General features: G+C 45.8%; 2 protein-coding genes and 1 pseudogene across 8 annotated transcripts in view; all 3 read right to left on the bottom strand.

Annotated features, from left to right (window-relative positions):
• Positions 1–16,230: 16,230 nt before the first annotated feature.
• On the bottom strand, positions 16,231–200,025 carry LOC134945845 (uncharacterized). Of its 7 annotated transcripts, none has more exons than XM_063935367.1 (11): positions 199,827–199,916; positions 109,915–109,999; positions 98,041–98,370; positions 95,474–95,773; positions 95,048–95,341; positions 89,925–90,035; positions 69,609–69,977; positions 68,025–68,330; positions 67,587–67,937; positions 20,237–20,548; positions 16,231–16,923 (listed from the first exon to the last, which is right to left on the bottom strand). In XM_063935367.1, exons 2-11 carry the CDS (start codon positions 109,970–109,972, stop codon positions 16,781–16,783), a joined length of 2,574 nt encoding a protein of 857 aa, XP_063791437.1. In that variant the 5' UTR covers positions 109,973–109,999; positions 199,827–199,916; the 3' UTR covers positions 16,231–16,780. The 7 variants fall into 7 exon arrangements, with proteins under 7 accessions (XP_063791437.1, XP_063791438.1, XP_063791439.1 ...); XM_063935368.1 differs by lacking the exon at positions 199,827–199,916 and adding an exon at positions 193,660–193,888; XM_063935369.1 differs by lacking the exon at positions 199,827–199,916 and adding an exon at positions 177,612–177,690.
• Positions 200,026–243,362: 43,337 nt separating this feature from the next.
• On the bottom strand, positions 243,363–243,481 carry LOC134946452 (5S ribosomal RNA; annotated as a pseudogene).
• Positions 243,482–256,396: 12,915 nt separating this feature from the next.
• The window catches only part of LOC134944447 (uncharacterized), a 193,583-nt gene continuing 190,908 nt past the window's right edge, over positions 256,397–259,071 (bottom strand). Inside the window, exon 14 of the mRNA XM_063933022.1 lies at positions 256,397–256,877. Coding sequence (XP_063789092.1) covers positions 256,873–256,877 — 5 coding nt within the window. The 3' untranslated portion in view covers positions 256,397–256,872. The remainder of the gene's footprint in view (positions 256,878–259,071) is intronic.

The following is a 259,071-nucleotide window of genomic DNA, read 5'->3' as shown; positions in this document are numbered from 1 at the left end:
GATTGGGGAGCAGCTGTTAGGAGGAGTACAGTGCAGAGTTTTGCTAATAGTGACCACCAGTTTTTTATCCGTTCTCTGCCTGAAAAAAACGCTCCATACCATATCTGTGCTCAGTGTGCTGCATGATATATCTGTGCTGAGTGCTCACACTGCTTAATTGTGGGGACTGGGGAGCAGCTATAGCAGGAGTACAGTGCACAGTTTTGCTGACAGTGACCACCAGTATACGTTTGTCTGCCTGAAAAACACTCCTGTGGTGGCTTTTTTTTATACTAGTTTAGCAGTCTGCTGACAGTGTCCACCAGGTCCATTATACTGTATATAGCAGTACGGTAGGCCACTGCTGTACCTACCTCTGTGTCGTCACTCGTCGTCCATTAAGTATACTATCCATCCATCTACATTGTATACCTGTGGTGTCTTTTGTTTTTATACTATAAACGCAGTCTGCTGTCAGTGTCCACCAGGTCCATTATACTGTATATAGCAGTACGGTAGGCCACTGCCGTACCTACCTCTGTGCCGTCACTCGTCGTCCATAAGTATACTATCCATCCATCTACATTGTATACCTGTGGTGTCTTTTGTTTTTATACTATAAACGCAGTCTGCTGACAGTGTCCACCAGGTCCATTATACTGTATATAGCAGTATGGTAGGCCACTGCTGTACCTACCTCTGTGTCGTCACTCGTCGTCCATAAGTATACTATCCATCCATCTACATTGTATACCTGTGGTGTCTTTTGTTTTTATACTATAAACGCAGTCTGCTGACAGTGTCCACCAGGTCCATTATACTGTATATAGCAGTATGGTAGGCCACTGCTGTACCTACCTCTGTGTCGTCACTCGTCGTCCATAAGTATACTATACATCCATCTACATTGTATACCTGTGGTGTCTTTTTTTTTATACTATAAACGCAGTCTGCTGACAGTGTCCACCAGGTCCATTATACCGTATATAGCAGTACGGTAGGCCACTGCTGTACCTACCTCTGTGTCGTCACTCGTCGTCCATAAGTATACTATCCATCCATCTACATTGTATACCTGTGGTGTCTTTTGTTTTTATACTATAAACGCAGTCTGCTGACAGTGTCCACCAGGTCCATTATACTATATATAGCAGTACGGTAGGCCAGTGCTGTACCTACCTCTGTGTCGTCACTCGTCGTCCATAAGTATACTATCCATCCATCTACATTGTATACCTGTGGTGTCTTTTTTTTTTTATACTATAAACGCAGTCTGCTGACAGTAAAACAATTTTGACGGGAAAAAATACTCGTATAAGCGTTTAAAAGAGGAGAAATGGATTATACATTCCTTTTATATCCACATTGATGTTCTTTATTTCTCTCACTTCAGTATCGCGGTAGCAATTGATTCCACTCAGGTCCCAATGTATGAAAAACAGAAAAAAACAGAATGTATAGAATTGTTTAAAGTCTATCCTAATATATATAGCCCGCAGAACCCGTGAGAGGAGAAACTCAGAGAGTCTGGGATTCGTACCACGACTCACAATGGAGTATTCTACACCGTGCACGTAGCAGGTTCTTTATCCTAAACCTCGTGTGCGCTTCACCAAATGATCCCGGACCCACACTGATTTCTCCCAAGTTATATTATGGGTGGTGATCTCACATAGGGCAATTGTCCAACGTGTTTCTGAAAAGATGCGTACCCAACTCACTTGAGAGGGAGGCGGGGACAAGCCTCAAAAGGTATCTTTACACGAACCCAACTTGCTCCTTCTATTCCTCCCCGAAGTGTTTAATCCTCATGAGTATATGGGAAAGAAAATTGGACATACAATGTGTAGCGTTGTTTTATGACCATAAATCCTTCATCCCTCAAAAAATCCTATTCAGAAAGTTGGAGGAAGTGTGTGGAGCGTACCCAACTCACAATGTTAGTTCCCACCACGTGTACATAACGATTTCTTTACTGTGGAACCCAGTGTAACATCCACTAAATGTATATGAGAGGTGTGCGTACCCAACTCACTTGTGAACAAGATATTTGCAATCCTGATAAAGGTTTCTTTTATCTTGTATACCTGTGGTGTCTTTTGTTTTTATACTATAAACGCAGTCTGCTGACAGTGTCCACCAGGTCCATTATACTGTATATAGCAGTACGGTAGGCCACTGCTGTACCTACCTCTGTGTCGTCACTCGTCGTCCATAAGTATACTATCCATCCATCTACATTGTATACCTGTGGTGTCTTTTGTTTTTATACTATAAACGCAGTCTGCTGACAGTGTCCACCAGGTCCATTATACTGTATATAGCAGTACGGTAGGCCACTGCTGTACCTACCTCTGTGTCGTCACTCGTCGTCCATAAGTATACTATCCATCCATCTACATTGTATACCTGTGGTGTCTTTTGTTTTTATACTATAAATGCAGTCTGCTGACAGTGTCCACCAGGTCCATTATACTGTATATAGCAGTACGGTAGGCCACTGCTGTACCTACCTCTGTGTCGTCACTCGTCGTCCATAAGTATACTATCCATCCATCTACATTGTATACCTGTGGTGTCTTTTGTTTTTATACTATAAACGCAGTCTGCTGACAGTGTCCACCAGGTCCATTATACTGTATATAGCAGTATGGTAGGCCACTGCTGTACCTACCTCTGTGTCGTCACTCGTCGTCCATAAGTATACTATACATCCATCTACATTGTATACCTGTGGTGTCTTTTTTTTTATACTATAAACGCAGTCTGCTGACAGTGTCCACCAGGTCCATTATACCGTATATAGCAGTACGGTAGGCCACTGCTGTACCTACCTCTGTGTCGTCACTCGTCGTCCATAAGTATACTATCCATCCATCTACATTGTATACCTCTGGTGTCTTTTGTTTTTATACTATAAATGCAGTCTGCTGACAGTGTCCACCAGGTCCATTATACTGTATATAGCAGTACGGTAGGCCACTGCTGTACCTACCTCTGTGTCGTCACTCGTCGTCCATAAGTATACTATCCATCCATCTACATTGTATACCTGTGGTGTCTTTTGTTTTTATACTATAAACGCAGTCTGCTGACAGTGTCCACCAGGTCCATTATACTGTATATAGCAGTACGGTAGGCCACTGCTGTACCTACCTCTGTGTCGTCACTCGTCGTCCATAAGTATACTATCCATCCATCTACATTGTATACCTGTGGTGTCTTTTGTTTTTATACTATAAACGCAGTCTGCTGACAGTGTCCACCAGGTCCATTATACTGTATATAGCAGTACGGTAGGCCACTGCTGTACCTACCTCTGTGTCGTCACTCGTCGTCCATAAGTATACTATCCATCCATCTACATTGTATACCTGTGGTGTCTTTTGTTTTTATACTATAAACGCAGTCTGCTGACAGTGTCCACCAGGTCCATTATACTGTATATAGCAGTACGGTAGGCCACTGCTGTACCAACCTCTATGTCGTCACTCGTCGTCCATAAGTATACTATCCATCCATCTACATTGTATACCTGTGGTGTCTTTTGTTTTTATACTATAAACGCAGTCTGCTGACAGTGTCCACCAGGTCCATTATACTGTATATAGCAGTACGGTAGGCCACTGCCGTACCTACCTCTGTGTCGTCACTCGTCGTCCATAAGTATACTATCCATCCATCTACATTGTATACCTGTGGTGTTTTTTTTTTATACTATAATAAATGCAGTCTGCTGACAGTGTCCACCAGGTCCATTATACTGTATATAGCAGTACGGTAGGCCACTGCTGTACCTACCTCTGTGTCGTCACTCATCGTCCATAAGTATACTATCCATTCATCTACATTGTATACCTGTGGTGTTTTTTAGTTGTGCGCATTAAAATATGGAGAACAAAAATGTGGAGGTTAAAAAAATAGGGAAAGATCAAGATCCACTTCCACCTCGTGCTGAAGCTGCTGCCACTAGTCATGGCCGAGACGATGAAATGCCATCAACGTCGTCTGCCAAGGCCGATGCCCAATGTCATAGTACAGAGCATGTAAAATCCAAAACACAAAAGATCAGTAAAATGATCCAAAAATCAAAATTAAAAGCGTCTGAGGAGAAGCGTAAACTTGCCAATATGCCATTTACGACACGGAGTGGCAAGGAACGGCTGAGGCCCTGGCCTATGTTCATGGCTAGTGGTTCAGCTTCACATGAGGATGGAAGCACTCATCCTCTCGCTAGAAAAAAGAAAAGACTTAAGCTGGAAAAAGCACAGCAAAGAACTGTGCGTTCTTCGAAATCATAAATACCCAAGGAGAGTCCAATTGTGTCGGTTGCGAAGCCTGACCTTCCCAACACTGGACGGGAAGAGCTTGCGCCTTCCACCATTTGCACGCCCCCTGCAAGTGCTGGAAGGAGCACCTGCAGTCCAGTACCTGATAGTCAAATTGAAGATGTCAGCGTTGAAGTACACCAGGATGAGGATATGGGTGTTGCTGGCGCTGGGGAGGAAATTGACAAGGAGGATTCTGATGGTGAGGTGGTTTGTTTAAGTCAGGCACCCGGGGAGACACCTGTTGTCTGTGGGACGAATATGGCCATTGACATGCCTGGTCAAAATACAAAAAAAATCAGCTCTTCGGTGTGGAATTATTTCAACACAAATGCGGACAACAGGTGTCAAGCCGTGTGTTGCCTTTGTCAAGCTGTAATAAGTAGGGGTAAGGACGTTAACCACCTCGGAACATCCTCCCTTATACGTCACCTGCAGCGCATTCATCATAAGTCAGTGACGAGTTCAAAAACTTTGGGCGACAGCGGAAGCAGTCCACTGACCACTAAATCCCTTCCTCTTGTAACCAAGCTCCCGCAAACCACACCACCAACTCCCTCAGTGTCAATTTCCTCCTTACCCAGAAAAGCCAATAGTCCTGCAGGCCATGTAACTGGCAAGTGTGACAAGTCCTCTCCTGCCTGGGATTCCTCCGATGCATCCTTGAGTGTAACGCCTACTGCTGCTGGCGCTGCTGTTGTTGCTGCTGGGAGTCGATCGGCATCCCAGAGGGGAAGTCGGATGACCACTTGTACTACTTCCAGTAAGCAATTGACTGTCCAACAGTCCTTTGCGAGGAAGATGAAATATCACAGCAGTCATCCTGCTGCAAAGCGGATAACTGAGGCCTTGGCAGCCTGGGCGGTGAGAAATGGGGTTCCGGTATCCATCGTTACTTCAGAGCCAACTATAGACTTGATTAAGGTACTGTGTCCCCGGTACCAAATACCATCTAGGTTCCATTTCTCTAGGCAGGCGATACCGAAAATGTACACAGAGCTCAGAAAAACACTCACCAGTGTCCTAAAAAATGCAGTTGTACCCAATGTCCACTTAACCACGGACATGTGGACAAGTGGAGCAGGGCAGACTCAGGACTATATGACTGTGACAGCCCACTGGGTAGATGTATTGCCTCCCGCTGCAAGAACAGCAGCGGCGGCACCAGTAGCAGCATCTCGCAAACGCCAACTCGTTCCTAGGCAGGCTACGCTTTGTATCACCGCTTTCCAGAATACGCACACAGCTGAAAACCTCTTACGGCATCTGAGGAAGATCATCGCAGAATGGCTTACCCCAATTGGACTCTCCAGGGGATTTGTGACATCGGACAACGCCAGCAATATTGTGCGTGCATTACATCTGGGCAAATTCCTGCACGTCCCATGTTTTGCACATACCTTGAATTTGGTGGTGCAGAATTATTAAAAAAACGGCAGGGGCGTGCAAGAGATGCTGTCGGTGGCCCGAAGAATTGCGGGCCACTTTCGCTGTTCAGGCACCGCATACTGAAGACTGGAGCACCAGCAAACATACCTGAACCTGCCCTGCCATCATCTGAAGCAGGAGGTGGTAACGAGGTGGAATTCATCCCTCTATATGCTTCAGAGGATGGAGGAGCAGCAAAAGACCATTCAAGCCTATACATCTGGCCACGATATAGGCAAAGGAGGTGGAATGCACCTGTCTCAAGCGCAGTGGAGAATGATTTCAACGTTGTGCAAGGTTCTGCAACCCTTTGAACTTGCCACACGTGAAGTCAGTTCAGACACTGCCAGCCTTAGTCAGGTCATTCCCCTCATCAGGCTTTTGCAGAAGAAGCTGGAGACATTGAAGGAGGAGCTAAAACAGAGCGATTCCGCTAGGCATGTGGGACTTGTGGATGGAGCCCTTCATTCGCTTAACCAGGATTCACGAGTGGTCAATCTGTTGAAATCAGAGCACTACATTTTGGCCACCGTGCTCGATCCTAGATTTAAAACCTACCTTGGATCTCTCTTTCCGGCAGACACAAGTCTGCAGGGGTTCAAAGACCTGCTGGTGAGAAAATTGTCAAGTCAAGCGGAACGTGACTCGTCAACAGCTCCTCCTTCACATTCTCCCGCAACTGGGGGTGCGAGGAAAAGGCTAAGAATTCCGAGCCCACCCGCTGGCGGTGATGCAGGGCAGTCTGGAGTGAGTGCTGACATCTGGTCTGGACTGAAGGACCTGCCAACGATTACTGACATGTCGTCTACTGTCACTGCATATTATTCTCTCACCATTGAAAGAATGGTGGAGGATTATATGAGTGACCGCATCCAAGTAGGCACGTCAGACAGTCCGTACGTATACTGGCAGGAAAAAGAGGCAATTTGGAGGCCCTTGCAGAAACTGGCTTTATTCTACCTAAGTTTCCCTCCCTCCAGTGTGTACTCCGAAAGAGTGTTTAGTGCCGCCGCTCACCTTGTCAGCAATCGGCGTACGAGGTTACTTCCAGAAAATGTGGAGAAGATGATGTTCATTAAAATAAATTATAATCAATTCCTCCGTGGAGACATTCACCAGCAGCAATTGCCTCCAGAAAGTGCACGGGGACCTGAGATGGTGGATTTCACTGGGGATGAATTAATAATCTGTGAGGAGGGGGATGTACACAGTGAAAGGGGTGATGAATCGGACGATGATGATGAGGTGGACATCTTGCCTCTGTAGAGCCAGTTTGTGCAAGGAGAGATTGATTGCTTCTTTTTTGGTGGGGGCCCAAACTAACCAGTCATTTCAGTCACAGTCGTGTGGCAGACCCTGTCGCTGAAATGATGGGTTCATTAAAGTGTGCATGTCCTGTTTATACAACATAAGGGTGGGTGGGAGGGCCCAAGGACAATTCCATCTTGCACCTCTCTTTTCTTTCACTTTTCTTTGCATCGTGTGCTGTTTGGGGACAATTTTATTGAAGTGCCATCCTGTCTGACACTGCAGTGCCACTCCTAGATGGGCCAGGTGTTTGTGTCGGCCACTTGGGTCGCTTATCTTAGTCACACAGCTACCTCATTGCGCCTCTTTTTTTCTTTGCGTCATGTGCTGTTTGGGGAGTATTTTTTTGAAGGGCCATCCTGCGTGACACTGCAGTGCCACTCCTAGATGGGCCAGGTGTTTGTGTCGGCCACTAGGGTCGCTTAGCTTAGTCACACAGCTTCCTCATTGCGCCTCTTTTTTTCTTTGCGTCATGTGCTGTTTGGGGAGTATTTTTTTGAAGGGCCATCCTGCGTGACACTGCAGTGCCACTCCTAGATGGGCCAGGTGTTTGTGTCGGCCACTAGGGTCGCTTAGCTTAGTCACACAGCTTCCTCATTGCGCCTCTTTTTTTCTTTGCGTCATGTGCTGTTTGCGGACTATTTTTTTCAAGTGCCATCCTGTCTGACACTGCAGTGCCACTACTAGATGGGCCAGGTGTTTGTGTCGGCCACTTGGGTCGCTTATCTCAGTCACACAGCTACCTCATTGCACCTCTTTTTTTCTTTGCGTCATGTGCTGTTTGGGGAGTATTTTTTTGAAGGGCCATCCTGCGTGACACTGCAGTGCCACTCCTAGATGGGCCAGGTGTTTGTGTCGGCCACTTGTGTCGCTTAGCTTAGTCACACAGCAACCTTGGTGCGCCTCTTTTTTTCTTTGCATCATGTGCTGTTTGGGGAGTATTTTTTTCAAGTGCCATCCTGTCTGACACTGCAGTGCCACTCCTAGATGGGCCAGGTGTTTGTGTCGGCCACTTGGGTCGCTTAGCTTAGTCACACAGCTACCTCATTGCGCCTCTTTTTTTCTTTGCATCATGTGCTGTTTGGGGACAATTTTTTTGAAGTGCCATCCTGCCTGACACTGCAGTGCCACTCCTAGATGGGCCAGGTGTTTGTGTCGGCCACTTGTGTCGCTTAGCTTAGCCATCCAGCGACCTCGGTGCAAATTTTAGGACTTAAAATAATATTGTGAGGTGTGAGGTGTTCAGAATAGACTGGAAATTAGTGGAAATTATGGTTATTGAGGTTAATAATACTTTGGCATCAAAATGACCCCCAAATTCTATGATTTAAGCGGTTTTTTTAGGGTTTTTTGAAAAAAACACCCGAATCCAAAACACACCCGAATCCGACAAAAAATTTTCGGTGAGGTTTTGCTAAAACGCTTCCGAATCCAAAACACGGCCGCGGAACCGAACCCAAAACCAAAACACAAAACCCGAAAAATTTCCGGTGCACATCACTAATATACATACATATAAACACACACACATATGATATATATACATGCGTATATACTATATATGCGTGTACTGTATGTATATATATATATATATATATATATATATATAGTCCTGCAATGGTGTGGCACTGACTGGTTTATTGCTTATTTATCAAGCTGAGTGCCACACCATTGCGGGACTATACTTATACATTGGTATATGTGGAGACACCAGCGCAGCTACTTGAATTTTCCGTGGAGTGCCGGTCTGAAATTGCTGTATATATATATATATATATATATATGCATGTTTAATATGCTATGTGTATATGTATGTATGTATATATATATAGGTGTATATATGGTATATATATGTGTAGATATATATATATATATATATACAGACCTACATACACACATACACACACACACTAGTTTTACAGACCCAGCATATACAGGGTCACCTCAGTCCCCACCCCTGTGCTCGGCTCCACCCAGTTCTGGACCCCCCCCCCCCCATGCAAATCCTGCATTTGCCATTGTATGGGGGGAGGGGGGCTAATCAGGGACGGGTCTAGATCAAGCCTCCCCCCCCCCCCCAGAAAATAAATAAAAAAGAAAATTATCTTCTCTCAGTTTAAGCATAATGATACATGATACATGATACTTGCAGGGTGGCAGGGTGCAGGTCATGTGGGAATCTCTGACCTTTTTCCCTTTTTTTTTTTTTTTACTGACCCCTCTGCTCCCTACACCCTACACTACACCCCTGACCCCTCTACACCCTACACTACATCCCTGACCCCTCTTACACACACATACACTATATTTTTGTTTTCCCTTTTTTTTAAAGTGGGGGGGGGGGAGCTCCAAACTCCAACCTGCCTCCGGGCTACTGGGATGAACTCACGCCTCTGCCTGGTGGCTGGTGCAAATACTGAGTGGTGAGTGTGGTTAGGGATGTTACATGGGATCACTATGTTTTGCCGGTGCATGGAATCCCGGCGGTTGTAAAACAGACGCCAGTATTCCAATTTTTGAGAAGCTGACAGTGGTGAATAAGTGGTGAATAAGGGGTGTTCCACCCTCTCCCAAACCACAGCCTAACCCTAATCTTCCCCCTTGTTGCCTAACCCTAACCAGGGCCGGTGCTAGGGTGTTTAGTGCCCCCCTGCAAACTATACATTTGCACCCTGCCACTTATACACATAATGCACCCAGTAGTGGCACTGCCTATACACATAATGCACCCAGTAGTGGCACCTCTTATAAGTAATGCCCCCGGTAGTGGCACTGCTTATACATTATGCTCCCAGTAGTGGTACCGCTTATACACACAAAGCCTCCTGTAGCAGTGCCGCTTATACACACAACGCCCTCTGTAGCAGTGACGCTAACATACACAATGGACCCTGTAGCAGTGATGCTTACACATATAACGTCCCCTGTAGCAGTGATGCTAAACATATAACACCCCCTGTAGCAGTGACACTTACATATGTAAAGCCCCAAAGCAATGACACTTAAACATATAATGCTCCCGTAGCAGTGACGCTGACACATATAATGCCCCCAGTAGCAGTGACGCTAAACATATATGCCCTCTGTAGCAGTGACGCTTACACATATAACGCCCCATAGCAGTGACGCTTACACATATAATGCCCCCCCGTAGCAGTGACAATAAACATATAATGCCCTCTGCAGCAGTGACACTTACACATATAACGCCCCATAGCAGTGACGCTTAAACATATAATGCTCCCGTAGCAGTGACGCTTACACATATAATGCCCCCCCCGTAGCAGTGACAATAAACATATAATGCCCTCTGTAGCAGTGACACTTACACATATAACGCCCCATAGCAGTGACGCTTAAACATATAATGCCCCCTGTAGCAGTGACGCTAAACATATAACGCGCCATAGCAGTGATGCTTAAACATATAACGCACCCATAGCAGTGACGCTTATACAAATAACGCCCCCTGTAGCAGTGACACTAAACATATAACGCACTTTTTCTCACTCACTAATTCTCTTTCCATCCACGCTTACCTAAGGAAGTCTGGCTGCAGGAGTTGGAGCAGCTCATCCTCCTCATGTGTAGTGGGCTGCAGCAGGGATCCGGTCTCTAGGTCGACAAGACTTAGGTCGACACAGTCTTGGTCGACCACTATTGGTCAACAGTAAGTAGGTTGACATGGTTTCTAGGTCATCAGGGACTCTAGGTCGACATGACAAAAGGTCGACATGGGTTTTTCAAATTTTTTATTTTTTTTACTTTATCATACTTTACGATCCACGTGGACTACAATTGGGAACGGTAACCTGCATGGCGAGTGAAGCGAGCCATGCGAGGAGACACAGTGCACTATTTGGGGTTCCAGGTCACCCTACAAAGAAAACAACACAATTTTCACCCCAAAAAACGCATGTCGACCTTTTTTCATGTCGACCTAGTACATGTCAACCTAGAGTCCCTGTCGACCTAGAAACCATGTCAACCTACTTACTGTTGAACAATAGTGGTCAACCTAAGTCTATTCTATCTAACATACCACACCCCTGCAGCATGGTCCAGTGTAGCCCCGCCCCTCAGTCCTGTGTGGCTCCACCCCTTTTTAAGATCCCGCTGCTCTGCACTATCACAGACTGACAGGGAGAGGAGACTTCAAGCTGCCGGTGCTGCTGCCTGTCCTACAGTGTGATAGGCGCAGCAGCTGGCAGCAGCAGCAGGGACATCAGCTCAGCACAGGGATGCAGAGCAGGGAGAGCGTCTCTCCAGCCTGGCGCCTCCCTGTACTGCATCCCTTTGCTGAGCGGTTAGCGCCGGCCTGACCCTAACCACTTCCGTAGGTGCCTAAACCTAACTCCCTGTATCCGCTGCATAAACCTAACCCTTCCCCCTGCAGCCTAACCCTTACCCACGGAGGGGGGGGGGGTGCCCATACCTCCCAACATATGATCATTGTAAAGAGGGACATCTGTGTGCACGCTCCTGAAAAGGGGGCATGACCTACGGAAAGGAGGCATGGTCTCTGGAAAGGGGGTGTGGCTTCACGGGAGGGCCCGTGTTTGCGAGCCACACCCTCCGTTTTCGTCACTAAGGGGGCATGCCCAGAGCACTTTGAGCTGCAGGCATGCCCTCTCTCCCTCTGTCTCCTGAATAGTGCAGGAGCCTCCCAACTGCTCCCCCCTCCACCGCGGGACACTGCTGCCCGCAGGTGGGACAGTCCCCAAAAAACGGGACTATCCCGCAAAAATCGGGACAGTTGGGAGGTATGGGGTGCCTAGCCCTAACCCCCGAAGCCCAACCCTATACCCCCAGGATGCAGCCTAACCCTCCCCCTTCCCCTGCAGCCTAAACCTACCTGCGTTGCGCCGCGTTCTGTCCTCATTCGGGATCCTGGCTGTCGTATTCCAGCGCCGGGATTTTGTACCCATTCTGGATGCCGGTGCCCGCATTCAGAATAGTGTCTGTATTTCTGCGTCGGTATTCCAACGTCGGTTTTCTAACTGCCGGGATATCGACAGCCGGGAGCCACAAACGGCTTCTTCCTGTCAATCACCTTGTGAACGTCTGTGCAAATAAAATTTTCACATCATCCTGTCGCTGACCGGTGATGCCCGTTGTTGTTTGCCGACATGCGTGCACATTGTGGTGTATACGCAAGCGCACTCTATTGCTGATTGCCCGCTGTGTGAAAACGCACAGAAGTGATCAGGTCTGAATCATCCCCTCAGTCCATAGAGAAGAAATGGAATATTCTGAATATTATATTTTATCCAGAGGAGACCAGCTTGGGAAGCTACATACAGGCTACTACAGTATCTCTGCGTCTTATGGAGTTATGGGCAGAATTCACAGCTACAGATGTGTCCTCTAACATCTTGCCTCAATACGCTACGCAGCGGGATGTGCTTGCTGTGATGTGAGTGAGCTGACAGGTCCAGTGCAACAACGTTATCATCAGGTGTCTTTTATTGCAGAAAATGCGAGTGTCTTTTCATGCAACTTTTTCTGTTAAAATGCATTATTAGCAGATGGATGTGAATAAGACGCACAAGCAGCTTTTGCTGATTAAACTGACATGCGGCATGCCTATATTCTGTGTGTGACTGTAGCTGCATACGGAATGCTATGTTACAGTGTTTTCTAGGTAGTGTAGCATCTTGTCTGACCAACACGAGCCCCAAAACAGCCGTTATGCAGCGTATACACTAACCAGTAATCGCTATGATTTAAACGATCCCTTTGATTCTAAAGCGTCTCACTGACAGTGTCTCCATCATACACTATAACCTAGATGTGAATGAGCCATACTTACCTACTTTAGATTTCTCCCGGAGAGGAGACGCTGCAGGAGACTTCGGGGGGTGGGGCCAGGCTGTGACATCATCAAGATTTGCGTAATTTTAACCCCTTCCCCACCCACGGACCCATGAAGATGGGAGATTATCTCTCCACCCTGCCTGCATCACTAGGGTGCGAGCAGGATGCGGGAGACCTGCCTACTCTTCCGGGGGTGCGGGGGCTTACCCCAAAAAAGTGAGCCTCCCGCAGCTTCCGGGAGAGTAGGCAAGTATGGAATGAGCACACGCTATATAAGGAGGCGATTCTACACGTGTATTAAGGTTGCAATCTTACGGTATCCTGAGTCACTGGATGCAGTGATAGGGCAGCCTATTAAGCTCGATCAACGTTTTAGAGAACATAGGGACACGCTGTATGTACTAAGCCTTGGAGAGAGATAAAGTGGAGAGAGATGAAGTATCAGCCAATCAGCTCCTAGCTGCCATGTTACAGGCTGTGTTTGAAAAATGACAGGAGCTGGTGGTAGATACTTTATCTCTCTCCAAGGCTTAGTACATATGCCCCATAGTCTGGAGAGAGGGTGAGTAGCTGATTTGTCACCCTTTCGTCACGTAATATTTTCTAGGCATCAGGAGGAACTTATGAAAATTGGAGTGACACGATTATCTGTGGAGTAGAAGAGTAAGAGGCAGCGTTTCTATTGTGGAAATAAAGGCCATTGGGTGGAAAGTGCCATAAGAATTCAGGAATCTACAAAACCTAGGCGCTCAGATAAGTAATGTGATTATCTCCCTGAATGTTGTACTTCAGCCTGTTTAGGTGTTTGTTTGTACTTCAGCCTGTTTAGGTATTGGTTGATAGATGGAGGTCTTAGGCCTTGCATGGACTATATAGATCTGATATCAGTTCAAAATAATTATCTACTGCCTCTTATGCCAGAGTTATTCTTCTCTAACGTTGGCAAAATCAATCTGTGGTGTCTGGTCACACCCCCTCTGATGGCTGGTCATATCCTTAAAGCTTGGGCCCCTACTGCTGCATTCCCTGGTGGACACTTCATGCCGCAGTCCAACACTGGGTAAGTGTAATAGGCCACTAGTAGTCGAGTGTCAGTGGGTGGTTCGTACCTGTTTTCCCTGAAGATGTTGTCTATCCCGGCCTTCCGGATGCCTCCTGATCACACTTGCTCCTGGACTCACTGCATGGTTAGGCAGTGAGATGAGGACCCCCAGAGACCACTTGACACGTCACTACACATTTGGACAGTGACAAAGGATTTATTTAACAGCAGCAAGGTGTCACTGCTGTTCAGGGTATTAAGGGTTAATCTTGCCAAAAATCATACAAACCAAGGCATGTGCAAACAACAGTAAGTGTCACAGAAATAGCTTTTAATGAAGCGCAGCTGTATTATATAATGCAATTCATTATTAAGAAGAACACATCTGACAAATGCCAGCATGGATAAGCTTTTAACTGAGGATCACTGTAATGTCTCTACTGTCCACAAGGTGGAGGACAATATACTTTTAACTCAGTGGCACTGTAATGTCCCAGCCAATCAGCTCCTAACTGCCATGTTACAGGCTGTGTTCGAAAAATGGTAGGTAGGAACTGATTGGCTGGTACTTTATCTCGCTCCACTTTATCACTTTTCAAGGCTTGGTACATCTGGCCCTATGTCCATAACTCCCACTGGCTGCTTGTGGAATGGTTGAGCTGGCTGGTGCTGTTTGGAGTTAACCCTCTCACACCTTGGTAAGCTGGTGGGTACTAATATAAGCGTGGGTACTAATATAAGCGTGGGATCCATAACTACTGACAGGGTCTGGCTGGCACACTGCTGTCTAGTCTATATATGTCTCTCAACTGAGGCTGGTGTGAGGTTCTGTGCACATTAATACGTCACTGCCCTTACTGCTGCTGCACCTGCACCTCCCGACTTTACTACAAGGTCAGTGATACGCTGTGCCTGTCTCTCCTGCTTGTTGGACCAGTGACACACTGTTTGTTACCAAGAGTCTGTTACAGAAGCTGTGGAGAAACACTGCACAGGCTTGTACCTCACTGATCCTACTGATCCTGTCTTTGTTCTCAATTACACTTCTTAGCTGGTGGGCTAGATGACTACTTTTGGCTGGCTGTGGCTGGCTATCACACTCTTACCTGACATCTCAAGGGTCTGCCTCACCTGCAGGCTGACGGCTGCTTATGTGGTGATATGGCTACCTGGTCACCGCTATCCACCATTGCTGCTCATGCTGACTGTCTGGCACAAAGCCTTTTCCTGTTTAGGCACTCATCACTGCTCCTCCACCTCTCTGCTGCCCTGTGCACACCTGCAGTGGCCATCTGAAAATCTATACAGAATCTCACACTTCCATCCTTTTTTTGAAAGCTATTGGGCTATAACACGTGCATAAAGATTTCTCATGCAAACCCAACCATATCATGTTATCGATTCCCTCTGTACTAGGTTTCTTTATATATTTGGACAGTCTGTATGGCCTGGAATGGATGGCTACAGCAGGAGGAAAGTCTAGCACGTTTTACTATATAAGTGCTAGCCTCTTAGAGAGCACCATTTGAGGCTTAGACAGTGACCATTTATTATCTAACCCCTGTATCCCCACACATTTTCTTGTAGCCCTAATATCAGACTGCCTCTAGTCAGGGGAATATACAAACAATCATGGGTAGCCCATAGTTTTCAGCACATTAAAAAGGAAAAGCTGTTTCCCTTTATAATGCTCCGTCTCATAATCCAATTGCCACACTCTTTGGATCACTTTCAATGGTCCCAGTAGCCCAGCCAGGAATGTAAATTCTTAAGTACAGTAGGTAGCCACAGCTTTACTCTCTCTCCAAGGAAAAGCCGGGGGGTTATTTGTTACTGAGGGCCAGATATATTAAACCTGGAGAAGTGATAAAGCGGTGATAAGTACAAGGTGATAACGCACCAGCCAATCAGCTGCAATATGTAAATTGATAGTTAGGAGCTGATTGGCTGTTGCATTATCACCTTGCACTTATCACCGCTTTATCACTTCTCCAGGCTAAATACATCTGCCCCTGATTGATTTGCAAATGGCAGTAATTCATCTCACTTCTTTTCAGATAAAAAAAAAATTAAACACAATTTTTAATGATATATTAAAACATTATACCAAATCATCAGATTGGGGTTCGAGGATGGTAGACAGAATTAGAAGCAGATTTACATTATAGGGACAACTAGGACAGCTATGAAAAGCCTGGCAATAATATTAGCATCCTGCTTAGGCAACATCGCTACAACCCTTGAATATAAATCAAACAACTTTGACCAGTTGTAGCTGAAGTGCTAAAACCTCAAGATATTGTTTTACATAATCCACAGTAACTACAATAAAGTTATATCTTTTATTGAGGATGTCTCTAGAGACCCAGTCAGCAGGTCTTACAACAACTGACAATACCTGCCCCAGTCAATGGAGCCACGCTGACCAGTCTTGCTTGCTGTGTTTCCTTCATCAGTATCAGGCAGGAACAAAAGTGTCTCAGGAGACTAGCACCAATACCAGACCTGTCTGCAGGAGGAACCGGAGCAATAAGTCCAGGTGCTCTGTTATAGGGAGGGTCATATCCCAGACCCAGCGTTTACACACTGTCATTGTCCCCGTGGTCAGTCTTTCACCAGAAGTATCAGTGGCACTGTCAGAATAACTCGCAATACTTCCTGCTCCTTTTATTCCATATTATGGGAACTGGTGTCTGTCAAGTAAAGTACATGAGCATGTGTAAGGAGTCCTCCGTCAGTCATACAGTAGATGTCAGTATACAGCTCACTGCACACACGGACAGCGGTGGCTGGATACCTATAACCGGCTTCCTTCTGTTGTGAGTATCCATTAATATTACTCCTGTATCAGTAATAATACAGTACTAATGATGTTCTGTCAGACTGGGATCTTATCAGACTCCTTTGCTTCAGTACCGTCCTCTGATTTGGGATGGTGATTGGAGGTGGGATTGGCCACTGTCTTCCGATCACCTTTCTGTAGAGGTCTTTTTCCTTGTTCTGATATTAAATAAAATATTCCTGTTTAAAAAGAAAACAACGTCACTAAACACGACAATACTAAAGAAAGGATGAAGATTTCCAGTTAGTGGGAGTCTACAGGAATCTCCCCTCCCACCATCAGTCTCAGGACACTGCTACTGTATATGATAGACACATCTCTACTAACACCCCAATTCCCAGCATTCTACTAGTGTACCAGCCACGACCGCCGGGAATGTCACCGCCAGTAACGTCAGTATGGCGGGAGTGGTGGAATAACTGACCAGTAAGTAACTGGGGAAATTGGTGGCTCCTAACACGTACAGTAGCATAATAAAGTGTTGGTTTTCTCCATCACTGTAGATATAGGTGGGGTTGGTATTGTTAATGAATAGGACACGTTAATAACTACAAAAAAGGCGGCTTGTGACTTCTTATTTCCAAAATCAGTTGGAGGATTAGCATAAAGATTCAGTTCAAAATATACATTTCTAAAAGTATCGAAAAGTAATTACACCGAGTGTGATATGAAAAGTCTACATTTATAACTTTGGCATTGAGAATGTTGAGACTCCTATTTTAGCCTAACCCTAATTGCAGTCTAACCTTGAGCATAACCCTGATTTACTGTGTCGAAATTGTAACTGTTGACATTTATACGGGTGACATTTGATTATGCTGACATTATGGGGGGGAAGGGGGGCGGCTGTACTGTACACCCTAATTGTAAACATAATAAGAGGTGCTACCATGCTGAGACTTGTAGTGGCACACAGAAATAATGTAAAATGCAGGTGCACACTCTGAGCACTAAGATCAGTGGTGACCAGAACATCTGTAATAAACTCTGCAATTTAATATGGAGTAAAATTGAGGTTCTTAGCACATTTGTTTGGCCAAAAATGTGGGCCCACCTACCACGGCCAGGTAACCTCATCAGGTGGGTCCCTAACATTCCTAAGATTCAGGTCCAGAACACAAGAACCCCCAGGCCAACACAACAAACCACCCCCCCAAGGAACCACACTACAAAGAAGTAGCAGTATAAGTGTAAAAAATGTTACATTAATAAGAAGTAGCAACTTAAGTGTTAAAAGTGTTACATTAGTAAAAAGCAGTTTAAGTGCTAAAAGTGTTACAATAATTGTTAAAATAATGATGTCCTGAAGCAGCCCAGCCGCACCAACCAAGGGGGCCACAGGCCCCCGAACCCATTCCTAATACTAACATATTATATAAATGTATCCAAGACTTACCTTTTACAGTGCCTATTGCATATGCAGACTGCAAATGCATGGACCCATACTAATTTAAAACACATGAGGACAGGAGGGAGGTGTCCATGCTGAAGAGCCTCCACCTTCAAGTGTACATATATGTACACAATATAGGATAAATGGGGGGAATAGGACTGTGTGATGCCTTGGGGCAGTTGGGTTGTGCTGACCTACCTGATGAGCACCTGGCCCACATTTTTGGCCCACAATCATGCTACGAACCTCAACTTTACTTCATAATAAATTGCAGAGTTTATTACAACTGATCTCATTACCAGTGCATTCTCCCTTTTCACTGACATTATGTCTGTGTTGACATTTTGAATGTTGACATTCCGACTTACACTATAGAAGTTTAGATACTGGGGTAAATTTACTAAGGTGGGAGATTTTTAGAACTGGTGATGTTGCCCATGGCAACCAATCAGATTCTACTTACCATTTATTTAGCTGCTTCTAGCAGATAATAGATATAATCTGATTGGTTGCTATGGGCAACATCACCAGTTCTAAAAATCTCCCACCTTAGTAAATTTACCCCACTGAGTCATTTCGGTTAATGTGAAATGGTTCGCATTCCAAAAATGAATTAAATACATTTATTAATTCATTAACCAGCCTATACTGTAGCTCATGAAACCGGGCAACTCTCACTCAGTGTCTATGAAACACCATCCTGTACAGCCTGACCAGACATTGCAATTACATTACAAACTGTCTCATTTTAATGGTCAAAGCCATTGTATCTTCAAGTAGTTTTGAAAGCAGAGTCTGCCTCCATGTTGATGCCCCTCAAGGGAAGATTCATCCCTACAGAAAGATGACCTCAGAGGCTACAACGGAGCCTGTGTGGAGCCATCTTGGGACTGTGTGAGAGTGCCGCAGTGGGAGACGGTAGTCTATCACTTAGCTAAAGTGAGACCTGCGATTACTTGCTGTTTCAGACGCTGTTCCAGCATCCTGGTGAGCTGTACGACGCCCCGCTCTGCTCAAGTTCTGCTCAGTCTACCAGCGTGTATAACAGTGAGTACGGCTTTAACTGCTTTATCTTCAATAAAACTGGTTAAGTAGTTGTAAAGCATCCTCTGGTCTGTACAGCAACTCTGCTACACCCTCAAGCCTGTACACACATATTACAGCAAATAGAACTAATGTAGACTTTCCTAAAGGTTCTGTCTCACCAATACACAACAGACTGTGAGATGGTGTTCCATGCTGGGGAGTGCTACTTGTTATTATCTAGCTGTCATTTCACGTACAGTGGGGCAGATGTACTAAGCATTAGAGAGAGAAAGTGGACAGAGACAAAAGTACCAAGCAACCAGCTCCTAACTGTCATTTTTTAAACCCAGCCTGTAACATGGCAGTTAGGAGCTGATTGGCTGGTGCTTTATCTCTCTCCACTTTCTCTCTCTCCAAGGTTTAGTACATTCCCCCCAGTGTGACGTCAACACCCCTTTTGAAAGAATTTGATACAGTATGTTCTCATGTTATACACATATTACCTGCACACAGAAATTCACACGATAATTTCTACAATGGTCCTGATTCACATATGGACAGATTAGCACAGTAGCCGCTGTGTCTTTGTACATGGCTGCTATACAAAAATATGCTAATGTTGTAGGAAGAGTCTGAAGGCAAATGATGCACAAATCCGGCATCTCAGATCTGAATGCAGAGTCCAAAAATGCATCATATCACCATTCAGGAAGCCATCTGCCATCTGAGTGAGCCTGAGCTTGTGACCAGACTGATACCTGCGTGGTACAGGTCCTGTGTATGGGCAGATTGACTAACAACGTCAACAATGTAAGCCAACATTGGGACATTAGGGTGCACTGCAGGCACAGCCTAAGCCCCTGTACACACACTGTAGTGTAGTGTTACTCATTCACCTGGAGCCCAGCCATGATATGCAGCTGTGTATTATCCCATAGACTGTGGTGTGAGAACACGCTGGTATGGAGCACCAGTGTCACAGATTATTAGAACATAGGTTACACATATAATAATGTACTTCTGTGTCAGTGTAATGAATGGGAGTGTTAACATTTAAAAAAAAAGTATATTACTTGCGCGGCGTAAGAAGAGGAGCACTTCTGGCATCTTCAGAGCTTCATGTTCCACAGTGGCCTTAAAATATATGTCACTCGGATTCATCTTATCACCCATATCCATGGCCTCACATACGCTGACAAGCCTGTATGTGCCGTCACTGCTCACACATGAACTGTTTTCAATATCAGAGTCTAGGATCCTGTAATATGGGCCTGATTCACTGTCACCTTTTCCCCAGGATACTCCAAGATCTTGTGGGTAATAACTGTCCACTTCCAGTATAATGTATCCGCCGTCCTGGAGAACGTTCCTCACAGCCGGGATCCCTGCAATGTATCATTGTGTCATTTATTAATATACAAGCCTATATAATACATATTATGTGAATATCTTACAGAAACACTAGAATATCTTCTTGCACACTAAGCTGAGGAGATGTTATCGTACTTTCAGTAGCAGAGAATAAGGGGCATATGTACTGAGCCTTGGAAAGTGATAAAGTGGAGAGAGATAAAGTACCAGCCAATCAGCTCCTAACTGTCATTTTTCAAACACAGCCTGTGACATGGCTGGTGCTTTATCTCCGTTCATTTTATCTCTCTCCAAGGCTTAGTACATAGAACATATAAACATGAAAAATCATGTATATATAATACAGTGTTCTATGATATACGTGACGATAATGTGATTTTCTACTTGTAGCCGCATGTCTTATGGAGAGACCGCCACGTTGACTAATCTTAATTATCTTTGCTGCTTTTTTGTAATATTCTGCTCCTCTTTGCAAAGGCGATTACATTTCTGTTACTTTTGGGGCTCATTCCGAGTTGATCGTTCGCTAGCAGTTTTTAGCAGCCGTGCAAACCCTATGCCGCCGCCCACTGGGAGAGTATTTTAGCTTAGCAGAAGTGCGAACGGTTGTATCCCAGAGCAGCTACAAAAAATGTTAGTGTAGTTTCAGAGTAGCTCTAAACCTACTCAGCGCTTGCGATCACTTCAGACTATTCAGTTCCGGATTTGACGTCACAAACACACAGCCACGCCTGCGTTTTTCCACACATTCCCTGAAAACGGTCAGTTGCCACCCAGAAACGCCCACTTCATGTCAATCACTCTGCGGCAGCGAGTGCGACTGAAATGCTTCGCTAGACCCTGTGCAAAACTACATCATTCATTGTGCCCGTACGTCATGCACATGCATTGCGCAGCATGCGCAGAACTGCCATTTTTTAGCCTGATCGCTGCACTGCGAACAAATGCAGCTAGCGATCAACTCAGAATGACCACCTTTGTGCAGAGTTTTGCAAAAAGTGCAGTAGTGGCGGCAGTGCAAAAATTCACTAGGGGAATATTAGCGTGAGATGGTGTCATTAATGCAGCACGCCATCTACCCCCACTCTATTAAATATGTGACGTGCTGAAAGCAAAGGCAAGTATGGACACATCTGTGTATGATGACATAACGTATAGAGGGGCCTATTTATTAACATTACTTTTACTAAAATAATGTGAAAAAATAGGATTTTGGTTACCTACCGGTAAATCCTTTTCTTGTAGTCCGTAGAGGATGCTGGAATCCATATTAGTACCATGGGGTATAGACGGGTCCACCAGGAGCCATTGGTACTTTAATAGTTTAATAGTGTGGACTGGCTTCTCCCTCTATGCCCCTCCTACCAGACTCAGCCTAGAAACTGTGGCCGTGGAGACGACATGCTTCGAGAGAAGGAATTACACAGATAGTGGCGAGATTCATACTAGCTCACACAACAGGCAAATCCGGCTAACATGCCGGAACAACTCAGCAACAGCTGAAACAGAAAATAACGCAGAACTTACCTAGGAACCAGGTAACACTGAACTATAACCAATGCAGGAAAACGAAGCGCTGGGCAGGCGCCCAGCATCCTCTACGGACTATGAAAAAAGGATTTACCGGTAGGTAACCAAAATCCTATTTTCTCTTATGTCCTAGAGGATGCTGGGGTCCATATTAGTACCATGGGGATGTACCAAAGCTCCGACTACGGGAGGGAGAGCGCGGAGGCTCCTGCAACACTGCTTGACCAAACTGGAGGTCATCAGAGGCCAGAGTATCAAACTTGTAAAACTTGGAAAACGTGTTCGACCCAGACCAAGTAGCTGCTCGGCAGAGTTGCATTGGCGAGACACCCCGGTTAGCCGCCCAGGAAGAGCCCACTTTATGAGTAGAGTGGGCCTTTACGGATTTCGGACACGGCAATCCTGCCGTGGAATAAGCATGCTGGATAGTGAACCTGATCCAGCGTGAAATCGACTGCTTAGAAGCAGGACATCCAATTTTCTTTGGATCATAGAGGACAAACAGGCAGTCACTTTTCCTGTGACGAGCCGTTTTCTTCACGTAAATCTTCAAAGTCCTCACTACATCCAAGGCCTTTGAAGTAATTGAGGAGTCAGTAGCCACTGGCACCACAATAGGTCGGTTGATGTGGAAAGCCGACACAACCTTAGGTAGACACTGTGGACGAGTCCTAAGTTCCGCCCTGTCTTCATGGAAGATCAGATAGGGGCTTTTACAAGATAAAGCCCCCAATTCTGACACGCGTCGTGCAGAAGCCAAGGCCAACAAGGTGACCGCCTTCCACGTGAGAAACTTGAGATCAGCCTCCTGTAAAGGCTCAAACCAAGCAGATTGTAGGAACTGCAACACCACATCAAGATCCCATGGAGCCATAGGCGCCACAAAGGGAGGCTGGATGTGCAGAACCCCTTTCAAAAAGGTCTGAACCTCAGGAAGTACAGCCAATTGTTTTTGGAAGAAGATGGACAAAGCAGAGATCTGGACCTTGATGGAGCCCAGTCTCAGTCCCGTATCCACCCCTGCTTGCAGGAACAGGAGAAATCGTCCAAGTTGAAACTCCACTGCTGGAAACTTCTTGGCCTCGCACAAAGAAACATATGTCTGCCAAATGCGATGATAATGCTTAGACGTTACCCCCTTCCTGGCCTGTATCAGGGTAGGAATGACCTCACTCGGGATACCCTTCCGAGCTAAGATCTGGCGTTCAACCGCCATGCCGTCAAACAAAGCCGCGGTAAGTCTTGATAAGCGATTGGCCACTGCAGAAGCAGATCCTCCCGAAGAGGTAAAGGCCGTGGATCTTCCAGTAGAAGATCCAGTAGATCCGCGTACCAAGCCCACCTTGGCCAGTCCGGAGCAATGAGAATTGCCAGAACCTTTGTTCTTCTCACGAGTTGAAGAACCCTTGGTATCAGAGGAAGTGGAGGGAACACATACACTGACTTGAACACCCAAGGTGTTACCAGTGTGTCCACCACCACTGCCTGTGGGTCTCTTGACCTGGAACAGTACCTCCGTAGCTTCTTGTTGAGGCGGGAGGCCATCATGTTGACAATGCTAAATTCCTTTGTCGTATAAACAACCCTTTATGAAGTCTAAGAACACTGTACGCTGTTTACTTAAGAAGTACCGTGAGGGTACGCTATTTGCGTAACGATCGCTCAGCCGTAGGCGAGACGCTCAAGCGTCACGTTCGCTCACGGCCCAGAGATCACAGGGTAGCACGTTATTGGCTATGACTAGAGTAATGATTCGCTATGGCGTAGCGGACGCTCGAGACCACGAGGAGATCACCAGCGGCGCAGACGCTCACAACACTATACCTTTATCGTATAAACTTTATCAATGAAATACTCAGAATACCTTAATGTGAGTACAGGGTGTAAGTGCAACCTTGTGTAACCTGACTAACTACAAAGCTGCTTGAGCGTCACCGACGCTCAAGTGAACACTTAACACTATAGAAAATACACAGATACTGGTTTAGGGTCCAAAGCCTATTAACTGTATTATATCTAATATACTTGTAAAAGGGGATAACAGTACAAATGATACACTACAATATAACAGAGACTTCCTAACCAAAATACAATACTATCTAATACAATACAATACTAGTCTAGGGGAGATGTGAGAGAAAAGAGAAAGGAGAGAGAGAGAGAGAGAGAGAGAGAAATGGAGAGAGATGAGAGAAAATTGGCTCACAGTAAGACAATGATTACGGAGAGAAAACTTACGCACAAAGGGTAACGATCGCATGCGCCTCGATATCCAGCTCCCGGTTATCAGCAGAAAACCGTTGATGAGAGAGTGAAATTGGATATGGTCGGCCTGCCTATTTATGCTCCACACACAATGCAATCTCATAGTCCCTACAATCCCATTGTCCATTGGACGTCGGAATTCGGCCCTGTATCATAACAAAAGGTCATAGGTTGATTCATACAGGTGGGCTGTGACGATTTCAAACAGCTCAGGTGGGTGGGAAACTAGGTTTTCCCGCCGCATACCTGAGTATGAGTAAATAATAGAAATGGACATAAACTTCTTATGTCCATAACTATTCGCACGAGCGATTAATACGCTCCAAACCAACACCGGAATATTGCTAATTAAATACTCTTTCGATGGGTACCAAACACTGCTGCATGACTCCTGTTAGACCCTTCCCACAATACAAAGAGGGATTCCTCAGCTCAGGGACATTCTATATTAACCAAACTTTCAGAAACTATCAAAGGGATCATGATCTATAAACTACATTAATTGTGAAAATATGTAACGAATGAGTCGCACGCTACGACTACATAAACTCTACCGTAAATACGCATACCGCGCCTGCGAGTGCACGCTATTGCGGGCATGCGCCTTCACGGGAGAGCGTACGCATGCGCAGCGCGGACCAGTGTGCGGTGCAAATATGGCAGCGTGCATAGAGACATTTTTCTGACTTTGACAGTCCACCCTTTGGCAGTCAATAATAACTGCCACCTTCTAAAACATTTCAAAAGGGAGAAAAATGTAAGTCAGGGGTTAATTGATTTCCATGGTGGGGTAAGGAAGAAGAGTGGAGTAGGTGTGAAGAGGGTATGACCTAGTGAGAAAGCAGAAGCATGTGTGTATGAGTCCATGTTTGGAGGGTCATGTATCATCGTGCCGTACGTGTGGTAAATCAAGCTTCGAGGTATTGCGAAGTATACATTTGAATTCCTTCTTATCCCGTACTAAGGGTCTGTGGATGGGCTGTCAAACTCTACCGAGCTCATTTTCGGCTGTGGTTGTAACAAAATGGGGATGCACATTTTAGTTGATGATACATGAATGGGGGAGGTATGTGGTTGCTGATATCTGTGCCTGTATTCCCTATCGTCTATGTGTGTCATTACCTGAGGGTTGTAGAGATGAAGATAAAGAACACTTATGAAAAATGCAATGATATTCTATGTCAGGGAAATGTACATCTGTCGTTGAAGTTGTGTTCGGTATCTGTTGAGAGTCGTCTTCTTTGCGCTGTATTGCTCCTTGGGCATGAGCAAATAGCTTTGTCAGAGCCATCGGATTTACAAAAATGTTGGGCTAGCGTGAGTTTAAAAATACTAGGGAAACTGGGGATCCATGGCAAAGTTCATCAAGTGTCCATATCATAGGTTGTCAAAACTTCATCTTTGGTGCTTGTCTGTTGTCTGCATAGCGTCTCATCAACTTCCTCGTCCAAGGGGGTCTTTGTATCTTGGAGAAAAACAGAAAAACAGGTGAAAGAAACGGACCATATAATCGCATTTTCATCACATCCTGGTTTCTATCATTGGGTCATAAATCAAATCCAGGTTAATTACGGTTTCCTCACTCCTCAAGCTCATCACTTTTGTACTTTGTTTGCACCTCATTAAAGCCTGCCCGCATCTAAATATCAATCCAATCGATATAATGACACCCAAGGTACATAGTAGAAACTTTCCAACATCCATTATGACTCCTTGAGCCCAGTCTCCTAAACCGGAGAACCAATTTCGCGGGTTCAACCATGACACCCAACCAGTCAGCTCATTACCTACAGCAGCAAGGGTGAGATTGTGTTTTCGACGAAATTCCCACTTCAATTGGAGAATATCATCCATCTTTTGGTCTATGACCTCTACCGGATCCTCGGTGCTATTTGTGATATACGTGCAACACTTTATGCCGTACTGTGTTGCCAATGTAACACAATATCCGCCTGTTACTGCTGTAAGATAATTAAGAACCATCCTATGCTGAACTAGTTCTGTTTTGTAAGCTTGAAGTTCTCTTCCAGTGTATCTAAACGTGTCATCATACATTTCGGTGATATTATCTAACAAATTGGCGAGTGCGGAAATGTATCTATAATTCATCACTCCTCGAGCGGTACGAGTGAAATCTAACGCTACCAGAACCTGAATCCCGGTGGATTCATGGATAAGATCAGAGGCCGGATGCTCTAACCTTTCTGACAGTTGTCTTTTAACTCTGTGCTCGTAATGAGTGTGAGTATAAGGAGCTTGGGCACCACGGTGTATGTCCTTCATTTTGTCATGTGTTACAGTCATCACTTCAGGCAATACTTTTCCAATATAACACAATCCTTCAGAGTTTGGGGCAAGCCACTTGTACGCCTTTCTCCCGCATATGAAATATGCGTCATCGGGGAGAACATAAGGGACGGAGAAGGACATGACCATGTTACAAACCTTCCAGGTGAAATCTCCTGACCCTAATTCTTCCATCTGCTTAATGCACGTATCAGTTTGTACGATATGTGCACAGTATCCTGGTGATACCTCTCCAACTCTAGTAATCCTATTTCCTAAGGTATATCGATACCGGAAAGATTTTCCTCTACTGGCTATGTGGCGTACCAGCTCTGTATCTGTAGGCATTCTATCTGCTCTGTGTGAAAAGGTCATGGTAAGGTTGCTCCATGACACTTCCCAATTTCCCGGCTTACGGGGATTGGAGATATTAAAACATAAGAGGGACCTATCCACATGGTATTGGTGGAGCTTCAAACTAGGAGGGCTGGAGATGTTAAACCTCCGGTCCACCGGTCTCCCACCACTTAGCTCAAGTACCTCCCCTAACGTTAACGGAAATGGTACTAGCCCTGATTTGCTGTGACCCTGAGGTACTTGAGAGCATACCCAACAATCTGTTTGGTTTAACACGTTACCCACTAAAGAGTGATAGTCACTCAATGGATGCCGGTCCATATGGATATTAAAACTGGATTGGCATTTCTTTATGCATCCATCTTCAACCAGATTATCACAGAGCCTACAGATACAGTTTTCTTCAGCTAACAATCCATCACAATTTCTTCTATCGGATCGTTTTCTGATACTCGCCTTTGCTCGTTGGTTTGGTTGATCTTGGAAAATTACGCCTCCATCATCATAATCGGAACCCATTCCAGAACCTCTCTCGACCTCTATGGTACTCTCGCCGGAACAGACTGCTCTGGTCAACATCATGGTTAACATCAAAATCCGGATCACAGTCTCTTGGGGCAAGTCCATCTTTGAGGAGGAAAATAGAGAAGAATGAGAAGGGGGAAAAAGAAATTTCAAGGGAGAGGGGATGGGAAGTGGAGAAAAACAATAAAAGGGAGAGGGGAGTCGACAACTGCTTCCGGTCTTCAAGGCTCAGGTGCCGCCTCAGTCCTCCTGGAACAGACACTCCAGTGATACAACCTCTACCGTCTGTTCCTTATCACGGGACTTCTCGGGATCAGCAACCTTCTTGCAGTGGGATGAATGGACCCAAGTCTCTCTCTCAGCAACCTTCAATGCTGTGGTGCTAGTCAATAAGACCTGGTATGGTCCTTCCCATCTATCAATAAGACAACCTGAGCGTAGAAAATTTCGTATCATTACATAATCCCCAGGTTCAATGTCATGACAATTACTATCTGGTAAATCAGGAATCACCAACTTCAGATTATCATTTTGATTCCTCAACTGCTTACTCATGTTAATCAAGTACCTTACAGTTACTTCATTGTTACATTTCAAATCATCCTGAGGGTTAATCATGACATGCGGTTGTCGACCAAACAGAATTTCAAAAGGGGACAGATTAAGAGGGGACCTGGGAGTGGTTCTGATGCTATACAAAACAATGGGTAAAGCTTCTGGCCACGTCAATCCTGTCTCTGCCATTACTTTACTCAATTTATTTTTAATAGTGCTGTTCACTCTTTCGACCTTCGCGCTCGCCTGTGGACGGTACGGAGTGTGCAGCTTGCTATCAATTCCCATCAACTTACACATTCCTTGAAAGACATCACCTGTAAAATGGGTACCCCTATCACTTTCAATGATTCTAGGGATACCATATCTACATACAAATTCCTGCACAATTTTCTTAGCTGTAAACATAGCGGTATTTGTAGCCGCTGGAAATGCTTCGACCCAATTCGAGAAAACATCTATACAGACAAGTACATATTTCAAATTTCGACATGGGGGTAATTGAATGAAGTCAATTTGTATTACCTGGAAAGGGCCGCCGGCAGGTGGGATATGGGATGGTTCTGTAGGTATTGCTTTTCCAATATTCTTTCTCAGACAGGTAAGGCATGACATTGCTCTTTTACTCGCATGAGAGGAGAATCCTGGGGCGCACCAGTATGCTCTTACCAATTTGCACATCCCCTCCTTGCCTAGATGAGTCAGCCCATGAGCTGCTTCAGCCAGACATGGAAGGTATGCCCTGGGGGCCACTGGTTTACCATGTCCATCCGTCCAGAGCCCTGAGGACTCCTGGCCATATCCCTTTGCCTTCCAGACTGCTCTTTCCTGTGTGGAACACAAATTCTGCATCTCACACAACTTTTGTGTGTTGATGGTATTAAATACCATCAGTTGTGTGGTGTCTGTCTGTATGGGGGTAGCAGCTGCAAGCTTTGCGGCTTCGTCTGCTCGGCTGTTACCATGGGATACTGGGTCTTGACTATATGTATGTGCTTTACATTTGATAACAGCCACTCTGTCGGGTTCCTGTATCGCTGTTAGAAGCCTTTTTATATAAGCTGCATGCGCTATTGGTGTACCAGCTGCCGTCATGAAATTTCTGAGGCGCCATAGGGCTCCGAAATCATGTACTACCCCGAAGGCGTATCTAGAATCGGTGTAGATATTGGCTGACTTACCCTTAGCCAATTCACATGCTCTGGTTAGGGCGACCAGTTCAGCAACCTGGGCTGAGTGAGGTGGGCCTAGCGGTTCCGCTTCTATGGTGTCTTGGTCATCTACGACTGCGTATCCAGTACACAAGTCTCCCGAGTCTGACTGTCTATGACAACTACCGTCAGTGTAGAACGTGAGTTCTGCATCTTCCAGTGGATTGTCACTGATGTCAGGCCTTGCGGTAAAATTTTGGGTCAAATATTCCATACAATCATGTGTATCTTCCTTTGCATTAAATCCTCCTTCCCCATCACTCTCACCTTCCACCCTTTGTGTCTGACCAGGCACACCTGGGAGAAATGTTGCAGGATTTAATGCACTGCATCTCCTTATGGTGATGTTTACTGGGGCCATTAATGCCAATTCCCATCTTGTAAACCTTGCTGATGAGACGTGTCTGGTTTGGGCAGAATTCAATAAGGCAGATACCGCATGCGGTGTATGGATTGTGAGGTTGTGGCCTAGCACGACATCTTCGCTTTTTGTCACTAGCAATGCTATCGCCGCAACGCTACGCAAGCATGTGGGGAGAGATCGCGCTACCGTGTCTAGCTGGGCGCTGTAGTATGCGACTGGCCTGCTGGCGTCACCGTGTCTTTGGGTTAGTACACCTGCTGCGCACCCAGCACTTTCTGTTCCGTATAGTTCAAAGGGTTTCCCATAGTCTGGCATACCTAGTGCTGGTGCCTGCGTTAGGCACTGTTTGAGTCTCTCAAATGCTGTTTCGGATTCGTCTGTATGCGAAATCCGATCAGGTTTGTTTGAAGAGACCATTTCCTGCAAAGGTAGCGCCAATATGGAAAACCCTGGGATCCAATTACGGCAATACCCACACATTCCTAAAAACGTCCTGATCTGTTGCTGGGTTTGTGGCAGTGTCATGTCTCTAATGGCTTGGATTCTATCAGCGGTCAGGTGTCTCAGTCCTTGTGTTAGACAGTGTCCCAAATATTTTACCTTAGTTTGGCATAATTGTAACTTGTCTTTGGAAACCTTGTGACCTGTGTCTGAAAGATGAAACAGGAGCTGTTTCGTATCCTTCAGAGAAGCTTCCAGTGAATCTGAACACAGCAGTAAATCGTCTACGTACTGTATCAATACTGATCCACTCTCTGGTTGGAAAGACTGTAAACAATCATGCAAAGCCTGAGAAAATATACTTGGACTATCTATGAAACCTTGGGGTAACCGAGTCCACGTGTATTGGACTCCTCTGTATGTGAATGCAAACAAATATTGGCTGTCAGGGTGCAGAGGTACCGAAAAGAAAGCGGAGCAGAGGTCAATAACAGTGAAAAATTTGGCAGTGGGAGGAATTTGCATTAGGATGACAGCTGGATTAGGCACTACGGGGAACTGACTCTCAACTATTTTGTTAATCCCCCTTAGATCCTGCACTAGCCTGTAACCCCTCCCCCCACTCTTTTTAACAGGGAAGATGGGACTATTTGCTGTGCTGGACGTTCTTACTAGAATGCCCTGTTGTAGCAAGCGCTCTATTACTGGGAAAACTCCTAACTCCACCTCTGGCTTCAGAGGATACTGTGGGATTTTTGGAGCTATCCTACCATCTTTTACTTGTACAACTACTGGAGCTACGTTTGCCATCAATCCAGTGTCCTGTCCATCTTTTGTCCAAAGTGACTCTGGTATCTGAGATGTCATTTCTTCTATTTGGGATGGATTCCTATTTGTCATAATGGTATGTGACATTAATTTTGATGGGGAGTCTAACATGTCTCGCACTTCCTGAGCGTGATTCTCAGGGATGTCCAAGAATACACCTTCAGGAGTACAATAAATGACGCATCCCATTTTACATAGTAAGTCTCTTCCCAGGAGATTGGTTGGTGCCGATGCAGCCAGCAAAAAGGAATGCTTGGTATGCAAAGGCCCTATTGTAATCTCGGCTGGTTTGCTAACCGGGTAGTGCTGGACTACTCCTGTTACTCCCATGGCTGGAATTGTCCTACCAGTGGTTCTCATGCCCACTGTCGAATTTATCACTGACTTGGCCGCCCCTGTGTCTACAAGAAAGTTTAAAGTTTTACCAGCTACATTGATTGCAATCTCTGGTTCGCTTCCAAGACTGGCAATCAACTTAACTGGCTGCAGATTACAGGTATGGCCACACCCCTAGTGGGTATGCTGACCTCCCTGAATCCCGCTGGCAGCAACTACTTGTGAGGGGGTTAGCTGGGAACTACCAGAGGCATGCCAATCTCTGTTCGGGGGATATCTTTTTGTTTCCCCTGTATGTGGCTCGAAACTCCGCCTCTGTGGACCCTGCTCCCAATGTCGTGTGTCGTGTCGTTGTCTAGGGGGTTGAAAAGATCTTTGTACACTCTTTGTTCTACATTCTCGTGCATAGTGTCCCGGTCTGTTACAAGAAAAACATGTTATTACACTTGCCTTACCCACAGGATTCGGTGGTACATACGCAGGCTGCCTTGTGGTCAGCGCCTGTATACTTACTGACATCAACTTATCACTTTGCGACTCCCTGTGCCTAGTGATGTTTCTGTCGTGATCAATAGCAGCCTCTCTCAATGTGGACACTGACAGACCTCGCCAGCATGGTTGCGTGGTCTGTACCCTAGCTTTTAATGTTTCTTTTAAACCATCCATCAGTACAGATACTGCTACTTCTCGATGGTTTGGGTTGGTCTTAATGTCTTCTATTCCAGTGTATTTTGCCATTTCTAATAGTGCCCGGTGAAAATATTCTGTTGCCGTTTCGGACTCCTTTTGCTTAATGGAGAATATCTTGTTCCATTTAACAACGGCTGGGAAATACTCCTTTAGCTGTAAATTTATCCTTTTTACATTATCCTTGTTGTACACGTCTGTAAGCGGTACATCTTTATCCAATGCACAGTCAGCTAAAAATTGAGTCGCGTCGACATTGGAAGGTAAACAAGCTCTTAGCAGTATCTGCCAATCCTTGTTGTTGGGTTCTACAGTGTTACCTAGATCCCTGATGTATTTTTGGCTAGCAACTAAGTCCTTCCTGGAGTCAGGAAATTCGGACACTATTGTTCTTAATTCCATTCTGGAAAATGGAGTGTACATGGCAATGTTCCTTATGGGAGTGGCTCCAGACACATCTGTTTTTCCATTGGGAACTGCTATTACCCTTACAGGAGCAATTCTAACAGCCTCTTCCTGTGTAGATTCTACAGCTTGTTGTGGTACAATTGTTTCAGTGTAGTGCATGGTGCCGTACTTACCCGTTGACACGACCTCACCTATCCCTCCGCTAGGGGCTTTCGCTAATCTCGTGGGTGTTGCTGTGCCTACTGTGGTCTCTGCTATGGTGGCCGCAAGAGAGAGAGCTGAAATTGTTGCTGAATCGTCTTCTTGATCACACTCCTGAGGAAAGTTCAAAACAGGGTACAACTTGCACGGGTTAATAATTGCATGAGTTACTTGGTTAACATCATTTACATTTACAGGGTTACTAAGTGTTTGTGTTTTACAACCCAGTGCGTTTCTCTCCGCAATCAACTTCTCTCCTGCAATGTATGGTGGAGGAGGAGCTGTGGCTATCAGTTTCCTTACTGCCCCAGATCCCGCCGCCAGAGCCAAACCTCTCTGTATCTCACCTTCCTGGTGCCATAACTGTAAATAATCATGATGCTGAATTCGTCTCTTTGTTGATTTTATGAGACATATCCTCCTCCTTAAATTTTGTAACACTTCTGGACTGAAGCTACCTATTCTTGGGAATTTGTCCCTGTCTTGTACAGTCATTCTCTCCCATTCATCACATAAAACCTCTGTGTGACTTCCGTATTTTTCACACATGATGTATCTTGCCGACCCGACTGGTCGGTTCTCTGAATCAACCCGAACCGAGGTTGATCGCCCCCTACCTGAACAACTGGCCCCCATAATCTGCAGGTGTTGCTTACTACTCCTTTGATCTTTAAATCACGGTCTTCAGCGAACCCTTACAGCAAACCAAATTATTCAAAAATAGGCCGGCGGTGGCGGTTTACCGAGTACCCCACTCACTCGCCCACCTCGACCAATACGACCTGATCACACCGACGTGGTGCTGGCGTACTCGATACAGGGCCCTACCAAAAGAACCTTCGGTTTACTGGAACATATGAGGGTTACCCGCAGGACACTTACTCTTTCCAGTAAAGGTGGGGTTGTTAGATAGTTCGTGAGTGACCAGCGAACTTCCCTTTAAAAATAAAAATTACACAAATCACGTCAGAATGTACAAATAGCGTTTGTGACCACTTTACTCTAATGGTATTAGGTCAGATTACTAACTACTGCACACAATTACGTGCGGTCCAATCGTTCAGTACATAAGCACTACCTGTTATGTACTGAGAGATTAATGGAATCGATGTTTCCGGCCGCGATTCCTTCAGCAAGAGCTTATGGCCTATATGGGTTCTGCACCAACACCCCAGGCGTTGTGCCTCTTGTACCTTTATAGCGGACCTTTTAGTACCTTACGACCTCCTGGTCTTGTTACCTTATGGTCCGCTATACTCTAATGCTCAAATATTATTTAACCAAGGATGCCTCCCTAGCCACCGTATATGTCACTTACACGTGTGTCCTTTGACGAGTACCCGACTTTCCTTTTGGTTCAACCTCTAAGTTATATAAACTTATGTGATAAAAACACACTCACTCAACACATGTACAGTTTGTTTCTATATCTATTTCTGCGCAGAAATTTTTCTTCAGCCCAGCAGTGTTACCAATTTGGAGCAGGATCTGTTAAACTAAATTTCAGATTTTCCAAAAATAGATTTGCGTTATTTACCGCGTCGCGTTATCTACCGCTGTGCATTACTTATCGCCTTTGCGTTAATTCAACTTTTTCGTGACTGAGCTACGTGGGCGTAACCGGACGCTACGTTGCGTAATGTACGCTGCGTGCGTCTGCCTTTTGGATTGCGTACGCAAGTCTTTTGTTAGGGACACGTGTACGCAAAACAAAGATCCACCGTAACACAATTTCTACTTTTATCAATGTAGATGATCCCTGATCATCTACCGCACACCACACTGACTGCCTTGTCTCCCAGACAAGCCGTGTGTTGGTCTATACTTTAACTATTACCTCTACTATGAAATAACAGCAAATCTCTTTTAGCACTTTCTATCAACTATAAAAATTGGCAAACAGGAATAGTGATATACGAAATTTGAAAAAGAAATGCAGATAAATGTATGCGTGCGTGTATACGCAAGACAGAAGAGAAATAAACAGTTTTAAAAGACACAAGCGTTTTGTTCTTACTTCCAGTTCCCGTATTCCTTCAGCACTCTTTATCTAAGCGAAGCAGACGCTTATCCCGTCAGCACTGCGAGACAACCTCCCACCCTTTGCTGGGGGGATAATGTCTGCTGATCTACCTAGTGCAGATATGAGAAGGATAGGACGAGTCCCCAATTGACAATGCTAAATTCCTTTGTCGTATAAACAACCCTTTATGAAGTCTAAGAACACTGTACGCTGTTTACTTAAGAAGTACCGTGAGGGTACGCTATTTGCGTAACGATCGCTCAGCCGTAGGCGAGACGCTCAAGCGTCACGTTCGCTCACGGCCCAGAGATCACAGGGTAGCACGTTATTGGCTATGACTAGAGTAATGATTCGCTATGGCGTAGCGGACGCTCGAGACCACGGGGAGATCACCAGCGGCGCAGACGCTCACAACACTATACCTTTATCGTATAAACTTTATCAATGAAATACTCAGAATACCTTAATGTGAGTACAGGGTGTAAGTGCAACCTTGTGTAACCTGACTAACTACAAAGCTGCTTGAGCGTCACCGACGCTCAAGTGAACACTTAACACTATAGAAAATACACAGATACTGGTTTAGGGTCCAAAGCCTATTAACTGTATTATATCTAATATACTTGTAAAAGGGGATAACAGTACAAATGATACACTACAATATAACAGAGACTTCCTAACCAAAATACAATACTATCTAATACAATACAATACTAGTCTAGGGGAGATGTGAGAGAAAAGAGAAAGGAGAGAGAGAGAGAGAGAGAGAGAGAAATGGAGAGAGATGAGAGAAAATTGGCTCACAGTAAGACAATGATTACGGAGAGAAAACTTACGCACAAAGGGTAACGATCGCATGCGCCTCGATATCCAGCTCCCGGTTATCAGCAGAAAACCGTTGATGAGAGAGTGAAATTGGATATGGTCGGCCTGCCTATTTATGCTCCACACACAATGCAATCTCATAGTCCCTACAATCCCATTGTCCATTGGACGTCGGAATTCGGCCCTGTATCATAACAAAAGGTCATAGGTTGATTCATACAGGTGGGCTGTGACGATTTCAAACAGCTCAGGTGGGTGGGAAACTAGGTTTTCCCGCCGCATACCTGAGTATGAGTAAATAATAGAAATGGACATAAACTTCTTATGTCCATAACTATTCGCACGAGCGATTAATACGCTCCAAACCAACACCGGAATATTGCTAATTAAATACTCTTTCGATGGGTACCAAACACTGCTGCATGACTCCTGTTAGACCCTTCCCACAATACAAAGAGGGATTCCTCAGCTCAGGGACATTCTATATTAACCAAACTTTCAGAAACTATCAAAGGGATCATGATCTATAAACTACATTAATTGTGAAAATATGTAACGAATGAGTCGCACGCTACGACTACATAAACTCTACCGTAAATACGCAGACCGCGCCTGCGAGTGCACGCTATTGTGGGCATGCGCCTTCACGGGAGAGCGTACGCATGCGCAGCGCGGACCAGTGTGCGGTGCAAATATGGCAGCGTGCATAGAGACATTTTTCTGACTTTGACAATGTCTATATGAGGAACCCCCCACCAACCGGTTACCTCCTCGAACACCTCTGGATGGAGGCCCCACTCCTCTGGATGGAGATCGTGTCTGCTGAGGAAGTCTGCTTCCCAGTTGTCTACGCCCGGAATGAAGATTGCCGACATCACCACTGCATGTCTTTTTGCCCAGATGAGGATTTTTGACACCTCTGCCATGGCAGCTCTGCTCTTCGTTCCGCCTTGTCGGTTTATGTAGGCCACTGTGGTCACGTTGTCCGACTGCACCTGAACAGCCCGATCCTGTAGAAGGTGTGCTGCTTGCAGAAGGGCGTTGTAAATGGCCCTGAGTTCCAGGATGTTTATTGGGAGAAGTGACTCTTGAGCCGACTATCATCCTTGAAAGGTTTCCCCCAGAACGATCGCTCCCCAACCTCTTAGACTTACATCTGTGGTCAAAAGGATCCAGTCTTGAATTTGGAACCTTCGCCCTTCCAGAAGGTGTGGAAGTTGCAGCCACAGAGGAGTGAAATCCTGGCTTTCAAAGACAGGCGTATCCTCTTGTACATGTGTAGGTGAGAGCCCGACCACTGGTCTAAGAGGGTTAGTTGAAAAGGTCAAGCATGAAACCTGCCGTACTGCAGAGCCTCGTAGGCGGCAACCATCTTTCCCAGAAGGCATATGCATTGATGAACCGATACCCGGGTAGGCCTTAGGACATCCTGGACCATTGTTTGAATCACCAACGCTTTCTCCACCGGGAGAAATACCCTCTGCATTTCCGTGTCGAGGATCATTCCCAGGAAAGACAGCCGCCTTGACGGCTCCATATGAGACTTCGGAAAGTTCATGATCCAATCGTGTTTCCTGAGCAGCTGTGTCGTAAGTGCGATGGACTGCAACAACCTCTCCCTGTATGATGCCTTGATCAGGACATCATCCAGATACGGAATTATGTTCACCCCGTTTGCGGAGGAGAACCATCATCTCCGCCATCACCTTGGTGAAGATCCTTGGTGCTGTTGAGAGGCCAAACGGCAGTGCCTGGAACTGATAGTGATCGTCCATCAGCGCAAACCTGTGATAAGCCTGATTTGGCTCCCAAATGGGAATGTGGAGGTAAGCATCCTTGATGTCCAGGGAAACCAGGAACTCCCCCTCCAACAGCCCTGAAATGACAGCCCTCAGAGATTCCATCTTGAATTTGAACTCCTTGAGATAAGGGTTCAAAGATTTCAAATTTAGAATAGGCCGTACCAAACCATCCGGTTTCGGCACCCCGAAAAGGTTCAAATAATAACCCTTGTTCCGCTGCTGAAGAGGAACCTGAACAATGACCTCTGACACCACCAATTTTCTGATGGCCTCCAGAAGAATTGTCTTGTCCGCCAGCAGCGCTGGCAAGCCTGACTTGAAGAAACGGTGAAGTGGGGGGTCTTGAAACTGTAGTCTGTACCCTCTGGACACTATATCCAGAACCCAGGGATCCAGACTCGACGACACCCAGACGTGGCTGAACTGCCGGAGTCTCAACCCCACCTGACCTTCCTCCAGGCCTAGCTGTCCACCGTCATGCGGAGGACTTAGGGGTATCAGAAGCGGGCTTCTGGGTCTGGGAAACTGCGGGAGCGGGTTTCTTTCCTTTGGCACGACCACCTCTGAAGGTGTTCGAAGGCTTATTCTTTCTAGGCCTCGCGGCCCGAAAGTACTGTGACGTGTTAGATGAAAAGGGCTTCTTCGTAGCCGGTGCAGCTGAGGGGAGAAAAGGAGACTTACCCGCGGTAGCCGTGGCAATCCACGCATCCAGCGCCTCCCCAAATAGAGCCTGACCTATGTACGGAAGGCCTTCCACACACTTCCTGGATTCCGCGTCCGCAGTCCAGTTGCGCAGCCAGAGACCTCTGCGAGCCGAGACAGACATGCAGGAGATCCCCGCAGCCATGGAACCCAGGTCCTTCATGGAATTCACCAGGAACCCTGCAGAATCCTGAATATTACGTAAAAATAAATCAACGTCACCTTTGTCCAGCGTAGATGATTCCTCATGCAGAGTGATCAACCACCTGGCAATAGCTTTAGCAAACCAAGCACAGGCTATAGTAGGCCACAATATAGCTCCTGAAGCCGTGTAAATGGATTTCAGCGTAGCATCCACCTTGCGATCTGCCGGGTCCTTTAATGCAGTAGAACCCGGGACCGGTAATACCACCTGCTTGGACAGCCTGGAGACAGAGGCGTCAACTATCGGCGGGGACTCCCATCTCTTCCTATCTTCCTCTGGAAAGGGAAAAGCAACCAAGACTCTCTTGGGAATCTGGAATTTATTTTCCGGAGTTTCCCATGCCTTTTCAAAGATAGCATTCAATTCCTTGGATGCCGGGAAGGTGAGGGGGGGCTTCTTATTATCCGTTCCGGAGCTGTGTCCGAAATGTGTAAAACATCCCTAACAGCCTCAATCATCAACTGCACCCCCCTTGCAAGTGATGCCGTTCCCCTCAACACATCCCCATCACCGTCTGCAGTCGGTGTCCGTGTCATCCTGCATCATTGCAAGTGCATGTTTATGAGAATGTACCACAGGGGACACCGAGGAGGCAGAATCAGACCATACGACCATAGAGGACTGGAGGACCTGAGTGGCATGCTCAGTCCTAGCAACCCTATTAGAAATTTGAGAAATAGTCCCCCTCAGAGAGACTAACCATTCTGGCTCTCTAACTGGGATCTGTGCTAAAACAGTGCAATCCTGATTACATGGAATGGAGTCTCCCTGGGAAGACAAATCCTCTGCAGCATATGAAACAGTGTCCCTAGACATGTTGACATGCACACTCAAATACCCCACAAACACACAAGGTATTTTGAGGACAGAGTTTCCACCCCAAGAATGGCAGAGAGACAAAGAGATTGGAGCCAACCCACACACAGCGCTTTTCAGGCAAAGGGAGTCCCCAACCAGCGCTGACTATGTCCCTTAATAGTGCCTTTAAGCAGCCCCCCCCCCCCTCCCCCTCCACAGCCCCCTGGTACCATACAGACTGCTGGAGAAAGCTCTGGAGGGACCTGGATCCAGTGAACCGTGGCTGCAGGCAGGAAAAATGGCGCTGAACGCCGCTCTGATGAAAAGCTCCGCCCCCTTCAATGGCGCTTTCTTCCCGCTCACAAGATGATTATGCTGGCTGAAGGAATATGCTGACCTGGGCAGGGCCGCAACTAGGGGGGGGGGCTAAGGGGTCACGTGCCCCGGGCGCCGGACTAGAGGGGGCGCTGGGAACTCTGCCGTGATCACCTCCTGCAGACGCGTATGGTGCCGTCACAGTCCCGCTGCTGCTGCAAAGTCTCCTTGTCTCCTTCTGGCCCAGCGACCGCCAGAGCCTCCCTCTGGCCTCCCGCCTGGCAGCACCTCCTGCAAACTCTCCTGCCCGGCTTCCTGCCTTCTAGCACCTCCGGAGGGAAACTGGGAGCAGGGCCAACCCGCCCATTGGGCGGGGTACAAGTAAGAGTAAGGAAGCGCCGGCAGCCCAGTCCATGCTCCCAGCCCACGTTGCATACCATCAGCTCCGGCAATGGCGGCTCCTGCTAGAGACGGAGAGTGACAAGCGTGAGGAGCACAGTGAGGGGGACTATCTGACGATAAGTGACAGGCCGGCCCCCATAATTGTAGTACGAGGAGGCGGAGTGTGCAGCATGGAGCTCGGAAAGTGTGCTTGAGTCCCCATTGCAGCTGCATTTTGTGTCCCAGCTTAGACATCTCACCTGTGGAGGAGCCAGTTCATCCTGCTTGAGCAGCTCTCCCAGCTTATTCACCTATGTGTTGGCCGCCATGGTATGTAGTATACTGGTGGTCATTCCGAGTTGTTCGCTCGCAAGGCGATTTTAGCAGAGTTGCACACGCTAAGCCGCCGCCTACTGGGAGTGAATCTTAGCATCTTAAAATTGCGAACGATGTATTCGCAATATTGCGATTACAAACTTCTTAGCAGTTTCAGAGTAGCTTCAGACTTACTCGGCATCTGCGATCAGTTCAGTGCTTGTCGTTCCTGGTTTGACGTCACAAACACACCCAGCGTTCGCCCAGACACTCCCCCGTTTCTCCGGCCACTCCTGCGTTTTTTCCGGAAACTATAGCGTTTTTTCCCACACGCCCATAAAACCGCCTGTTTCCGCCCAGAAACACCCATTTCCTGTCAATCACACTACGATCGCCGGAGCGATGAAAAAGCCGTGAGTAAAAATACTAACTTCATAGCAAAATTACTTGGCGCAGTCGCAGTGCGGACATTGCGCATGCGTACTAAGCGGAAAATCGCTGCGATGCGATGCAATTTACCGAGCGAACAACTCGGAATGACCACCACTGTGCAAGTGATTTTATTTTAAAGCCGAGTACTTGCTGACCAGCGTTACATATGAGCATTTACCCAACTCTTGTCATCAGGGTCAGCCTGGCAGATTTTTAATAGCTGGATTAAATACTTCTTCTTTTCCTGCATCATATAATCCATAAATAAAATAGTTATTAATTATATTATATTATATTAATTATTAATATACATTAGTACAGTAAAAAACCCAAAAAGGTTAAATAATACAAACAGCATTTAGGCACATTAATAAGCAATATTGAAATAGCATTACTAAACCTTTGATTTGATTTTTGTGTGGGGGGGGGGCTGTAAATTACCGCCTTGCCCCGGTTGCAGAAAATCCTAGTTTCGGCCCTGACCTGGGTCTGCAGACCCCGACACGCTGAAGAAAACCAGTGCAGGATCCGGAGCTGGCCCAGAGCGCTCTCTCCCAAGCGCCGCACCAAGGTACCGCTGAGCCTTCCAGGAGCGCGGGAACAACCGCGCTCCTGACCCGTAGCCACCCTCTTCACACTGTCCCCCGGCTTGCAAGGGGGGACAGTGCCTGACTCGCCACACTTCAGCTTCTGAGGGGGTGGCGGCCTGCTGCTGGGGCGAGTGTTCCCCTGCGGGGGGGGCGCGATCAGATCCCTCTGGAGCCACCGTCCAGTCAGCGGGAGCAGTGGCTCAAGACCCCGCGGGGCGGACACTGCCCACCCCCCCCCCAGTCCCATGCTGCAGGGAGGCTCTCGCCAACAGCCTCCCTGTAAAATAAAAAAACCTGAAAGAAAAAAATTACTCTTTACCAGAAGAACTCTGTAGAGTCTGGTAGGAGGGGCATAGAGGGAGGAGCCAGCCCACACTATTAAACTCTTTGCCAATGGCTCCTAGTGGACCCATCTATACCCCATGGTACTAATATGGACCACAGCATCCTCTAGGACGTAAGAGAAAGGGTGTTTTCACACCCTTTTCACATTATTTTAGTATCACTATCATTATTTACCAATGTAAAAAAGGGCATTTGGAGCAATTTTCATGAAAAACTGCTCCAAACTCTTTAATTGTCTTTTTTTTTTAGTAATCCATATCGCATTCCCCATACTTAGTATGGGAAATACAATGTGGCCAAATTGACCAAAAAATTATGTAAAAAAAAAACCCACTGCAGTGTGCCCTATGATATTAATGCCAGATCAGGCTGGCAAAATCACAGGGCAGCACTGCAATCTGCACCCTATTTTCCCAGAAACCTGTGCAGGGACCCGGCAGTGTGATCATCTCTGTGTGTCCGATGGACACACAAGCTGATCAAAAAAAAACCAAACAAACATACTCACCTGTCCTTGGAGCCGGGAATTTGTGCTTCGGTGAGCGCTGCTGAGCGTTGGGTTCTCCATATGCTGTGTTGTGAGTGACCCCTGTGCGGCAAAGTGATGCTGCAAAATGGCAGCTCACCTTATAGCACCACAGGTCACAGCACTGATAAAGGACACGGTGCCCGGTAGCCTCCTGGAGCAGCAGACATCAGCTCCTGCGACTGGTGAGTATAAAATCCGAAGGGGGCTTTTTGTGGTGCAGGGCTAGTAGCAACGGGGGGGGGGGGGGCATGACCCCGCGGCAGCAGTAGCAACTGGCGGCGGAGCGTGCGCAGCAGTACACTAGGATATTTTTTTATGAATAATATCCCAATGATGCTGCAAAGAGGCATCGCAGGGACAGAGCTTGCCCACTAGCTCTGTCCCTGCATGCGATAATTGATACATCCATGCGATGTACTCAATTATCGCATTGCGAGTTTGGTTTATCACCTGTCATCCGCACCATCAGATGTGGATGGGGATAAATAGACCTCAAAGTCATATCTAATACACTTATGGGATGAATCTAAATCACAGGCAAAGTGGATAAAGATGCGGGCAGCCATGAAAGACAGTTGCCTCCGACTCAAAATAGGACGGTGTAGCGGGTAAGTTTCAGACAACCAATGGGAGGCAGAGGCATTGCAAACAAGTAAGCTTTATTTCTGGCTGACAGGCATAGCCAATGCAATAGCTTCTTACAAAGAGTACCATCAACTGTTCAAAATAACAGTTCAGCTTACTTGAAGACAGCAAATTAGGTGCTGCCTATTTGATCAGGATGTTTCACATATCTGGAGCCAAACCAGCCCTTGGTAATTACCATCTTATCAGAAGGGAATCAGAGAGAATTCCGGTACATTACAGACACCGTATTGCATGTAGTGATGTGCACCGGACATTTTTCGGCTTTTGTGTTTTGGTTTTGGATTAGGTTCCGCGGCCGTGTTTTGGATTCGGACACGTTTTGGCAAAACCTCCCTGAAAATTTTTTGTCGGATTCGGGAGTGTTTTGGATTCGTTTTTTTTTTTTTTACCAAAAACCCTCGAAAACAGCTTAAATCATAGAATTTGGGGGTCATTTTGATCCAATAGTATTATTAACCTCAATAACCATAATTTCCACTCATTTTCAGTATATTCTGAACACCTCACAATATTATTTTTAGTCCTAAAATTTGCACCGAGGTCGCTGGATGACTAAGCTAAGCGACTCAAGTGGCCGACACAAACACCTGGCCCATCTAGGAGTGGCACTGCAGTGTCAGACAGGATGGCACTTTAAAAAAATAGTCCCCAAACAGCACATGCTGCAAAGAAAAAAAGAGGCGCAATGAGGTAGCTGTGTGACTAAGCTAAGCGACCCAAGTGGCCGACACAAACACCTGGCCCATCTAGGAGTGGCACTGCAGTGTCAGACAGGATGGCACTTAAAAAAAATAGTCCCTAAACAGCACATGATGCAAAGAAAAAAAGAGGCGCAATGAGGTAGCTGTGTGACTAAGCTAAGCGTCCCAAGTGGCCGACACAAACACCTGGCCCATCTAGGAGTGGCACAGCAGTGTCAGACAGGATGGCACTTTAAAAAAATAGTCCCCAAACAGCACATGCTGCAAAGAAAAAAAGAGGCGCAATGAGGTAGCTGTGTGACTAAGCTAAGCGACCCAAGTGGCCGACACAAACACCTGGCCCATCTAGGAGTGGCACTGCAGTGTCAGACAGGATGGCACTTCAAAAAAATAGTCCCTAAACAGCACATGATGCAAAGAAAAAAAGAGGCGCAATGAGGTAGCTGTGTGACTAAGCTAAGCGTCCCAAGTGGCCGACACAAACACCTGGCCCATCTAGGAGTGGCTCAGCAGTGTCAGACAGGATGGCACTTTAAAAAAATAGTCCCCAAACAGCACATGCTGCAAAGAAAAAAAGAGGCGCAATGAGGTAGCTGTGTGACTAAGCTAAGCGACCCAAGTGGTCGACACAAACACCTGGCCCATCTAGGAGTGGCACTGCAGTGTCAGACAGGATGGCACTTCAAAAAAATAGTCCCTAAACAGCACATGATGCAAAGAAAAAAAGAGGCGCAATGAGGTAGCTGTGTGACTAAGCTAAGCGTCCCAAGTGGCCGACACAAACACCTGGCCCATCTAGGAGTGGCACTGCAGTTTTCTAGCGAGAGGATGAGTGCTTCCATCCTCATGTGAAGCTGAACCACTAGCCATGAATATAGGTCAGGGCCTCAGCCGTTTCTTGCCACTCCGTGTTGTAAATGGCATATTGGCAAGTTTATGCTTCTCCTCAGACGCTTTTAATTTAGATTTTTGGGTCATTTTACTGAACTTTTGTTTTTTGGATTTTACATGCTCTCTACTATGACATTGGGCATCGGCATTGGCAGACGACGTTGATGGCATTTCATCGTCTCGGCCATGACTAGTGGCAGCAGCTTCAGCACGAGGTGAAAGTGGATCTTGATCTTTCCCTATTTTACCCTCCACATTTTTGTTCTCCATTTTTTAATGTGTGGAATTATATGCCAGTAGCAATAGCAATGGCCTACTACTATATATACTGCGCACAACTGAAATGCACCACAGGTATAGATGGATAGTATACTTGACGACACAGAGGTAGGTAGAGCAGTGGCCTACTGTACCGTACTGCTATATATTATATACTGGTGGTCAGCAAACTGTGCAAAACTGAAATGCACCACAGGTATGGATGGATAGTATACTTGACGACACAGAGGTAGGTAGAGCAGTGGCCTTCTGTACAGTACTGCTATATATTATATACTGGTGGTCATTAAACTGTGCAAAACTGAAATGCACCACAGGTATGGATGGATAGTATATTTGAAGACACAGAGGTAGGTAGAGCAGTGGCCTTCTGTACCGTACTGCTATATATTATATACTGGTGGTCAGCAAAATTATGCACTGTACTCCTACTATATACTACAATGCAGCACAGATATGGAGCGTTTTTCAGGCAGAGAACATATAATACTGGTGGTCACTGGTCAGCAAAATTCTGCACTGTACTCCTCCTATATAATACTGGTGGTCCCCAGTCCCCACAATAAAGCAGTGTGAGCACAGATATATGCAGCACACTGAGCACAGATATGGAGCATTTTTCAGGCAGAGAACGTATAATACTGGCGGTCACTGGTCAGCAAAATCTGCACTGTACTCCTCCTATATAATACTGGTGGTCCCCAGTCCCCACAATAAAGCAGTGTGAGCACAGATAAATGCAGCACACTGAGCACAGGTATGGAGCATTTTTCAGGCAGAGAACGTATAATACTGGCGGTCACTGGTCAGCAAAACTCTGCACTGTACTCCTCCTATATAATACTGGTGGTCCCCAGTCCCCACAATAAAGCAGTGTGAGCACAGATATATGCAGCACACTGAGCACAGATATGAAGCGTTTTTCAGGCAGAGAACGTATAATACTGGCGGTCACTGGTCAGCAAAACTCTGCACTGTACTCCTCCTATATAATACTGGTGGTCCCCAGTCCCCACAATTAAGCAGTGTGAGCACAGATATATGCAGCACACTGAGCACAGATATGGAGTGTTTTTCAGGCAGACAACGTATACTGGTGGTCACTGGTCAGGAAAACTCTGCACTGTACTCCTCCTATATAATACTGGTGGTCCCCAGTCCCCACAATAAAGCAGTGTGAGCACAGATATATGCAGCACACTGAGCACAGATATGGAGCGTTTTTCAGGCAGAGAACGTATAATACTGGCGGTCACTGGTCAGCAAAACTCTGCACTGTACTCCTCCTATATAATACTGGTGGTCCCCAGTCCCCACAATAAAGCAGTGTGAGCACAGATATATGCAGCACACTGAGCACAGATATGGAGCGTTTTTCAGGCAGAGAACGTATAATACTGGTGGTCACTGGTCAGCAAAACTCTGCACTGTACTCCTCCTATATAATACTGCTGGTCCCCAGTCCCCACAATAAAGCAGTGAGCACAGATATATGCAGCACACTGAGCACAGATATATGCAGCACACTGAGCACAGATATGGAGCGTTTTTCAGGCAGAGAACGTATAATACTGGTGGTCACTGGTCAGCAAAACTCTGCACTGTACTCCTCCTATATAATACAGCTGCTCCCCAGTCCCCACAATAAAGCAGTGAGCACAGATATTTGCAGCCACCTGAATAAAACTGAGAGGACCCCAGCCACGTCCTCTCACTATCATTTCCAATGCACGAGTGAAAAATGGCGGCGACGCGCGGCTCCTTATATAGAATCCGAATATCGCGAGAATCCGACCACGGGATGATGACGTTCGGGCGCGCTCGGGTTAACCGAGCAATACTGGAGTATCCTAGTATGCCTCGGACCTGTGTAAAATGGGTGAAGTTCGGGGGGGTTTGGATTCAGAGGAATCGAACCCGCTCATCACTAATTGCATGAGGAACCCATTTACAAAACTGAACAATTCTTAGCTGCTACTCCCTCTAACGGTGAATCAATCATTGTATTATCAACTGGACTCCCTTCACATTTAAGAGGCTCTTGCTGTATTGGACTCAATTCCCAACACGGACATTCTTGGAACGGACTCCTCCAATTAAATACTGACATATTTCCTGACCCATTACCCAGGGTAATATATACCTTTTTAATATTGCACATGAATTCATGTCATTCAGTGGCGTAACTACCACCAGTGCAAGCAGTGCCTTGCACTGGGGCCCGCCGCTGTCAGGTGGCCCAAAGCCAGCGCAGCATGTAATGAGTCAAACTGACTCATTACATGTCGCCTGCCGCTGTGTGCTGCAGGCCAGAGGAAAGGAGTAGCAGGGATGCAGACACGGGGAGAAGGAGGAGGAGGGAGGGGGACTCGGGAGCCGCAGCAGCGCAGTGTAATTGGTGGTGGCGCTGCTGCAGCTGTCCCTCTCCTTCCACATAGGCTGGCATCCACCGCTGTGAATGCTGGGACGCGCTTCCCTCATCACAGCAGCGGCGGCCAGCCTATGTGGAAGGAGAGGGACAGCTGCAGCGGCGCCGCCACCAATTATACTGCACTGCTGCTGCTCCAGTCCCTCCTCCCCCTCCCTCTTCCTCCTCCTCCTCCCCTGCCCAGGATCATCATTTGCCTGACTGCCTGCACTGATCTGCCTGACTGTCTGAGCCAGCGGTAAATTTAGCACATCTACGATCAGGTCTGAATTACCCCCAGAGAGCGCTGCTAAAGGTGTAGCCTCTCCCACATTTTCCCCAATACTAACTCATCTGGCCCTGGTTTTTATACCTTAGCTCAGGGCTGGCCAAACCGGTCCTCGAGATCTACCAACAGTTCATGTTTTCCAGGCCTCCTGGAGATCTGTAGAATTGTCAGTTAGGAATGAATGCAGCACATCTTAATTAGTAATGACTACACCTGTGCACCAGCTAGGTGGTCTGGAAAATGTGTACTGTTGGTAGATCTCGAGGACTGCTTTGGCCAGCCCTGCCTTAGCTGGTCCTAATTAAGGAAAGAGTGTGGCTCCTCCCTGAGGCTGAGCTGCAGGTAATTAACCCCTTCCACTGAATGTGGGAGAGAGCCACTCTGCCAAGATACATAACTTCACATCTACACGTGTGCTGTTTGCAAAAATTTATCATTTGCATCTGTGAACAGAGATCCTGCATGTAAGCAGACCCGTAGGGTGGGATGTATCCTCCCGGAAAATGCAATATAACCATACTTGCCTAGCTGACCCTCTCCATGAGGGAGAAAATGCTCTGTTCCTGGACTTTCCTGGTAATGTATGATTGCCATCACCTGTGGTGAGCTAGGTAATTGATAAGAAAGGTGTTTCACCACAGGTGATGGCAATCATACATTACCAGGAAAGTCCAGGAACAGAGTATTTTCTCCCTCATGGAGAGGGTCAGGTAGGCCAGTATGAATATAACCTCAGCAATACACATGGGTCGCCATATGTATTAAAGAGATCTGTAGCAGATAACAGACATATCCGCTGTGGACCAACAGTTCAGCAGTCTTCATGGAATTCTACGGAGCTGCAATATGTCCTTAAGTAGCAAAGTCTGCCAGATAGGCAATGCCATCTATAGATGGCGTTGCCTATAGAAGTGTATGGGCATATTTCTGAAAGAGGTCTGTGTACACTCATTGGGGGTCCTGAGTCATAAACCAGTAAAACAGTTCTAAGCCTGGACAGCTCTGTATCGTATCGGCGGTACTGGCAGGTATGTATTCATGCATGGCGGTGTTACAAAACTATTAGGATATGCGATACGTTCTGCCCTTAGGCCATACTTGAGGGAGAAAATGCTCTGTTCCTGGACTTTCCTGGTAATGTATGATTGCCATCACCTGTGGTGAGCTAGTTAATTGATAAGAAAGGTGTTTCACCACAGGTGATGGCAATCATACATTACCAGGAGAGTCCAGGAACAGAGCATTTTCTCCCTCATGGAGAGGGTCAGGTAGGCCAGTATGCCTTAGGCTGCTCCATCTCCTTGAATCCAAATGTACAACCTGGTACCAGGGCTGGCGCTACCACTAGGCAGCTTTAGGCAGCTGCCTAGAGCGCCGGCCGCTGGAGGGCGGCACTTAGCAGCACAACTAGGAGTGAGCGGCCTCCACTTTCCACCGCAACCCACGGCACCGTTTAAAAAAATATATAGTTCTGTGGGTTCCGGAGGGGATTGAGGACAAGTGCGGCATCAGGCGCCCGCCCCCCGACAGAAGCAGGCGCGCACCTCGCGCTATCTTCAGCGCACTCGGAGCTGGCGGCAGCACCAGGAACAGTGCCTCCCGAGTCCCGCCAGCAGCAGCCGGCCGCCCGCCCCTCACCTGTTGCTGTGCACTATGGAGCTACCGGCAACAGTAGCAGTGAACCGGAAGATGGTGGCAGCAGCGGGGAACAGTACAGCTTCCTGGCCAGCGGTAAGATGTCGCCCCCTTGGTGCGATGGTGGGGCACCCGGAGTAGTGGCTGCCTGGAGTCACACCCCGGGGAAGTGGTAGCTGCAAAAGTGTGCACTGAAGGTGGGAGGGGGGTTGGATTTATGCACAGTATGTATGAAGACATTATGTGTATATAGATGTATGGAGACAGTGTATATAGATGTATGGAGACAGTGTATATATGTGTGTATGTATGGAGGCTATGTATGTGTGTATATATGTATGTACATATGGAGGCAGTGTATAGATGTATGTATGGAGACAGTGTATGTATGTATGTATGTATGTATGGAGGCAGTGTATGTATATATGTATGTACATATGGAGGCAGTGTATGGAGGCTGTGTACGTACGTAGGCCGTGTATGAATGTACGTACGTACGTACGTACGTACGTACGTACGTACGTACGTACGGAGGCAGTGTATGAATGTATATATGTAGGTATGTACGTATGGAGGCAGTGTACCGATGTATTGTATATATGTGTGTATGTATGTACGTACGTACGTACGTACGTACGTATGTACGGAGGCAGTGTATGGATGTACTGTATATATGTATGGAGGTAGTGTATAAGAGAAAAAAACTAAGCGCTTAGGTGAGAAGCACTGCACTATGATTGTCAGCAGCCTCCTGATAAAGGGAATTGCCAGTCCCTTGAAACAGAAACTAACCAACAGATAACAAGTGGCGCTTGACAATCAGATAAATTAAAAAAACATTTATTTGTATACAGTGTGTTAAAGTTACAACAAACTCCCGGGAGAATAGAAGTAATGTAACAAATTTCACAGCAATAAAATTGTGCACTATTTTAAAAATACATGATCAATTCCTCAGAAAACCGTTTGTAATAGATGAACTAATATGCACATGCTTACTAAATAACTACGACTGGGAGATTTTCAACCGTATTAGATTCACTTAGTACACACACAATTATGGTGAAAAAATGTATGTGACCAATAAAGATGATATCTAAACATAAGTCACTCACGGCTTAGTGTGCCAGAAGGTGCTGCATGCGTCACAAATCCATTAGAGTGGATAGCTGGTTTACAAGTGAATGGAAAAGTTACCTCCGCTGGGCAGGAGCCTGTGTTTTCCTTGCTCCCTGGTGTCGTCTCACTGTCCGTCAGAGACACACACCAGAGCCTCAGCGGGTACGGTTGATGCTGCGCCGTGCAGGGTGCCCCAACGAGCCGTTCCAGATGGTTCACACTCCTCCGGTACCTCCGCACTTGCAGACAGGAGGCTGTTTATCTGGTGTTCCGGAGTTTGCCGGTCTGCGCCGGGCTGAAAGGGAGCAGCACCCGCTGTTGTCGCTTCCCCAGATGTCGTTGTCGGCTATAGCCACGGGGACTGGAGCTGCAGTGCAAATGCTCCCAATAGCGATGCTGAATAAACGGGCTCCTTTGCACGGATTTAACGTTGGTGCAGCAGCTGATAACGGTGTAGATCCTTGCAGAGAAAAAAAGCCTGTGTCCTTAACGCGTTTCAACGCCAGCAGGGCGTCTTTTTCGAAAGCCCGTTTATTCAGCATCGCTATTGGGAGCATTTGCACTGCAGCTCCAGTCCCCGTGGCTATAGCCGACAACGACATCTGGGGAAGCGACAACAGCGGGTGCTGCTCCCTTTCAGCCCGGCGCAGACCGGCAAACTCCGGAACACCAGATAAACAGCCTCCTGTCTGCAAGTGCGGAGGTACCGGAGGAGTGTGAACCATCTGGAACGGCTCGTTGGGGCACCCTGCACGGCGCAGCATCAACCGTACCCGCTGAGGCTCTGGTGTGTGTCTCTGACGGACAGTGAGACGACACCAGGGAGCAAGGAAAACACAGGCTCCTGCCCAGCGGAGGTAACTTTTCCATTCACTTGTAAACCAGCTATCCACTCTAATGGATTTGTGACGCATGCAGCACCTTCTGGCACACTAAGCCGTGAGTGACTTATGTTTAGATATCATCTTTATTGGTCACATACATTTTTTCACCATAATTGTGTGTGTACTAAGTGAATCTAATACGGTTGAAAATCTCCCAGGCGTAGTTATTTAGTAAGCATGTGCATATTAGTTCATCTATTACAAACGGTTTTCTGAGGAATTGATCATGTATTTTTAAAATAGTGCACAATTTTATTGCTGTGAAATTTGTTACATTACTTCTATTCTCCCGGGAGTTTGTTGTAACTTTAACACACTGTATACAAATAAATGTTTTTTTAATTTATCTGATTGTCAAGCGCCACTTGTTATCTGATGGAGGTAGTGTATGGCTGTATATATGTGTGTATGTATGGAGGCAGTGTATGGATGTATATACGTACGTACGGTGCAGTGTGTGTATGAATGTATATATGTATGTACATATGGAGGCAGTGTATCGCTGTATTGTATATATGTGTTTATGTACGGAGGTAGTGTATGGATGTATGTATGTATGTATGAATGAAGGTAGTGTATGGCTGTATATATGTGTGTATGTATGAATGTATATGTGTATGGAGGCAGTGTATGGATGTATAAACAGTACGTACGTACGTACGGTGCAGTGTGTGTATGAATGTATATATGTATGTATGTACGTATGGAGGCTGTGTATCGCTGTATTGTATATATGTGTGTATGTATGGAGGTAGTGTATGGATGTATGTATGTAGGTAGTGTATGGCTGTATATATGTGTGTATGTATGAATGTATATGTGTATGGAGGCAGTGTATGGATGTATTGTATATATGTAAGGAGGCAGTGTGTGTATGTATGGAGGCAGTGTATGGATGTATATATGTGTGTGTATGTATGGAGGCAGTGTATGGATGTATGTGTGGATGCAGTGTATGGATGTACTGTATATATGTAAGGAGGCAGTGTATGGATGTAGTGTATATATGTATGGAGGCAGTGTATGGACGTATTGTATATATGTAAGGAGGCAGTGTATGGATGTACTGTATATGTGTATGGAGGCAGTGTATGGATGTATATATGTGTGTGTATGTATGGAGGCAGTGTTTGGATGTATATATGTATGTATGGAGGCTGTGTATGGATGTATAGAGACAGTATGTTTATATATGTATGGAGGCAGTGTATGGATGTCCTCTCCCCCCGGCGGCCATCTGACAGACGGGATCCCTGCTTCAGTATGGTGGCCGGTGGTCTCCCAACCGCCGATCACCCGATATCAACCCTGTGTGTATGTATGGAGGCAGTGTATATATGTATGTATGTATGTATGTATGAGAGGAAGTGTATGTATTAGAGAGGCAGTGCATGTATGTATGTATGTATGTATGTATGTATGTATGAGAGAGGCAGTGTATGTATATATGTATGAGGGAGGCAGTGTATGTATGAGAGAGGCAGTGTATGTATGAGAGGCAGTGTATGTATTAGAGAGGCAGTGTATGTATGTATGTATGTATGTATGTATGAGAGAGGCAGTGTATGTATGAGAGGCAGTGTATGTATGTATGAATGTATATATGAGAGAGGCAGTGTATGTATGTATGTATGTATGTATGTATGTATGAGAGAGGCAGTGTGTGTATGTATGTATGTATGTATGTATGTATGAGGGAGGCAGTGTATGTATGAGAGAGGCAGTGTATGTATGTATGAATGTATATATGAGAGAGGCAGTGTATGTATGTATGAGAGGCAGTGTATGTATGTATGTATGTATGTATGAGAGGCAGTGTATGTATTAGAGAGGCAGTGTATGTATGAGAGAGGCAGTGCATGTATATATGTATGTATGTATGTATGTATGTATGTATGTATGTATGAGGGAGGCAGTGTATGTATGAGAGAGGCAGTGTGTGTGTGTATGTATGTATGAATGTATATATGAGAGAGGCAGTGTATGTATGTATGTATGTATGTATGTATGTATGAGGCAGTGTATGTATGTATGTATGATGGAGGCAGTGTGTGTATGTATGTATGAGAGAGGCAGTGTATGTATGAGAGGCAGTGTATGTATGTATGTATGAATGAGAGAGGCAGTGTATGTATGTATGTATGTATGTATGTATGAGAGAGGCAGTGTATGTATGAGAGAGTCAGTGAATATGTATGTATGTATGTATGTATGTATGAGAGAGGCAGTGTATGTATGAGAGAGGCAGTGTATGTATGAGAGAGTCAGTGAATATGTATGTATGTATGTATGTATGAGAGAGGCAGTGTATGTATGAGAGAGTCAGTGAATATGTATGTATGTATGTATGTATGTATGTATGAGAGGCAGTGTATGTATGAGAGAGGCAGTGTATGTATGTATGTATGTATGTATGTATGTATGTATGAGAGAGGCAGTGTATGTATGAGAGAGGCAGTGAGTATGTATGTATGTATGTATGTATGTATGAGAGAGGCAGTGTATGTATGAGAGAGTCAGTGAATATGTATGTATGTATGTATGTATGAGAGAGGCAGTGTATGTATGAGAGAGTCAGTGAATATGTATGTATGTATGTATGCATGTATGAGAGAGGCAGTGTATGTATGAGAGAGGCAGTGAATATTTATGTATGTATGAGAGAGGTAGTGTATGTATGAGAGAAGCAGTGAATATTTATGTATGTATGAGAGAGGTAGTGTATGTATGAGAGAAGCAGTGAATATTTATGTATGTATGAGAGAGGTAGTGTATGTATGAGAGAAGCAGTGAATATTTATGTATGTATGAGAGAGGCAGTGTATGTATGAGAGAGGCAGTGAATATTTATGTATGTATGAGAGAGGCAGTGTATGTATGAGAGAGGCAGTGTATGTATGTATGTATGTATGTATGTATGTATGTATGAGAGAGGCAGTGTATGTATGAGAGAGGCAGTGAATATGTATGTATGTATGAGAGAGGTAGTGTATGTATGAGAGAAGCAGTGAATATTTATGTATGTATGAGAGAGGTAGTGTATGTATGAGAGAAGCAGTGAATATTTATGTATGTATGAGAGAGGCAGTGTATGTATGAGAGAGGCAGTGTATGTATGAGAGAGTCAGTGAATATGTATGTATGTATGTATGTATGTATGAGAGAGGCAGTGTATGTATGAGAGAGTCAGTGAATATGTATGTATGTATGTATGTATGTATGAGAGGCAGTGTATGTATGAGAGAGGCAGTGTATGTATGTATGTATGTATGTATGAGAGAGGCAGTGTATGTATGAGAGAGGCAGTGAGTATGTATGTATGTATGTATGTATGAGAGAGGCAGTGTATGTATGAGAGAGTCAGTGAATATGTATGTATGTATGTATGTATGTATGAGAGAGGCAGTGTATGTATGAGAGAGTCAGTGAATATGTATGTATGTATGTATGTATGTATGAGAGAGGCAGTGTATGTATGAGAGAGGCAGTGAATATTTATGTATGTATGAGAGAGGTAGTGTATGTATGAGAGAAGCAGTGAATATTTATGTATGTATGAGAGAGGTAGTGTATGTATGAGAGAAGCAGTGAATATTTATGTATGTATGAGAGAGGTAGTGTATGTATGAGAGAAGCAGTGAATATTTATGTATGTATGAGAGAGGCAGTGTATGTATGAGAGAGGCAGTGTATGTATGTATGTATGTATGTATGTATGAGAGAGGCAGTGTATGTATGAGAGAGGCAGTGAATATGTATGTATATATGTACAAGAGACAGAATAAAATAGAAAGAGAGATGTGTGTGTGGCAGAAATAAAGGGAGATACTGTAATATATATGTAAAAGAGAGCGAGAATGAGAAAGACAGAGAAAAAGAGAGTTGTGAAGGAATGAGAGAGTATAAATGTATATATGAGAGAGGCAGTGTATGGAAATGTATGTATGTATGTATGTATGTATGTATGAGAGAGGCAGTGTATGTATGTATGTATGTATGTATGTATGTATGTATGAGAGAGGCAGTGTATGTATGTATGTATGTATGTATGTATGTATGTATGTATGTGGGAGGCAGTGTATGTATGTATGTATGTATGTATGTATGTATGTATGTATGTGGGAGGCAGTGTATGTATGTATGTATGTATGTATGTATGTATGTGAGATGAATGAAATAGAAAGAGATAGGCAGCTGGGTAGGGAGCCAGGATCAGGGAAGGTGGTGCCACTGAGTGTAGCTATGAAATAATTAATGATATCTTTGAGAGATAATGCAGTCAGACGGCTGGGAAATGTATAAGATGCCACCTATGAACTTTCACCTTAGTGACTGGGAAAGTGAGTAACTGATGACGTTGGGGGCAGTAGGCAGACAATTTGCCTAGGGTGCCAAGACACCTTGCACCGGCCCTGCCTGGTACCATGCACAAATAAGTGCGAAATACAGCTGACTAGAATCATTTATTGGATTACTGCCGTGTGTTCTCCCAAGAACTGCTCAAGTGTAAATGTACAGGAGCTCCGCCTCCCATCACTATATTAGGGGAGCTCCGCCTCCCATCACTATATTAGGGGAGGAGAGATTATTTGTAATTTTATTAAGAGAGCAATATTGTTTATCGGTTATATTAAAGAGGCAATATTAATTACCTGTTAATTGTTGTTACAAAGGGGCAACAGTTATTATTTCATGGCTGTATAAATGGTTCCCACAGCATAAATAATATATGTTACACACACCATAAAGACATTTTTAACACCAATTAACAATTAATGAATATTGTTCATTTAATATAAATAATGATAAACATTAGAGCGCTTTAATTGTAAAGGGGATATAGCACTTTGTAAATGTAAATGATTATATAGCAATTTATGTGAATGAAATAAATAACTGACAGCAGACTTAAGCTAGCCATACACCAGGACGATATATTTCCAACCAGCCAACTAGTTGGCTGGTTGGAAAGATAATCTGGCAGTGTGTGGGAGCAAACGATTATCAGCCGTTTGCTCCCACACGCTAAAAAACGGTCAGAAACGGTCTGACCAACTAGTTGGGAAAATCAAACCTGTTTGATTTTCCCAACCAATCGTTCAGGTGTAGGGGAAAACTTCCCCCCAACTGAACGATAAGTAGGCGGACACTGGCTGCTAGTGTCCGCCTACTTTTGTCTCGTGCTGCAGGTGACCCTCTGTGCTCCATACCCCTCCGGCCACCTCACCGCCCCAGCCGCGGTGACCCGCCACTGCCCAGCCGCCAGTCCCACCGCAAATTAACCCCCCTCCGCCCGCCAGTCCCTTTCCTCCGCCGGCCGCCCCATCCATCCCGCCAGCCTCCCTCAGCCCTGCTCAGCCCGCCCAGCAGTAATTCTCCCCCCCCCGGCCGCCAGCCTCCCTTCGCACCGGCTCCCGCACCGCAAATTTACACCCCGCCCGCCAGCCTCCCTCCGCCTGCACCGGCTGCCACACCGGTAATTCACCGGCCGCCAGCCAGCCTCCCTCCCCCGCAACGGTAATTCACCGCCAGCCAGCCACCCTCCCACCCCCGCACCGCTAATCAGCCGCACCCCCCCCCCCGCACCCGCACCGCTAATTCGCCGCACCCCCCCCACCGCTAATTCGCCGCACCCCCCCCCGCACCCGCACCGCTAATTCGCCGCACCCCCCCCCCGCACCTGCACCGCTAATTCGCCGCCCCCCCCCGCACCGCTAATCAGCCGCACCCCCCCCCCCGAACCCGCACCGCTAATTCGCCGCACCCCCCCTTCCCCCGCACCGCTAATTCGCCGCACCCCCCCCGCACCGCTAATTCGCCGCACCGCTAATCAGCCCCCCCCGCACCCGCACCGCTAATCAGCCGCACCCCCCCCGCACCCGCACCGCTAACTCGCCGCACCCCCCCCGCTAATTCGCCGCACCGCTAATCAGCCCCCCCCGCACCCGCACCGCTAATTCGCCGCACCCCCCCCCCGCACCTGCACCGCTAATTCGCCGCCCCCCCCGCACCGCTAATCAGCCGCACCCCCCCCCCCGAACCCGCACCGCCAGCCAGCCTCCCTCCCCCGCAACGGTAATTCACCGCCAGCCAGCCACCCTCCCACCCCCGCACCGCTAATCAGCCGCACCCCCCCCCCCCGCACCCGCACCGCTAATTCGCCGCACCCCCCCACCGCTAATTCGCCGCACCGCTAATTCGCCGCACCCCCCCCCCCCCCGCACCTGCACCGCTAATTCGCCGCCCCCCCGCACCACTAATCAGCCGCACCCCCCCCCCCCCGAACCCGCACCGCTAATTCGCCGCACCCCCCCCCCGCACCCGCACCGCTAATCAGCCGCACACGCACCGCTAATTCGCCGCACCCCCCCCGCACCCGCACCGCTAATTCGCCGCACCGCTAATCAGCCCCCCCCGCACCCGCACCGCTAATCAGCCGCACCCCCCCGCACCGCTAATCAGCCACACCCGCACCGCTAATTCGCCGCACCCCCCCCGCACCGCTAACTCGCCGCACCCCCCCCGCACCCGCACCGCTACTACGCCGCACCCCCCCCCCCCCCGCACCCGCACCGCTAATACGCCGCACCCCCCCCCCCCCCCCCCCGCACCCGCACCGCTACGGTAGCACATCACTGCTGCCGGGCTGCCGCTGTCACAGGACACCCAGCAGTGGCACCCCTCCCGCGATACCCCACGATCGCGGCACCCCCCGCACCCCACCCATGATTGCTGCACCCACGCACGCCACCCCCGATCACTGGCACCCCACCTGCGGTTGCGGCACCCCCGCACCCCACCCGCGATCGCGGCACCCCCCGCAGCTTACCACTGGCACCCCACCTGCGGTTGCGGCACCCCCGCACCCCACCCGCGATCGCGGCACCCCCCGCAGCTTACCCGCAATCGCGGCACCCCCCGCAACTTACCTGCAATCATGGCACCCCCTGCAGTTTACCCACAATCGCGGCACCCCCCGCAACTTACCCGCAATCGCGGCACCCCCCCCCGCGATCGCGGCACCCCCCGCATATCACCCACGATCCCGGCACCCCCGCATATCACCCGCGATCTCGGCACCCCCCGCATATCATCCACGATCGCGGCACCCCTAGCATATCACCAGCGATCGCGGGACCTCTGCTCCCCTCCTGCAGTCACTGCCCCCCAAGATCGCGGCACCCCTTCCCCCTCACCACCACCAGGGCCAGCACCGGCTCCCGCACCGCTAATTCACCCCCCCCCCCACGCGGCCCCCCTCCGCCAGCCTTCTGTCACTTCAGACGCGCACGGAGACAATCAGGTGAGTGCCACGGAGTGGCGCTTCCTGATTGGCTGAAGAGACACTTCTGTGACAGCTGTGACCGGGGTGTCTCTGCATTCGTGGAAAGGGTTCCCATGTGTAAACATGGGACCCCTTTCAGTCCGTTTGGTCCGGGTGTTCGGTTTGTTGTTTTGCCAAGTACGTGGATTATAATCTGGACCCTGGATCAGGTGAGTATAATTATCTTTTATTTTCAGGTACCCGTGGATTCTACTTGGAGAAGAGGACCAACTGCTTCGTGTCAACATAGGTAAGTATGTGTGTGTCGACATGTGTGAAATAAAGTTTTACTCTCACGGTGTGTGTCTCCTGTTTTTATTTGGGTATTTTTCCCCCATTAGAACTACAGGTACCAGCGGGCCCGTTTTTCTCCCGCATGCTGGTACTTGTGGTTCTCCAAGTACCAGCTTGCGGGGGAGGCTTGCTGGGACTTGTAGTACTACTGGAAAAAACAATATTCTTTTAATTTTCTCAAGGCTATAAGCCCCCCATCCGCAGCCTTTGGATGGGGGGGACAGCCTCGGGCTTCACCCCTGGCCCTTGGGTGGCTGAGGAGGGGGACCCCTTGATTGAAGGGGTCCCCACTCCCCCAGGGTACCCCGGCCAGGGGTGACTAGTTGGATATTTAATGCCACGGCCGCAGGGCACTGTATAAAAGTGACCCCCGGCTGTGGCATTATCTGTCCAGCTAGTGGAGCCCGATGCTGGTGTAAAAAATACGGGGGACCCCTACTCTTTTTGTCCCCCGTATTTTTTGCACCAGCACCAGGCGCAGAGCCCGGTGCTGGTTTTAAAAATACGGGGGATCCCCTGTCCGTTTTTCCCCCGCATTTTTAGAACCAGGACCGGCTCGAATAGCCCGAAGCTGGTTATGCTTTGGAGGGGGGACACCACGCAATTTTTTTTCAGGTTTTTTCCATTCCATTTAAAAAAAATAATAATAATAATAATAATCTTTTTAAAAATATATAAATAATACTTGTGCCTCCAAAAAAGACAAACCAAGTACCTAATCCCTTCTAATATAAATAGATATGCTATTACCCACCCAAAAAAACACCAAAAAAAACATGTTTTTAAATTTTTTTATTAGATTCCGCCAGCAAAGTGTGGCGGATTGAAAATGACCGAAACCGAAACGTTAAGCTGTCAGAACAGGGTCACGTATGTTCTTGATTTTTGAAAAGTCCTAGAGTGCCGCCTATCGTTTGTGATATGTTTGCTTTTTGAAGCTCAGGAGGGCACCAGGCAAGCTGTACATTTTACTACATTGGGAGTGCCGAATATCTACATCTGGTATATATATATATATATATATATATATATATATATATAATTTGCCTTGGCAGCCCAACCATGCTGGTATCCATAGTTCAGTATAAAAACAAGTAAATCTAATAAATGTATGGCGGTGAAAGAAAAGCCCAGTTTCACTGAAAAAAAGACAATTCTGCATGTTTTGAAATGAAAAAAAACAAAACAAAACTGAAGAACTGTAGGAAGGCACTGTCCGCCTACTTCGGTGACATCACAAGTTGGACAGAAGTTGGTAGGTTGGTTGGTCTGATGAAAAGTTGGTTAGATGTGTGGAGCACTGGTAAAAAGTTGGTTAGATGTGTGGGGCACTGTTTTAGTTGAACAGACAAGTTAGATGGTTGGAAGTTTGGAGTGTTGGAGAAAAGTTGGTCTGAAGTTGGTCTGATGTATGGCTAGCATTAGGGGGGAATTCTATTAGCCGCGGTAATTTACCATGGACTAATTGATCCCCCGGGGCTATTCAATTAGCCCCAAAGTCAGCCTGATGCACTACACCTATCGGGAATTTTTTGTATGGCAGGCATTAACAAGAGGCTCGGGTGAGAAAGGATCAGAAATTGAATAGCCTCAGGTGATAAGTAGAGATGAGCGGGTTCGGTTTCTCTGAATCCGAACCCGCCAGAACTTCATGTTTTTTTTCACGGGTCCGAGCGACTCGGATCTTCCCGCCTTGCTCGGTTAACCCGAGCGCGCCCGAACGTCATCATGACGCTGTCGGATTCTCGCGAGGCTCGGATTCTATCGCGAGACTCGGATTCTATATAAGGAGCCGCGCGTCGCCGCCATTTTCACACGTGCATTGAGATTGATAGGGAGAGGACGTGGCTGGCGTCCTCTCCGTTTAGAATAGATTAGAGAGACACTTGATTTACTAATTTTGGGGAGCATTAGGAGTACTCAGTACAGTGCAGAGTTTTGCTGATAGTGACCACCAGTTTTATTTATAATCCGTTCTCTGCCTGAAAAAAGCGATACACAGCACACAGTGACTCAGTCACATACCATATCTGTGTGCACTGCTCAGGCTCAGGCCAGTGTGCTGCATCATCTATTATCTATATATAATATTATATATATCTGTCTGACTGCTCAGCTCACACAGCTTATAATTGTGGGGGAGACTGGGGAGCACTACTGCAGTGCCAGTTATAGGTTATAGCAGGAGCCAGGAGTACATCATATATTATATAGTGAGTGACCACCAGACACACAGTGCAGTTTATTTAATATATCCGTTCTCTGCCTGAAAAAAGCGATACACACAGTGACTCAGTCAGTCACATACCATATCTGTGTGCACTGCTCAGGCTCAGGCCAGTGTGCTGCATCATCTATATATATTATATATCTGTCTGACTGCTCAGCTCACACAGCTTATAATTGTGGGGGAGACTGGGGAGCACTACTGCAGTGCCAGTTATAGGTTATAGCAGGAGCCAGGAGTACATAATATTATATTAAAATTAAACAGTGCACACTTTTGCTGCAGGAGTGCCACTGCCAGTGTGACTAGTGACCAGTGACCTGACCACCAGTATATATAATATTAGTAGTATACTATCTCTTTATCAACCAGTCTATATTAGCAGCAGACACAGTACAGTGCGGTAGTTCACGGCTGTGGCTACCTCTGTGTCGGCACTCGGCAGCCCGTCCATAATTGTATATACCACCTAACCGTGTTTTTTTTTTCTTTCTTTATACATACATACTAGTTACGAGTATACTATCTCTTTATCAACCAGTCTATATATTAGCAGCAGACACAGTACAGTGCGGTAGTTCACGGCTGTGGCTACCTCTGTGTCGGCACTCGGCAGCCCGTCCATAATTGTATATACCACCTAACCGTGGTTTTTTTTTCTTTCTTTATACATACATACTAGTTACGAGTATACTATCTCTTTATCAACCAGTCTATATTAGCAGCAGACACAGTACAGTGCGGTAGTTCACGGCTGTGGCTACCTCTGTGTCGGCACTCGGCAGCCCGTCCATAATTGTATACTAGTATCCAATCCATCCATCTCCATTGTTTACCTGAGGTGCCTTTTAGTTGTGCCTATTAAAATATGGAGAACAAAAATGTTGAGGTTCCAAAATTAGGGAAAGATCAAGATCCACTTCCACCTCGTGCTGAAGCTGCTGCCACTAGTCATGGCCGAGACGATGAAATGCCAGCAACGTCGTCTGCCAAGGCCGATGCCCAATGTCATAGTACAGAGCATGTCAAATCCAAAACACCAAATATCAGTAAAAAAAGGACTCCAAAACCTAAAATAAAATTGTCGGAGGAGAAGCGTAAACTTGCCAATATGCCATTTACCACACGGAGTGGCAAGGAACGGCTGAGGCCCTGGCCTATGTTCATGGCTAGTGGTTCAGCTTCACATGAGGATGGAAGCACTCAGCCTCTCGCTAGAAAAATGAAAAGACTCAAGCTGGCAAAAGCAGCACAGCAAAGAACTGTGCATTCTTCGAAATCCCAAATCCACAAGGAGAGTCCAATTGTGTCGGTTGCGATGCCTGACCTTCCCAACACTGGACGTGAAGAGCATGCGCCTTCCACCATTTGCACGCCCCCTGCAAGTGCTGGAAGGAGCACCCGCAGTCCAGTTCCTGATAGTCAGATTGAAGATGTCAGTGTTGAAGTACACCAGGATGAGGAGGATATGGGTGTTGCTGGCGCTGGGGAGGAAATTGACCAGGAGGATTCTGATGGTGAGGTGGTTTGTTTAAGTCAGGCACCCGGGGAGACACCTGTTGTCCGTGGGAGGAATATGGCCGTTGACATGCCAGGTGAAAATACCAAAAAAATCAGCTCTTCGGTGTGGAGGTATTTCACCAGAAATGCGGACAACAGGTGTCAAGCCGTGTGTTCCCTTTGTCAAGCTGTAATAAGTAGGGGTAAGGACGTTAACCACCTCGGAACATCCTCCCTTATACGTCACCTGCAGCGCATTCATAATAAGTCAGTGACAAGTTCAAAAACTTTGGGTGACAGCGGAAGCAGTCCACTGACCAGTAAATCCCTTCCTCTTGTAACCAAGCTCACGCAAACCACCCCACCAACTCCCTCAGTGTCAATTTCCTCCTTCCCCAGGAATGCCAATAGTCCTGCAGGCCATGTCACTGGCAATTCTGACGAGTCCTCTCCTGCCTGGGATTCCTCCGATGCATCCTTGCGTGTAACGCCTACTGCTGCTGGCGCTGCTGTTGTTGCCGCTGGGAGTCGATGGTCATCCCAGAGGGGAAGTCGTAAGCCCACTTGTACTACTTCCAGTAAGCAATTGACTGTTCAACAGTCCTTTGCGAGGAAGATGAAATATCACAGCAGTCATCCTACTGCAAAGCGGATAACTGAGGCCTTGGCATCCTGGGTGGTGAGAAACGTGGTTCCGGTATCCATCATTACTGCAGAGCCAACTAGAGACTTGTTGGAGGTACTGTGTCCCCGGTACCAAATACCATCTAGGTTCCATTTCTCTAGGCAGGCGATACCGAAAATGTACACAGACCTCAGAAAAAGAGTCACCAGTGTCCTAAAAAATGCAGCTGTACCCAATGTCCACTTAACCACGGACATGTGGACAAGTGGAGCAGGGCAGGGTCAGGACTATATGACTGTGACAGCCCACTGGGTAGATGTATGGACTCCCGCCGCAAGAACAGCAGCGGCGGCACCAGTAGCAGCATCTCGCAAACGCCAACTCTTTCCTAGGCAGGCTACGCTTTGTATCACCGCTTTCCAGAATACGCACACAGCTGAAAACCTCTTACGGCAACTGAGGAAGATCATCGCGGAATGGCTTACCCCAATTGGACTCTCCTGTGGATTTGTGGCATCGGACAACGCCAGCAATATTGTGTGTGCATTAAATCTGGGCCAATTCCAGCACGTCCCATGTTTTGCACATACCTTGAATTTGGTGGTGCAGAATTTTTTAAAAAACGACAGGGGCGTGCAAGAGATGCTGTCGGTGGCCAGAAGAATTGCGGGACACTTTCGGCGTACAGGCACCACGTACAGAAAACTGGAGCACCACCAAAAACTACTGAACCTGCCCTGCCATCATCTGAAGCAAGAAGTGGTAACGAGGTGGAATTCAACCCTCTATATGCTTCAGAGGTTGGAGGAGCAGCAAAAGGCCATTCAAGCCTATACAATTGAGCACGATATAGTAGGTGGAATGCACCTGTCTCAAGTGCAGTGGAGAATGATTTCAACGTTGTGCAAGGTTCTGATGCCCTTTGAACTTGCCACACGTGAAGTCAGTTCAGACACTGCCAGCCTGAGTCAGGTCATTCCCCTCATCAGGCTTTTGCAGAAGAAGCTGGAGGCATTGAAGAAGGAGCTAAAAGGGAGCGATTCCGCTAGGCATGTGGGACTTGTGGATGCAGCCCTTAATTCGCTTAACAAGGATTCACGGGTGGTCAATCTGTTGAAATCAGAGCACTACATTTTGGCCACCGTGCTCGATCCTAGATTTAAAGCCTACCTTGGATCTCTCTTTCCGGCAGACACAGGTCTGCTGGGGTTGAAAGACCTGCTGGTGACAAAATTGTCAAGTCAAGCGGAACGCGACCTGTCAACATCTCCTCCTTCACATTCTCCCGCAACTGGGGGTGCGAGGAAAAGGCTCAGAATTCCGAGCCCACCCGCTGGCGGTGATGCAGGGCAGTCTGGAGCGACTGCTGATGCTGACATCTGGTCCGGACTGAAGGACCTGACAACGATTACGGACATGTCGTCTACTGTCACTGCATATGATTCTCTCAACATTGATAGAATGGTGGAGGATTATATGAGTGACCGCATCCAAGTAGGCACGTCACACAGTCCGTACTTATACTGGCAGGAAAAAGAGGCAATTTGGAGGCCCTTGCACAAACTGGCTTTATTCTACCTAAGTTGCCCTCCCACAAGTGTGTACTCCGAAAGAGTGTTTAGTGCCGCCGCTCACCTTGTCAGCAATCGGCGTACGAGGTTACATCCAGAAAATGTGGAGAAGATGATGTTCATTAAAATGAATTATAATCCATTCCTCCGCGGAGACATTGACCAGCAGCAATTGCCTCCACAAAGTACACAGGGAGCTGAGATGGTGGATTCCAGTGGGGACGAATTGATAATCTGTGAGGAGGGGGATGTACACGGTGATATATCGGAGGGTGAAGATGAGGTGGACATCTTGCCTCTGTAGAGCCAGTTTGTGCAAGGAGAGATTAATTGCTTCTTTTTTGGGGGGGGTCCAAACCAACCCGTCATATCAGTCACAGTCGTGTGGCAGACCCTGTCACTGAAATGATGGGTTGGTTAAAGTGTGCATGTCCTGTTTTGTTTATACAACATAAGGGTGGGTGGGAGGGCCCAAGGACAATTCCATCTTGCACCTCTTTTTTCTTTTCTTTTTCTATGCATCATGTGCTGATTGGGGAGGGTTTTTTGGAAGGGACATCCTGCGTGACACTGCAGTGCCACTCCTAGATGGGCCCGGTGTTTGTGTCGGCCACTAGGGTCGCTAATCTTACTCACACAGTCAGCTACCTCATTGCGCCTCTTTTTTTCTTTGCGTCATGTGCTGTTTGGGGAGGGTTTTTTGGAAGGGACATCCTGCGTGACACTGCAGTGCCACTCCTAGATGGGCCCGGTGTTTGTGTCGGCCACTAGGGTCGCTAATCTTACTCACACAGCTACCTCATTGCGCCTCTTTTTTTCTTTGCGTCATGTGCTGTTTGGGGAGGGTTTTTTGGAAGGGCCATCCTGCGTGACACTGCAGTGCCACTCCTAGATGGGCCCGGTGTTTGTGTCGGCCACTAGGGTCGCTAATCTTACTCACACAGCTACCTCATTGCGCCTCTTTTTTTCTTTGCGTCATGTGCTGTTTGGGGAGGGTTTTTTGGAAGGGACATCCTGCGTGACACTGCAGTGCCACTCCTAGATGGGCCCGGTGTTTGTGTCGGCCACTAGGGTCGCTTATCTTACTCACACAGCGACCTCGGTGCAAATTTTAGGACTAAAAATAATATTGTGAGGTGTGAGGTATTCAGAATAGACTGAAAATGAGTGTAAATTATGGTTTTTGAGGTTAATAATACTTTGGGATCAAAATGACCCCCAAATTCTATGATTTAAGCTGTTTTTTAGTGTTTTTTGAAAAAAACACCCGAATCCAAAACACACCCGAATCCGACAAAAAAAATTCGGTGAGGTTTTGCCAAAACGCGTTCGAACCCAAAACACGGCCGCGGAACCGAACCCAAAACCAAAACACAAAACCCGAAAAATTTCAGGCGCTCATCTCTAGTGATAAGGCCTGAGGCTACCTCCTTTATTCACCTCCGTTAACTTGATGAGGCTAATTGAATTTGGCTCTTAGATAATCAGGCAGGCATGTAAGTCATTATGACTGGAAATTGGAGATTAGCGGAGCCGTTGTATAGAAAGAAACACTTGGAATAATCATTATTTGTAAGGACATCCTGCAGTATTGGAATGAATGGTATTAGCTGGTAATGACCAAAACAGCAGAGGAAATAATTGATTGAGATAAACTCCAATACTTTGCCCATAGATATATATTAAAGAGGTAAAGGCAACAAATTATTATAATAATATATTTATCTTATTTTTAACATCCCAGATCTTGCAGATATTAATGAATATTTTGTGCTTAATTTAATAATGTTTGACATTTTAAAAGTACTGTGCACAATTTAAAACTCCACAACAATCTAAAACTTTGGTCTTTATTTACACTACATTTGCTATGGGCTATCGTAGAGGTAGAACTTGTGTGTGGTGGGCCCAGGTGCAAAAATATAATTTGGGCCCCCCTCCTCCACCCCAACCCAAGTTTATAATATGCCACGCGGCAGTGGGAGACAGGGAGAGGCAGAGTGTGATAGCGTAAGGCAGGAGGGGGCAGAGGGTGACAACAGAAGGCAAAGGGAGGCAGAGGGTGACAGGAATAGAAAATGGGTGACAGGGAGAGACAGTGGGTGACAGGGATACAAGCACAATGTCCTGCGGGGTATGGAGAAATGGGGGCATGTACCCTGGTGAGGCAGGAAAACAGTGACCGCTGCTCTGTCTGTCACTAGGACCCCCACCCCTTATGCTTTCCTCAGTGTGGCACTCGGTCAGGCAGACTCTGACAGTGCCAGATACACCGGTTATGAACTGCCTTTAATTCACTGACAGCAGCTGTTAGGTAATTAGAGGCAGAATGTGTCTGTTATCATCCGCGCTGAGAGGTGGCAGGACTTCTCACTTAGTCCGGCACACACAAGGTCAGCCCCGCCTCCCTATGGTAAGGGGCAGGTCCCACAGGCAGTGGGGTCCACCCTGCTCTCTGCACTGGGCCATTCACCCGACAGTGCTCAAAATGGCCTGCAGGGGGGGGCAGGGGATAGGTTATTTTTGGTCTGGGCAGCAGTGGTTCGCTTAGTCCTCAGGGCCCAGGTGCAATACACCTGCTGCACCAAGGGTAGTTCCGCTCCTGGGCTATCGCATCCATTGCAATAACATCCCATAAAGGCTGAGATGTCTAAGAGAATATACCAAAGTAAGAAATTATAAAATTAGATTATCAGAAATAAATAACTGGTGTTGTTGGAATGTTTCAAATTAATTAAGAAGTATACTTTAGACCAGCGGTGGCCAACCCGCGGCTCTCGAGCCGTATGCGCCTCTTTCATCATCCGCATGCGGCTCGGCATACAGACTTCTTCTAAGGTCTCCGGCGGCGGTGACTACCTTCAAATCGGCGCCGGCCCGTGAGCCAATCAGAGCTCGCGGACCGGCAGCTAAGGCTCCTGATTGGCTGCTGGACCGCGAGCTCTGATTGACTCACGGGCCAACGCTGAATTGAAGATAGACACCGCCGCCGGAGACTGAGGGGCAGGAGAGGCGCACGCTGCACTCTCCTCCCCTCACAGACAGCAGAGCAGCAGCACGGCAGTGAGCAGCACTGGTGGGGGGGAGTGGGGGGGGGGGGGGGAGTGCACTGTGGGGACATGTCTAATCTGGCACTGGAGGCATATAAGTATCTGGCACTGGGGGCATATAAGTATCTGGCACTAGGGGCATGTATGTATCTGGCACTGTGGGGACATGTGTATCTGGCACTGGGGACAACTAGGCCATGTCCCCATTTTTGCACGCGCGCCTAAGACGTGTGCATGATAGTTGCTCTTGCCCTGGCCTTGACTACAGGATTTTTTGGCTCTTTGCCTCTGAGTGGTTGGCCACCCCTGCATTAGACACTGCCTTGTCATATGGTTACTATTTTCCACTCACCTGTCACCCTGAGCTCTCCCGTCCTCTTCTCCTGTGGGGTCACCAGAGTGGGGTGCGTCACCCGGCAGATGAATTCTGACCCGTGTTCCGTTACCGCTGACACAGCTACAATCAGGCTGGCTGTGCAGGTGTAAGTCTTATCAGGCTCCTGTGTGATCTCCATTACTGGGATCTTGTATCTGTCACTGGGAGACACCTCATACAATTCCTGCTTTCCAGCTTCTCTCCTCATCCACGTCACCCCCAGGTCACCCGGGTAGTACCCCCGGATTCTGCACTGCAGTTTGGCCTCTGTGCTGTGTAATAATGTTGGTGTTACGATATCATCCATCACTGGGCGCCAAGGAAGGTCTGTAACACAGAGAGGTATAATGGGAGACAGTGTGAAGAGTAAATAGACATTAATAAAGCAGAATCCACCATTCTCAGTGATGTCACCTGTTACACACACTTCCCGGGACTCCGCCTCATCCATAGACTCATGTCTCCACGTCACACGGACTCTGAATCCTGGATCCCTGAAGAGATGTCCGGGAACTCTGCATTCACTTCCAGCATTAAACGTGTAGTCAGTATGTTTTATAATTCTGTCTGTAGCGGTTCCCAGCTCCTGGTAATGTCCAACTCCGCAGCTCCATGTTATCCGGATATCCCTGGGATAAAACTTCTCCAGAGCCATAGAGCACAGGATATCCCCGGAGTCACACAGGGACAGCTGTATAGGGGCAGATAGCCGGGGTCTCACTGGTAGAGAATAGGAGAACATTTAGAGGGAGATGCATCAAATCTTGGAGAGAGATAAAGTGGAGAAGCTACCCATTACAGCCCCTCACAGTATAACAAATGACAGAAGCTGGTTGCTATTGGGCGTTGGGCATGCTTGACCGGCGGCTGGGATCCTGTCAGTCAACATATCGACACCAGGATCCCTGCCGTCAAGAGGGAGGGGGGAAAGCGCAACAAAGCCCTTGCGGACTCGCTACGCTCGCCACAGGTTTTGTTCCCACTCTATGGGTGTTGTACACAGCCACAAATGGGAATAGCATTCTGGCGGACAGATCCTGGCGTCGGTATGCTGACCGCTGGGATCTTAACCACATCCAACTATGGGCAATGTCTTCACTTTATCACTCTCCAAGGCTTGAAACCCCTCCCCCCTAGGAGTGACCATACAGGGACTGAACACTTTACGGTATTTACTTAATGAATAGATTTCAGTGGGCTTTACAGAACTGTGTTTTATTAGTGAAGTTCTGTAATAAAGTAGTATTACAAAGTGAGGGGAAAAAGCTGTTGCAAAGTATTACATACAGTATTCTAGTATTTGTGTTACATTATTTTCCACATAGATTTCCCACAAATTAGATTTCAAGTTGAAAAGATGGTCAAACGACGCGTAAGGTCACTGTGAGCCTGATTCTGAGTCGCATGCAGAAGTGCAAGCAGCAACGCGCATCTGTGCCATGCCATCGGTGGCAGAAACACTTGCCATTAGCCCTAGACCATCGATGGTTGCAAAACACACAAAATAAGCACATGCATTTCATCTAAGATACTGAGGCACTAAAAGCTCTCTCTCATCTGGTTCCAGGTCTGCATGCAAGCACAAATGTGTGACAGTGTGCCCCAACTGTACATTGCCTATTACAGATCACTCCCCATCCTGGGCCATCCACCCGTTCAGCCGGGAGAGATATTGTGCCTGTGACATTATGCTATTGCTGCTACAAAATCCTTCCCGGGTGTGCAGCCTGCGTCCGAATGTGCAAGGCCTGGGACACCTGCTGTCAGCACCCGCAGACATAGACATACCACTAGGTGCGTCTTTAGAACTTGCACCTGCCCCATGGGAGGCTGTGTCTCCATCAGCGTCTTTGTAACACTCCTATTAAACACATGCGCCTTTTTAGCCACTCCCGTTACCTCCCAGTCACCGTCCAGGAACGTCCCATACATTTCTGCTACTGTGTTTTAAAAACTTGTACAAATTCGGGAGGCGGTGTGACTCATGCGTACACTTACATATAGTAAGGCCCCATTGCATATGTTTCTCCATTGACTTCCCATCGCAGAGGAACTTGCAGGCAATCTCCATCCTCTTGTGTTTGGATAACGTTGGTGTGAAGCTCAGTCTGCTGATAGCATTGTATAACCCATCCACCTGTGACTGGTCTGTTATCACAGTGTAAGTGCTGAGTAACCGGCCACTTTCTCCATCACTGTGCGTCTGACTGTCCGAGACTGTGACCTTCTCTCCACCATCCTCCGTCACCGTCCAGGTTACCTGGATGTCCTTCCGGCAGTTGGAGGCCACACAACAGAAGGTCTCCTTGTCATCATCAGCCCACCTCTGTGTCTTGTGGATGGGACTCACCTGGAACTCCTGGAAATCTGTGGGAATAAAACAACGTGATGCTTCTAATGGGAAAATGACAATTTGTGGATCCTGTATTTGTGACCTTCTCTGTGCAGTGATCAGAAAATCTCCTGTCTGTAGATAATGAACTCATATGGTCTTATACATAAAGAGGAAAATTCATTATTCTGAATGATTTGTAATGTTGTGAAAATAACAGGGAATAAGGGAAAAAGTATAATTTATTGGGACATAAGGTAAAAGTGTGAGGGGCCTCCCGCATGCCACTTACCTATCATCACTTCAAGCTCAGTCTACCACTTACGCAACTACCTGCAGGTTGGTAGAATATGTCATTTTACGAACAGTATGACTGCAGTGATCACAATGAATGCTGGCATGGGAAAAAAAGGTGACATGTCGGCAGGGATTAGGTGAGCAGGAGCCTGTACATTCCTTCACCTCAAAGCAGCTGTTACCCAAATGTGTCTATAGGGCATTCATTTCTCACCCTGGACGCAGATAAGACCCTCATCCACTCACTGGTCATCTCCAGACTGGATTACTGTAACCTCCTCCTATCTGGTCTCACTGACAAATACCTCTCTCCACTCCAATCTATCCTCAATGCTGCAGCCCGGCTCATCTTCCTCACCAAACGCACTACGTCCACCTCTCCTACAAGCCCTTCACTGGCTTCCCTTCCCCTTCAGAATCCATTTCATGTTTCTCACACTCACTGATAAAGCCCTCACCCACTCCTCTCCCATCTACATCTCTGACCTTATCTCCCTTTACACATCCGGCCGCCCTCTCCGCTCCACAAATGCACTTCTCCTCTACTGCTTCTGATTACTTCCTCCAATTCCTGCCTCCCAAGATTTTGCCATTGGTGCTCCCTACCGCTGGAATTCTCCACCTCTCCTTAGTAGACTCTTCACCACAAAACTATAATCAGGAGACCCACTTCTTCACCAAACCCAGTCATCTCTCATCCTAACCCTCTGCTGCATGCATCTGTGTCACACCTGTCTGTCTGCTTCTCCCCTTTAGACTGTAAGCTCTCACGAGCAGGGCCCTCTTCCCTCATCTGCTTTTCCTTCTCTTACTTATACTATCATCTACTCCATACTCTCTACTTTGGCACTTAACCCTCGGTATCTGTCACCCTGCTGCTTATTTCAGTGTCCTGTCCCCTGATGCAGCAATGATTATATACCCTGTACTTGTCCTATATTGTCTTGTACTCTAAGTTGCTGTTTTCTTGTTTTGGTCATTGTTTATGTACTTTGTTAGGCTCTGTGGAACCCTTGTGGTGCCATGTAAATAAAGGATAATAATAATTGTCCAAACTGTAAGACAAATGTGCTACATTAAATATATTGTGCCTGATTCTGAGTCAGCAGCGTCTGTTGGTGGTCATCCTTCTGTGACAAATGCTGCTACAAACTCCTTCCCCTGTGTACATCCATGTGGCTGAATGTGCGAGGGCTGAGATGCCCACTATTATCACCCGTGCATGCAGACATCTTTAGACGCCACCATAGAGAGTTGCTCTCTGATGAAGTCTTGATGACGAAACGCGTAGGGATGTGGCCTGGAATATTCCTGGTCTAATGTGAAGGAGACCGCTGTACTATCACTGATATGCATGTTGTTTTAAGGGGTTGAGATCTGACCGCCACTTTTGGTAGCAAGACCTTTGATCTATTTATTTGTCTGCATATTAAAATAGTCTTTTAGTGCTTTATGAGGCCCACCCTTGTGTTTCCAACCATTTAGAAATATAACAAAATTGCTGCAAAGTAAGAATGCTTTAAAAAATAGAAGTGTTAATAGTTTATTTTTATCATTAACAAAATGCAAAGTGAATGAACAGAAGAGAAATCTAAATCAAATCAATATTTGGTGTGACCACCCTTTGTCTTCAAAACAGCATAAATTCTTCTAGGTGCACTTGCACACAGTCAGATTATAGTCAGATGTATGATTAACCAATCATAGCAAACAGGTGATAATGATCATCATTTTCATATGTAGGTTAAAACATTAACTGAAACAGAAACAGCTGTGAAGGAGGCATAAAACTGGGTGAGGAACAGCCAAACTCTACTACAAAGGTGAGGTTGTGGAAGACAATTTCATGTCACAGGTCATACACCATGGCAAGACTGAGCACAGCAACAAGACACAAGGAAGTTATACTGCATCAGCAGTTACTGCTTTGCAGAGTTTAATTTCACCTACAGGCCATATATGTGTCTAGGTTTCATGTACTCCCCATGTGTGTGTGGGTTTCCCCTGGTGCACCAATTTCTACCTACACTTCAAAGACATAATGGTACAGTAATCGGCTGCTGGTAAAAATGTACCCTAGTGTGTGTGTACCTGGGATGGGGGAGATATAAACTACAAGCTCCAGAAGGGCGGGGACCAATGTAAAAGATAAGCAGTCCCTTTACAGCACTGTTGAATATGGTGGTGGTGCTACATACAGTAGATACAAACTATAAATATTTAACTATTAAATATTCCTATATCATGTTTGACTATATTTCATGTATTGCGTATTCCTCTACCATGTATCATGCATGTATGAATCATCAATCACGTATGTATCAGAGTATCTATCAAGTATGTGTGTATCTGTAATTCTATTGAATTGAACTGAATTAGACATCATCCTAATAATCTTGTCTTTAGTATTAATAAGTAATAATACAGTCATCGTTGTTCTCTAAGGGGTATATGCAATTGCGGTCGAATTCCCGAAATTGTCGAAAAACTGGACTTTTTCACCCCCCCAAAAAAATCGACAATGCAATACAGCACTTTTCGACAAAAAAACGGACTTTCCAAATTCGACTTTTTGAAATCCGAGTTTTGTGAAATTCGACATTTCTGCAATGGTACAAATGCGGCAATTAGCCAAAAGTATATTCAATTGAAGTTTGGAAATTCGACAACAATGCTTTTAGACAGTAAATTCATCATTTTCAATCCGCCACACTTTGGTGGCGCAATCTAATAAAAAAAATTTAAAACATGTTTTTTTTGGTGTTTTTTTTGTTGGTAATAGCATATCTATTTATATTAGAAGGGATTAGGTACTTGGTTTGTCTTTTTTGGAGGCACAAGTATTATTTATATAATTTTAAAAATATATATATATATATTTTTTAAATGGAATGGTAAAAATGTGAAAAAAAATTGCGTGGGGTCCCCCCTCCAAAGCATAACCAGCCTCGGGCTCTTCGAGCTGGTCCTGGTTCTAAAAATCCGGGGGGTGGGAAATTACAGGGGATCCCCCCTATTTTTAAAACCAGCACCGGGCTCTGCGCCTGGTGCTTGTGCAAAAAATACGGGGGACAAAAAGAGTATCGGTCCCCCGTATTTTTTACACCAGCATCGGGCTCCACTAGCTGGACAGATAATGCCACAGCCGGGGGTCACTTTTATACAGCGCCCTGCGGCCGTGGCATTAAATATCCAACTAGTCACCCCTGGCCGGGGTACCCTGGGGGAGTGGGGTCCTCTTCAATCAAGGGGTCCCCCCCCAGCCACCCAAGGGCCAAGGGTGAAGCTTGAGGCTGTCCCCCCCCATCCAAGAGCTGCGGATGGGAGGCTGATAGCCTTGAGAAAATGTAAAGAATATTGTTTTTTTCCAGTAGTACTACAAGTCCCAGCAAGCCACCCCTGCAAGCTGGTACTTGGAGAACCACAAGTACCAGCATGCAGGAGAAAAACGGGCCCGCTGGTACCTGTAGTTCTACTGGAAAAAAAATACCCAAATAAAAACAGGAGACACACACCGTGAGAGTAAAACTTTATTTCACACATGTCGACACATACATACTTACCTATGTTGACCCGCCGACTGCCACGTCCCCCTCGTCACTGAAGAATCCGGGGTACCTGTGAATAAAATTATACTCACCTGATCCAGGGTCCAGATTATAATCCACATACTTGGCAAAAAAACAAACCGCAATTACCCGGACCAAACGGACTGAAAGGGGCCCCATGTTTACACATGGGACCCCTTTCCCCGAATGCAGAGACCCCCCGTGACAGCTGTCACAGAAAGGTCTCTTTCTGGACCCTGGATCAGGTGAGTATAATTTTATTCACAGGTACCCCGGATTCTTCAGTGATGAGGGGGACGTGGCAGTCGGCTGATCAACATAGGTAAGTATGTATGTGTCGACATGTGTGAAATAAAGTTTTACTCTCACGGTGTGTGTCTCCTGTTTTTATTTGGGTATTTTTTTCCCAGTAGAACTACAGGTACCAGCGGGCCCATTTTTCTCCCGCATGCTGGTACTTGTGGTTCTCCAAGTACCAGCTTGTGGGGAGGCTTGCTGGGACTTGTAGTACTACTGGAAAAAAACAATATTCTTTACATTTTCTCAAGGCTATCAGCCTCCCATCCGCAGCCCTTGGATGGGGGGGACAGCCTCGGGCTTTGCCCATGGGTGTCTGGGGGGGGACCCCTTGATTGAAGGGGTCCCCACTCCCCCAGGGTACCCCGGCCAGGGGTGATTAGTTGGATATTTAATGCCACGGCCGCAGGGCGCTGTATAAAAGTGACCCCCGGCTGTGGCATTATCTGTCCAGCTAGTGGAGCCCAATGCTGGTGTAAAAAATACGGGGGACCCCTACTCTTTTTGTCCCCCATATTTTTTGCACCAGCACCAGGCGCAGAGCCCGGTGCTGGTTTTAAAAATATGGGGTGTCAAAGTCGAAAAATATCTAAACCTACATTGCCTTGTTTTCTCCCCATGCGTGTGTACGCTGCACGTGCATGAACCCTCCCGTGCGTGCGCGTACTCACCTTTCACGGGCGCACGGTATGCGCATTTACGGTAGAGTTTGTGTGCGTCTAGCATGCGACTCGATCGTTACATATTTTAGTCATATAATGTATTTTGTAGATTATGGTCCCTTTGATAGAATCTGAAAGTTTAGTTAATATAGCATGTTCAGAGACAAAGAGATACCTCTTTGTTTGATACGAAGGGTCAGACAGGGGTTACGCAGTGGTGTTTAGTATCCATCGGAAGAGTATATAATTAGCAATATTCCGGTGTTGGTTAGAAACAGATTAATCGCTCGTGCGTATAGTTATGACTATAAGAAGTTTATGGACATTTACTATATTTGCAGTTTATTACCCATGCGGCGGGAAACCTGAGTTTCCCTCCCACCTGAGCAGTTTGAAATAGTCACAGCCCACCTGTATGAACCAACCTATGACCTTTTGTTATAATGCGGAGACGGATTCCTGTGTCCAATGAACAATAAGAATGTAGGGACCATTGTACTGTACTGTGTGTAGTGTATATAAAGACAAGCCGACCTGGGCCAGCTCCACTCTACTCTTCTCAACGGTTCTCATCACTGATAATCGGGAGCTGGATATCCAGGAAGGCGCTTGCGATTGTTTCCCCTTGTGCGTAAGTTCTCTGCAGCCATTTTACCTCCTATTTGTTGTAAGCCATTCTCTCTCTCCTTCCCCTTAAATGTAATTGTGCCGCTATTGTATTTTAACGTGTAGTAATTCTGTTAGGTATTTATGTTAGCCTGGTAGTGTATAAACTGTACTGTATATTCTTTTGCAATTGAACGTTCATTCTCTCCCTTAAAGGTGTTAGAACCTTAGACCGGTATTTGAGTGTTTATTATATTTCTAAGGGTTCTCTGAGCGTCTCAGTCGCTCATACAGCTTTTAAACTAAGAAGGTTACACTGCGTTGCATCTACACATTATCACTGCATAAAGGTTTACAGTATAAGTACATTCTTTAAGGTATAGTTATTATTATTATTTAAAAGGTTTTATTCTGTGAGCGTCAGCGCCGCTTGTGATCTCCTCGTGGTCTCGAGCGTCCGCTACGCTGGTAGCGTATCATTACGGTAGGCTGCAGCCTATAGCGTGCTTGACTCTACGCATTAAGCCATGAGCGAACGTGCCGCTCGTGCGTCTCGACCACGGATAAGCGTCTGCTACGCTAAGTGCGTACCCTTACGGTATCTCATACGCCAATTGCGTACTGTGTCTATTTACCTTTTAGAGTGTTTAATATAGGATACATTTTAGGCTTTATCAATTGGGGGCTCCTCTGCTCTTCACATATCTGCACTAAGTAACTTTAGCAGACATTATCGGTCAGCAAAAGGCGGGAAGGTGGTATCCCTCGTAGTGCTGACCAGATAAGCGTCTGCTTCGCTTGGTAAGGAGTGCTGAGGGAATCCGGAACCGGAAGGTAGGAACAGTACGTTATTGTCTTTTAAAACTGTTTAGTTTCTGTTTTGCGTACGTATGCATAAGCACACACACCTGTATTTCTTGCTTAGTAGTATTTGTCCGTATCTCATTCTCCTGATTGCCACATACCATTGATAACGTGCTGATAGATTTGTTGTTATTAATAGTTAAAAGATAAAAAGTAATATTTAAGGGAATAGTTGTAAAAGCACGCACACAGTCTCGCCTAGAAATACAAGGGAGATTTGGGTGGTGTCCAGTAAATGATTACACTTAAAGATCATTTACATTGATAAACGTGTAGTGGTGTTACTGTGGACGTACTTGGTCTGTGTACACGTGTCCTTACAAGGGCGGGGCGTACACGACGCAAGGGTCGACGCACGGAGCGTATATTACGCAACGGAGCGTACGGATACGCCCACATAATACAAACCGCACGATAGTATTGTTTTAGTAGGCGATAAGGAAGTAACGCGATAATAACGCAAATCTATCTCAAATCCAAAAGTTAAAGTTAAAAGAAAAACCTTCTCTGTTGCAATTCTTCTGGGTTAGACTAATACCGAATAAAAGGAATTCTGTACAGAAATAAGAGTGTTCGAATGTAAGAGTGTGTATATATAAGATTTCTCTCTTTTTACGGACGTGGGAACCATAGGAAATTAGAAAGAGGTACACCAGCGAAAGTGATAGCGCGGGGTGGCTTGGGAGGCGTCCCTTGTTAGTCTCGACATATTATGAGCAGTAGAGTCTGCTGTACATAACAGACCAGGAGGTCACGGACCAGGAGGTTCAGGTACAGTAGACTAGAAGTAGAGAGCACAACCGAAGAGGGTTGGTGCGAGACCCATATAGGCCAACAAAGCTCATTGCTGAAGGAATTTGCAGCCGAAATTTTCAATTCTGTTGATCGTTCCGCACATAAGATTAGTTGCTTGTGTGCAGATACGATTGTACCGCATGTGATTATGTGCATTAGCGTGTCTTGAATATTCATAAGAACGCTACTTGCACATTGTTAACGTGATTTGTGTAATTTTTTTTATTTTAAGGGAGGTAGCCTGATCACTCAGGGACACTCCAACGACTGATACTTGCTGGGGAGGGTAACATACTCCCACACGCCCGAGCAAGTAGACGTTCATAGGGGCCCTAGGTTGGGTACGGAACCTCTGGGAACTTTGGTCGCCGTATTGGCCAGCGTGGGCAAGGTTAAGTGGGCGGACCTCGATGCAAAACCCCCACCGCAGCCTTACCCCGGATATCTTGGTTTTTGTAAGGGTTGCTGAAGACCCTGATTTGAAGTCAGAGGTAGTGAAAGCAGCACCTGCAAAGATGGGGGCCAGTTGTTCAGGTAAGGGGCGATCAACCGAGGTTCAGGTTGATTTGGTAAACCGACCAATCGGGTCGGCAAGGTATATAATGTGTGAGAAATATGGTCATCACACAGAGATGTTGTGCAATGAATGGGAAAGGATGACTGTGCATGACGGGGAGAAGTTTTCCCGGGTAGGTAGTTTTAACCCAGAAGTATTACAGAATTTAAGGAGAAGAGTTTGCCTGATTAAATCTTCAAAAAGGCGTATTAGACATTATGACTATTTAACATTGTGGCAACAGGAAGGTGAAATACAAAGGGGGTTGGCGCAAGCCGCTGGATCTAACCCTATCAGGAAACTGATAGCCACTGCACCCCCACCACCATACTGTTAGGGTCTCCTGCCCTGTGCTGCCACGTCGTCATGGCAACTGGGAGTCAAGTGCTAGCGGAGTAACCTGAGCGCAGCTGATACTCCGGTTCGGGTCTTTTGCTGTGCAGTGGTTACAGGCATGGGATCCGGTGCTGGTTTTTGTGCTCACAGTCTGTGAGGTCTGAGGGGGGCGTGGACAGCACCTGCTTTATAAGGCCTCTTCTCAGGTTAAGCAGATGCTGCTGAATCTTTGTTGGTTAGTCAGTTCCTGAAAGTTAGCCAGTACTGTGTAGCTTTGTATTTTGTTGTTGCTTACTGCAAATAGGCCTGGGCATTTGGTACTACACTCTGCCAATCCAGACCTAGCAGTAAGACTGGAGTCAGTCGTTTAGCCTGCTGAGGTTCTTTTGCTATTCTGTGAACCCAGCAGGTTTGTGGCTGTACTTTCAGACCTGCCTGCATAATCCTCTCTCACTGTGCAGGGCGTCCATGTGTCAGTTTAGTGGCAGTAAGCTGAACCTGGGCCCTGCAAGTGAGAATTAGGATTGTGGAGACTCTCCTTGTGTCTATTATTCCATCTCTGACCAAGGAGTTTACTGCCACACCCGTTGGTAACCCTTTAGGGTTTTGCTGTTGCCCTTAGCAACAGCATTTCGGGTTCTCTACGTATTAAAACACAACATCTTGCTTTTTCCATCTGAGCATTTCTAATACTAGGGAGACACCCAGTTTCTTAGCCTCTGGGCTTCTCTGTTCACTCTGTGTTGGTTTTGTTACCCTATCACCTTCTGTGTACGTTATGTCATATTTCCCAGTCTGTCTGTGAGTTCATTTGTTTTGCATCCCTCTCTGTTCAGACACCAGTACATTCCTGCAGGCACTGGTGTGTATAACAGTTCAAACACCAGTACATTCCTGCAGGCACTGGTGTGCATAACACATACATACCTGGAGAGAAATTGGTTGCAGAGAATGGCACACAGGGTTATGATAAATGTATAGAAGTTAAAGATAATGTAACCAAAGTAATTAATGCTAAGACTAATCCGTGCAAGTTGTACCCTGTTTTGAACTTTCCCCAGGATTATGACCAAGAGGATGAGCCCACTACAATATCAGCACTCTCCCTAGCAGCCACCATTAGAGAGACTACCGTTGGTACAGCCCAACCCCCCAGAGCGGTAACAAAAGCCCCTAGCGGAGGGATAGGTGAGGTATCGTCGACTGGTAAGTACGGTACTGTACATTATGCAGAAACCATTACACCAAGTATTGTAGAATCTACGCAGAATGATATCATTGAGCTTAATCCTGTCAGGGTAATTGCGGTCCCAAATGGGCGAACTGACGCTTCAGGAGCAACTCCTGTCAGGAACATCGCCATGCACTGTCCCTTTTCCCGAGCAGAATTAAGATCAATGATGTCTGAATTCCCTGATCCTAGGAAAGACTTAGTTGCATGTCAAAAGTATATTAGAGAGCTAGGAAATTCTGCAGAGCCAAATAACAAAGATTGGAGGACAGTTTTGAGGGCATGTTTACCCCCCAATGTTGATTCGTTAAAGTTTATCGCTGATTGCAAGTTAGATGAGGAAGTACCACTAACAGACGAGTATAATCAGGATAATGTAAAGAGAATCAACTTACAGTTAGGAGTATATTTTCCTGCAGTAGTAAAGTGGAATAAAATCTTTACAATAAAACAAAAAGAAGGTGAATCCACACCAGAGTATTTTCACCGGGCTCTGCAGGATATGGCTAGGTACACTGGTATAGATGACATTAAAACTAATGTACACCACAGGGAAGTAGCTGTTTCTGTATTAATGGACGGTTTAAAAGAGGTTTTAAGGAATAGAATACAAACCACTAGGCCTGATTGGAGAGGTATGTCGGTGGATGCATTGGGAGAGGCTGCTGCTGGGCATGATCGGAATATCATCAGACACAGGGAGTCTCAGAGTGATAAATTAATGTCTGTGAGCATACAGGCCCTTACTACCAGGCCACCTCAGCCCAGAACTGTGACCCCTGAGGGTAAGTCAAGAGGTATAAAATGTTATTGTTGCCACAGAGAGGGACACATGGCACGTGATTGTAAAGCAAGACAAATACAAAATTCATATCAATCCCCTAGACAACGACCTGATACGAGACATTGGGATCAAGGACCGCAGAGGCGGAGCTATGAGCCACATGCAGGGGAAACAAAAAGGTATCTCCCAAGAAGAGACTGGCAAATCTCTGATAGTTCCCATCTACCCCCACCACAAGTAATTGCTGCCAGTGCGATTCAGGGAGGTCACCATACCCAATAGGGGTGTGGCCATACCTGTAATCTGCAGCCAGTGAAATTAATTGCGAGTCTTGGAAGTGAACCCGAGGTCACAATTGATGTAGCTGGTAAACCATTAAATTTCCTTGTAGATACAGGGGCGGCCAAATCAGTGATAAATTCGACAGTGGGCATGAGAACCACTGGTAAGACAATTCCAGCCATGGGAGTAACGGGAGTAGTACAGCACTACCCTGTTAGCAAACCAGCAGAGATTACAATAGGGCCTTTACATACCAAGTATTCCTTTTTGCTAGCTGCATCGGCACCGACTAATCGCCTGGGAAGAGATCTATTGTGTAAAATGGGGTGCGTCATATATTGTACTCCTGAAGGTGTATTCTTAGACATACCTGAGAATCACGCTCAGGAAGTACAAGATATGCTAGACTCCCCATCAAAATTAATGTCACATACTGTTATGATAAATAGGAGTCCATCCCAGGTAGAAGAAATGACATCCCAAATACCAGAGTCACTTTGGACTAAAGATGGACAAGACACTGGATTAATGGCAAACGTAGCTCCAGTAGTTGTGCAAGTAAAAGATGGTAGGATAGCTCCAAAAATCCCACAATACCCTCTGAAGCCAGATGTGGAGTTAGGAGTGTACCCCGTAATAGAGCGCTTGCTACAACAGGGCATTCTGGTAAGAACATCCAGCACTGCCAATAGTCCCATCTTCCCTGTTAAAAAGAGTGGGGGGAGGGGTTACAGACTAGTGCAGGATCTAAGGGGGATTAACAAAATAGTTGAGAGTCAGTTCCCCGTAGTGCCAAATCCAGCTGTCATCCTTATGCAAATCCCCCCCACTGCGAAATTTTTCACTGTAATTGACCTCTGCTCCACCTTCTTCTCGGTACCTCTGCACCCTGACAGACAATATTTGTTTGCGTTCACATACAGAGGAGTTCAATACACCTGGACTCGCTTACCACAAGGTTTCATTGACAGTCCAAGTATTTTCTCACAGGCTTTGCATGATTGTTTACAGTCTTTTCAACCTGAGAGTGGATCAATATTAATACAGTATGTAGACGATCTACTTCTGTGTTCTGATTCACTCGAATCGTCCCTGAGAGATACGAAACAACTCCTGTTTCATCTCTCAGAAACCGGACACAAGGTTTCAAAGGATAAGTTGCAATTATGCCAGACTAGGGTAAAATATTTGGGACACTGTCTGACACAAGGACTGAGACACCTGACCGCTGATAGAATTCAAGCAATTCGTGACATGACTCTGCCACAAACCCAGCAACAGATCAGAACGTTTTTAGGAATGTGTGGGTATTGCCGTAACTGGATCCCAGGTTTTTCCATACTAGCATTACCTTTGCAGGAGATGGTCTCATCAAACAAACCTGATCGGATTTCGCATACAGACGAGTCTAAGATGGCATTTGAGAGACTTAAACAGTGCCTAACGCAGGCACCAGCATTAGGTATGCCAGACTATGGGAAACCCTTTGAGCTGTACGGAACAGAAAGTGCTGGTTGCGCGGCAGGCGTCCTAACCCAAAAGCATGGTGATGCCAGCAGGCCGGTAGCATACTACATACTACTAGATACGGTAGCGCGATCCCTCCCCACATGCTTGCGAAGTGTTGCTGCGATAGCATTGCTAGTAACGAAAAGCGAAGATGTAGTGCTAGGACACAACCTCACAATCCATATACCGCATGCAGTGTCAGCTTTGCTAAATTCGGCTCAAACCAGACACGTCTCTTCAGCACGGTTTACAAGATGGGAATTGGCATTGATGGCCCCGGTAAACATCACTATAAAGAGATGCAGTACACTAAATCCTGCAACATATCTTCCAGGTGTGCCTGGACTGGCACAAAGGGTGGAGGATGAGAGTGATGGTGAAGGAGGATTTAGTATAGGAAAAGACATGCATGGTTGTATGGAATATCTGACCCAAAATTTCACGGCAAGGCCTGACATCAGTGACAACCCACTGGAAGATGTAGATTTTACTTTCTACACTGACGGTAGTTGTCACAGACAGACGGACTCGGGAGACTTGTGTACTGGATACGCAGTCGTAGATGACCAAGGCACCATAGAAGCAGAACCGCTAGGCCCACCTCACTCAGCCCAGGTTGCTGAACTGGTTGCCCTAACCAGAGCATGTGAATTGGCTAAGGGAAAGTCAGCCAATATCTACACGGATTCTAGATACGCCTTCGGGGTAGTCCATGATTTCGGAGCCCTATGGCGCCTCAGAAATTTCATGACGGCAGCTGGTACACCGGTAGCGCATGCAGCCCACATCAAAAGGCTTCTAACAGCGATACAGGAACCCGACAGAGTGGCTGTTATCAAGTGTAAAACACATACATATAGCCAAGACCCGGTATCACTTGGTAACAGCCGAGCAGACGAAGCTGCTAAGTTAGCAGCTGGTACCCCCAGACAGACAGACATCACACAACTGATGGTATTTAATACTGTTAACACACAGAAATTGTGTGAAATGCAAAATTTGTGTTCCCCACAGGAAAAGGCAGTTTGGAGGTTAAAAGGATATGGCCAGGAGTCCTCAGGACTCTGGACAGATGGACAGGGTAAACCAGTGGCACCAAGAGCATACCTTCCAAGTCTAGCGGAAGCAGCACACGGGCTGACTCATCTGGGCAAAGAAGGGATGTGTAAGCTAGTAAGAGCTTATTGGTGCGCCCCAGGATTTTCTTCCCATGCGGGTAAGAGAGCAATGACATGCCTCACCTGCTTGAGGAAGAATATCGGAAAAGCAATACCAACAGAGCCATCTCATATCCCACCTACAGATGGCCCTTTTCAAGTAATACAGATTGATTTCATACAATTACCCCCTTGTCGAAATTTGAAGTATGTACTAGTTTGTATAGATGTGTTTTCAAATTGGGTCGAAGCATTTCCTGCGGCCACAAATACCGCTATGTTTACTGCTAAGAAAATTGTGCAGGAATTTGTGTGTAGATACGGTATCCCTAGAATAATTGAAAGTGATAGGGGTACCCATTTTACAGGTGATGTCTTTCAAGGAATGTGTAAGTTGATGGGAATTAATAGTAAGCTGCACACTCCGTACCGCCCCCAGGCGAGTGCGAAAGTAGAAAGAGTGAACAGCACTATTAAAAATAAATTGAGCAAAGTTATGGCAGAAACAGGATTGACATGGCCAGAAGCTTTGCCCATTGTACTATACAGCATCAGAACCACTCCCAGGTCCCCTCTTAATCTGTCCCCCTTTGAAATTCTATTTGGTCGACAACCGCATGTTATGATTAACCCTCAGGATGATTTGAAGTGTAACAATGAAGTGACTGTAAAGTACTTGGTTAAGATGAGTAAACAGCTAAGGAATCAGAATGATAATTTGAAGTTGGTGATTCCTGATCTGCCAGATAGTAATTGTCATGACATTGAACCTGGGGATTATGTAATGATACGGAATTTTCTACGCTCAGGTTGCCTTATTGACAGATGGGAAGGACCATACCAAGTCTTATTGATTAGTACGACAGCATTGAAGGTTGCCGAGAGAGAGACTTGGGTTCATTCGTCCCATTGTAAGAAGGTTGCTGATCCAGAGAGGTCTCGTGATAAGGAACAGACGGTAGAGGAAGTTGTATCACTGGAGTGTCCGTTTCAGGAAGATTGAAACGGCACCTGAGCGTTGAGAATAATAAGATCGGAGGCAGTTGTCGATCCCCTGTTCCCTTTTATTGTTTTCCTCCACTTCCCATCCCATCTCCCTCAATTACTTCTTTCCCCCTTCTCATTTTTCTCCATTTCCTCCTATAAGATGGACTTGCCCCAAGAGACTGTGATCCGGATTTTCCTGTTGACCATGATGTTGACCAGAGCAGTCTGTTCCGGCGAGAGTACCATGGAGGTCGAGAGAGGTTCTGGAATGGGTTCTGATGACCAGGATGGAGGCGTAGTTTTCCAAGAACAACATAATCAACGAGTAAAGGCGAGTATCAGAAAACGATCTGATAGCATTGACAATAAAAGGAATTGTGAAGGATTGTTAGCTGAAGAAAACTGCATCTGTAGGCATTGTAATAACGTAGTTGAGGATGGGTGCATCAAGAAATGTCAATCCAGTTTTAATATCCATATGGATCGGCATCCATTGAGTGACTATCACTCATTAGTGGGTAAAGTATTAAATCAGACAGACTGTTGGGTATGCTCTCAAGTACCTCAAGGCCATAGCAAATCAGGGCTAGTACCATTCCCTTTAACGGTAGGAGAGGTACTTGAGGTAAGTGGTGGGAGGCCGGTGGACAGGAAGTTTAATATCTCTAGTCCTCCTAGTTTGAAGCTCCACCAATATCATGTGGATAGGTCCTTAGTGTGCTTTAACATTTCCAATCCCCGAAAGCCGGGAAATTGGGAAGTGTCATGGAGTAATCAGACCATGACATTTTCACACAGAGCCGACAGAATGCCCATAGACACCGAACTTATACGCCAGATAGCCGACCATGGAAGATTCTTCCGGTATAGGTACACTTTAGGAAGTAGGACCATGCGAGTTGGAGAAGTATCAACAGGATACTGTGCACATGTCGTACAAACAGATACGTGTACTAAACAGGGAGAATTAGGGTTAGGAGGATTCACATGGAAGATGTGTAACATGGTTCTAACATATTCAGTCCCATATGTTCTCCCCAATTACGCATATTTCATATGCGGGAGGAAGGCGTATAAGTGGCTTGCCCCAAACTCAGAAGGGTTATGTTATATTTTTTGAAAAGTACTGCCTGAGGTAATGACTGTATCCCACACTAAAATGAAAGATATTCACCGTGGTGCCCAAGCTCCTTATACTCACACTCATTACGAGCACATCGTTAAACGGCACCTGATAGAAAGAACAGAGCATCCGGCCTCTGACCTGACCCATGAATCCACTGGGATTCAAGTCCTACTCGCGTTAGATATCACTCGCACCGCCAGAGGAGTGATGAATTATAGATATATATCTGCGCTTGCAAATTTATTAGACAATATCACCGAAATGTATGACGACACATTCAGGTATACTGGGAGAGAGTTACAAGCCTTGTTGCCATATAGGTAATTGTCCGCACTTAGTATAATATTAGGCCAATAGATGTTGTCTGAATCAAAATCTAATTCATTATAAATAGGCGATGTTACCATAGTGGACAGTATACTGGATATATATAGTAAGGAATAGATATGAAATAAGTTTGAATGTATGAGGTAATGTGTAGCTGATTTAAGAAATTAGTTTTGTATATGTGTTTATATATTTAACTGTATATTTGTGTTTTACTGCAAGATGGTAAAACATAGTGTAGGGATAGGGAACAGGTTTATTCTGCTCTAGCCATAAATAAGGCTAGAGAGGTCACAGTATAATAAAGAATGCATTTACAATCACATGGACACTGGAATCCACAGGTGTACATTTAGATCAGAATCAAGATTTCAATACCTCTAGTAATTATAAAACTAGCTGGTCAATGGTCCAGTTGTAGGTCAGATCACGGGTCATAAAACAGTACAAAAAGAGATCACATCCATTGATAAAACATGCTTCAGGCAAACAAATATTGTTACACTTCAAATAACCAAAGGAAGGTCTTTGATGTACAGTATAAGGAAAGGACACGTTTTATGGCACCAAACCTGCTTGAGCAGAATATCCAATTTGGAGCAGAGCATGTTTTACGACACCTTGGAATGTAAATGGCACACCTATAATTATATTTTGCACTGAGAACTATGAGAAAATGATAGTTTGAATTGGTAAAATATAGGATAAAAAGAGGTAGGTCTGATAGTTAGGAGGAAGAAGAAGGAGAAGGAGGAGAAGGAAGGAAGTCAGTCAGGAGGAGAAGAAGTCATGGAGAGAACATGCAGGAGGAACGGATATGTAACTTGCAAGTATACACTTTATGTTAGTAATTGAACTGTTTGTGAAACTTATGTCATGTTGTTTTATGTTATATAACGAAGGAAGCATTAGATAAATAATTAGTATATATATCACTACTGTGTATATCTTATTCTGTACGATTTGATCTGCCTGTAAATAAATAATCATATAAAAAGAGCGGTAATATTCAAGCTTGAACTCTCTTTAAGGAATCTTAACTTCATAAATTAAAAAGTCATATATATAAGGACTGCATCTATTTATCAGTTTGTAAGCCTGACATAATATATTTGCAGATATATATGATAACGCATATTAATTAAAATATATCCATATATTAAATACCATATATGATATATTAAATATTAATATTCAGAAATATGATTCCATAAATCAATAGCCTACAAAACAGAACTGGTTCAGCATAGGATGATTCTCAATTATCTCACAGCTGTGACAGGCGGGTATTGTGTTACCTTGGCAACTCAATATGGAATAAAGTGCTGCACGTATATTACAAACAGTACTGAGGACCCAGCCGAGGTCATAGACCAAAAGATGGATGACATTTTGCAATTAAAGTGGGAGTTCCGAAGGAGACATAATCTCACCCTCGCCGCTGTGGGTAATGAGCTGACCGGTTGGGTGTCATGGTTGAACCCACGAAATTGGTTCTCTGGTTTAGGAGAATGGGCCCAAGGTATTATCATGGATGTAGGGAAATTTCTTTTGTGTATTCTGGGTGTCATCATATTGGTCGGTCTGATATTTAGATGCGTTCGGGTTTTAACAAAGTGTAAACGTAGTACCCGAGTGATGAGTCTAAGGAGTGAGGACACTATAATAACAACGACTAATTTGATTTATGACCCAACGATAGAGACAATGTTGTGATGAAAATGTAATTCCACGGTCCGTTTCTTTCACCTGTTTCTCCTTTGTTTTCCTCCAAGGTACAAAGACATCCGCTTGGAAGAAGACTTTGACAACCTTTTATACAGAACACTGATGGACAATGCCATAGACCCCCCAATATCCCTAGTGACTTTAAATTTTACGATAGCCCAACATTTTAAAGATTGTAAGTCTATGGACATTGAGAAAGCTTTTTGCACACCGTTTATTGCAAAAGCATCAGGAGACTACAGTCAACATGTACATCGAGACAAGACAAGTCAAGACACAAGACAAGATCTCAATCGGCAAATGTATATTAAACTCACATAGTTTATCACTGCATTTACCATAATTGTTTCTTATCTTCATCTCTACAACCTTCAGGTAATGACACACATAGTCGATAGGGAATATAGGCACAGATATCAGCAATCACATATTCCCCCATTCATGTATCATCAACTAAAATGTGCTCCCCCATTTTGTTACACCCAAAAGCGGAAGAGAGCTCGGTAAAGTTTGACAGCCCATCCACAGACCCTTAATACGGGATAAGAAGGAATTCAAATGTATACTTCGCAATACCTCGAAGCTTGATTTAAAACACGTACGGCACGATGATACATGACCCCCCCCCCCAAACATGGACTCATACACACATGCTTCTACTATCTCACTAGGTCATACCTTTTTCCCACCTTTTTCTCTCCTCCCTTACCCAATCATAGAAATGTATTTACATATGACATATATTTTTCTCTTTTTGAACTGTTTTAGGAAGTGGCAGTTATTGGTGACTGCCAAAGGGTGGACTGTCAAAGTCGAAAAATATCTAAACCTACATTGCCTTGTTTTCTCCCGATGCATGTGTACGCTGCACGTGCATGAACCCTCCCGTGCGTGCGCATACTCGCCTTTCACGGGCGCACGGTATGCGCATTTACGGTAGAGTTTGTGTGCATCTAGCATGCGACTCGATCGTTACATATTTTAGTCATATAATGTATTTTGTAGATTATGGTCCCTTTGATAGAATCTGAAAGTTTAGTTAATATAGCATGTTCAGAGACAAAGAGATCCCTCTTTGTTTGATACGAAGGGTCAGACAGGGGTTACGCAGTGGTGTTTAGTATCCATCGGAAGAGTATATAATTAGCAATATTCCGGTGTTGGTTAGAAACAGATTAATCGCTCGTGCGTATAGTTATGACTATAAGAAGTTTATGGACATTTACTATATTTGCAGTTTATTACCCATGCGGCGGGAAACCTGAGTTTCCCTCCCACCTGAGCAGTTTGAAATAGTCACAGCCCACCTGTATGAACCAACCTATGACCTTTTGTTATAATGCGGAGACGGATTCCTGTGTCCAATGAACAATAAGAATGTAGGGACCATTGTACTGTACTGTGTGTAGTGTATATAAAGACAAGCCGACCTGGGCCAGCTCCACTCTACTCTTCTCAACGGTTCTCTTCACTGATAATCGGGAGCTGGATATCCAGGAAGGCGCTTGCGATTGTTTCCCCTTGTGCGTAAGTTCTCTGCAGCCATTTTACCTCCTATTTGTTGTAAGCCATTCTCTCTCTCCTTCCCCTTAAATGTAATTGTGCCGCTATTGTATTTTAACGTGTAGTAATTCTGTTAGGTATTTATGTTAGCCTGGTAGTGTATAAACTGTACTGTATATTCTTTTGCAATTGAACGTTCATTCTCTCCCTTAAAGGTGTTAGAACCTTAGACCGGTATTTGAGTGTTTATTATATTTCTAAGGGTTCTCTGAGCGTCTCAGTCGCTCATACAGCTTTTAAACTAACAAGGTTACACTGCGTTGCATCTACACATTATCACTGCATAAAGGTTTACAGTATAAGTACATTCTTTAAGGTATAGTTATTAAGGTTTTATTCTGTGAGCGTCAGCGCCGCTTGTGATCTCCTCGTGGTCTCGAGCATCCGCTACGCTGGTAGCGTATCATTACGGTAGTCTGCAGCCTATAGCGTGCTTGACTCTACGCATTAAGCCGTGAGCGAACGTGCCGCTCGTGCGTCTCGACCACGGATAAGCGTCTGCTACGCTAAGTGCGTACCCTTACGGTATCTCATACGCCAATTGCGTACTGTGTCTATTTACCTTTTAGAGTGTTTAATATAGGATAAATTTTAGGCTTTATCAGGGGGATCCCCTGTCGTTTTCCCCCCCGGATTTTTAGAACCAGGACCAGCTCGAAGAGCCCGAGGCTGGTTATGCTTTGGAGGGGGACCCCACGCAATTTTTTTTCGTGTTTTTTTAAAGTTTTTTCCCGTTTTTTTAAAAAACGGAACAAAATCCGTCAAATCGGCTGTTTTTCGACAGCGGGACTGTCGAATCCGTTTTTTATTGAATATGGTGAATTTCGGCACCCACTTGCCGGAATTCGACCGTCGAATTGTGTCGAATTAAAAAACGGGCGAAAAATTGCCGCGATTCGCCGGCAATTGCATATACCCCTAAATGTTTAAGTGAATCAGCCAATTACGTCTAAATTCAGTTGCTAAAGAATCCGGTGTATGTAAACCAATTATCCAGATGTAAGGGAAATTGCTACCGGTGCTCAGTGATCATGTCATAGACACCTATGTAACCATAATGCAGTCACTGGGAGGAGCGCTGCTAAACAGATTAATGAGGAGCAGGATGAGGCAGTGGGGGTAATGACAGGGGTAATATGTAGATGGAATCCAGTATACTTGGCATGGTGTACATAATAATGGAAAAATACTTATCCGGAAAAAAAAACAGGTCCCTGTTATTTTGGAGCACACGGTCCATGCCTGGACCCTACTGGTTTTCCAGTGCTAAATACATCAGTGTAAGAAAATGATATTAGTCACTTACATTTTTTCTTATAGATGAGGAACCACAAGGCTGCAGCCGCCGCACCAAGTGTTATAACCATGGTCAGAAATATGGCCGTCACTATATCGCCTGCACAGGAGACTCTCTCACCTGGAAATAAGAGTCTATAGTGAGTAGGAAAAAACAAATTTCTTCCCCTTTGAAGTGTTAATAGCAGCTCTATTACTCCTGATTCTCATCCATACAATACATCCAATAAATATGGAGGACTACAATATGCCCTGATAATTATCCTAGTACTGGAGATATATATTGGTTATCTTCTGCATTAGGCTGTTGGTAGGTGTCAATCCTATTCCCTAGAACAAATAAAGTTTGCAGGTCATAGATTCCTGCAAACTACTGTTTGTTCGTTGGGAGGCTTGCCAGCAAGCAACAGCTGGTAGGTAGGCTACCACATACCAGTATAGTCCTCTGAAATAGCTGGTTTCATTATTACAAACTAGCCTAGTGACCAATGGTTGTGGTGAACTGAGACCAATTGGATAACCTCCTATAGGTCTGTTTTGAGGAATAACCAATTTATAATTAAAGAAAAACGAGATAGTCCCTTCTGTCTTGTATGTGTATTCAGTGCCTTTAAATTTAGCTCTAGTTTGAATGACCCAATAGACGTTTATGGGAGGTTGGGATTGCCAAATCTATTTTCCTCTTCCACCAAGCTACAGTATAGACAATACTTTGTTTAACAAGGGGATGCAACTCATTGATTATGGAGAGTGAATGAGGATACTTAGTCTGTTAGAAGTTATTTTTAGGAGCCACCTATCTGAGCATGACCTATGGGCCTTGTAGTGAGCCCTGACTTCACTTATGAAATCTGGGCCAAAGAGGTCTATTTCTACCAGAATAGGCATGTCCTTTGGCCTCAAGGCTAAACTCTTTGCTCCAGAACTGGTCGTTCAACAAACCCTTCCCCAATAATAAGGGTGCCTCTACATATCAACCTTGACCAGAAAATATTTAGAGGCTACTAGAGACTGTAGTGTGCAGAGAAATCCTACAGCTCCTGGTCTCCCATCCGGAGCACTGATAGGTCTTTCACTGCTTAGCTTCCGAGCTACGGCAGAAGAAGGCTTTCTGAACAAAAAGTAAAGGACCTTCAGCATCAGTAATTTTAAAACTGAATTGGCCTCATGGGATTGCTTTGAGACATATCACCCTCAGATGAACAAACAGAAGAGTCAACTTCAGGGCAAATAGTGCAGGTACACCTGGGAGCTTTGCATAAATTCTAAAAACCCATTTGTCATTTTAACTAGGGCTGCTCTACAGGCTAGGTTTATGGATCAATGGGTTGACCTGGATAAGGTTGACAGTCAGTAGGTCGGCCACTATTGGTCGACATGGAAAAAAAAGGTCGACACTGTGAAAATGTCGACACCAGACAAGTCAACGCATTAAAAGGGCGACATGATATTTCTGAATGTTTTTGGTGTCGTTTTTTGCGTAACATGGCCAGGAACTTCAATTAGTGCACAGTGTCCCCTTGCGTGGCTCGCTTTGCTCACCATACTGTGGGCAAGACTTACTATTCCCAATTGTAGTCCGCCTGGTCAGTAAAGTATGAAAAAGTTAAAAATAAAAAAGGTGTAAAAAAGTCATGTAGACCTTTTCATGTGTCGACATGTACCATGTCAACCATTTTACTGTGTTGACCTTTTCCAATGTTGACCTCGTTCATATTAACCAATAGTGCTCAACCTATTGACTGTCGACCTAAGTACTGTTGACCAACCATCCGGATATCACAGGCTATGTGGGCAAAACTTGTATACCTCTGACTAAGATATATAAGATAATTTGGTGGAAGATCTTGGCTCTATGAATAGGCTGTGGACCTAGTCATCTCTTCTGACACATAGTCTACTGAAGAGGTACATGATGGACATACATTCTCAGGCGAATTTAATTGCGGGGCATTCTGTTGGAACCCTCTGTCTTAATGTGTGTCCTAATGGTGCCAGCTTTCGGCAGATGTACTGTGCCAGCCATGAGTCTGGTGCGGACACTGTTGTTTTTCCGCCTGCAGGCAAATTCAGGGAATGATCCATTTAGCCTGAACAGGCATCTCTGTGTGAATATTTCTCCACATTCACTTTTGCACCTCATGTTTTGCCAACTGGGGGCAATTTCAGGAACATTTTTGCTGAACAGGTATCCCTGAAAAGTCTCGGGGGGAGGGGCTTTGGGGGTGAGAGGGGATGAGGTGTCCTTTGGCAGTGATTTGTACCTCAGACTCTGAGGTAGAAAAAGTGTATTACACTTCCTTAACATTACCTCAGACTCTGAGGTACAAAGATAGAAGATTTATTACACTCACCTGAGTTTATAAATAACAGTACAGTTCATAAATATCACTGCCAGCACTGCTTAGTGTCTCTCCTGTCACAGTACTGCAGCACAATAGAGGACAGCTATAAGTATTCAGGGTATAATTCAGACCTGGTTGCTAGCAGGCGATTTTTGCACTGCTGCGATCAGATAGTCGCCGCCCATAGGGGAGTGTTTTTCAGCTGTGCAAGTGTGGGAACGCATGTGCAGCAGAGCTGTACAAACAGATCTTGTGCAGTCTCTGCGCAGCCCAGGACTTACTCAGCCGCTGCGATCACTTCAGCCTGTCCGGGACTGGAATTGACGTCTGACACCCTCCCTGCAAATACTTGGACATGCCTGCGTTTTTCCAACCACTCCCTGAAAACGGTCGGTTGCCACCCACAAACACCTTCTTCCTGTCAAACTTCTTGCGTTCGCCGTGCAAATGGATTCTTCGCACAAACCTGTCGCAGACCGGCGATCCTCATTGCTGCCGTCCGTCGTGCCTGCGCATTGCAATGCATATGCTTGCGCAATTCTGACCTAATCGCCCGCTGTGATCAGGTCTGAATTACCTCCTCTGTCAGAGAGACAGACCCATCTTCCTCCCATGTCTACACTGTAGAATAATCTGCCTGAGGGCGGGCCCAAGCGGTCACATGACCTTAAGTAAAGAGAGAGCAGATGATTGGCTCCACCCTCCTCTGTAGAACAGGCTAAGTGATTTTTTTGTTTCACTTTACCTTGTTCCAGCGATAATTGGGAGGCTTGCTCATTCACCGAGTTGGGTATGCGTGATAGGCGGTCAAGAGACCACCGGTCAGCATACCTCCGCTGGTATCCTGGCTGTGGATTGCCGGCAGTGGGCGAGCACAACAAGCCCTTTGTGGGCTCGCTGCGCTTGCCGCGCTGGGGGCTCAGTGGCGACCTACGGGCGCCACAGGTTCTATACCCACTCTATGGGTGTTGTGGACATCCACGAGTGGAAATAGTCCCTGCTAGTCGGCATGCCGACTGTCGGGATTCTCAGGGGGTGGGATGTAGGGGGAGGTGTTGTGACATAACTACATCCCCATTCACCCACCCACCAGCTGTTGCTAGGTGGCAAGCATCCCGATGAACAAAATGGATAGCTATTTATTTAATTAAATATATTTTCAATTAAGGGAAAGTATGGTGGTAAAGAAAGGACGGCCAAAATCAGCCCAATCTATCGATGCACAATAACGACCAACAACATGCTTTGTAGGCGGATAGCACGCAGGATGCGGATACCACGCAGGATGCGCAAAAACAACTATACTATACACCCAATGATCAACAAAGATATCCACACGACCCTCTAACTTGATAACCCACCATTTTGGTGATGACGCTGCACCCCTTTAGGGTTGTGCAACCAACTATCAGTCAATGAAGGGATTAAATAATTGCACCCGGACTGGTGACATGCCATTCAATCCCGCCACAAAATAGGCAACATCTAACCACCAAATCAATATGCTCAAAGGGAAGGAAGGGTGGGAAGCTTGGAAACAAAGAGTATTTGGCCCACAGCGCAAGCCTATAAAATAAACTCATACAAAAAACATTCTCCTGCATCGCCATAGGCTGCTAAGACCAGTGATCAGTACCCACACCAGCCCCCATCCTAGAGGTTTAACCACCTCTTTTCTTATGGCAATAATTTGGTTTTTAAATCTGTAGAGGACCACAATATATTCTTTGAGTTTGATGCCAGCCAGGTCTGAGTGAAGAAAAGAATCAATTGATTCTGGTTCCTTTCCTACGAGGCTTACAACCTATATCATAATGGGAAAAGTATAGCAAATGCCAAGTCAATCTAGTTTATTTGAGATATTGATCTTACAGATGGAGCCTCTCTCATCTAGCCTTCTCTGCTGCACCTAGGTGCACCAAGGCTTATTAGCATAAGCCTTTCATCTATTGTTCTCAGCTGCAATACAATACAGAGAGAACAATACAGCAGGGGATTAAGTCATTACGGCAAGGGATTACATCCAACAGCACTAGATCAATTAACCCTATTAAAGGGATAGATGAGCAGGGCTCCATCTGTATATTCCCCTTTGTTATTTTGAAATTCTATTAATTTAATTTAATTGTAAATATAGTAATGACCACTAAACATCTGTGTGCATTTGTGCAATAAATCTCATGGATCAGCCAGGGGCATAGTACATTATCTCTGCATCAAAACAAAAGATTGACATACAGTACCCCATAGAAAGATGACTTGTAACAGATTACTTCCTTTAGTCAGCATCCTTAAATTGATTTTTATTGTTACTAGTCACCATCTGTGCTATTTAGTTATGGAATGATATCACCAGCAAGTGGTGCTTATATTTGTCCTGGTATAAGATACAGATTTGCTCCATGTATACAATCGGAATAAATGCAGAAAGCAGAGAAAAGATGTATAGTATTCAAGGACAATAAAATGACTCAGACAAATAATATAAATACATACTGTTGCTGGTAGCTGGCAAGAAAACACAATCTATTTTGGAGAGGGCGTATAAAAAATATCAATGTATATTATTATAGTTTGGCATATGAGTGGGACCCATTACGGTCCCACTTTGCAAAAATGAACAGAATTTTTTTGGGGAGAATTTATGGTGCTGTTTTTCTAAACATAGTGTATCAGTTGACAAACTAACAATAACTAACTCTCAGCTGTGTCAGATAAATGGTTGGTTGTGGCACATAAAATGAGTTATTTCTAAGTAATAACGATTTTAATAATGAGCTTTACTTACTATTCAGTGTTGCTTTCATGGTCCATGTCTCAGTTAGAGTATTTTCCAAAGTTTCATGCTCCACCAAGCAAGAGATATTTGAGATATTTTTTTTTCCTTCTGCCCGATTCCCATCTATCCGGTAAAGTTGCCAATTATTATAGCTGCCATCTGCATTCCTCCTGGAAGACTCCGTCTCTTTCCCGTCAAGTAACCAGCTGATTTTCACAGCTTCAGGGGCAAAACTCAAAGCTTCACACACAAAAGTCTGCTCATTACCATTGTTATAAGAGAGGAGTTCAACCTTAGGTGCCACTAGACAAAGATAGGAGGACTCTGTACAGTCATTTTTGCAGCTGCAAATAATTAACCCAATATATGCTGGGTCCAATAAACTAGTATACACTGTATATATAAACTTTAAACACAACACTAAATTGTACTCACTTCCAAAGTCCGCTGTGAAGTTATCTTGGATAGGATTTTGGAGAGATTCGTGTTCCACCTGACAGGTAATGTCAGTATTGTTGTGAGTCTGGGTGGGGGTGATGGACACTGAGCTGTTTACATTGTAGGTCCCGTCTGCGTTCATCTGATATTTCTCCATTACTGATCCCGTCAGAGCCTGGCCGTTCCTGAGCCACGTCACATTAACATCTCTAGGGAAGAAATCCGCAATCGAGCACAGCAAACGATTTTCCTTATTTTTATGCAGAGTCCTCTTATATATCTTTACCACAGGAGCAGCTGGAATAGTCAAATTATGAGCAATGATATAATAGTATAATTGACAACCCAAGCATAAACTGCTGTAAATAATATATGTGTAATAGCATAAACAGAAAGGTATAATCTCTTATAATATGTTAATTAGGATGTCATTGTTTCTAATCTGTAACGTTTGATGTCATTTTTTTAACTGTTGTGATGTCATTTGTTCAAATTTGAGAGTTCTGATGTCATTATTTATAATCTGTGACTTCTGATATTATTTATATAACCTGTGACTTCAGATGTTATTATTTATAATCTGAGAGTAATGATGTTATTATTTATAACCTTTGACTTCTGATGTTATTGGTTATATGACATGCTCCAGGATTACCTCTAGGCTGTCTCTCCTGGCTCTGGCTGAGGTCCTCAGGTGTCCGCTGCCTGCTCTTGCACACCACACAGACAGTTTTCCTCACTGAATCCTGCCGGCACCAGGGAATGGGCTCCGCCACATTGCTAACAGCTTCTCCAATTAAAATACTCCCCTGCCTCAGATGACTCTAGCAGCCAATCAGGGACCATCAGCCCCTATTTAAAACCTTCACGGAGAGCTGGCCAGTTGCCAGTACAAAGTAATTTATTCAAGACGCCTTCCTTGTCCAGTAGAAGCCTGGGGATTTTTGCATGGTTCCTGTTAAGCATTACTGGTACCAGCCCGATAACCCTGCTATGTTTACCACTTCCAGCCTAGTTACCCTGTTACACATTACTGGACCCAGCCCGGTTCCTGATTTACATTACCAATCTCAGCCTGGTTCCTGATACGCATCACCTGTCCCAGCCTGGCTACCCTAATATGCATTACTGGTTCCATACCAGTTCCAGCTAGGCATCACCGGTTCCAGACAGGTTACCTAAACACTAGATCCTATCCAGTTGTTCTCACAAGGCTCTCACAGCCTTCCTATCCAGTGCTAGCACACTCGTCAGTACTAACTCCATATGGAGAAACCTAATAAGGCTTTCTACACATAGGGTGTCATTCCGAGTTGTTCGCTCATTGCCAATTTTCGCTATGCTACGATTAGTTGTAAATTGCACATGCGCAAGGCATGCAGGGCGCATGCGCTTAGTTATTTAACACAAAACTTAGCTGTTTTGCTGTGGCTTCTGCTGCGCTTTTCAGTCGCACTGGTGTTCGATAAATGATTGACAGGAAAGGAGCGTTTCTGGGCGGCAGCTCAGCGTTTTCCCGGAGTTTGCAAAAAAAAGCAGGCGTGTCAGGGAAAAACGCGGGAGTGTCTGGAGAAACGGGGGAGTGGCTGGCCGAACGCAGGGCGTGTTTGTGATGTCAAACCAGGAACTAAACAGACTGAGCTGATCGCAATTTTTGAGTAGGTCCGGAGCTACTCAGAAACTGCAAAGAATTATTTAGTAGCAGTTCTGCTAATCTTTCGTTCATAATTCTGCTAAGCTAAGATACACTCCCAGAGGGCGGCGGCCTAGCGTGTGCAATGCTGCTAAAAGCAGCTAGCGAGCGAACAACTCGGAATGAGGGCTATAGTCTCCAATTCAGCTTCTATCGTGTAATACATATAAAATGCCGACGGTTGAGATGCCGGGTGGCCACATGATCAGCAGCAGCATCTCAACACTGAAGATGCCGACATCTGAGGGGGGAAATATTTCATCCCCCCCACCCTAACCCCTCGAGGCCCTAACCCTAACCCTGAACCCAGATACTGACCTTCGGGTTGTCAGCTGAACGCACCCCCCTACTATAAGTGCCAGTCCGGGTACAGAAAAATTTCCAGTTCTGACATTATATTCAGAGAGTCCTGATGTCATTGTTTATTATCTTTGCATTTTAATGCCATTCTTTAGAATCTGTGAGTTGAGATGTCATTGTACACAATCCATCCTTTCTGACCTTTTGTCTTAGGGGGAGGGGGCATGGTGCGGTATAAGTGGGCAGCGTGGGGCATGTGATGATGCAATTGGGCGTGTGATGACTATGGCCCCTCTGCTATATAATGCTGTGATTGCTGATATTATGAAGGGTGGGCACCGGCCACCAAGACCTCTCACTTCTGTTGTGGGCAGCCAGGAACACCACATGTTTTTATTGACTTCCTGAACGATCCAGGAGAATAGACAAGTATGTTATACTATGTAAATCCTCCACATAACTCTGATGCACCTTGCGACAGTAAGCAATAAGTAGGATACAACGATTACTTCAGATGAAGTTATGGAAAAGTGACGGGTAAATGAGATTCTTCTAAAAGTTACTAGTTCACCTTGAGTCTTTAATACGATCTCCTTCTCTTGTCTGTCCGGGCTGTAAATGATTATACACTTGTACGTCCCCTGGTCAGAGATGGCCACATTGTGTATGGACAGTGAGGCGTTTCCCTTGGTGACCGCCTGCTGATCGATGGACATTCTGGCGCTGGGAAGCATGCCTTTGTTGTCATATCTCAGCAGCATCTTATCTCCATAGTACCACAAGATGGCGAGAAATGTCATCTGCAGGGGGGACCTGTCTACCGTGAAGGAGCAGGGCAGGAGAGTAGTTGACCCAATGAAAGCACTGTTAGATGACGGGACCACCACCACCACAGTCGAACCTGCACAAACACAAAAAAGAAAGAAAGAAAAAATATTGAACTAAAAATGTAAAAACATTAACTCCAGAATTTCTGTTTTCAGATGGTTCCGCTACATCCCGGATACTAGTGCGAAGCTCACGAATGAAAGAAAAAATTAAAACTGCCAATCTCCAGTTTCATCCTGATGTCACAGCGCTCAGGCGGTTTAATGTAAAAATATAGTAGTAATAAGATCCCTATATAAAAGGAAATCATTTCAGTGAAAGGCTCCGTGTGTGTCACTTTAATAAAATAAGAGAAAATCTTTCTTTATCAGACATATAAATGTGTCCTCATACATTGTCGCCTGCAGTCGCACCAAACAGCCCCGCCTCTAGGCGCATCAGGTCCCGCGAGACTCTGTTAGCGTCAGGAGTCTTTTTTGCATGATTTTTTGCCATAAATGCGTCTTTGTCGCAACGCAGTATGGCTAAGACAAACCAGGAGACAGCACTGATTCATTTCATATTGACACCTGTATATCTGTGTGCGACTGAGTGTCTGAATGTGTATATGAAGTGCTACACTGTAGCTGCTGCAGCTTTTTTCAAATACAAGTTCCGCTGTGCTCCCTATATGGGTGTGGAATCCTGGCAGTGTGAATCCCGACAGCAGCATCCCGGCATTCAAAATCCGATAGATCCCAGTAAGTATTGAAACCCTAAACCTACTCCTATTCCTACCCCTAACCTGCCTCTCCCGCATTCTATCCCTAACCACCACCCCTAGTCCCACAGCCTAACCCTAACTGCCACCCCTGCCCCACAGCCTAACCCTAACTGCCACCCCCTGCCCCGCTGCTTAACCCTAACTGCCACCCCCTTCCCCACAGCCTAACCCTAACTGACACTCCCTGCCCTGCTGCCTAACCCTTACCGTCACCCCAAGCCATGCAGCCTAACCCTAACTGCCACCCCCTGCCCCACAGCCTAACCCTGCCACTCCCTGCCCCGCAGCCTAACCCTGCCACCCCCTGCCCCGCAGCCTAACCCTAACCGCCACCCCCAGTTCCACAGCCTAACCCTAATGGCCACCCTCTGCCCCACTGCCTAACCCTTCCACCCCCTGCCCGCAGCTTAACCTTGCCACCCCCTGCCCCTCAGCCTATAACTGCCGACCCCCTACCCCGCAGCCTATCCCTGACACCGCCTGCCCCGCAGCCTAACCCTAAGCTTTCCCATAGTACCTAACCTTAACCCTTGTGCTATTGGGATCTGTTGGGATCCCGACCACCGGGATCCTGACTGCATACCACGTATACAGACTCAGTCACACACAATATACAAGTGTCATATTAATCAGCAAAGTCTCCTTTGAGAAAGCTGCCTGGAGCGGCGAAACGCGTAAGGGAACACTGCTCCTGACCATTGGACGTGACTCAAGACAGCTCCATCAGGCTCTCCACCCAGGACCACCCATCTTTATGCTATTTGTGAACCAGGATCCCGAATCCAACTTGGTCTAAGTAAGGAAAATTTTCCAGGATTCACTTTTAAACGGAACACAGTGTGCTGGACATTAAAGTGTCAAATAAAAACGAACTGTGAACCAGAATCCACTCTACAGATAAAGACCTTGATCCGGATCCATGCATTGGAACACCTGATGGGTAACTAATCAAACTGGTCCTTGTGAAAATTAGACCTGCTGTCCAAATAACATCATATGGACTTTTGCCTAGATAAGGTCATTGCTGAGGAGTCTATTACATGTCCATAAATTGGTCTATGAGCAATTTTTACAATTTTATATACATTTGATTATCAGTCTGTTTTAATGAATAAATTTATATATCATTAGCATCAGTTGTATTAGCGCTGTAATTCACTTTTAACAGTCTCCTTGTGTGTCTAGTTGCATCACCTAGTGACTAATGGTGCCCATACACCTATGCGATGCCCCACGACGCGACATCGCGGGGCATCGCACCGGCAGTTCAGGTGCGATGAAATCACACCTGAACTGCCAAAGTGATTACCATGCGATCATGCGATAGATCGCATGGTAATCACGTGATGGGCACGTCACCGCCGAGTGGGTTTAAAACCACATGCGATCGCACTGCGATGCGAGAAATATTAAGTGCAGCACATAATATCTTGAGACGCGATAGTCGACCGGCGTGCCCGCGCATTGCGTCGAAAGGTACCTTAAATGTGCATTCAATCCCCCGATTTCTCTCACAGATGTGGTCGAAATCAAAGGCTAGTACCGATAATCTCACAAGTGCGTGGTCAGTCACCATAAGATGCCCAACATTAGCAAAGTTATACGGAACCTGGCGACTCACTGGCGCTTGGAATCTCGCACTGCCTGGCGTACTGAGGTGAGATGTATGAAGACACATCTGTAGTGCCTAATTTAGAGATGAATGGAAACCTGAGGGTTTAGTACAGGGGTTCTCAAACTCGGTCCTCAGGACCCCACACAGTGCATGTTTTGCAGGTAACTCAGCAGGTGCACAGGTGTATTAATTACTCACTGACACATTTTAAAAGGTCCACAGGTGGAGCTAATTATTTCACTTGTGATTCTGTGAGGAGACCTGCAAAACATGCACTGTGTGGTGTCCTGAGGACCGAGTTTGAGAACCCCTGGTTTAGTACATCTGCGATGTACGGCAATCTGTGCAGATCTTGTACTGTGAGATAAAATAAGCCCCTGGTGGGGGGGGGGGAGGGGGGCGTGGGAATTAGCTTTAGGCTGCAGGGGGAAAATTAGGGTTAGGCTGCGGGGAGGGGGAGGGGAAAGTTAGGGCTAGGCTGCGGAGAAGGAAGGTTAGGGTTAGGAACCACCGGAGAGGGTAAGGCTGCGGGGGAAGGAGGGTTAAGGTTAGGCTGCGGGGGGGTGAGGGGGGGGGGGTGTTAGTGTCTGGTGTGGTATGGAAGGTAGATAGTAACTAGGTCGACAGTGTCTAGGTCGACCACTATTGGTCAACAGTAACTAGGTCGACAGGGTCTTTAGGTCAACATGTTCTAGGTCAAAAGGTCGACATGAGTTTTTTATGTTTTTCTGGTGTCGTTTTCTTCGTAGAGTGACTGGGAACCTGGGACGTGCAGTCAGGGGAGGCAGGGGAGGCAGAGCCTCACCTGTCATATTCCAGTGAAAATAGCTGTTTTTTACACTGATTTGTGTTAGAACACAGATCAGTATAAAATGATGCTATTGTCATTGGAACATGAAGTTGCAGCACTCTGCAAATGCAGAGAGCAGAGGAGAGAGAGGCACTGAGAGATATGCCTCTCTCTAGCTGTCAAATGCTGTACGGAGCTGGGGCCGGATCTGGGGGCGGAGCCACGAGTCAGGCATAATCCTGCATTGAAAACAGCACCAGCTTGAGGCAGCTCTGACATGCGTGCCTTGACACAGGCTGAAGGCACACCCCTCAGTTATGCATATTCATTAGCTACCTCACTCGTCCTCCTTCCCCTGTGCTGCACAGAACGTGGGATACAGCCAGGGCCGTTTCTTGGGGCAGGCGAGCAGTGCAACCGCACTGGGCGCCCGCCGTGGCACTAACTGTGGCTCCCTGCTTCCCCCTCCTATTTCTCCCTGAGTAACCCACTTGGGGGGCGGAGTTTCACGGAATGACACGGTTGCGTCGTTACGTCACAACGCAAACCCGTCACTCCGCGAAGAGGGGGATCCAAGTTAGGAAGAGGGAAAGGCCAGCATGAGGAGCGACTGGTGAGGCGGGCCGAGGAGCGGTAATCGCCTCTGTAAGTATTCTCTCTCTCTCTCAATGTGTAAAATGGGGACACCTGCCGTAATGTGTGAAATGGGGACTCTTGCCTGCCGTAGTGTGGGGATTTAATGTATCAAGGGCATTGCGGTGTGTGGCATAATATGGTGCAGGGGGCATTACTGTGTGGGGCTTAATATGGTAGAATTTTTTTTTCCTGTGGTGGTCGTGATCTGTTGGAGCAGGGTCAAAAACTGGATTGTAAGGTAGTCTTTTCAGACGAGGCCACATCCATTTAGATGAGGCCACGCTCCCTTGTTGGGTGCGCGCGCAAGTTTTTTTTTAAAATCTAGGTGTGTGGGGGGGGCACATTTTTTTATGTCATGGGGGGGCGCATTTTTAAATCTCGCACTGGGAGCCAAATTGGCTAGAAACAGCCCTGGATACAGCAATAAGAAGGAGACAGCTTCCTGATACAGATCACCAGACAGGTAAACATCAGTGATCCCCAGCTCTTTTATCACCATATCATCCAGCAAAGTTTAATGCTGAGGGCACCATAGTGTGGGAAAGCTATCAGTAACTGGCCCCAGCAAACATATAGCTGACCACTGTACTACTGCTGAGGGGGAAGAGGTTTCTTTAAAGAAACAGTCTATTAAAAAGGTACAAGTGTTATGTGACTGCCCATGCACACTCTTACATGGCAAGATTTTATGTGACACGTTTCCAATTTGGTCTTGTTAGTATGGAGGTACTCTCTAATGATTTAAATCTGTAGTGTGTGTGTGTGTGTGTGTGTGTGTGTGTGTGTGTGTGTGTGTGTGTGTGTGTGTTTGCGTTGAGGGGTGGGGGGGTGGGGGGGGGGGGGGCAGTGTGGAGGTGGAGAAGGCACAGGTCTCTGCCAGGAATAAAGCTCAGCCACCTTCCCCCTGTACTGACATGGTGCTGCTGCAAGACTCGTACCACTTTCACATCTCTAAAGCAGGTCACATGACCCCTTTCAGACTGACGGCACCAACCCGGGTTGGTGACGTGCTCAGTGACGTGTGCAGAGGCGGTGCTTGGAGATCAGATTATCTCCCAAGTGCCGCCTATCCCTATAGTGTGAACGAATCCCGGATCACATCGACCCGGCATCCCGTTCACACTGTGCACCTGACCCGGGAATAACCCTGCTTTATTTCCCGGTTGAAATACCAGGCCATGCGACGCGGGAAATCGGAATATACCCCTTTCACACCGCACCTAAACCCATGTCAACCCGGCAATATACTGGGTAATTTGTGCGGCGTGAAAGGAGTATTACAGAGGCAGAGTTTCTCTTTCCCTTTTTGCAGGGTTTTATTAATAACTAATATTGCATTGATTAGCAAAATGTACAGAACCCCCCCCCCCCCCCCGAAAAATAAATAAATACAAGTGTTCCATAAAAAACTGGACACAACGCCTACTTATAGTGTATGGTACAGTGACAAGGGGACTAATTCAGGCCTGATCACAAAAGCTAAATTTTTCTCTAATGGGCAAAACCATGTGGGTCATTCCGACCCGTTCACACGCTGCAGTTTTTTGCAGCCGTGCGATCGGGTATCAACAGCGCATGCATGCCTACCGCAATTAGCAGGCGCTTTACTGCCTGGCGATGGCAGCTACGACAAGAACGAAGAAAGCGTTAGCAGCGGCTAATGCAAGAAGATTGACAGGAAGAGGCCGTCTGGGGGTGTCAACTCACCGTTTTTGGGGAGTGACGAAGAAAATGCAGGTGTGTCCGGCCGTTTGCAGGGAGGGATCCTAACGTCAGCTCCAAGAAGATTCATTGCAGCGGCTGAGTAAGTCTTGAGCTGTGCAGAGACGTTTGTGCAGCTCTCTGCACAAGCGATCGCTCCCCTACACAGCCCGGTCCCCCTCCCCTGTAGGCGGTGATTACCTGGTCACAGCAGTGCAAAAATCCGCCTGCGTGCGACCAGGTCGGAATGAGGTCCCATGTGCACTGCAGGTGGGGCAGATGTAACATTTGCAGAGAGAGTTAGATATGGGTGTGTTATTTTGTTTCTGTGCAGGGTGAATATTGGCGGCTTTATTTTTACACTGAAATTTAGATTTCAGTTTGAACACACCCCACCCAAATCTATATCTCTCTGCACATGTTACATCTGCCCCACCTGCACTGCACATGGGGGGTAATTCCAAGTTGATCGCAGCAGGAATATTTTTAGCAGTTGGGCAAAACCATGTGCACTGCAGGGGAGGCAGATATAACATTTGCAGAGAGAGTTAGATTTGGGTGGGTTATATTGTTTCTGTGCAGGGTAAATACTGGCTGCTTTATTTCTACACTGCAATTTAGATTTCAGTTTGAACACACCACACCCAAATCTATATCTCTCTGCACATGTTACATCTGCCCCACCTGCACTGCACATGGGCCCTCATTCCGAGTTGTTCGCTCGCAAGCTGCTTTTAGCAGCTTTGCACACGCTAAGCCGCCGCCTACTGGGAGTGAATCTTAGCTTCTTAAAATTGCGAACGAAAGATTCTCAAAATTGCGATTACACACCTCTTAGCAGTTTCAGAGTAGCTCCAGACTTACTCTGCCACTGCGATCAGTTCAGTGCTTGTCGTTCCTGGTTTGACGTCACAAACACACCCAGCGTTCGCCCAGACACTCCTCCGTTTCTCCAGCCACTCCCGCGTTTTTCCCAGAAACGGTAGCGTTTTTTCCCACACGCCCATAAAACGGCCTGTTTCCGCCCAGTAACACCCATTTCCTGTCAATCACATTACGATCACCAGAACGAAGAAAAAAACGTGAGTAAAATACCTAACTGCATAGCAAATTTACTTGGCGCAGTCGCAGTGCGAACATTGCGCATGCGCACTAAGCGGAAAATCGCTGCGATGCGAAGAAATTTACCGAGCGAACAACTCGAAATGAGGGCCATGGTTTTGCCCATTAGAGAAAAATTTTGCTGCCGCGATCAGGTCTGAATTAGGCCCAATGTCACTGGTTGCCTGACTGCGTGCCAGAGTTGCTGCCCACTATAGTCACTTGCGCTAAGGAATGTGTCCCTTATGACATATGCCAGTAGTCTGCACAGTCTACAGCATAGTGCAGCCCTCCCCGACATGCTCGGCTATTGGGTTCATATATATGTAAATCTGTCTTTGATATTAGCCAGTGCCTCCCCAGCCATTTACCTCACCGCACGTCACTGGGGAACCCCAATTAGTGCACCGTGTCCCCTTGCATGGCGAGCTGAGCTTGGCACAGATTACCGTTCCAATCGTAGTCCACATAGATCGTTAAGTATGAAAAAGTAAAAAAAAGAAAAATATTGTGAAAAACTTGTCGACCTTTTGACCTAGAACATGTTGACCTAGAGACCCTATCGACCTAGTTACTGTCGACCAATAGTGGTCGACCTAGATACTGTCGACCTAGAGACCAGATCCCGTTAGTGCCAGGCTGCAGGTGAGAAGGGATAGGGTTGGGGAAGTTAGGGATTAGGTTTAGCCAGGGGCGGATTGGCTGCATGCCCCCCCCCCCCCCCCCCCCCCACACAGCGAAGAGTCCAGGTGGGCCGATGCACATATGGTGCTGTTTTGTTTGTTGACATGTGAGGGGTGGTGCTGCCGCCATGGTTACACGGTATACCTCTGGTGCTGCCCATGTAAGGCCACCTCTACAAATTTTTCCAGGGCCACTTTCAGTCTCCGATCTGCCCCTACCCAACTTTGAAAGAAAGTGCAATGGAATTTGCTAGTGCTACATAAATGTTAATATATAGATGTTACAGCCAATAATTATAAAACCTTTTGGTGCGACTAGGTCTTTCACACAGCTGAGGAAATTTGAAATAAATTTCAATACCAAAGCTATATTATACATTTAGTTGTTTTTTCCCTGTGGGGGCCAATTTATTTTATTATTTTCTGTGGGGGGCCAATGTGTGTGTTTTTCCTGTGGGGGCCACGAGGGTTGCTTCCATAAATTTCCCGGGCTGGTTTTCCATCCCAATCTGCCCCCGTTTACCATACTTACCTGCTAGGTGTCGGCAGGGCCGAAACTAGGATTTACGTCACCCGGGGCAAGGCATTAGCTTGGCACCCCCCACCCGCGCATGTAACTATGTGTGCGTATTATATATATATATATATATATATATATCTATCGGGGGAGAGAGAGAAATCCAATATCTCAGGAGAGACAAGGTGGGACTCGAAGTATTATTCAAACAAAGCTTATTGTTCTCTACGTTTCAAGGGATGAACCCCTTTCATCTCCTGACGAAAGGGCTTCGTCCCCTGAAATGTGGAGCACAATAAACTTCGTTTGAATAAGACTTCGAGTGCCGCCTTGTCTCTGCTGAGATATTGGATTTCTATATGCTTTGGAGGAAGGCAACGAAGCATCTACACAGCTCTACATGAGCGTGAGTGCCGAATATACATGTACAATATATATATATATATATATATATATATATATATATATATATATTTATATACTCCATATGGACTAATGGCTGGTAGCTGCTGCAAAGCTTCTTATGAAGGGAATACCTAGACATTGATACATATATAAAATCACACACCTAAACACATACACACCGACATACATACACTCACTCACTCACTCACATATATACATATAGCCAGACACCTGTATACATACATACATATATATATATATATATATATATATATATATATAGAGTCACACATATATACACACACACAGTGACACACAAGCACACATACAGATGTGTATGTGACCCGGCAAATTCCTGGGTCACATGTCTGAAAGCGGCATAACCCTCCCCACGTCCTACAAGTAATACCGCACTGAACTTCAAATTGCTGCAAGTCATTTATATGTGTGTATATACTGTATATACACACACATTACATAAAATACACACACACATATATATATATATATACACACACACATACATACATACACACACACACACACAAAATAGAAGTATACAATTATTATTAATAGAAAATTATACTTACCTGCCATGTTTCAGACTATGATGCGCTGTTCATGGTCTTGCTTCTGTTGGTCTGCGCCTCTTCCAATGGCAGCCGCCAACCATGGAGGGAGAGAGTAGGCATAGGCACGCATGGGGAGGTAGCAGAGAAACAGATGGGGAATGGTATGGAGGCACACGGGGTTGGGCAGAGGTTCTCAATGGATAGTGAGCAGAGGCACGGGAGGAGTATCAGAGACACAGATAGAGGGGACAGAGACATGGATAGGGAACATGTCAAATATATATAGACTGTACAGTATATAGGAAAGTGAGCAGAGGCACTGATGGGAAAGGGACTGAGGCATAGAAGGGGAGGGGCAGAGAAAGATGTTCACATGAGGTGAGGTGCAGATGCACACGAGGATATAGGGAAAGAGGCGCACACATGGGGATATAGGAAAAGAGGCAGACATGGGGATATAGGGAAAGAGGCACATATGGGGATATAGGAAAAGAGGCACACATGGGGTGGGTAGGTGCAGACAGGCCCGGCGACAGGGGGGGTCAAAGGGGACACCCGTCCCGGGCCCCGTCATTGTGAGGGGCCCCAAGGTCCAGCGGTGGCAGCATATCATAATAAATGTACATAATTCTATAACTCGCGGCACCGCACCAGCCGCGTGCGGCCCGCTGTGTGGTTGAGTTATTGTTTTTTGCGGAAGCACCCCCCCATCCCCCCAAGCCATGTGGTCATCCCCTCAGTGCACAGCCCCAGCCAGGTCAGCTGTCAGCCTGAGTCAGCCAGTCCCCGGCCGTGCTGTATGCTGTGCAGTGCACTGACGTTGCACCAGTCACACACGATGACGCCCGTCCGGACCGCCCCTCCTCTTCGAGTCCTCACCGCACGCCTCCCTGTCTCTGCTGTGTGAGCTGTAAGGAGCCGGAGCGCCAAGCAGGAGTGGCCCAGGACAGTACTGCGGGATTCTGAGCCTGGTCAATTAGCGGCGCCGACGGCTGTGTGTTGCTGCTGGTAAGGCTCTCCAACTCCAGAATGTTTAGGGATTTGGGTTTGGTTTGGGGCTTTGGGATTGGTTTGGGTTGGGCTGCGGGCAGGCAGGCACATTATGCATGCAGCATTCTGCACATATAGATGCATCTGCATGCATGCATGTCAGATGAGATCAGAGCAGAATGTCTGTGTGGTGGTGACTGGTCTTTCAGGCTCATCTGCTGCTCAGCACAGACAGTACAAAATGCCTGGCCATTGTGTGTCTGGGATTCTTAATTTTGGAAAGAGATGATCCCAATATATCAGTATTGTATTAGGCAGGCGGGGTTGGGATCGGGTGACCGGCGGTCGGGATCCCGGTGGTCAGCATACTGACGCCGGGATACCCACAAGTGGGAATATGGCTGGGCCCCATGCCGGCATTCTGGCGTCCGGGATCCCGGCGTCGGTATGCTGACCACCAGGATCCCGGCTGCCGGGATCATAACTACATCCCAGGGAGGTGCATGTGACGGTCGTGGGGAAGAACATAGTGCAGACAATGTTTTTAGGGCCGGGTGGGGGGGCCCGCAGAGATATTACTGTACCGGGCCCCAAGATTTCTGTTGCCGGCCCTGGGTGCAGAGGCAGACATGGGGATATAGGGAAAGAGGCACATATGGGTATATTGGAGAAAGAGGCATACCTGGGGATACAGGGGAGAGAGGCACAGCTGGATAACTTCTGATGGCCTCTCTAGCTCAGCCTCAGTTAGAGGAAGCAGGGGAAGAACGGAGGAGCAGCAGGAGACCTGGGGGCGGGGCAACATGCAGAGAGGACAGAGGAGTGAAGAGGGGAAGCTGAGCTGCTGGGAGATTTAAGTTATTCCTCTGGCCTGTGCTGTACTTCCTGTAGTCCCCCCCCCCCCTTTTCTTCACTTATCCCCCTTCAGCTGTACCTGCCATCTGCCTCTTCAATGCCCAGCCCCTCTGCTAGCTGATTTAGTAATCAGCTGCTCTCCTCCTGCCCCACATAGCACCATACCCTCCAACATTTTACACAGAAAAATCGGTACAAATCCGGAAAAGGGGCGTGAACGCGGGTAAAGGGGGCGTGGCCACTCCCCTTTTCCTATACTTTCAATGGAAGTTTGGAGAGCCAAAAATCGGTACAGACTATGAAAAAAAGGTACTGTACCTATTAAAAAGGTACAGTTGGAGGGTATGTAGCACTGCCGCTGTCTGTCTCTGAAGTGAGGGGAGAGAAGACCTGGTCATGGAGATCGCGCTGAAACTGCTCCGTCCTGCACTGCCTAAGCTTATCGCTGCCTGTCAGCTGTTTCACAGGCGCAGCAAGCAGCAGAGTTCCCCACTCTGCTGTTGCTGTGCTTGTCAAACAGCTGACAGGCAGCGGCACACTTAGGCAGTGCAGGACGGAGCAGTTTCAGCGCGATCTCCATGACCAGGTCTTCTCTCCCCTCACTTCAGAGACAGACAGCGGCAGTGCTATGTGGGGCTGGAGCCTCACTCATCGCGGTCAGTGCTTAACGGGTAGCGCCAGCTCTGGTTAGGGGGGACTCGGCACCCCCTCCATTCCGGCGCCCAGGTCGCCTGCCCCCCTAGCCCCCCCTAGTTGCGGCCCTGGTGTCGGGATCCGGAGCGTTGGGGTGTTGCTGACGGTATTTTGACTGCCAGCTACCTATACCATCCCATCCAATCACCTTCTAGTTGTCATTTTACAGGCTGCGCTAAAAAAATGGCAGCTAGAAGCTGATAGGTTGCAAAGGACAACTTCTCCACTCTGTCTCCCCCTGTACGTCTAGTTAGATATATATAGACCCTCCCAGTATGAAGAGTCACACAACTTACATGCATGGTGCAGTGACAGAAGCAGCAGAAGTCCTGTGTATGTCACGGATCTCTCCATTGTAGATGACGTCTCATAATCACGAGTCTGTTCAAAGGGAGGAGATGATGAACCATGTAATAAACACATAGGCTGGTAATCACTAACCTGCTGGCTTAGCATTTTTTGTTTATTGGTTTTTAACTCATAATTGTTAATATTACGGATAATATTCCTACCAAGCAATCTTTGAGCTTCGTTGTCTTTCTGTAATTTATTTGTACATTCACATTATGCAAAATTTATAGTATAGGGTGATTCAAGAGTCACAGTACCATTTGTTTCAAAAACTGTGCAGGAAATGGGAAAACTGAATACTCCAGTAATAAGGAGAGAGGATTGACTGCATAGGAGAGGAAAGAGTTAAACATCTGGGGAGGGGTGGACCCAGCTGTGAGGAAAGTACAGCCTTCTTTAGGGGGAGGGTTTGCTATATATAGGGAAGGAGAGGCCATCTTAAGTCTCTTGGTGATTTGCTTTGGAGTGAGTGCTGCTTTGCAGAATCCCCCCATTTTCTTTTTCGGATTTATACATTTCAGTGTTTTGTCAGCTAGTCATGGGCAAAGTGATTCACTGAGCTGAGCGGAGACACATGACTCAGTTCAGTGAAGTGTCTGGAGTCAGTGTCTCGGCACATGAGTCATGACTCATCTGTAGTGGAATGTGTTGCAGAGACTGCACATGAATCAGTGAGTTGCCAGTGCTGGAGGATCAGTGCTGGACTCATGGAGTTATTCAGCTGCAGTGATTGTACAGTGTATCTGGGGGAGGCAGCTGCTTATGCCCTGATTGTTAATAATATGTTAACATAGATTTACTGTTATGTTGATATATTATTAATAACCACTTATTGCATACTAGTTATAGAATATGACATTACTTTTGGCTGAGGAGAGAAAGCTTAACAGCCATGAAACACATCATTCATTCTGTAACTAAACCAAATAAAAACGTTTTGTTTTTTTTTATCTTGCATACTTTGCTAATTGGATGATTTTAGGTGGCCTTGGATTTATTATATTATCCACTATCTAGCCTCCAGGGAGTTTGCCACCCACAATCACACTGAGCAGGATCAGTGAGCACTGAGCCGAGAGCCCTGTACCACAGGGGCTCCACCTCCTGCTGCATGAATCAGATTCATTCACTGAGTCACTGAGTCTACACAGTGTACAACTGTCTCACTCACTGGCAGACTCAGGATGAATCATGATTCATGACATGACTCAGGCACAGCAGCAGAGCACTCACTGACTGGTGAGTCGTGACTGCTCCCTCCCCCCTCCCACTGGGTGTCACCTGGTATAGCCTCTGGCCAATCACAGCTAAAGACAGCAGAACACACTGACTGAAGGACACAGGACACAGAGTATCCTCCCTCTGTCTGAGAGAAGCTGCTGCTGCTGCTGTCTCCACTCATTACACAGTGAGTGACTCGAATCATTCACACTTCCTGATGATTCCAGTCACTGTGTTGAGACAGAGAGTCAGTAGCCATCTCTATTGTCAGCTCCCTGCATTTAGGTCACACATCAGTGCTCTGGCTGCCACTCGCCCACGACGGTCCGCCGGGACCCCAGCCCGTTACCGCTCATCGGGCGGTGGGGGCTGGTTCCGGGGGTGAGCTGGCTGGCCCTGGGGACGGCGTCCCGTCTCCTAGGGCCTCCTCGAGGGATCTGGCGGAAGCCGGGCCGGATGTGACTGGCGGGAGCGGCCGACGAGGAGGATCAGAGAGGGAGTCAGGCCGCCCGGAGGTGGGCGGGCAGCAGCCCTTGCCTCCGGGCATGGCCGGGGAAGCCCCAGTGCCGGGTGCCCGCGGGAGCGCGCCGCGCCAGGCGCTCATCCAGGGACCGGAGACTGAGTTCGATGCCCAGCTCTTCCCCCTTGCCGGGGCCGGCTAGTGGTTCCAGGCGGGGGGAGGGCACTGGGCGGGGGACGGTGGCCAGCCGAGCGAGGCCTGTCGCAGGGCCTCGCACGGCGTCATCCCCAAACGCTTCGGCTGAGAGAGCATGGACCGGAAGCGGTGGGACACGCGCGGCGCCGCTCGCGCACGTGTGCGCGCAGCGGCGCCGCTTTCCTCCTTGTCTCCTCAGCCCTCTCCCCCGCAGCCGGAACACGGTGTGGAGCGGGGAGGGAGGGGGAGAGGCAGTGATCAACCAGGTTAAGCTAATGGAGCTCTTAATGCAGGAGCCCAGACAAGAGGCCTTGTGGTGACAGAGAGCAGTGGGGCGCGCGCCCGAGGTGCGCGCGCGCCCACGCTCGCCTCTGGCGCCGCTAGCCGCGCACGTGTGTGCGCAGCAGCGCCGCCGGCCCTGCTGTCTCCCCTGCTATCTCCCAGGCAGCCGGAGTCCGGCGGGAGCCGGGGGGAGAGGGGAGACAGGGCAATTATGATCACTGGCAGGGCATTGCGATACCAAGGAGAAGGGGTGCGGCAGCAAGAGGTCACCGGGTGCGCGAGCCCGTGTCCACTGAAAGCGGAGCAGTGCGCGCGCGCTCTGCTGCGCCGCGGGGTTCCCGGTCTTTTCAGATCACTCCCCCAGGGCCGGAATCTAGCGGCCTGCGGGGGAGGAGGGGGGACAGGGAATGGGTTAGTGGCCGCGGGGCTGCTGCTCGCGCCGCAGGAGCTCGCGGCGGTCCCACCCCCCCCCCTCTGCGGCATCGGATAGTTCCGATACACGGGAAGAGGGGACAAATTCGGAGGCGAGGGCAGTGCGGGCGTCGACAGCGGTGCCTCCGCTTTCCCGCAAGGGCAGCGTGCGTCGGATGCCCGGCACACGCATGTCGGGCGGCGAGTGCGTGGTCGCACGCAGGCCCCGGCGAAGGACCCAGGACCGCGTTTTGGGGCAGTCACGACCCCTCCGGAGCGCTGGCTCGGCCCTGGCCACAGCGGTGAAGGTGTTAGGGCCGCTAGCCGCAGCTGCCTCCCCTAGAACGGCTGTTCGTTCCGGCGGGCTGCGGGCTATGGCGGCGCAGCGGGTGGCACGCGCCTGCCGTGAGCTCGGGACGGTCGCCGCAGAATTACAACAGGGTCCAGGGCAGGACGCGGGGGAGCTCACGGCCGCAACGCCCCCAGCACTGAGGCCGCGGCATGTGCCGCGAGTGCTGGAGGGGTCCTCCGCTTCTTCCTCTTTTTCAAGGGAGCTCGGGGATGAGGCGATGGCAGATTTCGAGGAGGAAGGCAACGATTTGGACGCGCCGGAAGATTCCATGTCGGGGCAGTCGGCGGCATCAGGTAAGGTGGTGCAGTCGGTATTCGGGTTCCTCCACGAGCTCTAGTTCGCGTAGTTCTTCCTCTTCCTCATCTTCAATGTCGTCACAGGCGTCCGAAGTCAGTAGCACAACTAGGGCAAAGAAGCGGGCAACTAAATTCGCCAAGAGGGCAGCGGAACAGGCGCAAGCGGCTTAGCGAGGAAGCGCGTAGGGCCAAGAAGCTCGCAATTTGCCCGGTGTCGTGCGATTCGTCTATACTGCTGTACTGCGGGGGCTGCGAGATAGCTGCCGCAAGAAGATTTGGAGGGGCGACTTCGTGGACGTGTTCGTATTGACGAAGGTCGTGAAGAAAGAGTATAAGGTGGCGGCGCAAAGAAGGGCATCGGGGCTGAGGCATTCCGTACCTTCGATAATTGCCTGGCCGGGTTCTGGGTCTTCGCGGCATCTTACCTGGAGGACAGGCCGGCAGAGCACACGAATATAATTAGGTACCTGCATCTCGTACATGACATGCAGCGCACGTCTTCGGGATCGGAGTGGCGCAGGTACGATCAGGAATTCAGGGAACAACAGGAAGGTTTGCAGGTCATGGACTTCGGGTTCAAGGACGTTGAGGTTGGGCTCAAGGTCACCCGGGCTTCGCTACAGGCGGAGGAGCCCCGGAAGCCGGGGGCGGACGGGCACCACGCAGGGTCGTCCTCCCAGTGGTTCGGCGCGGACGGCGGATTGGCCAAGTCAGGTAGGTCGGCAGTCCGCGCAGGGGGGCGTGCCACCACAAAAGGAAAATGTTTCACGTTTAACAACGCGGCGTGTTCCTTCGGGGGATGACTTGGTCATCTCTCCAGTGGGGGTGGTTCCTAAGAAGGCTCCAGGCGCCTTCCGGCTCATTTGAGTTCGCTTTTAGGTGTGTACTGCCGGAAGCTGAGAAGGGCGACTGCGGGGTGTGCCAGAACGCACCATTTCGTGCGTTTGTCCTCAGAGATTAAGAGGGATTTGGCAATATGGGCCTCGTTCCTCGAGGACTTCAACGGGGTGTGTATATGGCAGGCCCCAATGGCGGACAGCGCTAGGTTGCAGCTGTTCACCGACGCAGCGGGCGCCTCTGGATTCGGTTGCCATCTGGAGGGATCTTGGTGCGCGGCCTCGTGGCCGGCAGAATGGCATCGCGGGGGTTTCACGAAGGACCTTTTGCTTCTGGAGTTTTTCCCATTATGGTGGCGTTGGAGGTCTGGGGCGATCGGCTGGCTAATCGCAGCATTTTGTTTAGATGCGATTATCTGGGCGTGGTGCATGCGATTAATAACCAGAGGGCAAAGTCGTTGGTGGTTATGCGGGTGCTAGGGCAATTGCTTTTGACATGCTTGCATAGGAACCTGTGGTTCCGCGCGCAACATGTGCCCGGTTTGGAGAATGGGATTGTCGACGCTTTGTCGCGAGGACAGTGGGAGAGGTGTTGGTTGTTGGCACCTGAGGCCAACGAGCAAGGTTTTCATTGTCCCGGTTAGGTTTGGCAGGTGATCGGGCCGGACTGGAGGGTCTAGCGTTGCGGTCAGTAGCGCCAGCCACGCTCAAGGCTTACGAACAAGCTTGGAGTGAATGGGAGGAGTTTGTCCAAGGGCGTCAGCATCAAGGTAAGAGTAGGCATCGGCTGATGCTTTCTTTTATGTGGCAGCTTTACGTCTCCGGTAGGTCACGAGCAGTGGTATCGCGGTATTTGGCAGGCATCTCATTTTTCTGCAAGCTGTGAGGCGTCCCTGACGTAACAAAAAGCGAGGTTCTGCGGAAGGCAATGAAAGGGTGGGCGCGAGTTGCGCCGTCGCCACCGGATAGGAGGCGGCCCATCGATGCGGCTTTGTTGCCAGCCGTCATCGAGGCGGTAGGGCGAGTCGCGTCGTCCAGGTTTGAGACGCTTTTGTTTAGTTTGGCGTTCTCAATGGCTTACCACGGGGCCTTTCGAGTTTCTGAGTTGGTAGCGCCTTCCAAGAGAGCAGATTCGCGCATGCTGGTCGGGGACGTGGTAGTGGGTGAGAGGTCCTTGCTGTGCAGGTTGCGACGCTCCAAGACGGATCAAGTGGGGAGAGGGCGCTGGGTTACAATGGTTCCAGCGCTAGAGGAGAGCGTTTGCCCAGTTGGCTGGCAAGGCAATATGTGGTGGTGCGACCCGTTAAGGAGGGGTCTTGGCTGTTGCATTATGATGGGCTGCCAGTCACGAAATACCAGTTTCGTTGGATGCTGAGTCGTTGTTTGGCGGGCTTGGGCCTCCCGCCCACTGCTTTCGGTACCCATTCCTTTCGCATAGGCGCAGCGACGTCGGCTGCTGCGGCGGGTTGCTCCAGAACTGAAATCCAAGCGGTGGGGCGATGGAAGTCGTCAAGTTACAGACGATATATTCGCCCCGTCACATGAGAGGTCGGTTTGCGCTTGGGGCTTTGTTTAAATGGCAATGTATTACGTTGTTCCAGTTCTGTGATTTTATGGTGTTGTGCGTCTGTTGGTGTTCCCCCTTTTTTATCCTACTCAGGGATTAGCTACTCGCCGTTGCTGGCATGAGTCGGCAGCGGGGGTCTGGAGTTATTTGCGATTTTTTGCCTGACTTGACGGACTGAATTCTAATCTATAATTCGGCTAATTTGGTCTAATCAGAGTCCCTCAGCAGGTCTTTACGTTTCACCTCCAGCTGAGTTATTACATGTGTTTCCCATTTTATATCCCCCCCCCCCTTTTTTATTTCGTTTGTTTTATTTGATCCTTCCCCTTTGTGTCTTTAATTGCGCTTTAAATTGGCAACGGAACATGGTGCAGTCGGCTAGGCCGTGACTGCTGCAATGGCGAGATCTAAAGTTTTCTTTTTTGGCAGATCCTTCAGTATAAACAATTAATAAGCCTCTTAGTAATCAATTCTACCCCTCTTTTTCCCTTCAGGATGGTTCGGAGACTATTTGCCCATTTGGGTGGTTGGCCACTCTTACATTTACTGGGCGGCCAGGTTTGTGGCCTCGGAAGGGTCTCAGGCATTGCTAGGAACACAGGGTGTCAGATGGCTTGGCTGGCGAGGAATGATGTGGGGTGAGCTGAGGAGTAGGTTAGTGAGTCAGGCCAGCAAGCATGGAGTCCCTAGGGTTTTGGTTGTCCTTCTAGGTGGCAACGACCTGGGGAAGAGGACATCCTTGGATCTGCGGTGGGCCATGATACAGGATCTGGCAAGTGTGACCGCGGCATGGACCAATTGTGTGTTGGTTTTTTCCATGATGGTGCCAAGATTGTGTTGGAGGGGTGTGGCGGATGGTCGCCAGATTGATGAGGCCCGGAAAAAGGTGAACGGAGCGGTGGCAAAGTGGGTGCTGTCCCACGGTGGGAGGGTGGTTCGCCACCCGAGGATACGGTTCAGAGACAGCCACCTTTTCCGGCGCGATGGAGTACATCTATCCAATGAGGGGATGATGTTTTTTCTGGAGGATCTAGGTTTCGCTTTGCAGGAGTTAGGGTAGGTTTATGGTGGCGGTGCGAAAGACTTTGGGGATGAGTCTTTCGCTGTTGGCGGAAAAGAACGGCAGTTTTGTATTGTAGGGAAAACTGTAGTGTTTTTTACAGTTTGTTGTGGTTTAGGTGCACTCACCTCCATCGACTTATGGCCGCTTGACCACCCGTCCGGGAAGGCAGCGGCAGGGCACCCAGGAGCGGTGGGTAGTCACTGTGGGGGTTGAGTTGTCACCTATTACCGGTTTATAGTAAGTTTTAGTAAATTTATAGGGTTAGTTATTTAAAGTTAATTCAGATTAATTGAGCCGTTCTTTTGGGCCGCCACCATATGCCAGCTGGAGCGGCATATTAAATGAATTTCTTTATTACAGGTTTCCTAATGGATAGGGACAAATAAATAGCTAGCAATTTTCTGCCAAAATTCAAGTCTCAGTGTCGTTATTTCTGGTTCTAGGTTATGAATGCTTTACTTTCAAAGAAAGGGGTCCACCAAATATCACTAAGATGTTTAGGAGAGAGTATTGACTGCATAGGAGAGGAAAGAGTTAAACATCTGGGGAGGGGTGGACCCAGCTGTGAGGAAAGTACAGCCTTCTTTAGGGGGAGGGTTTGCTATATATAGGGAAGGAGAGGCCATCTTAAGTCTCTTGGTGATTTGCTTTCCCACCCTCCCGCCCTGGTATTAAGAATTTGTGGCACGTGGGCTTTGGCTTTAAGTTGTTGGCTGTTTTCGTTGGCTATTTATTGGCGGAAAAGAACGGCAGTTTTGTATTGTAGGGAAAACTGTAGTGTTTTTTACAGTTTGTTGTGGTTTAGGTGCACTCACCTCCATCGACTTATGGCCGCTTGACCACCCGTCCGGGAAGGCAGCGGCAGGGCACCCAGGAGCGGTGGGTAGTCACTGTGGGGGTTGAGTTGTCACCTATTACCGGTTTATAGTAAGTTTTAGTAAATTTATAGGGTTAGTTATTTAAAGTTAATTCAGATTAATTGAGCCGTTCTTTTGGGCCGCCACCATATGCCAGCTGGAGCGGCATATTAAATGAATTTCTTTATTACAGGTTTCCTAATGGATAGGGACAAATAAATAGCTAGCAATTTTCTGCCAAAATTCAAGTCTCAGTCGTTATTTCTGGTTCTAGGTTATGAATGCTTTACTTTCAAAGAAAGGGGTCCACCAAATATCACTAAGATGTTTATAATAATAATAATAATAATAATAATAATAATAATAATTTTATTTATATAGCGCTCTTTCTCCAATAGGACTCAAGGCGCTTAACAGATACATAGCATAATATAGTACAGAAAATAATGAAGTACATTTTCATAAAATACAGAATCATGGAGATACTAGAGGGACATTATGGAAATGCTGAGTAAACAGGAAAGTCTTGAGTCTACTTTTGAAGGATTCTATAGTTGGGGCCTCTCGCACTGTGCGGGGAAGTGAGTTCCATAGAGTCGGAGCCACATTACTAAAAGCTCGACCCCCAGATGAATTACGGGAGATTCTAGGTACTGCTAAAAGTCCTTCATCTACAGATCGCAGTAATGAAGTGGGGCAGTATGGGGTCAGAAGCTGCTTCAGGTACCTTGGGCCCTGGTCATTTAGGGCTTTGAAACTCAGTAAGCCAATCTTGAAGATGATTCGCCATCTTACAGGCAGCCAGTGAAGGGAGTAGAGGATGGGTGTTATGTGGCTAGAACGGGGTTAGTTGGTTAACAGCCTGGCAGCTGTGTTTTGCACCAGCTGTAAGCATTGCAATTCTTTTGCTGGGAGACCAAGGTAGAGGGCATTACAGTAGTCTAATCGAGATGATACAAATGCATGTATGACTTTTGGCAGATCATCTGAGGGAACTAAGTGCTTGATTCTGGCTATGTTCCTCAGGTGAAAGAATGAGGATTCGATTGTGGCTGATATCTGATATTTAAGTGTCAAGCCACCATCCAGGACAACGCCAAGATTCCGCACACGATCAGTGGTCTGTAATTCTGAATCCCCGAGTGTAAGTCCAGTTGGTTGGCTATGCTGCAGTCTTGTCCTTTGATGTTGCGGTCATATCATAAGGACCTCTGTTTTATCCGGGTTCAGTCACAGCCAACTGGCGCACATCCACTCCTGGAGCTCAGCTAGACAGCCATTTAGGGTTGCTATTGGGTTATCAGTGCCTGGAGCAAAGGACAAGTACAGTTGTGTATCATCTGCATAGCAGTGGTAGACCAGGCCATGGCGCCTGATTATTTCACCCAACGGGAGCATGTATACTGCAAAAAAGCATGGGTGATAGTATAGAACCTTGTGGGACACCACATGGCAATGGCACTGATGGTGATGAGTATAATCCAGATGATACTCTCTGTGACCTGCCTGTGAGAAATGATTTGAACCAGTTTAGGACTGTGCATCCAGACCACAGAAATGTATCAGTCACTCAATCAGAAGCCCATGGTCCACGGTATCAAATGCTGCAGAGAGATCCAGAAGGATCAATATTGAACAGTCACCTCTGTCTCTTGCCATCAGAAGATCATTTAACACACACACACACCAGGGCTGTTTCAGTGCTATGTCTTCTCCTGAATCCTGATTGGAATGGATCATAAATAATATTGGGTTGTCAGGCGGGTTTCCAGTTGATTTGCAACCTCTTTCTCAATAACCTTTCCTAGGAAAGGAAGGTTTGATACCGGTCTTTAGTTGGTCATGCAGTCGGGATCTAAATTAGGTTTTTTAAGAAGCGGTCTAACAATTGCTTCCTTTAGGGGTCCAGGAAAAATGCCTGTCTGCAAAGAGCATTGAACAATTTTTGCAAAGACAGGACCAATTATATCCATACAACCTATTAGAAGCTTGGTTGAGGCCGGGTCCAGATCACAGGTGGTGGGACGCAAAATCCGAGCAATTTCAGCAGTGTCTTTTACATCCACTGGGTCAAAGCTGGTCCATGAAGGCAGGTGGCTTATATTGGCAGGCTTTGTAGTTTGGCACTCCTTTGATGGCTCTGTGGAGATTCCAGCCCGGATGGTGGATATTTTACTTTTATCTGCAAAGAAGTTTGCAAACTCGTTGCATCTTGCCTGGGAGAGGGTTTCATCAGTCTGCATGCATGCTGGCTTGCAAAGCATCTCCACTGTGCGGAAAAGTTGAGCTGGCCTATTGTTTGCTGCCGTGATCTCATTTGACAGGAACTGTGATTTCTTACGAGTGATTGTCGATTGATATTCTTTGTTATGCTTTATTAGTTTTATTTTGTCAACCACTAGGTTAGTCTTCCTCCATCGTCTTTCAGGTCTACGCCCCCTTTTCTTGAGCTCACTAACACTGTTGTCAAACCATGGAGCTTGACGTTGTGGTTTACGAGGTCTTATACGCACAGGGGCGATAATATCAACTGCAGCCATAACATCCCTATTATAATAACGGACTAGGGAACAGGGATCTTCACAGGCACCCAGTATAGCAGAGAGATCCAGATTTGCTGCAAGAGCCTGGGGAGTCATACCTCTCCTTGGACGATACCTGGTCAAATCCACGGTCAGAGATTTTATTTGAGGGGTTGCAACTGAGAACCAAAGGGAGTGGTGGTCTGACCAGATGACTGGGTTTATTTTTAGGTCAGTGACTTCTAGTCCAATCTGAAAGACAAGATCGAGAGTGTGACCACTTTTATGTGTGGCAGAAGGAATGACCTGTGTGAAGCCCATACCATTCATTGTGCACAGGAGGTCTTGGCCAAGGCGTGAGAGCTCATCATCCACCCATGCATTGAAATCCCGGAGGATGAGCCATCTTTGATGTTCCAGAACCAGGCCAGCAACAGTGTCTGCAATTTCTTGTAGAAATATCTTTCCATCTCCAGGGGGCCGGTAAATGAGAAGTACTCTGAAACCTAATCCTGTCGAACTCCGGGCAGCAATGCACTCCAATGAGCGAGTAATTTCAATAGGGTGGACCCTAAGTTTAAGTTCTTTTTTGAAGCAGATAGCCACCCTGCCACCACTGCGGTCCAGTCTTGGGTTGTGGATGACAGAGTAGTTTGTTGGGATCGCAGCCTCCAATATAGGTGCTGCATTTTCATCTAGCCAGGTCTCTGTAATACAGGCTAGATCTGCAGATTCAATGAGGTCAGCAACTGTTGCAGTCTTGTTTCTTATAGATCTGGCATTACAAAGGACTGACCTGATTGGGCATACCAGAGGGCCTTCAGTTTTCTTTATGTTAAGTGCAGGAGCTCTGGGTATGGGGGTCACAAAGTGAGAGTTGACAGTTCTATTCTTCCAAACACAGGGCCATCTTTTGGGTATCACTTCGATTTGATTGTTCTTTGAATATGGGGGTGAGTAGGTGGACAAAGGACTTAGGTGGTTACTAGGGGAAAAAAATTCCGGCCTGCTCGCTTCCCACGAATGCGCCTGTGTTTTCTTTTTAAAATGCCAAGGGATTGGAGAATAGAAGCCTGTGATGGTATGATAAAACTGCTGAACGTGGTGGGCGGAGTGAAAGAATGAAGCTGGAGGAATACGTATACATTGGGACATCAATGACAGATTACTATAAGTATGAGCTGCATATGATGATGAGAGAGGAAGAGAAAGCAGTGTTTTGTTTTGTTTTTTCCCTTTTTGTGTTTTGTTTCCCCCCAATTCGGTATGTGATCCAAAATTATAATGGGTTTATGAACAGAGTTATTGCTATAACCTATTGGGTATATATGAAGCAAGTGATAAATAAAATAACTGCTGATTTAGTCAATTATCCTAGGATAGGCAGTCTTGTGGAAAGGTGTTAGAAGCCAATTCCTATTGTGTAGGTGTGAAAAGTCTCAGTGTGAGAGGCCTTTGAAGTAGATTTCTTGTGGGGATAGTGATAACGTGTCCTGGGAAATGGATCCTGCAATTTGAAACAGTGAGCTGATAAAGCTAAATATTTATCTTATTTAAAACCCTTTAAGAGGTCTAAGAACACTGTGCGCTATTGACGTATGGAGTACCGTAAGGGTACGCACGTTGCATAACAATCGCTTAGCCGTGGTCGAGACGCTCAAGCGTCACGTTCGCTCACGGCCAAGAGATCACAGGCAGGCACGCTATTGGCTGCCGACTAACGTAATGGTTCGCTATAGCGTAGCGGACGCTCGGGACCACGAGGAGATCACCAGCGGCGCAGACGCTCACAATGTTAAACCTTTATATCTAAACCATAAACAATGTAATATGCAGTAAAACCTTAGTGTAGAGATAGGGTGTAGATGCAACACAGTGTAACCTTGTTAACTTTAAAAGCTGTTCGAGCGTCACCGACGCTCTGAGAATACTTAACACTATAATAAATACACAACTACCGGGCTTAGGGTCTAACGCCTTATATGAATGTTATACTTGAAAATGAATAATACAGTACAAGTCATACACTACAATATAACATAGACTAACTAACCAGATAACTACACAGGAAATACAATACAATACTATTGATAAAGGAAAAATGAGAGAGAAAGAAGAGAGAGAGAGAGAGAGAGATATGGCCCACAATAACAACAAAGACAATATGGCTGCGGAGAAAAACTTACGCACAAGGGGAACGATCGCATGCGCCTCGATATCCAGCTCCCGATTATCAGCAATGAGAACCGTTGAAGAGAGTGAGCTGGATATGATCGGCTTGTCTATTTATGCCCCACACACAATACAGTTCAATGGTCCCTACAATCTCATTGTTCATTGGACACAGGAATTCGTCTTCGCATTATAACAAAAGGTCATAGGTTGATTCATACAGGTGGGCTGTGACAATTTCCAACTGCTCAGGTGGGTGGGAAACTAGGTTTCCCGCCGCATGGATAAGTAAGTGCAAATAATAGTAAATGGACATAAACTTCTTATGTCCATAACTATTCGCACGAGCGATCAATCAGCTTCAAACCAACACCGGAATATTGCTAATTTAATACTCTTCCGATGGATACTAAACACCACTGTATGACCCATGTCTGACCCTTCGTATCAAACAAAGAGGGATCTCTCTGTCCATGAACATGCTACATTAACTAAACTTTCAGAATCTATCAAAGGGACCATGATCTACAAAATACATTATATAGTGAAAATATGTAACGATTGAGTCGCACGCTACGAACACATAAACTCTACCGTAAATGCACATACCGTGCGCCTGCGGGTGCCCGCAACAGCGAGTATGCGCACGCACGGGAGAGCGCACGCATGCGCAGCGCGGACCTGTATGAGGTGCAAATATGGCAGTGTGCATCGTGATATTTTTCTGACTTTGACAGTCCACCCTTTGGCAGTCAACAATAACTGCCACCTTCTAAAACATTTCAAAACGAGAAAAATATATGTCAGGGGTTAATACATTTCCATGGTTGGGTAAGGGGGGAGAGAGGAGAAGGTGTGAAGAGGGTATGACCTAGTGAGATAGTAGAAGCATGTGTGTATGAATCCATGTTTGGGGGGTCATGTATCATCGTGCCGTACGTGTTGTACATCAAGCTTCGAGGTATTGCGAAGTATACATTTGAATTCCTTCTTATCCCGCGGTACGGGTCTGTGGATGGGCTGTCAAACTTTACCGAGCTCTTTTCGGATTTTGGTTGCAACAAAATGGGGGAGCACATTTTAGTTGATGATACATGAATGGGGGAATATGTGATTGCTGATATCTGTGCCTGTATTCCCTATCGACTATGTGTGTCATTACCTGAAGGTTGTAGAGATGAAGATAAAGAACACTTATGGTAAATGCAGTGGTATTCTATGTCAGGTAAATGAACATTTGTCGGTTGAAGTCTTGTTCGGTGTCTGTTGAATGCCGTCTTCTTTGTGCTTTTGCCCAAAAGGTGCAAGCAAAAAGCTTTGTCAATGTCCATAGACTTACAAAAGTGTTGGGCTAGCGTAATTTTAAAATTTCTAGGGAAACTGGGGGTCTATGGCATAGTTCATCAAATATCTGTGTATTAGGTTGTCAAAACTTCTTCTTTAATCCATCAGTTGTCTGTATACAGGGTCATCAAATTCCTCGTCCAAGTGGGTCTTTTTACCTTGGAGAAAACGGAAAAACAGGTGAAAGAAACGGACTGTATAATCGTATTTTCATCACATCATTGTTTCTACCGTTGGGTCATAAATCAAATCCATTGGAATTACAATTTCCTCACTCCTTAGACTCATTACCCTGGTACGACGTTTGCACTTCATTAAAGCCTGTCCGCATCTAAATATCAAGCCAATGGATATGACAACACCTAAGATACATAGAAGAAACTTCCCAACATCCATTATGACTCCTTGAGCCCATTCTCCTAAACCAGAGAACCAATTTCGCGGGTTCAACCATGACACCCAACCAGTCAGCTCATTACCTACAGCAGCAAGAGTGAGATTGTGTCTCCTGCGAAATTCCCACTTCAGTTGGAGAATATCGTCCATCTTTTGGTCTATGACCTCGACCGGGTCCTCGGTACTATTCGTTATATATGTGCAGCATTTCACGCCGTACTGCGTTGCCAGTGTGACACAATATCCGCCTGTCACTGCTGTGAGGTAATTGAGAACCATTCTATGCTGTACCAGTTCTGTTTTATAAGCTTGAAGTTCTCTTCCAGTATACCTAAACGTGTCATCATACATTTCAGTGATATTATCTAACAAATTTGCGAGCGCAGATATGTATTTATAATTCAACACTCCTCTGGCGGTGCAAGTGAAATCTAACGCGATTAGAAACTGAATCCCGGTGGATTCATGGATCATGTCAGAGGCCGGATGCTCTGTTCTTTCTATCAGGTGCCGTTTAACTACGTGCTCGTAATGAGTATGAGTATAAGGAGCTTGGGCAACACGGTGTATATCTTTCATTTTGGCATGTGATACAGTCATTACTTCAGGCAGTACTTTTCCAATATAACACAATCCTTCAGAGTTTGGGGCAAGCCACTTATACGCCTTCCTCCCGCATATGAAATATGCATCATCGGGGAGAACATATGGGACGGAGTAGGACATAACCATATTACACATCCTCCATGTGAAATCTCCTACCCCTAATTCTCCCATCTGTCTAGTACACGTATAAGTTTGTACGATATGTGCACAGTATCCTGGTGATACCTCTCCAACTCTCGTAATCCTACTTCCTAGGGTATACCTATATCGGAAAGATTTTTCTCTACTGGCTATGTGGCGTATAAGCTCTGTATCTGTAGGCATTCTATCTGCTCTATATGAAAAGGTCATGGTTTGGTTGCTCCATGACACTTCCCAATTTCCCGGCTTTCGGGGATTGGTAATGTTAAAACATATTAGGGATCTATCCACATGATATTGGTGGAGCTTCAAACTAGGAGGACTGGAGATATTAAACCTCCTGTCCACCGGTCTCCCTCCCTTTAGCTCAAGTACCTCCCCTACCGTTAAAGGAAATGGTACTAGCCCTGATTTGCTATGACCTTGAGGTACTTGAGAGCATACCCAACAATCTGTTTGATTCAACACACTACCCACTAAGGAGTGATAGTCACTCAATGGATGCCGGTCCATGTGGATATTAAAACTGGATTGGCATTTCTTAATGCACCCATCCTCAACTACATTGTCACAAAGCCTACAGATACAGTTTTCTTCAGCTAACAATCCTTCACAATTCCTTCTATTGTCAATGTTATCGGATCGTTTTCTGATACTCGCCTTTACTTGTTGGTTAAGTTGTTCTTGGAAAACTACGCCTCCATCTTTGTAATCAGAACCCATCCCAGAACCTCTCTCGACCTCCATGGTACTCTCGCCGGAACAGACTGCTCTGGTCAACATCATGGTCAACAGGAAAATCCGGATCACAGTCTCTTGGGGCAAGTCCATCTTATAGGAGGAAACGGAGAAGAATGAGAAGGGGAAAAAAAATAATTGAGGGAGAGGGGATGGGAAGTGGAGAAAAACAATAAAAGGGAACAGGGAATCGACAACTGCTTTCGATCTTGTGATTTTCAATGCTCAGGTGCCGCCTCAGTCCTCTTGGAACAGACACTCCAGTGATACCACTTCCTCTACCGTCTGTTCCTTATCACGGGACCTCTCTGGATCAGCAACCTTCTTACAATGGGACGAATGAACCCAAGTCTCTCTCTCTGCAACCTTCAATGCTGTAGTGCTAGTCAATAAGACTTGGTATGGTCCTTCCCATCTGTCAATAAGGCAACCTGAGCGTAGAAAATTCCGTATCATTACATAATCCCCAGGTTCAATGTCATGACAATTACTATCTGGTAATTGAGGAATCACCAACTTCAAATTATCATTTTGATTCCTTAGCTGTTTACTCATGTTAACCAGGTACTTTATAGTCACTTCATTGTTACACTTCAAATCATCCTGAGGGTCAATCATAACATGCGGTTGTCGACCAAACAAAATTTCAAAGGGAGACAGATTAAGAGGGGACCTGGGAGTGGTTCTGATGCTGTACAGTAAAATGGGTAAAGCTTCTGGCCATGTCAATCCTGTCTCTGCCATAACTTTGCTCAGTTTATTTTTAATAGTGCTGTTCACTCTTTCCACCTTCGCACTCGCCTGTGGACGGTATGGAGTGTGCAGCTTGCTATCAATTCCCATCAACTTACACATTCCTTGAAAGACATCACCTGTAAAATGGGTACCCCTATCACTTTCGATTATTCTAGGGATACCATATCTACATACAAATTCCTGCACAATTTTCTTAGCAGTAAACATACTAGTCTATGACAACTACCATCCGTGTAGAACGTGAGCTCTACATCTTCCAGTGGGTTGTCACTGATGTCAGGCCTTGCGGTAAAATTTTGGGTCAAATATTCCATACAATCATGTGTGTCCTCCTTTGTATTAAATCCTCCTTCCCCACCACTCTCATCCTCCACCCTTTGTGCCTGTCCAGGCACACCTGGGAGATATGTTGCAGGATTTAATGCACTGCATCTCCTTATGGTGATGTTTACGGGGGCTATTAGTGCCAATTCCCATCTTGTAAACCGCGCTGATGATACGTGCCTGGTTTGGGCAGAATTTAGCAAGGCTGACACTGCATGTGGTGTATGAATTGTGAGGTTGTGACCTAGCACTACATCTTCGCTTTTTGTTACTAGCAATGCTATCGCAGCAACGCTTCGCAAGCATGTGGGGAGGGATCGCGCTACCGTGTCTAGCTGAGCGCTGTAGTATGCTACTGGCCTGCTGGCATCACCGTGCTTTTGGGTTAGGACGCCTGCCGCGCAACCAGCACTTTCTGTTCCGTACAGCTCAAAGGGTTTCCCATAGTCTGGCATACCTAATGCTGGTGCCTGCGTTAGGCACTGTTTAAGTCTCTCAAATGCCATTTCGGACTCGTCTGTATGCGAAATCCGATCAGGCTTGTTTGAGGAGACCATCTCCTGCAAAGGTAACGCTAGAATAGAAAATCCTGGGATCCAGTTACGGCAATACCCACACATTCCTAAAAACGTTCTGATCTGTTGCTGGGTTTGTGGCAGAGTCATGTCTCTAATTGCTTGAATTCTATCAGCGGTCAGATGTCTCAGTCCTTGTGTTAGACAGTGTCCCAAATATTTTACTTTAGTTTGGCATAATTGTAACTTGTCTTTGGAAACCTTGTGTCCTGTGTCTGAAAGATGAAACAGGAGCTGTTTCGTATCCTTCAGGGAGGCTTCCAATGAATCTGAACACAGTAGTAAATCATCCACGTACTGTATCAATACTGATCCACTCCCTGGTTGGAAAGACTGTAAACAATCATGCAAAGCCTGAGAAAATATACTTGGACTGTCTATGAAACCTTGTGGTAATCGAGTCCATGTGTATTGGACTCCTCTGTATGTAAATGCAAACAAATATTGGCTGTCAGGGTGCAGGGGTACCGAAAAGAAAGCGGAGCAGAGGTCAATAACAGTGAAAAATTTCGCAGTGGGAGGGATTTGCATAAGGATGACAGCTGGATTTGGCACTACGGGGAACTGACTCTCAACTATTTTGTTAATCCCCCTTAGATCCTGCACTAGCCGGTAACCCCTCCCCCCACTCTTTTTTACAGGGAAGATGGGACTATTGGCAGTGCTGGATGTTCTTACCAGGATGCCCTGTTGTAGCAAGCGCTCTATTACGGGATAAACTCCTAACTCCACCTCTGGCTTCAGAGGGTACTGTGGGATTTTTGGAGCTATCCTACCATCTTTTACTTGTACAACTACCGGAGCTACGTTTGCCATTAATCCAGTGTCCTGTCCATCTTTAGTCCAAAGTGACTCTGGTATCTGGGATGTCATTTCATCTACTTGGGATGGAGTCCTATTTGTCATAATGGTATGTGACATTAATTTTGATGGGGAGTCTAACATGTCTCGCACTTCCTGAGCGTGATTCTCAGGTATGTCCAAGAATACACCTTCAGGAGTACAATAAATGACGCACCCCATTTTACACAATAAATCTCTTCCCAGGAGATTAGTCGGTGCCGATGCAGCCAGCAAAAAGGAATGCTTGGTATGTAAAGGCCCTATTGTAATCTCGGCTGGTTTGCTAACAGGGTAGTGCTGGACTACTCCCGTTACTCCCATGGCTGGAATTGTCTTACCAGTGGTTCTCATGCCCACTGTCGAATTTATCACTGATTTGGCCGCCCCCGTATCTACAAGAAAGTTTAATGTTTTACCAGCTACATCAATTGCAATTTCGGGTTCACTTCCAAGACTTGCAATCAATTTTACTGGCTGCAGATTACAGGTATGGCCACACCCCTATTGGGTATGGTGACCTCCCTGAATCCCGCTGGCAGCAACTATTTGTGACGGAGTTAATTGGGAACTACCAGTGGCTTGCCAGTCTCTGTTCGGGGGGTATCTTTTTGTTTCCCCTGCATGTGGCTCATAACTCCGTTTCTGCGGACCCTGCTCCCAATGTCGTGTCTCGTGTCGTTGTCTAGGGGGTTGATATGAGTTTTGTGAATTTTTCACTCTACAATCTCGAGCCATGTGTCCCTGTCTATGACAAGAAAAACAAGTTACCACATTTGACTTACCCACAGGGTTTGGTGATTTATACAAAGGCTGCCTTGTGGTCAGGGCCTGTATACTTACGGCCATTAATTTATCACCTTGTAGTTCCCTGTGTCTGGTGATATTCCGGTCGTGATCAATAGCAGCCTCTCTCAAAGTAGCCACCGACAGACCTCGCCAACATGGTTGCGTGGTCTGTACCCTGGTCTTTAATGCCTCTTTTAAACCATCCATTAGTACAGATACTGCTACTTCTCGATGGTTTATGTTTGTTTTAATGTCCTCTATGCCTGTGTATTTTGCCATTTCTAGTAATGCCCTGTGAAAGTATTCTGCAGCTGTTTCTGACTCCTTTTGTTTAATGGAGAATATCTTGTTCCATTTAACTACGGCTGGGAAATACTCCTTTAACTGTAAACTTATTCTTTTTACATTATCTTTGTTGTACACATCTGTAAGAGGTACATCCTGATCTAATCCACAGTCAGCTAAAAATTGAGCTGCGTCGACATTGGAGGGTAAACATGCCCTCAGCAATATCTGCCAATCTTTGTTATTGGGCTCTAAAGTGTTTCCTAGGTCTCTGATGTATTTTTGGCTAGCAACTAAGTCTTTTCTGGGGTCAGGGAATTCAGACACTATGGTCCTTAATTCCATTCGGGAAAACGGGCTGTACATGGCAATGTTCCTAACAGAAGTGACTCCTGAAGTGTCCGTTTTCCCATTTGGCACTGCTATTATCCTAACAGGATTAAGTCTAACAACATCATTCTGTGTAGATTCTACAGCCTGTGGTGAAACAGTTTCAGCATAGTGTATGGTGCCGTACTTACCCGTAGATACGACCTCACCTATCCCTCCACTAGGGGCCTTTGTTACTAATCTCGGGGGTGGAGCTGTGCCTACTGTTGTCTCTGATATGGTGGCTGCTAGAGAGAGCGCTGATATTGTTGCCGATTCGTCCTCTTGATCACACTCCTGGGGAAAGTTCAAAACAGGGTACAACTTGCACGGGTTAATACTTGCATTGGTTAACTTATTAACATTTACACAGTTGCTAAGTGTTTGTTTGTTACACCCTAGTGCGTCATTCTCCGCAACCAATTTCTCTCCTGATATGTATGGTGGCGGCGGGGCCGTGGCTATCAATTTCTTGATAGGATTAGATCCCGCCGCCAGAGCCAATCCTCTCTGTATTTCACCCTCTTGTTGCCATAACTGCAAATAATCATAATGTTGGATTCGTCTCTTTGTTGATTTAATGAGACATATCCTCCTCCTTAAATTCATTAACACTTCTGGGCTAAAGCTACCTACTCTTGGGAATTTCTCCCCATCATGCATGGTCATTCTTTCCCATTCATCACATAAAACCTCTGTGTGTGAACCATATTTTTCACACATTACGTACCTTGCCGACCCGACTGGTCGGTTCACTGAATCAACCCGAACCGAGGTTGATCGCCCCCTTCCTGAACAATTGGCCCCCATAACTTGCAGGTGTTGCTTTCACCACCTCTGACCTTAAATCAGGGTCTTCAGCGAACCCTTACAAAAACCAAAATGTTCACGATAGGCTGACGGTGGCGGTTTACCGAGTACCCCACTCACTCGCCCACGCCGACCAATACGACCTACACACTGCCTTAGCGCTGGCGTACTCGACCCAGGGCCCCTAGGAACCTCTATTTACTGGAACATGTGAGTGTGTTCCGCAGAGCATTGACCCTTTCCAGTAACTATTGGTTGTTGGACAATTCCTGAGTGACCAGCGAACTTCCCTTCAGAAAATAAAAAATTACACAAATCACGTCAGAATGTACAAATAGTGTTTATGACCGGGTTCGTACACAAATGGTACTGGTCAGGTTTACTAATGCACACAATTACGTGCGGTACAATCGTTCAGCACATAAGCAACTAATCTTATGTGCAGAGCGACCAGTGGAATCGAAAATTTCGGCTGCGAATTCCTTCAGCCAGAGCTTTATTGGCCTATATGGGTTCTGCACCAACCCCCTGGGTTGTGCTACTTATCTCTATCTATAGCGGACTTCTTTGTCTGCTGTACCTGGACCTCCTGGTCTGTGCTACAGTATGACCTCCTGGTCTGCTATACTCTACTGCTCAAATTTTATATTTAACAAGGGATGCCTCCCTAGCCACCATGTACGACACTTACATGCATGTACCTCTGCGAGAACTCGACTTCTTGTGGTTCAACCTTGAAAATTGTATAAACTTATATATACAAAACACTCACTCATCACATGTACACTTTTGTTTCTATTTCTATTTCTGCGCAGAAATTTTTCTTTAGACCAGATGTGTTGTAAATTTGGAGAAGGATCTGTTAATTTAAATTTCGGATATTAAAATAGATTTGCGCTATTTATCGCCTGTTGCGCTATTTATCGCCTGTTGCGCTATTTATCGCCTGTTAAAAATCAACACTATCGTGTGACTTGAGTTACGTGGGCGTACCCAGACGCTCCATTGCGTAATTTACGCTGCGTGCGTCGGCCTTTGCGTACGCGAGTCTCAGCCCTTTGTTAGAGACACGTGTACACAAAGCCAATGTCCACCGTAACACAATGTACCCGTTTATCAATGTAGATGATCCTCGATCATCTACTGAACCCCACACCAATCTCTCCTTGTACCTTTAGGTAGAGTTACGTGTGCGCTTTACAATTTATCCCTTAATATATTACTTTTACACTTTAACTATGAAATAGCGACAAATCTCTTTTAGCACGTTTTATCAATTATAAAATGGCAAACAGGAGAGTGATATATGAAAATACACGAAAAAGAAATGCAGATATGCGTGTGTGCGTACGCAAGATAGAAATAAACAGTTTTAAAAGACACTAGCGTGTTGTTCTTACCTCCGGTTCCGGATTCCCTCAGCACCCTTTACTAAGCGAAGCAGACGCTTATCCCGTCAGCACTGCGAAGAATATGATCTCCCGCCCTTTGCTGATGGATAATGTCTGCTGAAATTACCTAGCAGAGATATGTGAAGGACAGGACGAGCCGCCAATTGATAAAGCTAAATATTTATCTTATTTAAAACCCTTTAAGAGGTCTAAGAACACTGTACGCTATTGACGTATGGAGTACCGTAAGGGTACGCACGTTGCGTAACAATCGCTTAGCCGTGGTCGAGACGCTCAAGCGTCACGTTCGCTCACGGCCAAGAGATCACAGGCAGGCACGCTATTGGCTGCCGACTAACGTAATGGTTCGCTATAGCGTAGCGGACGCTCGGGACCACGAGGAGATCACCAGCGGCGCAGACGCTCACAATGTTAAACCTTTATATCTAAACCATAAACAATGTAATATGCAGTAAAACCTTAGTGTAGAGATAGGGTGTAGATGCAACACAGTGTAACCTTGTTAACTTTAAAAGCTGTTCGAGCGTCACCGACGCTCTGAGAATACTTAACACTATAATAAATACACAACTACCGGGCTTAGGGTCTAACGCCTTATATGAATGTTATACTTGAAAATGAATAATACAGTACAAGTCATACACTACAATATAACATAGACTAACTAACCAGATAACTACACAGGAAATACAATACAATACTATTGATAAAGGAAAAATGAGAGAGAAAGAAGAGAGAGAGAGAGAGAGAGAGAGAGAGAGAGAGAGAGAGAGAGAGAGAGAGAGAGAGATATGGCCCACAATAACAACAAAGACAATATGGCTGCGGAGAAAAACTTACGCACAAGGGGAACGATCGCATGCGCCTCGATATCCAGCTCCCGATTATCAGCAATGAGAACCGTTGAAGAGAGTGAGCTGGATATGATCGGCTTGTCTATTTATGCCCCACACACAATACAGTTCAATGGTCCCTACAATCTCATTGTTCATTGGACACAGGCAGTGGCGTCACAAGGCGGGTGCGGGGGGTGCGGCCCGCACCCGGGTGTGACACCTGGAGGGGGTGACACCAAATGTCAGCTCCTCCGCAGTGACAGGAGCCAGGTGCTGCAGTGTGAAATTCCGCTACAGCACCCGGCTCCTGTCATAGCAGAGGAGCCGACAGCACACTGAGACCGTCTCTGGGGGAAGCCCAGCATCTCCGGAGATGCTGGACACGCCCCCAGAGTGACGATACCAGTATCCCCGAGAAGCCACGCCCCCTAGCTGTAAGGCCACGCCCCCTTTTCCCCGCGATCGCGGCAGTACATCAGGGGTGCGCACCGGGTGTCACCACACCTGGTGACGCCTCTGGACACAGGAATTCGTCTTCGCATTATAACAAAAGGTCATAGGTTGATTCATACAGGTGGGCTGTGACAATTTCCAACTGCTCAGGTGGGTGGGAAACTAGGTTTCCCGCCGCATGGATAAGTAAGTGCAAATAATAGTAAATGGACATAAACTTCTTATGTCCATAACTATTCGCACGAGCGATCAATCAGCTTCAAACCAACACCGGAATATTGCTAATTTAATACTCTTCCGATGGATACTAAACACCACTGTATGACCCATGTCTGACCCTTCGTATCAAACAAAGAGGGATCTCTCTGTCCATGAACATGCTACATTAACTAAACTTTCAGAATCTATCAAAGGGACCATGATCTACAAAATACATTATATAGTGAAAATATGTAACGATTGAGTCGCACGCTACGAACACATAAACTCTACCGTAAATGCACATACCGTGCGCCTGCGGGTGCCCGCAACAGCGAGTATGCGCACGCACGGGAGAGCGCACGCATGCGCAGCGCGGACCTGTATGAGGTGCAAATATGGCAGTGTGCATCGTGATATTTTTCTGACTGACAGAGCCTTCAGCAATTCAGAGCCTGAATATACTGATATTAGTTGATTAATGCAATAAGTCAGTTACTTGTTGCTCAGAGAACAGAGGTGGATGCTGTCTAAGTGAGGGGCTGCATGGAGCCAAAGATAGGTTGTAGTCCACAGTAGAGATGAGCGGGTTCGGTTTCTTTGAATCCGAACCCGCACGAACTTCACTTTTTTTTTCACGGGTCCGAGCGACTCGGATCTTCCCGCCTTGCTCGGTTAACCCGAGCGCGCCCGAACGTCATCATGACGCTGTCGGATTCTCGCGAGACTCGGATTCTATATAAGGAGCCGCGCGTCGCCGCCATTTTCACACGTGCATTGAGATTGATAGGGAGAGGACGTGGCTGGCGTCCTCTCCATTTAGATTAGATTTAGAAGAGAGAGAGAGAGAGAGATTGCTGTGATACTGTAGATTAGAAGAGAGTGCAGACAGAGTTTAGTGACTGACGACCACAGTGACCAGTGACCACCAGAGACAGTGCAGTTGTTTGTTTTATTTAATATATCCGTTCTCTGCCTGAAAAAAACGATACACAGTCACACAGTGACTCAGTCTGTGTGCACTGCTCAGCCCAGTGTGCTGCACATCAATGTATTGTATATAAAGCTTATAATTGTGGGGGAGACTGGGGAGCACTGCAGGTTGTTATAGCAGGAGCCAGGAGTACATGATAAATAATATTATATTAAAATTAAACAGTGCACACTTTTGCTGCAGGAGTGCCACTGCCAGTGTGACTAGTGGTGACCAGTGCCTGACCACCAGTATATTAGTAGTATTGTATACTATCTCTTTATCAACCAGTCTATATTAGCAGCAGACACAGTACAGTGCGGTAGTTCACGGCTGTGGCTACCTCTGTGTCGGCACTCGGCAGGCAGTCCGTCCATCCATAATTGTATTATAATATATACCACCTAACCGTGGTTTTTTTTTCATTCTTTATACCGTCGTCATACTAGTTGTTACGAGTATACTACTATCTCTTTATCAACCAGTGTACAGTGCGGTAGTTCACGGCTGTGGCTACCTCTGTGTCGGCACTCGGCAGGCAGTCCGTCCAACCATAATTGTATTATATACCACCTAACCGTGGTTTTTTTTTCATTCTTTATACCGTCGTCATACTAGTTGTTACGAGTATACTACTATCTCTTTATCAACCAGTGTACAGTGCGGTAGTTCACGGCTGTGGCTACCTCTGTGTCGGCACTCGGCAGGCAGTCCGTCCATCCATAATTGTATTATAATATATACCACCTAACCGTGGTTTTTTTTTCATTCTTTATACCGTCGTCATACTAGTTGTTACGAGTATACTACTATCTCTTTATCAACCAGTGTACAGTGCGGTAGTTCACGGCTGTGGCTACCTCTGTGTCGGCACTCGGCAGGCAGTCCGTCCAACCATAATTGTATTATAATATATACCACCTAACCGTGGTTTTTTTTTCATTCTTTATACCGTCGTCATACTAGTTGTTACGAGTATACTACTATCTCTTTATCAACCAGTGTACAGTGCGGTAGTTCACGGCTGTGGCTACCTCTGTGTCGGCACTCGGCAGGCAGTCCGTCCAACCATAATTGTATTATAATATATACCACCTAACCGTGGTTTTTTTTTCATTCTTTATACCGTCGTCATACTAGTTGTTACGAGTATACTACTATCTCTTTATCAACCAGTGTACAGTGCGGTAGTTCACGGCTGTGGCTACCTCTGTGTCGGCACTCGGCAGGCAGTCCGTCCATCCATAATTGTATTATATACCACCTAACCGTGGTTTTTTTATACCACCTAACCGTGGCAGTCCGTCCATAATTGTATACTAGTATCCAATCCATCCATCTCCATTGTTTACCTGAGGTGCCTTTTAGTTCTGCCTATAAAATATGGAGAACAAAAAAGTTGAGGTTCCAAAATTAGGGAAAGATCAAGATCCACTTCCACCTCGTGCTGAAGCTGCTGCCACTAGTCATGGCCGAGACGATGAAATGCCAGCAACGTCGTCTGCCAAGGCCGATGCCCAATGTCATAGTACAGAGCATGTCAAATCCAAAACACCAAATATCAGTAAAAAGCCTCTTTTTTTCTTTGTGTCATGTGCTGTTTGGGGAGGGTTTTTTGGAAGGGACATCCTGCGTGACACTGCAGTGCCACTCCTAGATGGGCCCGGTGTTTGTGTCGGCCACTAGGGTCGCTAATCTTACTCACACAGCTACCTCATTGCGCCTCTTTTTTTCTTTGCGTCATGTGCTGTTTGGGGAGGGTTTTTTGGAAGGGACATCCTGCGTGACACTGCAGTGCCACTCCTAGATGTGCCCGGTGTTTGTGTCGGCCACTAGGGTCGCTAATCTTACTCACACAGCTACCTCATTGCGCCTCTTTTTTTCTTTGCGTCATGTGCTGTTTGGGGAGGGTTTTTTGGAAGGGACATCCTGCGTGACACTGCAGTGCCACTCCTAGATGTGCCCGGTGTTTGTGTCGGCCACTAGGGTCGCTAATCTTACTCACACAGTCAGCTACCTCATTGCGCCTCTTTTTTTCTTTGCGTCATGTGCTGTTTGGGGAGGGTTTTTTGGAAGGGCCATCCTGCGTGACACTGCAGTGACACTCCTAGATGGGCCCGGTGTTTGTGTCGGCCACTAGGGTCGCTAATCTTACTCACACAGCTACCTCATTGCGCCTCTTTTTTTCTTTGCGTCATGTGCTGTTTGGGGAGGGTTTTTTGGAAGGGACATCCTGCGTGACACTGCAGTGCCACTCCTAGATGGGCCCGGTGTTTGTGTCGGCCACTAGGGTCGCTTATCTTACTCACACAGCGACCTCGGTGCAAATTTTAGGACTAAAAATAATATTGTGAGGTGTGAGGTATTCAGAATAGACTGAAAATGAGTGTAAATTATGGTTTTTGAGGTTAATAATACTTTGGGATCAAAATGACCCCCAAATTCTATGATTTAAGCTGTTTTTTAGTGTTTTTGGAAAAAAACACCCGAATCCAAAACACACCCGAATCCGACAAAAATAATTCGGTGAGGTTTTGCCAAAACGCGTTCGAACCCAAAACACGGCCGCGGAACCGAACCCAAAACCAAAACACAAAACCCGAAAAATTTCAGGCGCTCATCTCTAGTCCACAGTACCTTGTCTGGGATGTCCAATGCAGAGTACAGTAGCTGCTAAACTGAAGGACTTCTCAGTGGAGGTATGCAGAGGATTCAATCCAGGATTCAATCCAGTGTGTATGTCAGCACAGGAATGCAATTCGTTGGTTTTGATGAGATGTCCACGTAGAGTAGTACAAGTTAAAAGGTAAGTCCTTGGATATTTATGATGATTCATAGGTCAGTTGTGGTGGATTTAAGCTGTTTTATGGAGATGGTCAGGAGCATGCAAAAGGAGAGGCTGCCATTTTGGGCGCCAGCAGTCATAGCAGTAAGGTAAGGTTGTGGTGGCCTATCTTTTAAGGTATGTACCGAACATGGGTGCCATCTTGAATCCTAAGTCAGTTTTCTCATTTTTTGCACAGTTTTTGAAACAAAAGGGTGTGCTGCGACTTTTGAATCACCCTGTATATAAAAGGATTATTGATACTGGCTGCTCCTAGGTAAATTTACTAAGCGTTGGTTTTTCTATATCTTCTTACCAAAGGAGACCACCACAGATTTCCGGTGGTTTAGAGGTCAAACTCCATGAATTTACTAAGGGTATACTTAGGCTTACTATACTATCCCTTTAAACCGGGACACATGAATTACACAGGTTCTGTGGCTGGCTCAAAGCAGGTGACATGCAGGCTTGAAGTCAGCCAGCGACAGAACCTGTGTAATTCATGAGCGTCCCAGTTTAAAGGGGCAGTATGGTAAGCCTATGCATTCTTGCCAGCTTGAATTAATCTCAGTGAGGGAACTCACTCCAGTTGGTGGGGACGTTGCTCCCGCATTCTTGTCATCCTGCCCCCTGCTGTTTAAAGACACAATTCAAGGCTACATGACATCATGACCCTGCCCCTTACTGTTCAAACCCACTAATTACTGCAACTTATAATGGAGGGGAGATTAGCATGGCAAAGAAGACGCGATTCAAGAGTGGAGTTCACTCACCATAGTGCACAACCAGACCTGGGCTTTTCAGCACCAGGAGGATTGCCCCCCCCCCCAAATAAATAAATAAATATAAATAAATAAATAAATGTGGCCCCCTCTACAGTGCCCTTGCTGGCAAAACCTAATTCCGGTTGTAACAATTCTGGGGAGTCCCCATGTTTTTTGCCCCCTGATTTGGCCACTGTTAGCAGTAGTGCTATTTGCCACTTGAGAGATGTTTGTGTGTGGGTGGATGGGTGAGTGAGTGGGTGTGGGTGTGTGTGTGTGTGGGGGGAGAGAACTACCGCTGCAAGCATCTGAGGATCCATGTGGCTCATTTCTCCAACCCTTCCTTTTCAGCAAAACCCCAGACTGCAGCTTGATAAATCTGGTTTGCTTTACATGTAAAACAGTCAAGAATGTGATGTGTTTAGCCGCCACTTCTTCTCCTTAATAATATTATTATTATCATCGTTTATTCTAAGGAGCCATAAGGGTTCAGTAGCACCGTGCAAGGGGATTGTCACAAAGTCACGGATAGATAGTAGATGTGAACCCGTACAGTAGGATTGACAAAGACCCTGAACGAAGGCGTGGAGACTAACTGGTGGTACAGTATACACCAGCGAACCCTGCAAGGAGACTTGGATTTAGCTGCACTCGACACGCAGGTTGCGGCCCTCTGTCTGGATGCCCGGGTACGGAGGCTGGTATGCACTGGAGCAGATATTGGAATATGCTGAATAGCGTATTGATACTGGAACGGCAGACTGCAGGAAGCCGGTCGGCAGAAACACGGATGGAAACACGGAAAGACAGATACACGGAATGGAGCAGGAACTGTAATGGAGCACACAGACTGGAATCCAGAACAGCATGAAGAACACAATAGCACACGGCTGATGCTAGAGTAAGGTTTGGGAGCAGCCTGAGAGAAATCCAACTTGCTTTTGAGGAAGTCACATGATCGTCGTGACGAAACGCATCAGTTGTAGCCACTACAATGATGGCTGCCTGTTTTTCATCCCAGCGGTGATAGATAGTTACCTGTTGTACAAGTAGTTCAGCACAAGAAATACCTATCCTACGCCGAAGTTCCTGTCATAGTACTGGCGATCTTCTTGCTGTTGAGTACATTAGACCTTTTCTCTGCTGTGTCGCTGGTCTACAAGCGTACAGGCAGTTGAGCAGAAGTCCCTGATTTGCTGGCAGTGGAGGAATAGGTTCCTGCTTTACAATAACTCCTGCCAGCCCAGCGCCAAAGTTTATTGTGCTTTCAAGGACGAAATCTTTGAGTTGATATACAGGTCATATTTTGTCCTGTATTATAAAGAACATTGGCCCTCATTCCGAGTTGTTCGCTCGCAAGGCGAATGTAGCAGAGTTACACACGCTAAGCCTACGCCTACTGGGAGTGTATCTTAGCTTCTTAAAAGTGCGACCGATGTATTCGCAATATTGCGATCACAAACCTCGTAGCAGTTTTAGAGTAGCTTCAGACTTACTCTGCCTGTGCGATCAGTTCAGTGCTTGTCGTTCCTGGTTGACGTCACAAACACACCCAGCGTTTGCCCAGGCACTCCCACCGTTTCTCCGGCCACTCCTGCGTTTTTTCCGGAAACGGTAGCGTTTTCAGTCACACGCCCCTAAAACGCCGTGTTTCCGCCCAGTAACACCCATTTCCTGTCAATCACATTACGATCGCCGGAGCGATGAAAAAGCCGTGAGTAAAAATACTTTCTTCATTGTAAAGTTACTTGGCGCAGTCGCAGTGCGAACATTGCGCATGCGTACTAAGCGGAATTTCACTGCGATGCGATGAAAAACACAGAGCGAACAACTCGGAATGAGGGCCATTATTCCAACTTGGACAAGTATTTTGAGGTCTGGAATATAATGTCTTTAGAAATACAATTGTTACAGCTCGGCCGATACAGAATCCAGTCCACCAGGATTACCAAGATGGTTACTATTAAACAGTTCACCTCCAATAACCTATATACTGTACATTGTTGCTTTGCCATACCTCCCAACATGACCCTCTCCAGGAGGGACACAATGCTCTGCTCCTGGACTTCCATCTTAATGTATGATTGCCATCACCTGTGCTGAAACACCTTTCTTATCCATTAACCTGTTCAAAACAGATGCTGGCAATCACAAATGGAGAGAAAAGTCCAGGAGCAGAGCGTTGTGTCCCTCCTGGAGAGGGTCATGTTGCGAGGTATGGCTTTGCTAGTAAAGGGGCCCATACTTTAGAAGTGTATCAGAATCTGATTGGTTGCTATGAAAACACCACCACTTGTTTTAGAAGCTGCAGTAATCTGCTCTGGCTATTAACCCATTGTTGCGTGTGGTACTAATTCATTATTCTACAACCTATGATCAGCTTAACTTGAGTCACATTTCACTACATGTTTTATATTGTATCTCATTATGTTTATGTGTTTAATTTACTTTATTATTATTTTCTAATAAATAATATTGGAAATATCTGACTGCATATACTATATTACATCATCTGAGGACAACAACGCTGCTAATTTATCCAACTTGTCACAGCTCGGGCTCACCTGAGTCTGCATGACAGGTGAGTGTGCAGGGGTTAATCAAACCCAAACTACAGCACCTGGCCTGGCTATAATGATTTTTCGCACAGCAGCTATGATCAAATCTGAATTAGGCCCTCTATTCTGACAGCCAAAGCTAAAGTCTGCCTCTACGGCCCAACGTTCATGTACAGTATATCAACTTACTGTAATCAGGACTATTGTTCCTAACAATATCTGGATTAAAATGCAGCGTTGCCAGAATAACTAAGAATAAAGTACATGTAGAAGCACAATAACAGGGATTATGAAAGGGCGCGCAGTCATAGATAACAAACGTTTCACCTCCAATAAAATGCTATGAAACAGAATATTATCTTACAATTCAGTTGGGTACAGAAAATCTACAGTGCCTAGGTCGACACCATACGGTCGACATGCATTAGATTGACAAGGTCATCGAGGACAACAGGTAGACAGGTAAAAGGTTGACAGTGGGTCTGGTCGACATGCACAAAAATGGTCGGCAAAAGTTTTTTTGTGTTTTTTTTTGGGGGGGGGGGGGGGTGACCACAGTCAGTGGAAACGTGTACCCTGACAGATTTGCTTGGTTCGCCATGCTTCAGGCGAGGTTACTATTCCCAATTGTACTCCATGTGGATAGTAAATCAAGCAAAAAACTCTCTCTGCTGTGCCCCTGTGATGCCTCCTTCCCCCCCGTCCACTTCTGACTGGAGAAGGAGAAAGGAACGACCTGAGCCACAGTCCTCCCTCTCTCACAGGGTGGGGAGTTGCCCATGGTGCCGATTGGATCACCAAAGTGATCCGCAGCCTGGCTGAGAAAGAGAAAGAGCCATCAGGCAGTAGGACACAGTAGCTTACTGGAGGAATGACCTTCTGCGCATGTCCATGTCTAGAACATGTCTTCTTTCTTCTCCTGAAGTGTCACGTGACCCTGAGTAACTCCCAAAGTAGGAGCACCTTAGTGGTAGCATACGCACAGCATCTATTCCCCACTGTCCTTCAGCAGAGCAGTGAGTGAAACAGAGGCATCGCTCTGCCTTTTTACACCCGGTGCGGCGGGTTAAAAGGGGACGTGGCTTTGCTGGACGAGGGCGTGGCTTTGTGGGATGGGGGCATGGCTTCATGGGATGGGGCATGGCTAGCCGTCCCGACCACCCATTTTGATCACGCCGGGGGCCCGGGAGGAGCGGGCTGCCCCGGGGAGTGCTCTTTCTACAGGACAGGCTCCTGCTCAGTGAATGGAGCCAGGTTGCTGCACTGTAATGTTACAGTGCAACACCGGGCTCCAGTCACTGCGCAGGAGCCGTCACTTTGGTGTCACCCCTCAGAGGGTGACACCCAGATGCGGGCAGCACCCTACTTCTGATGCCAGTGGAGTGACAGGAGCCTCCCAACTTCCCTACCATCACCATCACCAACACTACCATGGTAGGACAGCGGGACAGTGCAGAAAAAAAAAACGGGACTGTCTGGCGAAAATCAGCGATAGCTGGGAGGTATGTAAGACATAATGCGTCTCATCCTAAACGGAGCACATCAGTCTTGGTCAGTCACATCAGGATTGAGACTACGGCTTACTTCTCAACTACTCTTCCTTCTGTTCCTTATTTCACTCAGTGTTCATACTGTGCGGAACAAACACACACACACACACACACACACTTTCTTCCCTGTTCCTCTGGTCAGAGTCCAAGAGAAGGACACCAGCAGAAGTGATGTGGAATCAGACCAGTACTCACCCGCGTCTGTCAGGGAATTGCATTACAACACGTGTACACAGTACAGTACAGTACAGTACAGCACAGTGTACACTCTACAACCTGTTTATCAGAGGTAGATTAACCCTATTACCACCTAAAACGAAAGTAAGCTTTCTATTTAGTAACCGGTTTATCCAGTACTTCAAAAGTATTCTTTGCCAAATGTTAGTTATTTATATAGAATAGAAAGGGAAATGTAATTTAACACTTTCATTTAAATTAGGGGAACTTTTGTGCATACCGCATACCTTCCAACATTTTACACATAAAAACCGGTACAAAGTAGGGAAGGGGGCGTGGCCATGGTTAAAGGGGGCGTGCCCACACCCCCTTTCCAATACTTTTAATGGGAATTTGGGGAGTCAAAAATTGGTACAGACCATAAAAAAGGTACTGCGCCTAACAAAAAGGTCCAGCTGGAGGGTATGATGCCGGGCTCTGGAAAAACAACACAAAGACACGATAGCGGAAGAGCAAAACCCTTAGAGCGCGATACATGAAACTTTGGGCCTAATTTAGACCTGATCGCTGCTGTGCATTTTTGCAGCGGTCTGCCATCAGATAAAACACTTGGCAACGGCCACTTACTACACACAAACGTCCGCTTCCTGTCAATCAACCGGCGTACGCCTAGTGATCAAAATTTTCGATCCATTCTGCAGCTGTTTGCCTTGCGCCTGTGCATTGCAATCCATACGCATGTATATATATTGGTAGATGCTCAATTAGCTTAGTGATATCATTCAGGTGCTCGAAAGGAAGGGGTATTTCTAAGCAAGAAAAAAAGCCATTTGTTTCCCCCAGCACCCTGAATCATAACCGTAACTAGATATAAATTCCACATGATAACAGAATTCAGAGATCTTCGTTACACATATTTGCGCAAATGTGTGAATAAGCCCCAAAGCCGCATCAGGGCATCTCTGTATATTTGGGGTCCCTAGCGCTATATCTAGGTGCATGGTGTGGCACCCCAAAACACCAGCATAAACCAGAAAGCACAGCGTAGCATACCAGTGAAAAAACTATAGTGTTAATAAATTAGTATTTAGGAAGCCGAAGCTATAGAGAAAGTGATACAAAATGAAATGCAATTAAAATAGAGAAATAGTGTTAAGAAATTAATAAGTGAAAAGTGTTAATAGAATGTAAAGGTATGCCACACTAAGGCCATCCAGCTCAGCCAGTCCAGAGGCACCACACCTCACACCTCCATTACCCCAATCTGGGTCTAGGATTAACCAGCAAGGAGCCACATGATAATGTCTCCTTACTACAATATGTCTAAGCTAAGAGCTACCTACCTTGGAGCAACCCCATAATGCTCCCTGTGGCATGTCAGGGCCTGCACCTCCTCCTAATGCAGAAACCTCTCTGCCTCTCACAACAAACACATATATTGGTAGATGCTCAATTAGCTTAGTGATATCATTCAGGTGCTCGAAAGGGAGGGGTATTTCTAAGCAAGAAAAAAAGCCATTTGTTTCCCCCAGCACCCTGAATCATAACCGTAACTAGATATAAATTCCACATGATAACAGAATTCAGAGATCTTCGTTACACATATTTGCGCAAATGTGTGAATAAGCCCCAAAGCCGCATCAAGGCGTCTCTGTATATTTGGGGTCCCTAGCGCTATATCTAGGTGCATGGTGTGGCACCCCAAAACACCAGCATAAACCAGAAAGCCCAGCGTGGCATACCAGTGAAAAAACTATAGTGTTAATAAATTAGTATTTAGGAAGCCGAAGCTATAGAGAAAGTGATACAAACATGAAATGCAATTAAAATAGAGAAATAGTGTTAAGAAATTAATAAGTGAAAAGTGTTAATAGAATGATATCACTAAGCTAATTGAGCATCTACCAATATATGTGTTTGTTGTGAGAGGCAGAGAGGTCCTGCATTAGGAGGAGGTGCAGGCCCTGACATGCCACAGGGAGCATTATGGGGTTGCTCCAAGGTAGGTAGCTCTTAGCTTAGACATATTGTAGTAAGGAGACATTATCATGTGGCTCCTTGCTGGTTAATCCTAGACCCAGATTGGGGTAATGGAGGTGTGAGGTGTGGTGCCTCTGGACTGGCTGAGCTGGATGGCCTTAGTGTGGCATACCTTTACATTCTATTAACACTTTTCACTTATTAATTTCTTAACACTATTTCTCTATTTTAATTGCATTTCATTTTGTATCACTTTCTCTATAGCTTCGGCTTCCTAAATACTAATTTATTAACACTATAGTTTTTTCACTGGTATGCTACGCTGTGCTTTCTGGTTTATGCTGGTGTTTTGGGGTGCCACACCATGCACCTAGATATAGCGCTAGGGACCCCAAATATACAGAGAGGCCTTGATGCGGCTTTGGGGCTTATTCACACATTTGCGCAAATATGTGTAACGAAGATCTCTGAATTCTGTTATCATGTGGAATTTATATCTAGTTACGGTTATGATTCAGGGTGCTGGGGGAAACAAATGGCTTTTTTTCTTAATCCATACGCATGCACAGTCCTTCGAAAAATCGCACAACAGCGATCAGGTGTGAACTAGGCCCTTTGTTTTCTAGCTGTGGTACTTTTCCTGCTGCATCACAGTGATACAGAATGAGGGTCCACTGTAACTTATCACCACACACATACTGTATTTTGGTAACTCCGAATGCCCTGCGCAAATTCATCCCCCTTCCCCACTGTCGAAGTGGGAAAAAGAAGACAATACAAACTACACACAGATTGGCGCTTCTCGGTGGTAGCGTGAGGAAAAGGCTTAATCACTGAGAAACGCCATAAAGACGCACACAGACACATATTTCATACAACGCATAAATTAAACATGTCAAGCACCAGACATTATAATATATTTATATAAGAGTTATAACATCATATACTGTATATGTATTAATGGACAAGATAAACATGTCATGCTTGGAGTCAAAATGATCAGGGGAATGAGTGTGATGGTTTAATAGCTGTGGTTAAGTTGCAGCACATTGCAACGATTAGTTATGATTTAGGGGGTAATTCTGAGTTGATCGCAGCAGAAACTTTGTTAGCAATTGGGCAAAACCATGTGCACTGCAGGGGGGGGGGGGGGGGGGGGCAGATATAACATGTGCAGAGAGAGTTAGATTTGGGTGGGTTATTTTATTTCTGTGCAGGGTAAATACTGGCTGCTTTATTTTTACACTGCAATTTAGATTGCAGATTGAACTCACCACACCCAAATCTAACTCTCTCTGCACATGTTATATCTGCCTCCCCTGCTGTGCACATGGTTTTGCCCAACTGCTAACAAAGTTCCTGCTGCGATCAACTCAGAATTACCCCCTAAATGTATGAAATCTAAAGTCACTCTTATTAGAACACAGAACATTCTTGAGAAAGCATGTGGGCAGAAACCAGTGGCTAACGCCTATGATGTCTGATTCAAGGCTGGACGTTGCTTGCATATGAACTGACCAATGACACATCATGAATGAGAGACCTCCCTCTCCTGTACCAATGGAAGGAGCCTGAAACCAACAACCTGTTAACTCCCACTGTTTTGATATAGGTGGTTTCTAGGATTTAAAAAGTTAGTTGCTGTTGTTTGCTGAGAGTGAGAGAGAGAGAGAGAGAGAGAGAGAGAGAGAGAGAGAGAGAGAGAGAGAGAGAGAGAGAGAGAGAGAGAGAGAGAGAGAGAGAGAGAGAGAGAGAGAGAGAGATGGAGTGGAGTGTGCATTGAGGGACAGGGTAAAGTATGCTGGCTGTGGCTGTAATGGATTCTTTTGTAACTATCTGCTTCTTGTGTAATTGTAACTCTCTAACCTTATATATAATGTACATGTGTTATATTTTATGCATACCCTTTTAATATCAAATATATACATATCTGCGCATTGGCATTGGAACTCAGACAATGTGTCTGAGTACACAAGGGATGTAGTGTTTGCAACGTACAGCACACTTTTGGCATATATGGTAATAAGATGCGCCTTGCGTCCGCAGCATATATTAATGCTGGCATTTTAAATTTTTATTAGAAATAATCTGAACTTCTCACCACCCTCCAAAGCAAAGTAGCAAGACCCTATTGGTTGTGTAGGGCTATATCAATCACTGAGAATATTTAATATACAGATGTGTCACTGGGTGTCTTTTTACGATGAAGATACTCCGAAAGGAACAGTGCTCCATTTTTGTGTTTACATTATGCATCTTAGGCACATTGCAGACGCAGTTAAACACCAATCACAGTGCTCTGGAGACGCTGGGCTGCGACTGTAACCACACAGGGATTGGTGTTACACGTATACAAAGGTGAAGCAGTGCCGGAACGTGGCGTGAGAAAAAGCCGCAGACGTTTGCATCTGAGCTGTTTTCACACGGATTCAGACTCAGTCACACACAGATGTACAAATGTCACACAAGCCAGTGGTGACGCTAGCAATGTTGTTTAGTTGCTTCTGTGTGCGGTACCAACCAGAGACAGTGAGTACGCATACCCATAACATATATGTACATATTCATGCAGTAAATACTGTAATTCTGGTGAATGTAGAGATGCTTTAATTGAGGTTGTTGTGCTCCAATGGGTAATTTAGAGCCCTCCTGGGGGTAAGAGACTAGTAACAGCAACCTCACAGGAATGGAGGGGGGGGGGGGGGGATGAGGCTGCGTGGGATGGGAACACAGCACATTTGGGGAGCACAGTACTACAAGGCCACACCCATTCTGTGAGGCCACACCCCCTTCTGTGAGGCCGCAAATTATCAGGGCTGGCCCTGTCTACAGCAGAGACTTAACAGCAAATCCATCCCCCATATGTAACAAGATTCTAACTTTACTTGAAAGAGATTTACAAGTACAGCCTCCACCTGCAGGATAAACGTCACCAATCATATAAGAATTCACTTTACATAATTGCATCTTCAACGATACAAACAGTGAATATAAAGGATACATTCGGGTATAGTTATCACAATCCGCATCTTATACGCGGGTGGGATGTGATAAAATCAAACAAACTTGCATTGCGATAATTGAATACATTGCAGGGATGTATGAAGCTTTGCAGCTCTGTCCTTGCATATCCTCTCCACACACTTATCAATGTTTTTTTCGGGGGGAAAAACAGTGATAATGGCCTGCACATGCGCCACCGCCTGCTACCACTACCATGACATTCCCTCACACCCCTTGCTCATATCCGGTGATCAGTGACCTGGTGAGCTCCTCCGTGACTCCGGAGGTCAAAGAGCTGGAAGCCGGTGATCACCGGGTGCTTGTAGGTCATTTATTTATTTTTTTACCTTTTTTTTAATGGTGACTACCCTGTGGTCATATTAGGCACACATGGATGATCACAGGCGTCGGATCCCAACTATGATCTGCCTGTAAGAGCGGAGATGGAGTCAGGGAACCGTAGGGAACCATGGATAATGCTATCTCAAGATAGCATTATTATCACAGGGCTCCCTCCATGTTTTTTCACAATTAATTTTTAGTAAATCTAAGCAGAAATGTGATCTGGTTACTAAAAAAAAATGTGAATTATTGATCCTGATACCCCACTGGATAACGCTTACGGGTTGCCAGAACTGTGTCAACTTCAGGTCCGGGAGGTTTGGGGTAACTGGGGAGTGCACTCTTTAGGACACTTATATAGTGATGGGACCCTTACCTCATTCCAACAACTCCAACAGGCACATAATGTCCCCTCAGGGTTCTTTTTTCGATTCCTTCAGCTGAGACACGCTTTGGCTGCCCATTTTCCAAATGGCCCTCCGGTCCTCGTTGATTCCCCGGTCCAATTAATGTTGCAGACGCTGGACTCGGGACACCTAGTTTCTAAGATATATAGTCGTATTCTACAGCTGCATCATACGGATCCTCTAACTGCTCTTCGGGGTAGGTGGGAGTCAGATGTGGGTATGTTATCAGACGATGCATGGAATACTGCTATGGGAGCCCATCGGATCTCCACTTACTCTGCTAGGTACCAGCAAATACAATTATACATTCTGCATAGAGTATATATGACCCCGGTGAGGTTAGCACATATTGGGGGAGTCTCATAGCTCGCGGTGCCCCAAGTGTGGAGCCACGGGTGCCGACTTCTGGCATCTACTTTGGTTATGCCCTGGCGTGTCTCGGTTCTAGACGGCTGTTATACGCACTATATGTCATACGGGGGTTCCCTCTTCCATATGTACGCCTGCGCTGTGTACACTGCTGATTGTGGACGAGGAAGCTTTAGATCCGCCTGGCAGGCGATATGTCATCAATTTATGTGCCTTAGCTAGGGTCTGTATAGCCCGGCTGTGGCTGGCGGGTGAGGCCCCAAGACTTAAGGCTTGGATATCCCTGGTCAACGAAACTGTCGCACACAAAAATTTTGTGTTCCTGGCTAGGAAGGTGGAGAGGAAATGGTTTACAATATGGGGCAGGTGGATGGATTCTAAATATTTCAAGGATAAATAAAGTCTAGATTTGTATTTCTCTCCTTATTTTATTCTGGGATGTTTTGGGGGTGGATACCCTCTCGGCCGGCCTTGCTGTGTTGTATTGTGATCAGGGCCGGCTTCGGGGCTTCTGGCGCCCCGGGCGGCTTTAGGGGGCGTGGCTTTGTACAGGGGGCGTGGTCATTCACGCCCCCTGTACAGACCGAATTGATGTGCGGTGCGCAATGACGTCATCGCGCACCGCACAGTAAAGGACCTCTCAAGGAAGGGAAACTAGACGCATACGCAAAAAAAGAAAGAATGGGAGCGCAGGATGAATCCAATGAGTATTTTTTATTAAAATATTGTTATATCAACCACATAAAAATACAGTGCATGAACTAGCCTAAAAATAATAAACAATTAATAATGTATAAATGTATACAAGACTGCCATATCTCCTGCACCAATATGAATAAGAAACCTTTAATAAACCCTAATTAAGGGCTGCATTGATGCTTCATGAAAATCAGCCGTGCGTCCACGAGCTGAAATATTTGTAAGAAGGAGACTGATGAAAAGTGCCTCTGTTATAAATCACTGTTAAAGTGTACACTCTCTTCTCCTTGTACACAAAAGAACCTCATTGGCAAAGAGTATCCCAGTATTGAACTTGCGGACAACCGTGCTGTATTATTAAGTGGCAGATAGACAGTGATGGTCAAATTCACTTTGTGGTATATCACCTGATGTGAGAGCCTCTCCGTCAAAGGCGCTGTACTGAGCCGGGTTTGCAGCGGCTCTGTGCAGTGAAAGTACAGCTGATCACGTCACCGGTGAACCATCCAGATAAACACGGTTGTTTTTCTCCGCTGAAGGGTACTGTACCAATTTGAATGTGCAACAGTACAGAAAGATTGGAGCAGCAGATTCTCCGGCCGCTGGTGAAAAGTCCGTTTTAATTGCGGCTACGGTCCACTCGATATATGCGGCTCACAGAGTGTCAGGAGATTGCAGCAGTCAAATGAAGTCCTTCAATGGAGTACCTTAACGCGTTTCTCGGCCTACAACGCTGGCCGTTTCATCAGAAGGAAATGAATGGCTTTGTACAGGGGGCGTGGTCATTCACGCCCCCTGTACAGACTGAATTGATGTGCGGTGCGCAATGACGTCATCGCGCAATGCACAGCAAAGGTCCTCTCCACAAAGGGAAACTAGACGCGTAGCGTCTAGTTCCCTTCGTGGAGAGGACCTTTGCTGTGCGGTGCGCGATGACGTCATCGCGCACCGCACAGTAAAGGACCTCTCCAGGAAGGGAAACTAGACGCATACGCGTCTAGTTTCCCTTCCCAGCGGCAGCGGCCGGGGGCAGCGGGGGGCACACACCAGCAGCGTATCTTGCCCTGGTGCGGCGCCCTCCAGAAGGCGGCGCCCCGGGCAAAAATGCTGCTTGCCCGTGGCAAGATCCGCTACTGATTGTGATATACTGTGCTTATTCTGCTATGCTTATGCTTATATGGGAAGTGATATGTTTGAGGTGTGTTACTCTCAGACACCGACACTCTGCGACTGCGTGATTTATGAGACATTATATCTGCTTGATGTACTATGTGCATTATATATGTACAGCTGTTTATGTGCATTCTGTGTATGTATGTAGTTTTAGGTTTGTTTTTTGTGTGAACTGTTGATGTAAATTTCGAAAACTCAAATAAAAACTATTGAATTTAAAAAAAAATGCGAATTAAAGGGCTTGGAGTAGTTTTTCATGAAAAGCCCTTTACTACATGTTAGTGAAACTAAAATAATGTGAAATGGCTGTGAAAACACAGTTTTTCACATTATTTTAGTACAAATAATATTAATTAATATGCCCATTTGTCATTGCTGCAGTTTCTAGGGATACTGAGGTATTACAGCAACAACTGTTATATAATCTCATCACTTCTGTTATCAGTACAAGGAAGCTGCACTGTGTAAATTACCTGGCAGCTCTGTATACAATACAGTTTATTTATACATGTTACACACTGGCGCTGAAGTAGAGAACTGTAGACTTACAAGAATAATAATATTTTAGCGGAGAGTGGGCCTGATACATGTTTGCAGGCAACCCCCCTACTAGTGCCTAAACCTAACCTCCCACCCCCCGCGGCACGACGTCTGTATTTTGATGCCAGGATCCAGAGCTCCGTGGGGATTGTGATGCCAGCATTATGCCACCATTTGGGAATCCAGCATCGGTATTTCCGGATCCCGGACGCATTTTAACTACATCCTGTCTACCACAATACTTTTGGGAATTTAATTTAAACACTTGCCTGGCATGGTGGCATTAGATGTGTTAGGATGCGCCCAGTCAGATAAACAGTGTTAGCAGCATAGAAAAACAACTAAGAAAGCGCTGACACACTGAACAATACTAAAATACAATCACTTTTTATTAAAATATGTAAAATACATGTGGACTGTTCCTAGACCACCTTAATAACCTATATTAAGGTCCTGAATTAACCCTATCAATATATAGACATAAGTCCCCTATAATCACAACACTATATATTTTTGAATGACCGAAAATATATATATATATATGGAAAAGATATAGACAGCAAAATTAGTGCACGCAATACAGCCAAATATTTCGGATGGCAACAGAATAGATAGGTATTCGTTGTAGTGGCAACTGTTGCAATATTATTTCGTATAGCACAAATAGTTACAAGTCCATATAGTTATCTCCAAATATTGTAACAAAGTTCCAGTTGTTCAAAGTTGATTTGCCAGGCAAATTTGAAACTGTTATGCATGCAAAGTTGGAATATACTGCAGAGTTATAGTTGTTAAACTCTATTAGGCATGGCCATGCTTTAAATAAATGTTTGTTTTTACCGCGACCTCTCTCTGATAAACGGGTTCCAGTCCACTCCTGGCTCTGGTGCTCCACGACCTTATATCAAGCCCTATCCGAAGTTAATTTTCAAATTTGCCTGGCAAATCAACTTTTAACAACTGGAACTTTGTTACAATGGCGTGAACAGCGCACGCAGGGCCTGGTGAATCACCTAGTAGGTGCTGTGGTTGGGGGAGTAGGGGGTGCGAGGAAGAGGCGGATGGGATCCTGGGGTGCCACGGGAGGGGCGGATGTGGTGGGGCCGCAGGTGGGGGAGGGTTCGTGGGTGCTGCGGGTGGTGGTCCGGACCCGCTTCAGGTGGGGGAGGAGCAGTTGCGGGATTGCCCCAGGTGGGATAGGGGTGGATGCAGTGGTGCGGCGGGAGGTACAGGTGCGGGGTCGCTGTGGGTGGGGGAGGGGGTCCAGAGCTATCGCGGGTGCTGGAGAGGGTGCGGGGGTGCCGCGGATGGTGCTCGGAGGTACTGTGAGTGGGGGAGGGGCGGGTAATGCTTCTCCTCCTGTCAGCAGCTAAGCTGCTGTCCTCCCTTTAGCAGTGGCTCTCCTGGAGACTTGCACAGCAGCCAGTCACTATTGTTTGCGCCGGTGTCCTAACGTGCCAGAACAGAGTGACTGGCTGAGTCAATATAAAAGGTGAGAGTGCTGTGCAGTGTGTGTGTGTGTGTGTTTGTATGTGTGTGTGTGTGTGTGTGTGTGTGTGTGTGTGTGTGTGTGTGTGTGTGTGTGTGTGTGTGTGTATGTGTGACTGTCTGCATAATGTGTGTAAGCGTCACTGGTACAGGGGGCGTTATGTGTGTAAGCGTCACTGGTACAGGGGGTGTTACGTGTGTAAGCGTCACTGGTACAGGGGGGGCATGACATGTGTAAGCATCACTGGTACAGGGGGCGTTATATGTGTAAGTGTCTCTACTACAGGCTCATTATGTGCGCTGTGCGTTTGTAAAGTATGCAAGGGTGCAAATTTACAGTTAGCAGGGGGGCGCCGAACACTCTAGCAACGGCCCTGACTGCACACCCACTGCACTGCACAGCACTGTCACCTTTTACATTGATTCAGCGTCCAGACATTACCCTCCGTGATATCACCCACTCTATCCGCTACATTAACCATCTTGGGGCTTCCCTCTTCCTGTCAATCTCTCTGCGGCTGCCTGTGCGACTGAAAAGTATCGCTAGACCCTGTGTAAAACTACATTGTTCGTTGTAATAGTATGCCGCACGTGCGCATTGCGCTGCATATGCATGCGCAGAAGTGCAGAGTTTTTGCCTGATCGCTGCACAGCGAACTAATGCCGCTAGCGATCAACTTGGAGTGACCCCCATAGGACGCTGCAGTAAAAGGATGTTTTTTCCCCTATCTTCAGCGCAGAGACTTGCTGCAGATACAGTGGCTTACCCTCCAGCTGCACCTTTCTGGCAGGTACAGTCCCTTTTTTTTATGGTCTGTACCGTTTTTTGACTCTCCAAGCTTCCATTGAAAGTATAGGAAAAGGGGCGTGGCCACGGTGCTGTACCCATGGCCACGCCCCTTTTTGAATGTGCATCAGTGTTTATGTGTAAATTGTTGGAGGGTGTGTTGCTGCAGATGCAGGGAGGCTATTTTGGGGTGTGGGGCTGGAGCTGCAGCTCCATCAGCCCCATTGCTAATCCTGCTCTGTGAAAACACAGCAGGCAAAGGGCAGAGCCTCCCATTGGATGTAACCTGTGTGGGTGGGCTTTTCTCACCCAATCAGGTGTGGACTGGGTGTAATAGACCTGCCACTAACCCAATGAGAGCTCCTAGCCACGCCCAGCGTTAGAGGGCCAGGCACAGAAAATCACAGGGCTATTATATAGGAGATTATACCCAGCATGGGCCCTCATTCCGAGTTGTTCGCTCGGCAAATTTCATCGCATCGCAGCGATTTTCTGCTTAGTGCGCATGCGCAATGTCCGCACTGCGACTGCGCCAAGTAAATTTGCTATGAAGGTAGTATTTTTACTCACGGCTTTTTCTTCGCTCCGGCGATCGTAGTGTGATTGACAGGAAATGGGTGTTTCTGGGCGGAAACAGGCCGTTTTATGGGCGTGTGGGAAAAAACGCTACAGTTTCCGGAAAAAACGCGGGAGTGGCTGGAGAAACGGAGGAGTGTCTGGGCGAACGCTGGGTGTGTTTGTGACGTCAAACCAGGAACGACAAGCACTGAACTGATCGCAGATGCCGAGTAAGTCTGAAGCTACTCTGAAACTGCTAAGAAGTTTGTAATCGCAATATTGCGAATCTTTCGTTCGCAATTTTAAGAAGCTAAGATTCACTCCCAGTAGGCAGCGGCTTAGCGTGAGCAACTCTGCTAAAATCGCCTTGCGAGCGAACAACTCGGAATGAGGGCCATTGAACAGAGCCCCTATTACATAGTGATGCACAGTGATCCCCTGTATATGTACAATTATACTCAGCATTGCACAGAGCCCCCATTACACAGTGATGCACAGTGACCCCCTGTATATATACAATTATACCCAGCACTGCATAGAGCCCCCATTACACAGTGATCCCCTGTATATATACAATTATACCCAGCATTGCACAAAGCCCCCATTGCACAGTGATGCACAGTGATCCCCTGTATATATACACAATTATACCCAGCATTGCAGAGAGCCCCCATTACACAGTAATGCACAGTGACCCCCTGTATATATACACAATTATACCCAGCATTACATAGAGCCCCCATTACATAGTGATGCACAGTGATCTCCTGTATATATACAATTATACTCAGCATTGCACAGAGCCCCCATTACACAGTGATGCACAGTGATCTCCTGTATATATACACAATTATACCCAGCATTACATAGAGCCCCCATTACACAGTGATGCACAGTGATCTCCTGTATATATACAATTATACCCTGCATTGCACAGAGCCCCCATTACACAGTGATGCACAGTGATCTCCTGTATATATGCAATTATACCCAGCATTGCACAGAGCCCCCATTACACAGTGATGCACAGTGATCTCCTGTATATATACAATTATACCCAGCATTGCACAGAGCCCCCATTACACAGTGATGCACAGTGATCCCCTGTATATGTATACAATTATACCCAGCATTGCACAAAGCCCCCATTGCACAGTGATGCACAGTGATCCCCTGTATATATATACAATTATACCCAGCATTGCACAAAGCCCCCATTGCACAGTGATGCACAGTGATCCCCTGTATATATACAATTATACCCAGCATTGTACAGAGCCCCCATTACACAGTGATTCACAGTGACCCCCTGTATATATACAATTATACCCAGCATTGCACAAAGCCCCCATTGCACAGTGATGCACAGTGATCTCCTGTATATGTACAATTATACTCAGCATTGCACAGAGCCCCCATTACATAGTGATGCACAGTGATCCCCTGTATATATACAATTATACCCAGCATTGCACAAAGCCCCCATTGCACAGTGATGCACAGTGATCCCCTGTATATATACAATTATACCCAGCATTGCACAAAGCCCCCATTGCACAGTGATGCACAGTGATCCCCTGTATATATACAATTATACCCAGCATTGCACAGAGCCCCCATTACACAGTGATGCACAGTGATCCCCTGTATATATACAATTATACCCAGCATTGCACAGAGCCCCCATCACATAGTGATGCACAGTGATCCCCTGTATATATACAATTATACTCAGCATTGCACTGAGCCCCCATTGCACAGTGATGCACAGTGATCCCCTGTATATATACAATTATACCCAGCATTGCACAAAGCCCCCATTGCACAGTGATGCACAGTGATCCCCTGTATATATACAATTATACCCAGCATTGCACAGAGCCCCCATCACATAGTGATGCACAGTGATCCCCTGTATATATACAATTATACTCAGCATTGCACTGAGCCCCCATTGCACAGTGATGCACAGTGATCCCCTGTATATATACAATTATACCCAGCATTGCACAAAGCCCCCATTACACAGTGATGCACAGTGATCTCCTGTATATATACAATTATACCCAGCATTACAGTGATGCACAGTGATCCCCTGTATATATACAATTATACCCAGCATTGTACAGAGCCCCCATTACATAGTGATGCACAGTGATCCCCTGTATATATACAATTATACCCAGCATTGCACAAAGCCCCCATTGCACAGTGATGCAGTGATCCCCTGTATATATATACAATTATACCCAGCATTGCACAAAGCCCCCATTGCACAGTGAAGCACAGTGATCCCCTGTATATATACAATTATACCCAGCATTGTACAGAGCCCCCATTACACAGTGATTCACAGTGACCCCCTGTATATATACAATTATACCCAGCATTGCACAAAGCCCCCATTGCACAGTGATGCAGTGATCTCCTGTATATGTACAATTATACTCAGCATTGCACAGAGCCCCCATTACATAGTGATGCACAGTGATCCCCTGTATATATACAATTATACCCAGCATTGCACAAAGCCCCCATTGCACAGTGATGCACAGTGATCCCCTGTATATATACAATTATACCCAGCATTGCACAAAGCCCCCATTGCACAGTGATGCACAGTGATCCCCTGTATATATACAATTATACCCAGCATTGCACAGAGCCCCCATTACACAGTGATGCACAGTGATCCCCTGTATATATACAATTATACCCAGCATTGCACAGAGCCCCCATTACACAGTGGTGCACATTGATCCCCTGTATATATACAATTATACCCAGCATTGCACAGAGCTCCCATTACACAGTGATGCACAGTGATCTCCTGTATATATACAATTATACCCAGCATTGCACAGAGCCCCCATTACACAGTGATGCACAGTGATCCCCTGTATATATATACAATTATACCCAGCATTACAGTGATGCAGTGATCCCCTGTATATATATATATATATATATATATATATATATATATATACACAATTATACCCAGCATTACAGTGATGCACAGTGATCCCCAGTATATATATACAATTATACCCAGCATTACAGTGATGCACAGTGATCCCCTGTATATATATACAATTATACCCAGCATTACAGTGATGCACAGTGACCCCCTGTATATATACAATTATACCCAGCATTGCACAGAGCCCCCATTACACAGTGATGCACAGTGATCCCCTGTATATATATACGATTATACCCAGCATTACAGTGATGCACAGTGATCCCCTGTATATATATACAATTATACCCAGTATTACAGTGATGCACAGTGATCCCCTGTATATATATATACAATTATACCCAGCATTACAGTGATGCACAGTGACCCCCTGTATATATACAATTATACCCAGCATTGCACAGAGCCCCCATTACAGTGATGCACAGTGATCCCCTGTATATATACAATTATACCCAGCATTGCACAGAGCCCCCATTGCACAGTGATGCACAGTGATCTCCTGTATATATACAATTATACCCAGCATTGCACAGAGCCCCCATTACACAGTGATGCATAGTGACCCCCTGTATATATACACAATTATAACCAGCATTGCACAGAGCCCCCATTACACAGTGATGCACAGTGATCCCCTGTATATATATACAGTTATACCCAGCATTGTACAGAGCCCCCATTACACAGTGATGCACGGTGATCCCCTGTATATATACAATTATACCCAGCATTGCACAGAGCCCCCATTACACAGTGATGCACAGTGATCCCCTGTATATATACAATTATACTCAGCATTGCACAGAGCCCCCATTACATAGTGATGCACAGTGATCCCCTGTATATATACAATTATACCCAGCATTGCACAGAGCCCCCATTACACAGTGATGCACAGTGATCCCCTGTATATATACAATTATACCCAGCATTGCACAGAGCTCCCATTACACAGTGATGCACAGTGATCTCCTGTATATATACAATTATACCCAGCATTGCACAGAGCCCCCATTACACAGTGATGCACAGTGATCCCCTGTATATATAAAATTATACCCAGCATTGCACAGAGCCCCCATTACACAGTGATGCACAGTGACCCCCTGTATATATACAATTATACCCAGCATTGCACAGAGCCCCCATTACACAGTGATGCACAGTGATCTCCTGTATATATACAATTATACCCAGCATTGCACAGAGCCCCCATTACACAGTGATGCACAGTGATCTCCTGTATATATACAATTATACCCAGCATTGCACAGAGCCCCCATTACACAGTGATGCACAGTGATCTCCTGTATATATACAATTATACCCAGCATTGCACAGAGCCCCCATTACACAGTGATGCACAGTGATCCCCTGTATATATACAATTATACCCAGCATTGCACAGAGCCCCCATTACACAGTGATGCACAGTGATCCCCTGTATATATACAATTATACCCAGCATTGCACAGAGCCCCCATTACACAGTGGTGCACATTGATCCCCTGTATATATACAATTATACCCAGCATTGCACAGATCCCCCATTACACAGTGATGCACAGTGATCCCCTGTATATATATATACAATTATACCCAGCATTACGGTGATGCAGTGATCCCCTGTATATATATATACAATTATACCCAGCATTACAGTGATGCACAGTGATCCCCAGTATATATATACAATTATACCCAGCATTACAGTGATGCACAGTGATCCCCTGTATATATATACACAATTATACCCAGCATTACAGTGATGCACAGTGACCCCCTGTATATATACAATTATACCCAGCATTGCACAGAGCCCCCATTACACAGTGATGCACAGTGATCCCCTGTATATATATACAATTATACCCAGCATTACAGTGATGCACAGTGATCCCCTGTATATATATACAATTATACCCAGTATTACAGTGATGCACAGTGATCCCCTGTATATATATATACAATTATACCCAGCATTACAGTGATGCACAGTGACCCCCTGTATATATACAATTATACCCAGCATTGCACAGAGCCCCCATTACACAGTGATGCACAGTGATCCCCTGTATATATACACAATTATACCCAGCATTGCACAGAGCCCCCATTGCACAGTGATGCACAGTGATCTCCTGTATATATACAATTATACCCAGCATTGCACAGAGCCCCCATTACACAGTGATGCATAGTGACCCCCTGTATATATACACAATTATAACCAGCATTGCACAGAGCCCCCATTACACAGTGATGCACAGTGATCCCCTGTATATATATATATACAGTTATACCCAGCATTGTACAGAGCCCCCATTACACAGTGATGCACGGTGATCCCCTGTATATATACAATTATACCCAGCATTGCACAGAGCCCCCATTACACAGTGATGCACAGTGATCCCCTGTATATATACAATTATACTCAGCATTGCACAGAGCCCCCATTACATAGTGATGCACAGTGATCCCCTGTATATATACAATTATACCCAGCATTGCACAGAGCCCCCATTACACAGTGATGCACAGTGATCCCCTGTATATATACAATTATACCCAGCATTGCACAGAGCTCCCATTACACAGTGATGCACAGTGATCTCCTGTATATATACAATTATACCCAGCATTGCACAGAGCCCCCATTACACAGTGATGCACAGTGATCCCCTGTATATATAAAATTATACCCAGCATTGCACAGAGCCCCCATTACACAGTGATGCACAGTGACCCCCTGTATATATACAATTATACCCAGCATTGCACAGAGCCCCTATTACATAGTGATGCACAGTGATCCCCTGTATATATACAATTATACCCAGCATTGCACAGAGCCCCCATTACACAGTGATGCACAGTGATCCCCTGTATATATACAATTATATCCAGCATTGCACAGAGCCCCCATTACACAGTGATGCACAGTGACCCCCTGTATATATACACAATTATACCCAGCATTGCACAGAGCCCCCATTACACAGTGATGCACAGTGATCCCCTGTATATATACAATTATACCCAGCATTGCACAGAGCCCTAATTACACAGTGATGCACAGTGATCCCCTGTATATATATACAATTATACCCAGCATTGCACAGAGTCCCCATTACATAGTGATGCACAGTGATCCCCTGTATATATACAATTATACCCAGCATTGCACAGAGCCCCCATTACACAGTGATGCACAGTGATCTCCTGTATATATACAATTATACCCAGCATTGCACAGAGCCCCCATTACACAGTGATGCACAGTGATCCCCTGTATATATACAATTATACCCAGCATTGCACAGAGCTCCCATTACACAGTGATGCACAGTGACCCCCTGTATAAATACAATTATACCCAGCATTGCACAGAGCCCCCATTACATAGTGAGCACAGTGATCCCCTGTATATATACAATTATACCCAGCATTGCACAGAGCCCCCATTACACAGTGATGCACAGTGATCCCCTGTATATATACAATTATATCCAGCATTGCACAGAGCCCCCATTACACAGTGATGCACAGTGACCCCCTGTATATAAACAATTATACCCAGCATTGCACAGAGCCCCCATTACACAGTGATGCACAGTGCTCTCCTGTATATATACAATTATACCCAGCATTGCACAGAGCCCCCATTACACAGTGATGCACAGTGACCCCCTGTATATATACAATTATACCCAGCATTGCACAGAGCCCCCATTACATAGTGATGCACAGTGATCCCCTGTATATATACAATTATACCCAGCATTGCACAGAGCCCCCATTACACAGTGATGCACAGTGACCCCCTGTATATATACAATTATACCCAGCATTGTACAGAGCCCCCATTACACAGTGATGCACAGTGATCCCCTGTATATATACAGTTATACCCAGCATTGTACAGAGCCCCCATTACACAGTGATGCACAGTGATCTCCTGTATATATACAATTATACCCAGCATTGCACAGAGCCCCCATCACATAGTGATGCACAGTGATCCCCTGTATATATACAATTATACTCAGCATTGCACTGAGCCCCCATTGCACAGTGATGCACAGTGATCCCCTGTATATATACAATTATACCCAGCATTGCACAAAGCCCCCATTACACAGTGATGCACAGTGATCTCCGGTATATATACAATTATACCCAGCATTACAGTGATGCACAGTGATCCCCTGTATATATACAATTATACCCAGCATTGCACAGAGCCCCCATTACATAGTGATGCACAGTGATCCCCTGTATATATACAGTTATACCCAGCACTGCACAGAGCCCCCATTGCACAGTGATGCACAGTGATCCCCTGTATATATACAATTATACCCAGCATTGCACAGAGCCCCCATTACACAGTGATGCACAGTGATCCCCTGTATATATACAATTATACCCAGCATTGCACAGAGCCCCCATTACACAGTGATGCACAGTGATCCCCTGTATATATACAATTATACCCAGCATTGCACAGAGCCCCCATTACACAGTGATGCACAGTGATCTCCTGTATATATACAATTATACCCAGCATTGCACAGAGCCCCCATTACACAGTGATGCACAGTGATCCCCTGTATATATATATATACAATTATACCCAGCATTGCACAAAGCCCCCATTGCACAGTGATGCACAGTGATCCCCTGTATATATACAATTATACCCAGCATTGCACAGAGCCCCCATTACATAGTGATGCACAGTGATCCCCTGTATATATACAATTATACCCAGCATTGCACAGAGCCCCCATTACACAGTGATGCACAGTGATCCCCTGTATATATACAATTATACCCAGCATTGCACAGAGCCCCCATTACACAGTGATGCACAGTGATCTCCTGTATATATACAATTACACCCAGCATTGCACAGAGCCCCCATTACACAGTGATGCACAGTGATCCCCTGTATATATACAATTATACCCAGCATTGCACAGAGCCCCCATTACACAGTGATGCACAGTGACCCCCTGTATATATACAATTATACCCAGCATTGCACAGAGCCCCCATTACACAGTGATGCACAGTGATCCCCTGTATATATACAATTATACCCAGCATTGCACAGAGCCCCCATTACACAGTGATGCACAGTGATCCCCTGTATATATACAATTATACCCAGCATTGCACAGAGCCCCCATTACACAGTGATGCACAGTGACCCCCTGTATATATACAATTATACCCAGCATTGCACAGAGCCCCCATTACATAGTGATGCACAGTGACCCCCTGTATATATACAATTATACCCAGCATTGCACAGAGCCCCCATTACACAGTGATGCACAGTGACCCCCTGTATATATACAATTATACCCAGCATTGCACAGAGCCCCCATTACACAGTGATGCACAGTGACCCCCTGTATATATACAATTATACTCAGCATTGCACAGAGCCCCCATTACATAGTGATGCACAGTGATCTCCTGTATATATACAATTATACCCAGCATTGCACAGAGCCCCCATTACACAGTGATGCACAGTGATCCCCTGTATATATACAATTATACCGAGCATTGCACAGAGCCCCCATTACACAGTGATGCACAGTGATCCCCTGTATATATACAATTATACCCAGCATTGCACAGAGCCCCCATTACACAGTGATGCACAGTGATCCCCTGTATATATACAGTTATACCCAGCATTGCACAGAGCCCCCATTACACAGTGATGCACAGTGATCTCCTGTATATATACCATACTTGCCTACTCTCCCGGAATGGCCGGGAGGCTCCCGAAAATCGGGTGACTGTCCCGGCCCCCCGGAAAAGCAGGCAAGTCTCCCGGTTTGCGGGGTCCCCCCCTGCCCGTCCACCCACTTAGTGTTTAAAGTGGGCGGTCCGGGCACTTGATGACGCGATAGCGGCATTACAGAGCGGGGGGCGTGGCTTAGAAGAGGCCTTGCTGTGGTCACGCCCTAGCTCCGCCCCCGCCCTTTCTCCGCCCCCGTCCCACCCCCTCCACGACGTCACAGCCTCCCTGCCTGCCCCCTGAGACGACCTGGCTGCTCTCTCCCGCAGAGAGCAGCCAGAAAGTAGGTAAGTATGATATATACAATTATACCCAGCATTGCACAGAGCCCCCATTACACAGTGATGCACAGTGATCCCCTGTATATATACAATTATACCCAGCATTGCACAGAGCCCCCATTACACAGTGATGCACAGTGATCCCCTGTATATATACAATTATACCCAGCATTGCACAGAGCCCCCATTACACAGTGATGCACAGTGATCTCCTGTATATATACAATTATACCCAGCATTGCACAGAGCCCCCATTACACAGTGATGCACAGTGATCCCCTGTATATATACAATTTGTAACACTGTAGGGGTGCAAGGCGCCTTTTCCTGGGGAATATGGCCGCACGCAGCAGCTGAGGAACAACACAAGTCCAGTTTCTGGTACAACTGACCCCGGCCAGTTTTATTGAAACAGAAAATAAAACAAACCCCAAAATAAAAATACCTTGCCTGTCCGGCACTAACTAAACATAAGATGTTCCTAACTGTCACTAAACAAAAACACAGAGTTCTTCAGTACATACTGTATAGCTTACTTGCATCAGAAAGCGTGTCTCTCACACACAGATCCCTCAGCCTTCCCAGGCAGTCTGCCCATACTAATCAGGTTAGAAGCACTATATCACTCTTACACAGCTGAAACCCTGATTAGCCCTCTGTGAGGCCAAAGACCCGAACTGGGCCCAATGTCTAGAACTCGCCTTATCTCTCTATCAGAGCCTTTACCCAGCTTTTACAGCAAACTGAAAAGGTTCAGACAAAACAAAAAGCATTTTTCCTAGAAGTTAACATTTTCTAAAACATGTAAGACAAGAACCTGGGACAAATATACCTGCCCTCAAACACTATCCCAGTGTTCTTGTCACATATCCCCCTCCCCTGTTTCGACCTAGGGGCCAGAACACTTGTAGCCCCCAAACAGAAGATGCGAGACAATGCATCTGCGTTGGCCAATTGTGTTCCCGGTCTATGTTCGACAGTAAACTTAAAGTCCTGCAACGCTAGAAACCATCTAGTTACACGAGCATTCTTGCCTCTATTTACATACATCCATTTTAAAGGGGCATGGTCTGTCACTAGTCTGAATTGTCTACCCAAGAGGTAATATCTCAAGGTATCTAGTGCCCACTTAATGGCCAAACCCTCCTTTTCCACAATGGCATACCTTTTTTCATGCTCATTGAGTTTCCTACTCAAATAAATGATAGGGTGTTCGTCCCCATCTCTGGTTTGGGACAGCACAGCACCTATCCCTACCTCTGAGGCATCTGTCTGTACCACAAATTCTTTTGAAAAATCTGGTGTTATCAACACCGGTTGTGAACACAAAGCCACTTTTAACGCTTGGAACGCCTTTTCTGCATCAGGGTTCCATTTCACCACATTTGACTGCTTCCCTTTGGTAAGGTCTGACAACGGCACCGCTGTGGTCGCAAAATTAGGAATAAACCGTCTATAGTACCCAGTAATTCCCAAAAAAGCCCTTACCTGTTTTTTATTCACTGGACGAGGCCAGTTTTGAATAGCATCAACTTTATTCAATTGGGGCCTAATCAGACCTCTGCCTATGGTGAAGCCCAAGTATTTGACCTCCTCCATTGCGAGGCAGCACTTCTTTGGGTTAGCAGTTAACCCTGCCTCTCTGATTGAGTCCAGTACTGCTTGTACTTTAACCAAATGTGACCCCCAGTCTGTACTGTGAATTACCACATCATCCAAATAGGCAGCTGCATATTTTCTATGGGGCCTCAAAATTTTATCCATCGCCCGTTGAAAGGTTGCTGGAGCCCCATGCAACCCAAAGGGTAACATCTTATACTGGTACAGCCCCTCCGGAACCGAAAAGGCTGTTTTTTCTTTGGCGCTATCAGATAAAGGTATTTGCCAGTAACCTTTGGTCAGGTCCAATGTGGTGAGAAACCTGGCTGTTCCCAGCCTTTCTACAAGCTCATCCACACGGGGCATGGGGTATGCGTCAAACTTGGACACCTCATTTAACTTACGAAAGTCATTACAGAAGCGTATGCTACCGTCGGGCTTCGGGATGAGCACTATGGGACTGGACCACTCACTGTTAGACTCCTCTATGACTCCAAGTTCTAACATGGTTTTAACTTCCTTAGAAATAGCTTCTCGCTGAGCTTCAGGAATCCTATATGGCTTTAAATGAACCCTGACCCCTGGTTCTGTGACAATGTCATGTTTTATTATGGTCGTTCGGCCAGGCAGCTCTGAAAATACCTCCCTATTTTGGATGAGAAATTCTTTAACCTGATTGTTCTGATCAGCTGATAATGTCTCTGACACCTTCACTGCGGGAAGCAACCGGGGTGAAGACACCGAAGGGCAAGGCTCCGCTGACAGAGACAACCTATCTTTCCAGGGTTTGATTAAGTTAACATGGTAGATCTGTTCGGGTTTTCTCTTTCCCGGCTGGTATACTTTGTAATTAACCTCATTCACTTTTTCCCTAATCTCAAATGGACCCTGCCATTTAGCTAGGAATTTGCTTTCCACAGTGGGTACCAAAACAAGAACTCTATCTCCAGGAGCAAATTCCCGTATCTTGGCACTCCGGTTATAGACCCTCTGTTGAGCACTTTGGGCCTGTTCCATGTGCTCTCTGACAACAGGTACCACGGCTGCAATCCTATCCTGCATTTGTGTTACATGCTCAATAACGCTTCTATAAGGAGTGGGCTGTCCTTCCCACGTCTCTTTGGCAACATCCAACAGCCCTCTGGGGTGTCTACCATACAACAAATCAAATGGAGAAAACCCCGTAGAGGACTGAGGAACTTCTCTGATGGCCATTAACAAGTAGGGCAACAAACAATCCCAGTTTTTCCCATCTCTCTCAACAACCTTTTTTAACATACTTTTTAATGTTTTATTAAACCTTTCCACCAACCCGTCAGTTTGGGGATGGTAGATGGACGTCCTGAGGTGAGTGACCTTAAATAACTTGCACAATTCTTTCATGATCCTTGACATAAATGGAGTACCTTGGTCAGTCAAAATTTCTTTTGGTATTCCCACTCTACTAAATACCTGCACCAGCTCCCTAGCTATCGCCTTGGTTGTGATAGTGCGTAAAGGGACAGCCTCAGGATATCGAGTGGCATAGTCCATAATTACCAGGATATACTGATGGCCCCGAGCAGACTTTAACAAGGGCCCCACGAGATCCATGGCTATTCTGTCAAACGGGACCTCTATAATAGGCATGGGAACTAGTGGGCTCCTGAAATGGGGTCTAGGGGCATGATACTGGCATTCAGGACAGGAAGAACAATATTCAGACACTTCTTTATAAACCCCTGGCCAAAAGAACCTTTGTAAAACTCTTTCAGTGGTTTTTTCTGCCCCTAAATGTCCTGCGGTAACGTGACTATGAGCTAAATCTAGTACCGTTCTCCGATAAGGCTGGGGAACTACCAGCTGTTCCACCACATCCTCACCCCTTTTGACAATGTGGTACAAGAGCTCATTACAGATGGCCATGTGGGGATACGTAACCCTGTCACCTGGTACCACAGGTTCCCCATTAACAACCTTAACATTCTCTCTAGCCTTTATTAAGGTAGGATCCTTTAACTGTTCAGACGCAAACAGATCCTTCTTTACCTCCAGGTCAGGCACGCTTTCAGTTCTAACTACTATGTCTCTGTTCCCGGCAAGAGGGTCCTCACTGGACTCCCCATCTGTCACTTCCCCAGCCAAACTAGCAAAAGGCAAAGGGCCAGAAAGTTCCGAAGACCCACGTACATCCAAAAAATCACCGGTATTATCAACTGGCTTTTTACTTCTCACATCTGTTGATAACCGTGATTCCCACAGTTTCCAAAAATGAGGAAAATCCCTCCCTATTATGGCCTCATGCACCAAGGTAGGGACCAGTCCCACTTTAACCATTGCTGACCCACAACAAGTTTCTATATTCACCTCAGCAGTGGCATAATATTGGGTATCCCCATGTATGCAAGTTACCCCAATAGGTATTTGCTGGACCTTTAAGGGGTTCACTAACCCAGCTTTCACGAGGGTAACTAAACTTCCTGAATCTAGCAAGGCCTCTACCCGGTTACCTTCTAAGAACACATCACACATTTGTTTTTCCAGCTCAGGTGAAGGTACCACAGTACAGGCTAACCTAGCAAAGAAAGACATTCTGCGACATTCAAAGGCAGCATCACATTGCATGGGTTCTTGCGTGACTGGGCAATTGGCAATAACATGACCTGGCATACCACACCTAAAACATTTAACCACACGATTACCAACCCATTTGGACAGCATAGACCGTTCTAGCCCCATTGGCCTGTTTCCAGGGCCAGTGTTTACAGTCTCTCCAGCCTTGCGTTCTCTTAACCGCCCAGCAACGTTTTCCCACGGAACAGTCTTACCAGTCTTTACTGAAGGGCGCTGTCGAGGATCTATGGGTTGCTGGGTGGTCATCAGTAGTTCTTCTGCTGCCAAATACCTCTCTACCATGTCCACTAATTGGTCAGCAGTACCCGGGTTTCCATGGCTCACCCACTTGCGCAGGACCATGGGCAAAGATCTCAAGTATCGGTCCATGACGACTCTTTCCACCATCTGGGGACCAGTTAATGTCTCTGGCTGCAGCCATTTTTTTGTTAGCTGAATAAGGTCGTGCATCTGGGAGCGCGGAGGCTTCTCCATGGCGTACAGCCAACGGTGCACCCGTTGCGCTCGTACTGACAGCGTGACTCCCAGGCGGGTCAGGATCTCAGTCTTTAGCTTATCATAGTCCCGAGCCTCAGCAGGGCTTAAATCAAAGTAAGCTTTTTGGGGCTCACCTGACAGGAAAGGTGCCAGCAGACTGGCCCACTGTGCTTTCGGCCAGTTCTCACGCTCGGCAGTCCTTTCAAACGTGGTCAGATAGGCCTCCACATCATCAGCCTCTGTCATTTTCTGCAGGAAGTGACTGGCCCGTATAGAACTAGAGCTGGTTGGAGCACTGACGGCCACATCTCCAACCCGAGCTGCAAGTCTCTGCACCACTTCTGCTAAGGCCTCTCTATCCTGACGCTGTAGTCTCCAATTTTCCTCCATTGCCACCTGCTGCTGTCGGTTGGCCTCCTGCTGAGCCGCTGTAGCTTGCAGCAAGGCTTTAAGCAGATCCTCCATGTCAACAGATTTTTCAGGCGGCTTTGCAGCTGCTTTCACCCAGGACATATATCAAACCCTCAGGGGTGAGTCTCAGTAACTTCACACTGGGCTGTATCTGCATAAACCACCGTTTTCTGCAGGCCTCACAAAGCTGCTGCTTTCACTTATGCGCAGAACGGCCTGCTCGCATTCTCCACCAAGTTGTAACACTGTAGGGGTGCAAGGCGCCTTTTCCTGGGGAAGATGGCCGCACGCAGCAGCTGAGGAACAACACAAGTCCAGTTTCTGGTACAACTGACCCCGGCCAGTTTTATTGAAACAGAAAATAAAACAAACCCCAAAATAAAAATACCTTGCCTGTCCGGCACTAACTAAACATAAGATGTTCCTAACTGTCACTAAACAAAAACACAGAGTTCTTCAGTACATACTGTATAGCTTACTTGCATCAGAAAGCGTGTCTCTCACACACAGATCCCTCAGCCTTCCCAGGCAGTCTGCCCATACTAATCAGGTTAGAAGCACTATATCACTCTTACACAGCTGAAACCCTGATTAGCCCTCTGTAAGGCCAAAGACCCGAACTGGGCCCAATGTCTAGAACTCGCCTTATCTCTCTCTCAGAGCCTTTACCCAGCTTTTACAGCAAACTGAAAAGGTTCAGACAAAACAAAAAGCATTTTTCCTAGAAGTTAACATTTTCTAAAACATGTAAGACAAGAACCTGAGACAAATATACCTGCCCTCAAACACTATCCCAGTGTTCTTGTCACAAATTATACCCAGCATTGCACAGAGCCCCCATTACACAGTGATGCACAGTGACCCCCTGTATATATACAATTATACCCAGCATTGCACAGAGCCCCCATTACATAGTGATGCACAGTGATCCCCTGTATATATATACAATAATACCCAGCATTGCACAGAGCCCCCATTACACAGTGATGCACAGTGATCCCCTGTATATATACAATTATACCCAGCATTGCACAGAGCCCCCATTACACAGTGATGCACAGTGACCCCCTGTATATATACAATTATACCCAGCATTGCACAGAGCCCCCATTACACAGTGATGCACAGTGCTCTCCTGTATATATACAATTATACCCAGCATTGCACAGAGCCCCCATTACACAGTGATGCACAGTGACCCCCTGTATATATACAATTATACCCAGCATTGCACAGAGCCCCCATTACATAGTGATGCACAGTGATCCCCTGTATATATACAATTATACCCAGCATTGCACAGAGCCCTAATTACACAGTGATGCACAGTGATCCCCTGTATATATATACAATTATACCCAGCATTGCACAGAGCCCCCATTACACAGTGATGCACAGTGATCCCCTGTATATATACAATTATACCCAGCATTGCACAGAGCCCCCATTACACAGTGATGCACAGTGACCCCCTGTATATATACAATTATACCCAGCATTGCACAGAGCCCCCATTACATAGTGATGCACAGTGATCCCCTGTATATATATACAATTATACCCAGCATTGCACAGAGCCCCCATTACACAGTGATGCACAGTGATCCCCTGTATATATACAATTATACCCAGCATTGCACAGAGCCCCCATTACACAGTGATGCACAGTGACCCCCTGTATATATACAATTATACCCAGCATTGCACAGAGCCCCCATTACACAGTGATGCACAGTGCTCTCCTGTATATATACAATTATACCCAGCATTGCACAGAGCCCCCATTACACAGTGATGCACAGTGACCCCCTGTATATATACAATTATACCCAGCATTGCACAGAGCCCCCATTACATAGTGATGCACAGTGATCCCCTGTATATATACAATTATACCCAGCATTGCACAGAGCCCTAATTACACAGTGATGCACAGTGATCCCCTGTATATATATACAATTATACCCAGCATTGCACAGAGCCCCCATTACACAGTGATGCACAGTGATCCCCTGTATATATACAATTATACCCAGCATTGCACAGAGCCCCCATTACACAGTGATGCACAGTGACCCCCTGTATATATACAATTATACCCAGCATTGCACAGAGCCCCCATTACATAGTGATGCACAGTGATCCCCTGTATATATATACAATTATACCCAGCATTGCACAGAGCCCCCATTACACAGTGATGCACAGTGATCCCCTGTATATATACAATTATACCCAGCATTGCACAGAGCCCCCATTACACAGTGATGCACAGTGACCCCCTGTATATATACAATTATACCCAGCATTGCACAGAGCCCCCATTACACAGTGATGCACAGTGCTCTCCTGTATATATACAATTATACCCAGCATTGCACAGAGCCCCCATTACACAGTGATGCACAGTGACCCCCTGTATATATACAATTATACCCAGCATTGCACAGAGCCCCCATTACATAGTGATGCACAGTGATCCCCTGTATATATACAATTATACCCAGCATTGCACAGAGCCCTAATTACACAGTGATGCACAGTGATCCCCTGTATATATATATACAATTATACCCAGCATTGCACAGAGTCCCCATTACATAGTGATGCACAGTGATCCCCTGTATATATACAATTATACCCAGCATTGCACAGAGCCCCATTACACAGTGATGCACAGTGATCCCCTGTATATATACAATTATACCCAGCATTGCACAGAGCCCCCATTACACAGTGATGCACAGTGACCCCCTGTATATATACAATTATACCCAGCATTGTACAGAGCCCCCATTACACAGTGATGCACAGTGATCCCCTGTATATATACAGTTATACCCAGCATTGTACAGAGCCCCCATTACACAGTGATGCACAGTGATCTCCTGTATATATACAGTTATACCCAGCATTGCACAGAGCCCCCATTACACAGTGATGCACAGTGATCCCCTGTATATATACAATTATACCCAGCATTGCACAGAGCCCCCATTACACAGTGATGCACAGTGACCCCCTGTATATATACAATTATACTCAGCATTGCACAGAGCCCCCATTACATAGTGATGCACAGTGATCTCCTGTATATATACAATTATACCCAGCATTGCACAGAGCCCCCATTACACAGTGATGCACAGTGACCCCCTGTATATATACAATTATACTCAGCATTGCACAGAGCCCCCATTACATAGTGATGCACAGTGATCTCCTGTATATATACAATTATACCCAGCATTGCACAGAGCCCCCAGTACACAGTGATGCACAGTGCTCTCCTGTATATATACAATTATACCCAGCATTGCACAGAGCCCCCATTACACAGTGATGCACAGTGACCCCCTGTATATATACAATTATACCCAGCATTGCACAGAGCCCCCATTACATAGTGATGCACAGTGATCCCCTGTATATATACAATTATACCCAGCATTGCACAGAGCCCTAATTACACAGTGATGCACAGTGATCCCCTTTATATATATACAATTATACCCAGCATTGCACAGAGTCCCCATTACATAGTGATGCACAGTGATCCCCTGTATATATACAATTATACCCAGCATTGCACAGAGCCCCATTACACAGTGATGCACAGTGATCCCCTGTATATATACAATTATACCCAGCATTGCACAGAGCCCCCATTACACAGTGATGCACAGTGACCCCCTGTATATATACAATTATACCCAGCATTGTACAGAGCCCCCATTACACAGTGATGCACAGTGATCCCCTCCATATATACAGTTATACCCAGCATTGTACAGAGCCCCCATTACACAGTGATGCACAGTGATCTCCTGTATATATACAGTTATACCCAGCATTGCACAGAGCCCCCATTACACAGTGATGCACAGTGATCCCCTGTATATATACAATTATACCCAGCATTGCACAGAGCCCCCATTACACAGTGATGCACAGTGACCCCCTGTATATATACAATTATACTCAGCATTGTACAGAGCCCCCATTACATAGTGATGCACAGTGATCTCCTGTATATATACAATTATACCCAGCATTGCACAGAGCCCCCATTACACAGTGATGCACAGTGATCCCCTGTATATATACAATTATACCGAGCATTGCACAGAGCCCCCATTACACAGTGATGCACAGTGATCCCCTGTATATATACAATTATACCCAGCATTGCACAGAGCCCCCATTACACAGTGATGCACAGTGATCCCCTGTATATATAGTTATACCCAGCATTGTACAGAGCCCCCATTACACAGTGATGCACAGTGATCTCCTGTATATATACAATTATACCCAGCATTGCACAGAGCCCCCATTACACAGTGATGCACAGTGATCCCCTGTATATATACAATTATACCCAGCATTGTACAGAGCCCCCATTACACAGTGATGCACAGTGATCCCCTGTATATATACAATTATACCCAGCACTGCATAGAGCCCCCATTACACAGTGATCTCCTGTATATATACAATTATACCCAGCATTGTACAGAGCCCCCATTACACAGTGATGCACAGTGATCTCCTGTATATATACAATTATACCCAGCATTGCACAGAGCCCCCATTACACAGTGATGCACAGTGATCCCCTGTATATATACAATTATACCCAGCACTGCATAGAGCCCCCATTACACAGTGATGCACAGTGATCCCCTGTATATATACAGTTATACCCAGCATTGCACAGAGCCCCCATTACACAGTGATGCACAGTGATCTCCTGTATATATACAATTATACCCAGCATTGCACAGAGCCCCCATTACACAGTGATGCACAGTGATCCCCTGTATATATACAATTATACTCAGCATTGCACAGAGCCCCCATTACATAGTGATGCACAGTGATCCCCTGTATATATACAATTATACCCAGCATTGCACAGAGCCCCCATTACACAGTGATGCACAGTGATCCCCTGTATATATACAATTATACCCAGCATTGCACAGAGCCCCCATTGCACAGTGATGCACAGTGATCTCCTGTATATATACAATTATACCCAGCATTGCACAGAGCCCCCATTACACAGTGATGCATAGTGACCCCCTGTATATATACACAATTATACCCAGCATTGCACAGAGCCCCCATTACACAGTGATGCACAGTGATCCCCTGTATATATATACAATTATACCCAGCATTGTACAGAGCCCCCATTACACAGTGATGCACGGTGATCCCCTGTATATATACAATTATACCCAGCATTGCACAGAGCCCCCATTACACAGTGATGCACAGTGATCCCCTGTATATATACAATTATACTCAGCATTGCACAGAGCCCCCATTACATAGTGATGCACAGTGATCCCCTGTATATATACAATTATACCCAGCATTGCACAGAGCCCCCATTACACAGTGATGCACAGTGATCCCCTGTATATATACAGTTATACCCAGCATTGCACAGAGCCCCCATTACACAGTGAAGCACAGTGATCCCCTGTATATATACAGTTATACCCAGCATTGCACAGAGCCCCCATTACACAGTGATGCACAGTGATCCCCTGTATATATACAGTTATACCCAGCATTGCACAGAGCCCCCATTACACAGTGATGCACAGTGATCTCCTGTATATATACAATTATACCCAGCATTGCACAGAGCCCCCATTACACAGTGATGCACAGTGATCTCCTGTATATATACAATTATACCCAGCATTGCACAGAGCCCCCATTACACAGTGATGCACAGTGATCCCCTGTATATATACAATTATACCCAGCATTGTACAGAGCCCCCATTACACAGTGATGCACAGTGATCCCCTGTATATATACAATTATACCCAGCACTGCATAGAGCCCCCATTACACAGTGATGCACAGTGATCTCCTGTATATATACAATTATACCCAGCATTGTACAGAGCCCCCATTACACAGTGATGCACAGTGATCTCCTGTATATATACAATTATACCCAGCATTGCACAGAGCCCCCATTACACAGTGATGCATAGTGACCCCCTGTATATATACACAATTATACCCAGCATTGCACAGAGCCCCCATTACACAGTGATGCACAGTGATCCCCTGTATATATATACAATTATACCCAGCATTGTACAGAGCCCCCATTACACAGTGATGCACGGTGATCCCCTGTATATATACAATTATACCCAGCATTGCACAGAGCCCCCATTACACAGTGATGCACAGTGATCCCCTGTATATATACAATTATACTCAGCATTGCACAGAGCCCCCATTACATAGTGATGCACAGTGATCCCCTGTATATAATATATACAATTATACCCAGCATTGCACAGAGCCCCCATTACACAGTGATGCACAGTGATCCCCTGTATATATACAGTTATACCCAGCATTGCACAGAGCCCCCATTACACAGTGATGCACAGTGATCCCCTGTATATATACAGTTATACCCAGCATTGCACAGAGCCCCCATTACACAGTGATGCACAGTGATCCCCTGTATATATACAGTTATACCCAGCATTGCACAGAGCCCCCATTACACAGTGATGCACAGTGATCTCCTGTATATATACAATTATACCCAGCATTGCACAGAGCCCCCATTACACAGTGATGCACAGTGATCTCCTGTATATATACAATTATACCCAGCATTGCACAGAGCCCCCATTACACAGTGATGCACAGTGATCTCCTGTATATATACAATTATACCCAGCATTGCACAGAGCCCCCATTACACAGTGATGCACAGTGATCCCCTGTATATATACAATTATACCCAGCATTGTACAGAGCCCCCATTACACAGTGATGCACAGTGATCCCCTGTATATATACAATTATACCCAGCACTGCATAGAGCCCCCATTACACAGTGATGCACAGTGATCTCCTGTATATATACAATTATACCCAGCATTGTACAGAGCCCCCATTACACAGTGATGCACAGTGATCTCCTGTATATATACCATACTTGCCTACTCTCCCGGAATGGCCGGGAGGCTCCCGAAAATCGGGTGACCCTCCCGGCCCCCCGGAAAAGCAGGCAAGTCTCCCGGTTTGCGGGGTCCCCCCCTGCCCGTCCGCCCACTTAGTGTTTAAAGTGGGCGGTCCGGGCACTTGATGACGCGATTCTTGATGAATCGCGTCATCATAGCCACGCCCCCTGCAGTGTAATGCCGCGATAGCGGCATTACAGAGCGGGGGGCGTGGCTTAGAAGAGGCCTTGCTGTGGTCACGCCCTAGCTCCGCCCCCCGCTCTTTCTCCGCCCCCGTCCCGCCTCCGGCCCACCCCCTCCACGACGTCACAGCCTCCCTGCCTGCCCCCTGAGACGACCTGGCTGCTCTCTCCCGCAGAGAGCAGCCAGAAAGTAGGTAAGTATGATATATACAATTATACCCAGCATTGCACAGAGCCCCCATTACACAGTGATGCACAGTGATCCCCTGTATATATACAATTATACCCAGCACTGCATAGAGCCCCCATTACACAGTGATGCACAGTGATCCCCTGTATATATACAGTTATACCCAGCATTGCACAGAGCCCCCATTACACAGTGATGCACAGTGATCTCCTGTATATATACAATTATACCTAGCATTGCACAGAGCCCCCATTACACAGTGATGCACAGTGATCCCCTGTATATATACAATTATACTCAGCATTGCACAGAGCCCCCATTACATAGTGATGCACAGTGATCCCCTGTATATATACACAATTATACCCAGCATTGCACAGAGCCCCCATTACACAGTGATGCACAGTGATCCCCTGTATATATACAATTATACCCAGCATTGCACAGAGCCCCCATTACACAGTGATGCACAGTGATCTCCTGTATATATACAATTATACCCAGCATTGCACAGAGCCCCCATTACACAGTGATGCACAGTGATCCCCTGTATATATACAATTATACCCAGCATTGCACAGAGCCCCCATTACACAGTGATGCACAGTGACCCCCTGTATATATACAATTATACCCAGCATTGCACAGAGCCCCCATTACATAGTGATGCACAGTGATCCCCTGTATATATATACAATTATACCCAGCATTGCACAGAGCCCCCATTACACAGTGATGCACAGTGATCCCCTGTATATATACAATTATACCCAGCATTGCACAGAGCCCCCATTACACAGTGATGCACAGTGACCCCCTGTATATATACAATTATACCCAGCATTGCACAGAGCCCCCATTACACAGTGATGCACAGTGCTCTCCTGTATATATACAATTATACCCAGCATTGCACAGAGCCCCCATTACACAGTGATGCACAGTGATCTCCTGTATATATACAGTTATACCCAGCATTGCACAGAGCCCCCATTACACAGTGATGCACAGTGATCCCCTGTATATATACAATTATACCCAGCATTGCACAGAGCCCCCATTACACAGTGATGCAGTGTTCCCCTGTATATATACAATTATACCGAGCATTGCACAGAGCCCCCATTACACAGTGATGCACAGTGATCCCCTGTATATATACAATTATACCCAGCATTGCACAGAGCCCCCATTACACAGTGATGCACAGTGATCCCCTGTATATATACAGTTATACCCAGCATTGTACAGAGCCCCCATTACACAGTGATGCACAGTGATCTCCTGTATGTATACAATTATACCCAGCATTGCACAGAGCCCCCATTACACAGTGATGCACAGTGATCCCCTGTATATATACAATTATACCCAGCATTGTACAGAGCCCCCATTACACAGTGATGCACAGTGATCCCCTGTATATATACAATTATACCCAGCACTGCATAGAGCCCCCATTACACAGTGATGCACAGTGATCTCCTGTATATATACAATTATACCCAGCATTGTACAGAGCCCCCATTACACAGTGATGCACAGTGATCTCCTGTATATATACAATTATACCCAGCATTGCACAGAGCCCCCATTACACAGTGATGCACAGTGATCCCCTGTATATATACAATTATACCCAGCACTGCATAGAGCCCCCATTACACAGTGATGCACAGTGATCCCCTGTATATATACAGTTATACCCAGCATTGCACAGAGCCCCCATTACACAGTGATGCACAGTGATCTCCTGTATATATACAATTATACCCAGCATTGCACAGAGCCCCCATTACACAGTGATGCACAGTGATCTCCTGTATATATACAATTATACCCAGCATTGCACAGAGCCCCCATTACACAGTGATGCACAGTGATCCCCTGTATATATACAATTATACCGAGCATTGCACAGAGCCCCCATTACACAGTGATGCACAGTGATCCCCTGTATATATACAGTTATACCCAGCATTGCACAGAGCCCCCATTACACAGTGATGCACAGTGATCCCCTGTATATATACAGTTATACCCAGCATTGTACAGAGCCCCCATTACACAGTGATGCACAGTGATCTCCTGTATATATACAATTATACCCAGCATTGCACAGAGCCCCCATTACACAGTGATGCACAGTGATCCCCTGTATATATACAATTATACCCAGCATTGCACAGAGCCCAATTACACAGTGATGCACAGTGATCTCCTGTATATATACAATTATACCCAGCATTGTACAGAGCCCCCATTACACAGTGATGCACAGTGATCCCCTGTATATATACAATTATACCCAGCACTGCATAGAGCCCCCATTACACAGTGATGCACAGTGATCTCCTGTATATATACAATTATACCCAGCATTGTACAGAGCCCCCATTACACAGTGATGCACAGTGATCTCCTGTATATATACAATTATACCCAGCATTGCACAGAGCCCCCATTACACAGTGATGCACAGTGATCCCCTGTATATATACAATTATACCCAGCACTGCATAGAGCCCCCATTACACAGTGATGCACAGTGATCCCCTGTATATATACAGTTATACCCAGCATTGCACAGAGCCCCCATTACACAGTGATGCACAGTGATCTCCTGTATATATACAATTATACCCAGCATTGCACAGAGCCCCCATTACACAGTGATGCACAGTGATCCCCTGTATATATACAATTATACCCAGAGTCCCTCATTGCACATAGATAGCATAGATAGAAGCACCCCCACTTACCTTTATCCTGTGCTGCAGTGAGTACACGTCTGCCTGAGACCTTTACATGAATAGCACAGAAGTTGTGTGAGGACCAATATGTGTAATAAATATAGAAACCAAAACCATTACAGAGTCATGTAATAATGCAGTCAGCACAAGACACATGACTTTCTTGGGGATAAGTTCATTAGTTTGACAACACTTAGGCCGACAGTTATTAGGTCGACCACTATTGGTCGACATGTACTAGGTCGACGTGGAAAAAGGTCGATGTGCATTTTTTTTTTTTTTTTTTTTTTACTTTTTAATGACCCATACCCCTTTTTTGAATGATTAACCTGGCTAAGTGCATGTCCCAATACCACACCTCCAGCTACACTGTCTTCTACTACTCCCACTGTCTCTTGTTTCCTGTGATGTACTTAGGGGGTGATTCAGACCTGAGCGCTGCTGTGTGTTTTCGTGCAGTGGGCGACCAAGTCATAACAGCGCATGCGTATGCACCGCAATGCGCATGTGCGTCTAACAACAACAAAGGGCATCGCCGGTCAGCGACGGGATGGTGCGAAAAGTCCAATAACACGGGCGTTCATAAGGTGAATGACAGGAGGAGGTCGTTTGTGGGTGGTAACTGAGCGTTTATTGGGAGTGTCCGGAAAAAGGCAGGCGTGTCCAAGCGTTTTCAGGGAGGGTGTGTGACGTCAGCTCCGGCCCCGATCAGCCTGATTCTATCGCACTGGGGGAGTAAGTCCTGGGCTGCGCACACACTGCACACACTGGATTTTTACAGCTCGGCGTACACATGGGATCGCACACTTGCACGGCGAATTACACTCCCCCTGGAGGTGGCGACTATCTGATCGCAGGACAGCAAAGTTTGCAGCACAACAATCAGGTCTGAATCACCCCCTTAGTGCATGCTTACTTGTAAAACTATGGGTTCTATTTACTAAGCCTTGGATGGAGATAAAGTGGGCCGAGATAAAGTACCAGCCAATCAGCTCCTAACTGTAACAGCGAATCAGCTTCAAACACAGCCTGTGACATGACAGTCAGGAGCTGATTGGATGGTACTTTATCTCTATCCAAGGCTTAGAAAATAGACCCCATAAGCAGGGGCGCCGAATTTTCTTTTTGCTGGTGGGTGCCGCAGTGCCGAATGACGTAATCACAATCACGTTACGCCACGGCCGCACATGCATGAGACAATGAGGCTGATTGTGAGCTGGGGGTGGAGCCGAGGAATTTTCGGGAGGCGGCTCCACCCTCAGCTCACAGTCAGCCTCCTGGTCTCTTTCGTATTCGGCGGCTGGGGTTAGTGTCGGCTGGGGGAAGATGCGTGGCTGTGCTCGGGGCTCCGCGGCACTGACACTATGCTGCGCTCACCCCCGCTTGCGGCTCATGGGGTGAATGTCGGCTGGGGGAAGCTGAAATGCTGTGCCCAGGGCTGCGCTGATATTATGCTATGCTCACCCCCGCTGACGGCTCATGTGGTGAATGTCGGCTGGGGGATTCTGCAGTGCCGTGCCCCGCTGAGATTATGCTATGCTCTCCCGCGCTGGCGGCTCATGTGGTGTACATGAGTCGCCTGCGGGGGGTGAGCACAGCATAGTCTCAGCGGAGCTCCAGTCATGGCACTTCAGTCGGCATTCAATGAGCCACCAGCGGGGGCCAGGTGGTAACTGTAAGGACCTGCATAGGGCCAGCCCCGTGGGTGCTCATCATTTTCCGTGGGTGCTCAGGCCCGGGAGCACCCACGGAATCAGCGCCTATGCCCAAACGTTCCCCACTCAGTATCCCATTCCCCCTCACATTCCTTTATTCTCTAACCCTCCTCCCTCTGTAGTAATAATAAAGCACATGACTACCGGGAAAGTCTGCTCTGTGATAACACATATAATGTATGCCGCAGTGCCTAATCCGAGGCTTTCATGATAAAGAAATGAAAACCCTGTTAAAATGTGCAGTACTTTCCTTATGGCCACTAACCAGTGCTGAAAGTAGGGTGGTACGGGGCCCACTGCTGGGGCATAATTTATAAGGGGCATTTTTGTAAAATGGTGTCAGTGGCATAAGTGTGTGTGGCATAATATGTAAGGCATTACGGTGTGTGGCACAATGTGTAAGGGGCAATTACGGTGTGTGGCATAATGTGGCTATGCCCCTATTGTCATGTAGCCACTCCCCTAGTTTCATGTGACCACGCCCCCTCATGACACGTGACCACACCCATTATCACTATCAGTACCACTAAGAACGAGTTTCTACTTGCACCACTGCCACTAACAACCTTCTATATGGTCCTGCTAATGAAGTCACTTTTTGGGGGTCTAGGAAAGTCTCCCCACTTTTTCATGCTATTCCCAAATAAAAACTCCCAAGAAGTGCAAATTGTAATTTCTAATTGAATTGTGTGAATCTCGAATGCTCGCATGAAGGCGGCGTGTGTGCGAATTTAAAGGCGAAGTGTGTGAGTTTAACGCCTTTTGCAAACTCGCACCTAATTGAATTCCCCCCATAGTGTGTTGCATCCCTTAAGCCAAATACTGTACATTTTCAAATATACAATCACAGCCAATATTACACACATCCGTGCTTGGGGGTGAACTGATGCTCTGCTTCATAAAAGCGACCTTGCCTGTGCAGGGATAACTTACAGGACACACAGGACTGAGGGCTCTATTTACTAACCCTTGTATGGAGATAAAGTACCAGCCAATCAGCTCCTATCTTCTATGCCACAGGGGGATCCGGTCTGAAGATCGACAGTGCCTAGGTCGACAATGTTTAGGTCGACCACTATAGGTCGACAGTCACTAGGTCGACATGAATGGAAGGTCGACAGGGTTTCTAGGTCGACACGTGCTAGGTCGACAGGTCTAAAGGTCGACATGAGTTTTTGTAAAAAAAAAAAAAATTCATACTTAACGATCCACGTGGACTACGATTGGAACGGTAAAGTGTGCCGAGCGAAGCGGTAGCGGAGCGAAGGCACCATGCCCGAAGCATGGTGAGCGAAGCGAGCCATGCGAGGGGACGCGGTGCACTAATTTGGGATCCCGGTCACTTTACGAAGAAAACGACACCAAAAAAACAAAAAAAAACCCTCATGTCGACCTTTAGACCTGTCGACCTAGAAACCCTGTCGACCTTCCATCCATGTCGACCTAGTGACTGTCGACCTATAGTGGTCGACCTAAACATTGTCGACCTAGGCACTGTCGATAAAACGAACCACACCCGCCACAGGCTGTATTTGAAAAATGACAGTTATGAGCTGATTGGTTGGTATTTTATCTCCAGCGGCTTTATCTCCATTCAAGGCTTAGTAAATAGACCCCTGAGACAAAGACTCACTGACTGGACAGACAGAGACACAAGCTGGATTGAAGGACAGTCACACTAACAGTGCTCATAGGTCAGAGACAAAGACTCACTGACAGGACAGACAGAGACACAGGCAGCACTGAGAGGTTCTCACTGAAGGGGAGATGTACTAAGCCCTTGAGAGTTATAAAGTGGAGAGAGATAAAGTGCAAGCCACTTAGCCCCTGTCATGTTACAGGCTATGTTTGAAAAATGTCAGGAGCTAATTGGCTGGTACTTTATCTCTCTCCACTTTATCACTCTCCATGGCTTAGTACATGTGCCCAATTGTGCTGGAAGACAGGCTAACAGGTCATGAAGTCATCAGGCAGCTACAGACTCCCCTGGCGGGAGCTCCCTACACCCAGAGCCATGTGCTGAATGCCTCCTGATGCCATAGGGGGCACTCAGCATACGACTAGTCTGTTCTACTGATTCCTGAACAAGTCCCACTCCTTCCCTCCAGCAGTGCCCAAATCTCCTGCATGACAGGGAAAGTATACAATAAATTTCAAAACCTGGGTAGTTTCTGGGCAACAGGAACTCCCCCCCTCAGGGTGCCCCTGTACAACTATCAGTGTTTGCTCAGTACTTATTACAAAAAAAATAAAATGGTTTATTTAATCAAAATAAAAACCGCATAAGATTACCGCATAAGATCGGTTAACACCCTACATACAGTATCCTGTTTGTTCTATTATATCGGAATATGTGCAGCACCTGCCAAATGCTATGTGGTCAAAGTCCTTTTGCCTGAAACGGCTGGAGGCACTCATGGTGTAGCAGGAAATTATCTGATAGTGGGTCAGACTTCCATGTAATGCCGCAGCAATAAGGACAGAGACTGATTCAGTGGTGGGACACAGGGACGACATGAGACACGAACAGCCGACATCTTTATTCTGCGCATGCGTCTCAGCCGCACTGCATGTGTCCTGATTGCGCAGATTGAAATTGCACACAGATCCATGCAATCTCATGGGGCTTTTCTGGGTGGTAACAGTGGGGTGTCTAACCAGATGCGGGCATGTCATGGTCAGCGCTGCGTCCAATGACGCAGTTGCACTGACCCTGCCAGTGGTGCCAAGAGGGGGTGGGGGGGTACTAATTACCCAGGCCTAGGTCTGATAGAGGGGCCCCTCCCCTTTATCTGGCAGCTGCAGCTCTTCTCCTCAGCCCATCATATGCTGCTGTGTGCTGGGCTGCAGTGTGGCCAGGTAAGCACTTAAAATACAATTTTTTCAGTCTTTTTTTCTAAGGGTGTATGGCCACGCCTCCTGTGATTAGACCACGCCCCCTGAAAAGTACCTGGGTCCAGCCAGGCTCTCTACTGCCCTAGACCCAGCCTCCAATGTATGCTGGTGCGTCTTTGTGCACACAGTGGCATATTGGCCCCGCAGCCTGGGGGCATCTCAGTAGGAGCCCATTGGCTGCTTCGTTAGCATAATGACAGCAAATTACACAGTCACAGTGTTAATGAACTGGAGCTAAAATGTTGATGAATTTATAAAAAATATAATAATAATTGCTGTTCAGGATTGGGCCACACCTGAACGCCGACATATACTGTATTAATGAAAACCATGTAACAGTGATCCCATTCCCTAGAGCAGGAGATGTAATCGTCTATCAGAGGCGGAACTACCGGCAGTGCAAGCAGTGCGTTGCACTGGGGCCCGCCTCTGTCCAGGGGCCCAAGCATGTAATGAGTAAAACTGACTCATTACATGCCACTGTGCGCTGCGGGCAACCGCTACCCGCAGCGCACAGCCGCCCGGCGAGGAGAGAAGAGGAGCAGCAGCACGGACGGGGGAAGGAGGACGGAGGTGAAGGAGGGAGCCGCAGCAGCGCTTTGTTACTGGTGGAGGCGCTGCTGCTACTGCCCCTCTGCTTCACTATAGGCTGTCTCCGAGAACAGCCTATATGGAAGCAGAGGGGCAGCAGCAGCAGCGCCTCCACCAATAACACAGCGCTGCTGCGGCTCCCTCCTTCACCTCCGTCCTCCACCTCCTCAGCTGCCCGGGAATCGTCTGACGCTGCACCGAGGAGGCTGAGCCTGCGGAGAGCGTAAGTATAATTCTTCTTTCTTTTTCTCTTTTTCTTTCTTTATTTCTCTTTCTTTCTTTCTTAGGCTTGCCTGCCGCTATATGTAAAAAGGGGGGACTGCCTGCCGCAATGTGTAAAAAGGGGAATCAGCTTTCCGCAATGTGTAAAAAAAGGGGACTGCCTGACGTAATGTGTAAAAAGGGGGAATCAGCCTGCCGCAATGTGTAAAAAGGGGTAATCTGCCTGCCGCAATGTGTAAAAAGGGGTAATCTGCCTGCCGTAATGTGTAAAAAGGGGGGACTGCCTGGCGTAATGTGTAAAAAGGGGGAATCAGCCTGCCGCAATGTGTAAAAATGGGGGACTGCCTGCCGCTATGTGTAAAAAGGGGGGACTGCCTGACGTAATGTGTATAAAGAGTGGGAATCAGCCTGCCGCAATGTGTAAAAATGGGGGACTGCCTGCCGCTATGTGTAAAAAGGGGTAATCTGCCTGCCGCTATGTGCAAAAATGGGGAATCTTCCTGCCGCAAAGTGTAAAAAAGGGGAATCTGCCTGCCCTAATGTGTAAAAATGGGGACGCTGTCTGCCGTAATGTGTAACAAGGGCACACTGTCTGCCGTAATGTGTAACAAGGGCATGCGGTCTGCCGTAATGTGTAACAAGGGCACGCTGTCTGCCGTAATGTGTAACAAGGGCACGCTGTCTGCCGTAATGTGTAACAAGGGCACGCTGTCTGCCATTATGTGTAAAAAGTGTACGCTGTCTGCCGCTATGTGTAACAAGGGCACGCGGTCTGCCGTTATGTGTAAAAAGGGCACGCTATCTGCCGTAATGTGTAAAAAGGGGATGCTGTCTGCCGTAATGTGTAACAAGGGCACGCTGTCTGCCGTTATGTGTAAAAAGGGGATGCTGTCTGCCGTAATGTGTAAAAAGAGGAATCTGTCCGGCGTAATTTGAATAATGGAGACTACTGTGCACCGTTTTATGAATTGGTATTATTTTGTGGCCACACCCCTTCCCCACGAAGCCACGCCACTATGTATTTTTGCGCGCGCCTACGACGCGCACTACCCCTGCTTTGCATGCAGGGGTGGGGCTCCGATGCCGTTTCTTGCACACAGTGCTAAAATGTCTAGTTACGGCACTGTTGCTAGGTATCCATTTCTCTGGCCCTGAGCAGCTCCCCCTCACCAGATCCTCTCCAGGGGTGACGGGGTGGACTTGGATGGGATGTGTGTGTGTGGTGGTAGTGATGAGCACCGGAAATTTTTCGGGTTTTGTGTTTTGGTTTTGGGTTTGGTTCCGCGGCCGTGTTTTGGGTTCGAACGCGTTTTGGCAAAACCTCACTGAATTTTTTTTGTCGGATTCGGGTGTGTTTTGGATTTGGGTGTTTTTTTCAAAAAACCCTAAAAAACAGCTTAAATCATAGAATTTGGGGGTCATTTTGATCCCAAAGTATTATTAACCTCAATAACCATAATTTCCACTCATTTTCAGTCTATTCTGAACACCTCACACCTCACAATATTATTTTTAGTCCTAAAATTTGCACCGAGGTCGCTGGATGACTAAGCTCAGCGACCCAAGTGGCCGACACAAACACCTGGCCCTTCACACCTGGCCCTTCTAGGAGTGTCACTGCAGTGTCACGCAGGATTGCCCTTCCAAAAAACACTCCCCAAACAGCACATGACGCAAAGAAAAAAAGAGGTGCAATGAGGTAGCTGTGTGACTAAGCTCAGCAACCCAAGTGGCCGACACAAACACCTGGCCCATCTAGGAGTGGCACTGCAGTGTCACGCAGGATGGCCCTTCCAAAAAACACTCCCCAAACAGCACATGACGCAAAGAAAAAAAGAGGCGCAATGAGGTAGCTGTGTGACTAAGATAAGCGACCCTAGTGGCCGACACAAACACCTGGCCCATCTAGGAGTGGCACTGCAGTGTCACGCAGGATGGCACTTCCAAAAAACACTCCCCAAACAGCACATGACGCAAAGAAAAAAAGAGGCGCAATGAGGTAGCTGTGTGACTAAGATAAGCGACCCTAGTGGCCGACACAAACACCTGGCCCATCTAGGAGTGGCACTGCAGTGTCACGCAGGATGGCCCTTCCAAAAAACACTCCCCAAACAGCACATGACGCAAAGAAAAAAAGAGGCACAATGAGATAGCCGTGTGACTTAGATAAGCGACCCTAGTGGCCGACACAAACACCTGGCCCATCTAGGAGTGGCACTGCAGTGTCACGCAGGATGGCCCTTCCAAAAAACACTCCCCAAACAGCACATGACGCAAAGAAGAAAAAAAGAGGCGCAATGAGGTAGCTGTGTGACTAAGATAAGCGACCCTAGTGGCCGACACAAACACCTGGCCCATCTAGGAGTGGCACTGCAGTGTCACGCAGGATGGCCCTTCCAAAAAACACTCCCCAAACAGCACATGACGCAAAGAAGAAAAAAAGAGGCGCAATGAGGTAGCTGTGTGACTAAGATAAGCGACCCTAGTGGCCGACACAAACACCTGGCCCATCTAGGAGTGGCACTGCAGTGTCACGCAGGATGGCCCTTCCAAAAAATACTCCCCAAACAGCACATGACGCAAAGAAGAAAAAAAGAGGCGCAATGAGGTAGCTGTGTGACTAAGATAAGCGACCCTAGTGGCTGACACAAACACCTGGCCCATCTAGGAGTGGCACTGCAGTGTCACGCAGGATGGCCCTTCCAAAAAACACTCCCCAAACAGCACATGACGCAAAGAAAAATGAAAGAAAAAAGAGGTGCAAGATGGAATTGTCCTTGGGCCCTCCCACCCACCCTTATGTTGTATAAACAGGACATGCACACTTTAACCAACCCATCATTTCAGTGACAGGGTCTGCCACACGACTGTGACTGAAATGACGGGTTGGTTTGGACCCCCACCAAAAAAGAAGCAATTAATCTCTCCTTGCACAAACTGGCTCTACAGAGGCAAGATGTCCACCTCATCATCATCCTCCGATATATCACCGTGTACATCCCCCTCCTCACAGATTATCAATTCGTCCCCACTGGAATCCACCATCTCAGCTCCCTGTGTACTTTGTGGAGGCAATTGCTGCTGGTCAATGTCTCCACGGAGGAATTGATTATAATCCATTTTAATGAACATCATCTTCTCCACATTTTCTGGATGTAACCTCGTACGCCGATTGCTGACAAGGTGAGCGGCGGCACTAAACACTCTTTCGGAGTACACACTTGTGGGAGGGCAACTTAGGTAGAATAAAGCCAGTTTCTGCAAGGGCCTCCAAATTGCCTCTTTTTCCTGCTAGTATAAGTACGGACTGTCTGACGTGCCTACTTGGATGCGGTCACTTATATAATCCTCCACCATTCTTTCAATGGGGAGAGAATCATATGCAGTGACAGTAGATGACATGTCCGTAATCGTTGTCAGGTCCTTCAGTCCGGACCAGATGTCAGCATCAGCAGTCGCTCCAGACTGCCCTGCATCACCGCGAGCGGGTGGGCTCGGAATTCTGAGCCTTTTCCTCGCACCCCCAGTTGCGGGAGAATGTGAAGGAGGAGATGTTGACAGGTCGCGTTCCGCTTGACTTGACAATTTTCTCACCAGCAGTTCTTTGAACCCCAGCAGACTTGTGTCTGCCGGAAAGAGAGATCCAAGGTAGGTTTTAAATCTAGGATCGAGCACGGTGGCCAAAATGTAGTGCTCTGATTTCAACAGATTGACCACCCGTGAATCCTGGTTAAGCGAATTAAGGGCTCCATCCACAAGTCCCACATGCCTAGCGGAATCGCTCTGTGTTAGCTCCTCCTTCAATGTCTCCAGCTTCTTCTGCAAAAGCCTGATGAAGGGAATGACCTGACTCAGGCTGGCAGTGTCTGAATTGACTTCACGTGTGGCAAGTTCAAAAGTTTGCAGAACCTTGCACAAAGGGGGTAATTCCAAGTTGATCGCAGCAGGAATTTAGTTAGCAATTGGGCAAAACCATGTGCACTACAGGGGAGGCAGATTTAACATGTGCAGAGAGAGTTAGATTTGGGTGGGTTATTTTATTTCTGTGCAGGGTAAATCCTGGCTGCTTTATTTTGACACTGCAAATTAGATTGCAGATTGAACACACCCCACCCAAATCTAACTCTCTCTGCACATGTTATATCTACCCCCCTGCAGTGCACATGGTTTTGCCCAGTTGCTAACTAAATTCCTGCTGCGATCAACTTGGAATTACCCCCAAAGTTGAAATCATTCTCCACTGCGCTTGAGACAGGTGCATTCCACCTCCTATATCGTGCTCAGTTGTATAGGCTTGAATGGCCTTTTGCTGCTCCTCCAACCTCTGAAGCATATAGAGGGTTGAATTCCACCTCGTTACCACTTCTTGCTTCAGATGATGGCAGGGCAGGTTCAGGCGTTTTTGGTGGTGCTCCAGTCTTCTGTACGTGGTGCCTGTACGCCGAAAGTGTCCCGCAATTCTTCTGGCCACCGACAGCATCTCTTGCACGCCCCTGTCATTTTTTAAATAATTCTGCACCACCAAATTCAAGGTATGTGCAAAACATGGGACGTGCTGGAATTTGCCCAGATTTAATGCACACACAATATTGCTGGCGTTGTCCGATGCCACAAATCCACAGGAGAGTCCAATTGGGTTAAGCCATTCCGCGATGATCTTCCTCAGTTGCCGTAAGAGGTTTTCAGCTGTGTGCGTATTCTGGAAAGCGGTGATACAAAGCGTAGCCTGCCAAGGAAAGAGTTGGCGTTTGCGAGATGCTGCTACTGGTGCCGCCGCTGCTGTTCTTGCGGCGGGAGTCCATACATCTACCTAGTGGGCTGTCACAGTCATATAGTCCTGAGCCTGCTCTGCTCCACTTGTCCACATGTCCGTGGTTAAGTGGACATTGGGTACAACTGCATTTTTTAGGACACTGGTGACTCTTTTTCTGAGGTCTGTGTACATTTTCGGTATCGCCTGCCTAGAGAAATGGAACCTAGATGGTATTTGGTACCGGGGACACAGTACCTCCAACAAGTCTCTAGTTGGCTCTGCAGTAATGATGGATACCGGAACCACGTTTCTCACCACCCAGGATGCCAAGGCCTCAGTTATCCGCTTTGCAGCAGGATGACTGCTGTGATATTTCATCTTCCTCGCAAAGGACTGTTGGACAGTCAATTGCTTGGTGGAAGTAGTAAAAGTGGTCTTACGACTTCCCCTCTGGGATGACCATCGGCTCCTAGCAGCAACAACAGCAGTGCCAGCAGCAGTAGGCGTTACACGCAAGGATGCATCAGAGGAATCCCAGGCAGGAGAGGACTCGTCAGAATTGCCAGTGACATGGCCTGCAGGACTATTGGCATTCCTGGGGAACGAGGAAATTGACACTGAGGGAGTTGGTGGGGTGGTTTGCGTGAGCTTGGTTACAAGAGGAAGGGATTTACTGGTCAGTGGACTGCTTCCGCTGTCGCCCAAAGTTTTTGAACTTGTCATTGACTTATGATGAATGCCCTGCAGGTGACGTATAAGGGAGGATGTTCCGAGGTGGTTAACGTCCTTACCTCTACTTATTACAGCTTGACAAAGGCAACACACGGCTTGACACCTGTTGTCCGCATTTCTGTTGAAATACTTCCACACCGAAGAGCTGATTTTTTTGGTATTTTCACCAGGCATGTCAATGGCCATATTCCTCCCACGGACAACAGGTGTCTCCCCGGGTGCCTGACTTAAACAAACCACCTCACCATCAGAATCCTCCTGGTCAATTTCCTCCCTTCCTCCTCATCCTGGTGTACTTCAACACTGACATCTTCAATCTGACCATCAGGAACTGGACTGCGGGTGCTCCTTCCAGCACTTGCAGGGGGCGTGCAAATGGTGGAAGGTGCATGCTCTTCACGTCCAGTGTTGGGAAGGTCAAGCATCGCAACCGACACAATTGGACTCTCCTTGTGGATTTGGGATTTCGAAGAACGCACAGTTCTTTGCTGTGCTTTTGCCAGCTTGAGTCTTTTCATTTTTCTAGCGAGAGGCTGAGTGCTTCCATCTTCATGTGAAGCTGAACCACTAGCCATGAACATAGGCCAGGGCCTCAGCCGTTCCTTGCCACTCCGTGTGGTAAATGGCATATTGGCAAGTTTACGCTTCTCCTCCGACAATTTTATTTTAGATTTTTGAGTCCTTTTTTTACTGATATTTGGTGTTTTGGATTTTACATGCTCTGTACTATGACATTGGGCATCGGCCTTGGCAGACGACGTTGATGGCATTTCATCGTCTCGGCCATGACTAGTGGCAGCAGCTTCAGCACGAGTTGGAAGTCGATTGTCAAAGTCAGAAAAATATCTCTATGCACACTGCCATATTTGCACCTCATTCAGGTCCGCGCTGCGCATGCGTACGCTCTCCCGTGAAGGCGCATACCCGCAATAGCGTGCACCCGCAGGCGCACGATATGCGTATTTACGGTAGAGTTTATGTAATCGTAGCGTGCGACTCTTTCGTTACATATTTTCAATAATAATGTATTTTATAGATCATGGTCCCTTTGATAGATTCTGAAAGTTTGGTTAACATAGAATGTTCCTGAACAGAGAGATTCCTCTTTGTATTGTACGAAGGGTCTAACAGGGGTCATACAGTAGTGTTTGGTACCCATCGGAAGAGTATTTAAATAGCAATATTCCGGTGTTGGTTTGGAGCGGATCAATCGCTCGTGCGAATAGTTATGAACATAAGAAGTTTATGTTCATTTACTATTATTTGTTCTTACTTAGTCATGCGGCGGGAAAACCAGTATCCCACCCACCTGAACAGTTGGAAACAGTCACAGCCCACCTGTATGAATCAACCTAAGACCTTTTGTTATAATGCGAAGCCGAATTCCTGTGTCCAATGGACAATGAGATTGTAGGGACCATTGAATTGTATTGTGTGTGGGGCATAAATAGGCAGGCCGACCATATCCAACTTCACTCTCTCATCAACGGTTCTCATTGCTGATAACCGGGAGCTGGATATCGAGGCGCTTGCGATCGTTTCCCCTTGTGCGTAAGTTTTCTCCGTAATCATATTGTCTTACTGTGAGCCATCTCTCTCTCTCCCTCTCTTCTCTTTCTCTCGTATTTTCCCTTGATTAGACTTAATTGTATTGTATAGTATTTCCTGTTTAGTTATCTGGTTAGTTGGTTTATGTTATATTGTAGTGTATGCTTTGTACTGTGATTCTTTTTGCAAGTATAATAGTCATAATACATATAATAGGCTTTGGACCCTAAACCCAGGTATCTGTGTATTCCTTATAGTGTTAAGTGTTCACAGAGCGTCGGTGATGCTAAAGCAGCTTTGTAGTTAATTAGGTTACACCAGGTTGCACTTACACTCTGTCTCTACACTAAAGTATACTGTGTATCTCATTGTTAAAGGTATAGATATAAAGGTTTAACGTTGTGAGCGTCTGCGCCGCTGGTGATCTCCTCGTGGTCCCGAGCGTCCGCTACGCCATAGCGAATCATTTCGTTAGTCGGCAACCAATAGCGTGCCTGCCTGTGATCACTAAGCCGTAAGCGAACGTGACGCTTGAGCGTCTCGACTACGGCTGAGCGATCGCTACGCAACTTGCGTACCCTTACGGTACTTTTTACGTAGATAGCGTACAGTGTTCTTAGACCTCTTAAAGTGTTTTATATAAGATAAATATTTAGCTTTATCAATATCTTGATCTTTCCCTAATTTTGGAACCTCAACATTTTTGTTCTGCATAGGCACAACTAAAAGGCACCTCAGGTAAACAATGGAGATGGATGGATACTAGTATACTTATGGATGACGAGCGACTGCCGACACAGAGGTAGCTACAGCCGTGGACTACCGTACTGCATCTGCTGCTAGTATAGACTGGATGATAATGATATAAAAAAAAAATATATATATATATATATATATATATATCTCACTACTGCAGGACAGGTATATATTATATAATGACGGACCTGCTGGACACTGTCAGCACTGCAGACTCCTAAAGTAAGCTACTAGTATCAAGAAGATAAAAAAAAAAAACACAGGTAGGTGGTATACAATTATGAGTGGACGAGCGACTGCCGACACAGAGGTAGCTAAGGCCGTGGACTACCGTACTGCGTCTGCTGCTAGTATAGACTGGATGATAATGATATAAAAAATATATATATATCACTACTGCAGCCGGACAGGTATATATTATATAATGACGGACCTGCTGGACACTGTCAGCACTGCAGACTCCTAAAGTAAGCTACTAGTATCAAGAAGATAGAAAAAAAAAAAACACAGGTAGGTGGTATACAATTATGGGTGGACGAGCGACTGCCGACACAGAGGTAGCTACAGCCGTGGACTACCGTACTGCGTCTGCTGCTAGTATAGACTGGATGATAATGATATAAAAAATATATATATATATCACTACTGCAGCCGGACAGGTATATATTATATAATGACGGACCTGCTGGACACTGTCAGCACTGCAGACTCCTAAAGTAAGCTACTAGTATCAAGAAGATAGAAAAAAAAAACCCACAGGTAGGTGGTATACAATTATGGATGGACGAGCGACTGCCGACACAGAGGTAGCTACAGCCGTGGACTACCGTACTGCGTCTGCTGCTAATATAGACTGGATGATAATGATATAAAAAATATATATCACTACTGCAGGACAGGTATATATTATATTAATGACGGACCTGCTGGACACTGTCTGTCAGCAGAATGCATTTTTTATAGAATAAAAACACCACACGACAAGTGTTTAACTTTTTCAGGCAGACAATCACAATATACTGGTGGTCAGTGTGGTCACTGGTCAGTCACACTGGCAGTGGCACTCTGGCAGCAAAAGTGTGCACTGTTAAATATGTACTCCTGGCTCCTGCTATAACCTATAACTGCTCCCCAGTCTCCCCCACAATTAAGCTGTGTGAGCACAGTCAGATATTATACATAGATGATGCAGCACACTGGGCTGAGCACAGATATGGTATGTGACTGTGTCACTGTGTATCGTTTTTTTTCAGGCAGAGAACGGATTATATTAAATAATAATAAAACTGCACTGGTGGTCACTGGTCAGTCACTAGTATAACTAACTACTATCAGCAAAATTCTGCACTCTCTGAGTACTCCTCCTAAGCTCCAGTAAATGAAGTGTCTCACTCTCACTCTCTATCTATTTCTAAACGGAGAGGACGCCAGCCACGTCCTCTCCCTATCAATCTCAATGCACGTGTGAAAATGGCGGCGACGCGCGGCTCCTTTTATAGAATCCGAGTCTCGCGATAGAATCCGAGCCTCGCGAGAATACGACAGCGGGATGATGACGTTCGGGCGCGCTCGGGTTAACCGAGCAAGGCGGGAGGATCCGAGGCTGCTCGGCTCCGTGTAAAAAAAGCTGAAGTTCGGGCGGGTTCGGATTCCGAGGAACCGAACCCGCTCATCACTATGTGGTGGGGGGGGCAAATAATTTTGTCGCACCTGGGCCCACCGCTCGCTAGTTCCGCCACTGTCGCCTATAGTATATAAATAGTATACAGTATATACACTTATCTTTAGTTGCGTTATCTTCTCCGTTAACCCTTTGCCAGGGCCGGCTCCGGGGCTTGTGGCGCCCCGGGCGGCTTTAGGGGGCGTGGCTTTGTACAGGGGGCGTGGTCATCTACGCCCCCTGTACAGCTGAATTGATGTGCGGTGCGTGATGACGTCATCACGCACCGCACAGTAAAGGACCTCTCCAGGAAGGGAAACTAGACTCGTACGCGTCTAGTTTCCCTTCCCAGTGGTAGCGGCCGGGGGCAGCGGGCAGCGGGCAGCAGGGGGCACACACCAGCAGCGGATCTTGCCCTGGTGCGGCGCCCTCCGGAGGACTTTTGCCCGGCGCCCCGGGCAAAAGTACTGCTTGCCCGTGGCAAGATCCGCTACTGCCCTTTGCTGAGTAGCAGGGTGTGTTAACAACGTGGAAACATTCCTTTCTGCATTTTTAACAAGAAAATGAATATCCTGAATAGAGCCCTTAGTGTCTGACACAGAGGAAGAGGGAATGCAGAAATGTCATCTTTAAACTGAGTGAATACATTTAGGAAATAAAATGGGGGGGGGGGGGGGGGGGGGGCTGGACTGCACCTCTAATGATATTAAGAGGTGCTATCATGCTGAGGCTTCTATTACTATGTGCAGCCTACCCCCCTTTTTACCTCTATATTTGTGTATATATTGTACACTTGGAAGTGAGGTTGCTTCATTATGGTATTGGCACCCCTCCCATTCACCCTCAGGTGTTTTCATTAGCAATGGTTCCTACATTTCAGATCATGCATTAATAAGGGCTCTATAGGAAGGTAAGACCTTGATAAAATTATAGCATATGATAGTATTAGAGATGTTAGGGACCCATGTGATCAAGTCACCTGACCGCGGTACATGGGTCCGCATATCTGCGCAAATGTGTGCTAAGAACTTCACTTATACTCCATGTTAAATTATTCTCCCTATCAGTGTTCTTGTTCTACTTATAATCCATGTTAATTGTGTCAGTGTTCTTAGTGCTATGAGTGTGCATCGGCATCTCTTTTCCTCCAGCGCTGAATACATTTAGTAAATACGGAGCTCTTACCGCCTCCCTGGCTGTTCCTGCTTTTATCCTCGTGCCTTGGGTGGTTTCTGTGCTGGGGCACACAAGAGAGAGAGAAAGAAAGAAAGAAAGAGAGGGAGAGGTAGAGAGCGCAAGAGACAAAGAGACAATAAAAGAAAGAAGAAAGAGGCTTGGGAGAGGATCCTTGCTCTGCTATCAGCTGATCTGTCCGTACACTGCAACTGTTACAATGAGAGTCGACATACAGTGCTTTCTAACACTGGCAGGAAAGAGTTACACAGACACGGAGCGAGTTACATTACGCCACGCATGGAAGACTTTATTTACTTATGCTGCTGTTTACACCTCACTACAGTATTCCTCAGCTCCGGCTCTGCCTCCACCAGACTGAACCGGCAGGGCAGGCAGCTGTGTTATAACTAGAGATGTGCACCGGAAATTTTTCGGGTTTTGGTTTTGGATTCGGTTCCGCGGCCGTGTTTTGGATTTGGACGCGTTTTGGCAAAACCCCCCTGAATTTTTTTTGTCGGATTCGGGTGTTTTTTTTTCAAAACCCCTAAAAAAAACAGCTTAAATCATAGAATTTGGGGGTAATTTTGATCCTATAGCAGTGGTTTCCAAACTTTTTGGAATCACGGCGCCCTAGAATATCAGCACCCCTAGGCCAAAAATTTCTTATTAGAAATTTAGAAAGAAATATTACATTAAGTACATTGCATTTATATGTCATCCTTAGGATCAGTTATGTGGTGAGAGACAAGATTTGCTTCTGTTTGGCCACATATTTTATGACTGGCAGCCACAAGCACTGATTTTGCCTATTATATTGACCATGAATAATTTGAATTGGTCCTGGACCACCAACCCAGGGCACCCCTGCAAGTGTCCCGAGGCACCCCTGGGAGCCACGGCACACAGTTTGGGAACCTCTGTCCTATAGTATTATTAACCTCAATAACCATAATTTCCACTCGTTTCCATCTATTCTGAACACCTCACACCTCACAGTATTTTTTATAGTCCTAAATTTGCACCGAGGTCGCTGGATGACTAAGCTAAGCGACCCAAGTGGCCGGCACAAACACCTGGCCCATATAGGAGTGGCACTGCAGTGTCAGACAGGATGGCACTTAAAAAAAATTGGCCCAAAACAGAACATGATGCAAAGAAAAGAGAAAAATAGGTGCACTGTGGTCGCTGGACGGCTAAGCTAAGCGACACAAACACCTCAATATCACAGGAATTATTTATTCTAATCAATGGTATTATTGGTCAAAATCACTGGAGGAAAATGACAAAATCACTGGAATTTAATGGCAGTAATGTCGGGAAATATATCAAATGGCAGTACCACTGGACATATACGGAAGTGTCAGACAGGATGGCACTTAAAAAAATAGTCCCCAAACAGCACATGATGCAAAGAAAAGAGAAAAAGAGGTGCACTGTGGTCGCTGGATGGCTAAGCTAAGCAACACAAACACCTCAATATCACAGGAATTATTTGTTCTAATCAATGGTATTATTGGTCCAAATCACTGGAAGAAAATGACAAAATCACTTGAATCATTTGGCAAGATCACTGTAATTAATAATTAATTATAAATCACTGATATTAATTGGTAAAATCTCGCTATCGCCTGCCTAGTGAAGTGGTATCTAGATGAGATTTTGTACCGGGGACACAATAACTTCATCAATTGTCTAAATCCCAATGCACTAATGGCGGAAAACGGGCGCACATCTAACAGCGCACTGATTATACTGAGAACTGATTATACTGAGCACTGATTATACTGATCACTGATGACACTACGGAGAACTGACACTGAGCAGCGAGAACAGCACTGGACTATTGTACTGTAGTATACTGGTCACCACAATGCAGCACTGACACTGAGCACAGATATTAAGCACTGATCAGGATACTAGAAGTGACACAGAGCAGCAAGATACAGCAATGGCCTACTGTACTGTACTACTATATATACTGGTGGTCACCAAAATGCTGCACTGTACTACTATATACTGCTCACAACAATGCAGCACAGATATGGATACTTGAAGTGACACGGAGCTGCAAGATACAGCAGTGGCCTACTGTACTGTACTACTATATATATCTGGTGGTCCCCAAAATGCTGCACTGTACTACTATATAGTATACTGGTCACACAACAATGCAGCAGATATTGAGCACTGATCATCAGGATACTGTCTAAAACGGAGTCTGACACGGAGCTGCAAGATACAGCAATGGCCTACTGTACTACTATAATTATATACTTGTGGTCCCCAAAATGCTGTACTGTACTACTATACTGCTCACAAACAATGCAGAACAGATATGGATACTTGAAGTGACACGCAGCTGCAAGATACAGAAATGGCCTACTGTACTGTACTACTATATATATATACTGGTGGTCCCCAAAATGCTGCACTGTACTACTATACTGCTAACAAACAATGCAGCATAGATATGGATACTTGCAGTGACACGGAGCTGCAAGATACACCAATGGCCTACTGTACTGTACTACTATATATATATATACTGGTGGTCCCCAAAATGCTGCACTGTACTACTATACTGCTAACAAACAATGCCGCATAGATATGGATACTTGCAGTGACACGGAGCTGCAAGATACACCAATGGCCTACTGTACTGTACTACTATATATACTGGTGGTCACCAAAATGCTGCACTGTACTACTATATACTGCTCACAACAATGCAGCACAGATATGGATACTTGAAGTGACACGGAGCTGCAAGATACAGCAGTGGCCTACTGTACTGTACTACTATATATATCTGGTGGTCCCCAAAATGCTGCACTGTACTACTATACTGCTAACAAACAATGCAGCATAGATATGGATACTTGCAGTGACACGGAGCTGCAAGATACACCAATGGCCTACTGTACTGTACTACTATATATATATATATACTGGTGGTCCCCAAAATGCTGCACTGTACTACTATACTGCTAACAAACAATGCCGCATAGATATGGATACTTGCAGTGACACGGAGCTGCAAGATACACCAATGGCCTACTGTACTGTACTACTATATATATCTGGTGGTCCCCAAAATGCTGCACTGTACTACTATATAGTATACTGGTCACACAACAATGCAGCAGATATTGAGCACTGATCATCAGGAGACTGTCTAAAACGGAGTCTGACACGGAGCTGCAAGATACAGCAATGGCCTACTGTACTGTACTACTATAATTATATACTTGTGGTCCCCAAAATGCTGTACTGTACTACTATACTGCTCACAAACAATGCAGAACAGATATGGATACTTGAAGTGACACGGAGCTGCAAGATACAGAAATGGCCTACTGTACTGTACTACTATATATATATACTGGTGGTCCCCAAAATGCTGCACTGTACTACTATACTGCTAACAAACAATGCAGCATAGATATGGATACTTGCAGTGACACAGAGCTGCAATATACACCAATGGCCTACTGTACTGTACTACTATATATATCTGGTGGTCCCCAAAATGCTGCACTGTACTACTATATAGTATACTGGTCACCCAACAATGCAGCAGATATTGAGCACTGATCATCAGGATACTGTCTAGAACGGAGTCTGACACTGAGCTGCAAGATACACCAATGGCCTACTGTACTGTACTACTATAATACTGGTGGTCACCACAATACAGCACACTGAGCACAGATATTTGCAGCAGACAGAGCAAAGATATTGAGCTTTTCAGGCAGAGAACGTAGCCACGTCCTCTCCGCTCAATCTCCAATGCACGAGTTAAAATGCCGGCGACGCGCGGCTCTTTATATGGAATACGAATCTCGCGAGAATCCGACAGCAGGATGAGGACGTTCGGCCTCGTTCGGGTTAACTGAGCAAGGCGAGAAGCTCCGAGGCTGCCTTGGACCCGTAAAAAACACGTGAAGTTCGGGGGAGTTCGGATCTCGATGAACCGAACCCGCTCATCTCTAGTTATAACCGGTCTTATTCTGTCAGTGGGTATAGGACCCCAGAGCCGGCCCTAACCAATATGATGCCCTAGGCAAGATTTTGGCTGGTGCCCCCTAGCACCACCGCTAGTTCTGCAGGAGTTGCCTGGCATGAGTCAGCTGGCAGCTCTGCTAACGTCGTTCGCCTTTTGTATGTGAAAATGCATCATAATATTTGCATTACTATGTGGCTAGGATGCACAAGCAGCTTCTGCTGATTAAAATGATATGCGGCATGCCTATATTCTATGTGTGACTGCGGCTGTATCTGCATACGAAATGCTATATTACAGTGATTTACAGGAATACACTGCAATGTAGCATTTCGTATGCAGATACAGCCGCAGTCACACATAGAATATAGGCATGCCGCATATCATTTTAATCAGCAGAAGCTGCTGGTGCCCCTAAGCATACCAAATGCCCTAGGCATTTGCCTAGTTTGCCTATGCCTAAGGCCGGCTCTGTAGGACCCACAGATGTGATCACAGCCCTAGAACCTCTAATGCATTAAAACCATCCTGAGAACAAGTAGAGATGACCATCGATGGATAACAATCATAAATATAGTCTTTATTTTAATATTAGGCTTAAAAATAGGGTATGGTTAATAAGGCTAGAGATACAGTAGTGAAATGTTTCTATAATTATGATAAAGAGCGTTATGGAACGTTATTGGGACAATTTGAAAATCGCCAAATTTCTTAAAGGGAAATGTTCAGGAAACCACAGAGGAAAATAAAACACAGTTTTAAAAATCGCCACATTGCCGTCCTGATCTTTATTATGGTTGGAAAACGAATTGTGAGACGTATGAAGACATGTTTTCATTAATCACAGTAATCCCACCTGTAAAAAAAACAGCTGAAAATAGAGATAATTGTCAGAAATGAGGTAGCTCCGCGTTATTCTCACATTCCCAAAGTTAGGAATCCAAAGAACAAAGGGTTGCTGGTAATTCAGGAGGGGGGTAAATTTACTAAGATGGGAGTTCTATTTTAGATGGGATGTTGCCCATAGATTCTACTTCTCATTTATCTAGCACCTTCTAGAAGATAATGGGGGTAATTCCAAGTTGATCGCAGCAGGACATTTTTTAGCAGTTGGGCAAAACCATGTGCACTGCAGGGGGGGCAGATATAATATGTGCAGAGAGAGTTAAATTTGGGTGTGGTGTGTTCAATCTGCAATCTAAATTGCAGTGTAAAAATAAAGCAATGAGTAGAGGTGAGGGCTGCGCTTAATCACCAGCTATATTTAGGCAGCAGCTGTGCAAGCAAATGGAGGGGATCCACACTCCCTTCCGATATAGACAATGAAAATGTGGGTGTGTTACACTGCGCTTACCATATAGCTTTACAAGTGCCAAATTTTAGTGAAAAACTGTATTCCAATATATGCAAAATCAAGAGGAAGCATGTAAATCATACTTGCCTACTTTTGAAAAAGCATTTCAGGGAGATTGTGAAAATAACACCTACCAGCGCGGGCGTGTACCGCTACATCTGAAAGGCGTGTCATGAAAATGACTTACATCCAAATGTAAATGAGCCCCAAAGTTAGTAAGATCTATTTGTTGAAGAAAAGACACTAATATTTTGCAGCATTTGTTTGTGTATTGTGTTGTACAAGAGGTTCCATATACTGTAAGTGGCCATAGGGATCATTGTGCCTTATAACCAATATAGGGAAATGGCACTAAGGATCCCATTTGAATGTATGTATCTCTGATTTATTTTTCCCCCAAGAATGAGGGAGATTGATGGACTTTTCAGGGAGTGAGGGAGATTGCTGCTATTTCAGGGAGTCTTCTGCAGAATGAGGGAGGGTAGGCAACTATGATGTAAATATACAAAAATGTTTATTAATAATAAAATAAAAGATTATAATAACCTAATACCGGTATACTATACAGGTAGGACAAAACATATAGACAAACACAAAAACACAAAATATAAAAAAGGATAGTATTTTGTGGGGTAGACTACATACACAGAATTGCGTTTTACTCGTCCCCCATAATAAAAGTCCAAATGGATTAACTGGAGAATGAGGCACGAGTATAAGTGCCTGAATGTTTATAAAACACCCTTTGCTGGGATGTAAATCCGTTTCTTATGTCCAGAAATCAAAGTCAATGTTGTATATGAGAGCAGTTTTACTCACAGTAATAACAGGTGTCCGTAGTGAGCAAAGATTGTCCCTGGTATGCAGAAAAGTTATCTGTCACTGGTGCTGAAAAGGGAAGAAATCCAAGAGTCTGCCGGCAGACTGAATCACTTGTGCTGAGATCGACCGGTTTCGCCTGAACCCAGGCTTCATCAGGATAACTGAGCAGTGTGATGTTCATGGATTATATCCCTGCTGGGCCTTGTATTTCCGCCCACACTCCGATGCCATGCGGAGCATCACTTCCGCCCTTATTATAGTTAATGCTGTTTAATGAGGCTGATTTTGTCCCCTTCTTAAACGGGACTTCCAGTTTATGTTATTTGCAAGTATCTCCATTTAAACAGGTAGGGACAGAAACAGAAATAATAATAAAAAAAAAAAACCACACAGGCAACATAAAACATAGGACACAAGGTATATGGATATTTATAGGAAAAATAGATAAAAGTTAGAGATTTTATAAGACATTTCATAGATTTTGTATAGATTTTTTTTTGGGGGGGGATAAAATAATAAAAATAAAAATAATAATAATAAATATAACAAAAAGTAATATTAGTAATAAGTAGTGAGTAATCGAAAATGACTCTAGTAGTTTGCAGAGATCTGAGAGATAGGAACCACTAATTAAGATGATAAATCCGCGCAACGTATATGTTGGGTAACTCATATATAATACATGCCTATAACATAACTAAATAGTGCACCTACAAACAGGAATGGATGTATGGGGCTGAGGTGTATATGGGATGTATCTGGAAAAACACATACTAGTAGAGCACATATACCATGTATCAATTATTTAGTACACACATAGAATGGAATGGATATATAGAGCTGAGGTGTATATGGGATGTATCTGTAAAAGCACATGCTAGTAGAGCACATATATCATAAATTGATTATTCACATGGGAAGGATGTAGGTCAATTTCTTCATTAAGACCTTTGGGGAGAGGGTTTCCAGTTTGAATATCATCCGTGCTTCTTCTTTCAGAAGGAGATTGTCCCAATTTCCTCCTCTCCAAGGTTTCTTCACTAATTTGATCCCTACAAATTTTAGATCTGAGGGGTCACTCTTGTGTTTCATCTTGAAATGGTCCGGGACATTGTGGTTCTCTTTGTTGTTTTTAATTTTATTAAGATGTTTGTTTATTCTGATACATAATTTCCAAAAGGTCTTTCCAACATATTGGAGGCCGCAGGGGCACGTGATGAGATATATCACCCCAACGGAGTTGCATGTAATGTGATCTTTTATTCTTAATTCCTTTCCCGTGGTATTTGAAATAATGGTTTTTACTGGTTTGGTGGTAGAACATCTTGATTTTTTACATGCGGCACAGTTGTTGCAGGCATAAAAGCCTGATGTATTCACTAACCACGTGAGCAGATCTTTCTTGTCCTGTTTCTGGTAACTTTTCACAAGTCTGTTCCTGATGGTAGATGCTCTTCTGTACACCACTTTTGGTGCAGTAGGGAGAATGCTTCTTAGCTCCTCATCGGCTGTAAGGATATGCCAATGCTTCTTAAGGCTCTGTTCCAGTAGAGTTCTTTGGCTGGAGTAATTAGTCAAAAACAGAAGTTCATGATGATTGGTTTCTTTGTTGGTTTTGTAAGTCAGTAGGTCTTTCCTTTCCATGTTGTTGATTGCTTCTACATCTTTCTTCAGATTTTCGTGGCTATATCCCTTCTCTTCAAATAGGTTGACCAAATGATTCATCTGGATATCACTATCCTTTGCCTTCGAGCAGTTCCTCCTAATTCTTCTCATCTGGCCCCTGGGGATGTTAGAGATCCATTTTGGATGATGGTTGCTTTTAGCATTCAGGTAGTTATTACAATCTACTTTCTTGACGTATGTTTTGGTCTCAATTCTGTTATCTTCAATAAATATATTGAGATCAAGGAAATTTAGAGATTCGTTACTTATTTCGCTGGTAAATTCCAGATTTTCTTTATTATAATTGATTTTGTTGATGAAGCATTCCAGATTCTCTTGATCTCCGTCCCATACTATAAGTATGTCATCTATATATCTAGCCCATACAATCAGATTCGGTAGGTAGGTGTTGTTGGTCCAAATGTTCTCATTCTCCCATTGTGCCAGAAAAAGGTTTGCATAGGATGGGGCAAAATTCGTGCCCATTGTGGTCCCTTTAGTTTGGAGGTAGTATTTCTCCCCATACCAGAAATAGTTATGATTCAGTGTAAATTTTATGGCTTCTATGATGAAGTTGACCTGTTGAGTTTCTAGACCAGACTCATTAATAAGGATTTTGTGAACGTTCTTGTATCCTTGTTCATATTTTATACTTGTATAAAGTGACTTAATGTCACATGATGCCAAGAGATATGTCTCCTTCCATTCTAATTCTCTTAGGCTGGTTAGTACTTGTGTTGTATCTTTGATATAGCTTCTTTGGTTAACTACTAGAGGTTTTAAAAATTAATCGAGGTAACATGAAAGTTTTGAGGTAAGGGAGTTAATTCCTGCTATTGTTGGTCTCCCTGGTGGTCTCTTTTCGTCTTTATGTATTTTCGGTAGATGGTAGAATACTGCTGTCCTTGGATGTTCCGGATAGAGGAATTTGTATTCTCCCTTCGTAAGGATCATATCTTCAGTTGCTTGTTTGAGAATGTTATCTAAATCTTTCTTGAAACTGTCTGTGGGATCCCTTGTAAGTAGCCTATATGTCTCTTCATCTCCCAAAAGCCTTATGGATTCTTACTCATAATCAGTCCGGTCCATGATCACCACTCCTCCACCCTTGTCCGCCTGCTTAATGATGATATCCTTATTCTTTTCCAGACATCTCAAAGCTTCATTTTCTTTTTTGGTTAAATTCCATTTTCGTTTGGTATTCCCAACATCTGATATATGCATAATGTCTAGTTCAACGAGTCTTTGGAAGAACTAAAGGAGAGGTCCTTTCAGGTGTGTAGGGTAAAACGAGGATTGTGCTTTAAACTTTGTATGGACAAATGGATCCTGGTTGTCTCCTTTGTTTTGTGTCATTTGTGTTTCATCTTTCTGAAAGAATTTCTTGAAGGTAATTTTCCTAATGAATTTATGAAGATCAATGGTAGCATTGAATTTATCCAAAAGATTATTAGGGGCAAATTTTAGGCCCTTCCGTAGGACTTCAATCTCTGCTTTCGTTAGATGGTATTTGCTTAGGTTGAAGATACCCTTTGCTGGTTCCTTTTCTTCTGTTGTTGTGACTTTTTCTGTTTTTTCTTTTGTCCCAGATTTGATTCCTCCTCGCTTCCCCCGCAAGTTGAACTTCTTTTTCTTTTTCTTCTTTTTCTCTTTTCCTCTGAACTTGATATAACTTTTGGTATTGCACCTGTGCTTCTGAAGGAATGGTTCCTCTGGGCCAATTCTAAAAAAGCATCCAAGAATTCCTCTGTTTGATCATAATCTTCCTCTATGTTGGTGCATACTGGTTCTTCAGATGGTAGGAGTTTCTTTCTATTGTTCAGGCTCTCCATAAGGGTTCTTGCAGAAGTTTCCATAATTTCCTGTTGATCTTGCCTGCCTTTGATGAAGCTTGTTCTTCGTGCATCATCAGTATGGTGGTTGGGAATCCTATCTCTCTTCATAGTCTTATACTCCTATATTCTCTCTTTCTTGTATTTGTTTTCAAAGTTGTTGTTTCTTCTCCCTTGTATTCCGAAATTCCCTCTGCACCTAGAACCTGATCTAGATATGGTCCTAGATCTATTTCTCCATCCTCTATGTGATGTCTTATAACTCTGTTGGTCTCTGTTCCATGGTTGTTGTGAATGCCTTCTCGCTCTAAATCTTTCTCTAGATTCATGTCTCCATCTGTCCCCTACATCCGGTCTTCTGGAATCTCTTTTGGGGATATGGTTCCTCTCTCTCTCCATAGGCTGGTCTTATATTTTCCATCCAGTTTCTGTAATCTCCTTTGTAGTCTATAGTATCTCTCCATAGTTTTTTCTTTGTTTGATCTATGGTTTCTTCTTCGATTCTTTTGAGCTTGTTCCTGGTAAGTTCTTCTAGGTTTACAAAATCTGATAACTTTTCCAATGGTAGGAGTATTTTTCTAATATCTCTAATTTCCATTTCCATTTTTTGCAGATTCTGTTCCCTATCTTCTATAATGAGTTGTATGAGTTTGAAGGAGCAATTATCCAAAGTCTCATCCCATTTTTGTTGAAATTCTTTATTCTGTGATGTAAATGATGCTCTCTTACTGATTCTCAGACCTCTGGGGATCATTCTTTTTTCTAGGTATTTAGTGAGCGTAGTCTTTTCCCACCATTGCTTGATTTCTAAAATCTGTAATCTCTCTAATTTGGTATAGATGTTATAGAAACTTTCTTCTGAAACCTTATTGGTATAGAAATCTTTAGTAGATGATGGGGTCAAATCGTCTAGGAATTTTAGACGTTCTTCTAAAGAAAAAGCCATTACGGCGATCAGCTGCAGTCCTCTGTGTGGTACAGAATAATTGGAATGAGTAAAGGTGAGCGCTGCGCTTAATCACCAGCTATATTTAGGCAGCAGCTGTGCAAGCAAATGGAGGGGATCCACACTCCCTTCCGATATAGACAATGAAAATGTGGGTGTGTTACACTGCGCTTACCATATAGCTGTACAAGTGGCAAATTTTAGTGAAAAACTGTATTCCAATATATGCAAAATCAAGAGGAAGCATGTAAATATACAAAAATGTTTATTAATAATAAAATAAAAGATTATAATAACCTAATACCGGTATACTATACAGGTAGGACAAAACATTTAGACAAACACAAAAACACAAAACATAAAAAAGTATGGTATTTTGTGGGGTAGATATACAGAATTGCGTTTTAACCGTCCCCCATAATAAAAGTCCAAACGGATTAACTGGAGAATGAGGCACGAGTATAAGTGCCTGAATGTTTCTATAAAAAACCCTTTGCTGGGATGTAAATCCGTTTCTTATGTCCAGAAATCAAAGTCAATGTTGTATATGAGAGCAGTTTTACTCACAGTAATAACAGGTGTCCGTAGTGAGCAAAGATTGTCCCTGGTATGCAGAAAAGTTATCTGTCACTGGTGGTGAAAAGGGAAGAAATCCAAGAGTCTGCTGGCAGACTGAATCACTTGTGCTGAGATCGACCGGTTTCGCCTGAACCCAGGCTTCATCAGGATAACTGAGCAGTGTGATGTTCATGGATTATATCCCTGCTGGGCCTTGTATTTCCGCCCACACTCCGATGCCATGCGGAGCATCACTTCCGCCCTTATTATAGTTAATGCTGTTTAATGAGGCTGATTTTGTCCCCTTCTTAAACGGGACTTCCAGTTTATGTTATTTGCAAGTATCTCCATTTAAATAGGTAGGGACAGAAACATAAATAATAATAAAAAATAATTTAAAAAAAAACACAGACAACATAAAACATAGGACACAAGGTATATGGATATTTATAGGAAAAATGGATAAAAGTAAGAGATTTTATAAGAGATTTCATGGATTTTGCATAGATTTTTTTTTTTTTGGGGGGGGGGATAATATAATAAAAATAAAAATAATAATAAATATAACAAAAAGTAATATTAGTAATAAGTAGTTGATGATCGGAAATGACTGTAGTAGTTTGCAGAGATCCGAGAAATAGGAACCACTAATTAAGATGATAAATCCGAGCAACGTATATGTTGGGTAACTCATATATAATACATGCCTATAACATAACTAAATAGTGCACCTACAAACAGGAATGGATGTATGGGGCTGAGGTGTATATGGGATGTATCTGGAAAAACACATACTAGTAGAGCACATATACCATGTATCGATTATTTAGTACACACATAGAATGGAATGGATATATAGAGCCGAGGTGTATATGGGATGTATCTGTAAAAGCACATGCTAGTAGAGCACATATATCATTGTTATGCACACCAGTGCCAGCAGGAATGTACTGGTGTCTGAACGGAGAGGGATACAAAACAAATAAACTCACAGACAGACTGGGGAATATGACATTACATACACAGAAGGTGATAGAGTAACAAAATAAACACAAAGTGAACAGAGAAGCCCAAAGGCTAAGAAACTGGGTGTCTCCCTAGTATTAGGAATGCTCAGATGGAAAGAAGCGAGATGTTGTGATTTATTACGTAGAGAACCCGAAATGCTGTTGCTAAGGGCAACAGCAAAACCCTAAACGGTTACCAACGGTGTGGCAGTAAACTCCTTGGTCAGAGATGGAATAATAGTCACAAGGAGAGTCTCCACAATCCTAGTCCTCACTTGCAGTGCACCGGTTCAGCTTACTGCCACTAAACTGACACCTGGACACCTTGCACAGTGAGAAAGGATTTTGGCAGGCAAGTCTGAGAATACAGCCGCAAACTTGCTAGGTTCACAGAGTAGCAAAAGAACCCCAGCAGGTTAAACGACTGACTCCAGTCTTACTGCTAGGTCTGGATTGGCAGAGTGTAGTACCAAATCCCAAGGCCTATTTGCAGTAAGCCACAAGCAAATACAAAGTTACACAGTGCTAGCTAACTTTCAGGAACTGACTAACCAACAAAGATTCAGCAGCATCTGCCTAACCTGAGAAGAGGGTTTATATAGCAGGTGCTGTCCATGCCCCACTCAGACCTCACAGACTGTGAGCACAAAAACCAGCACCGGATCCCCTGCCGTGCACAGAGCCTGTAACCACTGCACAGCAAAAGACCCGAACCGGAGTATCAGCTGCGCTCAGGTTACTCCGCTAGCACTTGCCTCCCGGTTGCCATGACGACGTGGCAGCACAGGGCAGGAGACCCTAACAGTACCCACCCCCTCTGACGAGGGGTCAAAGAACCCCTACCACCGGGTTTATCGGGGAACTGCGAGAAGAAAGAGCGTATCAGTCTGGGGGCATGAAGATCACAACTGCGCACCCACGACCGCTCCTCCGGGCCATACCCCTTCCAGTGCAACAAAAATGACAGCCGACCCCGAACCATCTTGGAGTCAAGAATCCTTTCAACAACAAACTCCCTCTGGCCACGTATCAGAAGAGGGGAAGGTCTTCCACTGGAAGAAGGATTACTAATCGCCCGTTTTAAAAGGGAACAATGAAATGTTTTATTGATACCCAATGAACGGGGCAGATCTAACTGAAATGCCACCGGATTGATAACCCTGGTGATCTTATAAGGGCCGATGAACCGGGGGCCTAACAGATGGCTGTCTCAACTTCAAATTCTTGGTGGACAACCAGACGAAGTCTCCTAATTTGAAGCTGCAGGGTCTTTTCCGCTTATCAAAAACCCTTTTGTTCACTAATGACACAGACACAAGGGCTTTCTTCACTTTCCTCCAAATACCCCTAAGGACCAAAACCACAGAGGAACCACCAGGCGTGGAGTCCAGGGGGTCAAAAGAATTGGCCTTAGGATGATGCCCATACACACAAAGGAAGGGAGAGATTCCTGTAGCAGAGTGAGCCGCGTTGTTATAGGCAAACTCAGCCATGGACAGATGAGCAACCCAGTCAGTCTGACACTTGGAGACATAACACCTGAGGAACTGCTCCAAGGACTGGTTCACCATTTCAGTCTGCCCATTAGACTGCAGATGGTAGCCTGACGACAAGCTGACAGAAATCTGGAGATCGGAACAAAATGCCCTCCAGAATTTGGCCACAAACTGGGATCCGCGGTCAAAGACCACATCAAGTGGCAACCCGTGGAGGCGCACAACATGCAGCATAAATAATTCAGACAGGCGCCGATGGCAGCCCAACCAGTGGAACGAAGTGCGCCATCTTCGAAAACCTGTCAACGACAACCCAGATGGCTGTCATCCTTGAGGATTTGGGCAAGTCCACCACAAAATCCATTGAAATGTGGGTCCATGGCTTAGATGGAATAGAGAGTGGATGTAATGGGCCAACAGGAACCCCTCTAGGAGTTTTATTTCGGGCACAGATGTCACATGCCCGAACCTACTGATCCACATCCCTAGCCACCGAGGGCCACCACACCGCCCTAGACAGCAACTCCCGAGTTCTGGCAATACCCGGGTGACCTGCCGACTTCTTGGCATGGAATTCCAGGAACACTCGTTGTCTTAACCTAAGAGGCACAAACAAAATACCTACCGGAAGGTCTGGAGGAGCCTGCTCCTGTGCTCTAAGGACTAATGACAAGAGGTCCTGGGTAATGCCCACTTTAATACATGATGGGGACACAATGGGCAATGGCTCCTTGGTGGTCTCCTGGATTGGAGCAAAACTCCGCGAGAGCGCATCAGCCTTGATGTTTTTTGACCCAGGGCGATATGTTATAAAAAAATTAAAGCGAGCAAAAAACAAAGCCCATCGTGCCTGCCTGGCATTGAGGCGCTTTGCTGACTCTAAATATGCCAAATTCTTATGGTCGGTGAGAATTGAGACCACAAACTTAGCCCCCTCAAGCCAGTGTTTCCACTCCTCGAGTGCATCCTTAATAGCCAACAATTCCGGGTTACCCACGTCATAATTCATCTCGGCAGGCGAAAATTTACGGGAAAAGTAAGCACAGGGATGAAGGCGATTATCAGACACCCCCATCTGAGAGAGCACTGCCCCAATACCCATCTCAGAGGCATCCACCTCCACCAAAAAAGGACGCTCTGGATCTGGGTGTCGCAGCACCTTGGCCGAGACAAATGCCCTTTTGAGACGGGCAAAAGCCGCTTTATCCTCACAAGACCAGTGAGCAACATCCGCCCCTTTCTTAGTGAGTGCCACCAAGGGCGCCACTATAGACGAAAATCCAGCGATAAATCATCTATAAAAATTTGCAAAGCCCAGAAAACGCTGAAGCGCCTTCAAACTAGTGGGCTGCACCCAATCCAGGACTGCCTGTACCTTGGAACCCTCCATTTGGAAACCTGGGGAGATTATATATCCTAGAAATGCGATTTGCTGAACTTCAAATTCGCACTTCTCCAGCTTCGCCCCAAGCCGGTGGTCTCTGAGTTTCTGGAGGACTAAGCGTACATGCTTCCGATGTTCCTCCAGGGAATGGGAGAAGATTAGGATGTCATCTAAGTATACAACTAAGAATCTATCCAAATATTCCCTGAGCACATCATTCATGAAGTCCTGGAAGACTGCCGGGGCATTACAAAGCCCAAAAGACATCACCAATTATTCATAATGCCCTGAGTGGGTATTAAAGGCAGTCTTCCATTCATCCCCCTCTCTTATTCGGATTAGATTGTACGCACCGCGTAGGTCAATCTTAGAAAAAATGGTGGCAGTACGAAGCTGGTCAAACAAGACCGAAATGAGAGGCAGTGGGTATGAGTTTTTAATTGTGATACGGTTCAATTCCCTGAAGTCGATGCAGGGTCGCAACGAACCGTCCTTTTTACCCACGAAGAAGAACCCCGAACCAACTGGGGACTGTGAAGGTCTGATAAATCCCTTAGCCAAGTTCTCCTGAATGTACTCTGCCATAGCCTGAGTCTCAGGACGTGACAGGGAGTACAACCTGCTCTTGGGAAGCTTAGCATTCGGCAACAAATCAATGGCACAGTCATAGGGGCAATGGGGAGGTAGTACCTCTGCAACTTTTTCGGAGAACACATCCGCAAAATCTGCATAACATCCTGGCAATCCTGGCAAAATTAGCTGCGAAAGCCTGACTGGAAGGCTCAAGCAACTCCTGAAACAATCAGTACTCCAACTAAGAATCTCCCCAGAGACCCAGTCAAATTGAGGATTGTGGGCCCTTAACCAGGGTAACCCCAACACCAATGGGGTAAAAGTACAGACAGTCACATAAAAGGACAATTTTTCAGAGTGTGTGGCTCCAATAAACAAAGAAATCTGGCTAGTGCAAGAGGTAGTTTTACCCTGGGATAATGGTTCCCCGTTTAACCCACAGATCTCAATTTCTGATGCCAAGGGTACTAAGGGAACAGAGTGTTCCAGGGCGAATTGGCGATCCATAAAAACCCCGTCGGCCCCACTGTCCACAAAGGCCTCAGTCTTGACAGTTTGACCGAGGATCTTCAAGGTCACCGGAATGATAAAAGTCTCCTTGGGAAATTCTGACTTCTGGCCTGACAGGATATTTCTCATCACCCTCAGGCCCTGAAGTTTTCTGGCTTTTCTGGGCATGATACTACCACATGACCTTTATTCCCACAGTACAAACACAAACCCTGCTGTCTCCTCCGCGTCTTCTCACGCGAGGAGAGGCGGGTAGCCCCAATCTGCATAGGCTCCTCGGAAAATTCCTCAGAGTCTGAGGTTCCCTTGGGAAAGAAGGAAACCTCGGTCTCCCTTTCAAGCCTGCGCTCTCTCAGCCGTCTATCCACCCGGATGGATAACTGCATGAGCTGATCCAAGCTATCAGGCAAGGGATATTGTACCACAGGGCCGTAACTACGTGTGTGCCAAGGGGGCTTGGCACACAGCGCAGTTGCCCTGAGGGCGCAACGGCCAGCGGCATGTAATGAGTCAAATTGACTCATTACATGCCGCCTCTGTGTGCGCCATGCGCCGCGCTGGAGGAGAGAGACCAGCGCCGGGCAGCGTTCAAGGAGGAGGAGGGAGGGGGAGCAGGGAGCCGCAGCAGCGCTATTTGATTGGTAGTACGCGCCGCTGCAGCATCCCCCTCTCCTTCTGTATTGGCTGCCCGGCGCTGCTATGGATGCTGGGATGCGGTTCCTTCATCCCAGCATCCACAGCAGCGCCAGGCAACCAATACAGAAGGAGAGGGGGATGCTGCAGCGGCGCTTACTACCAATCAAATAGCGCTGCTGCGGCTCCCTGCTCCCCCTCCCTCCTTCTCACTTCACTGCACTGAGGGACTCGGAGATGCCAGCACGAGGAGAAGGTAAGTATATCCCTCTCTCTCTTTCTCTTTCTCTCTCTCTCTCTCAGGGGGACACCGTCTGCCGCAATGTGTAAAATGGGGTCCTGGCTGACGCAATGTGTAAAATGGGGTCCTGGCTGCCGCAATGTGTAAAATGGGGTCCTGGTGGCTGCCACAATGTGTAAAAAGGGGTCCTGGCTGCCGCAATGTGTAAAAAGGGGTCCTGGCTGCCGCAATGTGTAAAATGGGGTCCTGGCTGCCGCAATGTGTAAAATGGGGTCCTGGCTGCCGCAATGTGTAAAAAGGGAGCCTGGCTGCCGCAATGTGTAAAAAGGGGTCCTGGCTGCCGCAATGTGTAAAATAGGGTCCTGGCTGCCGCAATGTGTAAAAAGGGGTCCTGGCTGCTGCAATGTGTAAAATGGGGTCCTGGCTGCCGCAATGTGTAAAAAGGGGTCCTGGCTGCCGCAATGTGTAAAATGGGGTCCTGGCTGCCGCAATGTGTAAAAAGGGGGACTGGCTGCCGTAATGTGTAAAAAGGGGGACTGTCTGCTGTAATGTGTAAAAAGGGGGATGCTGTCTGCTGTAATGTATAAAAGGGGCTCTACCTGGTGTAGTGGCGCTACTGTGCAGGGTAAATAGAATAATGTAGACTACTGTGCACCGTATGAATTGCTATTATTTTGTGGCCACGCCCCTTCCCGTGAAGCCACGCCCCTATAAATTTTTTGCACGCCTGCGGTGCGCACTGCCCCTATCTTGCCTAGGGGGGGGGGGGGGCGCCACTGCCGTTTCTTCCACACTGCTAAAATGCCTAGTTACGGCACTGTTGTACCAGTTGGTCTTTTATCTGGTTAGAAAGACCTCTTCGGTACTGGTGTCTCAGGGCTGGGTCATTCCACTGTGTATCATCGGCCAACCTCCGAAACTCCGTACAATAAACCTCAACTGGCCGTCGCCCTTGCTTAAGGATCGAAATCTGAGCCTCGGCTGAGGCCGTCTTGTCAGGGTCATCATACAACATGCCCAGTGCCGTAAAAAAAGCATCAACACTTTTAAGCGACGGACAGTCAGGCTGCAACCCATATGCCCAGACCTGTGGGTCTCCTTGTAGCAAGGAAATCACTATGCCCACCCGCTGAATCTCCGACCCAGAAGACTGAGGCCTAAGCCGGAAATATAGCTTGCAGCTCTCCTTGAAACAAAAGAACTGCGAGCGATCTCCAGAAAAACTATCCGGGAGATTTACTTTCGGCTCTTTAACCCCTGAAGTTGGTGCTGCTGCTGCTGCGGGAGCTCCGCCAGCGGCCTGGGAGGTGTGCATTTTAATGGACAAATCATTAAATTGTCGAGTCAGGACCTGCACCTGATCGACCACCTGTTGCAAAGTATTTTTAGGGGTATGCTCCATATTCCCACAAAATTTCAACAGGAGTATTTGGCTGCTGAATATGTTATGCACACCAGTGCCAGCAGGCATGTACTGGTGTCTGAACGGAGAGGGATGCAAAACAAATGAACTCACAGACAGACTGGGGAATATGACATTACATACACAGAAGGTGATAGAGTAACAAAATAAACACAAAGTGAACAGAGAAGCCCAAAGGCTAAGAAACTGGGTGTCTCCCTAGTATTAGGAATGCTCAGATGGAAAGAAGCGAGATGTTGTGATTTAATACGTAGAGAACCCGAAATGCTATTGCTAAGGGCAACAGCAAAACCCTAAAGGGTTACCAACGGGTGTGGCAGTAAACTCCTTGGTCAGAGATGGAATGATAGACACAAGGAGAGTCTCCGCAATCCTAATCCTCACTTGCAGTGCACAGGTTCAGCTTACTGCCACTAAACTGACACCTGAACACCTTGCACAGTGAGAAAGGATTTTGGCAGGCAAGTCTGAGAATACAGCCGCAAACTTGCTAGGTTCACAGAGTAGCAAAAGAACCCCAGCAGGTTAAACGACTGACTCCATTCTTACTGCTAGGTCTGGATTGGCAGAGTGTAGTACCAAATCCCAAGGCCTATTTGCAGTAAGCCACAAGCAAATACAAAGTTACACAGTACTAGCTAACTTTCAGGAACTGACTAACCAACAAAGATTCAGCAGCATCTGCCTAACCTGAGAAGAGGGTTTATATAGCAGGTGCTGTCCACGCCCCACTCAGACCTCACAGACTGTGAGCACAAAAACCAGCACCGGATCCCCTGCCGTGCACAGAGCCTGTAACCACTGCACAGCAGACCCGAACCGGAGTATCAGCTGCGCTCAGGTTACTCCGCTAGCACTTGCCTCCCGGTTGCCATGACGACGTGGCAGCACAGGGCAGGAGACCCTAACAATCATAAATTGATAATTCGCATAGGAAGGGATGTAGGTCAATTTCTGCATTAAGACCTTTGGGGGAGAGGGTTTCCAGTTTGAATATCATCCGTGCTTCTTCTTTCAGAAGGAGATTGTCCCAATTTCCTCCTCTCCAAGGTTTCTTCACTAATTTGATCCCTACAAATTTTAGATCTGAGGGGTCACTCTTGTGTTTCATCTTGAAATGGTCCGGGACATTGTGGTTCTCTTTGTTGTTTTTAATGTTATTAAGATGTTCGTTTATTCTGATACATAATTTCCGAAAGGTCTTTCCAACATATTGGAGGCCGCAGGGGCACGTGATGAGATATATCACCCCAACGGAGTTGCATGTAATGTGGTCTTTTATTCTTAATTCCTTTCCCGTGGTATTTGAAATAATGGTTTTTACTGGTTTGGTGGTAGAACATCTTGATTTTTTACATGCGGCACATTTGTTGCAGGCATAAAAGCCTGATGTTGTATTCCCTAACCACGTGGGGAGATCTTTCTTGTCCTGTTTCTGGTAACTTTCACAAGTCTGTTCCTGATGGTAGGTGCTCTTCTGTACATCACTTTTGGTGCAGTAGGGAGAATGCTTCTTAGCTCCTCATCGGCTGTAAGGATATGCCAATGTTTCTTAAGGCTCTGTTCCAGTAGAGTTCTTTGGCTGGAGTAATTAGTCAAAAACAGAAGTTCATGATGATTGGTTTCTTTGTTGGTTTTGTAAGTCAGTAGGTCTTTCCTTTCCATGTTGTTGATTGCTTCTACATGTTTCTTCAGATTTTCGTGGCTATATCCCTTCTCTTCAAATAGGTTGACCAAATGATTCATCTGGATATCACTATCCTTTGCCTTCGAGCAGTTCCTCCTAATTCTTCTCATCTGGCCCCTGGGGATGTTAGAGATCCATTTTGGATGATGGTTGCTTTTAGCATTCAGGTAGTTATTACAATCTACTTTCTTGACGTATGTTTTGGTCTCAATTCTGTTATCTTCAATAAATATATTGAGATCAAGGAAATTTAGAGATTCGTTACTTATTTCGCTGGTAAATTCCAGATTTTCTTTATTATAATTGATTTTATTGATGAAGCATTCCAGATTATCTTGATCTCCGTCCCATACTATAAGTATGTCATCTATATATCTAGCCCATACAATCAGATTCGGTAGGTAGGTGTTGTTGCTCCAAATGTTCTCATTCTCCCATTGTGCCAGAAAAAGGTTTGCATAGGATGGGGCAAAATTCGTGCACATTGCGGTCCCTTTAGTTTGGAGGTAGTATTTCTCCCCATACCAGAAATAGTTATGATTCAGTGTAAATTTTATGGCTTCTATGATGAGGTTGACCAGTTGAGTTTCTAGACCAGACTCATTAATAAGGATTTTGTGAACGTTCTTGCATCCTTGTTCATGTTTTATGCTTGTATAAAGTGACTTATTGTCACATGATGCCAAGAGATATGTCTCCTTCCATTCTAATTCTCTTAGGCTGTTTAGTACTTGTGTTGTATCTTTTATATAGCTTCTTTGGTTAACTACTAGAGGTTTTAAAAATTCATCGATGTAACATGAAAGTTTTGAGGTAAGGGAGATAATTCCGGATATTATTGGTCTCCCTGGTGGTCTCTTTTCGTCTTTATGTATTTTCGGTAGATGGTAGAAGACTGCTGTCCTTGGATGTTCCGGATAGAGGAATTTGTATTCTCCCTTCGTAAGGATCATATCTTCAGTTTCTTGTTTGAGAATGTTATCTAAATCTTTCTTGAAACTGTCTGTGGGATCCCTTGTAAGTAGCCTATATGTCTCTTCATCTCCCAAAAGCCTTATGGATTCTTCCTCATAATCAGTCCAGTCCATGCTCACCACTCCTCCACCCTTGTCCGCCTACTTAATGATGATATCCTTATTCTTTTCCAGACATCTCAAAGCTTCATTTTCTTTTTTGGTTAAATTCCATTTTCGTTTGGTATTCCCAACATCTGATATATGCATAATGTCTACTTCGACGAGTCTTTGGAAGGACTTAAGGAGAGGTCCTTTCAGGTGTGTAGGGTAAAACAAGGATTATGCTTTAAACTTTGTATGGACAAATGGATCCTGGTTGTCTCCTTTGTTTTCTGTCATCTGTGTTTCATCTTTCTGAAAGAATTTCTTGAAGGTCATTTTTCTAATGAATTTATGAAGATCAATGGTAGTATTGAATTTATCCAGAAGATTATTAGGGGCAAATTTTAGGCCCTTCCGTAGGACTTCAATCTCTGCTTTCGTTAGATGGTATTTGCTTAGGTTGAAGATACCCTTTGCTGGTTCCTTTTCTTCTGTTGTTGTGACTTTTTCTGTTTTTTCTTTTGTCCCAGATTTGATTCCTCCTCGCTTCCCCCGCAAGTTGAACTTCTTTTTCTTCTTCTTCTTTTTCTCTTTTCCTCTGAACTTGATATAACTTTTGGTATTGCGCCCGTGCTTCTGAAGGAATGGTTCCTCTGGGCCAATTCTAAAAAAGCATCCAAGAATTCCTCTGTTTGATCATAATCTTCCTCTATGTTGGTGCATACTGGTTCTTCAGATGGTAGGAGTTTCTTTCTATTGTTCAGTCTCTCCATAAGGGTTCTTGCAGAAGTTTCCATAATTTCCTGTTGATCTTGGCTGCCTTTGATGAAGCTTGTTCTTCGTGTATCATCAGTATGGTGGTTGGGAATCCTATCTCTCTTCATAGTCTTATACTCCTGTATTCTCTCTATCTCTTTCTTGTATTTGTTTTCAAAGTTGTTGTTTCTTCTCCCTTGTATTCCGAAATTCCCTCTGTACCTAGAACCTGATCTAGATATGGTCCTAGATCTATTTCTCCATCCTCTATGTGTTATAACTCTGTTGGTCTCTGTTCCATGGTTTTTGCGAATGCCTTCTTGCTCTAAATCTTTCTCTAGATTCATGTCTCCATCTGTCCCCTACATCCGGTCTTCTGGAATCTCTTTTGGGGATATGGTTCCTCTCTCTCTCTCTCTCCATAGGCTGGTCTTATATTTTCCGTCCAGTTTCTGTAATCTCTTTTGTAGTCTATAGTATCTCTCCATAGTTTTTTCTTTTTTTGATCTATGGTTTCTTCTTCGATTCTTTTGAACTTGTTCCTGGTAAGTTCTTCTAGGTTTACAAAATCTGATAACTTTTCCAATGGTAGGAGTATTTTTCTAATATCTCTAATTTCCATTTCCATTTTTTTCAGATTCTGTTCCCTATCTTCTATAATGAGTTGTATGAGTTTGAAGAAGCAATTATCCAAAGTCTCATCCCATTTTTGTTGAAATTCTTTATTCTGTGATGTAAATGATGCTCTCTTACTGATTCTCAGACCTCTGGGGATCATTCTTTTTTCTAGGTATTCAGTGAGCGTAGTCTTTTCCCACCATTGCTTGATTTCTAAAATCTGTAATCTCTCTAATTTGGTATAGATGTTATAGAAACTTTCTTCTGAAACCTTACTGGTATAGAAATCTTTAGTAGATGATGGGGTCAAATCCCCTAGGAATTTTAGACGTTCTTCTAAAGAAAAACCCATTACGGTGATCAGCTGCAGTCCTCTGTGTGGTACAGAATAATTGGAATGAGTAGAGGTGAGGGCTGCGCTTAATCACCAGCTATATTTAGGCAGCAGCTGTGCAAGCAAATGGAGGGGATCCACACTCCCTTCCGATATAGACAATGAAAATGTGGGTGTGTTACACTGCGCTTACCATATAGCTTTACAAGTGGCAAATTTTAGTGAAAAAATTTGTAGGGATCAAATTAGTGAAGAAACCTTGGAGAGGAGGAAATTGGGACAATCTCCTTCTAAAAGAAGAAGCACGGATGATATTCAAACTGGAAACCCTCTCCCCCAAAGGTCTTAATGCAGAAATTGACCTACATCCCTTCCTATGCGAATAATCAATTTATGATATATGTGCTCTACTAGCATGTGCTTTTACAGATACATCCCATATACACCTCGGCTCTATAAATCCATTTCATTCTATGTGTGTACTAAATAATCGAAACATGGTATATGTGCTCTACTAGTATGTGTTTTTCCAGATACATCCCATATACACCTCAGCCCCATACAACCATTCCTGTTTGTATGTGCACTATTTAGTTATGTTATAGGCATGTATTATATATGAGTTACCCAACATATACGTTGCTCGGATTTATCATCTTAATTAGTGATTCCTATCTCTCAGATCTCTGCAAACTACTAGAGTCATTTTCGATTACTCACTACTTATTACTAATATTACTTTTTGTTATATTTATTATTATTATTATTTTTATTTTTATTATTTTATCCCCAAAAAAAAAAATCTATACAAAATCTATGAAATCTCTTATAAAATCTCTTCCTTTTATCCATTTTTCCTATAAATATCCATATACCTTGTGTCCTATGTTTTATGTTGTCTGTGTGTTTTTTGTTTTTTTTAATTATTATTTCTGTTTCTGTCCCTACCTGTTTAAATGGAGATACTTGCAAATAACATAAACTGGAAGTCCCGTTTAAGAAGGGGACAAAATCAGCCTCATTAAACAGCATTAACTATAATAAGGGCGGAAGTGATGCTCCGCATGGCATCAGAGTGTGGGCGGAAATACAAGGCCCAGCAGGGATATAATCCAGGAACATCACACTGCTCAGTTATCCTGATGAAGCCTGGGTTCAGGCGAAACTGGTCGATCTCAGCACAAGTGATTCAGTCTGCCGGCAGACTCTTGGATTTCTTCCCTTTTCAGCACCAGTGACAGATAACTTTTCTACATACCAGGGACAATCTTTGCTCACTACGGACACCTGTTATTACTGTGAATAAAACTGCTCTCATATACAACATTGACTTTGATTTCTGGACATAAGAAATGGATTTACATCCCAGCAAAGGGTGTTTTATAGAAACATTCAGGCACTTATACTCGTGCCTCATTCTCCAGTTAATCCATTTGGACTTTTATTATGGGGGACAAGTAAAACGCAATTCTGTGTATCTACCCCACAAAATACCATCCTTTTTTATGTTTTGTGTTTTTGTGTTTGTCTATATGTTTTGTCCTTCCTGTATAGTATACCGGTATTAGGTTATAATAATCTTTTATCTTATTATTAATAAACATTTTTGTATATTTACATGCTTCCTCTTGATTTTGCATATATTGGAATACAGTTTTTCACTAAAATTTGCCACTTGTAAAGCTATATGGTAAGCGCAGTGTAACACACCCACATTTTCATTAAAAATAAAGCAGCCAGTATTTACCCTGCACAGAAACAAAATAACCCACCCAAATCTAACTCTCTCTGCACATGTTATATCTGCCTCCCCTGCAGTGCACATGGTTTTGCCCAACTGCTAAAAAATTTCCTGCTGCGATCAACTTGGAATTACCCCCAATACCTGGAATCTGATTGGTTGCCATGGGCAACATCCCATCTTAAATAGAACTCCAATCTTAGTAAATGTACCCCAGGGTGTTTATTGTGAAGGATTACTAGAACACAGAATATTTGCAGACTGAGGTGATGCTGGTGAATGAATTGTCCAGGTATATGCATTGCATATATAGTAGAAACCAGAACACAGAGTAATTGCAGATTATGGAAATGCGGGTATTTTAGGAACAGCTGCAGCAGACCTTTTGGGATGTAGACAGACAGGCAAGAAATCCAAGAACTATTGTGGCTCGGCTTTGCAAGGTATTGGCAGACTGGTATCACAGGAAAAGCTCCAGGATCAGCAACCTCCTTACATCAGACCAGGAAATGTAATGACCAGCAAAGCGTATTGGCCTCAAGCAGACTTTAAAAGCCAGATGACAGGTTCCAGGCTTTGCTAATTAAGCGGGTCATTCCGAGTTGATCGTAGCTGTGTTAAATTTAGCACAGCTACGATCAGGCACTCAGACATGCGGGGGGACGCCCAGCACCGGGCTAGTCCACCCCTCATGTCAGTGCCGGCCCTCCCGCATTAGTGCAAAAGCATCGCACAGCGGCGATGCTTTTGCATTTCAGCAGTACCTCCCGGCCAGCGCAGTTCCTATGGCTGGCTGGGAGAATCTCTTCGCTGCCTGGGTCGCAGTGGCTGCGTGTGACGTCACGCCGTGGCCCGCACCCCCCCCCCCCCTTCCCCCAACGGTCCGGCACCTGCCACGTGGACGCACCCCACATCCCGCTCCCCGGCTGCAGCAGACGCCATGGGCTGTGTGGGCGTCCGCTGCAGCCAGCTTCATCGTCAGACGTCTCTCCCATAGAGAGGAACGGATGGCCAGACAGAGCAGAAGCGGCAGCAGAGGTCGGGAGCAGGAGCGGGGCTGGTAAGTATTGTTTTGGGTTTATTTTTTTGTCTTTGTAAGCGGCTACTGGGGGCACAGCTACTGGGGGCAAAACTACTGGGGGCACAACTACAGGGAGCACAGCTACTGGGGGCACAGCTACTGGGGGCACAGCTACTGGGGGCACAACTACAGGGAGCAGAGCTACAGGGGGCAGAGCTACAGGGGGCACAACTGTAGGGGGCACAGCGACAGGGGTCACAGCGACGGGTCACAGCTACAGGGGGCACAGCTACAGGGGACACAACTACTGGGGGCACAACTGCAGGGGGCACAGCGACAGGGGTCACAATTACAGGGGGCACAGCTACAGGGGGCACAGCGACAGGGGGAAAATCTACTGGGGGCACAGCTACAGGGGGCACAGCAACAGGGGGCACAACTACTGGGGGCACAACTACTGGGGGCACAGCTACAGGGGGCACAGCTACTGGGGGCACAGCTACTGGGGGCACAGCTACTGGGGGCACAACTACAGGGAGCAGAGCTACAGGGGGCAGAGCTACAGGGGGCACAACTGTAGGGGGCACAGCGACAGGGGTCACAGCGACGGGTCACAGCTACAGGGGGCACAGCTACAGGGGACACAACTACTGGGGGCACAACTGCAGGGGGCACAGCGACAGGGGTCACAATTACAGGGGGCACAGCTACAGGGGGCACAGCGACAGGGGGAAAATCTACTGGGGGCACAGCTACAGGGGGCACAGAAACAGGGGGCACAACTACTGGGGGCACAGCTACTGGGCGCACAACAACAGGGGGCACAGCTACTGGGGGCACAACTACTGGGGCAAATCTGCTTGGGGCATAGCTACAGGGGGCAAATCTACTGGGGGCACAGCGACAGGGCACAACTACAGGGGGCACAACTACTGGGGCAAATCTACTGGGGGCACAACTATATGGGGCACAACTATATGGGGCACATCTACTGGGGGCAAATCTACTGGGGGCATAGCTACAGGGGGCAAATCTACAGGGGGCAAATCTACAGGGGGCACAGCTACTGGGGGCACAACTACTGGGGCAAATCTACTGGGGGCACAGCTACTGGGCGCACAACAACAGGGGGCACAGCTACTGGGGCAAAAATACTTGGGGCATAGCTACAGGGGGCAAATCTACTGGGGGCACAGCGACAGGGCACAACTACAGGGGGCAAATCTACTGGGGCAAATCTACTGGGGGCATAGCTACAGGGGGCACAACTATATGGGGCAAATCTACTGGGGGCACAGCAACAGGGGGCACAACTACTGGAGCAAATCTACTGGGGGCACAACAACAGGGGGCACAGCTACTGGGGGCACAACTACTGGGGCAAATCTACTTGGGGCATAGCTACAGGGGGCAAATCTACTGGGGGCACAGCGACAGGGCACAACTACAGGGGGCACAACTACTGGGGCAAATCACATGGGGGCACAGTGACAGGGCACAACTATATGGGGCACAACTACTGGGGCAAATCTACTGGGGGTATAGCAACAGGGGGCACAACTACTGGGGCAAATCTACTGGTGGCATAGCTACAAGGGGCATCGCTACAGGGGGCACAGCTACAGGGGGCATAACTGTGGCCACGTGCCCTCTCCTGTGAAGCCTTGCCCCTATTTTTGCCACACACCATCGGCGCACAGTAACTGTTTTATCAAGGAGAAGGGGGGGATTGGGAGGCGCCAGTGGAAACTTTTGTCCTGGGTGCCACAAAGTGTAGAACTGGCCCTGTCCGCAGTGCGGCCCAAAGCTTTGGATCCTCCAGGCATGCACACTGCAGCCTGTACAGACCCCCGGAGCGTTCTGGGGATGTTCCGAGCAGCACAGTTCTTTCCAGAGGCTGGCAGCAGCACCCTATCGGCAAGACGTCATGACATCATGGGCTCAGGAGACATGGCCGGCATGTACAGTAATACCCTGCTAATCGTGCTGTCAGGCAATTTGTGCTATTTCGTCTGTCAGCATGTGTTGCAAAACAGAAATTGTCAAAAAAAAACCTCCACCCCCATCAATTAGTAACGGCCCTGTCCTCTAGGGCTGCCCAGTCCTAATTATTGTAGCATTGGCCCCTTCTGGCAGTGCTGAAGCAGGACACACTGCATCCTGTGGTGGCCCCGCCCCCTGTACAGGTGACATCATGACGTCAGCAATTGTTATACCAAGAATAATAACTGACTCCCTAGAATCCTATCCCTGAGAGAAAATCACTGGGCACCTACTGCAGAGATGGATCATTAGTGTCCCTTGGTTTATGGATTACTAACATTAGGCTTGAAGCAAATCTATAATACAGTTGGTTTTATTATATTGTTATATTGATATTTCTTTTTCATCCACTAGGGGTCACTGGAGTACTCTTGGGATATGGACGGCTTAGCAGAAACAAAGGCACTGAATATTTAAATTTAGAACTCTCCACCCCTCCATATCCCAGAGTACCTCAGTGTACGACCTCAGTGTTTTTTCCGTGCTCACAGCAATAACAAGGCTTGTGGGGACTTCCCACACTTGGTGGAAGATTTTATTAATTTTTCATTTTTACTTTTTAATTTTTACACTTAGCACATCCCTTCCCAGTTTCTGGAAAAACATGGGTCCGGGATGGTGCCGCTGCAAGGCAGCGCATGGCGTGTCGGTCCTCACAAAGAGCACCCTCACAGCCACAGGCAGCCCACTGTCTCCTGCAACAGCTGGACGGAGCTTACACATAGAAGCCCCGTCGCAGCCATGACCTGAGGAGCTGGACGGAGCTTACAGATAGAAGCCCCGTCGCAGCCATGACCGGAAAGCATCGCAGACCTTCCTACAAAAGGTATGCTGGGGAAACGGGGCGGTCAGCGCAGGCTGCCGCCCCGCTGTGTGGGGTCCGTGGGTAAAGCCGACCGCTCACCACCGTGATAGCCGCCCGAGCCGCTCCAGTGCCCCGTCTGCCGCTCCGACGCCCACGCTCCGTCCTGGACTATGGTCTCTCGCCTCCCTGCAATGAGCTTCCCGGCTCCCCGCTGAGACACAGCGCTACAGGGAGTACAGGGAAGGGGGGGGGGGAGTGGGGGACCTGGCTGATTACTGCGTGGCTGCAGCTGCCAGATGCTGCAAGGGGAAAATCACGGTGTAATAGGCTGTTGAGCATACCTCCCAACTGTCCCGATTTTCGCGGGACAGTCCCGTTTTTTGGGGACTGTCCCGCTGTCCCACCCGCGGGCCGCAGTGTCCCGCGGTGGGGGGGGGCAGTTGGGAGGCTCCTGCACGCGCTGCTCTGCTTAGCAGAGCAGCGATGAATAGACGCTGTGCGCATGCGCACAGCGTCTATTCAGTCCAGACAGAGGGAGAGAGGGCATGCCAGCAGCTCACGGAGCGCTGGGCATGCCCCCTCAATGACGAAATCGGGGGCGTGGCTCGCGATCGCGGGTCCTCTCGTGAGGCCACGCCCCCTTTCCCATAGGTCACGCCCCTTTTTCGGGAGCGCGCGCGACTTCGCCGCGCGTGTGTCCCTCTTTGCAAGCGGCTAAAGTTGGGAGGTATGTGTTGAGCCTATATATATATATTAACAGGCTGCCATATCTATAGAAGATATTAATACATAATTAACTGCAGGCAGAGCTTATATTAAATGTGACCTGCCTGTGATTGTATTGTAACCTGCATGTGATTATCAGTGTATACTAGACTGTGATTATCAGTGTATACTAGACTGTGATTATCAGTGGCAGCAGGTATTGTAACTTCTCCTGTGAGTCTCAGTGTAAGCATGGCATGGGGGCCATTTTAATCATGTTTCCTGTTTCTTCCAGTGGTAATTCCAGAACATTCCTGCCCTACATCTTTACGCCACCGGAGGCGCAGGGGTGTTAGTGGGAATTTTGGTTCAGGTTTCACATGGGCCCATGTAAACTGTATTTAGCCATAAATATATATATATATATATATATATATATATATTACGCACCTTAAGTAAACATTTTACTGAGTCGTGCAAGTGTCTGTCCTTTGGCTATTGTGGTGTCTGTCTGTATAAGGGGTAAGGCTCCAACACAGACTAAATATAAGGTTTACTACAATGTCTGTACATAAATCTACCACAGATTCAGTTGGTTTGTAGGTTTCCACTCCGGAAGCCGGGTCAGTCCCAGATCCTATGTTAAGCATTGGCAATTCAAATTAACTCCGCTCGACAGGAGCGGTAAGATCGGAGTCTCGGAAGTTACTCCGCCAGCTCTAACGAAGGAGTCTCAGTCTTTCCAAAGGTCCAATTTCCCTTTGGGTACCAGGGTGTTAATTTAACTGGTCTTATAATTTAATGCAGTCTGACAATTATATGTCAAACCTCACAGCGATACCTACGAGAAGGGTACATTAGACCAGCAGTCAGATAGTGCGGGGTTTTGACAACCATACATTGCTAATAACCAGTGAGTCAGTGTCTCAATTTTTACAGACACTAAGTAAACTCTAACATCTAATCCGTCGAATTTAATAAACAACAGATCTTCAATGAGTTATTATTTAGAATATCTGACTAACATTTAACTCTATTTACCCTTTTCCACATCTAAATGGGACAATCCGCCATTGGTGAATTCGTCTGTGACAAACATTATAAAGACCCAAGATACATTTGGGTCACTAGACGCTCTATGTATGGAAACAATGACGATCACTGTTAATGAGAAGCTGCAGAGTATCTCTGTAAAGCTTCTGCTGACGCCTGTTACCTCGATTCTCGCTTTTCATCGTCGCTAGTTTCAGCACAACAAGGCCAGAAGTTGTTTGGTCCTAAATTTGATATTCAGGTTGCCGCCTCCGGTATCAAAACGGAAATACTTTGGTCCGACGTTTAATCCCTTTAGACTTCAGTCTTTTCAAGGCTGTGGTACAAAAACAGTCACGACTTGTAACGCCAGGGTGCCAGTGGCTTGACGGCCTCTTAGGCCATTTCGATTTTCCAATTGTGGAAGCGCGCCTTTACACGTTACATTGGCCGGGTTTCCAGACATCCACTCATGGATGTATCCACTATTTACATAAAAGACAAGACTGCCTCTGTCGGACAAAATTAGGCGTTTTGGCAGGTTGCCATTCAGTCTCTGCTGGTTTCAGATGTTTTTATTTCCAGGCCTGGTACACCAACAGAGTCAGGGTTACTTCTTCCCCTCTGTTTGGGGTAACGAAGCCGGAGGGCTCCGTCGCAGTCTCAATCAGCAAGTCACTTACTACAGATTGAAGATGGATTTTCTGCGGTTAGTATTTGCATATTTGGAGCCACAAGATTGCATGATTGCGCTTGATCTTCACAATGCGTATTAACCCATTCCGGTTTGGTCACCGCATCACAGGTTCTTGCGTTTTGCAATACGCCACAACCATTAACCATTTCAGGTTCTACCGTTTGGCCTCTTGTCAACGCCTCGGGTATTCACCAAAGTGATGTTGGTGATGATAGCTCATCTCAGAGCCCTGGCGGTGACAATCGTTCCATAATTAGACGATCTGCTCATAAGAACTCCGTCTCAACAGAGGTTCCTCTTACTTGCGCTACTAACGTACACCACGGTGGCAGGTCAAGTTCAAATTCCGTCTGAACGACTTCAATTCCTAGGTATGATTATAAATACGGTAAATCAAAGAGATTTACCTACTACACCAGAAAGAACAAATGTTCCATCTAGTACAATTAGTGCAAAAGCCACGCACACTAGCGGTACATTGGTGTATTCGCCTATTAGGAACAATGATGTGTTTTCAAAGCGCTTTAGTTCGCCGGGTTTCACTCGCGTTTCCCACAGGGGGGCGAGGGTGTATATACTCTGGACGAGAGTCTCAGAGGTTGAGGAGTTGTAGTTAAAAAGGTCAGCGACAGGGGTTCTAAAACGGATCACGACAGATTGCTGTCTATAAATGTCCTGGAACTCCGTGCAATTTACAATGCACTACATGCTTCGCTTTCAGTCTGTCCAAGTGCAGTCAGACAACGCAACGGGAGTTGCATACACAACAACAGGGAGGACCGAGAAGCCGCATGGCAATGCGGGAGGTAGCTCGAATCCTCAATTGCCCAGAACACCATTAGGTGATGTTGTCGACGGGGTTCATTCCGGGAGTGGACATCTGTTAGACAGATGATCTCACCCGTCGGGATTTTCATCCAGAAAACTGGGCATTAAATCCAGAGGTGTTTCACATGTGGATCCACAGGTGTGGTTACCCTCAGGTGTACATGATGGCATCTCGCCACAATTACAAACGCTCAGTATGTGTACAGAACGACAGATCACAAGGGCAGTGGCGGTGGAGGCTCTCACATTCGTGTGGTCATACAGCCTCGTGTATCTGGCTCCACCGTTTTCTGCTGCTCTCTCCGTTGCTAAAACGGATCATAAGACAGTTCGTCACAGTCATACTAGTGATATCTCATGGGTTTCGGAGAGCTTGCTTCTCGAATCTCCAAGGAATACTCGCACACGATCTTGGCCCGCTCATAATACGTCCAACCTGTTACAACAGGGACCGTTCTTTTACCCCTATTTACCTATGTACCGCAGCTGCGGTTGACGGGGTGGGGGTTCAGACCGCCCTCTTAAGAAAAGATATAGGGCATTACAGTATCGTTTATACCAACCATGTTACGAGCTAGAAAGCCGCTTACGGCAGCTCATTATTACAAAATTTGGTGTGCCTATATAGGTGGGTGTGAAGCTCGGAAGTTTCCGACATCATCTTTCAAGTTACCTGTATTCTGTTCTTTTACAGACGGGATGGGATGGAGAACTGCGTTTATCTACACTAAGGGTGCAGGTATCTGTGTGGTCAATTTATTTTCAAAGACGTTTGACTCTATTGCGTCGGTACACACCTTTCTACAAGGTGTCATCAGAGTGCAGCCTCCATTTATCCCACCTACAGCGCCATGCGACTTGAAGCTGGGTTCAGATTTCTTACAGTTTTCATATTTTGAACCCTTACAGCAAGTGGGGATTAAGTTTCTCACTTGGAAAACGTTTTTTCTTCTAGCCTTAGCTTCGGCAAGGGTTTTGTTTTCACATTTGGGTGCCTTGTATTCCAAGCCACCGTATTTGGGTTTCCTCATGACAGAGCGGAACTTCGGACGAATTCCGATTTCTTATTTTTCACATCAATAAACCAATAGTGTTTCCTGTGTTGACAGCACATTCTAGAATTCTGAATGTGGTACGCGCATTACGCGTTTATATGTCCCGAACGTCTACAGTTCGTAATACGGATACGTTGTTTGTTCTCTATGAGGCTGCCAACTGGGGTTAGCCAGTTTCTCAGCAGACATTATCCAGTTGGATAAAACTGACTACAAGTCAGGCTTACCTTAAGGCTAAGTTACAGTCGCCTCCGTCAGTAATAGCTCATCCCACAGGTTCTGTGGGAATGTCATGACCAGCTGGTCATGGAGTTTCTACGACGCGGCTACATAGTCTTCAGTGCACACGTTTGTGCGCGTTTACACGTTTTGAAACGTTTGCGGCATCAGCATCTAGCTTTGGCCGCCTACTGTTACAGGTGTCAAACAGCTCTCCCGCCCACGAGGGAAGCTTTGGTACGTCCCAAGAGTACTCCAGTGACCCCTAGTGGATGAAAAAGAAAATAGGATTTTGGTACTTACCAGGTAAATCCTTTTCTTTGAATCCATAGGGGGCACTGGACGTCCACCCAGAGCAGTTTTACCTGGGTTGTATTAAGCTCAGAGGAGCTTATGGTAACACATTTTCACCGATGGGTTCAAATTATAAAGGTCTATCGGTTATGGTGTCAACTGTTTAGTTGACAGTAACGTTATGTGTCAACTTTGTTGTTGTCTGTTATGTTATAGGAATTCTCCATTGTCAACCTCTCTATAGTTCCTGTTCGCTCAGTAAAAAACACTGAGGTCGTACACTGAGGTACTCTGGGATATGGAGGGGTGGAGAGTTCTAAATTTAAATATTCAGTGCCTTTGTTTCTGCTAAGCCGTCCATATCCCAAGAGTACTCCAGTGCCCCCTATGGATTCAAAGAAAAGGATTTACCTGGTAAGTACCAAAATCCTATTTTTGATATGTAACGGTACATCTTTTCCATTGTGTAATATAATGGTCATCATTGTGACCTGATCACGCATAATGGATTACTACGCTCCATCTTGGTGGGAAATTTATATTACTCAATGTGTTTCTCAGATAAGATATTTCCTCCATGTGTGGGTCATATGGATTATCCCTGGCTCTAGGAGCCGCATTAACAACTTATTTGATATACATACTAACTGGTGATTCATTCTTTTTTTGCAGCTGAATTTTATTGATCTATTTACAAAAAATATCCAATGATGAATATTCCAGTGCCAGCAGCAAATGTCATTGTCACCATAATCATCTTCTCCTTGTGAAGTCACTGATATTAACATCTCATTGTTTTCCGATTACATCCAGAAAATCTCCTTCTAGCCTGGGTCTTCCCATTGGGCTGCGCCGTGCTTTGCACTCTGTATTATGCATAAAGGTGGTCATTCCGAGTTGATCGCTTTTCGTTCACTGTGCAGCGAATGCGATGAGGCAAAAAAAACAGCACTTCTGCGCATGCGTATGCAGCGCAATGAGCACGCGCGACGTACTATTACAACAAACGATGTAGTTTCACACAGGGTCTGGCGAAGCTTTTCAGTCGCACTGCTGGCCTCAGAGTGATGGACAGGAAGGGGGCGTCTCTTGATGTCAACTGACCGTTTTCAGGGAGAGTTCAAAAAAACGCAGGCGTGCCAGGAAAAACGCAGGCGTGGCTGGGCGAACGCAGGGCGTGTTTGTGACATCAAAACAGGAACTGAACAGTCTGAAGTCATCACAAGCGCTGAGTAGGGTTTGAGCTACTCTAAAACTGCACAAAAAAACTTTGCCACCGCTCTTCGATCTTTTCGTTCGCACTTCTGCTAAGCTAAAATACACTCCCAGTGGGCGGCAACACAGCATTTGCACGGCTGCTAAAAACTGCTAGCGAGCGATCAACTCGGAATGACCACCCATCTGTGACTTTGTACTGATTACTTTATGACAAACGTACTGATCACATTCGCACCTGATCTGATATCACTATAAATACTGTACAGCTGGTCTTGTGTAACGGACGGAATTTCTTTACAAGAAAGACTGCGTAGGTCATGTAATATGGCCGAAACAGGATAAACTCACCGACTGGGCCTGCTGCACGCCTCTTAATGCATCACTCTGGCATGGAAGGGGTTACAGTTTTTGTGGGAGGGACTGTTATGCACACCAGTGCCTGCAGGAATGTACTGGTGTCTGAACTATTATGCACACCAGTGCCTGCAGGAATGTACTGGTGTCTGAACTGTTATGCACACCAGTGCCTGCAGGAATGTACCGGTGTCTGAACGGATAGGGATGCAAAACAAATGAACTCACAGACAGACTGGGGAATATGACATTACGTACACAGAAGGTGATAGGGTAACAAAATAAACACAAAGTGAACAGAGAAGCCCAGAGGCTAAGAAACTGGGTGTCTCCCTAGTATTAGGAATGCTCAGATGGAAAAAGCAAGATGTTGTGTTTTAATACGTAGAGAACCCGAAATGCTGTTGCTAAGGGCAACAGCAAAACCCTAAAGGGTTACCAACGGGTGTGGCAGTAAACTCCTTGGTCAGAGATGGAATGATAGACACAAGGAGAGTCTCCACAATCCTAATCCTCACTTGCAGTGCACAGGTTCAGCTTACTGCCACTAAACTGACACCTGAACACCTTGCACAGTGAGAAAGGATTTAGGCAGGCAAGTCTGAGAATACAGACGCAAACTTGCTAAGTTCAAAGAGTAGCAAAAGAACCCCAGCAAGTTAAACGACTGACTCCAGTCTTACTGCTAGGTCTGGATTGGCAGAGTGTAGTACCAAATCCCCAGGCCTATTTGCAGTAAGCAACAACAAATACAAAGCTACACAGTACTGGCTAACTTTCAGGAACTGACTAACCAACAAAGATTCAGCAGCATCTGCTTAACCTGAGAAGAGGGTTTATAAAGCAGGTGCTGTCCACGCCCCCCTCAGGCCTCACAGACTGTGAGCACAAAAACCAGCACCGGATCCCCTGCCGTGCACAGAGCCTGTAACCACTGCACAGCAAAAGACCCGAACCGGAGTATCAGCTGCGCTCAGGTTACTCCGCTAGCACTTGTCTCCCGGTTGCCATGACGACGTGGCAGCACAGGGCAGGAGACCCTAACAGTACCCCCCCTCTGACGAGGGGTCAAAGAACCCCTACCACCTGGTTTATCGGGGAACTGCGCGAAGAAAGAGCGTATCAGTCTGGGGGCATGAAGATCACAACTGCGCATCCACGACCGCTCCTCCGGGCCATACCCCTTCCAGTGCACCAAAAATGACAGCCGACCCCGAACCATCTTGGAGTCAAGAATCCTTTCAACAACAAACTCCCTCTGGCCACGTATCAGAAGAGGGGAAGGTCTTCCACTGGAAGAAGGATTACTAATCGCCCGTTTTAAAAGGGAACAAGGAAATGTTTTATTGATACCCAAAGAACGGGGCAGATCTAACTGAAATGCCACTGGATTGATAACCCTGGTGATCTTATAAGGGCCGATGAACCGGGGGCCTAACTTATGAGATGGCTGTCTCAACTTCAAATTCTTGGTAGACAACCAGACGAAGTCTCCTAATTTGAAGCTGCAGGGTCTTTTCCGCTTATCAAAAACCCTTTTGGTCACTAATGACACAGACACAAGGGCTTTCTTCACTTTCCTCCAAATACCTCTAAGGACCGAAACCACAGAGGAACCACCAGGCGTGGAGTCCAGGGGGTCAAAAGAATTGGCCTTAGGATGATGCCCATACACACAAAGGAAGGGAGAGATCCCTGTAGCAGAGTGAGCCGCGTTGTTATTAGAGATGTGCACCGGAAATTTTTCGGGTTTTGTGTTATGGTTTTGGGTTCGGTTCCGCGGCCGTGTTTTGGGTTCGAACGCGTTTTGGCAAAACCTCACCGAATTTTTTTTGTCGGATTCGGGTGTGTTTTGGATTCGGGTGTTTTTTTTTCAAAAAACCCTAAAAAACAGCTTAAATCATAGAATTTGGGGGTCATTTTGATCCCAAAGTATTATTAACCTCAATAACCATATTTTCCACTCATTTTCAGTCTATTCTGAACCCCTCACACCTCACAATATTATTTTTAGTCCTAAAATTTGCACCGAGGTCGCTGGATGGCTAAGCTAAGCGACCCAAGTGGCCGACACAAACACCTGGCCCAATCCGCCACACTTTGGAGGGTGAAACCAATAAAAAAAAATTAAAACATGTTTTTTTTTTTTTCGTTTTTTTTCTTGGTAATATCAGATCTATTTATATTAGAAGGGATTAGGTACTTGGTTTGTCTTTTTTGGAGGCACAAGTAATATTTATATATTTTTTAAAATAATATTTTTTTATTTTTTTATTTTTTTTTATAGATGGATGGTAAAAACCCTGAAAAAAATGGCGTGGGGTCCCCCCTCCAAAGCATAACCAGCCTCGGGCTCTTCGAGCTGGTCCTGGTTCTAAAAATGCGGGGGGGAAATTGACAGGGGATCCCCCGTATTTTTAAAACCAGCACCGGGCTCTGCAAGCCTCCCCCGCAAGCTGGTACTTGGAGAACCACAAGTACCAACATGCGGGAGAAAAACGGGCCCGCTGGTACCTGTAGTACTACTGGGGAAAAAACACCCAAATAAAAACAGGACACACACACCGTGAAAGTAAAACTTTATTTCATACGTCGACACACACATACTTACCTATGTTCACACGCCGACATCGGTCCTCTTCTCCATGTAGAATCCAAGGATACCTGAAAAGAAAAGATCAATATACTCACCTCAGCCAGGGTCCAGATATAAATCCAGGTACTTGGCAAAATAAAAAACCGCAAAGACCCGATCCTGCGGACTGAAAGGGGTCCCATATTGACATATGAGACCCCTTTCCCCGAATGAGCCGGGACCCCACGTGACTCCTGTCACTAAGGTCCCTTCAGCCAATCAGGAAGCGCTACTACGTGGCGCTCACCTGATTGGCTGTGCGCTGTCTGAACTCAGACAGCGCATCGCACAGCTCCCTCCATTATATTCAATGGTGGTAACCCCCGCAGACGGCAAAGTTCCCACCATTGTAAGTAATGGAGAAAGCTGTGCGATGCGCTGTCACAGCACAGACAGCGCACAGCCAATCAGGTGAGCGCCACGTAGTAGCGCTTCCTGATTGGCTGAAGGGACCTTTCTGTGACAGCTGTCACGGAGAGGACTCTCAGCATTCGGGGTAAGGGGTCCCATGTGTAAGCATGGGACCCCTTTCAGTCCGTTTGGTCGGGTGTCCGGTTTGTTGTTTTTTTACAAGTACGTGGATTTATCTCTGGACCCTGGTTGAGGTGAGTATATTGATCTTTTCTTTTCAGGTATCCGTGGATTCTACATGGAGAAGAGGACCGATGTCGGCGTGTGAACATAGGTAAGTATGTGTGTGTCGACGTATGAAATAAAGTTTTACTTTCACGGTGTGTGTGTCCTGTTTTTATTTGGGTATTTTTTCCCCAGTAGTACTACAGGTACCAGCGGGCCCATTTTTCTCCCGCATGCTGGTACTTGTGGTTCTCCAAGTACCAGCTTGCGGGGGAGGCTTGCTGGGACTTGTAGTACTACTGGAAAAAACAATATTCAGACATTTTACTCCAGGCTATCAGCCTCCCATCCGCAGCCCATTGGATGGGGGGGACAGCCTTGGGCTTCACCCCTGGCCCTTGGGTGGCTGGGGGGGGACCCCCTTGATTGAAGGGGTCCCGACTTCCCCAGGGTACCCCGGCCAGGGGTGACTAGTTGGATATTTAATGCCACAGCCGCAGGGCACTGTATAAAAGTGACCCCCGGCTGTGGCATTATCTGTCCAGCTAGTGGAGCCCGATGCTGGTGTGAAAAATACGGGGGACCCCTACTCGTTTTGTCCCCCGTATTTTTTGCACCAGCACCAGGCGCAGAGCCCGGTGCTGGTTTTAAAAATACGGGGGATCCCCTGTCAATTTCCCCCCCGCATTTTTAGAACCAGGACCAGCTCGAAGAGCCCGAGGCTGGTTATGCTTTGGAGGGGGGACCCCACGCCATTTTTTCCCGTTTTTTCCCGTTTTTTTAAATCGCGGCAAAATCCGGCAAATCGGCCGTTTTTCGCCCGCGGGAATGTCAAATCCGTTTTTCATTGAATATGGTGAATTCCGGCAGCCACCTGCTGGAATTCACCTGTCGAATTGTGTCGAATTAAAAAACGGTGATAATTTGCCGCGATTCGCCGTGAATTGCATATACCCCTAAGTCTTTTCATTTTTCTAGCGAGAGGCTGAGTGCTTCCATCCTCATGTGAAGCTGAACCACTAGCCATGAACATAGGCCAGGGCCTCAGCCGTTCCTTGCCACTCCGTGTGGTAAATGGCATATTGGCAAGTTTACGCTTCTCCTCCGACGATTTTATTTTAGATTTTTGAGTCCTTTTTTTACTGATATTTTGTGTTTTGGATTTTACATGCTCTGTACTATGACATTGGGCATCGGCCTTGGCAGACGACGTTGATGGAATTTCATCGTCTCGGCCATGACTAGTGGCAGCAGCTTCAGCACGATGTGGAAGTGGATCTTCATCTTTCCCTATTTTTGGAACCTCAACATTTTTGTTCTCCATATTTTAATAGGCACAACTAAAAGGCACCTCAGGTAAACAATGGAGATGGATGGATACTAGTATACTTATGGATGACAAGTGACTGACGACACAGAGGTAGCTACAGCCGTGGACTACCGTACTGCGTCTGCTAGTATAGAGATGATAATGATATAAAAAATATATATATATCACTACTGCAGGTATATATAATATAATGACGGACCTGCTGGACACTGTCAGCAGACTCCTAAACTACTAGTATGAAGAAGATAGAAAAAAAAAACCCACCACAGGTAGGTATACAATTATGGACGAGCACTGACGACACAGAGGTAGCCACAGCCGTGGACTACCGTACTGCGTCTGCTAGTATAGAGATGATAATGATATAAAAAATATATATATATCACTACTGCAGGTATATATAATATAATGACGGACCTGCTGGACACTGTCAGCAGACTCCTAAACTACTAGTATGAAGAAGATAGAAAAAAAACCCCCACCACAGGTAGGTATACAATTATGGACGAGCACTGACGACACAGAGGTAGCCACAGCCGTGGACTACCGTACTGCGTCTGCTAATATAGAGATGATAAAGATGATAGAGATGAACAAAAAAAATATAACACTACTGCAGGTAAATATTTATATAATATAATGAATGACGGACCTGCTGGACACTGTCAGCAGAATGCGTTTATAGAATAAAATAAAAAAACACCACAGGAGTGTTTGTTTAACTTTTTCAGGCAGACAATATACTGGTGGTCACTGGTCAGTCACACTGGCAGCAAAAGTGTGCACTGTACTCCTGCTATTAACTGCACCCCAGTCTCCCCCACAATTCAGCTGTGTGAGCAGTGAGCACTCAGCACAGTCAGATATACATAGATGATATTATCATGCAGCACACTGAGGCTGAGCACAGATATGGTATGTGACTGTGTATCGTTTTTTTTCAGGCAGAGAACGGATTATAAATAAAACTGGTGGTCACTGGTCACTATCAGCAAAACTCTGCACTGTACTGAGTACTCCTAATGCTCCCCAAGTAGTAAATCAAGTGTCTCTCTAATCTATTCTACACGGAGAGGACGCCAGCCACGTCCTCTCCCTATCAATCTCAATGCACGTGTGAAAATGGCGGCGACGCGCGGCTCCTTATATAGAATCCGAGTCTCGCGATAGAATCCGAGCCTCGCGAGAATCCGACAGCGGGATGATGACGTTCGGGCGCGCTCGGGTTAACCGAGCAAGGCGGGAAGATCCGAGTCTGCCTCGGACCCGTGTAAAAAGGCTGAAGTTCGGGGGGGTTCGGATTCCGAGGAACCGAACCCGCTCATCTCTAGTTGTTATAGGCAAACTCCGCCATGGACAGATGAGCAACCCAGTCAGTCTGACACTTGGAGACATAACACCTGAGGAACTGCTCCAAGGACTGGTTCACCCTTTCAGTCTGCCCATTAGACTGCGGATGGTAGCCTGACGACAAGCTGACAGAAATCTGGAGATCGGAACAAAATGCCCTCCAGAATTTGGCCACAAACTGGGATCCGCGGTCAGAGACCACATCAAGTGGCAACCCGTGGAGACGCACAACATGCAGCATAAATAATTCAGACAGGCGTCTGGCCGATGGCAACCCAACCAGTGGAACGAAGTGTGCCATCTTCGAAAACCTGTCAACGACAACCCAGATGGCTGTCATCCCCGAGGATTTGGGCAAGTCCACCACAAAATCCATTGAAATGTGGGTCCATGGCTTAGATGGAATAGAGAGTGGATGTAATGGGCCAACAGGAACCCCTCTAGGAGTCTTATTTCGGGCACAGATGTCACATGCCCGAACCCACTGATCCACATACTTAGCCACTGAGGGCTACCACACCGCCCTAGATAGCAACTCCCGAGTTCTGGCAATACCCGGGTGACCTGCCGACTTCTTGGCATGGAATTCCAGGAACACTCGCTGTCTTAACCTAGGAGGCACAAACAAAAGACCTACCGGAAGGTCTGGAGGAGCCTGCTCCTGTGCTCTAAGGACTAATGACAAGAGGTCCTGGGTAATGCCCACTTTAATACATGATGGGGACACAATGGGCAACGGCTCCTCGGTGGTCTCCTGGATTGGAGCAAAACTCAGCAAGAGCGCATCAGCCTTGATGTTTTTTGACCCAGGGCGATATGTTATCAAAAAATTAAAGTGAGCAAAAAACAAAGCCCATCGTGCCTGCCTGGCATTGAGACGCTTCGCTGACTCTAAATATGCCAGATTCTTATGGTCGGTGAGAATTGAGACCACAAACTTAGCCCCCTCAAGCCAGTGTCTCCACTCCTCGAGTGCATCCTTAATAGCCAACAATTCCCGGTTACCCACGTCATAATTCATCTTGGCAGGCGAATATTTACGGGAAAAGTAAGCACAGGGATGAAGGCGATTATCAGACAATCCCATCTGAGAGAGCACTGCCCCAATACCCATCTCAGAGGCATCCACCTCCACCACAAAAGGACGCTCTGGATCTGGGTGTCGCAGCACCTTGGCCGAGACAAACGCCCTTTTGAGACGGGCAAAAGCCGCTTTAGCCTCACAAGACCAGTGAGCAACATCCGCCCCTTTCTTAGTGAGTGCCACCAAGGGCGCCACTATAGACGAAAATCCAGCGATAAATTGTCTATAAAAATTCGCAAAGCCCAGGAAACGCTGAAGCGCCTTCAAACTAGTGGGCTGCACCCAATCCAGGACTGCCTGTACCTTGGAACCCTCCATTTGGAAACCTTCTGGGGAGATAATATATCCTAGAAATGGGATTTGCTGAACTTCAAATTCGCACTTCTCCAGCTTTGCCCCAAGCCGGTGGTCTCTGAGTTTCTGGAGGACTAAGCATACATGCTTCCGATGTTGCTCCAGGGAATGGGAGAAGATTAGGATGTCATCTAAGTATACAACTAAGAATCTATCCAAATATTCCCTGAGTACATCGTTCATGAAATCCTGGAAGACTGCCGGGGCATTACAGAGCCCAAAAGGCATCACCAAATATTCATAATGCCCTGAGTGGGTATTAAAGGCAGTCTTCCATTCATCCCCCTCTCTTATTCGGATTAGATTGTACGCCCCGCGTAGGTCAATCTTAGAAAAAATGGTGACAGTACGAAGCTGGTCAAACAAGACCGAAATGAGAGGCAGTGGGTATGAGTTTTTAATCGTGATACGGTTCAATTCCCTGAAGTCGATGCAGGGTCGCAACGAACCGTCCTTTTTACCCACGAAGAAGAACCCCGACCCAACTGGAGACTGTGAAGGTCTGATAAATCCCTTAGCCAAGTTCTCCTGAATGTACTCTGCCATAGCCTGAGTCTCAGGACGTGACAGGGAGTACAACCTGCTCTTGGGAAGCTTAGCATTCGGCAACAAATCAATGGCACAGTCATAGGGGCGATGGGGAGGTAGTACCTCTGCAACTTTTTTGGAGAACGCGTCCGCAAAATCTGCATAACACCCTGGCAATCCTGGCAAACTTAGCTGCAAGAGCCTGACTGGAAGGCTCAAGCAACTCCTGAAACAATCAGTACCCCAACTAAGAATCTCCCCAGAGACCCAGTCAAATTGAGGATTGTGGGCCCTTAACCAGGGTAACCCCAACACCAATGGGGTAAAAGTACAGACAGTCACATAAAAGGACAATTTTTCAGAGTGTGTGGCTCCAATAAACAAAGAAATCTGGCTAGTGCAAGAGGTAATTTTACCTTGGGATAATGGTTCCCCGTTTAACCCACAAATCTCAATTTCCAATGCCAAGGGTACTAAGGGAACAGAGTGTTTCAGGGCGAATTGGCGGTCCATAAAAACCCGTCGGCCCCACTGTCCACAAAGGCCTCAGTCTTGACAGTTTGACCGAGGATCTTCAAAGTCACCGGAATAATAAAAGTCTTCTTGGGAAATTCTGACTTCTGGCCTGACAGGATATTTCCCATCACCCTCAGGCCCTGAAGTTTTCCGGCTTTTCTGGGCATGATACTACCACATGACCTTTATTCCTACAGTACAAACACAACCCCTGCTGTCTACTCCGCGTCTTCTCACGCGAGGAGAGGCGGGTAGCCCCAATCTGCATAGGCTCCTCGGAAAATTCCTCAGAGTCTGAGGTTCCCTTGGGAAAGAAGGAAACCTCTGTCTCCCTTTCAAGCCTACGCTCTCTCAGCCATCTATCCACCCGGATGGATAACTGCATGAGCTGATCCAAGCTATCAGGCAAGGGATATTGTACCAGTTGGTCTTTTATCTGGTTAGAAAGACCTCTTCGGTACTGATGTCTCAGGGCTGGGTCATTCCACTGGGTATCATGGGCCAACCTCCGAAACTCCGTACAGTAAACCTCAACTGGCCTTCGCCCTTGCTTAAGGATCGAAATCTGAGCCTCGGCTGAGGCCGCCTTGTCAGGGTCATCATACAACATGCCCAGTGCCTTAAAAAAAGCATCAACACTTTTAAGCGACGGACAGTCAGGCTGCAACCCATATGCCCAGACCTGTGGGTCTCCTTGTAGCAAGGAAATCACTATGCCCACCCGCTGAATCTCCGACCCAGAAGACTGAGGCCTAAGCCGGAAGTATAGCTTGCAGCTCTCCTTGAAACAAAAGAACTGCGAGCGATCTCCAGAAAAACAATCCGGGAGATTTACTTTCGGCTCCTTAACCCCTGAAGGTGCTGCTGCTGTGGGAGCTCCGCCAGCGGCCTGGGAGGTGTGCATTTTAATGGACAAATCATTAAATTGTCGAGTCAGGACCTGCACCTAATCGACCACCTGTTGCAACGTATTTTGAGGGGTATGCTCCATATTCCCACAAAATTTCAACAGGAGTATTAGGCTGCTGAATATGTTATGCACACCAGTGCCTGCAGGAATGTACTGGTGTCTGAACTGTTACGCACACCAGTGCCTGCAGGAATGTACTGGTGTCTGAACTGTTATGCACACCAGTGCCTGCAGGAATGTACCGGTGTCTGAACGGATAGGGATGCAAAACAAATGAACTCACAGACAGACTGGGGAATATGACATTACGTACACAGAAGGTGATAGGGTAACAAAATAAACACAAAGTGAACAGAGAAGTCCAGAGGCTAAGAAACTGGCTGACTCCAGTCTTACTGCTAGGTCTGGATTGGCAGAGTGTAGTACCAAATCCCCAGGCCTATTTGCAGTAAGCAACAACAAATACAAAGCTACACAGTACTGGCTAACTTTCAGGAACTAACTAACCAACAAAGATTCAGCAGCATCTGCTTAACCTGAGAAGAGGGTTTATAAAGCAGGTGCTGTCCACGCCCCACTCAGACCTCACAGACTGTGAGCACAAAAAGCAGCACCGGATCCCCTGCCGTGCACAGAGCCTGTAACCACTGCACAGCAAAAGACCCGAACCGGAGTATCAGCTGCGCTCAGGTTACTCCGCTAGCACTTGTCTCCCGGTTGCCATGACGACGTGGCAGCACAGGGCAGGAGACCCTAACAGGAACGGAAGGAAAAACTGCCCGGATTGTGATTGGCTGGATTCTGCATATGGGCCGGTCTGACATACATATAGTCTTCAGACCCAGGACATCCTGTCTCTTTCCAGCGTTTTCCGTGACCCACCCTCCCGCCCAGCGGAGTTGGTTTTTGTTGCTCCGGTAGGGTTACTTGTGTCGGCTTTTGGTGGCCGGTTTCTGAACGGTTGTTTTAGTTTAACTTAAGGAGTTTATTGTTAGTAAGTTCGGGTGAACTTTTAGGTATTTTTATAGTCTTATTATTAATTGATGGGCACCACCGTACCTGGTGGGCCCATATGATAGATCATAAACATATGTGGATATCGGGGCCGGACGCCCAATTTTTTACCTCCGTTCCTGCAACTGTTGGTGGGCAGGGGTAGTGGCAGAAGGTCGACTCCTGGCCTTGGTTTTTGGATTTCCGATGTCTGGGATGGAGGCAGGAGGCCGATCCCGGAACATCTGGGGCAGAAGGCCCCCTCACACACATATGTTTATTGCTCTATTTTGTCATATCATTTTGGATCACCCTTATTAAGTTGTTTATCATGCTTAACCGTTCTTCTCCCCGCCACCTTAGTTAGAGAGGGAAGTCTGCATTTTTAGTTTTAGTATTAATAGGCCTTCCTCACAGTCAAAATATAAAGCTGACCCCTTTCACGCCAATTACGGTTGTTGTGTCTTTATTTATTAGGATAAGTGTGCTTGAGTGGCGTGCGAATGCATCTGACGTGTGAAGTTTATGTTTGCATGCAATTATTTCTATAAAGTGTGTTTACATGTCAGTATTTTGTAGGCAGAATACTTGTTTGGTTTGACACAGGATTAGAAATGACATTTATACACGAAAGCCCGCACTGTCACAGGATATGTTTGCATAGTAAAGTTTCTCTTCCACTCTGATGCTATTCACGTACTGCACATCTTCAGGCTGACACCACTGCAGAACATAAGGCATGTCACATGAGACCCTGTCCTCGCCAAAGCAATTCCCGGAATAAAGATGTTCTGGCTGCCTATTTACTATTCCTAATAGCACTGTGGCATGAAGATCAGCCGAACCGTGACAGCGTTTCCTATAAATCATGTTTTACAGTGACATAATGCACAGCTTATCTCAGAGGTGGGAAATTCTGGAGAAATTATTAAAGAGAATACATAAGAATACCTTGAATATACCCTTATTGTATGTATACTGTGTAAATATCACAAGATCAAGGCACAATACAGTCCAGACACAACACCTATGACTAATAAACAGTATGTCAAGCAACCTTGGTTAACTATTAATAAAAATACAAAGCGTACCACTAGACACATATGCAGTGATCATAGGGGGTAATTCAGACCTGATGGCAACAGCAACATTTTTCTCTAATGGGCAAAACCATGTGCACTGCAGGGGAGGCAGATATAACATGTGCAGAGACAGTTAGATTTGGGTGGGGTGTGTTCAAACTGAAATCTAAATTGCATTGTAAAAATAAAGCAGCCAGTATTTACCCTGCACAGAAACAATATAACCCACCCAAATCTAACTCTCTCTGCACATGTTACATCTGCCCCACCTGCTGTGTACATGGTTTTGCCCATTAGAGAAAGATTTTGCTGCTGCGATCAGGTCTGAATTAAGCCCCTAGTGCACTAATAGCAATAGACAATAACTAATATTCAATGTATATTGCAATCAACCTAACTCTAACTTGCTGATGTCGTAACCTCGCAGACTAGTCAGCTGGTCATAAAATCAGCTCATTGACAGTTTCTCATGGTAGCGTCTAGTTTCCCTTCGTGGAGAGGACCTTTATCATAACCCCCTGGGTCCATGTCACAAACTATTTGGAATAGTAACCTGTGGCGAGTGGAGCAAGACACCGACCCCGAAGCGTGACGAGCATCCATTGGTGCATAGAATTTTTTTTTTACCACAAACGAACGGAGAACGGAGAAAACATTTAGGTGCTGTAAGGGCGGAAGTTCTCTCCTGCCCTCTCGTGCTGTCACTTCCAGGTCCTGATCACGAAGAGAGCATAGACACAACTGTTTCCCATTCAAACCGAAAGGAGCCACAGTATTAATTTATAAAAAAACAATTTTGCTTATAATTAAAGCAACTTTTTACTTCTATCCCCACCCCTTATCATGGGGGGGGGGGGGGGGAGATCAATTAGTTTGTACTGCAGCATAGCCAGAGAAGTGGCTCGCTACGGGCTGCTCTACATTATTTACCTCAAGTGCTAGGCCCATAGCCGATCTGTGCTATGCAGCTCGTTCCCTGAATATATGGACATTTTATAATGTAGATAACAAATTTGGAGTTACAGTTCACTTACAAATAGGATAATCTAACATGGAGCTTACTCCCTTGGTTTTAAACATTGCTCTCATGTAATGGAGAGGTCCTTCATTTTCACCGTCTCCAGATCATCTTGGTCGTACTCGTAGCCCCTCTATAAAAACTTTACAGCCATAAAGTCAATCTCCTTTTCTACATCTGCAGTGTTACTAATAAATACTGTGAGAAAGGCAACCCTTTCTTCATCGCCCTGGCGTGGAGATGGGTGTTCTTATTAGTAGGCTTCTGGTACAAATCTGTTTTCAAATATGACTCATATTTGGTGATGAAGACATCCAAATAATGGACAGGTGTACAGTAGTACTACATTAAAATGTGAATTTGATGGTTTCATCCATAGTATTGGCAATCGCCATGTCATTCTCAAGATCTTTTATGGTGGCCGACCATATCAATAGCAGATACTTTATATAGTGGGTGAAAATGATCATCCCACTGGCAAATGATAAAAATAAAGATATGTACAGCGCTGATAACAAACTGGATATGGAAAATTAATAATCACAATTTATTTGTAAAATATTGTTGCAACAATTAAATTCATTATAAAAAAGACATAACTTTGTCAATAAAAATCAGAAAATTATCTGTAGGGCAGGCACAGCAATTTTTGTTATGATAATTTACCACACGAGGAAGCCGAATATGTACACTGGTACGAGTCCTTGGAATAGTAGCCACAGTCCTAGGGTGCAGTTTTCAGTGCTTAGCAGGTAGGTCCAAATGCAAAGGCAGATCTTTGAAGTGTTTGATCCGGACTGGATTGAGTCCTGTAAGATTGCTGGATCTTTCTGGGCCTTATGGACATCCGCTGCTTTTCCCAATTTGCTGGTGGACTTCAAGGCATATACCTTGAAAAAGCTGTGAATACAGCGAAACGCGTTGGTTCTGAGGAGCTGTGTACCACTGGAATCATATTCGATACTTGGAAACCAGCCTAGAAGTCCACCAGCAAATTGGGAAAAGCAGCGGATGTCCATAAGGCCCAGAAAGATCCAGCAATCTTACAGGACTCAATCCAGTCCGGATCAAACACTTCAAAGATCTGCCTTTGCATTTGGACCTACCTGCTAAGCACTGAAAACTGCACCCTAGGACTGTGGCTACTATTCCAAGGACTCGTACCAGTGTACATATTCGGCTTCCTCGTGTGGTAAATTATCATAACAAAAATTGCTGTGCCTGCCCTACAGATAATTTTCTGATTTTTATTGACAAAGTTATGTCTTTTTTATAATGAATTTAATTGTTGCAACAATATTTTACAAATAAATTGTGATTATTAATTTTCCATATCCAGTTTGTTATCAGCGCTGTACATATCTTTATTTTTATCATTTATTCAGGGACTAACTATCCCTTTAAACAGCAGCTGTAAAGGACAAGCATATCCTCTTAACAGCGCCGGACAAATTACCTTGGTAATTTATTCTTTGCACATCCCACTGGCAAATCTCAGATTTTGTAGAAATATTTCTTGTTCCACGGTGAACATATGAGCATTGACGAATGCTGCGACCACCTTCGACCCCATGGTGCATCCCAATAGTTAACAGAAATTTGGTTTGGTTCCGCACAGGAAAAACGTGGTAATGATGAACATAGATTAATACACAGATTGTAGAAAACTGTTCAGGGAATGACCAACGATACTAAGTTTAAATTTAAAGATTCTTAATGAAGACATCTAAATAATTATTTGAGTTGGTGGTGCTCCCAGAGTCAGTAATGGTTAAGCAAAGAGAAGAAAAAAGAAAGACTCTGTGTTGGGGCACGCTTTAGAAATTTGAAATAAGTTTATTAAAACTTAACATTTAATTAATAACGAATAAGAGTAATGAGGAGTTTGATACAAAAAAATTGTTCAAGAACACAAAGTAAACATATATATTGACAGAAATCAGGATAAGCCTGATACAAAATTATGGGCACCTGTGGTGAAAAATATACTGAAAAACATAAAAAAAAATTAAAAAAAAAAAAAAAAATTAATATTATTAAGGTGCCTGAGTTAATCAAAATTCAAAATTGGAGTAGAGGTAAATGATATGTACATATAATCACCGCAGTGATAATTGTAGGTAAGCACCTAGTCTAAAACCTCATGAGAATAGATGAGAGGCACAAAGGTTCATAATTGAAATGTCAAATGACTGAGGGTAATCACCTGGTAGAGATTCTGTTTGCTAAAAGGCTGGATCCTATAGATAACAAAGCATTTAAGATAAAAGTATGATTATTAAAGATACAAAAGAGCATTGGTAAATAAGCCTAAAGGCAAAGCCAATTGTAGATAAATAGAAGATTTGCGGGAAAGTTGGATAAGGAATAGGTAAGTTTCAGAAGTTGCTCTAACACTTCTGCTGTTTGTGATCAGAGGTCACAATCTTACTGCACTTGATATTCCCAAGAGGTCACCCTACTAGGTACTGATCAGGCTTATCAGCGCTTAGCTTCCAAGGTCGGATGAGATTGGGCGTTGCTGCTGAAATATGGCAGTAATAAACACTAGGACACAAATGAGAGAGTGTAATGAGTAGTGAGCAACAAGGTACTTCTGCTGTCCAGTTTCTAGCGCAGATTCTCTGTTGCTGTGAGCATTGCAGAGAGTGGTCTCGCATCTGGATGAGAGGGTACTAAAAATAGAAGTGAGATATGCTCAGAATAGGGAGGAAACGCTGCCTTCTGCTGTCCACTGTCTTATATAGATATATAGCGGACAGTGGATGAGAGAGGTGGGTTAGGCTTACCTATTGAAAAAAAGGGTGGTGGGAAAATTAGAAGAAGGAGAAGAAATGGTAATGTGGTGAGATCACAAATTAACAAAAAATTAAGTAAATTATGAAATAAAACAATCATGAAATCAACGATTAATTGGAAAAAGGAAAGTAAACACAGGCTGCATGGTAAAGGCTTACCAAAATGGGTATAAGACCCTGTTTATGCAGAAAGGATTCTGCAAAAAAGTATTACATTTAAAAGGAAATACCAGAAAATGGTTTAGAACAATAATTAAGGATCAAAAATAGCAAACATGGAAAAAAAAAAAAAACAATATTGATTATATATCAGTATCAGTTAAATAACTGGAGTCCAAATGGGCACATACAATACCAGGGAGTCCCAAAAAGTGATCTGAGCTAGAAAGAGTTCAGCATCACTGAGCACAGACGGACCGTTTCACCAGGGTGGCTTGTTCACTGTGTCAGGGCATAAGGAAAAAGCTGCTGTATTTAAGGCAGAGGAGGGAGGGTACTGGGAGGGCTTAACATCACTAGGGATTCCGATTGGTGGAAGTCCATAGTGACATCACCCTCATTTTAAATAGGGAATTGTGCTGATGAAAAAAAGGGAAACATCAAAGACATCAAAAACAGCAGAAGGCTGGCGAATGTTCTTACACCTGAAAGTGCAAATATAAAGTCATGAGGAGGTGGCTGCCGTATGAATAGTTCATTGAGATGTTCTGTATATCGGGATCCCGCGATCGCGTCAGACCGGAAGTGTCGTTCTTGGCCGGAAGTCATGTGGTCGCGTGCGTTCCGGAGTTTGCGTTTCAACTGGACGTCAGGCCGGAAGTAAAGTCATCCGTTTATGCTATGAGGCTGGAGTTGCTAGGTAACCGTTGTTAGATGGCCGGATATACGGAAAAAAAGGTTTTATCACGGCTGGAAGTGTTGCAATGCATTCGTGCACTGTTAGTAGCTCATCTTATTGCCATAGTATGCATTAGTGTGGTGGATCTTCATGGCTTGGGTCACATAGGAAACACTGAAAAAATATAAAAATAATAATAATAATAATAATAATAATGATAAATAAATAAATGGAAATATTGGATCTCCTAAAAACCGGGAGAGGGGAGAGAGACAAAGTGGTTAGTTAGAGTATTGGTTGCGGATGACACACTTATCGAGTACCACAGTCGATTTGTAAAATCCCCTATGGTATATAACCCATTTCCATAATAGCAAGGAGAGTGGGCTTCCCTGTGTGCGACTTCTAACCATCAGATGACAAAAACTCCAAACGCTTCCATATGCAGTTCATATATATACACCATATCATGGATGCAGGTAAGTAAAGAGAAATCTGTATGTTTACGATCCCAATAGCCTATGCATAGGACTTAGGTCTCCATTATGAGGGACCCAGCTCCAACAGGATGATACGCACTTTGTTGTTTGTGTAGAATTACCACGTGCCTCACAACATCATTCACAGAGTCAAAAGATTCAATAAGTTTAAAAATTCCTATGCATAATATAATCAATTAAAGATATGGGATTGAAAAATATCATAAATCATTGATTTCAAAACAAATTTCATACCAATCAATATCCCTTATATGAAAGCAGGAAGATGATACAACACATTGATCATGCTTGAATTTTATAACCGTGTGAAGTTTATACATGCTTTGCAACACATCAAAAAGGACTGATTGTCATCCCAGTGTGGAGTTTGTATGTGCTTCAAATCACAAAACTTGTTCAAATGTATCCAGAAGTGAAAGTGTCATCCCAGTGTGGAGTTTGTATATGCTTCAAACCACAAAAATTGAATATGCAGTCACTTACTCTCAAGAGATGATAATAACCCCCTATGGGAGTTAATGCACAATTTTGAATATCCTATATCAATATTATATGTACAGCATAAAAAATAATAATAATTGTCCTCAAATCACAGCTGGAAAAAAATGACCTGTATCTTTCTCCATAAAGAATACCCTTTAATTGAAAAAGTGCATCAATAGAGACCACTTCATAGATGAATTTCCTTGATTGGAAATGGAAAGATACCGAGGTGTAGGAAGGTGCAGACCTTCTGCTGTCTCAAACATCTGCATATAGCATCGAATGTCAGGATGAGAGGGGTCTGCCTCCTTCACCGCGGTATTGAAATAGGAGAAATAGAGGTACCTACTTCTGCTTTTCCAATGTTGCTGCTCAGAGCCCTCTGTTACTGCAGCATTGCAGAGTAGCCCGGCTGCTGGAATGAGAGAGTGTGTACATGAAAAGGAAATCACACAGTTATCCAATGGAGATAAAGGAGAGGCTAGTACCAAAGTACTTGAAGGGTTGAACCCTCTGCTTTCCCCATATCTGCTATCAGCATCGAATATTGGGATGAGAGGGGTCCATTCCCTTCACCTTGGTATGAAACAAGACAAGTAGAGGTCTCAATTCTGCTTTTCCAAAATTGCTGCTCTGTTATTATAATAAGTCATGAAGAAAAAACAAAAAAACCCTTGTCGTGTTTGATTTGTGAGATTAGATGTGCGGAGTCCCCAATAGGGAGAGCGGGAGAGGGTTTGTGGTAGGACTGAATAACCTGATGATATAAAAAGTGATTTGTTACATAAATGAATTAAAGTGTGGGAGTGGAAGTGAGAATAATGCTTAAGGTTTGGGAACTGTGTGTGTAAAGAGAAGAAAGGGTAATAGGTGGGTGTGTGTAAGGCCGAGATTTTAAGGAAGTTGAGGGATAATGGTGATACTAGCAGGGTGTGACACATGGGGAAAAGAGGGAGGGAGGTGAGGGAGAGGGATGCAAAGGAAGAGAGAAAGTGATTAAATGTTATGAGAAGGGAAAATGTGGTGATATGTGTGTTATGCAGTGAGGAGGTGTGTTGAGAATTGGAAAATTATTTAAAGAAAAGCCGTGTAATTTATGTATTCATTCATGCCCTTGGGTGCTAGGCAATCCAATTTGAAAGTCCATTCGGATTCATGTCTCAAAAGCTCTTTCATGAGGTCGCCACCACGAATTCCCAAGCTGATTTTCTCTAGTCCAAAAACTTTCAAATCATTCGGGTTACCCCCATGGTGGTGATGGAAGTGGCGTGCGACTGAGGTCAATTTTTTGTGTTTTGAGAGATCAGTTGAGCCATTCCTCACAGATCCAACATGTTCTAAAATACGTTGTTTTAGGGCCCTTGTAGTGATGCCCACGTATTTCATGTTGCAACTGCAGTAAATGCAGTACACGACTCCAATGGCATTACAGTTGATAAATTGTTCGATGGTTAGTAGGTTGTTATAACGGTCCCGTATAGTGGACATTTTGGTCATATGAGAACATGCTTTACAATTTCCGCAAGGAAAAGAGCCTTTGAGAGTGGTGATTTTCTTTGGATTCTTGGTATAGTGGCTACTCGTTAGTCTGTCCTTGAGATTTCTGGAACGTCTCCAGCTCATGGATACCTTCTGTCCAATAGTCTTAGAAAGATCCTCATCCAAGTGTAGAATTGACCAATGTTTGTCAATAGATTCTTTAATCAATTTCCACTCCTTACAGAAAGTGCCCACAAATCTTAGAGTATTGTTTTGTGTGGATGAATTCGTACTTTCCTTGTTAGGGAAAATCAAGGTATCCCTCGGTATTTGATTGCAGTGCCATCTAGCTCTTTTGATAGAGCGATGGCTGTAGCCTCGTTCCAGTAGTCTTGAGGTGAGTTCATTACTCTTCAATCTGAAGGTATTGGGATCTGAGCAGTTCCTTTTAAGGCGCAAAAACTCCCCTTTGGGGATATTGGTGATGGTAGGTGGAAAATGAGAACTGGTTTGATGGAGAAGGCTACTGGTGGCAGTGGTCTTTCGATACAGTTCGGTTTGTATGAGGCCATCCGGAGTTTTGTATATATTGAGATCCAGAAAGGATACTTGATTGGTGCTAATGTGGTATGTAAGCTTGAGATTGATATTGTTGCAGTTTAATGCTGCAATAAAGGATAGTAGTAATTTCTCATCACCTTCCCAGATCAGGATAATGTCGTCTATGTAACGCCACCAAGCTAAGATATGTTGAGTGAATTTGTCATTATCAGGGTGCATGACAATTTCTCTTTCCCACCAGCCTAAATAAAGGTTGGCGTAAGTAGGGGCACAAGCGGCACCCATAGCAGTGCCCCGGATCTGAAGGAAAAAGTGGTAATTGAAGGTGAAATAGTTGCGAGTGAGTACAAATTCCAGAAGTTCAATCAGAAAATTGTGAAAATCGCTGTTATCGGCCATACCGAGGAAGTACTGCACAGCTTGTATGCCCACCTGGTGATTGATGCTAGTGTATAAAGATTCAACATCGAGGGTAACCAAAAGGTGGTGGGTGTCCAGTTTGATGTCATGTAGTTTTTGAAGTACATCGGTGGTATCCCTTATGTATGAGGGAAGATTGAGCACATGTTGTCGCAGGTGTAGATCCAAAAAAACACTAGGTTTTTCGAGTAAGCCCCCTTGCCCAGATACAATAGGGCGCCCCGGAGGGACATTGATATTTTTATGTATTTTCGGCAATAGGTAGAGGGTGGGAGTTTTAGGTTTGTCAGTTGTAAGGTAGATCTTCTCTTCTTTGGTAAGAGTGCCCATAGAGTGAGCCCGGTCCAAAATCCTGTTAAGGGCAATCCTGAAGTTGTCCGTAGGGTCAAAAAGTATGCGTTTATAGCATTGTGAATCTCCTAGTTGTCTCATGGCCTCAGTAGTATACATTACTTTCGGCCAGAGTACTAAATTTCCTCCTTTATCAGAAGGTTTGATTATTATGTCGGTCCAGGATTGTATCTCCCGTAAGGTTTTGCGTTCTGTAGTATTAAGATTGTCTCCATAATTGGGGTTTTTCCTAGATTGTAGATATATTTTGTCTAGATCTCTGGAGACAAGTTCTTGAAAAATCTTTATTTCAGCTGAGAGGTGTTCGGGAGGAAAAAAGGTCGACTTATTCTTGCATTTAGGTCTGGACTGTTGAATTGTAGGATCTTGGTTGGGCTCTTGCAGTTCCTCCAGAATGCTAATGGCTTCTAAATCTTCAGCAGTCAAAGATTGAGAGAAGGAGGTAGCGTCTGAATCCGGATTAATTGGCGACAAAGTTCGAGAAGCGAAGAATTTCCTTAAGAGTAGTTTACGTCCAAAGAGTTTCAAATCTTTTTCCCATGCGAAACGATTTAGATGTTGGGAAGGTGAGAAGGAGAGTCCCTTAGTGAATATTTTGATGTGATCATCCGTTAAGATTCTATTGGATAGGTTGATAACTTTAAGATGATCAGTTATTTCCTCCGGTTGGTTCTGACAGGGTATCTCGGTGGTCCCGGTTGCAGCCAATCTGTCTGGTCTCGCTGATTTTTTGCTCCCCCTCCTCGTCTTCCTCTTTGTCGGAACTTGGGTCTTCCTCCACCCCTGCCTGCCCCTAAAAAATGGGCTGATGTGTTAGCACTGGGTTCGTCTCGAAAGTTATATCGATCAATCTCCCTATCGCCTGAGTCTGAGGGGTCTTCTCCTCCGGATGATTCTGCTTCTGATGAGGAATACCTGTCCTGGAATTTGGAGTATTCCCTGCGTGTATTCGTATGCTTCCAGTGAAAGACATTACCAGTCTTGAAGTCTTTCATGTCCCGAATGAATTTGTGTTTTTTTCTATCTGTAATCCTTTGTTCATAGGGTTCTAGATCTTTTTTAATTTTTTCAAAAGTTTCTTGGAATTTAGCATTTTTTTCCCATTCCTCCAAATTTTTAGTGAGTTCTTCTATTTCTTTCTCACAGTCATTAAGTACCAGATGGTTATGTTTAAGTAACACAGCCATAAGGTCTTGTGAGCATTTCAGGAGTATACCTTCCCATTCTGCTGTCAGACTTTCAGTAATTAACTGGAAAGTGGGAAATATGTTGGGTCTCAAACCCCGTGGCGTAATTTTATTTTTATTATAACTTTCCATCGTTTTTATGTCCCAAGATGATCGTAGTCTTTTTTGTAGACAGGATCTTAATTTGTACAAATCAGATTCCCATCCTTTGTTACCGGATGGTGCTTCTGAGATATTGTCAAATATATCGTCAAGATTTTCAGGTCTACTCGTCAGTTCATTTCTCAAGCTAAATGTTGCCATTTTAGGATAAGTGTTGGCAGCTAGTTCCTAGTGTCCTGAATTATGAATCACGTATAAAGTTAGTGTATGTTAAATAAAAAATGTGCTTAATGAACATTCAGAAGTATCAAAAAGAAAAAATCTATTAGCAGAATAGCATTAATTATTAGAAAACAGTATTGGTATATAAACCGTGCTGGAGCCTGAAACTGAAGATTTAATCAGCAGGGGTTACAGAGTTAACAGAAATTTGGTTTGGTTCCGCACAGGAAAAATGTGGTAATGATGAACATAGATTAATACACAGATTGTAGAAAACTGTTCAGGGAATGACCAACGATACTAAAGGCCCATACACACTTGACGATAAAATGAACGATGTCGTTCATTTCAGCCCTCATGAACGACGTCGTTCATTATATCGTCAAGTGTGTATGCATCCAACGACCAACGATGCGCGGCCCCGCGGGACGTTAACGTCCATCGTTCATCTGTGGAGCATGTATGCTCAATTTCCACTATGGTCGTTACCGACCAGAGACGACGTTGAATGTGTATGGTGTGAAAGACCAACGACCAACGACCAAGCCACTGTTCACCAGCTCATTATTTTAATAAACTGTTCAGCTTGGATGCTTTAACGATGAATGGTCTATGGTCTTTGGTCTTTGGTCTTTCATCTTTCGTCTTTGGTCTTTCATCTTTCGTCTTTCGTCGTTGGTAGTGTGTATGCTCATGTGGTTTGCTCAGCTGTTCAAGGGAAGTTCAAGGGAAGTCGTTAACGATGTGTGCATCGTCAAGTGTGTATGGGCCTTAAGTTTAAATTTAAAGATTCTTAATGAAGACATCTAAATAATTATTTGAGTTGGTGGTGCTCCCAGAGTCAGTAATGGTTAAGCAAAGAGAAGAAAAAAGAAAGACTCTGTGTTGGGGCACGCTTTAGAAATTTGAAATAAGTTTATTAAAACTTAACATTTAATTAATAACGAATAAGAGTAATGAGGAGTTTGATACAAAAAAATTGTTCAAGAACACAAAGTAAACATATATATTGACAGAAATCAATTTTGCTTATAATTAAAGCAACTTTTTACTTCTATCCCCACCCCTTATCATGGGGGGGGGGGGCAAGATCAATTAGTTTGTACTGCAGCATAGCCAGAGAAGTGGCTCGCTACGGGCTGCTCTTCATTATTTACCTCAAGTGCTAGGCCCATAGCCGATCTGTGCTATGCAGCTCGTTCCCTGAATATATGGACATTTTATAATGTAGATAACAAATTTGGAGTTACAGTTCACTTACAAATAGGATCATCTAACATGGAGCTTACTCCCTTGGTTTCAAACATTGCTCTCATGTAATGGAGAGGTCCTTCATTTTCACCGTCTCCAGATCATCTTGGTCGTACTCGTAGCCCCTCTATAAAAACTTTACAGCCATAAAGTCAATCTCCTTTTCTACATCTGCAGTGTTACTAATAAATACTGTGAGAAAGGCAACCCTTTCTTCATCGCCCTTGGTTGATGACTCCTGGCATGGAGATGGGTGTTCTTATTAGTAGGCTTCTGGTACAAATCTGTTTTCAAATATGACTCATATTTGGTGATGAAGACATCCAAATAATGGACAGGTGTACAGTAGTACTACATTCAAATGTGAATTTGATGGTTTCATCCATAGTATTGGCAATCGCCATGTCATTCTCAAGATCTTTTATGGTGGCCGACCATATCAATAGCAGATACTTTATATAGCTGGTGAAAATGATCATCCCACTGGCAAATCTCAGATTTTGTAGAAATATTTCTTGTTCCACGGTGAACATATGAGCATTGACGAATGCTGCGACCACCTTCGACCCCATGGTGCATCCCAATAGTTGTAAGTAGTATCCACCATCAAAATAGAAGAAATGCCTCGTTAATGTTTTTTCTAATAATACAAGAAACCATTCCAGATCCCAACCTTAATCGTGGATGTTGTTAATTAGTAAGCACCTTACTACCTGTTTTCCCTTCATAGGTGGAATGTTTGTATGCAAACTAACTACAGCCACACCGAGCCGTCTTAACAGCAGTGTAGGCCCCTGGGCAAAGCAATGCTATGGGGCCCCTACCAATCCACCAGTGGTAGGGGTGGGTGGTGCCATCAGTGGCAGCTTTGATGTGCAGTGGGCGGTAGGGGGTGTTTTATCATCTGCTCAGCATGTAACACCTGGAGCAGTAATTTCTGCTAATTACTCCTTTACTGCACAGATGGTGGGAGATGGGGTGGGAGGGAGGACACTAAACTGTAGAAGGGGGCATTGGGCTGAATAAAGGAGCCCCGGTACATGACTTCCAAGGTGGTAGGGGATGTTTAATACGCAGGGGAGGGGAGGATAGTGGAGTGGGCTTAATATTCATCATTTTCCAGTAGGAGGGCAGCTTACTTGACTGCAGATATCTACAGTTCCTGGAAGTAGATTTCTTAGCTTTCAATGGGATAAGAAACTAGAGAGTCCCACCTCTGAGGAGGTACTGAGGACTTGGGGATCAGAATTCAGGAGCCAGAGCAATCCACCAACACAATTATAAACCTGCATATCAGGCGTGTGGAGCTGGAGCAGGGACCATCTGCTGGAAGGCTGATATCTATGGTTCTGGGCATAGTACAGACAAGCTGCCAGTGTCCACCAAAAGGGGAGAGTCTCAGGTTTTGGATTATACCCTCAGAAAAACTATACATTAGACAGAACCCAAGATATCTGGCTGGGAAGAGCAATTAACAGGCTCAGATGGTGACCACTGCTTTGAAGTTGGATATCCCTGGTTCCCCAGGGCCGATTTCAAAAATCTGGTACCCACACAAAAAGGAGAACCTTAGCTTTCAGCCTATAATCCTGGGGCACTTGGGCAACTCCCCATTGAGCCCATACGAAAAGATGTCTATACAGCCACACTGCTAAGAATACAATTGTTTGTGTAACATGGACAAGGTTGCAGCGAGGGCGGGTGTTGAAATATGTAGAGCGTGTAGCCTATGATGCTATTTTGGAGATGCAGATATCCTTTAGCAAGATGGCCAACGTTTGGTCTTCTGCACACGTGCAGTGCCATCTTGTCACTATGTTAAAGTGCCACAGATGTCTTCCACTTAGCTCTCAAAGACCCTGCTATATTCCAGAGATAACCGTCACCAGTATTCATACCGCTAGCACATACATCACTGTCTCCGTTCCATCCAGATACTGAGCGTATGTATGATACTACTGAGCGTATGTATGATACTGAGCGCATGTAACTGTGATTATAGCTATACAAATGCACTGCTGCTCGATAAACCATACTATTGGTCAAGTCCTGGGCTGTTTGGTGACGTTCATACAAAACCCCAGGCGCGCTGTCACTGCTGCCAATAAGGGATTGTCAGTCCCAAGAACAATGAAAAATGAAAGAATATACTGGTGCTGGTTAATGTTTCCCCAATAATAATAAACAACCGTGGATTGATTAAAATAAATAAATAAACTATTTATTTACTAGACAATAAGTACAACATACCACTAAAACACATATAGTAAAAAACAAAGAATTGAAATGTTTTTTCTCTCTTTGGGAATCCTTTATTGATGCCTTTTCTACATTATGGTATGATCTCTCCCAGTAAATCCTTTCTCTGTGTTCCTATTCCTTCTTTATTTTAATTCTGATATATATATATATATATATATATATATATATATATAAAAACATACACACACACACATACACATACACAATCTTTCTTTATATTATAGGTCGTTTTGTACGATCTTAGATGCTTATGTAGCGAATGAGACTTTTGTCTTGTTTGCATTTAACAAATTCTTGTTATTCTTCATTGTCATTCTGCTGTCTTTGTTACTCCAATAATTTATTTCTGTATCCCTATGTTTTCAATATATCTTCAAGAAAAACATACAATATATATATATAATGATGTAGAGAAGGAAAACTGCGGCACTCAAGGTCTTGTGGTAACGATGTGTATTAGGCTATTATGCTGTGATTTCTCTAATACACATCGTTACCACAAGACCTTGAGTGTCGCAGTTTTCCTTCTCTACATCATCAATTAACCGCTGAGGGCACCGGGGCACCTGAGATTCCAGAGGAGCGCCGGGCTGTACTTCACTATATATATATATATATATATATATATATATATGCCCAGATCTGTGACTCATTTCCTAATGCTGGGCGTGGCTAGGAGCTCTCATTGGGTTAGCGGCAGGTCTATCACACCCAGGCCACAGCTGATTGGTCGAGAAACGCCCTCCCACATAGGTTACATGGTAGGCTCCGCCCTTTGGCTGCTGTGTGTTTCCTGGACTCCACTCGGCTGCAGAGAGACTCGCCATCGGCGGGAAGCTGCGGTGCCTGGCCTGGGCACAGGAACCTTCACCGTCTGCTGCAGGGAGCACCAGCAAAGGTACGTAGCTTAGCTGCTTCCAGGAGGAGAAGCAGGAGAAGCATTATCTGCCCCTCCCCCACTCGCAGCACCTCAGGGCCCCCTCCCACATCTGTGGCACCCCTGCCCCTCCCCCACCCGCGGCATGACCACACCCGCCCCTCCCCCATCCGCGGTGACTCTAGACCCCCTCCCCTGCCATCGGCACCCCCTTCCCCCGCCCCTCCTCCACCCGCGGTGGATTTTACCTGGGGGCTGCAGGACTGTATTTCCCCCCTCCCCCTCCATTAAAATCTGCCATCCTAAGGGACTTATCATTGGAAGCGCTCCCTGCTAATCACAGCCAGTGCCAGGGGTGGTGGTATGTCTCCCTAGGGGGGAGTTGTGTCTCCCCTACTATTACGGCAGGCATATCTGGCTTCTAGGGGCTGCAGCCGATGAAATCCCTAGAAGCCAGCATGTAGTACCCAAAATTTAGACTCCACCCCCACTTGATTTAAGCCCTGCCTACCGGTGATATCAGCCATTAATCACCGGGAGGGAAGGGAGGTGGTGCAATCAGCCCCCCCCCCCCCCCCCCCCAGCAAGACATACAAAGAGCTGCCACAGGTTAGGAGTGTAATACAAAATTATATTATGAATTCATTAAACAATGCAAGCTCATTCACTCAATTAAATGTTTATCAAAAAATCCAATGTGTCAATGGGCACTCCTTCAAATGAATATTATGCAATGGTGACAGGGGAACAGTTAGAGGTGCTGATGGGGCATGTACAGAGCCGGCCCTAACCAATATGATGCCCTAGGCAAGATTTTGGCTGGTGCCCCCTAGCACCACCGCTGGTTCCGCCTCTGACCTTGCACCTCTTTCCCAGCACCATCACCCCTCACCCATAGCAGTTCTTATTTTGGTGTTTGTACCCCCTATATTTTAAATAGGAACAGTTCTCACATTTGGCGCACAGCCCAAAAAGGGGTGTGTTTTTGCTGGCAGGGGGCATGGCCACACAATAGTAACCCCAATTCCAATTACGCCACAAAGTAGTGTAACTTTATTCACATTTGATCATGAGATACTTTTTCATATTACATCCCACAATATTATTACTTTACCTTATACACGTTACTCCTCACAGTAGAGCCCCTTATTCACATTACATCACACTGAATTGATCCTTATTCACATTACACCACACGCTATTGCTCTTTATTCACATTAGACGCTTCTGTTGATTAAAATGATATGCAGCATGCCTATATACTGTGTGAGACTGTGGCTGTATCTGCATATGAAATGCTACACACAGAATATAGGCATGCCACATATTTTAATCAGCAGAAGCTGCTGATGCCCCTAGGCATATCAAATGCCCTAGGCAATTGCCTAGTTTGCCTATGCCTATGGCCAGCTCTGGGCATGTAAGGGAGTGCCATGTCTCCCATTATTCTTTATTTTGTATCCAAATTCCTGGCTACATCAATTTGAATGACCTTTTGTGGCGCTCAATAACATATCACTAGAATGCTCTGTGCGGCGTGTGGAAGTCGCTGATGCTCTCTGTATTACATGGTGGCCACTGATGCTCTCTGTACTGTGTGATTGTCACTAATGCATTCTGTATTGTGTGGCGTTCATTGATGCTCTCTGTATTGTATGGTGGTTACTGATACCTTCTGTATTCTAGTGTAGTCACTGATGCCGTCTGTATTCTATGATAGTCACTGATGCTTTCTGTATTGTATGGCGGTCACTGATGCTCTGCTCTCTATATGGTATTGTAGTAACTGATGCTCTCTGTATATTGTGGTGGTCACTGAAGCTCTCTGTATTGAGTCAGTCACTGAAGCTCTCTGTATTGAGTCAGTCACTGATGCTCTCTGTATTGTGTGGCGATCACTGCAATGCTCTGCGGTGGGTGAGGTAGTGTAGTGCAGGCACCAATGCTTCATACCCTCCAACATGAACCGCCCCACCAGGTACAAAATGCTCTGTTTCTGGACTACCCTCTTAATTCATTATTGCCATCACCTGTGAAGAAACAGCTTTCTTATCATATAACAAATTCAGCACAGGTGATGGCAATCATACATTAAGAGGGAAGTCCAGGAACAGAGCATTTTGTACCTAGTGGGGCACCTCATGTTGGAGGGTCTGATGCTTACCTTAGAGTCTTAAGACAGTGGCGCCTGCATGCTCTATTTAAACGAGAGAACACCACAGAAGCACAGAATAAATGCAGCAAGCGCTGCACCAAAATGTAACAGTAGAAAAAAAAATGCATTTTGCCCTCCCCAGAACATTTTTAAGTTTGTACAATGTTGAGGTCTGTATTCACTCAAGCCAAGACTAACCACCAAGCTGAGTCCATGCCCTCAAAGATCTAAGACTAGCCTCACCCCTGGATGCTGGTCAGTGCAGATGTTGTAACCAACCTACAGTATTATGAATTGTCCATTGTGCGGAATATGAAACTCTTGTAACGAGTGTTCAATGTCCATGTATGGTTCTCCATCTCATGATTAAGGCATGTGCACTTTCACCTTTCTGTAGTAGAATCCAAGCCATGTTTGAAATTACAGGCATAACTCAATTTAGGTTGGTTCATTCTATAATAAAACAAACATTGTATTATTTTGAACACGCTCATTAGTTGCTTCAAATCATTAAATATATATATATATATATATATACATACAGTATATATAAAAATAAAAATCACATCATCTGTTCAGTATAGACTTCACTGAAAATATCAAGTTATCTTTATCAGTTGGATTGTCATTTAGCCACGCCCCCTCCACACGGAGTCTGGTGGTGTTTCGGTGACCGGAAGGAGGGGAGACTGACTGCGGTAGCTAGGGGTCCAGGGGCCTAATTCAGACCTGATAGCTGCTGTGCGAAAATGCAGAGCAGCCGATCAGGTCTGAACTGCATATGCGCCGGCGCCGCAGTGCGCTGGCTCATGGCAGACAGCCGACGACCGCCTCAGCCCTATGATCGCATCTGCCTGATTGAAAGGCAGAGGCAGTTGCTGGGCCGGCCGGCGGTGTTTAGCCCAATACAAGCCCTGTATTCCCACGTGGGTGGTGGTCCATGCCACCACCTGAGGGGAAACCGGTACCGAAGCATGACAAGCGCAGCGAGCCCAAGAGGGGACACGCTGCACTCGCTGCCGGGATTTTGGCTGTCGAGTTCCCGTAATATCTGTACGAAATCGGTATGGGATCCCACCTGACCGCCGGGTTCCCATACCGTTCTCGTAAAGATATTACTATTAATTAATAAGGGGGCAAAGATGTTATTATTGCTAAAGAAGCGGAAACATTATTATAAATAAGGGAACACAGATATTAATTTTAAAAATAAAGAGGCACATAAATTAATAAATTAATAATCGGGCACAGATATACACTACATTTGTATTTATAAGGAGACACAGATATTCTTAATTAAATGAAAAGGAAAACTGTGTTGTTATTTTTTTTAAACTGGTGCACTCCAGCAGTAGCGGATCGGTTGCGTCTAGATTCTCTTCGCGCTAAGGACCTTTCCCATAACCCCCTGGGTCCATGTCACAATCTATTTGTAATATAAAAGTGAGGCGAGCGAAGCGGAGCGGAGCGAGACACCGAGCCCGATGCGTGCCGAGTGAAGCGAGCCCACAAGGGTCCAATGCTGCATAGAAAAAAAAAAAAAATACCCCAAACCAACGGAGAATGAACAAAACATTTAGGAGCTGTAAGGGCGGAAGTTGTCTCTTGCCCACTCGTTTTGTCACGTCCAGGTCCTTTGCACGAAGGCAACATAGACACAACCGTGGACCCTTGTGGGCTCGCTTCACTCGCCACGCATCGGGCTCGGTGTCTCGCTCCGCTCCGCTTCGCTCGCCACACTTTTCTATTACAACTAGATTGTGACATGGACCCAGGGGGTTATAGGAAAGGTCCTTAGTGCGAAGAGAATCTAGACGCAACCAGACGCTACGCGTCTAGTTTCTATTCGTGGAGAGGACCTTTGCTGTGCGGTGCGCGATGATGTCATCGCGCACCGCACATCATTTCAGTCTGTACAGGGGGCGTAAATGACTACGCCCCTGTGCGAAGCCACGCCCCCTATTGCCGCCCTGCACACCAGCCAGATATAGCAAAAAGACACCAATACTACTCCGCATTGACCCAGACATCCTAAGCTGCGATGAGGAAGGGATGGGAATGGACTTAGCGCAGCATGCAGGGGTATAGTAATTGCCTAGGTGGTGGCATTTGATTGGCAATGGTGCTGTAGCTGAGGTCACCCCTTCAGCACTGCATCTGTGTGTAGTGTATTTGCAGCCAACAGCCACCGGGCACTAGGACCCAGCGGATCTCCATGGAGGTGGGACCTCCGATACGCGCATACGCACATACCGTGTTATCTTTATCTACATCATGCCACTGAAAGGAAGAGAGACAGGAAGGGGAACGTGCAGGCTGAAGTCCGAGATGACTTGGGAGGTGGTTGGCTGTTGCGGTAACACTGGAGAATGGAGTGACAGGGGGCTGGAGTAACAGGGCAGGAGGCTGAAGAGATGGAGCTGGAGTAACAGGGCAGGAGGCTGAAGAGATGGGGCTGGAGTGACAAGGCAGGAGGCTGAAGAGATGGGGCTGGAGTGACAAGGCAGGAGGCTGAAGAGATGGGGCTGGAGTGACAGGGCTGGATGCTGAAAAGACAGTGGGCTTGTGTGACAATGCATTAGGCTGGAAAGACGGGGCAGGATGCAGCAGAGACACGGGGTAGGAGGCTCGAGTGACAGGGGGCAGG

The sequence above is a fragment of the Pseudophryne corroboree genome, chromosome 7 (assembly GCF_028390025.1).
Source record: "Pseudophryne corroboree isolate aPseCor3 chromosome 7, aPseCor3.hap2, whole genome shotgun sequence".
NCBI classification, from domain to species: Eukaryota; Metazoa; Chordata; class Amphibia; order Anura; family Myobatrachidae; genus Pseudophryne; species Pseudophryne corroboree.
This window is presented reverse-complemented; position numbering and strand designations above follow the sequence as displayed.

Bases quoted from the DNA above. Each gene is read 5' to 3' on its own strand.
- LOC134945845 (XM_063935366.1), bottom strand. From the start codon at position 200,010: ATGAACATCACACTGCTCAGTTATCCTGATGAAGCCTGGGTTCAGGCG. The intron at 20,549-67,586 runs GTGAGTGGAAAA...GATACATTGCAG, and splicing joins GGGAGAGCTCAGGGTGACAG to GGATCCCGGCTGTGAGGAAC. The intron at 16,924-20,236 runs GTAATATACTTT...CTTTTTAAACAG, and splicing joins CCTCTTCTTACGCCGCGCAA to GAATATTTTATTTAATATCA.